General features: G+C 38.3%; 1 protein-coding gene across 14 annotated transcripts; it reads right to left on the reverse strand.

The window, feature by feature from the left end:
* Nucleotides 1-32,391: 32,391 nt before the first annotated feature.
* TCF12 (transcription factor 12) lies at nt 32,392-193,189 on the reverse strand. 14 transcript variants are annotated; one of them, XM_021546320.2, is made up of 22 exons: nt 193,172-193,189; nt 190,640-190,740; nt 189,747-189,819; nt 151,543-151,616; nt 149,541-149,609; nt 138,945-139,047; nt 102,602-102,666; nt 87,144-87,279; nt 83,878-83,930; nt 62,359-62,464; nt 61,107-61,246; nt 60,644-60,788; nt 59,070-59,134; nt 54,926-55,004; nt 50,246-50,319; nt 49,249-49,320; nt 48,320-48,526; nt 41,522-41,636; nt 40,542-40,713; nt 39,323-39,555; nt 36,049-36,202; nt 32,392-34,689 (listed from the first exon to the last, which is right to left on the reverse strand). In XM_021546320.2, exons 2-21 carry the CDS (start codon nt 190,712-190,714, stop codon nt 36,060-36,062), a joined length of 2,199 nt encoding a protein of 732 aa, XP_021401995.1. In that variant the 5' UTR covers nt 190,715-190,740; nt 193,172-193,189; the 3' UTR covers nt 32,392-34,689; nt 36,049-36,059. The 14 variants fall into 14 exon arrangements, with proteins under 14 accessions (XP_021401995.1, XP_021401994.1, XP_021401997.1 ...); XM_021546319.3 differs by lacking the exon at nt 193,172-193,189 and adding an exon at nt 192,226-192,537; XM_021546322.3 differs by lacking the exon at nt 193,172-193,189 and adding an exon at nt 191,742-191,915 and having other exon boundaries at nt 39,323-39,552.
* Nucleotides 193,190-224,410: the final 31,221 nt, after the last annotated feature.

Consider the following 224,410-nt stretch of genomic DNA (forward strand, 5'->3'; position numbering starts at 1 on the left):
CTTCTCCCACATACAGCTGTCAAACACAGGGTAGTGCTGACAGAACCCAGAGCACAGGGTTCTCTCTATCTCTAACCTTAGCATTCCATGAGCTCTAAAACAGCCTGAATAATCCTAGCCATATATTCAAGAACATATTTACATTGTAGGATAATAAGTTTTATTAAATAAAATGCATAAAATGACATTAAATTGTAAAATGAGAGATTAAATTTTCAGATCACTTCAACACTGGAAAACGCTAATGCATGGTAAGAAAAAACTTAGGTGATGAAGATTTAAATTGTAACTTCTGTAGAATTTAATTTCATCATAGTTCAAGTTTAAAAATGCTCTTCATGTTGAATTTAAGACTGTACAATTATTAACCTTAGTTATGTACATAGAAATCAAGAGTGAGATTAAGAGAAGATGCCGTTGACTTTAAAAGCTGATGAGCGAAAAATACACACAACAAAGTTTGATAATAAATAATGTGATAGTTTCAATATTCATTTTAGAAGAAATATGTAGTCAAGTAATTAAGTAAATAATTAATACTGATACGAATTGAAGATTTTGGATGCTGTTCAGCAGCTAGCTATGATGAGGCTTTCTGATCTCCATTTCCTCTCCTTGGATAACTTTTGGCTAAACCCATGTTTCTTCCTACCCCTTAGTGACACAGTCTTGCTCCCACTAGTCTTATTTCAGTAATCCTAGCAATGAAAAAAGTTTTTTTCCAGAAGGAACCTGCAAAAAGCCTAAGTACTACCAAATGCATTAAAGTTCCAGAAACCATTGTAGTCATTACCTGCTTGGCTGTGGTCTGTGCAGCTCTCCTTGGCCAAGCCCAGGCCACTGGTATTTAGCTGTGCCCAGGCTGCAACAAACTAATTTTTTAAGAGTAGCATAGTCTGAACCTCTATTTCCACAAATACATAGTGATTTGTCAGCATTGCCAATGTATTTATTTGAAGAAAGCTTAAAGGGTGTATTGTTTCAGTCATTGCAGATGTAAACATTGATTCATTATCACAGAAATAGTAATGTCATAAATGAAATTACTTCTATGCTCTTTATTTCAATAGAGAGGTGAAATTGAGTCTAAATCTAAGCATTACTATCCCAAGTAAAAATTAACTCTTTTTTTTTTTCTTATAGGAGTGCATAGATGTCTTAGCAATTACGGTTTGGGGTGGGTTTTCCCCTACTTTTGGACAAAGATAGGGAAGCGTTCGTGGAAGCCTAAAGCAGCACCTGGTCCCAGCCCTTTCTCTGCTGAGTTTGGGGGCAGCGGCCGCGGGCCTTTTGTGCTGTGGGGCAATGGCACCACCTGCTGGCCGCGGGACTTGTAACAGTTCCGTCCTTCGGCACAGTACCGAGTAGATTGAAAGTGAAAGACCAGGGAAAAAAAGTATTTACCGTTAATATTTTTACATTTGTTTTTATCTCCAGCTACTTTTCTTAATTTGGTGAGGTAGTGCCATTTAAACAGTTTCGTGAAGCAAAAATTTCGAAGAGATGTAAACATTTTAGTGATATCCAATTACTTTAAGAATCCACTCAGAGATACTATACCTTCTCTTTGAAAGAAAAACATCACTCCTGATTCACCTGCAGTAATTTAGCTACTGATGCACTGAAGACTTAAGAAAATAACTGTATCTTTGTGAATCTAGGACAAACACAGAAAAACAACTTAAAGGCAGGTTTTAAAGGATTGGAGTTTTCAACGCTAGAATGTATATGGGTATAATAAGCATTTCATAGAAAATTAAATTTTTTAAAATTTTTAAGTTACACTTATGAAGTAAGTACTCAATTTTCACAACTCTTATAAAAGAGCTGAACAAACAAATTAAATTTACTCAGGGGAACTAGTTCATCCTGGCCTTTACCATGGTTCGTTCCTCATTCTCCTGTGCAAATAACAGTGTATTTTATGTGTTTCCATTTCAGATCCCACAGCCATCCATTACTTTAAGAGAGGAAGCTTACAGCCTAATTATGAGTCAGCACAGAATACATAAGGTACTTTGAGTTATCAAAGATGGAGCCTTTGGTGATGCAATAGATTCTATCTTTGGCATTTGTGCAAAGTCTGCACATTTTTACCAGGAGAGATATGTTTATATAGATCTGGCACTATGCTAATGAACTAAACTGCTACTCCAGTTTTCAGTTAATACTATTTTCTTTAGGAAGAACTCTTCCTAGTTAATGTTTTGTGACTGTAGAGGGTGCTCTTAAAATACTGGAGATGGTAATAATATATGGCAATCCATTTCTTTTTCTGTAAAGCTTATCAATGTTAGGATGTTTATATTTAGCAAAGAACATTGTAGATCTTGTGTGTTTTATTTTTGATGTGGGCAGAGTCACTATCCACATTTTTATCCAAAAACATCCTGAAAACTTTTTCTGGATTTAGTTTATTTTTGCAAGTATGTTTCTGCCAAACAGTGATAGTATCTTCTGAGAAAAGTATTGATGTGCTCTAAAACAAGTTGAAAGAAATACTAAATAAAATGTATTTTTAGTTGCAAGGCCACTGAGAGTTGTATAAGAGCTTATTGTTCCAAATAAGCCATTTAAATATTTTTTAAAATCCTTAGTTACATGAAGATGATGCTTCCACATTGTGCTATCTGGTATTCTGTTGGGAAGGATTTAACTTTATTTTACTTTCATTTGTCTGTAGTTTTATTGATTGCCTCACCATACTCCCAACCTGTTTTCTTATTCTTTTTAAATTGAATTAGCAAGTGAAAAAAAATTCTAGGTGCAATAGACTAAATAAAAATGTATCCTGCTATACTTTTCCCTCAACAATACAATATTTTTTTAAAATACAAAGTTTTATGTTCCACTCAGCCAAGAAACAACTGAGTTAATTCTGTGTGCTTAAGAAATGTTGCTTTTTCCATTGAGAGTGGAGTCTATAAACCTCAAAAAGATAAGAATTTTGTTTTAGTAATCAGAACTGTCCATTTTAAATCAGTGTAAGGACTAATATTCCCTAGGTGAGACCAAGAAGAGGCTGCGGACTTGTGGCGGCCCTGCTCTGAGTGGGGGGTGTTGGAGGTGTGATCCCTGACTGACCGGGCTGTCAAAAATGCTCTGCTGGAACTGCACTGCAACAGCAGAACTGCCCTTTGCCCTAAGAGGTCATTAGACGGGCAGGAGATGAAACAGGTACTACAGAAGCAGAGTTTTCCCAATTCAAACTTTTCCTAGAAACAGCTACTCTGCTTCTTACACTGGATTTACATACTTACCATCAGATGGTACTGTTAGATGGGAGCTCAGTCTATTTTCTAAGACTTCACCAGTGATCACTCACCTGGGATTCAGTGTCACTTGGGATCCAGTGTGATTCTTCACTCCTACAGCAGCTCTTCTGTAGGCCCAGCTTAGAGCACATGAGTCAGTGCATCTTGTTTTGCCTGGGGAAGCCTTCTGAGCATTTTTTGGCCAAATTCAACAGCATCTATTCCAGGGAAATCTTGTAAGCATAGACCAAGCTTAATAGCTGTTTGCTGGCTTCCAATGAAATGAGCTTGCCACATTCCAGTCTCCAGCTTCCACATCAAATTCATCACTAGCAACTTGCAGGTTAGAGCATGTCCCTGGATCACACAAAGGGGGCTTGATATTACCTAGTACACTGACTGCAGGCTTGTCATAGTCAAATGAAATTCTTTGTGAGAGCTGGCAAAAATTAACTATTTGCACTCATCAGACAAGTCTCTTCAACAGAAATGTTGCTGCCTGAGGTCTGATTGTGGAAAATATTTCTGTTGCAAGTCATGAACACAATGATTGGCCAGAGACAAGGATTTTGTCTCACAGAGCTTTTCTTCTCAGGATTAAGTAGAGATTTGACAAAAAAAAAACCTAGGCCTCATCCAACCTTAAGTACACAAACTATTAAGACAAATAGTCATACTTAGTTCTCTTTTCATTCACAGTATTTCTGGTGGGCAGTGTTTTCACTTCCCTAGGAGAAACTACAAGTGTTTCCCCTAAACCTCCCTTATACTGAGGCTCTTAAAATGGCAAGTTAGAAATGCAAATCTTATACCCTCAGAGTCAAGACCTGAACACAGAGTTCCTCTGATAATTCATCGTCTCTTCACCGAGCTATTAGATAAAACAGATTATACTTTTCCTCCCATTTTGTAAGAAGAGGTTGACATAAATTTCTAACTCTAGGAGAGAGTTCAAGAATGTATTTTGTAGATTTTCACACCTCTGCAGCTCACATTAAAGGACCAGAATATCAGAAACAGATGAAACTCAATACCCATCATCTTTTCTTTATAATGGCCGGTCAGGATGTAACTTATCAACTTTAGTCATTCCTGTAGTGGATCCTCTTTTTCTGAAGTGTGAAAAGAGCAATGCACTTCATTTGGGGTTGGAGACTTCACTACACAGCAAACATCACAGTACCTCTAAGCTGCAGCCACTTACAAAAATTACCCACAACACATTCTACATTGAGTCTGCCTTTAATGGTTCACTTCTTACAGCACATTCTACAATTCTAGAAAATCTTAAAAGCTCAGGAAAAAAAAATCTTGCAATGTACAGTACTTGCATATTTCAAGCAGTGAAAGCTGTAAATGATGCACATGCTGGAGTGACAATAAGACAAATGGAAGTTTTCATTGGGAAAATACAAACCAGAAGACAGTTTGTTTTGCTTTAGGCAAAGCATGAATGCAAACATTTAAACTGGAGAAACTCCTCTTTCCGTCTGTGGCCCCTCTGACTCATTATATTAATTACTTGGAACTATTTACCTACTTCCCTTCATTTAGGCCCCAGGTGCAGAAACTGGGTACAGAAAATGATTTTCATTCTTTTTTCTGGAGTGAAAAAACAATATATGGAAACACTCATCATTTCCTCTCTGAAATCCATGAAGGGGAGAAGGGGTGGCATCCTAATACATATATTGTGTTTTCCTGTTTTTTAATACTCTATAGCAAAACACAGGAGTGGTAGGGGGTGTTAGTGATGTTTCTTTTCTGATGTACAGTGAAAGAATTTGTTTTGTTTTGTTGCATTAGCAGGGGCAGCTGGCAGTGTTTGCACTTATGCATCTTCTAGTACTTCACTGAAGGGATACCCCTAATTTTTGAAGTAAGACAAATATCTTCTTTAACAAATGTGCTGACCTGTGCTTACACAGTGGCTTTGACAGCCTCCTTCTGTGATCAGTGTTACACTGTCTTTGAAACTGTCCTTATCCAGCCACATCCAGGTATACACTTTTCCATGTGTGAAACTAGGGAATTAAATTTCCTAGTTGAACAGAGGCATTAAATGTTTAGAAAATAAACAATAAATCACATTAGATTTTTTTTTTTTAAATCATAGAAGAGGCTCAAAACTAAACTTCTAAATTGGTTCAAAGAGGTTCAGTTTTAATATCTACACTTCTTTTTGGCAAAATAGCCATGTCTCAAAGCTCTTGCCTAAAGTTTCATTTCTAACTTCCCTCTGGAGGAAAAAATGAATTAAACTTTTTCTTGTACTCTTACTGAGATGTTCTTCTGCTCTTTGTTATTTTGCAATGCAAACAGCAGACTGTAGGACATGGGCTGTATATATATCTTTAAACAATAACTAACAAAATCGATGGCTATTTTCACAAAATGAAGTCAACTTCTCCCTTCCTAATAAAGAGTATCAGTCAATCCCAGGGTAGCCCAGGTCATCAGGGGGTGGCTACTGAGTCTGGCTCCCCCTGTCACAGCTGCCTGGCAGTGGGCCCACCCTCGGGAACAGCCAGCTGGCTCTGCTGTGCAGTTCAGCTTCCTCCAAGTTTGCATGTGGACTTGTGAAGCAGCTGAGTGTATTTTGCCTGATCGGCTTATTTGTTGTCAATCCAGAGTTTTCCCATTGCCATGAGTGCTGATGATGCAGTCACTTTTCAACATGGCCCCTCTGCTCTGTCATTTCTGCTGCTCTGCACTGGCTCTTCAAAAGATCAGATCTGTTTCACAGATTTTGCTTGTTTTCAAGTCAGAGCAGCCTTCTCTGTTCTGATATGGCTTGTCCAGATGCACAAGTTTCTTTTTGCAGTCTGCCAGGTTTTGGCCCCAAGCAGACTCAGACTATGAGAAAGATGAGTCCTTCCTCTACTTTCTCTTATCCTCCAGCTGCACACGTGTTAAACTATACAAGCTATAGGGTGACCCTTCATTTAGAATATCTGATTACAACATAGATGCGCGTGTTCATCATTAGTGACACATCTCAGACTTTACTCAGAAATATAACTCCCTCATGGAGCTGTGAGCAGTAACAATGCAAACAAAAGGAACCTCTTCCACGTTCATCCTCTGAGGTGTCAAAAGAAGAACATAAGTAGCATCTGCCATCAAAACAGAATTTTAAATTCTAGGGTGTAAATCCATGTGTTCAAGGATTTTTAGAGGAAATTTTAGGATTAATTAAGGAGAGTACCTTCAGAATTAAAAAAAAAAAAATTCTAGAACATTTTTTTAAATTAAAAAGATTATGTATACCCAAATTATGCAGCACTTTGTTGCAGCATATACCGCACATGGGCACATGCTACACACCACCACATGCCACATGGGCCTCTGCCCATACAGAGTAACATCATGTCACTGCAGAAGGCTTCAAGTGTTTGCCCCTTTTTGGTCTTTATCCCAACCTTTCATGCCCCTCATGTTGATGCATCACACCTGTGTGCCTCTGCTCCCTTTGGGATTGGTCAGTGCCCCTGGGCACTCCATGGCTCATTGCTGTCAATGCTGCTCACCTGCCTCTCACAGCTGCACCCACTGGGGATGAGGCTTGGCCCAGCCCCACTCCCAGTTACCATGAACTGTGGACCTACAGCACTTTCTATTCCCAAATAATAATCAAATCTTTTTCTGAAAAATAAAGTTACTTGACCTAGTGAACATAAGAGGATATTGTAATTCATTTAACTATTTAGTAATATGTTTAATCCCATCAGATTAATATCCTGTTGTATTTAGCTACCTAGATGAGGGAAAGCAATATTTGTAAAACCATATTTTAATATCTGATCTTTTTTATTGTATGTTGTCTTCTTATTCAATAGGACAGTTGTTGCAATTCATGTTAATTTCATTAAATTAAATTAAATGGTTCATTCTGTTATCCCCCCACATTTTCCCCAAGTTGTTTTTTCCCTAAATTGTATTCTCCCTTAAAGCTGTCCCTCAAGCTACCCCCCTCCCTTTGTTCTAGTTCCTTCCCTGCTGTCAAGGTGACCTTGCCCCTTTTTCCTGAATGTTCCATGCCACTCACCCCCTGGGCCAATCCCTGATTAAAACACCCATTTGGAAATCCCCTAATCCATGATGCCACATTGGCCCATGTGCCTTTCCCTCTCCTCCAACATGACTGATGTAATCCCCTTGCTCCACCCTTGAAGTTTCCCTATTGGTTGATTTTCTGTCTCCACGGCCTGGTTTGTAGCTGTTTTTAACCCTTGCACTGAGGTGCTTGGGGCTCTTCTGTTTTACCTTCTTCACCTGGAATAGACTTTTGCCATGGAACCTCAAGACAAAGCGCTTCCTCCTTCACCTGGTCCCTGTTGTGGCTGTAACAGTGTGCACTATAGAGCTTGCAGCCCTTCAGCTGTGGGCAAACCCCAGTCCTCCATTCCCCACTCTTAACACTGTCGTGGCTACTGGAGTGTACAGAGCTAGCCTGGGTTCCAGTGGGCTACTGCGGACAGCAGTGGAAACACTGGTGCTGATACTCATTGCTTTACACAACCTCATGATCTTAGTTACTTCTGTCTCAGCTCAGTAGCACAAGTTTCCACAAATCTGGCACTACAGAAGTCTCTTCAGATTGTTTTTAATCATTGTCAACATCTGGACTTTTTCTGTGATTGCAATATCCTGAGATGTGAATAAGAATGAGGAAAAGCAGTCCATTCCCAGATTTCAATATACAATGGAGATGAATTTAAGACCTTGCCATGAATCAGTGGTGGCCTTTTTAAGCTGGGTTCCTGCTAAATGCAAGATGGATCATTTCTCCAGCTTCAACACTCCTCTCATTTTAAGCAGTGGTATTCACAGGCATAGAAAGAGACAGTCAGTTGTTAGAGCAGCTATTTCCATTTACTTCTGAAGAAAGAATATCAGATCAGGTGCAGCCATGCCTACTGGATAGCTGCTTAAGCAACCACTTAGATGCAGGAGCCATGGCCATCATCACACCTTCACACTGAGTACACCAACAAATTTCATTCAATGCTCTTCCAAACCTGCTTGGAGTCACCTCATTTAGTAGGAATTATTTGCTTTTCAGCTGTACTCAAATTCATCTGCTTTTTAATTGATTGTTCATGACCTTCCAAATCTTGTTGCAGCCTGTGAAGAACTTCTAGGAGCATAGTCCATGTCAGCAGTTAGCACATTCAAATTTGTTGGCAGGTAAATTTATTACAAGAAACCTGGTCAGGATGACATCTGAGCATGTGTCCAACCTAGGTGTACAGAATTACTCAGATACTTGAAACTATTGATACTATTCCTGCAGAAGTACCTTCTTGAAATGAAGTCTTTATGTCTAAGGATGGGCAGCTGCTGAGTGAAAAAGAAAAAAACAAACAAACAAACAAACCCAAACCCTCTGATATGGAAATCTGTTTTACATTCCCTTCTTAATGTTCAATACTTAACTAATTCTACCTATACTGTGTTCACACATTCTGATTCAAATTCCTGTTTAGCATGATGTGTAAAACCTCAGGGTTAATATGGAAGTGTAAAAAGTAAATATATTTGGGAAAGAAAATTAATTTTAAATTGTGAAGTTGTGCTTGAAAGTTAGTGTTTACACTATGCATGAAGTCTGTGATTCATGATTATTCCTGCTATTTCTGTTTTTTGCTTCAAATGAAATTGGATAGATTATGAGGAATGCTACTGAATTCTCCTGCTTATTTGTAAAGGAAGTTGGAATTTTTGGAGTCCAATCACTATCGTAGTATGTGAGGGCAGGGAACTAAAGAGTCTGAGAGATCTTTTCCATAAATACAGTGTTCTTTAGGCACAAAGGCTTGGAAGGAAACAATTCCTTCTAATTAGGAAAGTAATTTTAAGCAGAAAAAAAGATGTAAAAGCTTAGGGACTGTTCTTGTCAGAGAGAGATGTTTCCGAAAAGAATTAGGGCAATAGAGGATTATTGTTTTGTTAAGCCTTTGATTGAGATCTCAGACTTTCATCAGTTTCGTGGCAATGCAAGCAGAGATCTAAGGCTCAAATGCATCTCAGAAAAGAGGTCTTGGAGAAAGAAATTAAAATAAAATAATTTTTCTTTTAAACCCAGACTAGGATTCAGCTTTTGGGTATTTCTAACACCCAGTTTATAGCCAAAGGGAAGTTTTTTTGTTATCACCCTGTTACTTTTAAAAACAAAGGGGGGAAAGTGTTGCTTTTGATTTCTAAAAACATTGTGTTAGTTACTTTAAAAATTCCAGACTAGAGCATGAAAGATCTTTTGGAAGAAAACTCCAAAGCTGTTGTTTAGAAGCTGCCCTGAGTATAGTCAAGATTAAAGCCCTTAATGAAGGCAAAGCTTACTTATCTGATCAGATTTTAGCATAATGGTCTAGCATGTGATATTATTTTCTAAAAGTTACATAACTTTTTGTTTAAGAGCATACTTTACTTTCAAGCAGCACAAACAACATCTTTAACCTGTTCAGACCCTTGAGAAATGCAAGCAGATTTGAAGAAAAAAATTGAATATTTGTTAACAAAAGAAAATCATTCCTTTCTGTGACTTGGTTAAGATGAAAACAAGACAGGAAACTAATAAAAAGGATCAGAGAACCTGGAAATAAATGTTGACAGGCTTGTGCACTGGCAGTTTAAAATCACATATTATTAAGCATTAGCTTTCTGCTTAAGTGTTTGCCCACAAGATTGCCTTTCCCTAGGAAAGTCTAGAGATTACCAACAACTCATTTGTGTTTGCAGGTTTTCTGTGAGTACATGTGGGTACATCCTACCATTTATCAGCCACAATGCACGAGGTCACAAGTCCCCTGCCTCATTAAAAGACAGTGAGCCAATTGAAAAACAACTCTGTTCTCCCGAGGAGCATCTGGACATCTGGTGCAGGAGTAGTCTGCTTAATTTTGAAACAGACTAATCTGGGAAGAAACTAGGCAGTTAGTCAAAAAATAGGTAATAAAACCTTGGATATACAGAGTTTTCCTGTTTTGACAATAGAATTTGTGGGTTACAGCTTAAAGCTTTTTAGGGTTTCTCACACTCTGAGAAGTAGAGTTTAAAACTTACAATATTAAATAGTGGGACAAGAAAAACAAAAGCATGACCCTACACCTCTGTGGAAATATCTCAGGGCTTCATGGAATCATCAACTGAATATTGAGTGCTGATAGAGCCAGCACACCATGATGTAGGAGCATTTATCATCAGGGTGTTTGTTACTGTCAGAAAACAAAGACAGAGAAAGAGAGAAGGTGGTGTCTTGGCTCCTTATGTGCCCTGTATAATGCAGCCTGTCACATTACAGGGCTGTTCATAACCACAGTGCAGGCTTGTAACAAGTGCCAGTGCACTGCTACAGGCAGAGTGTGAGATGGCTGCTGCTGGCTGCTGTCATGCCATCCATCTCACCTTTTGCACTGCCATGAAAATACAGTGCTAATTTCTGCACTTCAGACTGCTTTTGGCTACAAATATTTGCTTCATTAAGCTTTTCACTAATATGTTCTTCCATTGGCTTGGGAAAACTGCTTTTGTACCTTGAGAAAATTGCCATTACATTATTACATTATTGCCAGTCTTTTCCACACCAAAGAACTGCTTGCTATATTTTCACTCATCTTTAAAAGGGAAATAGTCACAAAAAAATTATATTTTAATGCAAACTTCAAGAGTTTTGTTCAGAATAGTCCTCCAGAGAGCACAGTGCGAAGAGTATCTCTTGGGGAAGCAATGGAGAAGCTTTCACCAGAACTGAGAATGCAAACATTCATTGCTTCTGTAGCCAAGTAAATGATCATTATTTTGTGACACAATATACTCAGTCAAAAAAAAAGTTACTGTTAGTTTTCTTTATTATTCCTTTTTCCTCCTCAAGATGTTACATTCTCTGTTGAATATTAAATTTATTCTAGTTAACCAGAAAACAGGAGAGTTACCCAGCTGGGAAAAACACTGCATTGCTGAATAAAAGGACACTGCTCTGCCCACCATGATCTCCTCCTGATATAACTAACAGAGTAGGCTGGATAGCAGCACTCTTCTGTCATCTTAATGCTACAACTTCAAACTTCAGCCTGAGGAAAAGGCCAAAAGGATGTTTAAACAGTACTCCTTAAAACTAACTTTCCTTTCTGTGAGATATAAGCTAATTAATTTTTTGTTATATTCTTAACTAACAAGGTGGGATGAGGCTTTGTAAATCTCTTCCTGGCACATTTGTACAATGAAAAAGTACTACCCAAGGAAGAAGGGTTTCTGCTGTTGAAAGAGGGGAGGGGAAAACCTGAAACCAACATGGAAGTAGAAGAAATTAAATGTATCTTTTCCTCTCTCTTTGCCAGCTGTACAGAGCTCAGTGTTGGAAAGAGAATGCCACATCCAGTTACTTCCTTCCACAACACAGCAAGCAGCAGAATAACTGATTTTGTTGCCCAGTTCCAGGAACAGATGTGGTTTGAATTTCTGCCCACATGGGCCTGAGTGCCTACGCAGACTGAGGTATATGTACCCTGCTTATTTCCACATGCTGGTACTTGATTGAGAAGGACTACCTGTAACTTTTTCAATCACCCACGGCCTGTAAGCTGTTCAAGCATAGCTCCAGAGCCAGGGCTATGCTGTGTCACCAGCAGAAAGGCTGTGATAATGCATGATTAGTCCAAATCCCTGAGAAGAAGCAAAACAGCTGGGACTACTAAACCTGGCATCGCTGGTTTGTAGTGATCAAGTTGTGCACTGGAGTAGAGAGACACCTGGAAGCCATTTCCTGCTTGTGAACTGTTCTCCCTCCCCCTTCCTCTCAAAGATAAGTGCATGCCATGTGGCTTTTGGCCACAATGAGTTTTTTTTGAATTTGTAACATCAGGAAGGTTTGCTTTAAAGGCACAAATCCAGATCTTGCCTTGCATACAAAACTTCAAAAGACTGTTTTTCCCCATCTAATGCTCCCCCTCCTCTCCCCCCCGCCAATCTCTTCTGACTTCAAATTTCTCAAACTCTGAAAAAGTCCTTGCAATTTCATCTTCAAACTGGCAAATGAACTTTAACAGACTAGAAACTGCTTAGGCACTGGCCTTAGTTTTTCCAGTTCCAAAGCCACTGATTGTTGTTTTCTAACCATACTTTGCTAACATGCAACAGGTTAGGATCTCCACACATGCACACACCCCCACCCTTAAGTACTTGAAGCTTCCTTGGCTTTGAAAAGTAAGCACATATTTTGTCCATGAGAATTCCTTTGAGCAGTATCTCTTTTGTCAGTTAGGTTTCTCTTGTGCATTGTAAATCTTTCCAAGAGCCAACTGCTAACTTATTATTATTTATTTTATTTTGTTTCTGGAAATGTTTCATTCAACAGAATAGTCTCACTGTTTTAGCCATTGGGCAAGATGTTGTTTCCCCTGAAATCAACAGGAGCCACCAAATTCTAAGATGCCAGAAGTTTTCACCTCTTCTCTTTAAAACCACTGAAGTCCAGAAACATGCACCACTTCACCAGTTTGAGACAGCTCTAGCCTTCTCTTAATATTTTCTATGGAACTGTTGGTCTTAGAAAAACTGATAGCAGAGGTGGAACACTCCTGTATTTTTGACACAACTTTATAAACAACCTCCAAATAATTAAATTTTTTTGTTGTTAAAGGAAATCCTAGTTTTCATAACTGAAATCTAGAAGCTTTTGAAAACAAATTCAAAAAGAGACAGATTTTAGCAGGCCAATAAAAATGGCTTTGTGAAATCTCTTATAAAATGTAAATCTAAATTTGTTTCAATGTACAATTTATTAGTATTATATTACCGTACTGTTGCAAGATTTTACTAACTGAATTTCATCTTTTAACCAGTAGTCTGTAGCTTCTAAATCCAAATGCAGACTTAGCTTTCAAGTCTTACTGGAGAAGTAGGACTTTATATAGGAAAGTCACACTCTCCCTTTTAAGAAACAGAAATGCTAAGATAAAGTGGTCAGATAACAACAGGGGCTGGCTCCCACCAAAGAAGCCAAACATGATATTACAGCCAGCATGATGGCTTATCAACCAGAGCTCCATCCCACAGCACCACAGCAAGAGACTAGGGAAGCAGCAGGGGTTAAGCAAAGTCCAAGAACCAGGTGAGTTTGGGGTGGCAAAGCAGGTGCAGCATCAAGGCAGGCAGTCTAGAGGGAGGGTCAGGCCAGGAACCATCAGGCAGGATTATACACGTGAAAGGAAGCTGGGAAATCAGCCCAGCTCATGATCTGATCAGCAGGCTTGATGGCCAAGCACAGGCACACCTAAGACGTAGCTCAGGCAGAGACTAAACATCCATGGCTGAGTTCAAATGAAGCCCCTGAGCCCAGGGGCAGGGGTGTGGGTAGAGGCCCCGGGTGAGGCTGGTCAGGGCTGTTAAATGCTATTGGTTCACTCAGGCCCCCTGATATAAGTCCATGGAACATCCAGACTCATATTTTCACGCATAAGCAAGAAAAGAAGAGAATTATGATTGTGGTTTGACCTGTGCTGCGTTTTCTGACCCCTGAGTGCCTGATTGCTCAACCATGGTATTACAGTAATGCTGTGTCTACTCATAGTTTATATAAACACAGAGTATGTTAAACAATTGACTTATGATGTGATACTTTTGTTTCCACTGAATTCTAGGCCATCTGTGTACTAAAAAATCTCTAGACTTGGAAAGAAGATCTGATCTATTCAGTTTTTTCACTAAGTAGTTACAGATACTACCAGAGTATTCTGTATGTATACATTAACATTTATATTTTATTCCTTTTCTCATTGCAATTAAGCTTCTCTTGGATCCCCAGGTTTGGCTGATACTTCTGTACTTTCTAAATATCTTCTTTACTCATCTTAAGTCTTTAAAATTCTTTATTGATGTGCTGTTCAAATTATGAAAATGAATGCAATCTTGAAGACTTAAGGTGTTATAGCAGAGTTTCAGGTCACCTGATTTCTGAGAAACAGTTTCATCCATGTATATTGACAAGCAATGTTTTCTTTTTCATCTTTCCTAGCTGAGGTAGTATATAACATTATCTGATATTCTAGGACACAGAGCAGGATGTCAGCAGCATTGCAAGATACAATTCCAACAGGCAGTCTGTGCTTTTTGGAATAACTCCTGACCAGTATTTTAAGTGTCCAGTTGGCAAACTGTGTACCCCACAGAATGATCCAAAGCATACCAACATCTACCAACTTCTCACTTGGTAGTGAGAATTCTGGCAGACAGGATCAATTTCAGTGCTTCACACAAAAGGTTTGATCCCAGCAGACTGTTTAGTAGTTACTGCAGTACAGTCATTTGCTTCCCTGGTTCTGTCTGACCAGGACTAGAAGCAAAAGAGGAACTACAGGCTTTGTTCCAGGTGACAGGAGGGAATTAGAAGTTAAGGGCTGGGTCAGCCCAAAAGCCCATCTAGCTCAGTATCCTGTTGTGAAGAGTGCTCAAGGCTGGGCGCCTTGCAAGAGGGAAACACGTTTCACCTTTTCCTTATAAATACTATTTGCTTCACACCTCTTCTTTAGAGAGCCACAGTGGGCAAGACAACTGCATAAAAGCTAGTAATTCATGTTTTATGCAAGATAAAAGGAATCCAGATCTTGCTGATAAAAACAGTGTGGCTTCAGTGCCAGCTATCTCTGCTGAGGATACTACCTAAAAATTTTACACAGAAAGAATAGTCAAAATGAAGACATTACTCAGTAGCAAGATCAGACTTCATAATCTGTCTGTATTTTTTTTTCCAGCAGATCATAGCACTATTCTGTTTCTAGTCTGACACTTTGTTTTTGTTTTAATAAACCTAATATGAATTAAAATAGCAGGTGCATAGCAACACCTCTTTAGAATGAGTGTTTGATGCTAATAACCATGTTAAGCAAGACTTCGCTGAGCCATGGCTTTCATCTCAGTCTGTACAATATACATATGATGAAAAAACACTTAACCCCTTAGCTTCTGGCTTAAGGATTGTGAAAATCTTGTACCAAATCAAGAGAAAAATTATAAATCTGAGAAGTTATGGGAGGTCATTTGGAAAATAAGAATGATTCAATGTGATCAGTTGACTAATGTCACTATACTCTGTATTTTTGGTAATAATGCTGCCCACACTGGAAAAGGTAGATGTGGTCTGAGAATACACTAATGCATGTAAAAGGAACCAAACACTACAGAGAAGGACTCTTGCCCAGTATAAAAATGAAACAAGTGTCTGGGCACAGACACAAGCAAACTTCAGTTGCATCTAAAGGAAAACTGAGGGCTCTCTAAGTGAAAGGGTTAAGGGAGAGATTATAAGAATGAACTCCAGGCAGCCAGTGGATTCAATTCCTCGAGATGGTTGGGAAAAGGAAAAAGCTGCATATCTTTGTCTCTTGTAATTGCTTTGTTCATTACTATCCTAAATCCCCAAAACAAACAACAAACAATCCAAGCCTTCCTTCACACAGATACAGCTATTACAAAGGCTCCACTTGTGAAAACCACTCTTGTCTATTTCTGTGCTTTTTCAACATTTTATCCTCTTACCAGGTTGAAGGTCAACAGAACTCATAAAGAAAATATTGTAATTTGTTTTGCTAGCAAACTAGTACTTTTCTGGAGACACATGCTGTATCTGACTGATAATTCAGATTTCATATTTAACCTGAGTCCAGTTTAGAATTCTGAAAAGGCAGTGGTTAGACCAAATAATCTCAAAGGTATTTTCCAAATTAAATGAGTCTATGATTCTGTGTTTTGCTACAATAGCTTCAATGCATCATTTAATTTCTCTTACAGCTTCTGGGGCAAACCCAGTACACTCTATTATTATCTTAAACATAATATAAATTCCCTGCATTGCTGAAGTTTCAAATTTCTCCATGACTTTAGCACATCTAATATCTCTTGTCACAGCATATGTCACAGTTGAGACAGCCACAATACACAGAGTATCCCCATACAATTTCAGCAGGCTTTAAGCATTTCCCCATACACAGTAACACCATACCACATCAGAAGGCTTCAGGAGTCTGCTCAAACAGAGTGACACCACATCACTTCAGAAGGCTGCAAGCATCTGTCCTTCTTTTTTCTTTAGCCCAACCTTTCATACCCTCATGTTGATGCAGTGCCCCTGTGTGCCTCTGTTCCCTTTGGGATTGGTCAGTGCCCCTGGGCGCTCCATGGCTCATTGCTGTCAGTGCTGCTCACCTGACCTACACAGCTGTAGCCCATTGAGGATGAGCTGCAGCCCCATTCCCAATCACCACCAACTGTGTACCTACAGTCTCACTGAATCATCAGACCTGCACCTTCTGATAGAAAACCAGCAAAATGGCAGAGATTAAAGAGAAATCCAACACACATGGCAGAATAAGAGTGATTTCTAAAAGCTGCTTATTAAATTCTGGGGTTTTTTGAAAGATTGTTGGGTCTTGGTTATGACTTTGTGTTAGAGGCATAATTGCATTAACTCTCAACAAGGACACAGAATTTCCTTTTTCTTGATTTAGACTCAGTTTGGATGAAGCTGTTAATAGGCTGAATTCTGCAGCAGTGTCTGTGATTCCAGTGAATCCAGACATAATGAATGCAGATTTTACATGGGTAAACCTGACTATTTGAAGTCAGTAAGCCTAAACTGTATGGCATAATTAGAGGAATGAGCCTCAGGTTGCTTTGTCAAAACATTCTTTAATTACTGGATTTTTGGATTATTGGATTAGAAGATTAGATGGAATGCCTGGAAATCTTGAATTGGAGCATCCAGTAAAGTAAGACTTCTCATGAATCTGAGTTACGATGTATCTATAAACCTCACTGTATAGGTTCTTTTAGTAATTGTTAAAAATACTTTTATGGTAGGACAATATGGACATATTAACTGTGATTTCTCTGACCCTTCTTTTTAAACGTGCTTTGAATATTAAGGAACTTTTTAACTTTTCTTCATGACGGTCAGTTGCCAGCTTCCATGTAGCCAGGGTGCTAGAGCTGTTCTGAGGTCTGTGAATCATGTCACTTCCTTGTCCATAGGATCTAAAGGAGTCCTGATACCAACCAGACACTGCAGAGTATCTGCCTTGCAGTGTGTGCATATTATTTAATTACATCATGACCAGTAAGCACAGCTATGGGTTTTTATGGCATTGTTACAAGACTTACTCTGTTGTCAATTCATTCTGTGTTGCACAAAAAAGAGTCACAACAGGGTGCACTACAGGTGCTCTTCTTCTCAGAGCAATATCAAGTATGGAGTCTTCAGACATGACACACAGAAAGTTATTCCATCATTCCAGCTTATCTCATTTCCTGGGAACACTTTGTTCACTCCTTAAAGTTTCTGTCATCAAGATTTCTCCAACTGCTGGTGCTCCCCCTGCTTGGTTCCACATGTCACATTCTGCACATACTAGCTAAGAAAACCACAAGTATATGTGTGTACAAGTAGAAAAGTAGTGGCTCAGGGATAAATAGATGACCAGAGAGGAAGGGAAACTTCAGGCCATGGTTCAAATCCCCCTTAAGAAAAATGCTATTAAATTGGTCATGTCAGTATTGAACAGAACTGTCTGGTAAATTCTGCTAGAGGTTTTGAAGCCATAGGTTTAGATTCTGGATGTTCCAAATGGGACAGTTAATGTATCCATACTACATCCCTCTTTCCTGAGATGGTTTTGTAAGTATTAGGAAGCTGACTTTTAATTAGGATATTAAAGAGTTTTGAAAGTTAATAGTAGTACTTTGTCATGTAATTTTGCGAAGCAAACAGAAGAAGACTTCTGTTCACAAGCAATATGGAGACATCTGTGTTAGCTGTATTCTCAAGCCATTAAACAGAATAGTCATCAGCACTTCAACCTACCATATACCCATATCACTCCATATTTACACTGCTAAAATCACAGCATCCAAAATAAAAGCCAAAGCACTGAAGTGTCCCAGTATGATGAAGATCATGACTGTCTGAACAGAATGATCAATATGGGAAGGTGTAAATCATATTCCTGTTTTCTGGGGTCAAACTCCAAAACACTTCGGCACAATTTTGACATGTTTTAAGATCAATTATAATTTTTTTCACTGATTTCCACAAAGCCTCAACTGTGCTTTTTGAGTCTGACAGTCTTGTCAGGATTTAACATACCTGAATAAGCAGAATTATACGTAGTCATGGCTTTTATATTTTCAAATTGAAACTGTAGGAATAAAAGAGATAACAGTTTGTCACTTTATTCTTTGGTAAAAGATAAGTGCTTTCACTGAATTCCTACTCTTCCGAAAATTTCTGTATGAGGTAGCACAGACCTCTTCAACTTCCTTTAAAATCATGATCTGTGGTTTTGTTTAACCTAGGGACTGATGAAAATGCTTATATTATCAGATAGCATAAAAAAACCAAAATAAATGGCTCAACAGATATTCAGCGGGGTACATTTTTTCTGTGTCATGGGTGGCAGCTCACAACCATTGAATGGAAAAGCAAGTACCTGCAGAAGCTCTCTGCATGCCCAGACTGGAAGGGGAGCCTGGCTAAGTTGTGTCCAAGATCAGAAGCAGGGGAGTCTTAATCACAGGCAAGGAAGGGAGCTCAGTGTAGGGCAGGTCTTTTGCTAGAATGGCCTCAGCCTGCTAGCAGGGATTCCACTCTTCATGTTCTATTTTCCACCCATGTAGCTATACTGTCTTCAAAGAAATCCCCCATTTCAATTCAGATCAGAATACAGCCTTGAACTACCTGTCCTCCTGAAGCACTAATTTCTGTGAGACAAAGCAGCAGAACTCATACACAGAAAGCTGCACACAAAGCCTGTAAATAGGGACAGAAGTGGGCAAGAACCACTTCCCACCCCTGTGCCCACCCTATGCCCTCGCATTAACTATAAACTGAAGGCTTTGAAATCCCTGACCTCTTCTGAATTGCTCTCATGGGTATTATTATCCCCAAAGAGCATGATACCAAGCACACATGATTTGGGGGTCACTAGACCTGCTGTTAACTTTATGTTAGATTTTTTTTGGCTTCTTTGTCTCTTAAAAGACACATAAGATACAGTCCTAAAGGTTGTTATATTATCAGAAATTTACAAAAAGAGAGAAAATTGTAGAAAGTTCTATAGTAAGTGTATGAATCCTGCCATTTGGATTATAGAAATGCTTTTGTAATCAAAAATATCCTTGCCAGAAACAGTTTCAGGTTTCTTTGGTATTTAGAAATCATTTGCTAAACAAAGTAAAAATGAATGATAAACAAAATTGAGTTTCCTTTGAGCCTGATGTTCTTGCAGCTGCACTCCACTTTTAAGAGTAACCTATTAGCAATTAATTTAGAATGACACTGGCAAGCAGTCCCCAGACTTTAATTAATATCTCTTTGACAAGCTCATAGTCTTTCCAGTTAATAGTCTCCCTTAAATTAGTTTAACTCTTATTTCACATACTGTTGTAAGGATTTGGCATAAAATCTAGGGTACTTAACAGTACTTTCTGATTTCAAATCTCTTTAGAAGGAGAATTTATAGTTAGATTTTACAGAGTAGAATGAGTATTTGATGAAGGTCACACTCAATCCAGTGGCAGTGCTGGAAAGAAAATCTAGGTTCCTGCATGCCCTTCTGTTGTGCAATTGATTAAGCAATGGTGCTGTCTCCTGTCTCAGTATCTTGCAAGGAAAGGATTAAATTCTGATTCTAAGTTATATAATTGATTCTTTTCCTTTATGCCAATATCAAGATCTTAGAAAGCTATGGTATAATACTGTAAATATAATATAGTGAGTCATTGTAAAAGTTACTTAAATAATAAATATCAGTATAGGACAACATAGGGAACAACTTCTTATTTCATTTTAAGCTCTTAAGGTACTTCTGAAGACTTTGCCTTTAAAATCTGTTTCAGTTTTACCTGTATGTCTGAAATGCAGAACCAATCTACATGAGAACCTTATACAGCCACGTTACCATGTCCTGAGGAATAGGAGATAATACTGTGAACTGGAAAAAATGCTGAGATAAAATCTCCTTTGACCTTTTGGTAAGTCAACAACTTTTATATAAGTGTAATGAAATGTGCTATATATATATGCCTGTTGCATATGTGTATTGCGAGAAAACAAAAATTAGCTGTAATGAGATAATTTTTGATATGTAAGATCACATCAACCTACCTTTCTTTCTACTTTGCCTGCAAAATAAACTGAGAGGTGCACAAATTACTGTCAGGCTTTGAGTCTGATAGGGTTTTTTCAGAATTGAGAAAATTCCAACTTTCAGATTATGAAGTTCTAAATTGATTAAATCTACAAAGAAAGGAGATCTCATTTTAAAGGTAATCAGTGTTTTGTTTCTAACAACTGTAAGAAATATCTGTGTAAGCATTAATGACTCTGCTGTAATGTACTGCCAAGGGAGACTGAAGTAGGATCTTTTTTGAAGGTAATTCTTGCCAGGTGAGGGTATTACAGCCTTAATTTGCTGATTCAGAGGAATGGCTTGTTTATTTTTCTTGTAAGATGAAGCTTGAAGTGAAAATGGGGTATGAAAAAACCAAGATTTGATTATTAGTCTTCTTCATCTTAAATAAATGTAAAAGCTTAATTTAAAAATCTGTCTCATTAGCAAGGACTAAGATAATTAAGATGGCTTAGAAAGGCCAGTTATATGTGCAACTTAATTGGGATCCTAAGGTTAGAGATATCTCACCATCTCTAGAAGTCATGAACAGCCTATGCACTCCAGAAGTATTTCCCTAAAATACATAAAACTGAAAATAGCATGTCCCAAACATTCTTTAGAACAGTTCTAGTAGCAATAGGTATGTACCACTGTCTTAGAATACTAATTTTGTACAAAGAACTTTTTATATTGCTTCTTTGTTTTTTCCTCTTCTTAAGTCAATGGGGGGAAAAAGAAAAGAAATTAAATACATATTAGCTAGTGAGAAAAATATGTTTTCAGTCAGTAGCATATTCTTCAGCTGAATTGCTACAGTTTTTCCTTGAGCACTTGCTGCCTCTGTCAGTATTGACATGCTGAATCAGAGGCCTTATTGCTATTCCTATGTTTCTGTGGCAATGATAATTCCATCCCCGAAGTCACAAATCAGAAAATAGTTTCTTCCAATGAAAGAGCAAATGAAACACAAGATCATCCTCCTTTCTCATGCGTGTAACTGTAAAAAGTTTCTGTGGTTGGAATGTGGCTCTGATTACATTTCTCTATCCCAAAATAAACATGGTGCAAAAGAAAAGGATATAGGGAGGGGGGGAAAGCCTGTCACTGGGCCACCCTCAGGAAACCTCACAAGATCTACTGTCTGTCTGTGCAAGCCATGGAAGAGCCAAGGAAGTGATCCCAGCTTGGTGGTCTATTCTTAATTAAAACAAATGAGGCTCTTTCAGCTGTTGCAGATAAATATTTGATGAAAAGAGACAGGAACAGATGTTGAAAAACTGTAGTAAATAAAGAATAAAACCAGAAGAGCAAATGTTAGAGCAGTATTTTATACTAAAAAAAAATCACTTTACAGCACATTTCTGTCAAATATGTAATTTTACTAAGATCGTTCCATAAGTGGAAGGACTATTTTTTTTTTTTTTTACAAAGTAGAATTAAAATACAAATGCATATAGATAGTGAAAAATTTTAAGTCAAGTTGTTGCACATTAGAGGGTCAAAGTAAGCACTAGTTCTTGGGCCACTGATGAGACAGAAGACTTCAAAGTAGTTTGTACAATTCCATGAGTTTATGTTGATTCTAGAGTCATTAGTAGAGTTTTGCTCCATAATTTAGGTTAAGGATGCACAGTGAGAAGGTGCCTGGCAAAATACAATAGCAGCATCCCTGTTGCAACAATCTGTCATAATATTTGGAAGTCACATCCTTTATGAATGGTTAATTTTATGCAGTGAATGCAGCCTTTTCCTGTAGTTGCACTTCTACTTATGAATACACTTGGATCTAATTTTAAAGTTCACCTTGCTCTCCATGGGGTTTTATACAGGATGAACTCCAAAGATCCCTTTCCGTTTCAGTTACTCCATACCTTGAGAGCATTGGGTCAAATTAGTTTACCTTTCAGCAAATGCATTTATAGCATCTTATGAAAAAGACCTGATATAATTGAAATAACTTAAAGGTAGGCTATAAAAGAAAGCTGAGTCATGAAGTAGAGGAAAAGTCTCAGTAGCTGACTCCTTCTACATTAACATCTTCATTGTTACCACCATATTGGCATTGCCTGCTAGTTTAGGGTAAAAGGCAAGTTTAATCTTGCCATTCCAAAAAAACATTCCAAAAAGGATATTTCTATTGAGTCAAATGTAAATTAAACATCTGAATGTGAAAGAACTGATTTTATAAGTAGGTTTTACAAAACTACTGAGAGTGTGAACCACAGGAGTTTCAATGATAATATTTTAAAATAATATAGTGATTTGGGCCACCAGAAGCTGGATAAATTGGTATAATCTGAATTCTGAAAACATATATACTGGAGTTAGTAGTGAATGGGGACCTGAAATATAAACTTGTCCCTGAAGATGGTTGAGAAGAAAAAGTAGACAGTTGATTGACTGCACTGCATCAGGATCTGCATGGGATACTACAGAACTGGAGTCCCACAGTAGGCACAGGTGAAAGCAGAACAGCATCCAGAGAAATGAAATTAAAGTTAACAGGTTTAGATGAGAGATTGGGAATAAATTTTAAGAACTGAGGAAAAGAAACCTTAGATTGCAACTAACTATCCATGACTGGAGATCAAATCAGCTAGAATTTGAATGACTAATTAAATTGAGAAGTATGGTCCTTTATAAAAGCTACAAGGCATTTGTAGTTCACAGAAAGTTGAGGTGAATGATCATAATTGTCTTTTTATCTCTTCTGGCCACAGCATCTGCAAATTTGTAGTGTTCAGCATAACATTGTATCCCAGTTCTCTAGAGGTTTTCTGAAGCTGACACAAAACTCCTCATCCACAGGTCAGGCAAAACACCTTCCCTTTCCATTGTTGCAAAATTCAGACAAAACCAGGTAGTCTCAAGTGCACTTGGTAGTCTCAAATGCACACCAGCGAGGAAGATAGCTTTTAATTTGAGGATCAAACATAAAGAACTCAATAGCAACCTTGCTTGGTGCCAATTTATTTGTGATCTGACGGAACCAATCTGAACCCAACAAGCTCCCAGAGATAACAGTTTGTCAATTTTCCATTTCAAAGGCAGCATGATAACTAAAAGCTTACAGATGTATCACATGGAAATCAGACTTGCAGCAAGCAGCAAACTTTCTGATAAAGGCCTAAGCCTAATTCTATTGAAGTCAATGACAAACCCCAGCAGATTTCAATAGAGGTTGAGTGAGGATCAAGGTGAGAAGCAGCTCTGAGAACAGTTATAATCAACTCAGTCCCCAGTTAGGACAGAAGAAACATGAGAGAATTTTTTTGGCAGGCAGTGCCCAAGTTGCAAATTCACAAAGAGTGAGTTGCAAGGATCTGTGACACTGAGAATTTTAAGGGACCCTTGCAGAAATTGGTAGGATTTGGCAAGGTCAGCATGTTCCCATTTAGCCTGGTATTGCCATGCCCAGTGTGCACTTACCTGACAGCAGTTTCCCTCTTTATTTAGCCCCCAGCAATCTCCAGACTGTCCACAGAAGCTGCAGCCAAACTGTTGTACTGGACCATAAACACAGAGAGTGTGGCTGATGAAGCAATAAATAAAATGTGTAGGCAGAGCAGGGGCAACAACTTTGCCTCTTTTTTCTAAACAGGTGTTGTAAGAACAGCAAAATGTAGTTACATCTATGGCATGGCCAGTGCAAGACATGAGAGAGGCAGGGAGCAGATACATGTCTCTGTATGTCTCTAGCACTGGCTGCAGCTAGAATGTGATTCAGTCTCAGATCAACAGTGACTACTCTGATTCCCATGCATCAGTTGCAAGACAAATTCAAAATACCTGTACACTACTCTCTGCTACTGGAGCAATCTCCAAGCAGCACTGTTGTTCACACAGGCAGAAATGGAGCAATTCCTTTAAGGAACTTTGCCTCTGTTTTTCAGAGTGCAAAGGAAATGGACAGAGGCATGTTTGGTGCTCCTAATCATAAGTGATGTGTTTTATAGAGTACTTCTGTAAAGACTTCTGTGATGGGTGAGAAAGAAGCAAAGAAGAAAAAGAAATTTTCCTCCAATTTCTTGCTAGAAAAAGGTTAAGGAGAAGGCTCCAAAATAATACTCACTCCTTTGTGTCAGCTACAGATCAGGGTAAGGTAGACAAGAATGAAAAGACTTCCCAAGGTTATGCTACACAGTCAGGATTTCAACGCAGAACTTCTGAACACAACCCCAGTGCCTGAGCCACACATTCATTTTTTTCTCTGTATTCCCCCACAATCTTAGGCCATGTGGCCACTGTTGGTGAAATGAAAAACAGGTGCAGATCCATGAACAGATGGGAGACCAGCCCTGGCTGATCTCTGGAGGATAATACAATGTTGTTTTCCAGCAAAGAGGATTCCAAAGAACCACAGAGGCAGCACCCCTGCCCTAAAACTAAAGCTGCTCTGTCTCACACTAAATGCTATCTCCACCAGCCCAGCAAGTGGGAGTTTTGAGGAATGGTTCTGTTGTCTATCAGCAAAGGACACTGCTTCACTGACCTCTCAGATTTGCAATATTGACATCTCTGTTTTTCAGACATGACTGTAAAGATTGTAGAAGACTAATTGCAATTCCATTCTTAGCAGTAACTTCTTAGCAGTAACTGCAGCCAATGTTTCTAAGTTGCTGGAACATGAAATTTCTTCCCTTGAGTAGACATCTTTGGAATGTCTAACACTCAAAAAATGCCATTAGCCATATGCAACATCTTTCTCTGGGAAAATCACTAGTGGTATGGGACAAATCTCCAGGTAAGATGAATAATATATTTGTTCTGGATCTTTAAGGAGAGTTCTACTTTTAATTTCCAGTTCATGGGGAGCTGATGGCTTATTCCACAATAAGTGCTTAAACAAAGAACTTGGACTGCTTTCCTAATGGGAGAGTGACAGTAGATTACTAATAGGTCAATTGGGAATCTTAGGCCTGGGCCTAAGCACAGGATGGAGTGCAAAATATTCCCTGCCTTGTGTGACCCACAGTTACTGTCCCTGGAAGACACATCTCCCCTCCATGTGTCACCTGACACATCAGCCAGAAGTATGAGAGAAGGCAGGGCAGTCCTCCCTTTGCACAGAGCACAACCCAGAGGGAGAGTACATGCCAGAGAACAGGGGTGTTTCTTGGGATCATAGAATAGTTTGGATTGGACAGGACCTTTAAAGGCCATCTAGTCCAACCCTCCTGGCTGTGAGCAGAGACATCTTCATCTGGATAAGGTTGCTCAGTACCCCATCCTACCTGACCTTGAAGATTTCCAGGAATGAAGCATCTCTGACCTATCTGGGCAATCTGTTCCAGTGTTTCACCACCCTCATTGTAAAATAATTCTTGCTTATATCTACTCTAAATATACCCTCTTTTAGTTTAAAATCATTCCCCTTATCCGATCACTACAGGTCCTACAAACATTTCAGCTTAGATACTACTGGGTCCAGCCTTCTCATTGTTTTTTGGTTTTGTTTTGTGCAAAGACACTCCTGTAGTGCTGTGTCCAAGAGAGATTGTTTGTCCTTGCTAAAGCTGCTTTTACAGCAAAAATGCCTGTCTACTTGTGCCAAGACATTTGAAGACAACCTGTTTCCTTAGACTCTGTTTGGGGCACAAAACCTGATTTGAAAAAGCAGGCCAAAACCACACTACTGGCATACATGTATTCTGCTCAACTGTGAGTCAAATTCATTGGGAAAATCTATCTTGTCCAAGTGTTAGTCAGGTTTTGAAGGGAAACATTCTCCACCGATGACACAAGCAGAATTAAACAACAGAGACCACCCAGAACACTGGGAATTTCGAACTTCTTGGCCTCAGTTTCTCTGATTTGTTCTTCCCAGCTTCATGTGTGCTCTTTGAGACAGAAAAGAGCATTTCCTTAATTTTGAACTAGTATTTGTCTTCCAATGAAACATTTGTGAAAGCAGCTGGTCCCAGAGGTTGAATGTTCCAAAATCCCATTTTGGAGCCAAGTACGTACGTAGTGGAGTCAGTCGTGACACCACTTTATAGAGAACAGACAATGAGTTTTGGATCTTGTGAGTACCTTTTCTCCCTGCAGATAAGTTCCCTTCCCCCCTTCTTTCGGAAACATCTCAGTCTGTATTGGAAACAGAGGATGTAATTTATTTTTATCGCCTTCCCTGTCAAACTGGCCAACTGCCACTGGGTTCTGCTTTCAGATCTAGCAAGAGGCAGGAGAATCACGGTGAAGAACCATTCATTTCAGTGGCTCCTCCTCTGTTTCCTTATCTTATTTTGAGGCTACCTACTGTGCTGTCTTATCACTCTTTCTAATCCTGCAAAACTTCTCTGCAACTTGACCCCTGAGCTGAAAGAGCTGACCTGCTTAGACCGCCGTGCTTCTCCACTCCTGCTCCCATGCCCACAGAACGTGTTGCTCCTTCCTTTGGTACTGTTCCTTTTTCACTGCCTGTCGTACCCCTCACTCCTCTTTTCTCTAGCCCACTGCACTGCATTACATTTCCTAGCTGAATGTACATACAGCTGCGTGGTCTCCTCGGGGTATGTGCAATTCCTCACTGTCCAGCCTGCCCTTTGATGTCTGCTGAAGAAGGATACATCTCCTTTTCCATCTCTTCACATGTGCCTATTAATTACTCTCTTCAGAGGAACTGTTTACTGACTATCACTCTGTTTACAGTTGACTACAGCTAAACATTTGGTCTTCACAGTTCCCCTCTTCTACACCACCCACCCAGTTTCTTCTCAATTGTTGCAAAATAGATGTCTCCAAATATCTTTATAAAAGACACAGATACAATGTACGTATGTTCCACACCCAGCCTCCTGCTCCAAAATGCTGGGTTTGCCTCCCTTGCAGGGAAGTAGAGAAAGAAGCTATATTGGTATTTTTGTCTTGAGGCCTCTAACAGAAAAGAAGCATTGAAGCTTTTGCTGCACAGATTCCTACCTTGTGTGCTGTGGAAAACCCAGAAAGACCTGGAAGCATCAGACTCATGACCTGTGAAGAAATAATACAAGTCCAGTATGAAGTACAGAAGTGTGCCCACTGAAATGAGAAGGACTATCCTATGCATAAACTGTGTATATGTGTTTGTGAGATCAAGGGCCCTTGGGCAGAGGGAGTTTTAATAGGTTAGGGAGGAAAAAATTACTCTAACAAATGTGCCGAGAAGTTGGATGGTTATAATGTAGCAGTTCAGATCTCATATGAAAATTCCTTCAGATTTCCTCCTTACTCCATATGGAGTTAAAATATTACTAAATAGTATGAAATAAATTAAAACCAAATGTGGGATAAATTATGGGGTTTTTTCCCAATGAACATATTATTGTCAATCATAGAATCATGGAATGGTTTTGGTTGGAAGGGACTGACTTCCAACGCCTCTACTATGGACAAAGGACACCTTCCACCACACCAGGTGGCTCAGAGCTCCATCCAGCCTGGCCTTGAGCATTTCCAGGGATGGGGCAGCCACAGCTTCTCTGGACAACCTGTGCTAGTGCCCAGCCAGCCTCACAGGGAAGAATTTCTTCCTCATATGTGATCTAAACCTGCCCTCTGCCAGTTTAAACCCATTACCCTTTGTCTCATGTCCTTGAAAAAACCCCATGCAGTTTTCCTGTGGCCCCTTTAGGCACTGGAAAGAGCTGTAAGATCTCCCCAGAGCCTTCTCTTCTCCAGGCTGAGTGACCCCAGCTCTCTGGGCCTGCCTGCACTGGAGAGCTGCTCCTGCTCCTTGTGGCAGAGGCAGCTGCTGCTTTAACTGGGCCTGGAAGGAACAGAAGCTTTAAACCACTTACAGCCCACAGTTTGCAGACCTTATCTCATGCAACAGAAGTTAGGGATGGGGTGGGGCAGGGAAAGGCCAAAGTAGGGACTTCAGAAAGGCCTGTGGAAGCACACAGAACCAGCTCAGGTTACAGAGCCTTCCAGCTGAAAAGTCCAGGGGTACAGAAACATGGGAATGAACCTGTGTGCAGCTAATTTTCATCAGTTATCCCAGATAGGAAAAACAGCCACACCAGAAAACAGACGGCAAAGCCTGACGTGTCAATTTTGGTGTCATTCACACTCTTTTCCCTGATGCTCCTGTAAATGCAGAATCTGCATTTATATCCAAAACACTTTTTAATGAGTGCTTTATTGACACATTTGTTCTACTTCTATATAACAGGATAATGACGAACAGCTGGCTGCAGATAATGACAGGCACTAATTTATATTGGGTTACTACCTTCAGATTCTGTAGGCTGTTACCTATTTTTTTCTTTACATTTTTAGCACTCACCCTCTGTTGTACTTGCATTTTATGGTGCTCACATTTTCTATTCTTGTGAGCTAGGAAATGAATAAGCATTTTAAAAGCTTTATGTTTAATTACATTTTCAGCTATTAATTAGACACATAAACAAATTAAATGTACATTTAATTAAATGTTACCCGTTTAAACGGGTAAACTGGAAGCAGAGCCCATCGACTTTAAAACCAATATTGTGTGCATTTATCTTAATTAGTCAGGTAGTGTTAGGGATTAATGAACTTTAACTGTTCTATTCATAATCAGATGCATTAGCATTTGTGTCTTTGTGGCACACAGAAGATGAGTTCAGATGGGAGCTCTCTCCTGCTATGTATTTACAAACAGAATGGGAGGTGCATCTGCAAGACTTTCTTTGTCACCTTGAAAAGGAAATACTGATTATTTAGCTTTCACAGGTGTGAACTGAAATTTCAAAACATCATCCAAAACTTTCCCCTACCTTGTCATTTCATATTTACACCCAGGAGATTTTTCTTCCACAGAGTGGCCATTCAGCATTTTGGGAAGTGGATTCTCATTCTGGCACATCCAGGTTCCAGTCTGAGCAGATAAAGCTCATGAGAAAATATTAAGCCCACAAATGTCCTAAAGAACTTACCTGACTGTGAAAGTAGTTATTTCAGTGGGCAGAGAAAGTCATTTGGGAGCAGTTTGGAGCGCCTGATCTGTCTGTGCAGCAAACAATTTGCCATGTGTTGTCTTCCCATTAAACACACAACTAGGGCTGGTGATTAATTCCATTTCTCTGATAAATGAATTATTCTGATCATCTCTGCTTATTTATTGGTGCTGGGAAGTAAAATGTGGAGCTGTAGCTCCTCCAATATTTCATTCTACAGACGAGTTTATAACTTCAAGTTTGGAGAATTTGTTTTTATAATTGATACACACACATTCAAGGTAATGAAATTTCTTTAGTTCTATTGGACCATCACAAGTATTTATTTTTCCTTTCTGTATCATGGATAGAGTGTGCATTTAATGTGCATATTTAACTTACTTGTATATAAAGAAGTAATCCAGCAAACTGGTAAATCAGCCTGTTCTGGCATTTCCAAGTCTTCCTTTGATACCAAGATACAGTGAGAAAACATCAGCACAAAAATAGAGAGAAAAATCCACATTACTAAGTTATCAAGACTGCTGTGCCCATTTTGTATTTCCATTTACTTTGAATAATTTCCTCCTGAATGTTTTTTTTTAAGAGCTGAAATATAGAATTTTCCAAAACAAATAAAATCTTGTATGGTATTCAGTGCTTTGATGGAAAGAAATTGCTCTAGCTATAGGGTCTGCATTTTGTATCATTTTCTGAAGTCTAGGGCTAGCAGGGCTCTACATCTAACACAGACTGAACTTTGAGTTATATTGTAAGTTATTTTTTCATCCATTGGCAGCAGTTGCTGCTCTGGCTGATATAGTTTATAATTAACTCCTTTTGTCTCTCTGTGTTTAGGTGATACTATTAAAACTACAGTGGAACTTTCATGAAAATGAAACAGTCTTGGCATCCCTGTTTCTCTAGTTCACCTGAAATAACCACAATTCCAAGTATTCAGCCCAGCCACTGGGCCTTCTAACAGATCTGCTTTCCAGGATAAGTTACAGTCACTATTTGGGGAAAGATTTTTATCTCAGCTGGTATAATTTTGTATAAGTTTCCCCCCCCCCCCCCTTAATCAGGTTCTTTTAAACAGATGTTATTAATTGCATCAAAACATTTTAAAAGTCAGGATTAGGAGAGAATTGAAAGGGATTCTGTTTACAGCCAGACAATTTGCAATTTCAGAGCCTGTTCTGGACAGTTTCTGACTGATACAAACAACCTGAGGTGACTGCAGAGAGCAGCTGAAGTACTGAACAGGCACACACCATGCTTGGGGTAACAGCTGAGCAGTGGATTTGTTATCTTCACCAAGAAATAAACTCTCCCTGTTTTGCCAAGGCATCCAGGTTGACAGAGAGATTAACTTCAGTAAAACAAATGAAGGCTAAACAATACAAAACAACCCCCAAATAGCACCTGACTTATCAGCTCAGAGCTGAGGGAAAGAGGAGGAAGGATTGCAGCAGTCTCCTCTTAGCACTGCTCTCCCCTGCCTGGGAGACTTTCACCCCCTTGCACGGGCAGAGGAGCAGCAGGAAGGCAGAGCCGGGCCTGCCTTGCCCCGGGGACTCCCTCCCTGCAGCCCAGGCTGGGGGATGCCCGGGAGCAGGGAGCCACAGCCTGTGTGCACAGGCAGCAAGCTGCCAGCCTGCTCCTTCATCCCTGCTGGAGCCCCGCTCTTGATTTGCTGCCAGGCTTTAAAGAGCTTTAAAGTTTCTTCCTTTCACAGGACATTTTAGTATCCACAGGCAAGGGGTATTAGGATGCAGAAGGTATTGGTGTTACAAACAAACAGCAAAGTTTACCACCCACTGTCTTGGTTGTCTTCTACACATGGTTCCGTTTTACTTTTGGTCTGCCATGATTTCCAGATGCTGGGGGAAAATGTTTAATTCTTGGGGAAATTTTAATGAAGAATCCAGAATCTTTTTAGCAGCAACCATGCAATAGCTGGAGGAAAAAAAAGGTAAAGTCCATTTTAAGATCTTCCCAATGCTTTAGATTTACAGAACTTTTCTACAATATTTCAAATGTTAATTCTAGAAGAACTGAATTTAACAAAGGTATCCAAACATGCATCTCTTACACACACACACAAAAAAAAAGTCAAATGGAAAAGAAAGAAGGAAACATGGAAAGAAAAAAAAAAAAGATTAAGTACTTGTGATCAGAAAGTATATGCAAACAGAACAGCATGTGGTAAAAGAAAAATAAGAATGGGCAAATGGCCGTTTTTACTCTCTCTGAAAGAAGTGACAAACTTTTAAGTCTGATTCAGAAAAGAGAAGGGGAGTATTGGATGTTCAAAGGCTGGGTTAGAATTGTTACTGGAGTAAAGTCCAAATTGGGAATGTGTGCTGGGAAAGGCACTGGGCATATCTCCCACTGCTGCTGCTGAAGCCATTGTGAAAGGCAGCCTGGCATGGCAGGTCTGAGCTCCCCTTTGGGCAGACCATGCAGAGATTTGTCTCTGCAGCAAACACGTGCTTGACCTGCGCTCTGCACCTCTGAGGTTACCAGGGACAGACTCAGGAGCTGGAAGCAGTGCTGAGCACAGCAGCTGTGCTGACAGCCCTCATTCAAACATCAGCACTGCACACAGACAGAGCTGGGATCTTTGATGTGCTTGAACTGCAGACTTTCCCCCCCTGAAGTGCCACAAAACCTACACAGCTGCACCAATCAGCTCAGAAGTAACTTTGCACTGAACTTCCTGCACAAAGGGGCTCAGATCTAGGCAGCCTGTCTTCAGGACAGGCAGAGACAGGAGTGAGCTGTACAAGAGGCTGTGCCTGTGGGATCAGCTGCTCCTGCTTTGCTGTCTGCCTGTGCAATCCCCTTCCTGCTCTGCAGCAGCAAACGCAGCTCAGGCACTGCTGCTCCTCGGGCACTGACTGGACACTTCTGGCCTGGCTTCACAGGAGCAGCAACACTTCTTGTGCCTGCAGCATGCTCTGCTCCTTAAAAACATGTCAGGCTTTGTTCCGATAAAGGCAGAAGAGAGTTTTGCCACTGTTTTTCAAGCAACACGTTGCCTATGAGGAGAGAGAAATTTAAAAAACTCACTGATTTACCATGTTAAAAAAAGATGGCACATTTATTGCTACATAAATGTTATATACATAGTGTTTTCTGTTACATTGACAGAAATTTTTTGAACTTCTTGCTGCTGGTTGGAAAGGTTTATCAGCAATACCTTGAAATTTGACACAGGGTACAAATCTGCAATAAACCAACAATGGAAACTGGAGAACAAGATGAGAAGCAATTCATCTCGGACAATTAGCTCTTACAATACTCCATAGGTACTACACGGTATGCTAGAACCCTACTATGGTCTTACAATGCTATTGTAAATTTCTGATATTAATGAACAGGTTATGGTAAATAACCCTACATTTTTACTACCTAATATAGTAAAATAAAGTAAGAAACTTTTTACTGAAAACTTTTTTTGATTTCAAAAATCTAGAAAGAGTAATATTTAGAATTCAAGAAATTTTCTTACAAGATTATTGTATAAAAGACTAGCTACAGTGAAAAATAAGCCAAATGTTTTTTTCTTTCTATTTTATGAAGGAAAGCTTCTGGGCATACTGCAAAGTCTAATATAGCCAAAAAGACAACAAGCTTAGAAGGAAAAAGGCCAGGCAGTGGCACGTGATCACTTTCACACGTCATAAGCAACAAATTCCGTTTAGCTGATAAACACTGAAATGAAGAACAAGGCCACAGATATAATCAGGTGTTATTTGATGATATATGCAAATTAAAATAATAGAAATGAGTCCACTAATTCCACAAACTGTTTTGTTAGGAACCATCCAAAACATGAGCTTAAATTCATTAGTTTATTTTATCAATCAATCTTTTGTTCTTTCAAATTAAATGACTTCATAAAAATTATAGTTTTGTTCCTGTTTTCTGTGTGAACCAATTGCCAGTGATGAAAGATGCACTATATAAACAATAGCTCAGACAACCTTGGCTTAGGAAATTTCCTCCCATGGTCATTGCAGTGGAAGACAGTTTCCATGGAAGTTCAAAGGGATTTTAACCATTTCAACACATCTGTGACAAAGGAATACTTATGGACACTATTCTGGTGGAGAAACATTTAAAGGTTTAATGCTAATATGGCTTGGGACGGGGGTATTTGCATTTGATTCACACTACTTTTTCTCCACTGACAAGCCATACAACATGACATGATAGTTAACGTGTACAGGAAGGAAAAACTGGTGACCATTGCTCTTAAGATTCCATTAAGTAATAAGCCCACCTTGCTGGTGGTTGTATCATCACACTACCTGCCACGGTGAATTTAGGATTTTACTATTCACCAAAGTTACAGCCTGAAAAAAAAAAAAATCTCCTTTGTATTTTAATGCATTTTGTGCTTACATACAGCTAACACTTTACATGTACTATATGTAGTACTTACTGCTCGGAAAACAAAGCAACTCTAACAAAGTAGATTCTCCCCACCCAATTTACACTTCACGTTACAAGCTTTACTATGAAGCCTAGAAGCCTAAAAAGGTTTTGTTTATAATTAGAAAAAAAAAATGTTTGAGGAAAGTCTGAGGGAAAATAAAAATCACTTTTTAAATCCAAGAAATGTTATGGTCACAGTATTGCTCCAGCCTGTAGCCTTCATGAGGCCTCTAAGTGGTTTGAGGCACAGAGCTCAGTATGGAAGGGGAACTGTGACCATAACTGTTCAGATTACCAGAGATCAAAAATAACATAAAAAAGCTATACCAAGGAATAGTTTCCTATTGCATGGAAAACACTAGTCATATGGCAAAAGGAGAGGAAAGGACAACAAAAGACTTTTCCCTTCCTTTTTTAAGACACTAATAGGTATGCTGGGAATGCTACGGGTCGACGGTTGTCACTGCTTTGTTCTCTGAATGTGAACAGCTTTAGTAAATGCTGGCATTCAGCTGAAATTTTATCAGCTTTTAACATGTTAACTTTTCCCTTTATATGTAGACCTTTACAGTTCCATAACAATAAATAAAATTTGTAGTTACAATGCATTTGTCAATTCAGTTTAGGCACAAGGCAACTTCCACAATGAGTGGAGAGATCACAACAGTCTCTGATTGTGCAGAAGCGACACACTGCTTGCAACATAATGATATGTTCAGAGTATCTCATGGGCTGAAATTCTGTCTGAAGATCTTGTATCTTCACTCCTGATGCAGGTGTTGACCAGTAGCTTTGATCATAAGATTGCATTTGGGTTTCTTGCTTCAAGTGTTTTCTCCTGTCAGGTTTGTGTCTTCATATAATGTTAGTTGTCTGTGTCCTTGTGAAGAAAGGTCACCTTCTGTGTATCCTACCAATAATTCTGGAATTCTAGAAAGACGTTTAGAAGAAAGAGGTTATTAGGAAAAAAAAAAAATTAAAAAGCTTAGTATCAACACTAGAGACCTAATTTGAACTGGATTTGGTGGCATTTTCAGTCATTTAGGTGCAAAAGAAGATCACATTGAAAGCCTCTGAAATCCCCCATTCCATCCCAATCCCACATTCTTGAACGTGATGTATTGAAGAGATTACTCTAAAGAACCTTTTGCTGGGCCTCTCTGGATAAGGGAGAAAGAATAATCTGCATATCTCAGACCTTCAGTCTGTGTGTGGCTTTGCTCTTCAAATCAAGCAGTGCCAAGTTCACTCCCTCCTGAAGGTAAATTGTGATGTTCCTGTACAGCCCTTTCTGTCAACGGTACACTTCAGTCAACCCACAAAGTTACTGATATTAAAAAAAGCAAAGACACCAAAGTGGTTCTTTCATATTTATATGGAAAGAACAGACTAAGTTGGCTGTAAATGAAAAATTATCTGACACTTCCAAAGTAGCCAATTGTTCTTGTATGAAATAAAAGAAATTAGAGAAATTCAAAGCATTAAGAATTAGAATATACACAACAAGAAACAACTTCCCAAAACATAAAATTCAGAAAAGTTCTGTATTAAAACAAGGACACTGAACCCAATTTTTTATTCTTTTTGAAAGTGGCAACAGCTCTACTGGAATACTCAGTTTTTTTCCTTTTAAAACCAAGGTTTCTCAACTATTTAGAAAACCAACTAATAACATGAATAAACCCAAAATTCCTGTAGGGCTTCCCCATGAGTGTGTTTGAATGAGATGTTACATACTGAGCTACCTTGCAAAGCTGCAAACATAACTTTTAAAATTTAACTATCTTCACCTATACAGATTGTGACTTAAGACAGTTACCAGTCTCTGTTAGGCTAAAAAAAAGGAGTTAGAATGACTGGCCTTGAGCCAGAGAGCAAATCTCTCTGGGATGTGGAATCCCTGAAACTGTATCAGTATTGGGAAACAATACCTGGATTTTTAAATCAACTGATGTAATATTTAGACCATTTAAAGATGCATAATTCATCTCTAATAAGCTTGGCTTATCTAGCAAGCTGTTCACTGTTCCTCTGATGTCATGCCAAGAAGGCCACCTGAGCCAAGAGATGTAGCCATTGGCAACAAGGCATGAAAATAGAGACTGACGACAATTTCTTGGGGTTTTATTATAAACCCAAACAAATCTGCAGCGTTCTGCTTCTGCTGAGAGATGTGAAAGCACAGAGAAGTTTGGTGCTGCTGGCAGCTCAGGAACTAAACCCCACCATATCCAGGTGCCTCCCCCACTTTGTCCCACGCAAAGCAGCAGGAGCCATCCCCTGACGTACCTGGCTGGTGTTCACATATGACCCATAGGGTTGGTAGTTTCACTCAGGCCAGGGTGGCTTCCTGGGTGTGGTGTTGGTGGCTCTGCCGATACGGCAGAAACTTTTTCTTCTTCCCTTCTCTTAAGGCAGGCTGCTTTAGGGTTTAGGTTTCGTTCTGTAACACAGGAATCAGAGTTCTTAATATCCCAAATGCTGACAACCACGGGCAATATTGATACAAGAACCCTGGAGTAAAAATAGCTCTGCAGCTTCCCTCTTCAGCTGCTGACACCCCCTGCTCACCCACAGGTGTCCAAAGCTGCAGACAATCACTACTGAAAGTCCTGCCAGACAGCTCCTAAACTGGTATTTAAAAAACCCAGAGACAAAAAGCCAAACCCAAATGCTTTTAGCAGCCTACTTACACCTTCAGAAACTTTTAAAAAGCACCTCCTTTATCAGCATAAGACACTTAAATGGTAAATGAGAACTGTCTGTGATTTACAATATAATAAAATTGAATGTATCCATTTTGTTGTTAGGCTGAAGTCTTACCAACCTTGCTGACATCACACTAGTTTTAGTAATGTTGCTGCTTCTTTCTTCCCAGTAAGTATTAGCCAGCTGTTAGGGCAGGGGAGGCAGCACACCCTGAATGGATAGTTCTCATCAGCCTCAATCTGTGAAATCACCTTGTGCCCATCTTGGTTCAATCAAAAGACTGTGATGACAGTCACATACAGCAGGAGCACTATTTTTTTTCCAAACCCTATTTCCTCTCACATTAAAGCCAGTACTTTATAATAACCAGCTGTGGACCAGCTATCAAGGTATTTTCATCGGTGTGTTTCCACTTCCCCACTCAGCTTCAATAGACGTAGATTTGGATCTCATTTCCAAATAATGACAGTTTCTAAGAGTCAACTGTTTCTGTTCTTCAAAATGGCTTTTCATGAATCAAATACAGAAGATGTCAATCACAGGGGTCCAAAAGACACACAAAAAACATGTAATATATTCCACTGTGGAATTTAATCAACATTTTAAGGTATTTTCTAGCTGTCAGTACATTCTGTTTTGCAGTTGGAGATGGCAGATACAATTATAACTGCAAGAAGTCTGCCAAAACTGAACAGACAGCACAAGCCCTTTTCTTACACTGCACAGGCACCCCTCTAGTAACTGCAGTTTACTGACCCCTGTGCATTTTAGCTCATCTGACAGAGACTATTTTGGATGGACTTGATAGTTCTGCTGTCACCAAAGTCATTATCAGCAGCCTCCTACTGCATTTTCTTAAGGATGAGCACTCCCAAAGAGTCTACCGGAAAAAAAACCCCAAAACTGCTAACTTTCCTTAATCACAGTTTTCTTTGTCTAAATGTGGCTTGCCTTGAAGTTTTAAAGATTTAATTACGTGGAAACTTTGAAAGGAAGTTAATTTACAGTCATTTAGGAAATGGAGATAAAAACCCCTGGCCTACAGTGAGAGCTGAAATCTGAAATGGTTCATTTTGAATAGCACCAATCACAAAATGATTCTTTCCCAGCAGAGAGAGGAAATTGTTTATGCAATTACAGAAAGCACTGTGCAAGCTCCTGTGGGTGTCACACAAAGCTCTGGTCACTCACCCGCAGGAGCAGGTGCAAAGGGGGGCGGGCAGGACCAGCGGGAGCCAGGGCCTCTCTCCAGGAGGCCCCTCCGGCCCGAGGAGCGCAGGGAGCGGGAGGGAGGGAGGGAGGGAAGCTCTCCATTTACCCTGCCTGCACAGTGGGGCCAGGTTAGCTGTTAGCACTGAAGTTTTCTACCACAGACACCAGCGTCGGAAGTCCTCCGACCGGGGCAGAATGATTTTATTAACATGGAGCTTCCTGTGAATTACAGGATCTGTGAGAGCAGGGAGATAGACTTGATGCTTTTTAAACACCAAAACCCATGCTTGATGAATACCCCTCTGACTTCATAATACTCAACCTTATCTTCTAGACCACAGCAACTATTTTCAGACCAAAACAGTGCCTGGATCTCAGTCTCAGAGATGCTAAACTGGGTTTTACAATGGCCCCAGCTGCTGTCTCATCTGCAGAACAGTTGCTCTGTGCCTTGGAAGAGCTCTGGCTGGACACAGTGTGTTTCTTTACTGACAAGTGGATCATTAAAAGTGCCTCAAAACACAGCATCTTATCCTTACTCCATGAAGGACATAGGTTTGTGTTCAGTCAGTTATTTAGCCCCTTTCAATAAACTTCTAACTTTTGCTTGGGTCTTCTGTTCAAAATGCAAACAACGAATGAGAAATAGGAAGTAAAAATGAGGTATGCAAAAATAAAACATTGTTACCACTCAGTGACACCAGTGATTCAAAGATGTAGTGCACTGAGCAAACACAATCACTGACATATCCACATCTCAGACTTTTCACTGATGCACTTCCATCAGTGAGACACTAAGGAAGATGGCTGCTGCTGAGTCCCAAACAGCAAAACACAAGGACACTCATTTGGGAAGTGCCACCTCCACAGAAGGAGACTATTTCTGTTGGGACTCGCAGCCACCATCCAGTCTGACTCAGGGCTGACCAAAAATTTAGAGAAAGGTGCCCCAGAACTTCAACATGTCTTTGGCAAAAGTAGACATGGAGATTTAAAGTCAACTGTGGTTTCACCAACTCACAAGAACAGAAGAGTTGATGAACCAAACGTAATTCCTAGAACTATCTCTCCTTATGAGAATGAATGACAAAAAGTAGTTTCCCTTATGGACCTACCAGCAAGCCTATTGTTTCTTTCTTGGAAAAATTTGAAGGGATCAGAGAAAGAAGATTTATGTAAACCGAGCTCTGATTCAATTAGAGTAGAAGCCTCATACCTCCCCAATATGTTTATGCAAAAACTTATAAAAACACAAGTAAATTCACTGCATTTTAATATTTCAATTACGCAAAGTTCATCCTAAAACAGACCTCTTATTGTCACTAAATCTTTTCTACTAATAAATAAGTGCTTGTTACAATTTAAAGCAAGCTGTATCAATATTTTAATTTACCTTGAAACTTAAGTGAAGAGATGACTAATTTAACAAGAAAAAGAAAGGTCAAATTATAAACCTTATACTCTGTTCCTCCCCCCCCCCCTTTTTTTTTTAAGTGATTCTTTGCTTTTTCTAAAGAACTTCAGCATCATTACAGAACAGCAAACACACTTGCAGCAGCTCACGTATCCGGCTGAGCGGGTTTCAAGAGCCCCACGCTGCTCCATGGACAAAGCTGCCACAGGCAGCCCCGGGGCCACTGACCTCTCACTTGCTGCTCCAGGCTGAGGATCACTGCCACAGCCTGGTGGAGGATCAGCAGCTTCGTCTGCGGCTTCTCGCTCTTCAGGTGCAGCTGGCACATGCGGCCCAGCTCCTTGAACGCCTCGTTGATGTCTCGCACGCGCAAACGCTCCCGGGCGTTGTTCGCCATTCTCCTCTCCTTTTCTCGTTCTATTTTCTGCTCCGGGTTTAAATCCTCATCTTCATTAGTACTGCTGCAAAAAAAACAAGAAAGGAAATGGATATTGAAATTTCACTGGTATTTCAAACAAGTGATCCTGGTGCTGACTCCAAATAGATGAAGAATAAAGTAATTTCCAACGAAGTTTTTGCTATTTTCCAATGCATCAGCTTATATAAAAACACATTCAAGAAAGCTTCAATTTCAGATGCTTATTTAAGAGTTTTACTTTTGTTAAAGACCACACCGGCTAATTCTAGAACTATTTTTTCTTCTACTGCTCAGTGTAGAGCTAAACAGTTATATTTAAAATTCCTGAACTACCTCAAATGATATCAAGTTGCATAACCTTTTTTAATACAGGTTCACCCAATTCAGTCTAAAACTGTGCAAAACCTCTGTTCTACTAAAACTAACACACTAAATGCCACTGAACATATCTTAATACAGATTATGCTGCCTGTGGTTGCAAAATTCTGATTGTTTACTGTTATCTCAAATTTTAATGCTTGTATGAGGTCTATCAGGCAGATCCAGAGGCATTTACCCAGTATCAGCTCCAGTTTTGTGTCTGTGGCTTGGGAGGGGACAAAGAGTTTCAAGAAGATATTTAGCCACAGTGTTTCACCCCAGGCTCCAGGTCAGGAGCTGGAGTTCACTGCCACAGACTCACATCTAGAAGGGCAGCCTCGGCCAGGGTACAAAGTATCACTAATTTCTGACATTGTCCCTCTGTGCTGGGCAGGGCCCTCAGTCTTTTGCTGCTTACATGCACAGGCAGATGTTAGGATGGCACTCGCATAAGGAAATGCACACTTGACAGATGATTTTCCCAGCAAATCCTCTACCTTGTATTTAAATAAATACAGATACTATAAACTTTTTCTCCCTTTCAGCTGCCTATTGATGTATGCATTGCAGTAACACAAAAGCCTTGCAATAAATTTATCAAATGTAAGGACAACGTGCTACTGAGCATTATAAAAGCACAGAATTCTCCACGTTATGTCAGCAACACACCTTGTTCTGCCTCTGGAGGAGACCTTGATATCCTTCTGGGAGGACTCATCATCTGATTTCATGTCATCTGATGAGGGGGGTTCATGGATATTTTCATCCTTCTCCTTATGTTCAGACTTGATTTCTGTTGGACCTATAGCCACAGACTGGCTCTGTAAGCCACCTGACAGTGCTGCAAGCAACCAGAGAGCAGGGTGAGTGTCACAGCACTGAAACACTGCACAGGACCTCGGCAGAGAATGGCAGTGAAGGGCCAGAGCCGAGCACGAGTCTGGTGAGACAACAGGAAGAGCTAACAGAAACAAGAAATCCTGGTAACACTGCTGTACTTGGACATGTGTCACGGGTTATAAAGCAATCACAGTTCACAGAGCAGCTTGATTGGTAACAGCTTAGTCTAAGGAAAACACTGTTTAAGACAAAAGGACATTGAGTGAAGTAAGGAAATGTGCACCTGATGTCTGGGCCGCAAATTTAAGGGCAGAGCTGCACTGACATCGAGGCTTGGGTTTAGGCTGAATGTGCAACACCCCCTAAATGGAGCTAGCATGCTAATAAAGGAGCTGACTTCTGTTTTCTGCAGTTACTTCTTCAGTTAAAAATGGAAGGAACTGTAAACATGGGTGTGGAATGACCTCCTTCCACTGGCTGTGCCGAACTCTGGTCTCAGCCCACTCCACAGCTCTCCTGGCTGGTAAAATGGCTGCAGCTCTGCAAGTGCATCGTGGCCCCTTAAGCTGGAGGAACATGGCTGTAATGCAGCCTTCTCTTGAAATTATACTGGGATAATTGAGGGATCCCTTCAAAATTGTTGCAGGAATCCCTAACAGTGGTGGTATATTGGACTTGTTATTAATTTTTATTTTTCAACATTCTCTATGCCCCTATCCCTTGCACTGATGACATTTTACCAAGATCTACAGCCTCACTGGCTCTGAACTACTGCAGACTCTGTCCAGCATTTATGCCTGGAAAGTTACCTCTGTAGCTGTCTTGTGTTTTATGATTTAGTTCTGTGCTCTGAGCAGAGACTGTACTGGGAAGAACTGAATGGTTGCTGTTGAGGCTGACACCTTCTTCCCGGTGAGTCCCAACCTAAAGCAAAGCAAAGCAAAGATTTTTATTAAAGATGTGATTCAAAGAAACAGCCCGAAAACGGAAGTTTATAACACTGAAAGTATTTGCTGGATTAGAGACCCAAGTTAAAATTCTTGCTGAGTAAAGCAAAGATTTAGCTGATAGATGCTGTTACACTGAAACACTTGAATACACCTTACTGGACTGGGCCATGTCTCTAGCAGTGACCAACCTTGTTTGGAATAAAATAATCCAAGTATCTAACTATTCTTACCACCTATTTTCTCATCTATTCTTTCCTAATACATCATTATTTAATTTCTGAGCAGCAAGCATTGAGATGAAAAGTCTTGAAAAATTGTAATTTTGCATACACTTGAATTAATGATAATTATGTGAGACAGCTTTGAGTGTGCATACCTAACCTGAGGAAACAGCTTGTTAAAAAACTGCTGCTCAATACAGAATACCGTCATCAACTTCTATTAAAAAATATTTGTTCAAGAAAAAAGAAGTAAAGATACACTGCCTATATTTAAATAATTTCCATTTAAAGCTTTTGATTTATAAAGGCACAAAAGTCCTTAAACATTTATAATATAACCAACATAATACAATTAAACAGTTAAAAATGAACAAAGATGAGGGATTCTACTATTATTTATATAGTTACAAAAACTGGCTACAGATGAAGCTTTTTATTGGAACAGTAGCAAACATGTCAACTAGAAGATTAAGCCTTTAATTAAATAGGTTTATTGCCTGGAGTTACACATGAGAACCACTGTTTTTCAATAAATCCTTCAATCCTAGTAAACTGCTGAGCTTTGAATCCCTCTTGAGTAATTAATGCAGCTTTTACCTTTCATGTCTTAGTATGGGTTTTACCCAGAGAGAGATAAATACCCTTATGCAAGTTTATCCTTTGTTTAATATACACTTGTTCCTGTAAGCTAATGCACAGGAACAAAAAAAGAAAGGGAACCCCCCCTTCCCCAACAACCCACAACTAATATCAGGTCATTCTGGGCTGCTATTTGTATCCATTGTTCTGTAGAAAATCTCCTCTTGTATACTGTGGAATATCTGTTGCTATTTCAAGTATATTTTATCTTCCTCTGCGTGTAATAGGCTTTGTTTGTGAGAAGTTCTACTCTGGATACAGTCGGTGCTGCAAGCTCCTGCAAGAGTCATGAACTCGCTGGGAGGAAGGAGCTGAGCCCGGGTCTTTCAGCCTAAGAGACTCTTTACAACTGGAACATGAAGCTCATTTTCACTCTGAACTTTCCAAAACTGAGTCTTCTCCTAATTCTGCCTTGCAGGTTGTGTGTTTTATTTTCTTCTTCTGGTCATGCTTAGTCCTAACACTTGAGGGTGCTTTTATGCAAGCTACAGACTATTAATAGTTTCAGGGCCGGGTTTGCTCCAAAATCTACTTCTTAAAAAAGACAAAAATTTCTTAAAGCTCTGTACAATCACAGCACCTGGCAGAACCCTGGCAACTTTCAAATCTAGAGCTAATCTAAAGGCAAGAGATTAGCAAATCAGTTCTGATAAAGGCAGAAAAATAGATGAGAAATAAAATTTGAATTCATGTCCATGTTCCAAACCTTTGAAACCAAGGTGTACAAATTAAAAGCATACAATTTAGATTAACAGGATTTACACAGAAATCTTAAGAGTGAAAATGTTACAAAACTGACCATAACAGTGATTTTTATCTGTGATCTGTAATATACCAGAAAATCCAATCTGGCAAACAAAAAACCTCAAACAACATGACTTCCTGAAAGTCACTGCATCCCGTGCAGAGGCTAAAAGCTCTGTCTGCTACAGTGACAACTGATCGCTGGCTACTTCAAGCTACCAAAGATTCAAGTCTGTTAAACACCGAGTTCCGAAAATTTAGTTTGCTTTCCTTTCCCCAGACTCGCACTGCATAGAGAAAGGCTCTCCCATTTGCATTTCAATGGAGCACAACCTCGGCCTTCCTTTAAGTCTTCTGAAAGGCGTCCGGGGCCATCAGCTCCGCGGCGCTCGGAACAAACGAGCTCTCGACGTGTTTTATCGCTATCATTTGTAAGCGATTCCCAGTCGGGCGCTTTCCTAGCGCCAAGGGCCAGCTCCGGGGGCAGCGAGCTCCGCGGGTCCCGCGGTGCCCGGTGCGGGGATCGCGGCTCCCGAGCGCTCCCATTTCCATACAGCTGCCCCGGCCGGCAGCGCGGCTGTGCCGAAGCACCGGCCCGCGGCACTCGCGGCAGCTCAGCCCGAAAGAAAACCAACTCCGAGTCAATTCATTCTCCCCGGCACTAATCCAGCCTTGTTTCCACGGTCTCTCCTCCCTAGCAAAGCTCGAAGCTTCCCAGCCACACAAAATGGGAGACAAACGGAAGGCCGGGATCTGCCACACCGCAGGCAGGCAGAGCACACAGTGTGCGGGAGAGCACGGGGTGAGGAGCGACCAGCGCAGGCACCGCGCTCGGGATCCGCTGGGAGCGGTGACCAGCGCAGGCACCGCGCTCGGGATCTCCGGGAGCGGTGACCGGGGCAGGCACCGCGCTCGGGATCCGCTGGGAGCGGTGACCGGCGCAGGCACCGCGCTCGGGATCTCCGGGAGCGGTGACCAGCGCAGGCACCGCGCTCGGGATCCGCTGGGAGCGGTGACCGGCGCAGGCACCGCGCTCGGGATCCGCTGGGAGCGGTGACCGGGGCAGGCACCGCGCTCGGGATCTCCGGGAGCGGTGACCAGGGCAGGCACCGCGCTCGGGATCCGCTGGGAGCGGTGACCGGCGCAGGCACCGCGCTCGGGATCCGCTGGGAGCGGTGACCGGGGCAGGCACCGCGCTCGGGATCTCCGGGAGCGGTGACCGGGGCAGGCACCGCGCTCGGGACCCGCTGGGAGCGGTGACCGGCGCAGGCACCGCGCTCGGGACCCGCTGTGCAGGCACCTCGCTCGGTACCAACGCGTTCCCATCACTGCCCTTTGCCTGCTCCCTCCACACAATGCCAGCCCAACACCGGTCTGGCATCCAGTGCAATCACAAAAATCTTACCCCTCAGTAACCGCAGGTTGAGAAAAACAATAGTCCTGTTACAAGACTGTACATTGCTGTAATTTACCAGGTCAACTATATTCATTTTTATGCATTTCAAGACTTGTACACAGGACAATCTGCAGCCCCATGGACACTTGCAAATAAAAAAAAAACTCCAAACCTGAGGCCCGAACATATTTCAGTTGATTTAAGTGGCAACATTTGGGATCTGAAACCAGAAAACCAGTTAAATATTTTAGGCAACTAAATAAAAACTAGACAAATCACGGGCAGTGATGATACACAACTGCATGTAGGAGAACTAAGAGTGACATGTGGGGAAAGGACATCACTGTCCTGTTAATATTGGTTCTGCATCTCACACTTTAGTTCGATTATTCATTTTGAGCACTTAGCATAGAAAGCTTTTGAGAACTGGAAAACAAAAAATACCACTCTTGGTCTGAGTGTTTGAACTTTTCAAGCACTTCTAGCTGGTCAGTTTGGCTATGATCATTAAAACCATTTTAGTCAAGGTGTGCATAATTAAGGCAATGAAAAGAGCTTTGTAATCAAGAATTTTACATTTCAGACAGCTCAGAGTTGTTCAGTGGGAGCATAATCTCTGCAGGGAAATAGCAACTCCGGAAGGGTTTGAGCAAGAGCAGAGGTTGGTGCTGGCAAAGCTGCTTAACTGCCCTTTCGTGCTTCTACTGGAGCAGGCACAGGGCACAAAGAAGATCACCAATTTTCTTAGATTCCTGTTATACCTGAAAAAACCCTCTGACTTAAAGATTGAGTTTCATCCTTAACTGAGTTTCCACGCCTTTTATTTATTTATTTTTAATCAGTTCAGGCTGTTCTTTTTCCATTGTACTATAATGACAAATAAAAAGCAGCTTGAATAAGAACAAAAAGTATTACTTCTTAACTTTTCAATAATACATGAAATAAAATACAAATCAACTTCAAAGGCCAGTTAGCAAATATTTGATGAGTTTGAGATATTAAAAATCTATTTGAATAAGTCTAATGGCCAGCCCAGCTAAAAAGAAAACAAGACTATTCAGGGCAAGCAGGAAATGAAGTCAACTAGAGTTGTAAAATAAATCTGGCTCAAAAATTAAGCAAATGTTAAAATAAAACCATGCCTGGTTACACTAATTACATAAAAAGGAGTTAAATTACTCATTTCCTAGCTCCTTCTGCCAAGATCATCATCTTCAAGGGAAATTAAATTTATTTTTTTTCCTACTTTTTTTTAAAGAGCAAAAATGTTTTGTGCAAAGATCCCACCCTCCTTCAACAAGGAAGTTTCATTTAGTGCTGAATTCCAGCGAACATTTCTTGACCCTATGTCAAACAAAGCTTCAAAAATAGGTAATCATCATTATCAATGTTGACATTTCTCACTATGTTAGCCCAATACTCATTATTTTCTTAAAATTTACTGGATGTCATTTCAAGTAAAGCAGTATTTAAATCCAGAATGAAGGCTGGATCTTCCAGTTCAGGTCGTGTGTCAAATCTTCTGCTCTCCTACTTACTATTTAAAAAGAATGCCAACCTAACAGTAAATAAGAGTTTGAAATTAACTGGTTATTGAAGCAGAATTACCCCTTATACTTGGGGGGCATTACTGCAATGCAGTCATCACTAATAAAGCCCTGAGCCTGCACCACAGCCAGATGTGCCAGCCCCTGCCCTGCACCTATTTCAGGACTCCATCCTAAGTCACGCCGAGTTCCTGCAATTGCAAATGATGTCAAAGGGCGCTCTTTGGGGACTGGGCAAGACCACAACTGGATGCCTTCTGTTGGAGCCAATTACTCTGATGTAACAAAATTAAGGTTAATCCAAGACATTCTTTAGCTGACTCACTTTACAAGCCAAAACTGATCTGCAAGCTTGTTTCACCAAGTGAGGATGAAATGTACAGACAAATTTTTTTCATTTTCTTAATATAAGTTTATTTCTAACAGACAAGCTTCTGTCAGTCAAATAATTAGATGATAAATTAGGTCTGTATTACATTTAAGTTACAGAACCTACATTGAACTAAAGAAGATCAAGGAACTTCTGTCCATTTTGGAGAGTAATTTTCCACTGTTCGGTATTTTAATAAAAACTGAGTTGATAAAATATTTATCATACCTTATTTAAAAGAGAAAATTAGATTTTTAGGTACATTTTGGCACTACCTGTATTTATTTGACTTTGTCTGGCTTAGCAGTATCAGAAGGTTCCCCAAGAAAAAAATTGTCACTGCAGTTTCAGTCACTCACTTTATGCTACATCAAGAGCAAGTTTTCTTTTGTAGGGCTAAATTTCAGCCTACCCTAGAACATGGTAGAACTTTAACAACATTCTTTAAATATTAAATCTCTGTAGGTACTAGGAGAAAATTCAAAAGTATTCATGCATCTCTCCTTTTATTACTAAAAGTAACTTGTATAGAAAGCCGAAGTTGGATGTGCACTTGGAAAGTACCCCCTCCCCAAAGCCCCCAAACACACGCAGCTTATAGAAAGCAACCAGTTCTTTTTGATGTTTACTGCAGTGGTCCTGAAATTAATATAAATGGATGTGTGACGTGCGAATGGGAGAGCCTGGAACTAATTCTGTTTTATAGAATACAAACCCTTCAGCAATTGGGGTACCTAATTATTTTGATGATAGGTGAAATTTTGCCTTGATCACACAGTACCCAGCTGTGAATCTGTTTTATAACAGAAAATTTCACAGCATGTAACTGGTCTTTAAAATTACGCTGTAAACATGCAAACACATGGCACCACTAAAACAAGCATGTTTTTAAAAGCTTTTTCCTTTAAGCATTTTTGAGAAGGGTGGAATGAAAAGGAAGAAAAAGGGAAGTGAGCAATGCTACAAATAGATTTGTTTACTGTGTAATGCTTTTAGCATATTTCTGATCTATAAAAAGCTCAACTACATTTTTTCAGAACAGTTCACATTTTTAAAGAAACTAAAAGAGATGGATTGAATTATTTCACTCTTCTTGAGGATTAAGCTGAAAGTAGTTTCCTTTTCATTGTTACTTACACTACAGCTGTGCTCAAACTCCTTTTAGTTTATAAAAAAGTTTAAATTTTGAGCCTGCGCACACTATGGTTCCACATTCCAACAGCTTCCTCCCAGTCCTCTGCCAGCATCTGCTATTGAAGACTAGTTCCAATTTACAATAAACAGCTTTTCCAGACCAGAACACTTGAAATTCAGTCCTTCTTGACTGCTTTTCCCATTCAATCTCCCTATTCACCATTTCAAGGAGAAAATGGTTCTGCCAATTATTACACATCTGGAAAAAATGCATGTATAAGCTGAAACGCTCTCAGCACAAAGTTTCAGCTTTCTGCATATGGTCACAGCAGGATTTTATGGGCCACTGACCAGGCCAAAGTCTAAGTTTTCCCATCTTTTTCCTCCCCCTCATTTCTGCCCACCCCCACTCCAACATTCTAATTGGAAACCCATAGCAGGTGCAAGCTGTCTGCCATCTTTTCCTCCACAAGAATCTCAAGTGGTTTCTTCCTGATAAATATTAGTCTTACAGGCCAGCTCTACCTCAGCAGGCTCTACAATAGTTTCAATGCATCAGCTGTAGTTGCTTTGCATAAACATACTCATGTTTCATAACATCATTACCATGGATGCTTGTCTGTTGGCTGTTACAAGGCTGGATGCTCCATAGCTTGAGTTGAGGCTTCCAATTGGCCCATTGTGGGATGGTCCCAACAAACTATGGATGTCTCCATGGGCAGCTGACAGGCTTGTGGAAGGCCCCACAGCGTGGTTCCGCAGCACATGGATGGCATCATCGAGTCTGTCCAAGCGATCCTCCATCCGGGACTGCTGTGGGAATGCAAGAGGAACAGGAACACCCATTACTGGATAAATCCCCAGGCTCTCTCACCACAACAGACTCTATCTCAGAGGTTTTAAGACAGAAGATGAAATGTGGTATCAAAATAGTATCAAAAGACTTTGAGAGCACCTACCAGCACTACAAACAGGAAAAAGAAAATATTATCTGGAGATTTTGTTCAAGATAGCATTCATTCCACAAATAGGTGGCAGCTTTGAAAGTGAAGCTTATTATAAGGTTAATGTTACTCAGCTGCTACTATATGGCATGAAAAGAAAAAAAGGAATTGCTACAAAATAAGCTAATGCAGGACAAGAAAGAATGATCATAAAATCAGCCTCACCATGCTGGAAACAATTAAGAGAGGCAGTGGTTTTTTGAGAATCTGTATTACAAAAAAACTGGACAAAACTTTAAGTTATTATTTTTTAAAATGGACCTTCAAACAGATTAGGTATTTCAGAAATAAAAGCAAGTCATTTGTATTACTGTTGGAGTCTGTCTTAAAATTACTTTTTTTATTAAAAGGAATACCAAAAAAAAAACCAAAGCAAAACCAAGTCTGACATTGCAGCTCTAGAAACTGAAATAGCAGGATGTTGGAATCAAAAGATAGGTCGTATACTACACTAATTTAAGTTTTTAATGGGGAATCCGAAGGAAGCGTTAATTGAAACACAAAAAGGCACCATCTAAAGTGAAATAGTACCTCACAGACATCCTTTAAGAAGGACATTGCATCTTGCAAATGCTCGTGAAGTTGCTGTTCAACTCGATTTTTCTGGCAAAGTCAAGACAGAACAGGAAGCAAAGCACAGGTTAAGATTAATTCAAAAAAGAGGTGAGGAAACAGCTGATGTGCATGTCAGCAATAAATTGTTAGTCAAGTTAATGCAACAGAGATCTGATTATATTAAGATAAGAAAAGGCTAATATTTAATACTGCAGTTATGTTAGGGTTCTAAGATGTACATAACAATTATATTTAATTGCAAAAATATTGAAGAAAAGAAATCTGATTTAACTTATAATTTATTCTTGTTAGACAGAAAAACATAGAAATTACATCTGTGGAAACTAGAAATATTAAGCAAGTAATCAAAACCTTCCCTCAAATTTTCCCTGTTTCCTTCCCAATATTGTATCGGAAATGTAAGAAGGAAGTCAATAACTTAAATCCTCTGCTGAATCCTCAAAAGAAGAAAATTTACAATGCTGTAGATTACTGCCTGTGTGTTTTTCTGTAAAATGTTTAATTAATAAATGAGCATTCCCCACAACAAATAATAATTACAAATAAAATGTATTAATACTTTAATAACAGTGTAATGCAAACAAGCCCTAGAGACAGCCATTTGAGGGAGGGAGGGGTAAGGACAAGTAAATGCGGAGGCATGAAGTCTTTATCTTTCTCCAGACTGAACTTTAGATAAGAATTAGCTATGGATTTGTGAAAAGGTACCAGAATCTCATAACAGCGCTTTAGCACCAGCTGTCCTCAGCACAGAAGCCTGATGCCCAAGGAACAGATGGTGAAAGACACACCCTGCACGTCTTATATTGTTCAACTGAACAGGCCATTTGTTAGCAAAGAATTCATTTGTAATGCTATCCTACTGTTTCCTTTAATGATATGCAGGATTTATACAAAACCAAGCCTGCAACTCCTAAGTAAAAAGTACTATGTTGCTCCCAACAATTCTTACCAAGGAGTGTAGAGAGTTTTCATAGCTGGGAGATGAGGGGGCTTGTCCTCCACTCCTCGACCACTGACTGGCACCTGTCAAAATTGTCTAGGTTAGTGCACAGATTTACACAGCAGAAGTGGGAAGCAGAGACTGTATTTCTCAACATAATTAAACCCAACATATTCTGCATAAAGGTAAGCTAACATATGGGTATACAAAGGAGGACAAATTCCTTCATTCTGCCTTATTGAGAGATAATTTCAATATCCTGGCATCTGTAGGGTTAGATCATTGTCAGTGACAAAAGTGGCGATATCGTCTAAGTACTTCAACATCAAAAAGTGGACTAAGTACACACACACCATATTTGAAATACCTGCTTCTGCCTGTGTCACCATGAAAGACCTGATGAATTCTTCTTCAGATTCTGTTCAGTATATGAAGGTGCATTTTTTATATTGTTAAAATACACAACAAAAATATTTGAAGTCATCAAATAACAACACCAAGTTAAGCATAACTGGAGAACCATTTTTATGACACCTCTCTACTAAACACAAAAACTTAAAACTGGATCTAAAAGCTTTATCTAGTCTAGTTGTATAACATACATACATTTTAGATTACAGTGCATTGCAAATTTAGAAGAGTAAAAATACATGTAAGTCATTCCCATTTGGTATTTCAGATATACTTAACGTAAATCACAGGAGAAGAATCATTGATTGTGCAACAAATTAATATTACCTATACACTTCAAATTCAAAAACATAGCCATTCTAATTCTAATATATCCAATTATAATGTAAATTTAAAAAATAATTAGATGTGAAATGCAGTAACTAATAAAGCAGTACTTTTAACACAAAGCCTGAAGTAGTACAACATGCATTTTTCTCACCAACTAATAATGCATCTTTTATAAAGATACTACATGAAATTCTATGGCCATTAGAGACAGCTTCCTTTCAGCCATACAAATGTAATAATAAAGCAATTACATTAATAAATTATGGATATACAATCCAACGCAGCTCATTAAAGGAAGAGCCTGTGGGCTTGTTCTTTCAATAACAGCCAGAGCTGTGCGTCTGGAAAACTGGGAAAAGGTTTAATAACATTACAGTTCCTTTGTTCAGAGAGCTGCAAGTAGTTACCTTTTAAAGACAAGGTTTTATTTAACAAAAAGAGTACAGCTTGCATAGCTATTAAAATTATTAAAATACCTAAATATTTCCTTTCTAATTAAAACATAATAAAAATCTCCTATTTCATGACAGTCCAGAGCTACCATAATTATGTTGGAATTCTCTTTTAAAATACATAGAATTCAGTAAGTTTATAATTACCGATTTTCACTTCCCACAGCTACTCTGTGTCTGGACCTGTAGCCTCCATCTGCATTGCTGTCATTCCTGAACTTGGGAATAATGCTTGGAGTCCCACTTATTTTTGCATAGCCATTAATGAAAAAAACTATTGAGTATTTTGGTCCAGCATAATGTTCAAATTTTTTCCTGCTCAGAACTCCATTTTTAGAGACAGGACTGTGGTCAGGAGCACCGCTGCTATCAGAACTCAGAGTACTGCTCCCTGCAGCACAGCATCAGCTCAGAATAAAGCAGGAAGGTGGCCAGGTGAGCAGCAAACAGACTGAAAGCCTGTGCATCTCTTCCTACATGTTTGTTTGGGGGCTTTATCTGAAGAAGGTCCTATTTCTATAGGACCTTTTCAGAACAAAACTGTGACAGGGGCATCTCACAAAGGAGACAAAAAGAAAGGAAGGGGGGAACAACAAACTCCTCCTGTGCAGTGCCCAACCCAACCACGACCTGCAGCTTTCAGTCACACCTCAGCACCGCCGGGGCTCTTCCCGAGCGGTGGCACTCTGCCTCCATGGCTGCAGGTTGCCAGATGGCACCGATTTCCTGCTTGCCTCATTCCACTCCCCCTCCTAGAAGTTTGTGCATGAAATCCACCAATTATGTTAAAAAGCATCCTGGCACCACAAGCCCTGCAATTAACAACTGCAGCTTTTAGGGCAGCACCAACACAGCAGCATTAAAAAACAAATAAGCCAGGCAAGTGTTAGGATTTATAGGGGTCACCGACAGCAATCACGGCAGTATTGTTCTTACCCCTAGTCTCCCCAACACTAATCCTCTGGCTCCCCTTTCAAACACACTCGGAGCTGCAGAGGCCTGGCTTTGCATCCTCAGAACCCACTGAACCTCCTGAATGCCTCTGATCCTGCAGAAGGATTCTTAAAATACCGAGGCTCCCACCATTGAGATCCCTATATAAACTTCACATGCGTGTACACAATCATTAAAACTATGCAAGATGCTCAGCTCTGGGCATGTTTATGAAAATTAGAAATTAAATGAGGGCAGGGCAGGCGAGACACGCACCATTGTCTCGTAATACTTGGGGGTTTTCATCAAGTTGTTCTCCAAGCTTTTACTTAACTGAATAAAAAAACGTCATTAATCCTCATTCAGCAACAGAAAAGCCAAAGAGTCAGTCATGAGCTTATGAACCCCAAGGCCTCATGACGTTGGTACTGTCAGTGCTTTCCCTGGTAAACAGAGTACTCCTACCGTAATTCACTATTAAAGCATGGGCAAATTATGACTTAAGCAGTCTGTAATACTATGAATGCTAACTAAACAAATACCTAACAGCAAAAGGGGAAAATGACAACAAGGGCTAAAATGTTCCAAAATATATTATTTCAGTACACATAAAACATTTGTTTTATCTGCAATAACTTTTTGGGTCAAGACAGAAAATGGCTACCAGGAGTATAAATAGCAATAAATGCAGTAGTAATTACTTCACATTGTGCTTCACCGTGTTCTTAGTGACTCATCTGGGAATAAAGATAAAAGTCCAGATTCATAAATGAAGGTAATTAACTACTGGAGCAATTTACCAAAGGCTTGATAAATTCTGTATCACTGAAATTAAAGGGGGTGGGAGGGTATAAATGTGAAGCAGATGCTAAGTTTGAGCCTGAAAAGGATTTCAGTATTATTTGCTTATGTCTACTACTGTCTTAACCATCTGAATCCAGAATAAGGAACACAAAGTGCAAATTTTGTGCATTTCATACAGGTTGCAACAGGCAAATACAACAACAGCAAAAGGAAAACACAAATTTTAATGACCTCAAATTTGTATTCTAAACTCAAAAATTAGCTAGTGCTTCTACGCTTACAAAGCAAGGTGCAGTGTCTCATTAAGCAACTCTTGAAAAAAACCTCTTTGGGATATTTAAAATTTTAAATACTTTGAAATATCAGAACTTCTTTCTTCCAGTCACAAAATATTTTCAATACTTGCTTTGATGTTAAAAGAAAATAATAATAATTTTCTGGTCTGATCTGCCTTTTCAGTACAACAGAATACACAAAACATTTTTGTCAACTGTAATCACTAAATCAAAAATCCCATTAATCCCATCATTACTCAATTCAACATGGATTATTCAGTAATAGAAAAGAAATGCCCAAAGCAGCTGCTCAGGTAAGCCATGTCAGATATTCATTAATCCATTACATCCACAGAAAACTAGAGCAGTGTCCATTAAAACAGGAGTGAAGCATGAATGATGGAGGTTTTGAGTGACACTGCAGATAGAGATATGCATATTCACAGCCATATGATTATGACTGCATTTTGCATGCAATACCTTTACTAATTTATTCATCTAGATTACGAAAGTGTTCAGCTAAGCTCATTCTGTACCCTTTTCACCTTAAGGTAATTTTATTGTTTTATAAGCAGCACAACATTTACAAAAAAAGTGACCAATGGCCAGAAGCCTGCAGGGATATATTAAACAACACAGAACAGGGAAACAGATTGTTGTATAAATGCTAAATAATTTAACAAATTGCACTATAGGAAAGAACAGGGTTAAAGTTACATCATCTTACTTGTAATTCTAGTTCTTTGTTAAACAACAAATTTAAGTCAATGGAGCTTTCACAGTCCTCTCTATATGGAGAACAGCTGTTCAACTTTTACTAGACAGCTGAGGCCACAGTGTCTGTGAAAGCTGCACTACCACTAATAGCTGTAGGCAGCTGCCCACAGTTCATCTCCACACTGGAATGCTTCTTCCCACATTCACACTACAAACACACAAAGCACAGGTGACAGAGGTGGCTGCAATACACAGCATTTATTTTAAAAAATGCCAGAAATTCTTCTCCCTTAGACTGAAAACATTCATGAAATATATGAATGAAAAGCTATCTTGTGTACGAGTTGGATAGTCTCATAGCCTACTATATTTTCATTAGAGGGAACACATCTGCTGTGATTGTCACTGAAAGCTGTCACAGAGCTTTAACATATAGCTTTAAAAAAAAACCCAAATCAAATCACTCTTCTTTCTCTCAAACAGTGCAAATCCACACAGATATCTTTATAGCCCACATATGTATGGTCAGTTAATGCTTCCAAACATTATTTTAATTAGCTGATTTTCAAAGCAAGTTACCAGGATACAAGTGAGTGCCCCTAACAAAAATCTAAGAATCTGGATTTATAAATCTTCTTTTGTACAATGGAAAAATAACCAACATGCACAAGCAGTTATGCAAGGAAGTTAATGCTGATTTCACTGTGATTCCAAACAGGACATTTTTGAAACAACAAACAAGGTATTGACAAATGGCCAATCTGTACCTGTAAGAGGTGATGGTGACCCAACTGGTGTTGATGGATTCGATGGAAAGCTACTGCTGGTATGATCAGGAGAATAAATCTGATGACAGACAAAGAGATTCTATATCAATATATGTTTTAATGCACAGGAAAAAAAGCTATTAGAATTCTTTTTCACATTTTAATTGTCACTCTTGATTCTGGATTGATAAAAAAATGCAATTTGATCCTTCAATCATAGCCCTGCTTTATTACACTCAAGGCTCTAAAAATGTCCAAAGAACTTTCATTTTCAAGCAGCTGTCCAAATAAGCACCGTCTCTATTTCATAGTGACACAAGTATAACTGACCTTCCTGCTCATTTAAGTGCAGCAGAAGTTAGTCTTTTTGTCTCTGCAGGGGAATGATTCACATAAGAGTTCACAGTACACAGCTAATTATATCAAACAAAACTTCAGGAAAATCTCAATGAATAATGGCTTTCCAAACTTGAGAGATTTTAGCAGTCAACACACGTTATCTGCTAAAAATTAATCCTTCACAAAATACAAAGAAAGCATTCAGGCTCTCTTATTATTGGTAACTAGCAAACAAAAAACACTTGAAATTTTGTTCCTCTTGCAATGTATTGCAGCACATAACATGCTTCTCTCTCTTATTTCAGTATCAATTGGCCTTCTGAGATCTAAACTTCAATTCTTTCCTTGCTAATAATGAAATTAAAAACTATTGGTAAAAATAGACATGATGCTTAAAGCTTTAATTAAAAATTAAAATCTCAAGACACTGGGAAAATTCATTTTATGAAGGGAACTGAATAGATTTAGAGGCTGACTATGGACTTCAGAACATATTTTTATAGGTCATCAGTTCAAACCTGTTTTACTTGAGCAGAGACCAGGATTTGTTAGTCATCAGATGGCAGTTAAAAAATCTTCACTGGCAGTGTGGTTGATGTCTCTTCACACAGACAATATGACATTTCAGCATTTAGCTGACAATAACTTCATTAAGTTCCATATTGTATTTTCTGAACTGACAAAACCAGGACCTGATAGACCACATGCTCCTTCCTGGTATATTGTACTTTTCCATTAGAAAAGACCATCAGTTCCCGAATGGAAATGCTTCCTCCTTTTCATACATGCTAGAAAGGAAATATATTTAGAACAAACTACCTCATACTACCGGAGGAAATTCATGCATTGTACATCAGCATAAAAATAAATCTTGGGTGTCAGTATAAGAACTGCAGAGAGTTTCAGACAGATAAGATACAGAAAATTAAAATAAATTCAAAGGCCATGAAGTTTCTTTGAAACTTCTCATTTTACACAGGCGTACCTGCCAATTTTATTTTGCTGTATTTTATAACAGGGAAAAATCTACAGTACAGCAAAGCCCCAACTAAAATACGAGGTCAGAATTCATTCTGCATGCAGTCCCTGGCTGCTGTGCTGTTAAATGACCAATGATGAACAACCCTGACACCTTCTGCCAGGCTTAAACGGTAACATGACTCATTTTACTGCAACAAATGAGACTCCTCCTCCTATCAGTCATGGTCCATTCCAATCAGTGGGGTGCCAATATGCCAGGGTCTAATGAAAAGGCTCTTAGACAAAAGCTGCACAATTGAGAGCCTGCAGAGCCAAACCTCGGAGCTGTTAGTCCAATTTTTTAAACACTACAGTGTACATTTCAGTTAGGCTTTGTTATGTTAATGTTATTGAGTCTAAAGCAACAAAGAAACTTAATTCATGAATTACTTTTAGAAGTCAACTTCCCTACATTTTCTTTTCTTTTGTGAAGGGACCAGTGGCTATTTAACTACCAAGACGGTACAAAGGCCTTTACCCTAGTGCTGAGGTAGGAATCAAAACATAAGTTATCACAAAGAGGTCTGATATAATCAACAAAGTTAAACAGTCCTCCTGTTTGATCTCCTCTAAATTAAAGACCAAGTGTTTTGATTTGGCATTAGGCAATGAAATAAACCAGATGTTTCTCCTGCCATATAACCCTCCATGGGCACAATCTTAAAGGGTTATTGTTTGGCAAATGTTCAGGGAAACACATTAGAAATGGCACGAATACCCAGATTTTCTTTTCTTTCTATCTATACTAGTTCATTATCCAAACTAATGCATAATCCACAGGGCTTTGGGAACTTTGTGTAAATACTTTCATGTACAATTCTCTTTCTTGCCTACCCTGAGATTAAGACCACAATTATCCAGGCTTAAACCTAAAATAAAAGAACCTTTGCAAATGTATTATCTGGCCTTACATGTTTAATCACATACTATTCTGTATGGTCTTTAATACCTAAACTGAAGAACAAATGTCGAATCCTCTGATGTTTCACACATGAAAGGCCTATTGTGAGATGTACATCAGCAGAATTTTAGAACTAGAAACTCCTCTCAACAGTTGCAGCAGCAGTATTTAAAGCCAAAACAGAAAGGAATACAGTGGCATCTTAAGGTGGAAATAAAAAGGCACGACAATCGCAGTATTTAAATAAAACTTTGTTCAAACAGAAAAATATTCTTGATTTCTTAGCTGTCAAAATTCACGTGTGTCAGCTTCACCTGCAGGAGAGCCCAGCTCCCTCCTGGCCCAGCCGCGAGCCGCGCTCTCGCTGAAGGAGCGCAGGGAGTGTGCTGGGTGCGCGTGGTGCGGGGTGCGGGGGAAGCAGATGGATGAGGCGAGGGATTTGAAGTGTGCAGACTATGGCATGCACTGATAGAGCAGATGGAATGCATCACCATCAGCTATGACAGAAATGATTTATGGAATGACCTGGCTGCTCCTGCCAAGCAACAACACGGGATGACAGAAACAAGTTTCTATGACAACCAGAGCCCACCCACCAGTTAGATTAAACATTTCTGCCCTGACTTCCACTCGCAATATATTTAGTTTTTCCTCAAAACATCAGCCTGGCTTTCTCAGCTAGTGACTTGGACAAAAATACCTGAAAGGATGAGAAAATCATTTAGAAAAGGAGAACAGTGGAAAATGTCACTAAGTCCCGTAGGTCTAACTGGCCAGTGTGCCAGACTTAACGACAAAATTTTGTTCCGGCTGCAGAACAGCAGACACCCAAATACATGTGCAGAGCAATGAACAGCCTGGAGTATGTGAGCATCGCTATTTCTAGGAGGCAAAATGATCCCTGTTCTTTTCTGACAGGTCTCAAACAGACCAAAAGAGAGCATTAACTGCCCTCTGGACTCCCAAATTGTTATCTATTTGCTGAATCCCCAAAAGCAACAGGAACATTTTTCTCCTCAAAGCCAGTAGGTCAGAGTTCTCCTCCCCAGTATGGACATTACAGACATTATCAGATCTGGTAATCTTTTAACATATGACCCTCTGAGGGATGCAAGGGTAACAGGATCTGCATGAATATGCACATTTGCATTCACTGGTATGAGGTGAGGGATGCAGAACCCAACACAGGGACGGTCATTTAGGGCTGCAAAGTTTCCTCCATACAAGAAATACAAAGTGCTTCTCCAGCCACCATTCCCAATTCTGAAATTTCTGCTGCTGTGTATCAATTATTCTTTTATAAAAAGTACATCGCATTGTACTAATGAAAAAATAATTACAGTATGCATACATATGGAAACAAAACTTACAGTAGATTGAAGATACTCACCATGTTTTACATTATTCCAACAGGAGTTAAAAGTTTAAATTTATACATATACAACATTCTAAAGGCTGTTCCATAGATTATAGCTATACAATACAGCATTCAAACCTCTCAGTTTTATAAGGCCACTGAGAAAACACTTTAAACCTTGAGGCAGGATCTGCTCTAAGACTAATGTTAAAAATATTTGACTTTACCTAAAACACTACAGAAAAAAAATCAAAATCAACTTTTTGTGATTACCAGCTTTTTAAACCAGATCTGCCTTAAATCTTTAATCACTTGAAGAAAAAGGAATTCAGAATGAATCTTCTTCAAATAAATGTGTTTTCACTTGCATTTGAAAAGGACATTTTTCTAGTATAAGAAATTGCATCACAGTACATTGTTCTGACTTCATATGTGAAAATTCCTGATTTGATATTATCAAATGAATTACACATAAATAATGGACTGAAATACGTGTTTCAGATCTGAATATTCTAACTGCTACTTACAGATGCCAATGCTTTTCCAAGTGCATCACCTGTCTGTGAGCTTCCAGCACCATTTCCTCTGTTTCCTGTAATGTGGAAAGTAAACCCAACACTTATTTTTAAAGCTGAAATTTTATTACTTTTATTATTTTATGCATCAGCAACCACTTTTTAAATGGATTTTCTGAGGAAGTCAGTGTCAATAGAATCAGTTCTCATTAGACTTAAAAATTTAATTAAAACAATTAGATTTACATTTAGATGCTCTCCTCTTAAAAGTCAAACACAGTATCACTGTGATAACTTAAGGACCAACAAGTGAAAGTAGCTAGAAAAAGACAAATTATTTTCTAGGTTCATAGTCTAATTTTAATGAAATATGAAAAAGAAAATAAAAATCAGAAAATTACATTATTGTAGCTTATTTCTAAACTGCTATCACTGAAATGCTGCACATTTAATTAATTCTTAAAGCCAAATTCACAGAATAGTTTCTTGTGTGTCTCCTTCCTCCCCCTGCTCTAATTCCCTGTGTTGTACTCTCATCTTTAGTTTAAAAGTCCCTGAAAGCACCAAGCTTTCTGTCACCCCTGCTCTCAGTTGCATGTCAGCAGCTTTGCGTGCCCTTTTGCTCCACACACCATTAAGCCAAGAGGAAGTCTGAAGCCCTGCCAATTGGGAACACAGAGAGGAACTGAATCCTCAGAAATATCTGCTTTGCTGTAGAAGACAGATCCTTTAAAAGCAAATCTTCTTTCTCCAATTATCAACTTCTAAAGCCAAAAAATGAATTGAATCTGAATGTAAGCCATTCACATCAGAAATCTAAATAATGCAACCTTCACTGTTTCCAAGTTTGTGACAAATTTGGATTTTCCAGCTTGAATTTCCCATGCAGATTCATTAACTGGGTTCTGTTTAAAGATCTTGATGTAAAACATGTTCCCAAATCAAAGGTAACATAGTCACCCTAACTAAATTCCACTTCCTTAGAATGAAGCTAAGTGCAAATCCCATTGAATGGACCAGGAGCATCTACAAGCATTCAACTTCTACAGCTATATCTCAAGACGAGCAAATATGTGCAAGGAACAGATGATCATCCTGTATTTCTTGCTTCCTAGGTGAGCACAGAGGAGACTAAACCAGGCACCATACTGGCTACTCTGTAATCTCTAAAACTGTTAAGAGAGGAATTTACGATGCACTTTATCAACCTCTCCTAAGAAGCAGCCTTCCTGCCTTTCTCCAGAGCAGTGCTTTGGTGACACAGCAGCTCTGAAAACTTCAGGGCCACAACTGCCTATATGGACATGCACATGTACTGAGCTATGGAGGGACAGTGGCCACTAAGTCACACACATCCAGTCCCTGAGCACAGGCTTGACTGTGAAAGCAAATAAATGGGTAAGTCTTAAGCTGACTGAAAAACAATTTGCCTTAACTCAGCCATACTGAGGACAGAAATATCACAGTGGTGAATTTTTCCTGATCTATAAGCATGCTATAAATTAAATCTTACTAATTTTGTGTGTCATTCAGCCTAAATTTCATTTTCTTGCAAAATGAAAAAAAAATCAGGAAGAACTTTTTACCCAGAATATTATCTGATCCATTGACAGGTGGAGTGTGTGAGGCAGCTACATAAGGTGAACTGCTGGTACTGCCACGATGGAAGCTGGACATTGGAGGAAGACTGGCATTTATATCTGTAGGTGAGACTGAATGCGGGGGATAGCTCTGGAGAGAAGAGAAGCAGACATAAGACATTAAATAGTCCTTAAATAAGTGTTGATATTTTAAGATACCAAACATGTAATACCCAGCTCTTTATTACAGAAGAAAGAAATCCAACCTCTGAACAGACCACTACACAACCACAGATTTTTATTTATACAACAGACATTATTAAAAGGACATAAATCTAATAATGCACAAAGTTTGGGATTTCTAACTGGGTTTTTAACTGACATATATGAACAGAAAATAAAAAGTTAATTCTCATAAGTTAGATCTCCATACATGACTATAAACAGACTAATGTGTGCTGAGTCTTACCAAACGGTCGTGTGTGTGCAGGCTGCCGTAACTGCCGGACTGGGACATGTGGGAAGAGGAGCCTCCAAGCATCCCACCATAGCCAGGCTGGCTCATGCCATTGGATGAACTCCAGAGGTCAGAAGAATTGTGGGTCCCATCTTTTTTGGTAGTATTTTTTCAGTAAAAAAGAAAACAAGAAAAATACATTTAATGAAGGATACTAATTTCTCTGTTCCTTTACAAGATTATTTTAAACAAATACAGAATTCAGTTACTGAGACTAATATCAGTGAGGAAATGGTGACCAGTTTATACTGCATCTTCTATTTTCATACCACCACACTGTTGCTATATTTATTTCTAAAAAACCAAAGAAACAACAGAGGCTTTATAGCTGAAATATAATCCAACCACAGCTGAGAAAATACCACGCACTTCTGCTAATTACACAGACCTTCAGTAAGGCCAGATTTAAATCAAGAGTGTTGATAAAAAGTCCAGACTGAAAGAAATAATAAAAAAGGAGGTGGAGGGGTAAGAAGTTTGGCCAAACAGAACTCATCGTAAACATACACTGCAAAACATCTATTTACCTAAAACAAGCAATTTATAGTCTGAGATACCCTAGCACCACAAAAATATAAAACCATTTCAAAATAGCAGATTTAAGTAGCTGAAATGACTACATTACATAAGCCTTATCCTGTGTCTAAGTGCAGTTTCCCTTCTGTAGCACAAACTGAAGCGCTCTGTGAATTCCCGTACTGAGACACTGAGCTCTCAATGTGCTCCAAACCCTCACCAGATTGCAGCACGAACTAATTGTGTGACATGAGGCTGAGGAAATGGATTCTGCTCTTGTTTCGTTCAGTGCAACCCCTTTTTTTCTGGCATGCTGGATATAAAAGCATTTAAGACTATAAGACTGTTAGCTGATATTGTACAGTCAAATTCCAGAAGAGTCAATAAGCCCCCACCTCATTTTTCTCTATCACTCCAGTGTGCTGCTCTGAAGCCCCTACAAATCAAAGGATGGGAATTCTGTCCATCTGGCCTGGTGTGTAATCCCTTTAAATTTCAGTCAGCAATTAATGTCATGAGCAAAACTTTACATCAACAGACAGTTCCCTTCATCTAACTGTTTCAGAAGCATATAAAACTTAACCATAAGCTCTAGCACAATATGCTCTCTTTACACTTCTCCATTCACCCAGTAAAACAGTATCTGACTGCAGATTTCTGCCTAAAGGACAAGTGACATTTTACCCACCTTGCATAAAGAAAGTGCTAGCAAACATACTGCTTGGTGGCTTAGGAGATGGGTAACTTGGAGATTCTCTGTTGAAATCATCAGAACTCGGGGATGGTGCATACACCTACATATTGGAGGGCAATAAAAGCAGGTTAGCAATAACTGGGTGTCATGCATTAAAAAAACCACAACACCATACAGATATAGAGAGAGAAAGCACAAATAAAAAAAGAACAGTGTAGCAAGCCGCAGCATTTGTTGCCCTTGTTTTATTTGCTTTTTAGCAAGTTGCCACAGTACAGAGGAACTACAGTAGAATGATCCTAACAACACACTTTCTGGTGTGCCAACTCAGCCAGGTGGCCTGATAAAAGCCTGAATGCTGATTTTGCTTTCTAAGTACATGACTCGCACAGACTTGTTGCTCAAGATAAAAAGGAAGATAAAACAACTGGGCCCAAAACAAATTTTATTTTAAAACAACTGTATGCCTATTTGAATATTTAATTAGCTGGCATCCCAACAATCAGAAAGAAAAGAACATCCAGTGACAAATGGAAAGGTTTTAATGCAGCCGTTTTATCATCCATTCAGAAACTCGCACGCCTTTGGAGAGCCATCAGAAAGACACACATGCATGTCCTCAGGAAGAATCTTAAAACTGCAACAGCAAGCACATAATTTTCACACTGGCCTAGCATTAAAGAAAAGCAATACTATTGTTTTTTTCAGTGTTAAGACACCAGTGGAATGCCCATTCTCAACTTGAGCAACAAATTTTCTTTTCAAGTTAAAAATATAAGATACCAAACAAACATAATGACTCAAAGCCTTTCACTGTAGCAACTCTAACAAGAAATATAAAGTGCATTCAGGAATAAGTTCAGTAAAATGAACAATGCCCTGTATTCACAAAGTCAAGGACTTGACTCATAATTAGTTGCTCTATACTGAATATTGCAATGATTAGTGTGTATTAGGAGATAAATTAAATAAAAAGCAAATCAACATATACAACAGCAAAAAAAAAAAATAAAAACATTGAAACTGGAGCATCTTTTTGTTATGAAGCAAATAATGTGGTATTTTTAACTGTTTATTTGTTAAATACAGATGACTTCATAAATACATATACAATGAATAATTTAACAACTTTAAAGCTTATATAATGCAACTTAAAAAAGTGCACTATGCCCTAACATTCAAAAGTGATTATTTTGATTCCCCCCACCCCCATGCGTGTACAGACACACATATGTTTCTACAGCATTCACAACTCTCCCTGGTCTTTGAGATGTTGTTTACCAAGCAAGAGAAGGGCCAGGAAAATCAAGCCAACCAACAAAAAAGCCTAAGTTCCCCTAAAAAAGAACCATTGTCCTCCCAGAGGCTGACTGTTCTGATAGGGACACTGAGGATAGTGAAGTGGGCAAGTCCCGCTCCATTTGCATCCCAATCCCCCTCCTCCCGCCGAACGCTTTTGCAGCCCTGCTGTTGTGGGAACAAATGGCCGGGATGTGCCTGAGCCAGCGCCTCTGACATCACCCGCACCCAGGCACTGCACTCTCCCAGGCACTGCGCTCTCCCAGGCACTGCACTGCGCTCTCCCAGGCACTGCACTGTGCTCTCCCAGGCACTGTGCTCTCCCAGGCACTGCACTGCGCTCTCCCAGGCACTGCACTGCGCTCTCCCAGGCACTGCACTGCGCTCTCCCAGGCACTGCACTGCGCTCTCCCAGGCACTGCACTGCACTCTCCCAGGCACTGCACTGTGCTCTCCCAGGCACTGCACTGCGCTCTCCCAGGCACTGCACTGCGCTCTCCCAGGCACTGCACTGCGCTCTCCCAGGCACTGCACTGCACTCTCCCAGGCACTGCACTGTGCTCTCCCAGGCACTGCACTGCGCTCTCCCAGGCACTGCACTGCGCTCTCCCAGGCACTGCACTGCGCTCTCCCAGGCACTGCGCTCTCCCAGGCACTGCACTCTCCCAGGCACTGCACTGCGCTCTCCCAGGCACTGCGCTCTCCCAGGCACTGCACTGCGCTCTCCCAGGCACTGCGCTCTCCCAGGCACTGCACTGTGCTCTCCCAGGCACTGCACTGCGCTCTCCCAGGCACTGCACTGTGCTCTCCCAGGCACTGCACTGCGCTCTCCCAGGCACTGCACTGTGCTCTCCCAGGCACTGTGCTCTCCCAGGCACTGCACTGTGCTCTCCCAGGCACTGCACTGCGCTCTCCCAGGCACTGCACTGCGCTCTCCCAGGCACTGCACTGTGCTCTCCCAGGCACTGTGCTCTCCCAGGCACTGCACTGCGCTCTCCCAGGCACTGCACTGTGCTCTCCCAGGCACTGTGCTCTCCCAGGCACTGCACTGCACTCTCCCAGGCACTGTGCTCTCCCAGGCACTGCACTGCACTCTCCCAGGCACTGTGCTCTCCCAGGCACTGCACTGTGCTCTCCCAGGCACTGTGCTCTCCCAGGCACTGCACTGCGCTCTCCCAGGCACTGCACTGTGCTCTCCCAGGCACTGCACCGCGCTCTCTCCCAGGCATTTCACTGCGCTCTCCCAGGCACTGCGCTCTCGGCCTCGCCTCACAGCAACACCATCGCAGCAAAATCCCTGCAATTCCACAACGGTGGAACCAGGACAAGGGCACAGGGCACGGGCACAGCTGTCTGGATGAGCCATGTAATGAAAAGGGCAGCAGGTAAACAGACACCTTGGTTAGGAGGAGTCAAGTGGAAAACTCAAAAGTTTTAAGTTATGTACTTGTTTACCATTGGTTTTTATTGAAAACAAATGAAAATTTTTTCAGAAAGCTGCTCAATATTTTACTCGAAATTTTTCAGTTTATGGAATAGACGTAAAATAGAGATGCTTACCAGACCTGAGTGACAGAATGACAATACATTCTGAGCAATGTTCGCAGTACATATGTATTTACTCTATATGATGAATGCATGTATATTCCATGCCTGGGACATATTTTAACAGAAATGTCACTCTGTCAAATTGTAAATACTCGCACTCATAAGACTGCAAACATATTAGGTAAAACTGGGCTTAATTTACAAGTTCTCTGTTGTGCAGAATAACACAGCATATGCTATAGCTGATGGATAATCTATCACTGTCACAGGACAGCAGTGGAAACAAAGCTTTATGACATTTAGCACTGCCATGCAGATGTACACTGATTAATGTGAAGTCACCTACAGTGACGAATTCTACTTCTTTTAAACTGCAATGTTATCGATGAGATTTGTAAACACAAGCTTCAGACTGAAATTTGAACATTTTACATAATTGGGCAATTTATAAAAACTGATTAAACACTGTCTCGAAAGGGGAATTAAAAACTCCTACAAATGTATAATTTACAAATATGTATGTACAAGCCATTAACATAATAAAAATGTTATGAATTATATAAACGTAAAAGAGGCCCTTCCAAACAGCTACATGAAAGTCTTAGCACAGACACATAACTTCATATAGTTTCTGCTTGTTTTGGTATCTTAACTATAGCTTGCAAAAACATAGCTGCAATGTTATGAAGCTGCACTTGTGCCAGTCTAGATTTTTCAGATCAAAGGGTTCTTGCGGCAAAACACAACTGATGTGGTCTCAAAGACTTCATTAACTCCAGATGTGGGGAAATAGCCAGCCAATTCCACAAAAGGAGCGAGTCTCTTTTAGTTACAATCAGAACTACCCACAAATTAAAACCAGGCCTCTGATGTCATCTGATCACCTGCAGATGAGCGCCGGGTTTTTTCTGGTTAATGACCTAATCATAATTTTTGTGCTGCGTTACTACAAACAAAATTTAAAAGCAAAGGAGAAATTTTACTAAAATTAACCCAAAGTCTATGAGATGCAAAATACAAAGGTTTGAAATAAGAAAGTTGACAAAAAGGATAAAATGTTATTTTTAAGTGGGGAAGCAATGCATCAGGGCAAGCAGTCTCTTCACTCTGAAAGGCCCACAAGCAGTGGGACCCCTACCAGCCAAACGTACCCCTATGGCTGCTGGCATGGCTGTGCAGAGGCTCCCCAGTAGGACTCTGTGTCCTACTTAAAGGGCTTTCTCTTCTGCAACAGCTGAGTAAGGCAGTTAAAAATATGATGTGGTTGTTCAAGACAGCCTCTTTTAGCTATTAAACTGATAACACTGACATCCAGGAGGCATCAAACCAGTTTTTCCTGGCTGACATTCCCACTAAGACAAGGAAGGAATACTGTTTAAAGGTCAGCCTGATTGCAGTCACCTTGAAGAGGGTTGTCTCCAGCAGGTAGAAGAGAAGCCCATCGTTAATCCCCTCAAAAGCACTGTGCCCAAAGGCACCGACCGTGCCTCCATGCTGACAAGCAAAACACTCTCCCATTATGAATGGGAAATTCCCTTCCGATAAACGCAAGCCAAAACTAGTTTTTTTACATGACTTATCAAGTCTTGGACTCGACTTTTTTTTGGAGCTGTGCTAATATATACATCAATCCTAACACTGCAGTGCTCCTGAAGGGCTGATAGCCTCTGCTGAGGCAAGCAGGACAAACGAGTTGCAGAGGACATCAAGGCAGAGACCCACATCAGTCTCTCCTGCACCCTGAATTGGTTTACATCTCTCCAGCAGGAAAAGAAGGATGACAACTCAGATTTCTTTATCTGGGGTAGTGGTGGGGCCCGACTTCAGAGGTGAAGAGACATTAGCTGTACAACATCAGATTTTTGATTGGGTTTTTAAAAAAATTTGTTTAATCAAAACAAAAGTATCATCCCAGTTCTGAAATCTGCCTTGGTGATTACCACAGGTAATGAACACTACTGTGAAACTTACATGGACTAATATATCTAAAACATTTCAAATATTACTCACTGTTGCTTCTGTTTACTAATACAAGTGCCAATAACTTCAACAGTAATTTGAAGATCTGGGTTTACCAAATTTTATGCTACATAAAACTTCCAAGTCTTGTTCTATAAATGCATTTAATAAATATAACACTTGGAGTCCTGTTGGCATCCATCCTCTCAGGCAATTTTCCTGTTTCAAATTCTCAAATATTTATCAATGTTTAATATTAATGTTAAAAGCAGATTAAAAAAACCAGCAGTGAAGCAACCAAACCTACTTCCGATGAGCTCATGCTATCTCAAGACCAAGGCTCCCATCACACACACTGTTTATGATATTATGAATTATGTTACTCATTTAAGCATAGTTATTAGCAATTCTTGGAAGTTCAGGAAAATATTTGTCAAGCTGCTTGAGACAGAATTTTTTTGAAACCAGTAAAGATGAATAACCTATTCTGTAGCTTGCAAACTCTGCTAAGTAGCCTATCTGCATTCCATCAGCATCAGTCATGCAAGTGAGCACTGATGAATGATTTGTACATGTGGCAGAACTTTACAGAGTATTATCTGCAGGTTTTGCAGCAAAAGCTAATTTTGCTGAAAGGCAGTTCTAGGAAAAGGAAACTTGTTTTCATGTTTATTGTATTTCTGACAAAATCATATACTAGCACTTAAGGAATGTAGAATACTAATTATAATTTTCCATACTCCTCTATACAGCAACACAGAAGCTTAAAAAAAAAAACCCAACCAAACCCAAGATCCAGTCTAAATTATTGTCTGATATTTAAGGAAGAAGATAAAATTAAGAGCCCTAGTGTACTAAGTCAGTATCACCACATCCTCAAACATACTTTTGTTTCCAATACCAGGTGTAAAGGTTCATGCATTTAAAAAACCTTCTCACCATCCAAAATGAAAATAAAAGACTCCTTTAAGAAAACAGTCCTGTCTGCAAATCAAACCGTATTTTTTAAGGATGGTATAAAATTCAAACTTCTTAGAGTAGCTAAACTGAATTCCATCTTAAATAAATGTTTATGCAGTTTAGGCATGCTATACATGCCTATTTGGGTATTTTTGAAATGCAGAATCCCACTGTAATGATACATAGCAGAAGCACTTCCTAGCTTCTTCCCTAGGGAATGACAATTTTAGTCATGTTAAAAAGTGAGAGACAAACTTAGCAAAAATCTCAAATTCAGTATAGAGAAACCTTTTGGCCTGGTTTATTTTTTTTTTTTGTTATTATTATTATTCGTTTTTATTTTTATTGTAGTGTGAACTAGAGAGGGGGAGAAAAAGAAGCTAAGGCAGCAAAAACAACATTAGGAAGAAATATGTGTTTATATAGTGCTTGAAGATTCTTTTTATATTCTATTTCCTAAGCAAAATCTCTTCACCACAGTCTTCAAATCATGCTGTCACTAAGGGACACATGCAACTATGCCTTCAAAAATTCCTGATTGAATTCAGATTTTCAGGAAACAAAAACCAGAACAGCTGAAACTACTCCGCCTGTTTCTTAAGCTGTCCCCCTATTTCAGAAGGCTGCTCAAGCTGTGGGAGGAATCCCCAGCACCAGCAGTGCCCCCAGAAACACGCAGCAGTGGACACAGGCCATCTTTTCCGTTTGTCCCCCTCTTCTCTGGAGCCACTCTGGCTGTGCACCTCCAGCACAGACCACTGTATTTCTCCAGACAGACTTTGCTGTGCACGTGCTAATGGGAGCCAAGGCACGGAGCAGACGAGGCGTGCTCCTCTTTGGAGCGCGCGTTCTGAGCAATACAGATCTGCCCATACAGCACCTGAGCCCAGCCCTGCTGCTCTCATGTGCCCAAGGAAATGGACATAACCTTCACTTGAAAACATTAATAAAGCTTGTTGCAGACAAGACACCCTTCTGGCAGGGGACCACTGCTCTGCAGATTGGCAGTTCAACCCAATGGAGTGGAGCAGGGAAAACTCTCTCGGGCTGATGATTTGTAACTCATCATTTTTCAGTGGGATGGGGAGGGGAAAGAAAAGAGCGAGAAACAGAAAGAAATAAAAATCCAGCTGACCAGTGTTTACTACCTCTCTTTATTCAATGTCCACAGCCGCATACCCCTAGAGATTTTCCAGATGATCTTATATTTGTCCTGACTCACAAATGTTAGCTTTGACCTTGTGTAAGTTGCTGTGGGCAGCATATGGTACAGAACAGCTTTAATTGTACCTTCCTCCCTGTGTACTAGCTGGCCCAATACTAATAAAAGCGAAATTGAATCTTAGCACCTGGTTGCTCCAAAATTTACAAACCGAAAACATTTTACATGGACGTTAGAAGCCTTAGTGCATTATTTACTGCATATCAGGCACAGCAAGGCAGGCTGTCGTGTCCTCTGAGCATCATGCAGGATTACGAACGTTCCGCTCTGCCCTAACGCTCAGTGACGGCCGCCAGAGCGGCAATTGCTGCACTAAAAAAATCCCCAAACACACCCAGCTCTCCCCGCATCTCTGTGCATTTGTTCATCTATACACATGGGCTCGTCAGAAACATGTTTATAAAAAGCTTCTTACACACTCAAAATTCTCAAGGAAAAGAGTATTTTCTCAAAAAAATTCCCAATATAAGCTAGTTCACCAAAAAGCAGATCACAACACACTGCATATATGCAAAATACCTATATTTCCTGACTTTTTTTGTCCTTTTTAAATAGGCATTGTAGAAATCTACTGTAAAAGATGCAGGTTCTCCATTCTGGAGAAGAGCTCAATCTCAGCCTATGATGAGAAAAATAAATATTTATTTAATAATAAAATATACTTGTACATAGACTGGTAAATTAAACCAACCCATAAAATGCACAAAACAATAAAATAAATATATTCACAAATCTATTCTCATATGAAATAGTAGTAATAGGCGATATAAAATAAAATATAATATTTTCCAAAAATTATTCATTTTGGTGATAACTGACACATTACTGCATTATCACCTACTTTAAAATAATTCTACAGTACATTTAGAAAATAACGAACTTATTTCTATATTTGTCGGTGAACTGAAAACAGTGGAAATCATGCAAGTCTATTTTACTTTTAAACACAAAGATGGACTCAGACTTCTATTAAATATCATTTCAGTACCATTGTACTTCCTAAAATCTAAATTAAAAGGCCACAGTGAATGACAAAGTTTGCTTAATTGTGCATTAGTTTAAAATAAAATAAAACTGCAAAAAGGCCTAATTTACATTTGCGCAATTATCTCTACCTAAATATTTCTGCGGCTTTATTTTTAATGGAGATTAGGTATTTTGATTATTTGGAGGGCTGAGGTCTGCAGCATGGCTCTTGAGTAAAAAAGAAGATAAAACTTTATTGATAGAAAAAAATTTTAAGTATAGTTTTAATTTTTTTCCTAAAAGCTCTATATGAAAATGTTTTAAGCTTTCCTTACACTTAGAGTATTTTCTATATGTCAACAGGTGAAGGGCAAAAGAAAACCAACCAACCAACCAAACAAAAAAACCCCAAAAAACCAAACAACAACAAAAAACCCAGGCTATATCTAGTGCAGTGCAAGTGCTTTATTTTCTTTATGAAACAGATAAGGTCTTTTTACTTTTTGATTTAATGGGGATTCTTGAAATACATATTTTTTCCTATAGGATCTATCACACATAACAGTAAAATTTCACTCATCAGCAAAGGATTTGTATTAAACCACTACTTTTTACTTTGATGAGTCCTTCCTAAAACAAAGAAATTAAATAAACTGAACTTCTCCTAACAGTTAAAGTCTCCGATTTATATTTCAGGCTTTAATATATGTGTCAGTCCCTACTGAATCATCTATTGGGCTGCTCATATGCTTGGTTTTAAGCATAATATTAAGCTTTGTTTTGCCTTACAAATTAAAGAAATTGAAAAGAAGAAAACATTTTAAATAAAAAGTTTACACATTTTCTACGTGTGAGTTCTCACTTATTTTGTGAGTAAATAAATCAGATTTTATATACATTAGCAAGTATCGAGGAATGCCAGCATCCAAAATCTAATACAATAATCTAAATAAAAATCTCCAACTTGAACAATGCTAGCAACTACTATTTTATCAAACAATACAAATAAAAGCACTAAGACATCAAAATTAGGGTATGTTCTGTTCTCTCACTGCAGAAAGGTTCATACAAAGATCTGGCATACACACCAAGAGGCGTGCTTCAAAAACTAACACAAAAACCAATCCCACAACTCCACATAACCTCCTTATGTATATTTAAATTAGTAATTTAGGCAAACTTGCAGTATTCCTAGGAGAAACAGTGGTAAAAGTTACTAAGGTTTTTTTTTTTAAGAAATTAAATAAAACCTTGGGCAACATGATATAGGATGATCATATGATTTGTCATCTATTTACTAAGTTTTCAAGCTCATAAAGGTCACCTCTGACCCATAACAGGCACATGCTATCAATTTTCAAGCCATGCCCTCCTACAGTACCAGCACTTCCATCTACTATATGCCTGGAAATACTTAATAAGATCAAAGCCTTTTTTCCTGCTACAAGAACAAAGAGAAATGTTGTAATAGAGTGATCTGTGCTCTAGAAAGAATAAAATCAAAACTCCATGCAAGTTATATTCCCTTTGCTTCAGGGGTATTGTATAGTTAATTTTACTTAAGTCTTATATATATCTTCACATAAAACTTCAAACAGATTGTTTTAGCCTAGGAGCAGACATGAAAGAAAAATCATTTCATATTTGAAAGGCAGCTGGCATTTATACTAAAGGAAATGAAATGGAGACCAAGTGATTTTACTGATTCCTCAATCTCTCCTCCAGTGTCTTTGCTGTTATTCAAGAAGCTCGTACACAGCGTCTTCTATGAATGTAAAGATTCATAATTTAATTACCATTGAACAAAAATCTTGGCAAAAAAAAAGTTTACTAATGAAAGCAAAACTCACTTAGGCCCACGGGAGGTGGACCAGCAATAAAGAAACAAAAGAAAACCAAAAAAAGCCACAAAAAAAGATCATTATCAGTATCTCTTTTCCTACTTAATACTATTTTTATAACAGAATAAAGCCAAAACCACATACAACATAAACAGACTGGGAGAAACTCCAGTTGTTAATTTACCATCGTATGCTAATTTTTACACGCGAAACTCAGAACCGGCGTTCTAATTTAAAAACTAGAAGTATTTACCACGAAACAGAAATACCTCGCTCGATTTCCACAAAGTTAAATGCAAGAGATTTTCGCCCCCGCCCCCTCTCCGGAACCCGCGTTCGCAGGACGTTTCGGGGCTCCGGGCTCCCGCGGCGAGAACCGGCGCGGGCGGAGCCGGGGCGCTGCGGAGCGCCGCACGGGCAGCCCGGCAGCGCTCGGGAGGGTCCTGCTCAAAAACAAACCCGAAACAACCCCGGCCAAACCCGCAACCCCCGAAGAAAAGGCGCGGGCACGCAGGAGCGCGAACTTCGGCGGGTCTTGCGCGGCCGGCCGTCCCCCGCCGCACAAAGCGCCCCCCGCCCCAGCCCGGTCCCCTCAGAGCCCGACTCGCCGCGCGCCCCCGGGGAGCTCCCGCCCCAGCGCAGCCGAGCCGGCGGGGCCCCGGAGCCAACTTGCGCCAGCCTGGCCGGCGGCCCCGGACAAAGGCGGCCCCTCACCGTCTTGCCGTTGTAGTAGTACATGAGGGAGCTGCTGCCCACGCCGGGCACGGGGTAGGCGCAGTACATGGCGCGGCTGGCGCGGGCCGGGCTCAGCGCGCCGCCTCCCGCTCCCCACGGCATCCACCCGCCGCCGCGCACATGGAGCGCTCAAAGGCGGCTTATGCAAAGCAGGACTGAACCATCTCCGGCCGGCGCGGGGGTTGGGCGCGGGGGGCGCGCCACCCCCGCTCCGCGCCCCGGGCCCGGCCCCGGGAGGAGGCGCGCACGGGCCCGCGGGCGCTGAGGGCTCGGCACACGCAGCCCTAGCGCCGGGAGCCGCGGGGAACCCGCACATGGGCACGTCCTGAGCCCTGAGATAATCGTCTGCTTTTTGTTTTAATTAAATTAGAGCACTTGTGGCCGTGCAGACGCTGCTCGATGCAGCTCCAGCCACACGGCCATCTGGCTCTGTCTAAAGTTGCTTCCAACTTTGGCAAACGCTTCCCAAAGGCGCGGGGAGCTGCGGGGAGCGAGTCCCGGGAGACAGCCCGAGCACCCCGCGCTCCGGGGCCCCTCCGAGCCGGGCAGCCTGGGCCAGGGAGTGACCCTGACACAGACAACACCTACACAAGGTGCCTGGGTCAAAAAAAAAAAATCATGTCAATATTTTCACTGCATGGAATCATCCAAAATCCATCTTTAAGATGGGGTATACAAACTATAAGGAAGGATTCTCTTGGAAACACAAGTCGAGGGTCCCTTTATATTGTTTAATATATTTTTGTATGAATAAAGCACACATACGTGCCCATACAAGACAGGGCAGAGAAGGGGAGAGGACCTCAGAAACTTTGTCATATCACAAAATCGTGAATTATTCAACTCAGCCGACTGCAGCTTCCAGCACAGAGATCCCTCAATATTTGCACACTATCAATGCCTGGTAGGGCTTTTTGCTTTCTCCACTGAGCAGAGGCATTAACTAACATTAACTCTTAATGAGCCGTACATTTTTTTATTTTCTACAAGTGAACACAGCTGGTTATTAACTGAGCTTCTGCTAAGTCAGATACTGGAAAAAAATCCAGGAAAAAAAAGGTTAACACACAACCATGTTTCTCCACCTCTATTTGTGTCTACTGCCAATGCTGTGAATTCTCCCTGCCTTCCTCCCGACAAAAGCAGGAAAATATTTCAGGATAAGGAAAAAAAAAATGGGTAAAGTTCAATTCAGCCATTTACAGGGAGAGAAAGCAAGTTGCAGAAGTCTGGTTCATTCTGCCAAGCACCTCGTGTGTCAGTGAAACCCTCTGAACTAAAAAGATCCACAAGGGTGATAAACTGACTGCAGCTGAATACTACAATCAGATAAAAATCTCTGTATAATGTCCTTTATCTCAGGACATAACCACTGTAGTGTCTATAAATATACAGAATATATACACACTGACAAAAAATATTCCCATCTCAAGCTTCAAATGCTTTTTCAGTGAACTCTTCCAGTCAATTAGACTACTGTGCTCAGAGTATGTTGGCAAATATATCCTGAAGTTTCCATCTGCTAAAGAACACTTGCATTTTTACTGCAAGTCAAACTACGGATCCAGAACTGTTTAACTATGCAGCAAAGCTAATGATATCTGAACCAAACTCCTCTCCAATACAAAAGGCGTAGCAGCAGCAGCTGCAAAAAAGAACATCACTATACTGCAGACTATTAAATTGCCAGGCCTGCAGAGTGACTGGCGGCTTCCTTCTTCCCTAGGGACCACAAAGACCCATTTCAGTCCCCAGAGAGTCCCTAAGAACCTTTGATTTGCAGCTAACAATGCCATTCCTTAAAGCTTCTCACTAATGTTCAGGACTCTACAGATGAGACATGCTAAAAGATCTTCAGACCTTTGCATGTGCTACTTCTTACACTGCAGTAGATTAAAAACACTACTTCAGAATAATGTACAACTTAGAAAAGTTGGAAAAGACACTTTAGCTTACAGACTTGAAGTAGTAAGAGAACCCTTAAAAAATAATTTTAGCATGCAGTTACTTCCAGGGTAACTGCAGTCAATTCTTTGACGTAAAGACTACCACCAACATAACTGTAATTGCTACTGCACCTCCATGCACACATGCCCAGATTTCAAAATAGTTGTATTAGAGATGAAGAGCGTGATCAAGCCCCCTTCAAATAATAACCATTATCAACCTAATATAAGCAATTGGAAAAATGTTAAAAACATCAAGCAGTGAAACCTAACTTGACTGTGAAGCATTGGTGGGAGGCGGCTCTGTGTTCAGCTGCCCTACACCTGTACAGAGCAATGTGACAAAAAATACAAAGGTAATACTAACTAGTAATGTTTACTAACACTATTAACATTTATCAGTAGAAGTAAATCATTAACCTTGTTCACCAGCACATGGGTAAGACAAAAGCAACAATATGATCAATAAAACTGAGGAACGCCACTGCAAACGTCTGTTTGTAGACAAACTGGTCCCTCCATAATGAGTCACTAAATGAATTTGCTCCTGGTTTACTTCCCCACAAATCAAAAGGATAACAATTGCATTTTACCGAAAAGGAAATTATTTGTCCTACACTCAGTTACATCATTGGGAATAAAGTCTTGAGTGCCCAATGCCTGAAAAGTATCACTGCATCTGCTCTACATTTACTGTATGAAAACATTGTTTCTCACATTTGGTACATTGACCATACAGGATCAGGCCACAATTCCATCAGCATATCAAACTTTAAACCACATAAGTTTACTTTCACCAGGATAAAATATGAACCTAACATGGAAGAATTTGAAAAGCTCCTTAAAAAAGTGCTATGTTGTTAGCAATAACTCTGTATTTGCAGGAACTGCTACCAGGTAACTATTCCAAAAGACTCCTGAAGTCCAAAGCAAGTTTTTGTTTTGTGGTTGCAATTTTTCTAATCCTCATTTAAGCCAAGCAACAGCTGCTCTGAAATTTGTTTTCTTAAGAGAATCATATTACAGTGAAATGAATCATAGCTGGATAAGCGGTACTATACAGGGTACAGTTGTTTACTCCATTTTTCCTTGGTGACAAGTCAAGGGTTAATCTTATGACTCAGCCTGACAAAACAAGTCAGCTGGAGACAGGGCCAATTTTTTAAACTTGATTTCAGACAGACATGCCGTCAGCAGAGGAGCACTGAACTGACATGCACTTTGTAGCACGAATTGTTTCCACTCATGACCCTGTAGTGTGTGTCAAAAACAATAAACTGCCTGTTCCTAAAGTATGTAAAGAGATTATGAAAGCTGATGCAGAGTGAAATACTGACCTAAAAATAAATGAAGCTACCTGTAAGAGAATATTTTCAAAGATGATTTTAACACTAAGAGATTTTGTGAATGAACAACATTCTCTCCCTGAAAACGAACTTTTATGTGAAATACATTTTTGTTCCATTTATCAGAGTAACAAAGCGAATATACCATAAAGCATATGTAATTCATCACCTGAATTTATAAAAAATAAACACAATTTCCACATATTACCAAATGTTATTATACATGTACGAAAGATATAGTTACATAACTCTCTCAACAGATGAGCGATTCTCTAGTCAAACATATTCCACAAAACTGAAATATCAAAATGCTTTAAAAAGGTTAATGCCTTTGATCAATTTTCTTATTTTAGATGTGCCTGTGCTAACACAAAAAGCACCAAATATTTTTGAATTATGTGCTACTAGAAATTAAAGTTCCTCTTTCACCAACAAAAGCAGGTGTGATGTGCAAACCCAAGTACCAAGAGTTAGCTTCAGTCTTGTTGAAAAAGAAAGTAACATGGTGAGAGCCCAAGCCTGCTTTTGATGGGGAACCCAGATCTTTTGTTGTTACCAGCTTCCATTAATGTCTTAGAGGCTAGGCTAACCTTCTAGCTTTGGAAATAAGGCAAAGGCAACTGTCCTAGAACTCTCTCCTTTCCACCCCACACTGTCCAAGGCTGGAACTTCTTATCAATTTCAAACACGTTCAACAGAGGAACAGAAGTTTCAGAAGTGATAAAGTTCTTATCAGTTCTAAGAAAACTGGAACCTGAACAGGAGACACAGACTCAAACTGATACAGAACAACCTGTTGCTATCTAAAATATACATAGTAATTTTGAGCTGTTTGTCCAGCAAAAATTGAGAAAAAAAATTCTATACATCTTAGGATTCCCAATATGACTTATTTTAAAGCCAAACATATATGATGATTAACTATAGCAAAGACAGAGTTAGGACCACTGCTAAGCCATGCACTGAATATGCTGCATAATGTAGCTGTCAGAATGGACAAGATCTCAAACTGTAGGAAAGAAACCTGGTTGTTTTCAGGGGAAAACACAATGCTTATTACACTGTCCTCTATGTAATTCATCAGCTAAGTAAATGTTAATTTATTTTAAAATCCTGGAAGGATAGCCTTCTGTGTTAACCAGCCACTAAGCATGCTGCTCAGCAGAGATGGAGCAGATGAGCTGTATGGAAGGCAATTTAAAATAACCCAGTAGACTAAATTTTATAGGCAATCCCTCCTGCCAATATCCAAAGGATGATGTTTTATGCAAATTAATTTGCTAATCTACACAAGAGCTAAAATAGTTTGGTGGTTTGCCTTTTCAAAGGGTTTGTCTTTAACTGCACATTTAACGTTCATGTTACTATAATCAGGGAAAAAGAAAGAGTTTGCAGGGATAGCGAATAGAGAGTAAATACTAATTAAATGGATATTAATTGCTATCCACTACTTTTACCTTACAGTATTTCAAGGTTGAGTGGTAGTTGTTGTTGATTTGGACTCCTTTTTTTCTGCAAAAATCGCCATTTAGCTGTGGCAGACATGGGTAAAAATAACAATTTTTTTACTGCAGGAGGACTTTTCTGTTTCAGCGGTTCTCAAAATAATAATTAATTTATTCAGCGTTCAAGTTTAATTTATCTAGTTTTATGATATATTTAAGTTGTTTCATAACTTAAATTTTCTCGGAATGGGAAGAATGAGGAAAAAAATTGCTGCAATACCCCATTCTACAGAATCAATCACAAAATAATTTCTTAGAGGAAGCTTCAAAACCATTCGAATATAACTTTATGATAGGATATTGCTCAAGTTCAGAAAGTTCTATTATTTTCTTGGAAATATAAAGCACTTTAGAGTTTCAAAGCCACTATAGGAAGGTCTTAACTACGCACATCTGCATTAAAAAATAAACAAACAACAGGGGCTCCACACCAGCTGCAGCTGCTGCGGGGTCGCTCTGCCGGCCCGGGGGTCCCTGCGGTGCTCCCCGCAGGCCCGGCCGGGCCTGCGGGGAGCACCGCAGGGACCCCCGGGCCGAGCCGAGCCGAGCCGAGCCGAGCCGAGCCGAGCCGAGCCGAGCCGAGCCGAGCCGAGCCGAGCCGAGCCTGCGGGGCGGGGCCCTGCACTGCCGCCCTCGGCCTGCAGGGGGCTGCAGAGGCCCGGCCCGCACACGGCGAGCCCCCGGCACTGCATCCTCCTCTTCTCGCCGCTCGGCAAATCCTAGCTCTCAGTGCAAGTGGAATGCAAAATCCCACAGCTGCATCTCCGAGGCTAACTTGCTGCCTGGTAAAACCTGATGTCGAAGCAGCCCGCCCCACTTGTGGGGCTGAGCGAAGGGAAGCCGCTCGCTTCAGCGCAGCAACACAACATTCCTCGCTACTTGCCCAGCTTGCTTCAAGCGTTATAAACATCTTCCCGCCAAAGCCACAAGTATTATCAAGCAAAAGATAGTAAGAAATAGTCTTCAGAAAAGCTTCTATCCTTATCTATTGTTATAAAACACCACACCAATTTGTGGTAATGGACACATTCATCTTTGAGGAAAAGCAGAGTTGCAGAAATTCCATGTGGCTTCTCCCTGAGTAACATGAGCTGCAACTCCGTACTTCTTAAATAAAAATTTTTCTAACTATGCACAAAATTTAAGGTTCTTTTATGCAGATCTACACTCTAATTTAAGAGCATCCAATACACTTATTTTGATATGTTATGAAAACTTCAAAAATAAAGTACCTCCAGTAAATCCAAACAGAGAAATTATTTGACATCATTATATATCCATCATGGATGTATGTATATGCAGGATTTTCAGGGAAGATCTCTCAATTAAGCAACCTTACCTTAGTTCACCACAGTCAGATGACAGGACAGTTAGTTTGGAAAAAATAATCTGATTGCAATTTTTTAAAACAGCATTTAAGAGAGGATTGCTCAAGAAGGTTGTTCATCCTGATTCAGTGAGAACTCAAGCTGAACTCCCGCAGCAGGACTTTGCAATGGGCTGCCTGGTTGTATAATGACAGATAAATGTTCTCATGTAGCAAAGAGCAGGTGGGATGCTATAATCTGATGGTGCTGCAGTTTTCAGATAGATTATAATCTGAGGGTGCTGCAGTTTTCAGATAGATTTCAAATAAAGGCCATGTTGAAAAAACCCTACAATAACGAGAAAAACAGACCTTTTTCTTATTAAATATAAAATGTCAAATATTTTTACTTGGTTTGTAACCTAATTTAGGGGTTGGATGTTTTATACATTTGCATTTTGTTCAGGTACATAGATGAACACAGTGTTCAATCAGTACTTAGCAAGTCCCTAAAAACTTTATTCCATAAATCAAGTGACCAAAGAACAAGCATAAAGCAGAAGATGGAAGACTGTGTACTGAGGAAGAAATCGTTAAGTTCTGTGTGGCATTATCCATAAAGATTTATTTACTCCATTTTGTTATTTAAAACTGCTTTCTGAAACAGAGCAGGGCAGCAGAGGAGAGGGGTCGGGAGAGTTCCTGCTGGCTTTGAGAGCTCTCGCTGTTAAAGACAAGTGACAGTTGAATGTGACAAGTGACTGTGCAAGGCGGTTCAGAACAGATCTAAACAAACAAGTCCTGTTTTTCACGTTTGGGCACTGTTTGTGGACAGTGGGAGAAAAAAATCCTACTAAGAAATGCCTCCCTAGAAAGTTAGTTAAACACAACATCACAGCCAGTTCAACATCACACAAAGTATCTACCCAGGATGCTCCAAAGTTTTGATTCAGAGCCAAACACTTCATAAAGTATTCCAACGGTGTTGCTTTACATCAGGCTACTTCAATACACGTGGACATTGCTAATACTGAGAGTCCACTCAGCGTGGTGAATATTATATTATTTCTAATGCAGACTAAACTTTAAACTCTCAAAAACTTGGTTTCAGATAATCATTCAGAAGATATTTCCCATTCTACCATTTCAAATAATCTCCTTTTACCCTTTAGGAGGGGTAGAGGAAGGAGAGAACACAGAAAGGAGTAACATTTATTATTTTTCTTCTTGTGCCATTAGAATCTTTATATGACATGTTTTGAAACATCTCTACAAGCTCAGTCTTAAGAGTGGCAGGAAAGCAGAAAGAAAAGTGTATTAAATGGGAGGTAGTTTTATGCATGCAAATATAGTTTGCTGTATCTTTGCACCATAAATAGTTCTTGCAAGAAATTAGCACCCATGGACTACACACATACCATAGAGGGTGATGTATGAGGAACCCCCACATAAGTTGTCTTACATGTATTGAAAAATTCAAGTTTGAATTTAGAAATAAATCCCTGGTATCAGAAAATATTAATTTGACAATCACTTATTAAATAAGTGCAATCCAAAGTGTAATATTAACTGAACATCTCAGGTACTATGGAAAGCCTAACATACTCAAAATACTTATTAGAAACTACACAGAAAACAAGCAGACACTTATGTCTGTATGTCACAGCTCATTTTCTGTAACAAAAATCAACAGATACAATGTATTCCAGTTATTTCCCTGATATGACACTAATTAAATAGCAAAAGAATGATGATAGATATTCACACTATTTTACTTAGAATTATGACCTCATGATAGCCATTGATTATGGTACTAGTAACAAATGTTAGTTTGAAGTATTTCCTGACTCCACATGTAAATAGGAGCCCATCCATTTTTGGATGATGATCTCCCTGGGCATTTCTGAGCAAGCCTCACTTGTTTATCTTCTCCCTGTGCAGCCTGAGCAGCTCTCTGGAAACCCTGACGCTGCTCTGCCTGGCCGAGGAGCTACACTGGCTTCAGGTCACATGATGATATTGGTCTCTGGCTTAGTCAACTCCTACAATCAGAAGAATTCTCAGAAATACAACAGTTTTCAATCTCTGAAGACAATATAACTCACTGAACAGTATTTCCCCCCTATAACATAAACAGCAATCTTGCTTCTCACACAAAACCTGGCTTTAAAAAAAATGTTTTTTAATTTCTGTCTTCCTCAGAGTGCTTTAAATTTAGTAGTTTTAGTTTAACATAAATGCTGGCATGTCAACATTCAAAATGTTTTGGGCAGTGAGTCACCACTTAACAAGTTACAACACAAAAACTTAAAAATGCATTTGCCTGGAACATTTAATTTTTACAGTAAGAGGACAAATTCAGATTGATTTGCATTCCAGAAAGAAGCCAAGCAATTCACCAGCACTTTTTTCTATAAGTTTTTACTTTAGGCCCTGATAAGAACACATTAAAAAAAATAAAACTCAAAACAAATAATTTCAAAAAATACCATACTAAACCAAGGGAAAAAGAAACAAACTAGAGGAAGGGTTGTTTGGGGTTTTTTGAATCGTTTTTACTTAAAAGACTATAATTAAATTACAGTTATCTAGGAAATTAAATTACTGCTGAGTATCCGTTGACATGGCAGCCTTATACTAACAAAAACATTGCAGAAACCAATATTTTAGAAACTGAAAAATTAAAAAAATACAGATTTGTATAACAAAATTAAGTATCATCTTTCCTCTGACTTTTCATATTATAATTAAACTTCTCTGCACTAAAGCAGCTTTTCCCCACAATACATTCTGACTTCTTACAAAGGTATATTTAAAATAAATACTACACTTACATAATGATCTACTCAATTTAAATTTCTCATGATGCTCAGAGAAATTTAGTTTTGTATCATCTTCCACATACACAGTATCTCAATTTTTTTTTGTAACGTGTCATTTTACTTCAAGACTATTCAGCAGTGAAAGCATTGAAATACAGAGAAACAGTGCTTAAAACCTGCAGCATCACAATCATTGATTATTCACAGTAGCTGCACTTAATTGCACAGATTGGTACAATGTTAATACAAATAAAATCTTTTAGCATTTCATTGTCTCCACTCTTACAGAAGAAGAATTAAATGAAAACCATTTGAAAAATACTGCTTGTTAAAATTAAACCCTGGTAAGACAAATGAGAGAAATCTTTCCTTCTCCAAAATGATCTCTTTACCTGGCTGATGCTACTAAATATTAAACATGTAGCGTAAGCTTTATTACTGCCTAGAATTACTGTAATAAATTTCATGAAAATTGCACTGCTATGTGTTTTAGCTTCTCTGACATTTTAAATATATTTTTGTTAATCTAGCAGAAATCATCTGCTAGACTGTAAAGCCACCCTACATAACACGCAACTGTTAAAATGTAAATTGCCAAACTATTTTTAGCTGCTGCTAAAGGGGGTGAAAAAAAAGGGAGGGGGGAAAAGAAGAATATTCCTGGCCTCGGGAATAATGATTTGAGGCATTGTGTTCATTTTGTTTATCAAGCAGCTATTCAGCCTCTAGTGGGGCCCAAGTGCTTATGCAAGCAAAAGCTTTTAAGAGTGCCTGCAGCTGCAATCCTGGCTTCCAGGTAGGCTGCAGGTTCAGAGCACAGCTGCCCCAGGCTATCCACACTATCTCAGCTCCATCTGGAAGTACTGTTAAAACAGGATTTCAGATCCCGGGTTCTGTCTGTATCATCGAGAGCAGGGGGAGGACGAAGGGAAAGAGAGGGAGGAGAGAACAGGGGAGATGCGAGGACTGGAAGACACCACGCGTAGTTCAGCCTCGGTACGAAATGAAAAGCTCAGCCCCATTTTGCTCCCGCTGTATTTCTGTTCCTGTGCAGTGTGTTCTATTCAGCCTATCCGGCTTTGAGTTATGACTCATCCAAGTGCACCTGCGCCCATGTGTTAAGTACTGCCAAATAAAAGCCCAACATCCATTTACACAACAAAGAGATGTATCCCGCAAGGCTGCGGAGCTTCCCCCTCCCCTCCTGTTTGTTCTGAGCAGGGGAAAAAATAATTCTGTCCTTCACTTCACTGGGGATTTTTCACTTCACGTGGATTTTTAAATGCAGATTCATTTATAAACAATTTTCTTCCTTTTAAGAATAAAGCATATTTAATACCACAAAACACCCCTATAGCATTAGATTATCACAGCCATTAATGATTTTTCCACCAAAACCCTTCCAACCTTTTTTATCAAAGCCCTTTATTCTCGAAGGATAAATTTTCAAGCAAAGAGGGATCAACAAACTAGTTGCTTGAAAGCTTTCCTGATGCTAGGCTGAAGTTAGGAAAGGCTTAATGAAGGCTTTAAAATCCACCAGGACTTCACAATGAACATCTGACTCGGTGATTTATGCATATTAATAACCTCAGTCCTACTGAGGCAAGCTGAGCTGTACATGTCCTCCGAATCTTAATGTCTTCAGCTCCACTGGGATTATTACAAATGTAAATTTCTAAGATTCTCAGCTATTAATCTCTGTCTGTCCTCCTGTTCAGCAACATAATGACTAATTAAACATCAAAAGACCTGTACAGGAGATCTTCTTTGACAGCTCCTGGCCCAGCTCTCTTCCCAAGAGAGGAATTCAAATGACAGGGACAAGTGGGTAGGAGCATATGAGCGAGCTACAAATCACTGCTATGAAATCTAAAAATTTCACATCAAATGTGTACTTAGTCCTGCAGAACCACTCCCAATTACCTAGCCTAGCTGTTCATGTCCAGCAGACAGCCCTCCTAGTGCTAAAGTTAAGTAATTTATATGAATGGCAGGTAAAGGGAATGCAATTTGAGCCCAATTTTTATCACTACAAGTAAAAAATGTGGTACTTACAGAAGAAGGCAAACCAGGGGGCACCTTTCTTACTTTCTTTGTCTGTAGAGGATCTGTACACAGAAAAATAGCATTTCATCAAGTATCTACATTATAGGTGGAAAAGAATAAATAGCTACACTACTCAGTTTTTTCCTTCCACGATGAATGTCTTACTTTCCAATTTCATGCATTTTTTTTATTCCCTGGCACAGAGATTTGTCTTTCACATCAATATAAAAATGTAACATAACCGTGTTCTCCTCTAAAATACAGTTTGCTAAATAGTTACTTTCAATTATTTTCCTAAGGAAAACAGTCATTCCTAAGAACAGTTTCTCTGAAGGGTATACTTATGACCTTATACACTTGCTAAGATACAAAGTATGGTTTTTAGATCTATAAGGAGGAAAATGGGACTTACTAGCAAGAGAAATGCTTTTTTTTTCTGCACATCACAGTAAAGACAGAACTATCCAAAAGGAATTTTACATTATTAATACGCTAAGAATACGCAGCTGATGTACATTTTATAGTTTTTAGAGTCTACCAAGATTGTAAATAAACAGCAAATTTAATGACCTAATTACTTTCCTTGAGTAATAAAGTCAATACATCTCAAAATTGCATGTAATAGTAAAGTTGGAGGTATGATACCTGCTTCTTTTTTGCAGCAGGTATTGCATTATAACAGAAGTACCCAGCAATTTCACTACCTAAACCAAGAATCTGAACCAGTTTATTCAGATGCTAACAGAATTAATCTGAAACCTCTGCATGTAAATTACAAATCAACTGATGTTTTGAATATGAGTATCTGGTGAGATTACCAGTTCAACAGTCAACTAATAAAGTCTTTAATTTAAAAAAAAAATCTTATTTTTCTGTTTTCATTCAGAACATTTATGATGATATGACAAGATAAAGGTGAGATAAGGTGAAGTATCTGCTGGATATCTTGAATGTCACCTGGAAGAGAACACTGCTTGGTTTCAATGCAATTTAATATGAAATTTAACAAGAGCTTGTTATAATCCTGGTCAGACAACTCCTTCTCGGGGATAAAATGGGCAAAATTTTATTTTGTTAGAAATCCTCAGGCAGCACATTTGTAGCACTTAACAAGTCTATTAAAAAAAAAAAATTAAAACTCAAGACATACTTTCTCAAGCTATTGGAAAAGACTTGAGATAAAAGTGTACTTCCTCCTCCTGACATTCCAAAATCATTTCCATGAATTTGTAACCACCACCTGCTATATCCCAGGCTACAAGCCTTGGATTCAACCATGACAGAAAGAGGAATATCACCAGTTTGAACACATTTATACCCCTGAGCTTCTCTTTCAAAGAAAAAGCTAAATATAGTCTGAAAACTCCATACTTCACCTTCATTTGTCTCACTTAATAATATCAGGAACTTCCCAACCTCGATACAGTTTGCCCAGGAAACAAGAACCTCATTCAGGACCATCTCAGTGAGTGCCACACACAGTAACCTCCCTGCACCTCTCGAGCAGCCTGTGGCCAGCTCCAACACCCCCAACTGCTACTCAAACCCAGAGCAGGTTACTACTCTAAGTAGCTTCTCACTAAAACCCATTCAGTGTGGGGTAAAACACCATCATCATCAGATTGAAACACTTTTTTTTCTCTCGAAGTTCAAACATCCTTTCAAGATGTAAACAATTCAGCTGAACTTTTCTAAGAGTGTTCCTTTTCTGAAGCAGGTGTGAGGAACTGCTGCATTTGTTCTGGTATTCTGAGCAACAGGAACATACAACTATCTTCATAAAGACAGCCAACCCCAAGTTAAATGGCAGTTGGTTTAACAACAGGTAAAAAGGTTATACAAATATGGTATTTTAAAACACATATATACACACATACATTTAGGAGAAGACAAAATGGCCTTAAGTTGCACCAAGAGAGATTTAGGTTTGATGTCAGGAAAAAATTCTCCACTGAAAGGACTGTCAGGCATTGGAACAGGCTGCCCAGGAAGTGGTGGACACCATCCCTGAGGGAATTTAAAAGATGTGTAGATGTGGCACCTGGGGACATGGGTTAGTGGTGGACTGGGCAGTGCCAGGGTAAAGTTGGAATCGATCATCTTAGAGGGCTTTTTCAAATGAAATTATCCTGTTACATATAAGATTAAGTTCTAAAGCAGTATTTTTAATTAAAAAAAAAAAAAAATAAAACATTTTCAAACATGTTCAGACTATTTGAGTGCCCAAGAAGTTTGCAGTTATAGTTAATATTAAAGTTACTTCACAAAGCAATTTGCATTTGAAAATTTTATTTTGGGTAAAGTATGGTTGGAGTTACATGGTTCCAACAAATAAGATTTTTACTATGGAATAGAAGTGCTATACAGAATGAGAGGCATTAAAGACTCAACCATATGATTAGAGAAATTCTAATGACCTATCATGCTAATACTGAAATATATGGTATAACTAAAATAAAACATTATATAACTAGAATATAATGGTAAACTAGAATATAAGGTTACAGTCTCTCTTTTTATACCAAAAAGACTTTCTTTAATTTGCACACCCAATTATTCACAATACTCTTGTAGCAGATACTACAGAACAGCTGTCTCATTCTTGATTCTCTGGTTCAAGAGAATTAGAAAGCTATAAAAAATACCACTGTCTGTGACCAAGTTTGAAAATTCCATTCACCTCTAACTATCCCCAGATTAAAATACTAATACCGTCACAGGATTATAACAATTTTTAAGCAAGTTCCTGCCTGCATATTTTGCAAGGTAGTTTGATTTTAGGATAAACTACTAACCTCCAATTGCTAAGATCTTTAAAGGCATGTTGAACCGATTACAATGAACTATATATTGCCCTGAATAAAGTTACTTTTAGCATATAAAAGGATAATTATTTCCCCTTTGTGTCCTTCCCCTACTAAATAATGGTAATGACCTCAAGGTCAGGCATTTCCAGGAGTTAATGATGGCACGGGTTAAGGGCACTCAGCTGGTCATCAGCTCCTATCCATCTGTCATTATTGCTTTTGCAATTAAGGGTTTTATTAGAGTTTCTTGTTTGTTTTGTAAGCCAGAATGACCAGTGTTGAATCGAAGCTAGCATCTCAAAGAAAATGTTAATAATTCTGGTTTTTCTCTTACATAGCAGTTTGGTGTGATTTCAATTGCTCAGCACAGAGCAATCTCCTGTATATTAAATGAAATGTCAAAAAAAAAAAAAAAAAGTCTGCAGAGAAGAATCATGAACCAAGTTTAAAATGGTCTGTATTACTTACCAAGAGCTGCTGAGTCATGAAGTGGCCGTCGGCGCTGGTTTGTGCCAGAAAATGGGTAGTAGGGTGTTCCAGGCTTTCCAGAGGATGACAGCTGACCTGGACTTCCGAGCCCCATATCAGACCGAAGCAGACTAGACTACAAAAGTATACAGGGAAAAGTCAAATTGAGCTCTATAATAATGCAGCTGTTAATAGCCCAGGCTGACAAACTATCAACCACACTTACTGCTCTTAGGAATTTACTGGGATTTAATGAAGGTTCTAGAGTTCAAAAAAATTGTAGACTTTTTAAAATCAATGTTCAGAGTATGTACTATAGCATAATTCAGAAAGGCAAAGCCAGTTTAGCCTACAGAAAGCCATAACCATTTCAGCTGAAAACATCTGAAAGAATCAATTCATATTTTAATTTTAAACAAAAATCATAATCTTTTGTTTAGTTTGCAATATAACACCTCTTCTATTACACAATATAAACATAATTGATAAAAACTGCTAAGAGTTTATAGCGTGACATTAAGTTTTAGCACATACTTAGAAATCAAGACTTAGATCACATTCATAAAAACGTGGAATAAAATTGTCCAAAAAAAACCCAAATGCAGACAAGAGATAACAGAGTAGATTAATGAACAGAACGTGAAAAATTGACATTTTAAACACTTCAAACTAACAAGGTAGCTGAACCCTACCCTTTTTGTTCACTTTTCATGGCAGTAAAAACAAAAACATTCTAAACACTTACCAAGTGCATTGTATATTGTTTGACCTCACATTATTTGGATTTCCTTTGTAAAATTGAAATGAATATTGATGATTTAGAACAACATAGTTTTTCCATGGATGATGCTATGCTTAACTTTGTGTTAGTCTGAAAATCCTGACATGGAGTGAAACCCACAGAACTGTCTCTACAGGAAATGTTCTTGTACCAGGTGGTAAAAATTCACTGTCTTTCACTCCTGGCTGGTGCTTTCCTCATGGAGCAGCCTCCACCCTACATTGCACAAGCTAAAGACACACTGCTCTGAAAGTCTGTCGGTGTTTTAAGGTTACGTGGAAGCAGCAGCCTCAGAAATTTGATTTTTTCAGCTGTGGTCAGTATATGGTGCAGCCTTCCCAGCACAAGGGGGTAAAGCACAGCTGGCAGTACAATGGGGATGTTTTGCTTAGACTCACCTGCACTGACATTTCATTATCAGGTGATGCTAAGACAGAAACTGCTAACTGGAGTAACTTTTATACCAAAACCCCACCTAATTCATCCTTCAGCCTGGCTACTCCCAAGCCAACATTCCTTGTCCCATGCAGCTGCTCTCCAGGAGGAGCCCTCGTGCCCACGCAGGTTCCAGGGGTTTCCCCAAACCCACTCGTGGGCTGGATTGTGGCAGGAACTGCTCCAGTGCTGCTACCTGCTCGGGATACAGCAGCCAGCTGGCACAGCTACAGAGGCCACTCATTGCTCCTGCCTCTCCTCACCTTCCCTTCTGAGGCCCAAATACCCCATTCATAAATAACGATATTTTTGGATTATACTAGATCATCAAAACTGATTTGTCTGGTGTGAGGAGATGTAAAAGGTGAGGTTCTCTCATACAGCTCACAGTAAGGTACTAAATGCCTTCTACCTTGCAGTGCACTGGGATTACCAGAAAATTAAGACTTGAGATAGAGTTACAGAATGCATGTATAAAATAACCCTTTTTTTGCATTGTATCACCACTGAAATTTCTCTCTTTTCTTGTTTGATGACTAATTTAAGCATTAAAATCTTATGTTTTAATTGAATAGAGTGGGATGCGAAAGAATCACCACATCACAAACTAAAGGAAGGCCCAAAAGTGTTGAGTATTTTATACAAAAGTGTGAAGATCAAAATTTATTAAAAATGCTACTTCATAGATATAGCTTCCTCTCAGATTCTTCACTGTTATTCTTACAACAGTCTTTGAAACAGAATTCTTCATCTGAAACTTACATTAAAATGAGATGCTCTTATAGGGTGACAAAAGTATATAGCAAATACATGCAGGGGGAAATCTGCTGGTGGGCTGTTCCAAGGTCTTCTAATTTTTGCTTTGGTCAAATAGTTAAGATGTTATTGTTTTGCAGAAAACATGAATGTCAGAACATCTGTCTTACTCAATATAAATCTGAATTTAGCAAAGATACTATTCTAAACATTTACTACAGTTTTAGAGGGGAACACTGTGCAGGAAACCTGGGCAACGTTTTGTGAAAAACAGCTCCTCCAAACCAACACTAGCCAGAAGAAGAAATGAAACCAGTTCTCACTTAGGCCAACACTTGACCTTCTTGACCAAGAATACCCAGGACTGAAGGAAAATGTCTTTACATAGCCTGTGGGGAAGGGAGGAAGTATTGTGATAGTTGTCATTTCAAGGAGCTGAGGCAAGGTCCCCCTCCCAGAGCGGCAGAAGCGCTGAGGCTGGCAGGGACCTCTGGGGGTCAGCGAGTGCAGCCCTGCTCGCTCAGAGCAGCTGTCAAACGCTGTTAGGAACCACGGCCAGTTCACCTTAAAGACAGCCCTCCCTGCTACCCCAGCATCTCCCCTGACCACTGCAGGGATTTTGGAAATGCAAGGGGACCCATACAGATGCTTCCAAAACAAAAAAAAAAGGTGGGAGGATTCCTAGTTCCTCTATTCCCCTACTCATTAGATGGGGAAAGATTTTAAAAAAAAAAAAAAATCAAACCAACCAGTAAAAAAATTAACCTCTGAAATTCATTTCTACAATGTCATTCCGAAAGATGTGAGTCTGTGTCTTTTCCAGACACAACCTCCAACCTTTACTTCATGACATTTGCCACTCTTGCCCTTGTCCTAAATATTCCAGTGTTTGACATTTTCACCAGACCCCAAATTTCAAAGCAGCCTGGTTTCTACAATAACATAAAGTTAATGTGTAAGCACTATAAGTAGATACTCAAGCTATAGTAAATCTCAAGCTGTGCAACACACTCTGAAGAAGTTTTCTGATCTTTACTGTGTTTGGGTAAGCATTTTTTTATTTATAAAGAAGGAATAGAAAACCAAAGCAACACAAAACCACAACCCTCTTCTACCGTTGGCCCAATCAAATGAAACATCTGTTTAGAATTTTATATTTGTTCCTCAGTCTTCCTGAAGAAAATAAAAATAGATGTCATTAGTTCAGCTCATTGATTTTTCTGCCTGTTTGAACCAATTGAGAAAAAATATTGATTAGGACTGATCCTTTCCTAAGGGCATCTGATAAAGAAAGGAATACAAAAATACCACTGAGGATAGCAAAAAAGCTTTGTATTATCAGCATCAAGCTTCTCCTGACGAAGTGCCAGAGGTCCCTGCGCAGAGGCTGATCACTTACACACGTGGTTAGGGGCATTCTCCACAGAGAACCTGCACTCTCACTCTGAACCTCATCTGCCAAGCATGCATCCAATTACCAAAGAATAATCAATGACTGGTTATTCTCCTGAATGCTTGTCCAAATCCTCGTCTGTATTACCATTGTAAATAAACAGGCATCACTCCTAAAAATTTGTCTCTTTGGATTTTATAATGCATATATCCAGTTGCAAGACATACAAAAAGTTATTTAAAGCAATGTCTTCCATAAGGAATAAGTGTTCCATAACTTAAAAAAAAAAAAAAAAAGGAATTAAAAAAAAAAGGCTTTTGTTACAATCACCTAAGAACACAGCAAGCTTGAATCAGAAGAGAAAAGAGAAAAAGATGTAAACATGATTGCTTTACTTTTGAGATTTATCCCTTTCAGAGAAACCAAGAAACAGTTTTGACAGCCTCAGGGGAAATGGCCTGACCCAAATAGGAAAGGCTTTCACAAGGGCCACTATCTCAAAAAATGCTTTAAAGAGGTCACTTTCTTAAAGAGTATTCTCATAAAAATGAAATGCAGGGGAGGTGTCTATTCAAGCACTGCAAGGATAAGCTGGGGGGAAAATAATCATATTGGGGGTGGATTTATGCACCTTTGTCAAAGGAACCAAGTAACTTCACATTGCAGCTGCATTTTCACACAGGCAAAGTTCACTTCCATTCAAACCAACCAGCCAATCAACCATATGCTTATATCAAAATTATATGCCTGAGATAAAAAGAAGCTCCTCAGTCAACTTATTTTAAAGTGTTTTTTTAATTGATTCTTTCAAATAATTTAAGCATAAAAGTAAAAAAGAATTTGACTAATTCCTAAGTTTTCTTCTCTCCAGCCCAGCTCTATGACTCTTTAGATACAATTTGATGCCAAAACACTGCTCTGCCTTCAATGAACTTCTGGGACACCAGCCAGAAGAATTCCAATATATTGATAAACATTTCTTTGATTTTACTTTGATATTAAAAAAAAAAAAGTAGACAAGTAAAGGCCACAGTTGCCCTTACATAATATTCCTTGTAGCTCTCTAATGCTTAGGCTCTATGCAAAAACCGTTTTAACACACACACTCCACACACTACCTATATTCAGTTTTACCTATTCAAAAATTTGTTTGCCATAGGCAGGTAGCCTTGTCCTTCTTGATCTAAATCTTGCTCACATTCTTTTCTTAAATGCAAACATCGGCAAACACTTTTAAGAATTCAAATTTTCCCAGCATAGCCATAGCCAAACTATGCGACAGTTTCATCCAAATACAACAGTGTGCCTTTACATTATTCATTATTTTCTATCAAAAGAATAATATGGTTGAGAATAAAAGCATTAGCCCATTATATGCAACTGATTATGACAGGCCTATTATGCTGGCATAATAAGGCAGTCTGCTTTGGCAGTGAAATGAGAGCTGCAACTCACCAACTGCAAACTTAGATCTTGAAAACCTCCCCAACAGTCAACTAGATTCAACTAGATTTTATTTTTCCAATTTTTTGCATTAGCTTCCTTTTCATAAAATGTATGCTTTCAATCCCAGCAGTCAGGCTGTACATATTTAAAACAGGAAAACTGTCTAGAAATTAAAAAAAAAAAAAAAGTACTTGAGTATTTAGTTAAAAATTGGGAGCTTGAGTACTTTACTTTTACAAAATAATGTAATGCAACACCATTCATCTCAATCAAATCCCTCCATTATCCCACCACAGTCGCTGACAAACTCACTTGGCATCTCTCTATTTCTCAGAATTACACAGAGCAGATGGCAAGTGCATTCCTTGCCTTACTGTAAACTTGAAATGTTGCCCTGGGTAGAGCACAAGTTTCATGTGCATGTCCTTTTTACTCAGTGAGCTATTTGGATGACTTACAGCATGGATATAATGTGTCTCAGTATTGCATGTCTTGCCTCATAGATAAACCTGACAATTTGCATAAACTAGCTTAAAAGAACATAACAAACCAGAAAAGTCAAACTCTGGTAAACTAGCAAAATCCCCCAGCAAAGTTGTATATTTTGTTATGGTGTTTCCAAAGGAAAACCCAGCACAACACTAAAACTTTAACTAATAATTGCTCTGAAATCCTAGTCCAGTAGAGAGGTTAGGGCTGCAAAAAGACCATTCACTTGAGTTCCACATCATGCAGTTCAAGCCAAAAATATAACTGAGATATAAAGGGTTGAATTTCACTTTACTCAAGTCTCCAGTCTTTGGAAACTGTAATGAATATGCACTCCAAAATAGGAGCTGAATTTGGAAAAAACACTGACATATGATGTAAATTCATTTTAAATTTAAATTTTAGAGATATGTTTGCAATTATCAGCATGTTGTTAAAGAATCTCATCCTGAGAATATCATCAAATAGTAATGTGAAATACAGTGTTACCATTTTGAGAACAAAGGGACTCTGAATGAGTAATCAATAGCAACTGGCAGAAAATGAGGCATTAATTATGATCCTCTCTAGTGTTTTGTCTCAAACAACATTTCATTAAATATATTGTGCTAACCTGTACATCTTCAAGCCATTACCAATAGATTTGATCAGATACATTTTTGGTCTGTTTCAGGAGGAGGAAAATATCAGAATTAGAAAACCAAAACAACATCTAAAGTATTACATGATAACTTGAGCTTTTTTTTCTTGATCAATTTAAAGGAAATCAGGGGTTGCCAATAAAACATCTCAGGAGAGAATCCTCTAACAACATGTTGATAATTGCAAACATATTCTTCATTAAAAAAAAATACTTAGGTCTTATAATCTCGGTGTAGTCTCTTGAAAATTTAATTATCATCTCCTATACCTAAAGTATCATGCAGGTTTGAGAAGATAATGACAGTCATCCATCAACTGCATCCTGCCAGTGTAATCAGGCTAATCTAGCTCACTGGATTTAAAACCAGCTACCTAGGGTACTAAATACTGAAGTGATGCAACATCATAAACAAAATTACATTTAGCTTTACTGTCTTTCCAATTAATGGTAACACTGGTAAGTTATCAATATATTTATTCTCTTTTTACACCAAAGCTTTTCGGGATCACCAAGAGCTGCTTATTCATGTGTGCACCTAAGCAGAGGCTGCTACTGTGGCAAATTCTGTTCATGTGTAAATACACTGGGACTGAACACAGGGGCAGAGAAGAGAGAAGAAAGGGGTTTATTCAGAATTACATATAGGGAGGTTTTTTTTAGCAGGGAGGAGAGCAAAGATTAAATGCAAAGGCAAGAAATAATTTTGTATTCTTTTTGCATCTAAATGTCCTTAAAGAGCCTGATTAACACAAATATTTTGAAGAGTCCCTTCCTTCTCTTTTGCAATATTGTCTTCCCTGCACTGATGCTGCATATTGGCCAGACTACAAATTCGGTTTTATGCTTCTAAAGCGGCACCCTGCTGATGTTGGTGTCCAATCCCCGAGGTTCTGCTGCCTCAGCTTGTCTTCCCTCATCCCCCCGGGCAAGGTATTTTTGCCTTGCTGACTGAATTCTAGGAAGGCATTACTAAGCATTGTGATTACAGGTCAGGCACCCCTCCCTTTGCCTTTGAATCTTTTTGCTACATTATGAAAACAGTAATTTGAACAGCTTCCTTTCTGTGATTATACAAAAGCCGCTTTCTGGAAAACTCCAAAATTTTACAAGAGAAGTCGCTGAGTGGTTATTCATCTATTTTTTAATTTTTATGGTACCACCCTCCTTGCTTTCCTTTATGATTACACAATACTAGCATGAAGAGTCAATAATATAATAAAGGATTTTATGCTGAGTCTTATTTACAGAAGTCAGACTATAAAGGATATTTTAAAGCTCAAACTACCTTCACATCTGTTCCTTAGTTCTCAAAATTATTTAAAAATATTTCAGACCATTAGTAGATAATTTCATGTATATAGTATGGAAGCCATACATCTCCTCTCCCACACAACCAAGAGAAAAATCTCTCTTGTTCTAAGAACCAAGTCAGAAAATTATTAACACAATGAGGGTACATTAATAAAGGTACCAGTTAATTGTTAGAATTTAGCATGGAGAACCCATAAGTTTTCACATATGATCAAGGGAGAGACTAATTTCAATTCTAAGGTGGTAGGAAATGGTCAGGAGATATCTTAAGCTACAACATCCTCTCCTGAATAAATGTAATCCTTCTCTCCCTGCTCTTCAGAAACCTGTGCCAGCAGGAGCACCAGTGTCTGGAAAACCACTCCAGAACACAGCTGAAACCAATACAAGCTGGATGGTTTAGTTCCATGAAGGAGGAATGTAAATGACAACTCTTGTGCTTCTCTCCAGCACTGAGTGAGTGCCCAAGCTCTGCTCTCCCACCCATCCCAGGACTGATCCCAGTAGCAGGCTGCCTACACCCCTCTGCTCCCCCTCCCCAGTCCTGCTCAGGGCCTCTGTTCTTGACACCAGTTATTTGTGCAAATGTGAAGTTTGGGAAGGGACTTTTTCTACCTAATAATTAAAAAAGGAAGGCAAATGGGGGCTTAACATACTAGAGTAATTACAGACAAAAGGAATGCACACTTCAAGAAAATCCAAAGGGCAATCCAGCTCATTCAGGTAAGCAGGCATGGCTGAGAGTACAGAGCTGAGCTAATATTTTCCCCATCCCCCAGTAATACCAAAATTTGTAACTGAGAAGCATCCAGCTCTGAGCCAGTCAGAATAGCTGGACATAAACAGCAATTCACCAAAGAAGTTTTATCTGCACTCCATGCTATAGCATTATTTTTCCTTCCTTATGTAGCAATATGCAAGATTAGATGCATATTAGTGTACAGAATATCCATAACCTTATATACAATCAAGAATAAACCAAAAAATAAAGGTGGCAAGAAAATTTTCCAACCCTAAATAGTGTGAGAAATAGAAGGGCAAAGACAAGAAACTTACTTGTTTCTTGGTAAAGGCGTTGAAAATTATTCCTTACAGAACTGCTCCCCCTTTATAAATAGCATCCCTCCTCCAACTATAACAAATTCCTAACACCTGCTACCCACTTCATTCCAGGGGGAATGTCTTCCCTGATTAACTTCAGGTGGTCACCTCCAGCGCTGGAAAAAGAAATCTAGCTTGTGCCCCATACATTTTTACTTTCTAAAAAGGTTCTGCACACTCCTTATCTGCTGAGTGACAGGAGATATTTTCCCCATAGCACAATAAGTAATTCACATCTAATAAATCATGATGAAAAGAAAGTTAATATTGCTTGATTCTACTTGAGAAGTAAAATAAAGCAAAATAAACTAAAGTTCAGGCATTCCATCTGCCCTTAAACTATATATCCTTCTCCCCATCCCAATCTTTTAGGATGGTATCAGCTGGCAGAATCCAGAGTCACTGCTCCAGTTAACATTGTGTCAGCCTTTCCTTCAGCAGATGCATTTCTCAGAGATTGATAGCTCAGCTGTAAAAATCTGCTTCAGGGAGACACCTGATATCAAAAATGTCAGGGAAGGGGAGATTAAAAAGAGAAAATTTACAAAATAAAACCAGTTTTTCAGCTTTAAAGTTATATTGGTATTAAAAACCCCACACATGTACAAGCCTTAAATTTTTTTTTATACTTCCATAACTCAGTATTACTTGGATTGAAGGAGGCATCATGTTCTCTGTACTGCTTCTAAAACTATGTGAGGAAGGAAGAAAAGCAACTGGTGCCACTGCTTGTAGCCTTTCTAAGGCCCCACTCATCAGAAAGGTGCAGAAAATGATGTAATTTTCCGCCTCATTGCAAAGATCCATCTAAAGCATCTTCAAACATACACCAGCAGCGAGGAGGAAGAGATTTCTTGTTGTTTAATAGACAGTGGTTGGCAGAAACGTTGGCAAAGCATCCTAGGAGCAACTGCAGTGCCAGGCTGCCACGCTGCTCCTCGGGAGCACACCTGCAGCCCGAGGTGGATTTATCTGTGTGCCTTCACCCCCATCTGAACAACAACCACCCGGGACAAGACCATGTGCTACAAAGACATCGTTCTAGTCTAACTCTTACATTTTAAGCTGTCAAATGCCACTAAAATCCTACTCTACCCCACCATTCACAATCACTCATTTCTTTCACTGTTGTCACTTCTGAGTTTTTTGTCCTCGCAAAAATTGTACTTCCAATTACATTTATCATATTCTTCTCTACATTTCCATTTTTGTTAGTAAATCTCATTCCTGCTTCCCACATACATTTTGCACATTCTTATCACCTAACATTCACAATTTTGTATGCTTAATCTTACAGCTGTTTAATGTTACCTGATGCTTTATTAAAAAAATTAAAATCAATCTTCTCCATTACACCAAATACACATCTTACAGTTATATAATTTATGTAACTGTATAAATTAAAATTATAATATAAATAATAATATATAATTGTTTATATGACAAGCATTATATTAATATTTATTTTATGAAAATAAATTTTAATGAGAATGCATAAATTCATTGCTACATAAAATTTATTAATATTAGTTAATATGTTTAGAAACATATTAAAAATACTTTTAAGTCAGTGCTATTTTCTGGTATCTATACTCTTGTTTTAACTTTTGCTTGCTTGATCCTCATCACCCAGCCAGTAATACAAAAAAAGTTGCCATTTTTGCACAATAAGAATGAGCTTTTATGTTCTCCCTAGACAGCTCAAATGTCTGGAGTTGTACCCTTATTACACTTCCTCAGCTATTAGAGAGTGAGCTCTGAGATAACTACTTGCCCCAACATGGTAGGACTGTTCTTTAGGTTTAAATTCTGCTCAAGCTGCTTTAAAGTCTCTTTAAATTTTAAAGAGGCAAATTACTGACTATGCAAAGACAAAATAACATACACTTGCAGTCATTTCTTTTGCTGAAGTGATCACCTGTTAAATTGCCCAAGAAATTGGTGCTAAAGGCATTTTTGGGGGTTTATTTCAAAAGTTCTTATAGTCTTTGTTAAGAAACAAATTTTTTTACACAAAAATAAAAACTTTTTAGTCCCTTAAGGATGTAACAGCTAACAAATACTGTCTAACATGCTGCCATTTTATTCTTTAACAAATAGCTAAATTTGCAGGCAAAAAGATGCTAACCTTTAAATTTTCATGTTAAATTGTGAAGAAAGGAGAAAGTGGTAAATTCTGAAAAGTTGTCTGAAATCATGTCTTAATATGTTTACTTGAAGTATATCCCCATAAGGAGCACTAAGTGTGGTGCTAATGTGCATAAAATGTTATTGAGATGCTGCAAAATTCAGGCTAATTTAATAAAGCCTGATGTGCCTTACATCATGTTGCAATGATGCAATAATATGCTGCTAAATGAGTCACCTCACATTAGCTTCATGGCAACAGCAGAGTTGATGGCTATGGAAAGGAAAATGGGGTAGAAATATTACTGCAAATATTGATGGACCAGCTTTCTGTTGGATATTTTTTCATCCAAGAAAAAGCTGCCTTATTTATTGTGTATTACCAACATACACAAAACTTATATAATAATAGCAGCAAAAATGAGTAAGAAATCCATCTGCTACTAAATAAAATATATGTAGTGTACACAGAATCATATAGATTATCCATATGCTGTCTGTGTATCCATATACTGTCCATTTCACACAGTATGTATGTACATCATGTACTATAGTGTATATTTTATAAATTATTTCTTTATATATATATATATGACTGTACATAGTCTAAGTGAAATGTAATTACTAAATTCAATCCATAGCTCCTTCCAGCACTCATATATTCTACAATTTTACCAGCAGCACTTTTTTCTAAATGGGTTTTATAAGTTCTGAAGTCTCCCATCATCATGTAGACCATAGAGATTAATGAGTAACAAAAATGGAGTAAATTAAGATATGACTCTTTATAAAAGGGAACACTTTAAACCACAAGTGCTGAATGCCTCTTTAGTTCCTGCCTAGCATCCATTACATTCAGCACTTGATTCTACTCCTTTCCCACACACAGGATAGAATGCAGACTTCAAATTATTATGAAGGGAGGAAAAATGTGTTATCTCCACATGTCAAAAAATTAATCATGTCTGTTTTTCATGCATGATTGTTTAGAATGAAAATAGAACATTAAGGGGATAGTCACCAAAAATTTACTATCCTGAGCCCAGTGATGCCAGTGGGGAGAGACTGCTCCAGGCACATGAGAACAGGCACTGTGGGGCTAAAGGAGCATCCCCCACCAATTACCCAGGGCACTCTCAGGCTCCTGGGGATAAAGTTACCTTCTGGGAAGACCCACACAAATAATTAGAAGAATTAGTCTAACCGCTACACATGTACTGCATATTTATCTCAATTTCACTTTAAAAATAGTGCAGATCCCTGGCTTTCTTTGAGCTCAGACCTGTCAAACCAATGTGCAGTGACAGCTGGGGACCTTTTTGATGATATTGGAAATGGGAGTAGTGAATTCAATATCTGAAGTCTTCAATATCTTGTTTCTTTCATATAAGCTACTGTTTTCAGTACTAAATCACACAAATGTAAAGAAAACCCTTTTTATCACAAGAAGGTTTCTTAAAATGTAACCTTTACCTGATTTATAATTTGTGAAAAGTTGCCATTCCCAAAACTGCAATTACATGTCCAACAGGAATGGTGGAGCTCCCCACAAAGATTACAAACCACCATCGTCCTTTCAATTCAAAGACACAGAAGAGACTTAGTCCCATTTCCCCCATTTTTTCCCCAGAATTGCTATTTCCTAGTGTCAAATCATGTAGCATTGCATTTCATTCTGACAGCTAAATAGAGTTTTTAGTATTTCTTCTAAAAGCTGTCAATTCTTCCTCCAGGTAAAAATTTTTGACATTTATCTAAATCAGCTCTGCATAAGCCTTAATTTGTCATTTTACCCATCCACTTCGAGTCTATATACTTTTGGATGCTCCTTTTTGGCTTGCTTAAAACACCTGATGGAGAGAAAACCTGAGAAGCTTAGCTTCCTGCTAATAAAATATTCATAAATTAGCCATATTTACATTATTGTGACTAAATGCTACAGCTGAATCAGATTCTATTACCTAAGTCACTCAGGTTCCTAAGCTACATTGAAAATCAATCACACTTCAACTCCTACAGCCTAAATATAAAGCCTGTAGGTAGCAAACAGTCCCTACAAATCACTGCTTAGATTATTTTCAGTAAAAGGTGAGAATTATACTAAGACTCTGAAACACTGCAGTTTACAAGTAGTCTTGAAATTTTTCATTCTAGCCTTCTGTAAACTCAACAGAAAGTAAAAATTAAAATTCCTCACACTTCCATACTAGGTTATTAATACCTTTTACACCAGTAACATAAGGAAAGGAGGTAGGAAAAGGATGCATTCAAGAGTATTTGGAGAAGTTAGATATTTTCAATTCATCTGTACCAAATAACAAACTCAGGAGACTGACTAGCTTTTGCCATTTTACCATTTCAGAAACCTTAGCCACTGTCCTTGAAGAACTCATGGTTCAGAGCAGAGACTAGAAAAGAGTGGGGTTGGTTGGTTTCAGAGAGGCAGAAAAGTAGTGGCTTGCAATTCCTCAACAACCTACTTTGTTGTTGTTTTTTTTTTTAATAATACTGGAAGAAATAGACGGCAAATGTCAGAAGATAATGAAGTGATACTGGTTCAGCTGGAATACAGTATATAAAATTAATTTCCTTCTCAGATTGCATAATAGATGTTTTAATAAGGCTTTTACCACTTACACATTTCACAGGTGAACTAAGGAACCAAGGACAACTAAAACTAGTGTTGAATACAGAGTGAAGCTGATAAAAAACAGCTTAAGAGTTTATGATCAACCGTGGGTGAATGTATTAACTGAGATTTTGCAGGCGTATGTTTTGGGCATCATTCCACCTCTTAATTAGTGACTTGGATGAAAAATGAAGACTACATTTACTAAACTCACAAAGCAAATAACCCATAAGGATCTACAAATGCAGTGCAAGCCTGGAATTCAAAACTGCACTGACAAATTTAGAGATGGTAAAAGCAATGTGTTTAAAAAATAAACACATTTTTGTACATGGAACCTGTAAACTGAAAAACACAGGGTGAGGAAGAGCAAGCTAACCAGTATTACCATAAAAAGGTATTGGGAAATTTTAGATCACGACTCACATATGTATGTACTGGATATTTGTTAGGAAAATAGGCAAATACCACCCAGCAAAACATTCACAGTACTGTCTGAAAGATCCAGAAAATTTCTTTTTGCCATGGTGGTAAGGCCCTAGGTGAGGCACTTGACCTCATTTAAAGCACTGGAATTCCCTAGAGTTGTGAAGCTACTGGAGAACATTGAAGGCAGAGCATAAGCTTTTCTACCAATATTTCAGTCAGAGATAGATCCTGTTACATAGCCACTGTTAAAATATAGCTGCACTATACATGCCCAGGTGAAAATTAACTCCAGTTATGTCTTATCTTTTCTAAGGACTCCTTATCATCATCATCTAATGGTTTTTCCAGCCCCTACAGACTTAAAAGAGAGTAGATCCATGTCCACTGTCTGTAAGACAAGAGTCGGCTACTTTAATTACAAAGATGTTTAGATAAGGGACCAGGGAAACTTTCTTGAAGTAATTACACTTCAGTAGTTGAAAACAAAAGTGCTCATGCAGTCTTTTCCATCTCTAGACTTTTTTGGAACTGACCACATGAAGCCTCTGTCAGGGACAATGCAGCTGATTCTTAATTTGGATTGCCATGACCTCTCATGATCACTTTGGACCTTCTCTGTGACAGATTTCGAACACTGTAGCTGCAATGAGAGCCGCATTTCAAGGACTACCATGCATTCAAACAAACAAATCAAAAATATTCAGAAATCCCACCACAGTCCAAGTTAAATTCATTCAAATGCTTTCAGATTTACCTGACAAAGACCAAAATAAAGTACAAACTGTAACTTATCACATGAATTTAAATGGAATTAAAATTTAATTGAAAGTTAACTCTATCTTCATTTTTTATTTTCCTAAATATAGAACTAATTCAGATTTACCTACAGTAACATTTTCCCCACATACTAAAAATTTTAAGGAAAAAGAAACTGAGGGAGATTAAATAGAAGCTTATCAAAAGGATAAACAGAACTAAAAGTGATGCTAATAGAAACAAACATGTATAAGATTGTAGGCTTAAATAGCTATACATAAAAATGATTATTAAACAGTACTAGATAGAAACAATCCTAAATATATAGAGATATAAAAGGATTTTCCTCACTGAGAAACTGAACAACAGAAATTACACTCATTACTGCAAAGCAGAGTGGAATTTTATGCAAAGTTCACATAAAACAATTTACCAATTCAAAACATTAATTTAATGAAAGAGTAAGGGGAAAATTAATTTGATTCCAAAACCAATGTAAAATTTAAGTTATTATATTTAAATAGAGTACACACAGAGTTATTTCAACAATAGCAACTACACTAATACAGTGTTTTACTGTCTAGACTGGCAATAATGTGAAGCCTATAACTCTCAGGTACAGAGCTGTACTGCTTTTTGGGAGAACGTTGCTGAAAGCTCACCCATACAGCCACAAATGGGTCTTTGTTTGCCACATCTGCGTTGCAGAGGAGTAGTAAAGGCTGTGAGAATGATCCTTTCTTAATAGGGGAAGCATTGCCACATGGTGCTGCCCATTCACACTTCCCAAGCTACTAGTTAAAAGACTGAAAACCAACATGTCAAACTCATATGCTAGATGTTATCATCCAGAAGAAAGACACTTCTGAAAATATCAGCTCAAAGGAAATAGTCAACCTACAGTAAAATTACAAAATGTTCCTCTTTGAGAAAATAAACATAAATTAATTTCTTAGATTATAAACATATTAGTTATTCAAATCTTTATCAACAGACACTGAATGTAATCACATGCTAATTATACTTTTAAAACAGTCAAACTTCCTGTACATTCAAAACAAACTTTTAAACAATGATCAAAGTATTCTTAATCTGGCTCATTAGAAATAACATGAAGATATTTAGATGAATCATCACACTAAAATGAAGAAACTGTACGTACTTGACAGCCAGGTAAGCCTGTATCTCTACCATACAGTGGAAATGGACCTCTGTCGGAGGTTTTTCCTATAAAAGGAAGAAATTAAAAATTTGGTTATTTTTAAAATCCCCTAGACAACCACATCAGTTGTCCTTTTATGCAATTGAGAAAATCTATTAGCATTATAATAAATTTATAAACATCAAGTTGCATGAATAAAATCAGGTTTTTGTATGTGTTTAACACACTCAAACAACACTACAGTAACAGATGACATATTTACCTAATTAAATTCCTTTTGTAACCAGTCAGATACTATAAAATATTCCTATTCAGTATGTTTAAATACAAAAGGCAAAATCCATTTTTATTTCCATTATCAACAAGCAAAGGTAGAGACACATTTCTCCTTCCCACATGAAAGTAACACTTAGCTGGTATCCATCTTAGACAATGAATATACTGAGCAATAAAACAAAACCACATGAAAAGCAAAAAAAACTTCATTCAAAACAATAAAACTCACGCCACCTTTAAACCATGGCTGATTCATTCAGCTCTTGACACTCACCCCTAAATCCTTAAAAATCTTTTTGTTTAATGTACAGATCAGCAGGCACAAAACTCAAGCAATACAACTGGGCAAGCCAGCAAACACAATTTTTGTGGTACATAGAGAACACGGTGCAGAGTGGCTGCCTTCTGATGTTGCTGCCTCAGGTCACAAGACATTAGCAATGGGTTTGCCAGCTCCAGAAAATCTACTTAGTGCTGTATTTATTAGGTATGCCACCAAAATGGCATGTTTGCATATGAAAACTCAGTGTGCAACTTCTCCAGGAGAGCTCAGAAGTTTATCAATCTACACTTTGAAAAAGATCTTTAATAGAAGCCCGCTGAACAATGCCAAGCATCAGACACTCATCAAGTTTGCGTGTAACAAAAAACACCAAGTGCATGTGCCTGCCCTAATTACAGCACAGTTAGGACTCAGAAAAACCCTGTACCACCACTCAGTCTGATCCAAAGGCAAGCATTAATTAAGCAGATCTACCCATTTGAAAATGAATGCTATCTCACCCAACTAAGCATTGCCTTTGCAAATGATGTGTGTGTTATCCTCTCTAATAAGAAGAGAAAGTAGCCTCTCTTTCACATTCCCATTTCAGTGATAAATAGCTCCATGTTACTGCAATTGCACTTCAAGAACAGGACTTCCTTTGCTTTTTCTCTCTTACTACCAGAAGTCCCTAAATATAATTTCATAAGAGGAAAATCTAAAGTAAGCTTTTTGTTAATTTTAAAAGTGCATCTTGTGTAAGCAGGGAGGAAGAGGAAGTCTGAATCTCTTGGAACAACATCTTTGCAAGATTATCATCATGATAGCTACCAATGGTATGGTCAACAATAGTTTGCTTGAAAAATGGTAGCTCTGCTGTAACAAAGGGAGAAAAAAAGTTAACATTTTTCTGCTGAAGCAATTTGCCTCTAACAATCTATCAAGCACCAAGCAAATAAAATACCTAGCATGCAAAATTATAAGTAGTAGGATGAATCATGCTGTTCATTTTAAACCAGACTCAGCACTTTCTTTCCAGAAAATGAGAATCTCATATCACATGATAAACAACTTTGACTGAAGTATGCAGTATTCTAGGCAGGCTTTAAAACAAATATTTGTACAAGAGTCAATTACAGAGGCTAGAAAAATTATGATTTAAATTATGGTTTGTGTAGTAAGCAAGAAGTTGTTAGATAAGAATGCATAAAATCATGTTATTTAAATGTTATAATTTTTAAAGTATGGCAGATTCATATTAAAGGAGAAAAGCTTACTCCAACAGCACAATCTATAGTAAATTTCTTTCCTAGAAGTGACCAGGAAAAGTCAAACCTTTCTGATGCTGAAGTGCCTAAATATTTATCAAAAATTAGCTGGAGCAAATTAACATTTAACCTGTGTTCAAATGTCCAAGCTTTTCAATGAAGGGCTTGGAAAACAACCCAGGATCAACCATGAGAGCGTGCCTTTCATAGTCTCCCAAACACATTCCCCTTTCAAGCACTTAGACAGGACTCTCAAACTTGCAATAGTGTCACAATATTAAGGTACACATTTTTTAAACACCAAAAATGAACAGGCACACACTGCAGCAACACACCCTGAGCCCACCCTCAAGTCCTGCTCCTGGTTCCCTCAGGCCTGGAGCTGCACCTCGTGTGGGACGGAGCAGTGTCAGCAGCTCGATCTCCACACCAGCACAGCACAAGGATGGGACAGAGGTGGGTGATCCTGGCCACTTCACGGAGTGCAATGAAGCCTCTGAAGCTTCAGTGAGTAAACACCAAGGTTTCCCAGCACCCTGCTGCCTGGCCATATCACAGGACAGCTTCACTTCCAACGCAATGGAAAGGTGATGGAGTGCAGACTTCACACTGCCCCTTGTCATCTCAACACTCTGCAGCTGCTCCAGCCTAGGCACAATGCTACTCTCACTATTTAAACCTTTGTAAGCTAATGCCAAGGTAATGTTTACTTCTCAATAGAAACAGAAAATACTTAGCACTACTTCACAAGTACTTGAAAGGTGGGTGATGTCAGGTTTGAGAAGATGACACTTCCTTGATGGTTCACTAACAGGTAAGTCCCATACACACTCTATGATCAACTCGGGCAGTCTCTAGTATCCAATAAAGTTCATACACATGGCCAAATATATCAAAGCAGAATTACTTTGGTGGTTTTCAGCTTATGAAATACCTTTCTTGTTTACTCATACTCTCTTACAGATTGGCAGAAGAGCATAAAAATGTAGAAGTTACAGTAAAACCCCAAATTACTGGAGTCCCAGTTCTTATGAGAATACAAACTCTAAAAACACAATGAGAGTGAGAGCCAAAGCAGACCCTGACTTGCAGGCTTACCCCACAAGATCTGCAGCTGAGTCTGTTATGCCCTCTCTCAGGTCTTGTCTCACTCAGTGCCCACTACACAGATGGCAATAGTCTCTTTTGCATTGCAGCTGGAAATCCAGAAACACTAATGCTCAGCCTTTCGGGGACATAAGGAAATTCATTGTGGCACACAATATTAATTAGAAGAAGAAGAGCAAAAAACACTATAAATTACAAAATCCTTATTGAACACTTTAATTTGCACAGGTTTGTGTAGAGATGGAGGTAAGGTAGTGCACAGACTTATCAGCTGGAAAGGTAAAACAGATGCCCAGATGAAGTTTATTTCCTCTTCAGATCTGATTTTATTTTCACACAAGGAAACAGTTAGATGTTGCCATTCTAAAAGCAAAATCTATGCCTTGCTTACAAAGTAGCATCATGGTAAACTTTTCTTCAGGTTACATCCTAGTGGCTTTATATACCAGAGTTGTTTATTCCAAGCAGACTTGGAATAAAGCAATAGACATTTAAAAACAATTGAGTTGGTTATATGCAAAAAATTTAAATTTGCACAGGTCAATTCACAAGGCATTTGAATCTTTTAATAACTTAGAATTAATATGCTTTATTGGGCCTTGTTTTTCTTTTTTTTTTAAAGTGTGTTTTTATCAGGGAAAATGTCAAGAACCTAGTCACCACCTAACAGTCTTAAATTTCAGGGACTATGGAGTTAACAGAAACCCAACCAAGAAAATCCCACTAGGCATTTTGAACCACAAATATTTCCCAACTGCATAAATCTAAAACCCTGACACATTCTCTACCAATTCAAACATTAATAAGCATTTAGTAAATAATTTTTTTCTCTTGCAATCATTTGTCTAAATGTGATATGCTCACAACTTAACATAGCCTTTGAATACCACACGAGGAATTGTCTTCCACAATACATCTCTACGTATAACAGCTGTGCAGCCTAAATACTCTGAACGCAGAAGGAACTGAAACAGCAAGATGCAAAGTGATAGTGAGCTGAAAACAGCACTACATTAACTCAGTTGAGTACTACTTCAGTGATTGTGCTATAAATGCCTGCCAGTACAAAACAGCCTTTTCCCACTGCTTCTAGAAAATGCTTGGCTTACGAGAAGATGACAGAACTCTCAAAAAATTATTTCAATTTCCCAAAGAATTAACCCTTTACAGACTGAAGATCTTTCTGTGCATTGCTAAGAATTTGTTTGGTTTGCAGTATGGAAAGCAACGTCGTCTTTTAATGAGCAATGTTTATCATCCAGTATGAATGCTATAGTGACCACAGCTGGCAGCTGCTCTGTTTATCAGACATGAAGTATGTCTGGCCTACTTGTACAGAGAATATACTGTAAGTGAATACTGAAGTGTGTTTCTACAGTTCCTAAATATCATTTCTTCAATGATAACACTTTAAACTGGTCCCTACAGACAGCCTACCCAAAAATCAGCTTATAAACATTGTTGACAAGTTTGAGATTTTATTTTTCTTTTCAAGTTATTAAAGTGATGTTTTCAGTTTAATATTTCAATTCAATTCAGCTAGAAATCAATTATTAGATTGCTTTCTTCCCCCTCCACATCCATAAAAGTATGTGTCTTTGTTATCTACTGAAATAATACATTCAAATAATTTTTCATCTGCAGATCCACTGTAACAAGGAACAAGCTGCACAAGTTACACTGGCACATACAAAAGATGCAAGAAAAACCTTCAACAAAGTACACATTTTTCTATTAATCAATATTGCTTTCCAAAGCAATGAGGTACTTTCTACCATGAGGTAGAAAGTACACGAAGTTTATAGAACAAGATTCTTGTAGGTCCACTCTTTATTTCGTTAAATTTTGTTGGCATTAAAAATTCTTATGCAGCAACTATTCAGTACAATGAAAAAGATATTATGTTTTATTAAAACACAAATCCATCTCTGCTTCTAGGACTTAGTGTGTTGCCTTCTTTGAGGCAAGACTGACACATGCAGCCATAAAAATTTTTACTACATATCTATGCATTTCCCACAGCAGCAGAGGAATAATTTCTTCCTTTTCTACTGCTATATAGCCTACTCATTAATTGAGGCTGTCCCAGTTTTCAAATCTTCTCTCTAGCATTTTAAAGATCTATAAAGTGCACATGCATATATTGTGAATACATATAAAAATACAACATACATTTTTCCTTCTGATACTTGAGCCCCAGAACTCCTGGAAATGAAACAGAGATCTGGAGCAACACAATTAGAAGAAATGGCTTAAAACAAATGACCTCCTATTCTCTTCATGACAATGTTTAAGTATTATTGGCTGATGTGTGCCAAGCATGCTGCTGGCTGCACTAAGGATGTTTAACAAGCCAGTGCCAACAAGTGCAGCTGCTGGACTTGCAGCACCCTCCTCCTGTTCATTCCAAGCCAAATTACTCACTCAGCTATGAACAATGAAGCAGCAACACAGAAAAATGCCAAGTGCAAGTGAGATTAGTGATAAACTACAGGATCCCTACAGAGGTCAGTGATTAGCAGGTCCCCAGCCGTAATCACTTTCCTAAACCAGCCTTTATCTCATCACTGCTCCATCTTAGTTCAGTCTTCTGACTGCAAGCAGCTTCTCCAGTCAATAAACCTCCAAGTCTTGTAAACTCGTCCACACTCTCACACCTTTCAATAAAGCAGTCAAACCTACACAATACGCAATGTCTGCAAACTTGTAGGACACGTTTTTAACCATAACTTTAATGAGTAATTAATACACAATAAAATCCTATTACTGGAAAAATTTTAATAAAGCAACAGAACAAAAGGAAAATTACAAACATACTTAAGCCAGAAATGCCATGCCCAAGTATTGATCAGCAATGCAATCTATACAGCTCATGATAAAAATGATATGTACGTACCAAAACTAATGAAAAAATGTAGGACTTTTTTTCCCCCATACTGTGACATCTTGTAAGACAAATTTTACCAGACAGCAGAAGCAAATGTTTTAGCAAAACTTGGGTTTAACACTACAGATTTGCTCTGTCCTCCTTTTTTTGGCCAACATTTTGACAGACTGAGATCCTACAAAACTAATGATTATCGAGAAGTAAGAACTGTGATTCTGACTGAGATTTATGGGATTTAACAGTCCAATCTCAGGTCTGCTGGTAATCTCCTAGGATTCTCCATGCCATAAATCCTCATTTGTAAGAAGACAGCATCATACTTCTGTTATCTAGTCCAATTACTTATTTGGAGCCAGAACTCCTTTTCCCATCCAAATGATCCAAAATGTGAAAACACTGAAGCTAGAATTACCTGTAATCAACTTCCCATTATAACTTTTGCAATTTAGGAACGAATACTGAATTATTGCTTTTGTTAACATTTGCACAAGATAATCTGGAAAAAAAAAATTCAGTTTGCTTTCCAAAGACTAAAAAGATCAGAAGCTTTTATACTTACAGTTGTGTCAGCATTTGCAGATGTCTTTCACTGTAAAAATTCTACTGATTGAACTAACCAGGCAATACATCTCTGAGTATATTTATAAAGATGTTAAACACAGAAGTCAAGGGATTTCTCACAACTTCTCGAACACAATATTTTTTTTTTAAATAATGTCAGTGTGTGAAGAGGTATTAAAGAACCTGCTTCTCAAAGACATGCCTTTGACACTTCCATCCCATTGATTTGTAAGTACATCTAAGAAAAGATGGAGTATTTTGTCAGTTTGCAGATCACTGCACAGATCTTGTGCTATAAAAACAATTTATTAATGTTCTTATGTACTTCAAATATACAGGAGGTAAGGGTGGACTAAATTCCACATTATATTTGGATTGACCCTATGAACTTGTAATTTATATGCTCATGTCAACTAGGAACATTTCTATTCCAACAGAGACTGATCCATGAGGGCTCCTTCCTCAGTACTATTCCTGTCCCTCCACTTAGCAGGTTTACTTTGAGCTGAATAACAAATCAAACGTTTGCAAGGCTAAAAGGCACTGAAGTCGCTGGCAGGAAGAATGCACAGCAGTAACTGAGGGAAGAGGGAGGACAAACCTGAAGAAAGAACTTTCTTCTCTTCCTCCCCCAAGCATATGTAGGCAAGTATCTGCAAACCAAGTAATTCCTGAATAGCTGTTCCATACACTTCCAAATCCTCCACTACTACGTCTACCCCAGGCTAACCATACTATTAACAATGTTAACACTCTATTAACCCACTCTGTGTGTTGCACATAGAGAAAGCACCCAGAGAGAAACAGATAAAAAATACACTAAAAATGAGGGCGATCAGGGATATTGAATACCCAGAAAACAATAACCAAAGTGAGTTTGCATGTGAACACAACACACAACCCTCCACACTAGTGGCATTTATCATATACATTTACTTACTTCACCTACCCATCCCATATTTTTCTAGGGTATCCAAGTGTCTTCACTTTGTCAATTAAAATATTTTTCTTTTGTCATCTCCCTCACCACATCCCCGAGGGATTTAGCACAAATTCTTAAGTAACTAGCAAAGCTGCTACTTATAGTTAACTTGAAAAGCATCCCTTGCTCTCCTGGTGTGGAATTTGTCCCAGATCTAAGGACAAAAATTACTTTGAACATCAATTACATTCTTAAGTCTAAAGTCAAGATGATTTTTTAATTGGAAATGAATAGAGAATCTACACATTTCAACAAAATGCTACACCTGTTTCCAATTAAAAGATTATTTTGGTGAGACTACTTACTACAAATTACTAGATTACTTCATATGTGTATATATTTATAAGTTCTGCAGGTATCTACAGTCTCTCTTATCCAAGATCTATTGATTCTCATCTAATATGAAAAGTCAGCTTGTCAACAAAGAAAGATTCCCCCCTTGCCCATTTTGTGTATAAACACAGGCACAAACACAATAAACATTTATAACCATTTTCCACAAGGCAACTGCAAATGCATACAATGGTCCTCTGCTGTACAACAATTTTGATAGTTCTCACTTGAATGACTTGAATAACCTTTTCTAACTTCACCCCTCACAGCCATCTCAATTGAAGAGACAGAGGTTTGCAAAACAGGAATTCTCAAACTGTGGGCTCCAGACTAGCAGTAGCTGCTAGACTGAAGAAAAAAAAACCCAACAACAGAAAAAAAAAAAAACAACCCCCAAACAAAAAAAACAACCAAATAAAAAACCCCACCAAACCACCTAAAGAACCAAACAACACAGGAAAACGACATAGAAAACCAAACCCCAAACACACATTAGATGCTAAAACACATTTTGGAAGACAAAACGTCATGTTGAGTGTTTTCTGAGTATTACTTCTTCTAGAAACGATTCCCACAGGCACCACAGAAAAATCAAGTTACCTGTTAAAACAAGAGGGGAAATCCTCAGGAGATGGTGCTTGAAAGGAGCCTTTTCCTGGTTAGGGACTGGAAACTCCTGACTATTCATATCCACTATATGAAGGTGATTGAGCCCAAAGAACATGAAACAAAAACCCCAGAAAGAATAACTTGATAGTCTAGATTAATGCAAAGTACTTAAAATGTTAAGAGCTTGAAATAGGTGTTCTTCTTTTAGTACAAAAGCAATATTTACAGTATAGGAGTTTAAAATGTCCAAAAATTGAAAGCAATCCTCCCAAGCCCTGAACCACTGATGATAACTGCACAAGAGAACATCACTGTGCAGAAATGTAAACTGGTATTGCAGCTACACAGAGAAGGAACTTTTAATTATCCACCAAAAAGACCACTCAAAAAATATACATCTCTCTAAACCATCCCTCAGCTGTAGGCACCTCATATCTCCATGTATTTATGAAAACACCAATACCTTAGTGCCCAGGCACCTCCAGGATGAACACTGGAGTTTTAAGTCACAGATTTATAAGTCATGATTTATAAGAGATCATAACAGGTGTGGGAACACAACTGAAGATACATAAAGAAGAATAACCCAAGTCCAGACATAGTCAAGGTGACCATAAGGCTCAGGTTTAAAAACACCATGGAACATGGGGAGCTGCTCAATTAACTAAAGTCTAAAACTTCATATATCAATAAATAGTACCTCCCTGCTTGGGCACACATGCTTTATAGAGGCTTTAAATGACCTACAGCAGATAAGGAAAACACTTTTCCCCAGCATGTTAAGAACAAAAGGAACACTCATTGCAATATTGGTAATTATTTTATAGAAATGGTGACATGAGTAAGAATGATGAAATACTTTCTATTACAACAGCAAGGAGAATGCAAAAGCAATTACTCTGCACATCTGTATCAGCAGGTCAAGGTATCCTGACTCCAAAAGGATTAAATTTTTTTTTTTCAAATATATATATAAACCAAGGGGTTACCTCAGATATTAAGTCTGGTTTTTACTAAGTCTTAGAATATTCATAAAGGGCAAGATCTCTGGAAGAAAGTTAATTTTGTACACTATTTAAAGTAAGTAAATAGGACTACACAAACAATTTATTCTCCTGATTGAATATCATAAATAATGGCATCATCAATATGGAATTTTATTAATACAGCATTAGTAGGCTAATGGTAATACTCTTCAATCTGATTTTGTGGGAAAGGTGTGGGGTTTTTTTACTGTAAGCTGGCATAGTACACTATCAATGTACCTGAGTTTTGTAAGCTATGTGCAGTGATAATAAACTGTTTGACAATAAAAGGCTACATTTTAAAATAATTCTTTAAAAGAATAACCTTATTATTTTATTAAAATAATAATGCATTAAGGGAGTGAAAGCTGGGCTTTAGATAATGTTTTAAATGCAACTGGAAACACCAACAACTCAACCCTCGCCCCTAGATTTAGTCTTTTTTGCATTTTTTTTTTTTTTAAGCAACAACTTGTCAATCTAAATGTGTTACTGGAAATTCAGAGCTTGCTGGCAGACTGAAACAAATGAAGACAGGACAGTGGAGTGCTCTGAACTGCACTTAGGGAAGCAAACTGCCTCTAATTCAGCCATGTGCAGAGGGATGCCTGCAGGACTGAGACAAGGCCCTGCAGTCTGGAACTGGATTTACCCTTGGGGGGAGGGTAGGAGCTAGGGAAACTTTCCACATTCCTCCATTATCCCAGCCTTTCCTGTTGGCCTGCCTCAGGACCTCTGCAAAAGGCATTGTGGCCCTGGCAAATCCCACGGGGAACCTCCTGAGGTGTTGACTAGAAAAGGCCAAATGTCCACCTTGGTGTTATGTAGTTATGGTACCTGTAAGTATTGCAGAGTGAAAATCTTCCTTCTAAGCTTAAACAGTATTAATGAGTGAAAGTAAAACCACATGGGCTTTGTATCTTTTTATCTATTCTACCTGCTCATACTTCAACTCCCTGGACTATAGAACAGGTACTGTGAAGCTTGCATATTATTGTGGAAGCCTTTTATACACAAACAAGGATTAATTTCAAAGACATTTCCCATTTCATACCTAGCTGTTATCTCTGCTGTAAGCTTTCAACTACACGTTAGCTCTTGATATCAAACAGTCATAAACACTTATAAAACACTTTTCTTGATCCTGTTCTGAGTAACTCATCTAAGTCTCAGCATCTGAAGGACCTATTTTACTTCTCATGCAATTTTTTCAACTTAAATTTACCTTTTTATCACTCTCTCTGCATGTATAATTCTGTTATTACCAACTATACTGTGTATATGGGACCTTTCTTGCCTAATGTCTTTATCAGCCTAGAGGAAAACACAGAGCACACCCTAAAAGAGTTTGCACAGACTGCAGTTCTGGAGATGCAGCTGGTATACTTGAAAGCAGGACCACCATTCAGAGGAACAGAAACAATCTAGAGGATTGGGCCAACAGGAACCTCATAAAATTCAACCATAACAAAAGTAAAGTTGTGCACCTGGCATGGAGCAGCCCCTTGCAGCAGCGCAGGCTGGGGTCTGGAAGGGGCAGCTGCAGGTGAGACAGCGTGGACAGGGCAGTGACCATCCACCTCTGCCCAGCACACCTTACACCAGATCAAAAATATTGCACCTAATTTCCAAACCCCCAATTAAAACAAAACAAAATCCCACCAGCCCAGAAACACCAACCAACCAACCCTAAGCTAAAGAGCAATAAACAGAAAGAATCCCACCGCTTTCACTGGATGCAAAGGTTTCTTTCTTTTATCCAGTATCTCATCCATTCCAGAATCCTGGATTCTGAAATCCTACAACTGGCAACCATTCTGCATTCTGCCCCCAACTTCCATCAGGTCATATTACTTCCAATTTCTTCAGCTTTCTTTTGTAATGACTTAGTATATCTATTTTTCTGTATTGGTTTCTCTCTACCTCTTACATTTACTTTTCCCTCAACACCAAAACTTAGTGAAAAAAGTTTAAGCTTTCCAATTCAACTGAATTAAGTCCCTTAATTATCTGCTACATACTGGTTCTGCAAAAATGCTCATGCATTGAAAAACCCACATAACACTGTTTTGTACCTACTTCCTTCCCTGCCTATGAGAGTACTCTCTTGGATATCCGGTCTCTGCAATGAGTTTATGATTTGCACTCTGCTGTACAAAAGAGTAAATGACTCTGAATGACAACCAAAATTATCCTTCTTTGAGCAAGCCATTTGAAGAAGAGTCAGTCATAAAAAGGATTAAGACCGATCCTGAAATATCTGGGTTTCTCAATTTCTTTAAATTAAAAATTGCATAGTTAAGTAAAAGATGGAATCACTGTAGGAGTTCCATGCCACAGCTGTATCTTGAAACTTTCACTACCTCTGTGTTTATTTAATTCACACATATATTCTAATTTTAAAAAAACAAAACAGTACCGAGGTCATTTAAATTGCTGCACTTTTACTTCTAGGGTTATATTCACAAAGTCTATTTTAAGAACTGCTTTGGAAGCAACTGATGTTTTATGCAGTGAACTGCTATTTTCCCAGATGAATAGAATATCCATTCTTTGGCTCACAGTTTCCATGACACTAAAAACAAAACATTCATCGGCAGCAGCTCAGTGTTTGATGGTAAATGCAGCTGCAGCTCACAACAGCTCACAGTGTACCTCAGCCCGCCACAGCTGAACAGAGGCACTGTATTTCCCCAACGCAATTTCATTGTTTTACAGACAAGCCTTTTCTTGCCAAACTCAAACATTTCAAATCCTGCTGCTGTTCTGTCTTGAAATGAAAAGTTATTCAATTCCGTAAGTAATGATACTAATGCTAAGTCTTCCAAATTACCGAACAAAGTACATAACCAGAAACACAGCTTCGGCGACAGGAGCATCTGCCCCTACAGTTAAAAAGAAATTTTTTGGCCAAAGAATTTCAAACTTTGCTCCTTGATACAATTCCAACTCACTTGCTTCAAGTAAGCTGTTGAAAATAAATTACAGGGGCAATTTTAAAACTAGTAAATGGAGAAAGTCACATGGCAGTCCAGAGACAAGGAATGGCACTGAGCTTTCAGAACTGCTTCCCTCTCAAAAAGGAGCATTAAAGCGTGCATGTCTCCTTAGAACAAAGACAGTCTTCTGTTTTAGGGGAAGATACAAGACTTCCACTTGCTAGTAATTTAATCCTCTCCCATACTAGCTAACTTTTCATCTGTTTTGAGATCCAGTTTAGGTATACAGTCACTCCCCCTTTCACACTGGTCAGTACAACAATGTTAAACAAACACTGAGACTTAATCACATTGGTTTGATTCTGAAGGTCTCATTGAAAATAGGACCTAATCAATACTCCACATTTATTAGGAGTAGGTTTAGGCATAAAATCTGTAAAGCAACTAAGCACATATCTGCTTCCAAGTAGTCAAATGTTTTAAATTCAGCAGGGACTTCTCATATGAACTACACACTCAGGAAACTGATAGGGGACTACAGGCGGATCAGAGAAATCTGACAAAGGAAAACGCATCATCTCAGCCAACTCTTAATGGAGTTCTTAAGAAATTGTGTCACAAGTACTGGAAAGACTGAAAAGCACTAAGTTAATATTAATTCGTTTGCAACTTAACGGTACTGTTATTTTAAGCTAGACTTTAATTTCTGGTTTTGCTATAAAATACAGTCCACCTTCTCTAAGGGAAGAAACAAAGTGGTGGCTCACAGCACGCCGTGTTCGAAGCAGAGGGAAGCCAGTAGCGCCGTGTGGCTGTGACAACGTCGTCAGGGGGGTGGCAGTGCCCTCCGGGGGGGTGACAGTGCGGTTCGGGGAGGTGACAGTGCGGTTCGGGGGGGTGGCAGTGCCCTCCGGGGGGGGGACAGTGAGGTTCGGGGGGGGGGGGTGGCAGTGCGGTTCGGGAGGGTGACAGTGAGGTTCGGGAGGGCGACAGTGCCCTCCAGGGGGTGACAGTGCGGTTCGGGGGGGTGGCAGTGCCCTCCGGGGTGGCAGTGCCCTCGGGGGGTGGCAGTGCCCTCCAGGGGGGTGGCAGTGCCCTCGGGGGTGGCTGTGCCCGCCGGGGTGGCAGTGCCCTCCGGGGTGGCAGTGCCCTCCGGGGTGGCAGTGCCCTCCGGGGCTGGCAGTGCCCTCGGGGGTGGCAGTGCCCTCCAGGGGGGTGGCAGTGCCCTCCGGGGTGGCAGTGCCCTCGGGGGTGGCAGTGCCCTCGGGGGGTGGCAGTGCCCGCCGGGGGTGGCAGTGCCCTCGGGGGGTGGCAGTGCCCGCCGGGGGTGGCAGTGCCCTCGGGGGTGGCAGTGCCCTCGGGGCTGGCAGTGCCCTCCAGGGGGGTGGCAGTGCCCTCGGGGGGTGGCAGTGCCCTCGGGGCTGGCAGTGCCCTCCAGGGGGGTGGCAGTGCCCTCGGGGCTGGCAGTGCCCTCGGGGCTGGCAGTGCCCTCGGGGCTGGCAGTGCCCTCGGGGCTGGCAGTGCCCGCCGGGCGGCGGAGGCGGCGCTGGCTCGGTCCCGCTCCCGCTCCCCGCGGCGCGGCCGCTGCCGTGCCCAGAGCGCCCCCTCCCGGCCGCGGGCCCGCAGCACAAGGAGGTGCCGCGGGCCCGGACTCCCCTTCCGACCGAGCCCCTGGAAAGGGCAGCTCAGTAACGAAACACAGTAGTCCAAAGGCTGCAGCAATATTTGGTAATAAATCATTAGCGAAACAAAAATTAAATCATTGCTCTTTGTACCTAAACCATTGACTTCAACTTGAGATTCAGCAGGCCCTTCAGGATCAAAGAGGGTTACAGCAGCTTACCGTCAGAGGCCAGTGGAATTCACTTTCAAGCATCACTCTTCATAAATTTCTATTGATGGCCTTTCTACTGACAACTTACTGGACTTTTATCACATCCTTGCACTAAGCCATTAACAAGACTGGATCATAAGTGCACTCCCCACAGGCCACTACAGATTACAAGATCAGAAAAAAAAAAGTGAAGCCTGCTTTTGTATCTTTCCAGGACCCGAATAAGAAACATACACACAGAGTGCAACGTTATTATTGCCAACACAGCACTTCCACCTTCGCAGAACTCTAGTGAATGGAGTATAATCTCTGTCACAGGTAGTCATCACTGTAACCCAGGAAGAACATCCATGTTCTTCTGCAAATAGAGTCCTACAGAAGTTCTTTGGTGGGTAGGTAAATGCTGATACGGGACACAAATGCTATTTCAATATTTCTATTTTATTAAGTGTTTGCTGAGGGTTTGACTCCTTTTTTCCTTTTGAAGCTTAAAAGGAGACAAGAAGTCCAGAATCTGGCAGAAATAGTCAACTCCCCTTACAGTTCCTGGAAAGAATTTTCTTATCTATAGATTTAAATTCTTCAAGTTTATTGCAACGATGGTGTACATTTCCCTATCCTAGTGTTTCCCAAACAGCAGACAATAAATTGAAGATCCACCATCTGACTGTTATATTAGAGATTATGTTTTTGCCCCTTTACATCAAGTATGTTGCCAGTTTTATTGAAAATAAATAATATTGAAAGATAAATCCATGTGTTTTCCTGAGACTGTCTTTTTGTAGCAGTAATGGCAGTAGCAAATAAGGGACTTCATAGACATAGTTGCTTGTATTCTTCGTAAGTCATAGTAAAATCCCACCTGTTTGTGATTATCACACACACAGCCAGGCATGCAGGGGGAAGACGAATAAAGATAGAGAAGTTTTTTCAAGTATAATTTGCAGCATGAAAACCTGAAAGAAACCCCACATCTTAAGCTACCACAGATTCTTCATAGGTCAATAGTTAGTGATCCTTTTTATTGCTCCCTTCTCAAATGCAGATTCTTTATAGCTGTCTATTTTCTGCAACTTTGGATAATGCCTAAAGATGCTAAACTGCAATATCAACATATTAAGTCAGTAACAGGGGAGGAAGACTGGGCAGACAAACAGCACCTATTATAATCACTACCAGCATTTCTCTTGCCCAGCCATGAACCATGTCTTGTCCATCTGCTCAGGTACTTACCTCTTTTTCAAGAGATAATTGAAAAAAAAGTAATAAATTCTCATCCATGTGAAAGCAGTTTAAAAAAAATTACAGCAGCTATACTGGATACAGGTCAAAATTAAGAGCCTCAAAAAAATAGTGTTTTAAAAGAATCTCCAAAACTGATAGCTAAAAGATGTCTGCTTTTCAGATAGCAAAGCAACCAATTTTATTTGAAGTATAATTCAATCTCAGGTGCACAGGAATGGTGAAGCCATGTCATGCAGCACTATTTGAAATCCTAAATATGGATTTATGACCCTGATCCTTCAAACAGCTACATACATGCTTAATGGGATTATGTGTGCTTAAAGTCTCTTAGATGCAGAAGTATTCATAAAATTAGGACTTACCTTGGGCATGCAGATCAGTAGGACACATTAGATTTATACTGACTTTTGTTATATTTGTAAGAAATTTGGACACTTCCTATTATATCAGGTAAAAACTGAAGTGCAATTATTTCTGTAGTATTTTCTTTGCATGTATCACAAAAAGCTTAGAAGCATTATTTTCCTAGAAAAAAACAGGGTACTATCAGAGTATTACCAAAGCAGCAGAAATGCTAATTAAGTGGTCACTTTGCTTATGACAAAAACAGCCTTTAAGTAAAAAATCAGAGATGTGTTTTAAATAGCTTTTTTCACACTATCATAGAACATTATGTATTTCTAGAACTGGAGCTATATTGAAATATTCTGAGATGTGAAAGCACTTGAGATATTATTTCAACAATTGTGTGCATGTGCATATAAGTAGCAACACTTCACCTATGCACATTTCAGTGTATCCAAAACACTTCAGCTACATAGATGCTAAGATTTTTCTTCCCTGAATAAGACCCATTCTTTACCACTTTTTAATTCTTTTTTTAAAAGTCCTTTTTTTTTTTTTTTCCCAATTACAGGCAGGAAATAAAAAGAAACGCAACTCTTTTATGTAAAGTAAATCCATCTGGATGTTTGCTGCATCCTATATTATAAACTTGTGATCCCCAACCAGAATGAGTTATAGTGAAGCTGCAGGCAAAATTGTCTCCATATACCACAATCCATTATCCCTGTCAAGTTAATGTTCCATGTTGAGCCATATGGCGTGGGTACACACTCAACAAAGGAAATTCCTTAAACTTGTTATAATCAGCACTTACAGTCATCCAAAAAAACTGACATAAACAGCTTTATTGTGTTTTGTGCATCTCAGTTGATATCCATGACAAAAAGAGGAAGCTTCAGGGGGAGGGGGGAAAAAAAGAAAAAAAAGGAAAAAAAAAAAAAAGAGGGAGGAGGCAGTAAAGTTGCAGTAATAAAAAGGGAGGGGAAGAGACAGAGACTGTACATTTCATAATTACACAACATTTTCCTTACCAAGTGATTTTCAATTACAATAAAGCTCAAGACTCCTAACACTGACACAGTATGGCAGATTATGAAGAGAGGAAAAACCCCAAAAACTCTACAAAAATACCTTATTTTCAATGTAAATAATACATTCTATAGCTTCAAAGTGCCTGACTCATGCAAAAGATTATCAATTTAAAAAAAAAGTGAATAATTTTTAGTTTTTCTGACTTGGGAAAAAAGGTTTGCCTTCAGTTGTTATACAATTATCAAGAATTTAACAATCCTTCATTAGCAATATGGCAATTTAAGTAAATATCTTTCTATGCATTAAGTGTAGGTCACAGATGAATTAAGGACTCCCAGAAGCCTCTGCTACCTGGCACAACCCATCACATCAAGCCTAAGTCAAGGTACAAGTAGAGCAGAACTTCATTCCAGCCCCCGCAGTGACAACAATAAAACGCTGAGAAAACACACTATCAAATACTGAACTCAGCATCAATTTCTGTTAATTACAGCCTTGTCAGCAACGTGATTATTCAAACAGCTCATGCAAATGTTAATGAGTCCTTATTTGCATATTTATTTTTTCCTTTGTTGAAATGTCATTGATTATTACATTCTACAATGATGAATGCTGCTGATGATGTGCTCTGATATGTAATTAGTCATTAAGTGGAATGAATAGATCAATTATGAAAAAGGAGTGAGATTAAGAAATATCAAACAAGACCGCCCAATGTAACCATAGAATTTTTTTTAAAGGAACTAAAATAATTTCTTGGCATTTAAAGTGCAACATCAGTAGTTTTCAATAAATAAACTACTACTTTCCTGAGGTTAAATAAGATCTTCCACATGCACTGCTACTTGGGTAATCTAATTACAATAGCAGAGCGCTTTTGTAAAATCAGTAAGAAATCTGCAGTGATACGTAGGTGTCGGGGTTCGGTTGTTGCATCCCGTCCCTCCTCAGCTTGTGTTTTTTAGGAAAGCTGCTCATGATCCCGCTCAGACTATCTGATCTCTGAGCAGGACTGAGCTGCTTGCAGCAGCCCCACTTTGTTCACGAGGCGAAGCTGAGCGCTGCCTTGTGCGGCTGCCTGCTCCGACTCCCCAGCCAGCGCTCGCGGCTTGCGGATGAAGGGGAAATGGGAGAGAAGAGGAAGGAAGAAAAAAAAAACCCTAACAAAAAAAAACACATTACTGCAGACCAGATGGGAACATTCCACATGACCAAACCAATCAATCACCTCGGTGGGGCGCAGGTGCAACACAGCCGTGTAGCAACACACCATTTCACAGTCTATCGGGCACAAACACATGGTCACCAATCAATGGCACCCCCAGGACCTGGGGGGGAGGCTCTCTCGAGCCTTACTGGTCCATGCCTGATGACTTCATAATCACACATCATTTCATTCACTGGAGGATACAAACCAGCATTCTAATAACCTTCCCCCGAAACCGGTCATGTTGTGCATATTAATAGAGTGCTGGGTAGAGCTCAACCAGCGGCTCCACGCTGCAATTCGAGCAGAGCCTGCAAGAAGGAAACAACCTGAAGCTAAGAACTTCTGCCTGAGGAAGGAGTCTGCTCAGACCAGATCAATGGCAACATTATTCATTTTGCCAAAAAAAACTCTGCATGAGGCTCGTACCTTTCACCAAGCGACCCTTGAACAAGAGCAAGCAAGCAGAGATAAAGGACAAAGCAGGATGAAAAATCAATGAAAGAACGTGCTGCTGGACCTGGTGATATGCAAGACAAAATTCTGAAACAAACGGGAACACCGGTAACAACAACAAAAAAAAAGAAAAACTATTAAAAATTATTTATATGCTTACCAATGCTCTCAGGGAAAGAAATAATTTTATTTCTTTTAGGCCAAGTATCACAGATAAGTTTTAAAACAAGCAGATAAAGTACACAATGCGATGTGATCCTGACACACCAAGTCTTGGATCACAGCACTAGCTGCTTTTGACTAGTTCACAGAAAAGGTCAATTACAAATCTTAATTTATGTTTGTGTTATTGATGACTCAGGGGTATAATAAACATTACGGACTTAAGGATATGGTGACATTTTTGCCAGAGCATATCACACTATACTGTTAAGTATTCACACTGTTAAAAAGATATTCAGGAAACAAATGTGATATGGAGCACATCCCTTAGAATTACATTATGCCTTGTGGCCAAAAGTCAAATGACTTGCAACTGTAATGTAAAAGACTAAATAAACTACTAATACACACATATAATGTTTAGATGCTGTAAGTGCCTAGGTAGGTAGGACTCCACCATTTGGCATTGAAGCAAAGACCCTAGTCTTACTTATGTATTTCTTAACCTTATTATATGAAGAGCAGACACCTCTAAATTTTACAGTTAAAAATATGCAAATGTAGATTCTACTGAACCAACTCAGTTTTGCTTTTGGGCACAAATTCCTGAGAACTTGAAAAAATAAGTATGTAGGCATGATAAGTGTACAGTTCTTAGGTTGCACTCTGAAGTACTACATGTTACTTTAGGTCGATGGCAATTCCTCCTAGCCTATCTGGGAGGCTACAAAAAGGAACTACAGCACAATTTAATTCATTAATACAAGGAGAGGGGTAAATTAATGTCAGAAGCAAAAAGCACACTTTTTTATAGTTAGCATCCAGGTAATTTGGTGATTTGTGGTGCTGCAGGCCTTCTAATCTTTCCTTGACTTACTCCCTTCCCTATTTCAAAGATCTCAAGGAAATGCACAGAAGTATTTATATTTTGCTAACAATGATTCACAGAACCACAGGGCCAAATCTGAGTCCTGTAATCCAAAACCTACACAAGAAAAAGGTGGCACACTTAGTGTTAGACAGAAGAGCATGAAAGGGTTAAAGAGCAAACATGAGTATTATCAAAGGAATATTCACATCCTTTTGCAGAATTACGTTGACCAGAAGCAGAGGAAGTGTGCTCCCTCATTAGAATACAAAAATTATTAATCAATAAATTATTAAATTAAGGGCCTGATGACTGGTTCTATTCCGGGCACTTACAGAATGCTAATTACTGCAGTGTTTGGGGAACCTATAGTGTTAAAATCAGAATTTCTCCTTTAATAAGATCCATTTTTTAGATTAAATTCAGCTCCTTTTATTTTGAAAGCTCTTGAAAAGAAATGAAAATGTCATATAATGAATTAAGTACTAATATTCAGTACACTTCATATGCAACACAGGGCAAGTTGATGGCTATGCTACAGACTTGACATCTCTTAAGAGCCAAAAAACTAACAGCTGGTGACATTCCCAATGGAAAGTGCTGGGAGGCGTGTGACAAAGAATGTCATCCAAAATCAAAGTGGCTCAGTAAAGCTTACCTGAAAAGATTAAGTAAGATGGAGAACAAGGGGACAGCTCATGTCTCCAGGTCCATCTGAGCATCTCTCTTTCCTTCCCTGTGCTAAAATTCTGTCTGAGTGAAGCCAAAACCACAGGGAACTCTGGTGGGCAGCATGAACCAGCCACTAAACCTCTTCTAGTCCACAAACTAAACCAGCTTCTCATTGACCAGGATGGGAAAGCAATGGGGCTTTGCTTGCACTTGTTTGTGCCATAATTACACTTTTAAAAGGCTCAGCTCAACACATGGGAACTAGAGCACAACAGGAATAAGATTTATCAAAGAAACTTCACAAGAAAGGGTATTCCAAGATGGCAAAAGGTGGTACTGCTTGTGAGCAGGGCATTTCCACAGACAGGATGAAGTGCACCAGACACACATTCTAGTGAACTTCTGAGAAGAGTTTCTTAAAAGTGCATGGCACATGTTATCAGGGATCTAATTGCTACCTAAGTTATATAGGCTGTAAGGACATCAGGATGTATATTAACAGATTTTAATCAGTTTGTTGAAATCAGTGAAGGAATCATGACAACAGTAATATGAAATTTAATCCATAAAAAATACAATACATAACTCCTGAAGCATTTTCTACAGCAAAGGACTCCAATGAAGATTTAGTTATATTACAATTCTTATCCCCATAATATACAGAAGCAAAGCTATCAATAAAACATTATATATAATTCAAAAGTATGTAATGTATAAATTAGGAAATTTATCTTGCAAAAAGTAGCTTTGATTAATTCAGTCGCTAAGAATCAGACAAGCACCAGTGTTTGGAAAGAGAGCTAGAAATTAATGAACAAAACAGTTATAAAAAAACAAAAACAACCTCATCAGTGCAGTATCCTGAAAAGGATTTCTTAAAAAACTACTCACAGCATGAAAAATAAGGCAAAATTAATATTTACAATAATCATAAGCAAGAATGTGTCGAAGCTTATGACAGTTGATAGCTAAGACCAAATGAGTTGTGCAATTTTTTGAGTGAAAATGGTTAAATGGCAGGGAGGCAATGCAAATATTACCCTAACAAGAGACACACATTTGCCCAACATTAAAAGCCTTAAAAAATTCATTCAATGAAAGCAACTTAAAACTGAAAGCACAGCTCAAATTAAGAATCTACTTCCCTCCATGAAAGCAATTCTTATAAGCATTCAAATCCAAAGAAAATCTTCAGCGCTACTAAGAATTTCCTTTAACTACTGCAGAAACATTCAAACCCAGCTACATTGAATGCTCTAAAGTTTAGATACTGCCTAAGTGCTGCCTTCTATCTAATCAGCTATACTGACGTTACTCAGCTTTATCCAGGGTCAACAAAAATGATTCATTTTGTGTTTTGCCTAACTGGACTCCTTATGATCAGCTGTTAGCGTCAAGCTGTCTGATTTCCATTCAGGCTTCACAGCTGGATTCATCATAAAAAAAAAAAGAATATTAAACCTTGGGCAAGCATAGCTGGCTTTGACTTCCAAATAAGCATTTTTCTAACTAATCATGCTATACTTTCAGGTGTTAAATAAGACATTCATTCCAATACAATTTTTTCAATGTGACACAGACTGCATCTATTGAAGAGCTGCAAATGTAAAGAAGCTAACAAAACCAAAATCTTTAATGAAAAAAAAAGAATCAGGACAAGGACCAAGAAGTCATCTTCTAGAGGTAAAAACCTCCTTGTAAAGAAATGTTGGAATAACATGGAGGCTGAGGGGGGGGGGGGGTTTGTTTTCACTTTTTTTGAAAAAGCTATGAGGAATATTTTGGGCACTTTTTCAGTAGTTACTGAGCTGCTTCTTAAAGAGTTGGAATCCTCTACATTTTCAATAAAAGGATTTCTAAGTTATCATAGAGAGATAATATACACTGCTCAGAGCTATTATGTATTTAAAGAATGTTCTTGGTAGTGAAAATATCTTCTGCAAGATGGATAGTTATTAAAAAAAAAAATAAATCAATATCCACAGGGGAAAAAAGGGAAGTCTGTGGAATTCCTTTAAATTTATATTTGTCATCCAAAAAAAAGAAAACAGATGAGCAGTTCCCCCATCAATGCTTATTTAAGCGAATATTTTAAAATGGTCAACAGGACAGAAAGAAGAAAGGAGGTATAAATTAGAAAAGGTGGCTCTTTGTATGACTGCAGAAGATGAAATATGGCATCTAATAGTTGGTAGTTACATTGCCACCCCTCACTGCCGAGGTCTGCTCATGAATTTTCTCAGGGGGAAGGAGGAGAGCAGGAGAAGGGCCACGTCCTCCTCCTCTTAACAACAGACCTTGAAACAGCTACAAAGGGAGTTAGGGACTCCACTGATCATATGGAAAGGAGAGAACACAGGAATATTTATTATCATAAAGACACCAAAGGCAAAAAGGCAGGAAGGGTAAGAATATAAATAATTAATAATAACTTTTTAAAAAGAAAGCTAAAATAAAATTTACTTGCTGTAATTGACACTTCCTATGTCTTATTGTTGATATAATACTGCTACAGATTTGTCACAACAAAGAGTTCAATGGATGTTGGTTTAGCCCACTGAATATGAAAAATGAATAACCAAATATGAAGTTTACCTACCACAAATTTTAAACTATTTGAAAAGCATGAATTGCTCTTTAAATACTAAAAACATTTAAAACATATATATTTTAAATGTTCTTCTTGGAGTGGTCCCCCACGCTCCACACAGCAAATATATGGACCTCTGAAAGGAAACAATCAATCAGATACCTGTTCAATATCTTGAAACTTCAGGTTTTATTACCAGCTACCACTAATCCTGTCTCACAGGCCAATACAACCAAAGAACGTATCCAAAAGGGACACAATGAGGAAAGCCATGAAATTCATTACACATGCTGGTTTATTGGCAATATTAAAAAAAAAAGAAATTAAAAAGGGAAAATCTAGGAAAACACATTTTGGATGGTATCCTGCAGTTACAAACATTTGACCTGATTCTCAAGCAAATTAAATTTAAAATTATAAATTCAAACAAAACAAGTTTAAGGCAATACTGTCTTTTTAAAGCTAAACTACTTCTCTGCATATGACCCTTTTTATTATGTACAGACAGAAATAAAATGTGAAAAAGTTTGGATTTAGTACTTGTGTTCACAGCACAATTAGCTCAGATGGCCAGTTGAACAGAACATCCTTAGGGAGACAGAGCCACCCCAGAGGCTTTGTGGGCAGAAAATCTTTAGGCAAAGTGATTCATCATGTGTGGCAAGACTACTGTGACATCTAAAGATTCTTGCCTTGAGCAGCATGGTACACGCTACAAGGGATCAAGCATTCTGAAAAACATCCACACATATCTCAGAAGCTGCAGCAAAAAGGACATGTTTCAAATAACAAAATACTGGGTATTAATAATGTGTATGTGAATTTGCTTTTTGCAATGGAAAACTGCAAAGTTCCCCTTCAAGCCATGCTGTTGAGCTAACACAGAAATAAACAAATTTTTACTAATTTTGCATTCAAACTATTTTATCATCTGGCTCATTATTCCTTCCTCCTATGCAACTAAGGGTTAGTCCTGCTTTGATATTCCTTAAAAGTTGGCCATCACTGAATTATTATTTTTCCACTTTAAAATGTATTTTCCTATATTCGTTTTTATTATTCTCTTTTTCGTTGACCACAATTCCTAGCACTTATAACACAGTATTAGTGAATTCATTACAATATGAAGTTTTTATCTTCCAAATCTATTGCCCAATAATCTGTCCTGTGAAGGGGAAAATTTACACTACTACACAGCACCCCTGTTCAGAATCTGCACATAAAGACCTCTTAGAAAATGCCAATTTTGAGTATATAAATGTCTCACAAACAAACAAAAAGACCCATCTTGGAGAAGGACTCCTCTACTATGGTGCCTCACCAACAGCACTGGCCACTGACAGGTGCACAGAGAAGGAACCACAAAAGCCCAGAGAGAACATGAAAAAATTATATGGTCTGGACTTAAACAGTCAGGCATTATAGCCTGGTTCGTACCACAGGGCAAGCAACAGAGCATAAGCAGTTTTAGAATTTATCTTTTCTTTATATTTAAGATGAAGGAAATAAAAAGAAAATAAATCTTTACAAAGAGCAACACATTTGCACAAAACCACATAAAAATGGTCTTTTCTTAAGAAGGGCAAAACAAGTCAGCAGACCAAGGCAGACAGACAAGCCAGGTAAAGACAGGAAAAATCCCAAAGTGCAGCTGAGCAAAAGAAAGCCTTATGAAAGTGCTCAGGTGAAGCAATGTACTCATCCAGATGGGTGCATTCAAGGGACAAAAATACAAGTAAACCACAAAGTAAGACTACAGTAAAATTATACTCTACAGATTTGAGGACAGATAATTCTATTAATGATTTTAGTGTAAATTAAAGTTTATATTATTTCCTACCTCTGAGGTATTTTTGAAGAAAATAAACTGGACAAATGACACAACTGCATTGCATCAACTAACAAGAAAGCAGCATAAAAAGTATCATAAAGAAAGTAGAGATCAGTAGAAGGGCAATGGCAACTTGAAAAACACAGCTTTGAGTTCACTAACAGAACTGCAACTGATTATCAAGGGAATAACAATGCTTGAGAGCACAGGTTAAAATAAGTAAAAAAAGTTACTGGGGTCTGGATAACATTTTCTCCTGATGAATCACTGCCTTTCCATTTGGTGTTTTATTTCACATTGGTTTACTGGCATTTGCACTATGTCTCTATCATGAGACCAAGCTGTGTCAGAGCTGGGGAGAGAGGGGGAGGCACACAAAACAGAACTCGAGGCACACAGTAACAGGGAAGCACTCCTCCTTCGTATTGGAGAATGTCAACGAAGCCAACTAAATGTGTACCTTGAGTTCAAGGCATTTGGGCTCTAAATTTTCTTTTATGCAGGTAAAATGAGATAAATCAATACAGAAAATATTCTATAATTTAAAAGTACTATTTAGCTTTACTCTGATCTAAATAAATAGCTAAAAGCCCATTGCTTTTACACAAACTATTCTAGATAAAATGGTTACCAACTGGAGAAACACATGGACTTTTTCCTCCTGCCAACAAACTATATTCTTTTTCCTAGTTTGTAGTGGTGCAACTTCACCAACTAAACCCAGCAGTATTTTTCTACTGGCCTCTCTTTGTTTACACTGCTGCCTCCTCCTCCTCTCAACTCCAAAATACTGATGGAACAAATTTATACTCAATTCCTTTATTGGATTTTAAAAGGGTTTGGATTGGTTTTTTTACCATGTGCCTTTTGAACCACATTTCTAGGAAGATACATTTCTAATGTAATAGCAAAAACGTAATTGAAATAAAGAACATACAAGTGTACTGGACAAAACTATTTGTTATAATTGTGCCCAGGGCTGAGTGCCAGATAGCTGTCAAACAAAGGAACAAAATCATACAGTTGTTTGGCACTCAAGGCTGAAATCATTGTGAAACATGCACTGTTTATAAATTGTCACTGATGAATAAAAGCAGTGAACAAAAAAAATTTTAAAATGCAGCCAAGCCTCAGAAAGACAAGGCAATCATCGCTCCTCCTCCCACCACTCTGTAATCAAACAAAACAAAATAGCCCTCAAGCCCCCACTATGCTGCGCAAGAGCAATGTCGCGGTGCAAGGTGAACAGAGCATGGCATGAGCAAGTGACTTCAGGCCGTGCTCCCACAGCTCAACCTGCAAAGCACCCAGCAAAGCAATAGCACTCAGACACACACACACAGAGGCAAATGGATTTCTCAGCTTTGTTATATCTAAAATAATTTTTAAACACTAGTAATGCTAGTGAAATTTATCTTAAGCTTAAAAATATGAGTCCCAGAAGATGTAAAGAATTTTTTTTTCAGTGATGGTAAAATGTATTAGCTGATCTTTCACCACAGAACACAGCTCTGCCGGAAAAAAAATCACCTCACTTATCATTGAGAAAAAAGATCTAATTCATACCAGCTGAAAGAATGATATTTCTCTAAATATAAAGTAAAAACTGTATCCTGGAAAATAAGCAAGAGCTCAGATTCTGATCTAGCATATCTGTACCAATTCCAGTATCTTTCAAACTTGAAGCTTTATAATAATAAAGCACATCCATAAGGAAATGAAATCTCTAAAATTACAGCGAAAATAACTTAGAAACATGGGGGAGAAATTCTCATTTTTTGACTGATAGGTAGAACATTAAGGTGTGCCAAATATTTTCTATAGTATAGTTCACATGGGAGCTTCTGAAAACTCCTTTGAAGTTAGAATTGCATGATCCGAAAATTCTCTACAGTATTTCATAATGCAATGCAACTTTTAAGACAGGCAAGGCATAATTTAATAAATATGGTTCTGTAAAGAGTTTAATTTTGTAAATCTTGATTCTAGCATATCAATCAGTTTAAGTTGGGAAGTACCTCAAGGATTCAAATAAATATATAAATAAATTAAATCTGAGGTGACAATTTGTAATGGACCACATAAGCAATACATGACATAAATGATGTCATAGGAAAGAAATTAATTCCATCGGAAAGAGAAGTGTTATTTATCACATCAAAATAGTACAAACCTCTCTTTGCTCCTACCACAGGGCAAACATACTTAAAATGCAGTATCCTGATAGAAAACATACAAGTACACTCCTTCGTATCACTGCAGAAGATTTTTTAAACATGAGAGAAGTTTATTTATGATACAGTCATGCACTTAGGTATTCAATGCAAACCCCAGGGATCAGCCTTGAAGCTTACAGACTGTTAACAAGTCACACATTACTCTCCAGACTTCTGCTTTCTATGTCCCACTGCAGAAGAGGAAGACATTGCAAGATGCCTTATTTGTATTACATGTATCCAAAAGGCCAGGATTGTTTTAGAGGTCCCTATTAAAATGGCAAGTAAATTAAAATTTCACTGCTGTTATTGTGATCATAGCACTAGTTTTGCCCATGGTCTGCACAATTCCAATTTGATTTTACATCCTGTACATTTACACATTACATATTTTATTGCCTTTGGTTCCTCAGTAGGGAACCTTTAAGTCTCATAGCCAGACTTTGCCAGTTTTACAAAAAACTTGCAAATCTATCAACTAATCTCAATAGTAACCACTGTGCTTCTTTCTCATTCTCACTTTAATGAACGTTTTTTATTTTATCTCTTAATTTATGGTTATTGCTTTCTTTAAACAAATCAGTAACAGTAAACCCAAATAGTGTGAGTTTCTTTAATTGTGCATGTAACACATTGTCACATAAAATTATGCATCAACTCTGCCTCGTATTTCATCTTGAGATGGAGAACCTGTGTGAGCACCCTCCAAAAAAACCCCAACCAAACAGCACCCTCCCTCCACCAAACGCCATCCTGGTGAAGCTTCCACACACACTATTTCTCCAAGTGACCCTCCACGGGGATGCCAAGGAAGTAACTCGGCAGAATTTTCATCTAATCCAATTTACACAGACCTGTCAGAGCAACAGAAGCTGCACTCCTGTGCAGCTGACAGAACAACGTTAAAAGCCAGCAACCAAGAAAGCCTCACAAATAAAGCAAGTTATAACCATCTCTTAACAGAATGAGTTACTGTTCCTCTGGTCTTCGCACATTTCTGTTACATGAAAGTTTTTCATCCACTTTTCCGAATCAAAACTTTGGTGCAATATTAGATTGAAGTGAAAGTGTCCAGACATTATCACAAAATCAAATTTTAAATTTTTGTTTTCTTTTGATGATACTTGTTCCGTTCATCTATTTTGTAGCTGAAGCACTGCACACTTACAGCATCTTAGACAACTACAGAAGATGCAGCAGCTGCTCAGGCAACTCATAAAAACCATAATATTAGAGGTCCAACAGCCTCAAGCACCTGAAAAATAAAACTGCATCTTTTATTTTCATCTGGTTTGTTTTCCCTTCCAAGATGCCTGTTATCTAAACAAAGTCAGGTTTCCAGCAGCAACAAACATTTGACTCACTAAACCCCAATCTCTAAAGAAAACTATTAGAACTTCAAATAATATTAATGCAAATACTATAATGCCCCAAATCACAAAAGCCACTTGTTTTGGCATGAGCAGCCTAGTTAGAACATTTTGGTTGATCAGTTCAGAATTTATTCACTGGATACAGGCTGCTTTATTTATTAAAATCTGGACTGCTAGCAACTCACAGGCTACAGCTACATGCATGCAAGAATGAAAAAAAAAATTAATGGAATGAAATAGAGATTAAGTAAATGATTTTTATGCACCTGGCGATAAGCAAACATCTTTATTACAAAACAAAGACAAGCCATGAAAAATTACAAAATTATCTTTTAATCACCAGAGAGCTTTCTACAGCCTCCTATTTGAACAGGATAATAGGTATTATGTAGATCCCTAAGCAACTGCCTCATGGGGAAGTTACATCACCAGTATGGGAAAAAAATTACCCCCTCCTCCCTGGAAGGGAGCCTGGCGCCTTCAGACAGACTCAAATTTAAAATCCTACAGCTTCACCCAGCTGATCCCATCCACTGGAACACATCTACAAGTGCCCAGGGATGGCAGGAACCACAGGAGAGAAATATGCCCTTTCAGCATTTCATGCACTGATGAGCCTTGTAACAGATAAACATACCCTGCAGCAGCTAAACTGACATGTTATAACAAAGAGGAAATACAAGACTTAAAAATTTCATCAGATTACTATTTATTCCCCTTTTCAGAGGCAGAGTACACTGTGAATAAATCAACACTCAAATGTATCAGACTGCATTAACTAAAACCCAAGCTTGGCAGAACAAATTTTATCAGAACTAAAATATTTCAAAATGTAAAAGCCACAGGCTTTGCATATTTATTCCCAGACCGGCAATTCAAAAGTACTGCGTATGACAAAAAATCTGGGTTCAAGTGTAAGACCATTTTGAAGAAGGCAACATTTCATCTTCTTCCAACACAATTAGCACTAGGTGCTGTTGTTTTCTCCTGTCAGTGCACAGTGCAAGCACCACCATGGTCCACGGACCACCAGAGCTGCAAGGTCTGCTTGTGGGACACAGTGTGGATTGTAAGATACCTGTGGCACTGGCATTATCCAGTGAAAAGGAATCATCACCTCTTCCTAGCACAATGTGTAATCATACAGCTTGATGGGTTTTCAAAAACAAATTTATTCACTTGCTTACTTGACAAAAACAAAACCTTTCTGGTTTCTTCCTTGAACCACAGCACTACAGAGTAAACCTGCTAACAACTCCTACACTCTGGAGATACAAAAATCATCGAAACACGCACAATACTCCAGAACGGTTAAGGCTGAAGTGTCTCAAAACTCCAGCACACTCCTGCAGCGAGCAGGGAGGGGGAAGGCCGCCCACCACGCACCTGCTCACCCCTCCTCACCTCCCGCGCCCCGAGCTGCCCGGGGCAGGAGCTGTGCCCACGCACCTACCTGGCACAGGCACACCTGAGCAGCACCTGAGCAGCGCTGCCAGGGCCCCTCTGCGCAGCTGCTCGCCAGGAGAGAGATCAGAGTCTCCAGGGGCAGAGAGCACAGGCAGACACCTGCTACAGCGTAACCTCACAAAGGACACGAGCCCCCCGCCGCCTGTGGAGAAAGCCTCCATGTATTACTGTAGGTAAAGAAACATTAAGAAAGCTATTTGATTGAAATATTACCGTAAACAGAAGGGAAAACTAAGCTTAACACACGCTCTTGTGAGCAAAAACCCAAGGGTAAAAATGCCCTGCACTTAGCACTTTCACTAAATGACTGTGTAATTTAATTTCCCAGAAACCCATTAGCTTTCACAAAAGGAAAATTAAGAGCAGATGAGAGCAATTCTTTGGTGTGAGTGGAATTTATTTAATGTAATACCTGGGGAAAAAAAAAAGATAAATCTGAAACTGTATGAACAGACAGAAAACACTGCAACTCTAGAAAGCATCAGCCCACAGAGCAGCGGCTGTGTGCTGGCAGTAACCAGTGTGTCAGAGCCCAGGTCTGAGAGCTGCCTCTGCCCAACACACCACGCCAGAGCTGGGACACAGCCAGATGCATAAACAGTCCAGAACAAAAGGACTGCTAGCATCCAAAACAGAAACAAACAAACAAAAAGGAACCTCCATTTATTTATGGCAGTTTTATATATTCGTACACAAAGTAAATTATTTAAATAACTATCTGAAAGAGTGGAAGAAATAAATGAAATTTAACTTAAAATGCTACTCTGGGTTTGAAATTTCATTATAAAACCCAAAATACTATAGAAGTCACAACAGGCTTTTAGTCAATCTGTATTATGTAAAACCAACATCAATTCAGAGTGACATGCTCCAAAAAGAAAAGAACCTTAGAAGGCAGCTTGAACGGAAATCTTCCAATTGCCAGATTATTTGCAATGATTTGAAAAATGCTAATTATTAAAAGAACATAAACCTATCAGAAGCATGAAGACAAGAAGCATTACTGGGGTGAAGTAACAGCAACACTTAGTTTGTGAAAAGTAGCCATGATGTATTACATAAAGGTGAGCCAGCACCTTGGTATTTTTAGCTTTAATAATCAAAACAATAAGTGATTCAATGAAATGTAAACATAATACTGTAAAACTGCACAATATAGTTGTGTAAAGTGAATGTTAAGGAACTTTTTCAGCATGGGAAGTTTACAGTCTATGGCTTCTGGTGGACTCAGTTCCAATACCTCTAAGTATTTCTTGTAACTGTGGATGATCTTATACCCATGGGTTTTTTACCAGGGAAAGTTTTTCTAAACTCACTAATATTTGACAGATAACTAGGTAGAATGGGAAGTTTATCAGGAATCCTTTTACAATCTTCTTTCAACTAAGTGGCCTGTAAAATGAGATGGACTAAAGCACTTGCCATAATCTTTATTATGTCACTGTTTGTCATTTTCTTCTTTTAACATTTTCCTCTTTCTTCCTAATGAATTCTCCAAAGGATATAAAATACTCTGTCCCCACCATTCTCCAAGTTAATAACAATGTAACTGCATATAAATTATTTCAGATCCATCTTACTATTACTCATATCTCTGGAGATAATTTCCATTGTGATGCCTGGTTTTTTTTCACATGTTGAAATATTAATGACTACAGAAAGCAATTCAAGGAAATCTAACTATTATTTTGGACAAATAGAGAGTCTGCCAACTCCCTACTTGCATCTGCCCTCTTCCTTCCTAAAAGGTAATTAAGACAAGATTCCTAGAAAAACTATAATGGCATCATTCTTAATCTGTGCCATTGTAATAACTATTTACCCTTGCTGGTTTGCCACTACTGCCTTCACCATTATAAAGTCATTTGACAACAAGATGTCTCTCTTCAATTTCAAAATTCTTTTATTGAAGGGTTACTGAGGAAGAAAACTAGCAATTTTCCTGAAGATTAGTTAGATTCTTAACTGAGTACCAATTCAGATGTACGTCTTCTTTTAATTGTATTTTAAAGTTCAAAAGCCTCTCCTTTTACTGAGAATAACCTTTCACAAATGATGGTTTTAAAGGCTTACATCAGTTGTTCAAGGACTATATCAGTACTGGAAGGCTTATAGAGGTTTCAGCTATTTACCATGTTGCTTCAAAAAATGCCCCTCCAATGTTCATCTCTAAAAATACCTACTACTATATCCAAGTGAACTGGAGGGCTTAAATTACAAGTCAAATAATAGATTTTACAATAAAAGTTAAGGCAGTAATTTCAGTTTGAAAGATGCACTGCCAGAAGCCCAGGTATTCTTAGAAACCTGCCCAATCAGGCAATCAAGTCAATTAAATGAATAGCAACTATAAAACCAGAAAGCATCCCAATCCAGATATTGATCTCTCATTCATATTAATAATACACAAAATCCACTGTGAGTTTCACAGTAACCGAAAGACTAGCTTTGAAAAGTCTTAAAACTTGGCTTCCACCCATGAAGCACCTCTCTCTGCTCTTGCCACCCTTCACACAATAGTTTCTACCCAGCACACACCTATTAATCCCTGCCACAATGGAATAAGTCTGCTAAACAGTAATAGAAGGTAAAATTCATTGTGTATGTAGATGTAATTTACTCAGAAACCCTGTTTTGTGATGCCTGATGACAAACCACCCAAATGACCCAAATGCATCAAGTACAACCAACATTAAAGAAGTTACACTGCAAAAACTCCAACATGTATTACTCCATTTCCCTTTGCCAGTACTAACTTTGCTTCTTTCACCTATTTATTTTAAACATGAGAAGAATCAGACTTACTCTTTACATTCACCTTATAAACAGTAAAAGAAGTGATATTTTTATTAACAATCTGAATAATTTATAGCTCTAATTACTGTAACAAGTTTCTACTCCCACCATGTAAATACCAACTGTTGTGTCTTGACTTGACTGCATGGTCAGTCCTTCCATCTCTTAATGCTGGTCATAAGAAAGCACCACAGCACTACCCAGCAGAAGCTTGTTAGGAAGAGAAGCAAAGCCACCAGGATGCTAACAGGTGAGCATTACAAAATCACCAGATGGTATGAACTAAACTAGTAACTGCAACCTGCAGCTGATCTATTGGAGTCAATGAGTAAATGAGGCAGATAATCTAAAATCCTTTGATTTCATACATCCAGAATCTCTGATTTCATTGACAGGTGTTCAAACCCTGCTGCTATCTCAGAAAGACCTAGAGCTCTAAAATGTAATGCAATTAAACTCTAAATAAACTAGTTAAAGAAATAACAAAAAACAAAATATATTAGAAAGAAAACTTGGAAGAATGATCTCTCTTCCTACATCAAGGGACTGCTATCAATATGCCAAGCTGATATTCAACCACTGTTTTTTCACTCACTATTGACTAAATTTTTTAATGACTTTTTGTCATATACCTTGTGGAACTCTACAGTACACAGACAACGGACATGGAGCACAAACGTTTGGCTGTTATCCTTTCTACCTCTTGTGGAAAGACAGGCACACAAAAGAAAGTAATTCGCCCACTTCAAATTTTAAGGACAGACCAACAAAAACCCCTTTAAGCTATATTCAAGAATAATCTGCTTTCTTTCTTCCCAGTAAGTAGTGGTAAAAAAGCTGAGGAGAATAAAGTCCAGGGAACAGTACAACAAACGATACAATACCACATGCTTGAAGGGTCCTAGCAAAAACTGACCTCTCCTTGCAAGTGCAGAGTACTAAAAGGCAGCATAATTACAGAGAAAAGAATCTCATATCCTTGTGAATAGTTTTCTAGAATGTAATTAAAAGAGAAGTGTTGAATAAGCAAAGATTATCAAGTCTAAATGGAGCTACAATACCACCAATATATCTTTGCCTGATTTTCTACATATCTCTATGGATACCAACAGACTATGCTGGTCCCAAGAGGATTCAGTGGTTTTACTCAAAATATAAGTAACGGCCCTTCTTTTTTTATACTACCAAATCAACACGATAATTCTGGAATTCATTAGTGAAGAACACTACCCAATCCAGCATAATAGCTTTACTTCCTCTGCAAAACACTTCAAAAAATATCTAAATGAATATGGAAATGCATCTTTCTGTGGCAAATTGTTCATTATTGAATCATTATCAACTCTTGTTAGACAAAATTTCTCTCTTTTGCAATGTACAAGATCATTAAAATGTTTGAGAGCTCCATCATGAAAGACAGTGGCACTTTATAATCCACTATCTCTTCAGGCAAATATGCTTACGGCTGAACATAATACACAAAACAACAACATCCCCTTGACACACAATTCTTTCTTTTAATGGTACTCTTAAGTGTTGACAGCAATGGTGAAATATGTTGTCACTCTCTCTTCTTCTTTTTTAATAGTTTTTAACTATTTCAGAAATATATTTCTGCCATGATAAAATTTTGGGAAGGGATGTATTTCTTAGATCTTGTTTGTGGAACCCCTGATGCTCAATCACTGCTATTAGCTAGTGAGATATTTCCTATAAGCTCATCAAGTTCATGTTCTTAGCTTCCCTCCATCTCCTTTTAAAATCCAAAGATCCCAAAATAATGCACAAATGCCTTAACTATTGTATGTCTACATTAGTTAATAAAATAAATGTGTTCGTTCTGTTTACGGGAACATGTCACAATTTAATATTAAAAAACTGTATAACAGCTTTTTGTCTAAAAAAACTTAAGAATTATCATTTTTCTTTTCAATAATAAAGAAACTATAAACACAGATAGTAGTACCATACAGAAAAGTATTACTCTATGTTCTCATGTAGCTTTTATCATTGCTCTCTCCAAACTTTCACCATCAATTAAAATACGATGCAAAAATTAATGATGTGAAGGTGTAATGTACAAAGCTATATCCCATAGAGTAACATAAGTAAAATGAACATAATTTTTTGCTATGACATGCCAAAAACCCAAAGTGGAACACTTCTAAATGCATACTTTTAGAATTTTGATGTGAACTATCTTAGAAATATATACTGAAAGCTTTCTATAATTCTTGGCTGTATGTAGAAGGAAATTAAGTACTTTTGCTCCAAGGAAATAAAATCCCTAAGAACTCTTAGCCACAAAGCTTTACAAAACTATCTCAGTTCTCAGCAGCTTTGGGTGACTGGCATATACATATCTTGCTATTTGTTAATCCTGTCTACAAAACCATCTAAATGGAGATTTCTTCTCAAATCTCTATTAATGATGTAATTCTATTATGTCTAATAGAATCATCTGTTCAATAAAAATGAAAAGCCAAGAAGATAACGTTGCACCAATTATTTTTGTCACATATTTAAAGGCATATATAGTTTAGAAATTGAATGGCTTAAATTAAAAACATGAGCAATTAATTTGCCTTTGGTAATACAAATTACAAAAGAAATCAAACTTTGCTATATATATTTTTGTAAAATAAAATCAGCATCAGCTACAAAGCCCAGAGACATTCCACACATGCTGCTGATCAAAATACTGGAGAAGCAATTGAAGTAACTTGATTTTTAGCTTTCTGCTAAAACAGAGAAAAGACATGTTTGAAACAGTATTCAGGGAAAGTCTACTTTGCTTTATCAAAATAACTGCTATATTTTGCTTGTTGTCTTCAGATTGAAGTGTCATTGACCAATTGGCATGTCCTCTCTCTAATAAAAGTCAATAGAGATGGGCATTTTAAAATTGCCTGTTTTCAGTTTCGTATATGAAGTTTAAACAAAATTTTTTGTTTAAACAAAAAATTGTTTTCAGCAATAGCTGAGCTTTGTCTGCCTCTGTTTCAGAGAAAATTAAAGTAGTAAACAAAGACTGAGCAAAGTAGAAAGATTTCCAAAAGAAATTGCAGACCACCAGGATTTGGATTTAGGTAATCCACTTAGATTACCATGGCTATGTCTTAAAAGGACAATACTGAGATCACAAAATAGGTCATGTCTACAAGATGGGGAATATAGAAGTGAAACAATGCGAAATGCAGAAATTCAGAACAAATATTCAGTCATCCTGATATCTAAGACACAAAACAAAAATGGTCCCAAGACCACGTGTTGCCAAATTAAATATTTTGAAATCAACAGTTTTATATTTCAAACTGGTCACACCAAAGGAGATTTTCCAACCAATGCCATCAACACATTAACATCTTTCAGGTAACGCAAAGTGCAGGCAATGAAAAAAAGTTTTCAATAGCTAAGGCCACCATGTAATACAGCATTTGCTTGCTTTTTTCCAAGTTTCAAAAGCAGAAAATGTTAAACGTGTCTGGAAGCAGGAGTTTCCATCTATTTCTTAGAAGTGAAAGAGTTTCTAATACAGAAAATATCAAAGAAATTAGAAAATTAAAAATAATAAGCAAGCCCTCAAATTATTACCTGAAGGGAAGCCTACAGTAAATTGGTCGGTAGTTCAAGAATTGAATGTTAGGAAAAAAAAAAAAATCTTTAAATGCATAAATTAAAAAATGGTGTGTCTTCTAAAAAAAATTAAGGAAAAAACCTTGAAAATAAATTTAGAATTTACAACAAATCAAAATATATCAGCTTTCTAGATCAACTTAAGAAAACCTTGGTGTTTCCTTCTTCTAAAAAGTCCTGGATAATAGCCTTTATGAGGAACTCGCCCAACATAAAAAGATTTGAATAGGAAAGTCAGTGTTGCTATGAGAAACAGAGCAACTTCCAGATGCTTGACATGTCAGGCCTAGACAAGGGAATGAAAAATGTCTCTTTCTGACCAAAGAGGCTTTGAGGGGATACTCGTAAAGAATTACCTACTTACCCATCAGATTTGAGTTCATGAAAGGTGTCGGGGACAATCCTTCATGAGGCCCTAATCGACTGTCATTCAAGTGATCACTGTAATGAGGACTGTCTGCAAAACCCTAGAGAAAAAAAGACCAGAGTATTAAACAGATTATTTGGCAGCCCTGCTAATTGAGTATAATGACACTTTCCTAATTAAATGTGCGGAGTCACAATTGGTCATTAATCACAAAAGTTGGCTTTCAGGTCTATCTCACAAAAATTACTCTCTGCCCACATATTACTTTCTCCCCATCAAAAAGAAACCACATCGTTTCTTAATAAGCTCTGTCCTCATGGACAAGATTTCTAAAAATTGAATAATACAGAGATATTTTGATATTTGAATCCTCTTAGTGTTAAAAGTCACTAACCACAGAGAGTAAAATTAGTCTGAAGAACTTGCAACTCTTTTTTTTTCCCCTTAAGCTTTCTGTTTGCATTAATAAAAGACAGTAAAAAGTTCAGGAAGAGTCACTAATGTTAAGAAAAAATGTTGATGCAGATGAGAAGAACAAATTCCATTTCTTCTTGCAGCCTGCTATTAATGTTACAGATTAATAGGCATTTTGACACTATCACATTATTAACCAGCACAGCTCACTGACAAAAGGTTTACTTCCATATAGTGATTAAATAAACAACTTTGTCACCCAATTTGCAAACAAGCACTGAAACTGGAATACTTTTTTGCATTTTTCTACTATTAGCACAGCCAGTTTACCAGGCTTGGAGCGCCCGTTACAGAGTCAGGAAATACTGGCTTATTGAAAGCTTACACCAAAGGAAGAGGGGATGGAAAACAAAGAAGTCCTTGGATGTACATATTCTTTAATTAACCCAGTTACATAAAGCTCTCCTCAAGACATTTTAAATCCCATCAGCTTTTCTGTACAAAGGTATGAATATGCCACTTGCCCTTCAGACTTACCAAATGCACGCTGAATCACTTGTTCTGTACCTGGCACTCAAAATTGTACTTCCTTTGTAGCCAAAGTTTTGAAAAATACGTGTAAATGTTATCTTACAACTCACACTTAGTCACTTCTCATTCAGAAACCTAAAGCTCAGGCCTAATTAAGAGAGGAGGGAAAATTGTTCACAGCTACCAGAAACCATCCCAAGTGCCCTGGGACTATAAAATCATCAATCACTGAACATTTATCATTTCTCCAGACCGCAGGCTCACATTCAAGACAACATTAATGGGGCTGAAACGGGCCTCCCTATCTTTGCAGGCGTGCTGTCAGTTCTACCAAAGGGCTGCTAAGTGAGGGCTAAAGAACTGTCACAGCGCTGCTGCTGCTTACGGATGCGTGTCACACTCCTGCTGCTGCTCGGCTGCACAGCAATCCTTCCGGAGACCCAACTCCCCACTGAATCTTTGGCTGACTTTATCTGCTTCTGAATCGGTGATACACTTGTGATAGGCATCCAGAAACAATCTTAGTGACATTTACAACTTGGTTATGACCACAAGGGTGTCCTCTGGAAACCATGACCTAGCCCCGTCTGTCAGACAAGCAGCATGGAACAGCAGCTGCTGAGGAAATGGAGTGGCTCCTAGCTAAGGTCACCACATGTGGTTTATTTTTATGCTGAAATGAAACAAGAAAGAAATTAAATCTGCTGAATAAAGAGACAAAAATTTGCAAATACAGGACCAAAACAAACTCCTGAGTAGGTAGCTTTGTATTTGTGTCTCTGCTTTTACTCTTTATTGTGGTTGTTTTTTAAAAACCTTTTTTCCTAAGATTTTAGCTATACTTTTTTTTTTTTTAAAGAAAGAAACTATAAAGGACACCATCAGTGAGGATCCATATCTCAGACATTCAGCAAGTGGTGTTCAAACAAGGCCCAGAAACTGCCATCTTTAAGACATCTATATTTATTGAGTAAATAAGATATATGCTGAAAATATAACATGGGTAAGACTCATTTCATATACAGCTGCACATCATGCAACACAATCTACCTAAATGCACAGGACTCTTAATGGTCTTGCCCATGTTAATATTGCATATCCCCTCACAAAATAGAGGAATTGGAGAACTGGCTGGGTGGTTTACACAAAAATGAATATTCTTCTTTCTATCAACAAATTTCCTTCGAAGAATACTTGACATCAGGTTCATTTCATATACCCTCTCAGTTTCCCAGAATGCACTTGCAACCAATTACCACAGCATACAAACTGTACATCTACACTATGAGACAAATCACCTACTTCATCTACCTGGAAAATGCTCAGGATTATCCTTCACAACACCAAAGCCATTGAAAATAGAACATTTGGTATACAGGGTGAAAATGCACCAAGAGATACACAAATCCTTTAAGAAGAATTGTTTTTTTCTGGACTTTAATGCAATTCCTAAAATTAATTGTATCAGGCATGGCATTGTTTGTCACTAGAGAATTCTTACTTGTGCAAATTGTATCCTATGCCTTCATCTACAGTGGACCAATGTAAAGAGGTCTTACCTTGGCCACCATGCCTGACACCAGTTACTCAGTCTCAGTATCCAGTTGTGAATTATCAACTTGGGCCACAGAGTCCTGTTTGGGATTAGAAACCCTGGGCAGATTCCTATAAATAACTCACCCACACTAAATGAATACAAAACCACAAACACGTGCAGTTTTGATTTAACAACTTTTGCAATTAACAAAAGCAAATGAAGAAAAATCAGAAGAGCTCTAAGGACAGTGATTTAAATTACACAGTTTTTTCAGAGCATTCTTCACATTTAAGCTGTACTTCAAATAAAATTGCATTCCTCTTACCATTCCTGGCTTTTGCATCTGTATTGTTAACAAACAGAGTAAACAGCAAAGTACTTCTACTGGGAAGAGTTGTAATCATCATAGATAAGCTTCTGATAAACTACTGGAAACTTCTAGTCATACAATCAAAGATCAAAAATGTATTTAACAAATACAAGAGTGCAAATCAACAACGTATGCTTATTGCTCAAAGAGAACAATTAAAAGCCTTGAAAAGTCTGAAACACCAATGGACTGGTTTTTAAGACACACCCCACTTGAGTGACTGAGTAATGAAGAGATGACACAATCAGCTGGCACATGAACTCGTCTCTCATGGCAAAAGCAGCAGAAGATGGCAGGGAGGGATTTACATTATATCAGAGCCCCTTTTCAAATCCATGTTTTAAGCAGGACTCAATAATACATACTGCCAAATTTCATTCTTCCTTTCTGAGAAAGGCAGGAAATCTCAGTTTGTGACAATTTTGAAGACTAATCTACTGAACCTCACTTAAATATAGCTGGATTGATATAGACTGCAAGCAGAAAAAGGAACTAATGAGTAATGCCAAAAGTTACTCTCCCCTCTTGGAAAGAGCTATTTGATGGTACATATTCTGGCTGGTGATGTCATTCTTTGGACCACAGGTGGGCTTCCAAAGCCCTTTGGAGCATTTCTATCTCCTGTTACCTGCAGGGCACGTTTAGCATAGAAAGGCTGGAAAGAGACATTCCATGCTGAATACACATGCCCATTTCTGCCTCTGTGCCTTCAGCCAACCTACCAATGCATCAGAGTGCACCCCTGGAGTGTTTAGCAAATAACTGGCAAAAAGTCTACAAAACAGGAGTTACTGGACAAATTTATTTTCTCTTTTAAACACTTTGTTCTGAAAGGACTGCAGATAGCTGAGGGCAGTTTTCTGCTTGTAGAGAGCAAACAGATTTTGAATATGATTAGATGACATAGCTGTAAACTCAAAACTGTCTTGTTTGTTCCAACTTCATAGCTATTACAGAAACAAGTTTTAACTTTCCCAAAGAAAGACAAAACTTATCTTTCTGTACTGTTATAGCCCAAATAAAGTGCAACTGGGGTTAACTGTTCCCTTACAGCATTTTGTAATGTTGTCACTGTTCACTTTGCACAGGCCTCTCCCTGGATCTCAGTCTGATTAAATGTTTGTGATCAGAAAGACCAAGTCAGATACATCTACAAATAAAAGCAGCAAGTATTATCTACTAATAATACCTGTGATGAAATACAGCAGAAAGACTAATGCTAATTAGTACTGCTTTTTAACTGAGTAGTGAAGGCACTCTCAACGTTGCATGCTCTAACTTTATTCGTTTTCCCAAGATTTCACTGGATTACAGTGATGTTCTGTAATCATTACAATAAATAAAGCCCACCTATTTAAAAATTCCACAGTTGTAACATTCATTCCTACCTCTTCTGGGTAAGATGCCCCAAGTGCCTAAGGGATTTTGGCTCTATCTGTATCAGGATTTTCCAAGCACAAGGATGCTAACACAGCCAAACCAATTAAAAATCTGACGCTATTTACAAAAATATTAATACTTGTACACAGGACACCTGAAAATTAACTTACATAATGTACTATTCTAGAAGACTCAGAAGACAAAATGGAAAAAATCCCTAACCCATAATCCAGAGTAAACGCATTGCTTACCAGGCATGTTTATCTTACCAAATCGTGAGAGAAGGCCTGACACAATGAGTCTATGCCCCATTTTACAAAGTGATAATTAATCACTCAATATCTTTCAACAACCATTAAAGCTCTGTCATTTTGTTTAAATTTAATTACAGAAGTCGCCTAAGAACAAGTCAAAAGCCTTTCCCAGTTCACTGTCCCTACTCTCTTTCATTGCATTGGATCCAGGTTTTCTGTGGAATTAATCCTCTCCCATTTACTTCCCCTTCAAAAACATAAAACTATTGTCCCTTAGCAATTATTTTCTGAAGTCACATCATAAGCACACACATGCACACATGCATAAAGAAAATCGTATTCCTGCCCCTAAATCAAGTTGTGGAGTTTTTGTTTTGCTTTTAAATAACCACAAAATCTTGTTTCCACTTCAGGGTAAAATGCAAAAAATTGAGAAGACAATGCCATTACATGGCACACCATTTTCCTATGCATTTATTGAGTTCATACTCAACTCATTGAGTTGTCCTTCCTGCACAATATACTACTCCACAGCATTTCATTTGCTCAAGTCCACTAGACTAGAGATAACAGGGGTTTTGTTTGTTTCTCCTCCCTTAGCCCCAAGCCCTCTCCTACACAAGTCCCTGGGAACAGACCAAAATCTAAGGCTCGTAACCAAGCTGCCAGATCACTAAGCACGTATTTGCATTTTAGCAATTTACAATATAGCTCAATTACTGCCTTTAAACTTAAGACATTAAAATTCCACTAAAATGAATGGTTGAGTTCACAGTTTGACATGGCTGCAGACCAAAAGATTAAACTTAATGAATGCTGCTTTCAATTCCTTGAGTTTTATCGTTTGGCTGACTTTAAATAACAAATATTAATTGTTTAAAGCTCAGGAATACTGAGGTCCCTTGCAATCTAAATTTGGCAATGAACTTATGAATCAGGCAACAGTCATCCAAATGACTAATGTGTAAATGAACGAGTGAAGCTACTGCTAAAATCCACTTTATTTTGGATTATCTAGCGGTCCAAACTAATCTGAAAGTTCTACAGACAAACAAGAAGGGAAAATAACACAAGAAGAGGGGGGGAAGCGAGGAAAGAAAGCAAGTTGCAGAGGCGGTGAGAGACAGACGGACAGACCAGAGACTGGCTACATCCAGGAACACTGCGCTGAGTCACTGACTGAAGGTTAGACAAGAGGCCCTGTGCAACAGCCATACCAACGTGCCAAGTGCATTTAAAAGATTATGGATTCTATGATCCTAAATAATTCCAGAAATACACAACATTAAAAAAAAATAGAAATAAAAATAAGAGTATTTTTAGTCATTGAATCCATGTATCTGTCAACAGCTCTTGAAGGAAAGACTAGAGAGCCGAAAGCCTGGCTTGGTCTACTGAACACACAGATCAGGAAGAATGTTGCAAAAATTAAGGTAAGCTAAAAATAAATGCAGAGAAGAGTACTCTTCGTTTTTGCCTTGAGGATCACTTGCACTATATTAATTGATTTTAACGGAACATCAAGAAATATCACGTTGCCACAGGTCATGGTCATAACTCCATTTAAATCATGAACAATCTTGCAGCAGACTAGCAGTGGGAACAATGTTGTTTCCAAGCAATGACCAAAGTCATCTTACGTAGTCTGGAGCAGATGGATGATGATGGGAGTCTCCCCACACTCCTTACACTGTTTCATCCACACTGCTCTCATTTGCCCACTACAGTCCAAATGCTAAGGGACCAAGCTGAGACCTCTCTGATGTGCCAGCAAACAACACATCTCCCTCTGCAGGCTCCATGTCTGCCACCTCCCAGCCTCCTGAGAACAGCCAGGAATTCAACCCCATCCCCCTTAGCTGCACAAGAAGTTTGGACAATACTCCTTAAAGAGAGGAATGAATGCAGTTTGCTGATGGAGACTGCACAATCACACCAGAAACAAGGAGCTTTCTAGCTCCACTTACTGGCTTTAATTATGATTCCCTTTCTGTAACCATCAGTAAGTGTTAACATTCAACCACAATATCCTAAAGACAGAAATGCAGTTTTTTGTGTTATTTGGTCACCTGCTACAACATGGTGGGGCGAAATCAGATATCGCTACCCCAAATTTCACACATTATTGGGAAAAGTCAAGAGAGCTTTCACAAGTATCCTCTAAGTGTCACCCTAAGTAACATGCTTTGTAACAAAGTTCTAAAAGCATTCATTAGCTTTTTTCCTATATCAAGTTGAAACACATGAAAACCTTGTGTGTTGGAATGTAAAATAACTGAAAACACGGTTTATTTTTTTCAAATTTATTTCGATTGTTATTTATTTTTTAATAAACATCATTTTCTCCAGCTCTAAATCCATTTCCAAGAAGTTAAGTTACTGAGTGACAAATCTGATTTTAAACAGCTAAACCCAATAGCCCGTTACACCTCTCTAAACTCCTGTGAGACAAATATCAGCATGATATGAAATAGGACAATTCCCTGGCCACGTGGAAAACTAATTTGTGAACAGATTCCAATTCTAATTCCAATGTGGTAGGTAGTTGCAATAAAAACAAAACAAAAACCACAACCAAAATATCCACTTCTCTAATACAGATGAAATGAAAAATTCATATGATAGAAACCAGATTTTTCTAGCTCTTATCTAAGCTATAAACCAGGAGATAAAATTATAGAAGTATAGCCACCAGACTAACAAATGCTTAAAAAGAAGATACTTGAAAACCTGACTAAAGCATTCAGAATTTAAAAAACAAGACTAGCTTTGAAAAATGCTGCTTGTGAATCAAAATATAAAGTAGGCTGCATTTGCAAGTGTCCTGAGCACTGAATATGGAATATTTAATTTGGGCTTTAATTCCACAGTGAATCATCTGCTACCTTGTAGAATACATCAGGAAAAGCAAATAACCAGGAGCAGAACCACCAACTTCCCTCCCCCGTAAAAAAATAAAAATAAAAAAAAAAAAAAAAAATCAGAGGACAAAAAGGACACAAATACAACAGACTTGATAACACTTACTGTGTTTCTGTGTCCCTCTTGTCTTGTTTTGCTATTTAACAGCTTCCCTTCTTGTTATGTACCTGAGATTAAGAGGTATAAAATACTATTTCAAAACCTGCTATCTCATTACTATTTTTTTCTTCTTTGCAAATTAAAAGTACTGCTTAGGGTGAGGGGAGTATAGTTTGGGCATAAAGTATTTCAGATTCCAACTCATGTCTGAGTATTTTACATACAGTAGGGGGAACAACCTGTTGCCTGGTGCTACAAAACCATCTAATCTAACAGTGCTATCTTGATCAGTTCCACTCTGGCTTCAATTAAAAACAGAGTTATGTAAAGGAACAGGAGGATAAACTGCATCCTCAGTACTGAAACTAAATTCATGTTAAATCAGGTCAAAATGTACACTCACAGCTTTTAGTGCAATGTACATGTTGCAAATTATTTGAAACACCCGCAGTTCAGACTTTGGAAGAAAAATGCCTCAGCTAATTTATGCTAAATTTTTAACAGTTATAATTATTATGTGTGTATATATAAAAAGGGAATCCATCAAGGAAATGTCTTATGAAAAACATTTCAGATATGCTTGATTTGGAGACAGCAATCTGAAGAGGTCAAAAACTGACTTGTTCCTTTTATGTTACGACAAAATCAAAACAACGAAAGAAAACCTCACAGAGCATTAGTCTCCATGAAACAGCAATTATTAGCCACACCACAAAAACAACTACAACCAAAAAAATGTTTAATTACAATACAATGCTTACTCCAAAAAAAGTGATTATACCAATTTGCTGCTACGTTATAAATTACAACTCACAAATACACAGGAAAGCTAAAAAGCTCAGGATCATCTCACAACAGGAAGACAAAACTTTCAAGTGCTGTAGGGCAATATATTATTGTGCAGAAGACATGGTACTCCAGTCAAGTACCTCCAAATTTGCTTCAAAGAGCTCAGGAGAACAAGACTTTCAAAAAGCATCTTTACCATCCTCTGCAAAACACACTAAGAGTTCCTCTTCTAGTGCAAGGCATTATGAACACATGCAAGAATATCTGTAGCTCTACATAACTCATATAAGGGAGAGACTTGCATACATCAACCAAAGATAATCACTAAAAACCCACCACTGCTGCACATAGAAAGGTAAAAACAAGATTGTAAACTAGGAAGAAAAACAAGCCCCACAAGAGAAACTTGGTACAAACTTGGTATTGTATGTGGACTTCAGTATAACAATTCAAGAATAAGGGAGGTTATCAGCATGTCACAGAATTCCAGTGACTGCTAACTACCATTCCTGAATTATTCCTATAAACAATAAAGCCTTCCTACTTTTGTCTTCACCCCCCACAATAGGACCTTCTCATATTATTCATTTTTCTTACAAAAAAGTAGGTGTATGCAAAAAGATATTTTGCTCACAGAAGTCACTAATGTCTCCATTTGTACCTTTTCACAAATCAGACCACCACAGCAAATTCAAACATAAATACCTGCTGTTCTTTCAGTGTTAGAACACTCTTTAGCATTAGGTAATGAAAAGACAAGGCTCCTATATGAGATTTTCTCAAGCCTGCTGTGGTGCCTAGCCTTTAATGTTACTTGAAGACACTATTGAAGTAAGAATGGTTTAGCTTTCAATTAGGCATTACCAGAGACTCTTAAATAAACTGCTATTACATATGAGAGAAGGTTCTTGTCTGAATTAATTATTGATGGAAAGATTAAAACCCATGACAAACACCCAACCCCAAGCACAGGAACATACATCTCGTTTTCACAGTGAAAAGAAATTACCAATATGTTTTCCCCAATTCCCCCAGAAAAACATACCCATACCAACAGTCTTCAATAATTCCATGAATAAATCAAAGAGTGGGTAAACAAATACAGTAAAGTTTGTTGATAGCAATTTTTTTTTAAATAATCATAACTAAAAGTTAGTGCAAAGTTGCAAAGCAAGTTAACCATGAAATTGGTAATAAAAGACTAGATAAAATCTGGTGTAAATAAATACAAAATGAACACGCTCAAAACTACAAAACGAACACTCTCAAAACTAACTTAATGCCATAACAGTGTGGTAACTATGGTGCAATGTAAGACAAAATACTATTTTTCTACAGTTTTTAGAACATTATCACATCACAGCTCAGTGGCAATCAAAGAATGCATGACTTTGCAACAAGAAAGGAACAGAGAATGAGGTAGAAATGGATGGTATACCCTCCTCTTGGCTAGTGCATACAGTCAATCACCCTAACTCTGAGGTTATACAGGAGCAGAAAGATTCAGGAACGGCACCAAGAACCAATCACAGGTTAGGAGCAGTCACTATACAAGCAGATACCAATAGATTACAATTCTTCAGCTTGGTTGAATATAGAAGTGGCATGTAAAATAAAGGTGTTTGCAGGAAAAAAGGAGTAAAAATCATGAGGTATATCAGTAACCATTTAGAACACAGGAACATGGTAGCACTCAGTTGCATCACTGGGCAGCGTACGCAGGACAAAAAATTCCATAAATTTCAGCACAAAATCCTTGTAATTTTTGCCAAAACTGTAACCAAAGCCAGAAGAATTCACAAACAGCAGAGAGCAAGCCCAGCAACAGCTATAAGAACCATGTCCATAAGGTTGGCTCTGTCCAGGAAATCTAAGCAAAGACCTGGGGTATTGCTAGGAGAGTACACAGTAGTAAAGGTAGCAAAATATTTGCCCTATACTCACACTCTTTCCTTATGCATCATTGATGGCAACAGTCAGACCATTCATACTGAACTGAACAGACTTTCAGCAGGATTTAGGAAAGAAAAATATCCTTTAGCCAGTATTCCATCACCTTTTTTCATTAGCTGTCAACAGGTATGCACTAAACTATCACCAAATTCCAATTCTATTATTGAATACTGTTTCTCTTTCTGTGTCTTTGGAAATTCCAACCAACAGTGAGCCAACACTTGAAATTCTTAATAATTTTGACACTATATTGTGACCTTTAATAGAAAACTCTAGTAGTAGGCTGGACATGGACTTAAAAGAAAGTTGAAAATCACACACTATATAAAAAAAATAAGTGGTACCTCTTGAGATTTCAATTTTTCTATGTCTGTGGAGAGGTCTGAGCTTTTTCCATGAAGACTGCCATTTTCCTGTGAACAGACAAACAAGTAGTAAGAACAATTAGGACAAGAATAACATTCTCTATTGAAATAATGAGGAAAAGCACTGGATTAGAAATTTGAACATGTAAGACAATTACAGCTTACTTAAACTCTGTGTTAATCAACACAAGGAATAACCTAGAAATGTAATAGGCTGTGTAGAATTTGCCTTGCCTTCCAAGAAACCAATCTATACTCTCACAATACAGACCCACACCCTCATTTCTGCTCTTTCTCAGAGACATCTGGTCTAGCAGCACATGTAGGAGTAGACAGAAGTTATCGTTATTCAAAATCCTGAATCAGTAATTTGCCTCATTAGTTGAAAGAAAACCAAAAACTAAAGACCATACAACATAGCCAAAATTTATGCATGCAAGCTTGATTTAAACTGGTAAACAAAGTCCAGTGCTTTTTCAGTGAATTCAGAAATTAAATTCTTGTGTTCTACTTTTTTTTTCAGAAGATACCAGCCACAGGATTAATTAATTCATGGCTCTTAGTCTTTATCAATTCTATATACAGAGAATATATATTTCTAGTGCTCACTTTTCTGGGGAGAACATAGGAATTAAATTTTCCTGTGAAAAGGAATTGAGTTTTCTTTAAAAGAAAACTCTTGTCACTTAAATGACATTCCAGATTACCATTTTTATTGCCTCATTTTGAAAAACAACAAGCAAACAAATAAAAAAAAAACCCATAAAAAAAAACCACACAAGGTTTACTGTTACTGACTTTACACTACTCAAGTATTAGCTGGCTGATCCTCTACCATATAAAAAAAATATGATTAATACAGCCACACAGCCAATTAATCACAAGCTCAAATTCCAGTTAGGTCAGCTTAACTCATAATCGATTCAAATTGATCAGCAACATAAAAAATGAGAGTCAAAACACCAAACACATGATAAAAATATGAGTTACATAAAGCTGCAGAGTAAGATTGCATTTCAAATATAGAGGAGGCATTTGAAAGTTCAGCTCCATGCCCCAGGTTATACAGGAAGTTTTAAAAGAATGTGGAATTTCCATGTTGCACAGAAATATTTCTTCCACACATAAAGTACTTCCACATTTATTATAATTTACTTACTAATGATCAGTGGAAAAATCAGGACTTAATGAGAAACCTTTCTACTGCTGTCTTCCAAAGTAAGGCAGAGGCCATTACAATACCCGGTGAGCTGAACAAGGTCTTGCAGCCTACCCATTTCATTCCACAGCACAAGAAAGCTGCGAAGGTTCAAGTGCTAGCACAGCTCTCTGACTCAGAGGCACTCAGATCAGAACATCAGGTCTGCTGTGTATACCTAGTTTAGGTACTTAGCTCATTGTCCTTTTAGAGAGTAAATATTCATACAAAGAAAATGGAGTAGATGAAAGGGAATGTGATTAACTGGGGCAAGCTTGCTTTGACCATTGCGTTAAGTTTGAAAAGGGTCACGTTATTTAGGATATCAAATACTAGCAAGAACCTTCAGCTCAGTAAGTGGGATGGATGAGGCAAGAACGAGAACAGGAGGAAGATATTTAAAAAGAAAAGCCTGTCTTCAACATCATGACACAGCACATACTAGAGTGGTTAATGTTAACAAAGAGGCAAGTGTTCCCTACACTTTGCCAATAAATCTGCTCCTAAGTAACATGACTTCTACTTCCAATTTCTGACTATATGTTAAATAAAATACATGCTCATAATTCAAGCATACATATGGCTTATTTTCATGAATTCTAAGCCTATATATTTTTTAGTCTTAGAAATTTAAATTGATGCTGTAGCTCCTCAAAGTGTCTAAAAGATGCTAATCTGTATATTTAAAGGAGTTTCCCTTCAAAAACTTTGCCAAATTATCTGCTGATTTACGCTGTGCATTCCTATAAACTTTCATTATGAATTATTACGTGGGTATCTTACCCTTGAAGATTCATATGAAGGACTTGGCTGACCGCTTGTTCCCCAGGATGTGGCACCTGTTCGCTCATCCATACCTAGCAATAAAAAGAAAAATACCAACCTGTAAGAAATGATAGCAAAAACAATGGTCTCTGATGCAAGCTGAAAAAATACTCATCTGCTTCCATACACTAAGTAAATTCATCTGCTTTCGTATACTTAAAGCAATGTTTCTAAAAGCAAAACTTCAGATGAACAGCTTCCTTATTAATTCAGCTGGCTACAGAGGAACCTGTTCATTTGGACACCTGCAGCTGCTGAAAACAGGGGCATAAAAAAGCCAAGAAATTCGCCAATCTGCTGTCTGCCCAACCCAATCCATAAGAAATTAGCATGAGTAACAAAACAAGCACAACGATGTGAACATCATGGCTTTTTGAGCAGCCCGATTTATCTGCATCTCAAGCAAGCACTGAAATATTGCAGCACATACTGTGGAACACATACTTGTTATCTACTCTTTGCTCTTGTGGCTTGCTTAAGTATTGTAAAATGTGCAAAATTATTTCCCCTGCTTGGCCTTTATGTGACACACAAGATATTTTAGCATAATGGGGAAAAAAGGCAAGACAGACTGGTTATATTTCAATGGCTTAAAAAGCCCACAGAGAATCATGGTCTCTGCACTACTAAAACAGTAATATTTTTTACACTCTGTAACGGTTCTTTTAGAATCAGTTCCCTTTATGCAAATAAACAAGAGAAAGAGGAAGGAAAGGATCTTTAAACACCGTATCTGAATATACGCCCTATGTACTATCCAATTTCTATCCAAATTTGATTGGTCAAACCCAAACAGATAATTGCAAAAGCACCTGAATTCCTATAGGATAAGGATTAGGTTCCTGATTATGTGCTTCACAAGATTTTTTTTGTCACGTGTGGAACACTTCCATCCTAAACTGTAGGCTTGGAAGCACTCTGGCCTACAAAATGCAACTCACAACTTCCCTGCCATATGAACTTTTCTTATCAGGAGTTTTGATATGAAGCATAAATTCTTTATGTGATATATACTATAAACTATTTATGAAGTTTTATAATGTCATAATTTATAAATAAGAACTAAGTGTCCTAATTTATAAATAAGGATAGAGTGCAAGCTACTCCATACAACCATCTCTAAACCCTAACTTTATATTGCAACTAAAAAATTTTCATGCATATTTCTCATTTGGCCATACTGCAAAATCGAATGTAAACTGATACTGTAAATACCTACCTATGGACTATTGCTATTCTAATCATAATTTCCTTAAGAAATGTGCTTTATGAAGCTATAAAATAGTATTTTGACAAATACAGCCTGCAAAAAAAAAACCCGTTAAACTGAAAGTACAGTAAATCACCCAAAAACTACAGACATTTTCTGTGTGCTGCAGGAAAGATCCTCAAAGTTGAAGAATGCTCTTTGAAAACGCAAAACCACCACTATCTTGAGCCAGTGGTTTGGGGAAGTTTACTGCATTTTGCAGCTGACAGGATTGTTGTTTCATTGTAACTGGTCCAGGAGCTGAGTAAAGAGTCGTGGCTGGCACTGACAAAGGCAAAAGTAATCTTTTGGCACAATTGTCTCTTTTCTGCCAGAAACAACAGTGCTAGTAATCCAGTCATTATCATAACAAGTCTTCCATTGCCTTCATTTCAGAAGAGACATATGTGGGGTGAAAAAAAAAAATATCTTACTGCAAGACCAAGTCCTTGGGAAAGTTTAAGATACAGTAGGTTATACCAACCCATTTCAGGAAAGATGCAACCACATAATGGTTATGTATAGAGTGTTCAGATGTTAATCGGTAAAACATGCTACTCATTTGAAACTTTGAGTGAGTGGGACATAAGGACTTATGGTTCTGCTTAATCAGCACATGTACAGCTAAAAATTCAAGTATTTTAATTGTACCATTTGAATTATGTAAATAAATTGTTTAAAGAATCTGCTCTAAACCAAAATGTAACCGCTTCTAATAGGAAGAAAACTAATTTCTGACTAGTTCCCAGAATTCTTCTTTTCTAAAAAAGCCCAGTACAGTTGACTATTCTAGCTAACTTCCTTTTTCCTGCCAGGTGTCCTTTTCCTCCTTTTCATGCAGCATTTTTCATTCTTATAAGCCCCAAACAGGCTTACATGTAGACCTATCTCTTACACACAAGGAAGGTGCTTTCACATTTTTAGATGCTTTGTGAAGGCTACAAGAAAAAAGGAATCATGTATGGCATGCAGAACACCAGCACTCTGACTTACTGCTGCTTGACATCTGGATTTGATTTGGAATGCTACCTCTGCTGCCCTTGGTCTCCATCAACATGAGACACCAAACAAGTGCTGCCCCAGGTAGCCAGCAACACTCAACCAGGAAATCAGATGTGTGTCTACCGTGGTGCTCAAGGAATCTGTTCTGCTTTGTACACTAATATGTTTTCCATGGGTGACAGATGAAAACCACCCAAATGTTGCATGAGACAAAGACCCCGACCATTTCTAGCAGGATGGGCACAAACAAACAATGCACACATTAACACGGCAAAAATTAATACTACATGACCGAGCCGGGACCATCAGATTCACTTTTAAATGTAAAGCCCCTGAAGTGGGGATCACTTGGTAAAAAAGAGCATGGTCATGTTCTTTTGCTAATAAAATCTATCTATACCATCTATGGTAATAAATTCAATAAAGTCTCAAAGCAAAAGTGGCATGAAAAGAGTTCTAGTGTTTTCCTGGAAAAGGCAAAAGAGAACAGAAGAACTAGGGGGATCATCACCATTGTATGACCCCTTCCACAAGGCAATGTAGTGGCCAGTTGCAGTATCCATTAATTAATCATGGATGTTAAAGAGCACAGGAAAGCTCTGACAGTTAGCAGAGCACTGAAAAACGTGCAGGGCAAGGCTGCAGTATCTCAGCCTCCGTAGGTAAAGCAAAAAAGATGGAAATTGAACTGTGTTGTTATGAAGGTCCAATAACACAGACACACGTATTCAGGCAGACAGGAGTAAAACAAGGTTCTACCCCCACTTCCTTTTTTTAGTAGGCATTGAGGACAGAAAGTAATTGAAATGACTCATGATTTCATAGCTCTCAATCAAAACTGACTACTTGTATAGCACATATGCTGCAGCTTAATTAGGGAGTAACTCGTAAGTGTGATGTTTGTTCGAGCAGGTTCAGCTGGCAGACTGGGGCTGGGCTGGCTCACAGGGCACCTCCACAGCACTGCCTGAGTGTCCCAGCGAGGACACTCCTGACCCTGGCCAGCCCGGGACACTCCTGACCCTGGCCAGCCCGGGACACTCCTGACCCTGGTCAGCCCGGGACACTCCTGACCCTGTCCAGCCCAGGACACTCCTGACCCTGGCCAGCCCAGCCCGTGGAGCACAGCCCAAACCCCAGAGCTCAGCTGGCCTGCAGGAAAGGCTGCGTGTCCTGACTCACCTCGGGGAGACCCAGCCAAGACATGAGGATGCTTTCTGCCTTTATGCATTGGATTCTAAACAAGCTTTGCTGAACATCACTTTTATGATGTTGCGGTGAGCATTTCAAGCTATTCTAGAAGAAAACCTGAAGAAACCTGTTGCCTCATTACTTCAACATATGTGTTCATTCTGAAGAAACAGATCCAAACATTCATCTAATAAAAAAAAATTGGATCTTACAATCAAACTGAAATGAAGGTTGTTCTTGCTGGCATAAGACGAAGAAGACTATATTTAAAACTTATTACAAGACACACAGGCTCTAATGTTCGTGTAAACACTATAATATACTTTATAGGGTTACCATCTGCTATGATGTTGATCAAATAAATGATTTGACAAAAAGAAATCACATTGTAGTTTGTTATACTAGGTACTCAAGGTATGAGTTTCTATCTTTTATAGCTTCTTTATCCAATTTTGTTTCGCAGTAATGATATTCCTTCAGATAAGATTCAACATCTGAAATCAATTACAAAAAAAACCTACAGCACAAACTATAACAGCACTGATTGTGTTTTGCATGTCAGACTCACAAACAATCAATCTACCTTTAAGCCATATATTGCTAAAGTCTACTTTGAAGTATGATTCCAATTATTACCCAAAATTATATTTTAGGTCTAGACTTTCTCTTAAGGGGGTGAAAATAGAAATATTTGATGGTGAAATACTTTACTCAAATATTTTAACTTTCAATAGGTTAAGACTAGTTCTTAGCCTCTTCTTGTTGTTTTCAATTAAAACTTCCTCTTTTTATACTAGATGTAATATTTTCAATAATATAATAAAACCATTTTTCTAACAAAGAATTCAAAATTCACAAATCAAATAAATAAAGACAAGTTCCACATGTTTATTACTCAGGGAGTTGGAAAAAACACGGATGACAAGAGGACCAGAATGACACTCACAACGAAAAGCAGCTTTGACAATAGATACAAGGTGGTAGACTTAAAATATCCAAAGCTGAGAACATTAATCAAATTCAGAAGAGAAATGAAAGGCAGGCAACCTGTCAATTGTCTAACCACATGAGTGCCATTGGGATAAATTCAGATGCAACACTGTAATTAGGTAAAAGACAAACCACTTTCATTTCAAACTACATAAATAAAGAACTTTCTCTCCATCCACCTTCCACAATAAAGGAAAGGGGAAGTGCAAGCATGAAGGGGAAATAAAATATTCAAAGCTCAATGCAGACTGTTTCTTGAAGAATATACTAATTGTCTTCCGGCATACAGATACCAAATTTCCCCTGATCCCTTCAGATCAAAAAGCAAAGTTCCTCCCCAGTAAGAGAGTTGCTTATTAGAGGCACCATGGGAGCAGCAGAGTATCCTTTTTTGTACCTTTGCTCCAGAGAAAACCCATGGAAGAGCTATGGATATATCACAGAAACATGATCTTGAGTCTGTCATCTGGTACCACCTCTGGACTCTAAAATTACTTCAGGAAACTTCCCAAAATAATTGCATTAAATTGCACAATGCTGCTCACTCTCCTCCCCGAATTGAGCCATGATGTCACTGATTGAACCTTTAACCTATTGCACAGTGTAAAAGTGAGATTTTTCTGGGTTTACCTATTAGTTTTCACATCTTTCCCCACCTGCCCAGCAGGTTCATAACAATAGGAGTTCACATCTTAACTACCAGTCTCTAATGGCGGGGATTTAAAAGTCCAAGGAAGCCCTGCAGGGACTGAAGAGCCCCTGAGGGGACCTCAATTAGTACCCATAAAACACTGGCTTCCATTTGAATATTAATCTTTGCAAAGATCAGTTCGTAAGATCTGTTTGAAATATCAACTGTGATTATTAATAGTGATAAATAAATTATTTTTCATTTTTGAAACAGTTTATCCTGGAGATTCCCAGAGCATGATTATCTGACATAGCAAAGAAAAAATATCCACTATGCCAGTCATTGTGGAAATTATTTGAATAATAGTCAGAAGATATGCTATACAAAGTTAATTTCTATCTACAGAACAGGTAATCACAATTAAAACTTCAGAAGAATAAAATTATTCAAGTTGGAGGAAGGTACAGCAAGTATACAATTTACCTGGACAATAACCAAAACTTAGACCAATATTGGCATTGGCAGGTATTAAAAGTTAGTTGTAACTTAATATATCATCAAATTGAATTCTCCCTGCATGTAAAGCTGTTTAAAACCTGTACTTGCATACAGAAAATTGTTTGTAAGAACAGTATTTTCTCCGGAAGAATAAAACTTCAGGGTGTATGCTCAAACAACTTTTTCTAAAGCACCAGAACACATTATATAAATTCAGAAGAAAACGGGGAAAAAAAAAAAAACAAGAAAAAAAACAAACAAACAAAAAAAAACCACAAACTTGTTGGTTCAGGAAAACTGAAGAAAAGCTTGAATTTGTTTTAAAAGTTTCTATTAGCATCAAAAGTCAGTACTGGCAGTACAGTTCCTGTATAACTATCAAGTATGTTTTAGATTTGTTTCCACTCATTAGCTAAATATAATTTACTATTTTAAAAAAGTCAGTTACTACTTTTAACTTGATTTCACAAATAATCCTATTCATTTCTTGCAATAAAACCAATGTATCCCCTAAGAACAACACTGGGTTATTAATTCCTGTAAGAGCAGTGCCCTTACAGAAATAGCAGAAACTACCTGCTTCTCTTTCCTCGTATTCCCTGCTTCCCAGACTCTAAATCATGTCACCAAACAGACTAAGTGACCTGGCATGGCCTGGATATTTTAATACAATACAACCCGCTCAAAATAAATTTGGAACTGGCATTTCCCACACAAACTGTACTAAACCAGAAAACTGCACATTGCTACATGCACCTTGCCAGAAAAGGTACATCAGGTACTGTTCAAAGAGGAGAGTATATTTATAATACTGTATGTAATATGCATTTGTTAGTTGTGTATAGCTATTCAGACAGTTTAAGCATAAGCTAATGACAAAAAAAGCATTTAAACAATTCTTAAAATGCATTTAAACTATTAAAAAAAGTAATTTTCTTATAAATTCACTGAGGTGCTCAGAGCACTACCCAGTAAAGCTATTCTTCACACACACTCCAAATTCCCTATATTAATACAAGTTTTAATATTACTCTTTGATCCAATTTAAGGTTAAAATTTAAAAAATTAAAATGCTAATATTCATAAATTATCCTGTTATTATAGGATACAAATAATATTTACATATGTGCCCACAGAGTATGTTTTGAAACCTCGCTGGTTACAAATGTGAATAAAGCACACCAGCTTTAGAGATGAAGCAGGGGTACAACCCAGAGCTTTTATTCACACACAAATACACACAGTTAAACTACTATTAAATTGCATCATGCTGCTTATTCCCCTCTCTGTGCTAAGCCATGAAGTATCAGGCTGAACAGCTCTAACATGAAAGTCGCAGCCCTACAGTACTAGCTATCATAATAATCCTTTCTACTGGCAAATGTTCCTGTGGTTACTTCAGTTATGACTCAACTGCTTTATATAACCACACACTTTCAAATACATATATACACATATATATTTATATATAAACACACCAAATCAAGGCCAGTGTCACAAGACTGCAAACACCAGGCCAAAAATATTCTAATACAGCCTTACTGGCAATAGCTACTGCTACCAACGGTATTACAACACAATTGTACAGAAAACTGCCAATTCAGGCACCAGAATACAATTAATGTGAGTTACAGAGTGTGTAACTGAGGCTTTAACTCTCATGAGCAAAGAAAACATGGCAAGTGTGACAGCTTTCCTAAGAACATTTCTAAAAATGTTAAGAAAAATATTTTTAACCGTTTACTGTATCACAAGGTGTCCAGCAAATTTTGATCCTCTTGAAAACTAATTCCAAGATCAGCCTGAGGTCAGTATCCTTTCATGGTGATGATGATTGCCATGTATCTTTATATACATGCAACTAAGATAACTCAATTGCAACAAATTAAAATTACTTTATTGATATTTAAAAGATCATAAATACCTTAACACTAAAATCTTTCAAGGGAAAAGAGACCCTCCGGCATATCAAGCAGATTGAGGGAAAAAAAAAAAAAACAAAAAAAAAACTGAAAAAGTTTTTGAGAAACTGTATTTATTTTGACTTTCCAAGTTCATGAAGATGAACCAGTGGAAAAATCAAGCCTCAGACAAAGACCTTGGAATATAGCGAGGCAGAATTTTGAGTCGTAAGCATAAAAGCAAATATACTGTACAGTACAGCCAGGAGAATGCCAGTGTAACTCCCTGTTTACAATAATGTGACTGGAAACAAAGACTTGTACAGGTAAGACTGTTGAGATCATAGAAGCCTGAGTCTGAACTTGAGAAGATCTAGATCAAGCCACTTCATAGAAGCATGTGGAAGAAAATCTAGACTTTGCCAAGGTATACAGTATCTCTGTATCTGATTTTTGGCAACCCTACAATACTGAAATCAAAAATCTATTACCAGCAGCATGGCATCTCAGCCTCTCACATTAAAACAATGCACTAACATCTCACATTTTTCATAAAACAGCATGTAGAATACAAAGAAGTCTGAAAGATTTTTAACTTTGCCTCTAGACAGGTACATCCTCAATAAGGTGATTTCTTACACTTTCTTATTCTAAAGAACACATCTAAATCAGCTGCAGGAATTAACTCTCATTAGTAAGCAAAACAGAAATTACACATTAGGGTTGTGTGAACTTAAGTTTGTCACGAGAGAATTCTGGTTCTTTCAATACAGCTGGGGGAAAGTGTCTATTGTATGAAAATTTCAGCATTAAACATCCTCTTCCAAACTCTGAAAACAAAGTTTATCTGCTCAGTATTTAAACAGAGAAGAATGCTTAATGGATAAATGCAAGCACTGCACATCTGCTCACCTAAACCAGAGCTGTGGTAGGATAGCTCTAAGTTAGATGTCAATAAAAACCAATAGAATAAGTATAGCCAACATTGACTTACTAGAACCTATCTCACGTATTTCCCTCCTCTTTTTCTAAAAATCAAGAAGAAATCCTCCATACTTCATCTTCAATCAAGAAAGAAGCTTTGTGAGATTAGGGCTCCACTATTTGCCCTGCAGAACAATGAAGTGCCTTCCAGTTTGTGCAAGGGAAAGGCAGCACATTCTTCCCCCAGTAAAAGAGCTGCCTAGGGCAAAATGTGTTTTCTTCTATTATTTTAGGCATGGAGGGGAAAAAAAGGTTTAAAGTAAACTATTAAAAAATTTCTAGAAGCATCTCTACTTGCATTTATAGGACTGATAATTTGAGCTGATGGAAGTTAGCATCAGCCTGCAGTGTCAAGGACTACTTTTTCCAGTATGCATTTTGTACCAACAAGTGCTTCCCCCTCCATAAGCAAGTTGGAATGCAGTAAAGCTGTTGCCAGATGTTCTCCTTCTGCAGAGGTCCAAAACCAACAGTTCTCAATAATTCCATTACTTCCAAAAGTCAAAGCCAGAATCCCGTATGAACAAATGGAGATCTGGCACAGCCTGTGCTGCGAGCTGGACCCTGAGACACCTTTAAAAAACTCAAAAAAAACCACCACAAGAAACCTTTATTTTCTCAACAATGAGACATTTCTTCCAACAGCTTATTAGACAGAGATTTTACTGTTATTGTTAAATCTCATTCTCAAATTAAGAAAAAAATATGTTCTCTGACAAAGGAGAGAAATCTGTTTTTAAATGTGCCAGGTATCATTACATCTGCTCAAATATTTGCTGAATCAAGCTCCTTGCTGCCTGGCCTGTTAGCTGCCTCCTGAAGCAGGCAGTCAGGCTTTGTGTTGACAGCTCCTTTAGTGTGAGTGGCAGTAAATGATGGTGTGCCCACAAAGCTGGAAAACTGATATGATACAGTTCAGTCTCCTACATCAACAAACGAGGTGGAAGGATGACTGAGGCCTGATGTTAATGGGCCTTGTGCTAATACGCAGCAGCACTGCCACAACTGAGATGTCTGAGGGAGCCTGGTTCACCTTCCATCCCCAAAATCATTTGTTTTTCTTCCTTCCACTCTTTCCCTTTGTTTAAAAGAAAGGCTGTTCTTCCCATTGAACTAAGACATGTCACCAGAACTTATGGCAGGACTAAGTTGTATGACACCCATTTCTCCCTTCATCACCAAAAGCTATCAGCTGATTACTGATCTCTGCTGCCCTTCAGGACAATCCACATTTTAACATTCTTCTGGTAGTATAGCCATATTGTTAGAGCTTTACATATGGAAAGACTACCCTTAAAGAACAAAATCACACTGTTAGAGGATCAGCAGCACAGAAGTAACAACAAATGCTGTGTTCAGCATTGTGGTCTTTAAATGCTAAAGAGTAATTTAAATAGTTTAACACTGCTAGTTTAGCAGAAACATGCAACTATTATGAAAATAATTTAAAGTAGTATCCCACTAACTACTAAAAAAACCAATTTACTTTTCTATTCTAAAAATAACTACTAAATCTGACAGAGTCTGGCTCTGGTGGAAGTGAATCCAGAAATATCTGCATCTGCAGTGAAGATGTTTAGATTTCTCCAACTTTACTTCTTAACCAAAGACCTTTTTCCCTGTTTGAAGACTTTACTGATCTTCCTTTTATTTCTTCTGCTAGCTTTTAATTTAATACTCCGTAGTCTGGTTCAACTGCATAACATTTCTCCTTGGCTTAAATCCTAAATATCACACTTTTTATAGAAATCTGAGTTTTCAATGCTTTTCTGGTAACAAGTGTTACATGAGTTAAAACACTCTTAATAAAATGCACTTAGAAACCATGCACACTTCAGACGCAGAACTTTGACAAAAAAGTTAGATTTGGAATTTATAGTCAAGTAACCCCATTTTAAATTGCCTTCATACCCTAACAGCCAGGACATACCTGTTGCTGCTAAAGTGCACTCATGCCTTTGTTTTTTTTTTTCAAATTAGGACAAGTTGTGCTTTGAATACAATATAAATTTGCTGTCGCTGTTTCTCCAACTATGCTGTTACAGCATTTCTGTAGGTTACAGCTAGAAAAGGCTGAAACTCAATAAAATATGGTAGACAATCTTTTTGTGGACAACAGCACCCTTACCTAGTAATTATCCTTACAATAATAATACAGTATTAAAGACTTTAAAACATTTACCTAATGTAAAGTAGGTAGGTAAGTAGTCAGAAAGCAAGTGGCAATCAATAATTATATTTCTTTAATTCCTCTTCCCAGGATGTTTCAGAAATCTCTTCTTTTACAAAAGCACTAAATAGTCTCCTAATGTCATTCCTATAAAAATTACACCTTCATTTTAGGAAACAATTTCTAGGGATATTTAACAGAACACTGGAGTAAATGATTTTACATTAAAAATAGAACAAATACTCTTAATTTTAATATTAAAGGTGGGCAAGAATAAGAAGTAGAAGAATTCTTAAGCCCTTCAAGACCCCAGCACTGCTGGTCCCCACCAGCGCAGCATCCAACAGACCTGTGCCATCAGTCAGCCTGCAAGCACAGCCCCACCAAAGCTCCTCTGCAGAGTGAGCCTTCACAGAGGCAAGCAGCACTTCCCAACTCCAGCAAGTGATTCTGATGCAGGAACCAGTGCCAAACAACAGCTTATGAGTCAAGGTTTATGTATGCAAACACAGCCTATCTTCCCAACAGCTAAGGGCTGGCTGCCACCCAAAGGAGGCCATCCTGCTTCCCTTAACACTTCACTGTCCCACTGCCCACAGCCTGGCTCACATCTTCTTCCCCCACACAAGCACCACGGTTGTAGGGACCTGCAGCAAACCTGTGCAGAAAGAAACTAGTAGAAAACTAGTGGGACAGCACCAGTGCTGGCAGAGAGGAAAGGGAGAGCACAAGAATCAGAGAAAGCCAAAGTCAAGGTTCTGTGAAGGGAAGCCAGCCCATCACTTCTGAAGCATTTACTACCTCTGAGACTGCCTGTATTTAAAAGGAATTTAAAAAATACCTAGTGTTTTTTTCAGGGGAAAAAATAATAAAAGAAAAAAAAAAAACAGCCATCACTATATGGTGATGCATAAAATCCTGCAGTCTACTTTGGGACTACTGGCTTTATTGAACCATTGGTAGGTACTATGTCAGTATGTGAGAAAAATAACTGAATAAATGCCTGTTTCAATTACATTAAACACCAATAACCTAATTTTAAAATCTTTAAAATACTGAATCTGTTGCATGTTAGGGTAGAAACAGGTTACCAGGAAGTTCAACACTGCCAGAAAACTCCCACACATACTTTATTGTTCACTTACTAGAACTTTAACCAAAAGTTAGAAAAATAAACTACTTCAAAGTAAATGGCAACAAAACTCAAGAATTTCCTTCCCTCTGTTTTTTCCATAATTAAAAAGAAAAAAAGTAAAAATTTTATTTAAAAAATTCAAAGTACATTTTGAAGTTTAGCTAAAATGAGCCTTGGGTTCCATGTGCCAAATAAGTTGCTTCTACAAATTATGATATCCCATTTTCTCTTATGCATTTTAGAATATTAAGCATTGCCAAAACAAGTCAATTTAACCATATTGCCTCTTTGGATGGCAACTTTGTCTTACATCCTGTATTCAGTTCTCTATATAGATGCATTTTTATATCTAACAACAGCTTTCAGACTTTGTTTAATTTTGTACTTTACTTATTCATACTGCAACACTCCAATACAATGAAATTTGTGTAAGTGCCCAGATTTGCTCAACCACTAAAAATAAAAATGTTACAATTTCTAAGAGTTATCAAATAATTTTAACACATGAAAGACTCTTCCCATTCTGTTAAATATATAAAACCAAAAATTAGAACAGAATTTCTGCCTTTTTGAAAAAGACAACTGTGACTTGATATTTGGGAAAGAATTTCTTCTATTCCAGTAACAAAGAATACTACTACTCTTCAACATAAAGTACTTTTATATTTTGCAGACTACATTTTGTGAAAGGGTAATAAGGCATCAAATATCTTCACATCCCAGTTTATAAGGGAAGGATTACTGAACAAGGTTCAGAAGATAAATATCATCCCTCCCTCCCAGAGAGGCTTCTGAAGACCTGAGGATTCACACATGTAATAGGGCAACTCAGAATAAACATCACATACAGCTCCACAACATATGTTCACATGAATTAAAAATGCAAAACTTACTCCTCTGGACAAGGCTGGCCCACATATTTTAAGATAATTAAGAAATTCCTGTAAACTGAAGTGAATTCATACCTTAATACTCTCCACCTGAACTCAAACAAAGATGATATGCTCACATAACTGAAAGGCTAAACAAGGTGACTTTGGTGTCCTTTTGTGCCCATCCCGCAGACACTCACAGGATTTCCCTGGCAGACAAACCAACACAAGCTCTTGATCGAATTTCCACAAATGATATGAAAGCCCAGTGAATTAAACAAACTCCAATAAGGTACCTGGCAAGAATCATCTGAATCAAATGTAAAAATTCAAGTACAAGAGCTCCAGTAACAATTTTGTTCTACTTCATTTACTTAATGGCAAAAAAAAAGCTTCTATTTAAAAGGTCACACAAAGGAAATAAACATGTGCATCACTCAGGTGTATATCTGCAATTTGGCCTTTAAAAAAAATTTTGTGTATATTATCAACTACATCATCAAATTATAAAAATTTTCAGGGATAAATTATTTGTTTGGATTTTATTTCTTGCATTTTTAAAGAAAAAACCACTTCCTTCTACACTTTAAAGTTTAAAAGTTGAATTTTTAAACATCAGAGCAGCACTTGCCCTGAGTAAGGACATTAAGTATATTCTTAACCAATTATCAAGAAACTAGAACACTGTATACCCTTTAACCCCTAAGATCTCTTTAGTTTTTATTCTCCTTAAGGACTCAGAACAATCATTATTTTAATTTTGAGTGTATTATGGGACAAACAAGAGAAATATACTAAAAAAAATCCTATGAAATATTACACTAAAAAGAGGACAAATAAGAAGAGCACAGAAAAACAATCAATACCTGCTTTTATTAAAAAAGGTTCAAAGAGAAGAAGGTTCAAAGCTCAAGACCTTCACACATGGTAGAACTTAAGACCTGTGAAGCCTCTAAGTCATCTGAGGACTAAGTAGAGGTTTTCAAGAAGTCTTAAAATTTAATACACTCTCTTCCTACAAAATTTTGATTGAATATGGATTCTTCTTCCATTATGAAATCAGAGTCTAGCAGTTTATAAAAGTGTGCAAAAAAACAGATGAAGCTAAGCCACTTCATCATATTTTCCATTAAGTATGAAATGAAGTGCAATTCAAATCAAAATTCTATACTTGCTGTACTTGATTTAATCCAGAGTAATGCCATCTATAATGCTACTTTACAGAGAAGTAATAGAAGAATCTCCTGTGGTGCCTATATTGATCTAGTGTTGTACTGAACAATTTTTCTATTGAGAGTCAATTACATCTCAACACCCCCTCATTCTAGCACAAATTTTACAACATTTTTTACATCAAGAAATTTTCTGCTAAAGATAAAAAAAAAATTATAAAAGGAAGCATCTGTATTTTAAAAATGTCAATCAGTCTTAATATTAGGCCTAAGAAAAATACTGACTAGAATTACAACAGTGTCATTATTATGTGTATGCCATCTTTCACACAAGAAAATCCACTCAAAGCCACTTTTAAAACAAATCCCAAATTAGAACTATGTACCTGCAGCAATCTTAAGGCTGTTAAGTTTCCAGACCACAGCCAGTTCATAGCAGGGCTGATTAGCTCAATCACAGCATCTTGCCAACAGCAGCTGAGAGCTCCAAACTGAATCTAAATCACATCAAGCAACTAAAAACACAGGCAAAAGTACTTTATCCTCAAAGCCTTGTGTATACTAACACAAAAAAATGGATAACCTACGGAAGCTCATGACTTAACTAAAACCTAGTGATACATGTTTCCACAAATACCTTATATTTCAACCAAAAAAAGTATAGAAGTATAGAAAATCCCCAAATCAACTTTATGAACACTGCTAAATAATGGAATACTGTCGGAAGTTAGTGATTGCAAAGATGGTTACAGCAGCAAAATGTTACCGTGGGTGGAAGACAACATGTTATTGAGGAGAGGTAAGAGGAAATAAGAGCTAACTGCTCTAGTGAGCTTTTTTTCCAGCTTTGCCTTTGTCCCCTGATCTTGTCAGCCTCACTGGAAAGGAAAATTCTCTCTCTAGGATTTATTTTGTTTTCTTTTCAAAAAAACTTGAGTAAGAATGAACCACCTGTAGAGGTCACCATTCGAAAAGTGTATCAGTAAAAATGTAACAAATTGTCAAATTCTCTGTTTAGGAGAAACTTGATACTATGTGTGTTGAATTATGACAATCCAATGCATCTACACACATGCGTGTATCCTCCTGTCCTTTACACAAATAGCATGGAAATAATTTTGCTCTAGTTAGTACAATGTGGAAGAAGATGCAAACAAAATTCCTGAACTGGTTCATCACAGGAGTAACACTTGAATAAAATCAGTATCCTAAGGCAGAATAGAGACACCACTGTGATTAAATATTTCATTAATTTAATATCAAGAATTTCTATAGAGAATTAAATAGAAAAGTTAATATACAGACGACATAGGCAACTTTTAAATTTCCACAGTACATCAAATGGCAAAATTCCCTCCTAGAACAAAGAGTTTTACTCAGCTCATATCATAAAATGAATATGGTATAGTAAAGAGTCTTTCTGGAAGACTGAAAAGTATGTGCTCAAACAGTTCAAAAATTTAAAATACTGTGCAACAACTCAAATATATTTTACTAGATCATGAAATTCCATTAGATACAAAAGAATACCCATTTTATTATTATGCTAGAGGGTGGACAGGATCCTAAGAATTCTAATTTTTTTTTCTCTGTGTGTGTGGCAAGATACCAGGTTTAATCTAAATTTCCTGTTGATTTCAGCAGGAAAGCAGCATAAAAACATCTGCTACAGAAAATCTCTGATTTGTTTTTTTTGGTTACATGTAGTTCTTCTGTGTTGTCTCAGGCATTTCAGGTGAGGTTGCTCCTTGCATGAAGAGACAAACAACTTGACTTTGAGTTATAAATCTAAAAAATGAAAAGCTCACCAAAGAAAAACATAATTAGCCTTTTTCACAGGAAAAAAATTAAAGTGTGTATATATATATATATATAAGTTTATAAATTATAAATATATTTATATATAAAGTGAGCCTCCAGCAATAAACCCAGAAATAAAGCAATTCAAAGGAGTTTTCCAAAAACATCAACACTACAAAGGAGGAGAAGGTTCTCCTGCTTGAAATAGGTACTATGAACAGAGAGGATTTAAACAAAATTGTGTGTCACTGTGGAGCACTAACTTACTGGTTTTTAAATACTTTACCCTCATTCTCTTATGTTTGCTTACCCTTTTATTTGGTCTTTAGGACATGCTACAGATTTTCTGACTGCCAATCCTTCCCTTTGGAAAGGATTTTTTATTTCATGGTTCTCCAAGTTTCCATCCTCCTCAATACACTTCCAGTTCCAGTATTTGGCTCTGAATTGTACAAATAATCCATCTCCAGACAATCACTATGAAGCAGAGCCTGGCAGCAATGGTCAATAGATGGATCTGACAAGGCCTCTTCATTTAGGAGCCTCCTTCTGACAAGTCACAATCTTGGCCATTCCCAACTTTTTGCATTAAAAACAAAGAATCCATCTACTAATCCAGAACACTCATGTTATCCAAGTATGCAGACAAAGCAAGCACAAAGGAATTTGAACACATAACCTTTGAGAAATCCTAGCAGCAGAACTCCCTGCATCAAGGAGCTCTGCACTCTTCAGTCTATTTAAGCAGCCTGAATGTGAAGGAAATACTTGAATGCATAACCAGAATATTAAATACCTCACACTGTCCAGATTCACAGTGAGCCTATCAAATAACATAGTAACTACTTCAGAGCAAAACTTTTTTGCTGACTTCACACCATCAGTGGTACCAACAACGGCATCCACACATTTCCATGCCCAGTTACACACTACTCTAAATGATGTATCACAGCTTGGAGAAAACACTGCCATAGCTGGCAAACAGGATCTTCCACTACCACTGCCAGACCCACAGGATGCAGTGACAGACACGGACCCCTTACAACTTCACCTAATTTTAGGAAGCACTCAAGTACTCAGCCATTTCTGAAAGCCTTAAGTGGATTAGCATTTATTAAAAAACTCACTTGAAATCCTGTCTTATAAAGGATGTCCTCTCTAAGTCTGCAAACAAAAAATACTTGCAGTTACTGTGCTAGAAACACTGCAAACCTCAAACAGAAGGTGCAACTTCCTTGTCAGTAGATTTATATTCCATACCCACATCTGTAATATGTGGTAGCCAAAGCAGAGAAGAAAAAACTGCCAAGAAAACAAATACATATATATATACACACACACATACATACACACACACACTAACTAAAAGTATATATTTATAGAAGTTTGTTTTAGGCATTCCAGATCAAGACTCCAGGTTAAAACCAAAAGGTAATAAAATTAAAAGAAAAAAAAATCTTTGATATTTACACATTATCTTTAAAAAGTAGAAGGTATTTTTTTCCTAAGCTATTACACAGCAAAAATTCACAAAAATATGAGCCAGAGTGTTTCAGCAAATTTTATGTCCCTGGTGGCACACTTGCAGTTACCCATGGAGCCTCACCTTTAAAGTCACTTAGCTTAAAATCACTAATTACTCTGAAAACAATTCCAGCAAAGTTCCAATAGGGAGTAAAATGGTCTGGGAGGAAGAGTAAATAAGTAAAGGAGAAGGAAAAAGAAGATACATAAACAAAATGAAAACATTTGCAAAGCACAGATGGAAGTATTTCCTCATCACCAACACATGTGCTGTCTTCTGCCCCGCCCAGGGGCCGGGGCTCCCTGGGCACCCCAAAGCTGCAGCTGTGACAGCAGCAGGAGCTGCAGCTCCAGTGCAGGGCTCCTTCCCACCCACAGCACAGCAAAGGCAGGCTCCCTGTTCTCCCCAAAGCTGCAGCTCCAGTGCAGGGCTCCTTCCCACCCACAGCACAGCAAAGGCAGGCTCCCTGTTCTCCCCAAAGCTGCAGCTCCAGTGCAGGGCTCCTTCCCACCCACAGCACAGCAAAGGCAGGCTCCTGTGCTTCCCAAGCAAGGCTACGCTGTTGGGGTGACAAAAAGGTATGGCAATCTGCATGACTACCTCAAATAGATCTGGTTTTCAAAATAAATAAAATAACATTTTAAATCCTCAAATACAAAAGCCCACACACAACCTATTGCCTACATTTTAATCAAGAACAGAAAGAAAAGAAAATGAGAGCAGATACTACTTGGCTAGATTTAAAGGAAAAGGACAATCCTTTTCAATAGCAGGCTCCATTTCTCAACATGACCATGTTCCAAAAGATTAGATAACAGTATCAGGCAAAATCACACTATTAATGACACAACCCTACAGAATGGAGAAAAGTATTTAAGCATGATATTGACTTCGTAAGATTTAAGATACCAGCACACTAACAGCCCATCCTTTTCTAACACATTAACATATTGGTATTAAATGCTTGGATTAATGGATTATAAAGGAGTAATACCATAAATTAATTCTGATACATCTCAGCAAAGTTGCTGAAAAAGAAAAGATAGGAAAAAAACAAAAAAAAAACCAAAAAAAATAGGAAAAAGAAGAGATCAGCATTCCAGAAGTATCCCCAGGGGAAAGCAGCAGCCGATCATGGCACACATTACCTCTGCCCCTGGTTCATCCATCTGCTGCACCTCAAGGAATGCCACAGGGGAAGCAAACATGTGGAGCACAGCTAATAACAGCAATTCTGTCCATATTAGAAACTAATTATCACCCTTTCCTATCAGGATCAGTGCTTTCAGAATTATAAGCAATTTACCCTACTAAATGCAGTCTAGAATTTAACACTCAATAACTCAATAGCTTATTTAAAAAAAAAAAAAACTGCCAATTTGGACTTAGAGATCATTCAAATTATATTTTTTTTCCTCTCAACACTGCCTACTTTTTTGCATCTGAAGATTTAATATTTTGTTTGTGGGGTTTTTTTTTGTAGTGAAGGGGTGAAGGGAAAAAAATTCTGCCTAAACACAATTCTGTGCATTTTACTCTCAGCTCAAAACTGCACAATTACTGTGATTAAGTCTATGCAAATCTAACAAAAAAGACAAACATTTAGTTTGTATTGTATTAGTCATCTTCTGGAAATAACAGCACGAAATCTCATTGCTCCCTACCAAATATATTACTTTTCATTAAATACACAGACCATAAAACTACAAAATGAGATTAAAAAGCTGTGAATAGCATTTTATGTACTGACCTCGCAAATAGAAAACAGACTTTCTCCTCAATCTGTTGTCATTCTACAAAACGAAAAATTAAGAACCTGGAGGATTGCTGAGATCCCTCAGAACCCTTACTGCTCTGTAAGAACCTAATTATTTATTTTGAAACAACCAAGCAAACATTTAATTTTTAAAAAATTTTTTGTTTTAATTAAGACCACCTATTTGAGGCACTACTTCTGCACATTTTGTAGCACAATCCAAATAACTAAGAAACAGTGAACACTAAGGAAAATCATATTATGAGTGCAAAGATCTGAGTAAAGAGCATTAGATATGGATCAAAACATTGCTTCTCTCACAAGAATCTCAATTTCTCTTTGTTTTCTATCCATCCATCCATTCCTCAAGCCAAGTACTTCTTTAGCCCTGACCCGTGTTTTGTTTCACTGCCTACCAAGACCAAATCATCCTCTTCCAAATTCCCTGGAAGCCTGTCCTGCTTAGCCAGCAGGTGCCACTTTTTTGATAAAGAGAAGGTCAACATTCCCCTAAGGATTTGAGCAAAATGCCTCCTGGAGCAAGCAGCCTGGGATTGGTGCTTGGGTCTGCTCCCTTGGGACTGCACATGCTGGCTCTGCGCCTTGAGGCAGCAGTGTCAAGAACTGTTAAGGATTTACAGAAAAGTCTCATGGATTTAAGTGAGAAGCATTCTAATAGAAGTCATTCAACTACTTGGTTTGCACCTCTGAACAACACACATTGATATTACACTTAAAACATTTTTAGAGGAAAATGAAACATTCCCCAAAATATTCAACTCAAAAGTAAATGGAATTTAGTGCCAAATTATAAAGAACTGCAATAACAATGCAGAGCTTTTTTTAGTGTACAGACAAATGTAATACCGGTATACATTAATAATAATTCTAAAGTTGTGGTTTTTTTTTTTGCTAAACACGGAATAGTTAAGGCTGTATTTATGATCAACTGTATCCTTCAGCATGAAGGGATACAAAGCACAAACCTAATGCAAAACATCAGCAACTTGGCTTAATAAGATTACAGTACAGTAAAAGGTGCTCATAAGCATTTTCTATAAATGAAATGTAAAGCCTGATGACTACATACTAGCCGGAAGACCAACCTAAGCTCATAATGAAGGTATTGTGACAAAGCTTACTATCTGAAACACCAACAGAATGGTGTATTTTTGATGTGGTTAAAAACTTCATATAAAGCAGCCATGTTACAGTGGCTAGTTTTAGGGTAGTATTGTTCTAGTTTCTATGATCCGTGTAGCAGTTATAAGGCAGATAATACTGAGTTCACCTAGTATATTGTTCCTTCCTGCAAATCTCACTTCTCAAAATAACAGTTTATTTACAGTGTAATGGCACATGGTTGGAAAATTTAAACCACTTTTCCAACAACCTTAAAGAAATCAGTAAAAATATATGTACATTTAACTTGGTACACAACAGTTTCTTTTTCAAATGCAGAGAAAAGGGGATATTATGATCTTCTGTGGGAAGCAAGCTGTCAGACCAAATAAATATCAAGAACTATAACTATTAATTCATTAAGTAAAAATAGTCAAGAAATCAAAACCCATTACCCCTGCACTCCAATCACATCTGCCCTCTACCAGAACACAGAAGTAAGTACTACAGTGAATCAAATAGCATCAGACCAACTTGGTTTTGTTTCCTCACCTTTAGTTTTGAGCATGCTTAATCCCATGTCCACTACACACAGACACAGCTATTCCTATATCATCTGTATGCCTTCAGAAAATAATCCTAGAAAATAGTCCTAGACTAGTAATGACAGAAATTTCCCTAAACAGATTTGTCAACAGCAATGATAAACAGCATATATAATGTCTACCAATATCCTACTTACCTTTTCACCCTTACTAGATTCAGTAACTAAATTTACATTAAAATAATTGTACAATGGTACTTCAGCATTCAACAAACCATGTTCCTTAGTATGTCACCATGAGCCATTCCCAGGACCAGGGGAAAAATATTTAGGTATAAAATATAGAAGTCAACATCCTTTTATTTCATACCTCATTGTCTGTCCAATCAAAACCTCAGTAAAATCAATACCAGTCAAGGTCTTTATTTCTGTAAATTACATGTCAAACCATAGACACACAGACAAATTGCATTTTATTTCTAAGAGTTATCAGGAGCTCATTGTGCATGCACAATGCATAGAGTGTGCTGAGGAGGAAGAACTAAAATAAGGATACTCTTACACAAGCCAGTCACCCATTCTTGCCATCATTTACTAAAAATATATTTTTTTAATCCCTTCTGTTAACTGAAGCACCTAAAAGATTTTTTTTCTGTTTGTTACAAGGAAAACTCAACTCTAAAAAAAAAATTATTTTAATTTGAATCAAAATACATGCAAGCCTTTGAGTAGATATAAGCTTACAGCCACATGTCTATTTCTAATAATCCTCATAATAAAAGCAGAGTTTTAAGTAGAGCTCCTGTCTGAGAGAGGATTTTTTTCCTTAAAAACTTAGTTACAAGCCACAATATAAAACCAAAGGACAAACTTCTTAATCAGTTTGCCCCTCCTAAAGAATATGGATTAATAACAGACATCCAGACATATCCAGCTGAATCAGAAGATGTGTAAGAAAAAAGGAGGGGTTGTTACTGCTGCTTTTTAATAATATGAAGCAACTGACCACCTGTCAGTATCTCCACTCTCAGCAGGAAAGGGGATTGATGCTCACAGAGACATAGGCACATTCAGCAAGCTCCTACTTCAATATCTACACTTAACCAAGGCACTTCCTCCACTGCAGTGCACCCTGCGTTACCATGACATTTGCTTCAAAAGTTTTCCATTCTCAGCTCCAGATATATATTACAGGAAATATTTTTTAAGGACATGCAACATCAAATTTTATTTGTAAAAAAATGAGCATACAACACTTCTTAGGACTACTTTCACTAACTCTAATAATAACAAGAGGAAAGTGCTAAGACAAATCATCAAAATCCCTAAAGAGAAAGTCAAATTAGAAAAGCCAAATACAAAAAGGCCAAAATGTGTCATATCCAGAACAGAAATACTTGAACATGTTAAAACAGAGCTCCAGCCTGAAGTCCTAAGTTAGAGGCATATTAAGAAGGGTGTACTTTGAGCACAGAGCCAGCTCTCTCCTCTGCAGCACACTTCCAGCATCAGGCCAAATTCACATCCAAAAACCAACAGAGATTTTATAGGCTATGAAAGCACACCTGTTCTGGACTTCTACTTCCCTACAAATAATCTTGTAAAGGAGTGAATAACTACTTAACAAACACAAAAAGGTCAGAGACAACTTCCAAATGGCTGGCATTGCCCCAAGCTGTTACAACAGAGTTATGGATAGGCAGATAACAGTTTCTGAACCTTACTTGGCACACCCAAAAAGACCTTAGCATCCTTGTTGAGCTCTTTGCCTCCAAACAGACAAATCCAAACAACTTCTTTCTGCTCTCCAGCACAGGCTGGCAATAAGCACAGAATGAATTTCACTGCAGAACATAAACCACAACCAAACCCCACCACATGTGCACTGCTGGCTGTATGCACAAATGGCTCCCAGCCAGCTTGACTCCTATCACTCACAGGCAGGAAGAAAACCAGACAGGCCACTTAAGCAAAGGCTTGTTCACTGTGGGACAGCAACAGAAGATTATTTGCACAATTGGAGCCATTATGCCAATAACTTCTGTTCACTGACACCCTTTAAAGAAATCCTGAAAGGGAAAAGTTACAGCACAGAGGTAACTAGAATTCACAACAATAGTCCCAAAATGTCCGAGACTGTGTGAATTCATACACAAAGTGAAGAGTAAAAACTACCAGCAAGCGACTTCAATAGCACAGGACTATTAAGCCAGCATCCAAATTACATTTCAATAGCAAAATACTGTCATAATGAAGGTAGTGACATAACTTTATTATATGAGATACAAAATACTTAGTCTTGCAGAAATTTTACAGTGTCAATATTTCCTCTGCAGTCTATACAGGACTCAAATTAACTCTCCCCAACTAAACCAGGTATATAAGTGCTTGACTTACAACACACCTAACATCACTGAAACATTCACTGATCAAAAGCTATACTTTAACTGAACTGAGAGAAATGCAAATTATCTGAAATCCAGAAAAACTAACAAAGAAAGTACTAACTGAACATACTCCATCAATTCCTTAAGGCCAAAGGAAAAAGTAATCAAAAATAAAACATTCAAAAGGATGCCCAGATATTCCAGTGCTGACAGAAGTACATCAGATAGTTCTAGTGCTTTTTCATGGAATCTTCTGGGTTGGAAGGGACCCAAAAGGATCATCAAGCCCAATTCTAAAGTGAATGGTCCATATGGGCATCAAACCTGCATTATTGGCATTATGAGCACCATGTTCATTATTACTGCTGCTACAGAACACAACACAAAATTTCACAGGTGTAAGCAATGCTTTACATTAAGTTGGTTGTAAGCTTTGCTTTTTTTAAAGGAAAACAGAAAATGGATAAAGGAAACCAACAAAGGCACAGTCTTTACAAAAGAGGTACAGATATCAAATTCCTATTTTGTCATAATAGTGGCCTGTATTTCCAAAGAAGTTATCGGATTGCTGAGAAATTAAGCCCTTCCCTGTAGTCTTAAATTTTATTTGAATAAGTTCAACAAACTTCCTATGAAGAAATAATATAATTCTCAGTAGTATCATTCCAGATGCACACCAATTAGTCCTATATATTGTATATTTCAAAGATAATTTCCAAAAGGACTGGAAACAAAAAATATCTTTTTTTTTTTAATCTGTCTGCATTCCAATTTAATCCAGCATGAGGTTTCAGAGGAAAAATCAGACTAAAAACAATTCAAAAGCCTATTCCCAGCCCCATGAGAATGCTAAGCTACAATATTTGGATCTCTTGCTTTTATCCCAACCTGGCTGTTTTTCATTAGGTTTACAGGATGTAAAGCAGCTTTTTTCCTCCAAAAGCTAGAACGAAATATAAAACAAGAGTCACAACAGGCTAATTTTGGAAAACATGGTAGTTGAATTCTGAGTTTCAAAGACTTGTTTGAGGGCCAAGACACTGTTTTTCACTTAAATAGTCTTTATTTACACAATAGGTTCCACTAATCAAATGGAACTGAGACCAAAACACACCATTAGTATGTGAAGCATTTGTTTTCAAAATATCTGTAGTGCTTGAAGTCTTCCCCTTTGACATGTATTTACTCATCAGTACTTCTTAAACTTACCCTCACATACCAGAATTATGATATAAAAATAATCTATTTCACAAAAGGCTCCATTTAATGATATACAACCATTTTTATGGGAGAAGAAGCAAACAAGTTAAAAAGCACTCCAGGGGAAGTTGGAAATTATTGTTTTGAAACTAAGTTCTACATGATCATTAGGTTAAATCAAATTTGTTTCCTAACTTTTAAGACACACTCTGTTGTAGCACAATTAGGTTTTCCATTGCTGTTAGAGCATAGGTTCTGTCTACAACAACACAAAGGATAATTTTTAAGTACTCAGAAACCAGATAGAGCAGCAAACGCAGCCACTTTTAACACAACCTCATCTCTTGTTTCAGTCAGAGTAGGTTTTGTCAAAAAACCCACTTGATTACTGAATCTTTTTAGACTACTTGTTACCATATCCATGATTATTAGATCATGGCCATAGGCTAGACACTAGTACATATATCCAGCTGTCAAAGTGAATTTAATCCATTAAATACAAAGGATAGCTATGGACAGGGTTGTTTTCTGTTTATGTAAAAGGAAACCTTTTTAGACCAGAAATTTTCTTCCTTGAAGTATCTATCTGTGTTTTCTTATTTAGATAAGATTCAAATAAAATTTACTGAAATTAGATGGATGTGTAATCTGAAAAGGTGTGCTGAAACAGTTTCTGTAATGCTGATATAAGTCCCAGACTGAAATTTGCATTTCCACATTTTTAAATAAGTCTTCATTTAAGAAGCTGTATAGTAGACAGAGCAAGAACTGAATTGAAAAAGAAAAACCCCAAAACTTGATCAATATAAGTAAAAGATTGAATTAAACAAGCAGAGACATCAGACGAAATACAAATGTAGGGAGTGACTATTGATGCTGAAAACAGTGCAAGCTAAATTAACTCTGCTTAGGTCATATGAGGTTATTGATATTAACCCATTCCAAGACCACCATTTACATTAACTTGAGTGAGTTCAAAAACACTTCCTGTCTGTTCTACAGTGTAAACACTAACCCTCATTTTAGAGCTGAAGAAATCAGAAAATAGAAAAGGAAAAAAGGAAAGGCAGTTCCTCAGTTATGTAGCAAAACAGGAACAGAAATTTTGCCTCTTTGTTACATCCTTTAAAACTCAAGAATATCTTTGCTTCACTATGCAATGATACAATCTTGACAAAAGCTTTTAATGGTGACAAAAAGCCTGCTTTAACTTTTTACAAAATTTTACAAAAATAACAGAACTAAGTAGAAAGTGATTAATAATATTTCCTAGGACTTTTCTATTCCTAGTGAATTTTTAGATATGAATTAAGAATCATTTAGACAAAAAAAATCTCATTTCAAGAATTATGTATTTTGTTCATTATTCAGTATCCCATGTTCCTATAATTTAACAGATCAAATATAACAATAGCATAGATGATAAAACCACAGAATATTGAAAAGCAGTTAAAATTTCAATATGGAAGCTTGTTATATGAATTAAATGATCTGTGCCTTTTATTTCAGGATTAGTCACACAAGTATAAAACTATTTCAGAATTAGAATTTAAAAAGATAAATACCTAACTCCTCATACTAAACTCATTGAAAATGCTCTTTGTTAAGCCTGACAAAATCAGGCCAGTATTTATACACACTTATATATTCAGAACACAATGAGCTTATCTCAATGTATGCCAGTGACCCTACTGCCACAATCCCAAAAACAGCGCCTACTCAATCAGCACTGACTCAAAGGCTAAAAGGACACATAAATAGAACATTTGTTGGAGCTGTGAAAGATCTTTTATTCCCAAACGTGACTTGAGACCAACTGGCACAACAGTCAGCGGATACTTGGGTCGTTAATGCCGTTCATTCCCAAGGATAGCTGCAGAGCTTTAGGACACACGTCTGCTGAGGCAGCATTAAATTTGCTTAAAAGGGGAAAACAACAACAAGCAGACACCTTGCAGAGTCCGATTCCCTCCGTTCATACTCTCCTTGTGATCAGTGCTGACCTCTCCTTGGTGCAGCATCTGCTCCCCATGCCAAGGCCACTCACCACAAGTAGTCTCTGCAGGTTAGGCAAACACATGTAGAACCTGTAACAAGTCCTGGCTGAACTGATTAGAGCAGCAGCTCAGCAACGCTGCCCAAGGCCAAGCCAACCTGGAGCTGTGCTGCTTCCCTGCTCTGACCAAGGGGCAAGGCCAGGCAGGGACTGAAAAACAAGACCCAAGCTAAGGATCTCTAGTATGGCACATACATACATCTGCTGCAGCAGACAGAAAGTTCTTTTCAAGTACAAATAAAGTATTCATTATCTCATTATTCCTTAATTTCTCTTGGAAGGAGAAAAAAGAAGAACAAAGTGTTTGCTTAATTCTCACTTTTATCTATTTTGGAAAACGTGATAGAGCTAAAGACTATGTTACATAAACAGATGTAAAGGATGGAGCAAGCTAAATGGGTAACTTCAGAACTCATCTCATCTAGAGGCGCTTTCAGTAAAAACAAAATACTTACATATGGAAGTCCCAGTCAACATAAAATAATATGCTGTACAGTGTTAACCACATTGTTTCCAAACTTTTAAAAAACCCTTTTTCTTTTTCAATTCTTTAGATTTAAAACTTTTTTATCTTCTTAAATAAGCAAAAAATAAATCAACTTCATTCTGACAGCACATGTAGAAATTGATATTACGGCTGTCTGGAGTGTCTGAATTCTAAAAATTGTCTCTGATTTCTCACATTTCATTTTGATGAAAAACCTCACAAAAACTACATTATCTGATGTGACAAGAAATTCATAGCTTTTTCATAATTGGAAAACAATTAACATTTGGTAACTACAGTCTGAGGAGGAAGTATTTATATACAAAGATATAGCCAAGTTTGCTGGAAAAGGGATCCCATGTAAGGTATATTTCCCAAATAAATATAGAACTTTACATCTCTGCAAGTGATTTTCCCCCGTTAGTGTCACATTTATAATTAATATGGTAGTAAAACAACCATTTTACTCATAAAAAACAAAAACATTAATTAGAAAAGGAAGATGAATGAATCAGTGCGTTTTCCCAACTGTTTTGCGCTACCCAAAATTATGGAGGAAATCTTCAAAAAATATTTCTTCCAGGTACAAAGAGGGACAACTACTGTGGGAAACTTAGACAGTGACACTATGGCAATAAACACTGGTTAGCTGTTAGAACCATTCAATCTCTAAGTGCATTCAAGCTAAGTATGTTAAATACACAAAACGTTCACAGAGTAAGATTTTCAGAAGCTGTAGCTTGATGAACATTGGGTTCAACCAACCAAAGAAGCAAATAATGTATTTCAAGGAAATCTCTGCTTCCCGCTCTTTTTACGCCAGCCATGTGCTAATACTGACAAGTACTTTCAGATCAATGCACCAAACACTTCAGGAGATGCAAAAGCTCTGCCAGGAATCCTGCCTTCAGAAGGACTTTCATTGCTATGGCAACAGCATGTTCCTCAGGATCCAATTCAGAGACAACCTGTGACACACTCATGAGAGATGGCCAAACTCCGGCAGAGTGCTCGCTGCAGCACAAGTGGCACTGTCACACACATGCCAGTTAGCACTTGCAGGAATGTAAGGTACAAAGCAGGGGGGGTTTATGCTAGTTCACTTAAGTTCCCGCTTATAAACTGGTGCATCTGGGAAAATAAATATTATTCACCTTATTTAACAAATTTAGACTATTCAAAGGCCAAAAAGTATATTATCATTAGCATAGAACACAAATTGCATTACACATTGTCTCCTATGTTCGGGCATTTATCCCTTTTCTGGTGCCAAATTTCCCTAACAGAATGAGGATAAAGGAAAAGGGAAGGGGTAGTATATAGCAAAGAAGCAAATTATTGTAACTATTACTCAGTACTCAACAAGTATCTTGAAATAAAGTGACTTTAATGAGTGTAACAGACACACGTGGCTACTAACTCTGGTTTTACTACATCACTCTAAAAAAAACCTAAGCAATCTCTTACAATGCTTCACCTTCAACCCAGAAATGTATTCACAAAAATACCCTTGACAACTTGAGATTTAATCACTAAACATGCTGTGTTTTAGGCATCCCTTATACATCACTCTTACACTTGCAAGAATTTGTATACTACTACACAGGGACCAGCCAGTAATTCAAGCCATTAAAAACCACTGGAAGGAAATTTAACTTATTTACCCATTTCTGCATTTTTATTACGTTCATTTTCAAAAACTAAGGTAATACTTACATACATTTGGTCTGCATAAACAGACAAAACACTGCCTGTTGTTGCTCACCTAAGTTCATTCACTGCAGATGATCAGATCTATCTTTCCCATGCACAATGAAGATTACAACAAGGCTGCATTCTCTATGTTTCTGACAATGCCTAAAATAGTTTAGCCCCTTTTAAGATTCCTTCCGGTTGAACTGTAGAGCACTTCCATCCTGAAGGCCTGGCAAGACTTTTGGATGTATGTGCTGGAGGAGATATAGTCTTGCATTCTTCAAAGCTGCTCACTTCCTCCTTTTGAATTATCAGGCATTATCTGACTTGCTTTGCAAGTAGTAATATTGCAGATTGTTAAAAAGATAGTGCAGATAAACTAATAAAATTAACAACTGAAAGAGCAAAAAATATAGGCACTTTAGATAGTGTTTTATTGGGGTTTGCATTTTTGGGAGTTTTTTAGGCTTTTGTATCGGGTTTTTTTGGTTTGTACTTTTTGTGCTGTTGTTTTTTTTTTTTTTTTTTTTTTGGGTATTTTTGGGGGGAGTTTTTTAATTGAGGGGCTTTTGAATTCAACATCTTACAAATACTCACAAGTATCTAATTCAGATGTTCCTGTTATTAAGTAGTATTGACAAACTTTATGCTCCATTTTTTGGTATGCCTATTACTGTCCTCTGGCAGGGGAATATGATATCAGAGATATTTTCAAGGTTACCAAAATAAAAGTATTGCACAGAGCAGAGAACACATGCCAGACATGACATGCATTTATACATGAATTGGCAGAAACGTGCATTTGTTTTATAAAATCCAGGTAAGGGAAAAATTTTTGCATTACCATTCCATTCAATCCCTTTACACCTAAGCATCACAAGCACTAATTTTGCAAAGACATACTACAAAATACAGCCATTTGAGCTCTACAGTAGTAAGCACTAGACATCATTTTTAGAAATACACAAAACCTTTTCATTACTCAAAAACTCGGTCATCTTCATTAAATCACCATCTCTTCATAAAAGCTTTGGCTTCATTTAGCATTCAGGAAAGATGAAAGAGCAGCTACCCTCCTTGTGGATTACTTCTCTATTACAAGAGAATACTTTGCACGTCAAAAGCAAACACTGAAGGATTAAATGATATTGTAGTTTCCGCTCTTATTTGCAATGGGCAGTGAATAGAATTGCAAAGAAACAATCAGTGATTATTTTAAGATGTGTTCTTTTGCAAGGATTATGACTCATGAAGTTGCTGCATAAAGAATTGGAACAGGATAGGTGTCACATTGGAAATGGTGGAAACACAATACAAAAAATGTTTGTCCTACAAGCAAAGCTGTCTGATTTAATCAGTTCATAGGGTAGCCACAATCGCTCTTGGGATAACAACCAAGACAATAGTATCTTGCATTCAAGTAAACAAAAAATATACACAGTGAATTCCATTCTCCTACAGAAGTCTAAAAATACTTCTGGATTTTTTTGTTTATACTGAATTAAGGGTAAAATGCATTTTAAAATCAATTTAATTTAACACACAGAACATGGCACATTTACGGTCTGATATTCATTTGCATTTTACCTGCAAAATGTACACAACTAGAAATAGCCAAATTTAGATTTTGATTACCTAGGTATGTTTCTCTAACAATTAACTCAGCATAGTTGTGTTTATATTCAAAAGGAGGAAACGAATACACCATCTAAAATATAACTTCCACAACATAAGGCTCAGAGCACACTTCAACATAAAACTCCAGCCCAGCCTAACATAACATAAGTTTTGTTGTGTTACCACTGCTTCAGCAACAGCAAAGATCTCTTCCAGAGACAAGCTAAACACAAAATGTGTCCTACAGTTTTGTTCATGAAAAGCAAAGTAGAAGTGGTTCAACTTCTTACTAGAAGTCCACACAACTAAACCTGATCAAGACACAGAGACACCACTGGCTCTGTAACTAAAACTGGCACCAAAAGAAACCCAACAAAATCTGCTACCAGAACAAAGCAAACCTGAGTAGTTTAAACTAATAACTCACATGCTTACAAAAAAACAATATAGGCAACCTCTGCAGAAGGTCAGGAGCAAGAAATCCACTGTAATAAACAAAAGTTACTTCCAGAAGAAAAAAAATAAATGCAAAATTATCAACTATGTAAAAAAAAAAAAACAACAACAAAAAAAAAACCAAACCAACAAACTTATTTCCCACATAGCAATAAATTGCTACTATAACAAAAATGTACACTTTTGGATCATCTTTTAAATGCACTTCCATAGACCTAATATGAAAATGTACAACTTGTCTGTCCAAGATAAACTTTCCTTAGTTTTATGCTAAGTTTTTACTAACATTCACAGAGAGCATTTGTCAGAGTTGCAAAGTAAACACTTTTAGTCAAGTCTTTTTCATTTCCCCCATTCCAAATACAACTTTAACACACCAGCAACAATTATTCTGGTGTCAAGCAAGATTTTTCTGCATTACACTGGTAAGAACATGAAGTTTATGTAATTTAAACCAATTTCAGTCCTTTATTTAAAAAAAAAAAAGAAATCACATCTCTAGTATACAAGAATCTAACAAAGTCCTGAAGATTGATTGGGTACTTTTTAGCCTGATTATCCTCTGAAAACAGTGAGATATTATGAATATAACAAAAGCTACTCTTTCTGATCATTCTTGGTATTCAGTTAACATCTTCACCAAAGAAGTACGTCCTTTATGTTTTTGAATGTTGTGTTTACAAACACAGTTTTGTTTTACAGATGAAAAAACAAGGCATTCATTCAAGACATTAAAAAAAATTATCATTATCTCATCTTAGAGTCATAATAGAAAAAAATAAAAAACAAACAACTTTGCCCCTACAACCACTAGTAAATAATGCATTGTAGTATTTAAAAAGTCCATCAAGTACCACAAAGTACCTCCAAATCATCAGGTTGAGGTATACAATAGAACTGGGGACTGATAAATTTTCAAATTAATTGAAGGTAAGCAAAAAGCAAACAAAACCCACAAAATGCAGGAGTGGCCATTACAATATAATGTGTCGGGGGGGAGCCTTCAGATCTTAAAAATAAAATTCCTATCCTTAAAATGATAATTTTTTCCCGTCTTTTCCGATAACATTTAATAACCAAAAGTGATGAAGATGAATATACTATTTAAAACTAATTTGCATATTCAATAACAATCTCCAAATAATTCACATGCAAAAGAAAATACTGCCTTTGCTTATTTCTTTATTTAAAATCTGGTGACTTCCTCACAGAAGAATGTACAAAACCAATCAAGTTTTGCTACATTTTTCTGAGGAAGTCCTAACACATTGAACCAGATAATGCCTGCAAAAAAAGGTTTTCAGAGAATATTTTATGGGGTCATTTACTGAAACTGAATTCTCAAGTATGAAAATTAGTATTTAATTTGAAGTAAATTTAAGATAGAAGACTTATTTATTATATCCCATAGATCACATCTGGCTCCATGGGTTCTTTAATAAATTTTATGTAGTTCTAAAAATGCTAATGCTATTTCCCTGAAAACATAAACCTTACACACTACAAGAACACACTAGAGAACTGCATGTCCATGGTCAAGAGAGATCAGTTCAAGAAGCCTAGCAAACTATTTCAGTGTATGTGCAGCTTTGATTTTAAAAACAGTCTCACTAAGTAGTATGGTATTATATTACTGCCTTAAACAACCTTCTCTTCATAAATACACACAATGTTCAGCCCTGAAGAAATTACACTATACCTTTAGCAATTTCAGGAAAATATAGTTTACCAAGTTAACAGTAGAGAATAGGGTAGATTAACAGAAACTCAGATAATGATATCTGCAGGCTCAGCTATGGATAAAGTAGAATTACCTGGGACAAACAGCTGTCACAGCAACTTGACAGCAGAACAACTAAGGGGTTAAATCCTCTTTGTGTGACAGCTGGAAAGAAGTGAGAGGAAGGGGAACTTTGGCAAGCATGTATGAATGATAAGCTTTTAACATGAAATTCCTTTGCTAAAGATCAAAAAGAGAATATAAACAAATAAACCCAAAAAAATGCTAAAACTTAGCACAAGCTGCAGACACAAAAGTTTTACAAGGAGAGATTACAAGCTCAGCTGACATTAAAGGACATACAATCACATAAGAATCCCATTCATACTGTTCTTCCCCCTCTTTCCTCAAACCATTAGTTCTCACATTTCCATTTCTATCAAATCTGCTGTCCGGATAAATATAAATTTTCAAATCGTATTCCTTCCACATGCCATTAAGACCACTTTCCAAAGCATCTGAACACTCCTCATCACTTACAGTAAATCAGAAAAATCTGGCAGGGCACAGAATTACTGGCTGAAGGGAGGCTGATGGTAGTAATCCCATCCTTAGATCCACATCAGGTAAGAACAAGGCACTACTACAATCCCAGATCTTCTGAAGCTGTCCAGAAATAACATTGCAAAGATCTTCCTTGCATCCCAAACCAGTAATATTTATATGGGGATTGGAGGCTTCAAGCTGTGCCTGTAACACAGTGACCACACTGCTGCTCTTATCTAAGGAAAAAGTTGCTGGAAATACAGGATCAACTTTTTGAAAACATGCTTTCTACATGCAAACACAGCAAAACTCAGTTTCCCTTACTAATGGTGTCAAATACATCTCTAAACAGAAGACAGACCAGCACTACTAAAACTTCTCACATCTTCTATTTGGAAAACAGCAAAGAATTTCTGACCAAGTGTCATAAGGGTTCATACTATCATCTTTCAAAATCAACAGCAATGAACAATGGGCTAACACCTATTTCTCTGCTCACCAAGCTAGATTCAGAACACTGAGCTGTTTTAGTAACTCTCCCTTTTTCCCCAATCCCCAAAACCTCAATATCCATATGACCACAAACACCTTGCAATACACTGCTTCAAAGCAGGATTGTCAGCTCTCTCTACTTATCCAACATTTTTCCCCTTCTCCTGCTTAAACAGGAGTATGGAAGCAGTATCGCATATACACTATACTTCTCAAGACTTTTCATGGCATGCCTGGTAATTTATCTTTCCAAAGGCAAGGAATGGAAGGAGGAAACTAGACAGAAGCAGTTGAGATGGGCTGCCAACAGGCAAGCTGCAGAGTCATGAGTTTATAAATGCAACAGGTGAGGCATCCAGACTGAAATCCTGATCTCACTTGCATTTGGCCCATTTGAAGAGTAATCCATGGGTCTCCCCTACAAAAGAAATAGAAGGTAAAGAAGCCATGGACACCCTTCTGCTTTCAAGCACAAGGCTTCTTCAACTCTCCTAAAGCTCTTCAGGAGAGGACAGAATTTAGCACCCCTCAGACCAAAGATTAAATATCAGGTTACCAAGTCTGATGGTTCACCTCTAATGAAACTAGATTTTTTTAATTAAAATTTTAAAATTAAAAAAAAAGCTACACTGCTGCATGATCTAATGTTTAACAGGCCATTCCAGATTCCCAGGATTTAAGACAAAATAAGAGTGCCTTTTCTCTTCAGCAATTGCACAGATCAACGAACAAAACCATTGCTCATCCAGGTAACTCTCCCAAATTATTTTTCTTTTTAATTTGGGTGGGGTTTTTCATTTGTTTCTTTTACAAGGAACTGATGATGGAAAATTGAAAAGGAAATAAGAGTTCACAGGATTGACGAAGTCAGTTTTTTTTAATTTTGGAAACACTGTTTGGTAACTTAAGAGACCTGCTCAAGAATTGCCATTGTTTCCATTCTCAAGACACATGGCCCTAATTTAGGGACACTCGAGTTAATGGCAGGCTATCAACTTAAATGGTCTTTGCATCAAGTCACTAATTATCAGCCTATCCCAGTCCATTGCACCCCTTACAAACTCAGTACATTAGCAGAGACAAGTGGAAAGGGCAGCCAGTCTCTTGAATTTGTAAAAAAGAGACCAAACCAATATAAACAGATATCTAAGCAGATACATTCAGAAGTTTTCGCATGTATCAGGAACGTCGGAGTACACACAAGATTTGTGCCCAAAGCTCTTCACATCCAAATGTGCATACTTATTTTTCACGAAATTCATACAGGCAAGAGAGGTATTGTATTTTGACAACTTAGGTCCTAAACTGTACCTCTTACTTTAAACTGTTATCCCTTTTTTCTGCTATACATCCACAATATCTTAGTTCATCTCTTGGATTGATACCTCACTGATGCCTGTGCACAGCCACACGTAAAAATAATAAATAATGCTATTAGTACACTGAAAAGGTACTAAATTGAAAATTGTAGGCCACAGAAAAACACTGCCTTAGAGTTATTCTTCTTTGCAAAAGACAAAAAACAAAAAAGTATTTATTTTAGGATACCAAATCTGAGATTGAAAAAAAAATCAGTTCCAGGAAAAACTTAGATTGAGATCAAATCTACTAAAAACCATAAAACTGCACTACCATAGCCTATGGTGTGCAAGTGCATATTGTGACTGGTTGTTAGTGGAATTACTGTAATAAATAAAGGGTGTTGGGCAAAATCAGTCATCATCCAAGTCTGTATTGGCATACATGTTGTAACTTAGACAACAGCAAAACAAGCAAAATGTCACTGTAAATCACAAACACTACCTTTAGCCACAGTAGTAACAGAAGATTTATATTTTACATAAAATTAAAAAAAAAACTACCAGATTAAAAAGCTTAATGGAACAAACCTCTGATGTTTGCCACCTTCTGCTAGAGTTTCTAAGACAGAAATGCCTTCATCTTCAGAAGTTGGTTTTGGAGGAGGAAAGAATTACAAGTTCTGTTTTGAACAAGAATTAAGTACAGCAGGTATGACAAGGAATATTTTGTGGCTTAACTCACAGGCTTACATTATCAGGTTACTTTTCCAATATGTTTATTTTCACCAGCAGTCTGAACAAGTAATTTGACTTTATCAGCAGCTTACATGACTTACTGTCATAATATACTACAATATATCAGATTAGTTCACTTATTTTATCTGCAGCTTTCATTCGTAACTGATTGACCTGTAGAAAGCAAGCCTGCCCCAGCTATCTTTTAATCAAAACAAAATGTTCATCTGTTAATCCAAGACAGCAATTTCTTATAAATTATAGAACAGCTGTATTAGCTGTTTTATTAATGTAAACCAACTACACATATATTCCTAAAATATAATCAACAGAAGTCCTGCAGAATTAAAGCAAATCAAGCTTATTACATCGGGATTAATAATATACACTCCAGTATTTCCAACACTTCACAAAACTACACCTGAAAAACAAACAACTTAAGCATTCTTTAACAGCAACTAGTTTGTCCTTTTAAACTAGGGACTGGTGGGGAGTAAGGAAAAAGCATCATGAGCATTCCTTCCTTCTAAATCAGATTTCCCAAATATACAGTCTTAAGAGCCACGTAGACATACAATTGATCTTCACCTACTTAATGGGATCTCAAATCACTGACAGGTTGAAGGGGGAGGGGAGGTGCTTGCAAATGTTTATTTTAAGTTTAAATGAGTAAGAGGGGGCTCTAAAATAAAAAACAATGAACACAGTCTTACTCCAACTAAAAAAAAAGAAAGCACTTTCCTTCAGTATGCTTGTAAAAATATCACAAAAATAAAACTGAGCTTGATGGCAAAGATATTAAAGCAAGCTTCACTTCTCTAATTGCCATCAAAAACACTGAAAGACTCTGTAAGAGGCAGCAACACCCAAAGAAAAAAAGAAGCACTTTTTAGGAATCTGCACACAGTGTGATTTTTCAGTCCTAGATAGCTCAAAGGAATAAATACCTCCTCTTTCCATTTTTCTCTTTAAAGGGGCCTCTACTCAGTTAAAAAAAAAAAAAGCTTTTAAGTATTTTTTGTCTTAGAAGTTACAAAACACTTGAAATTATAGTAAGACCACAAATTAAATCAAAGTACTTAGAAATTAAATGCCTGTACTTCATCGCTGATCTTGACATAGTTTTTATACAATACTTAACACTGTCTCAGAACACAACTAATAAAGAAGTTTGTCACTTCTCACTCCTGCAGAGTAATCACCCTAGGTGAAAGCTTAGATCAGAACATTACCAGAATTAAGGTATATAACCAGTAAATTTCTACAACTAGAAACATTTTTAATGAAAATCCATGAATATATACTACTATCATTCCAAGGGGAACTCAGGTGAGGTTGTAGCTTGTCTGACAGTTGTAGTGTTGTACTGAAGATTGGCATTTATAGGAGAATACACCACATTGGTAAAGAAATTCAAGGAGTCACTTACACTGCTTCTCTTAAAAGAAACTATTATTCTATTAAAGAAACTAACTAGTCTGGTATTCTCTCTTTTTCTAAAACATCCAAGGGAAGAAAGGGAAGCATTACCTACAAATAGGACATGCCACATTACTTAGCAGTGCTCTAAGACCTAAAGTAAAAATTAAAGCTTTATTATTTAATAGAAAATCATTCTACTCATTCAGGAAAAGCAAGGACAATTAAGTTTTAGGTACCTGAATGTCTTTTAAAACAAGCTTCAGAGAAACAACTCTTAAATACTTGTATTTTTTAAAAATGTAAATATTAACTACATTGCAAGACAGATTTGCTATCTTACCATTGCCATTAACTTAAACCTGATACTTTCAAAGAGGAAGAGAAAGCCAGTGATTTATTTTAGAAGAAAACCTAACAGACTTCTTCAAGTATTTAACAATTGTATTTGCTATGTAGTTTCATTACATTAAATGTGAGAGTCTCTGGAAAGTTTGAAAAATAACTGCATAGAGAACTCTTAAGATGCTTTTAAAAACAAAAATCCTCGTGTGTTACTAAAATGCAGTGTCATTTGGACTCTCAAAGTAACAGCCCTAACAACCTAAGAGGCTAACAGGGGATGTCGCTGCTAAACTTCAAGGCAGTACTTCACTTCTCTACTAGCATTCTAAACATTTATTTTCATTAACTAAAACACAAATATCACTTTGTTGTATCCATAAAATGAAAAGTATCATTTCACTGTATTCAAACAAGATGAACCTACATAAAAAGTTTTATCAAAAACTTACTTTGGTTTCTCTTTTGTAGTAACTAATAAATATTCCCTTTAGGGAATGACACAAAGCATCTGTTTTAAAACTGCTATTACAGTCTTAGCTCAAAGGTCTCTGATACAGGTATTAGGTCGTCCCTGTGATAATGTGATAATACACTAAAGCCACAAAACACATGCAACATGTAAATATACAGTTACTTGCTTTTCCAGATGCATGGATAAAGATTCAACACAAGAAAATTCTACTTGTCAAATCTTTGAGAGCTACACAGTACTAGAAAATAGTATTAAACTCACATTTTGCTTAAGTACTGCATTTAAAAATAGCATGTCCTTGAGTCAGGAGTATTTAACTATTTGGCATTTTACAGAAGTTTTCTCCCTTCATACAGAGGGGGTTAGGAAATTCTTCAATTGAACAGCTAAATTTGATTTTCTCAAATAAAAACAACACAGTCATTCATTTTTAGTACAACAAATACACAACTTCCATGTCAGTATGGCTAGAGACACTCAACACTCCACAGTACTGTAGCTAATATTCTAAGACAGAGAAGAAAACCATGGTTAAAGTTAGCAAAATCACTATAAAAATACAGCACATTTCTAACTGATCTGAATATCTTATGAGAATATGCACAAGATTACAATACTCTGAGAACATGGAGACTACACTGAAACATTAAGACCCAGTGAGATGAACATTATGTATCTCGGATGCATCCTACCTGATCCACTGAACTGGCTGCTTCCTAGTGTAGTTGGTCTGGTTTTTCCACTATTTACAGGTGGGGAAAACATCTGCAAAACAAGAAAAAAAAAGAGACATGTTTTAGTTGGCTTTGAAAGTCTGTGCTGAATTATTAATGTAAACAGAAAAAAGGTTAATAGGAAACAATAGTTTTTCTATTTTTGCTTGAAAACAAACAGAATGCAAGATGCATGTTTAGACACACAAAACCAATAAGCTGAAGTACTCCTTGAAATTTATTAATAAGACCAAAGCCTCATTTCTACAGGAACATAAACAACTTAAAACTAAAAGGACACCTACTACTACTGGAACTATTTCAAGTAGTTACATGACTTACATATTTTTACTCAATTATATTTCTTACTGACCTGCAAGTATAATGTCACTGCACAAAGACAGCATTTAAGATCCAGTAGTTTTGTATTATAGTTATAAATCAAGAGCCTTTTTGGTATGTTAAAAGCAGCACACAGAAAATACCTACAATTTTCTTAGCCAAGCCCATCAATTGATAACTTCTTTTATTTGTGGGAAGTAATTTTTCTTTTGTTAAGAAAAAAAAAAAAAAACAAAACAAAACAAAGAACAAAAACACATTCAGAAGCCAAGGTACCAGTGCCACACGCCAGCTTAACCAATGTTAATTATTAGATTATGCCACCACTGGGTCAGCCTGATTTTAACCAGTTAAACCAATTGACCCAGCTGGTATTACAGTATTAAATCTAGAAGTCTAGACATTACATCAAAGTTCAGGTGTCCAACTTGGCTGAGGCAGACCCAGCCAAGCCCTGCACGCTGCTGCCCCTGCTCCTCATTTCGGACGACCACGGAGCAGCCGTGAGAAGCCCTCAGAGAATATCCTACCGCACTGAAGTCCAGCAAGTCGCTCAATTCCTTGTCAGTTCCTATAGCGGCCATCCTCTGCTGCTGGGAATTCATCTTCCTCCGCTCCTCCGATCACCTTTCTAGGGCACAGGGAGAGGCACAGGCAGCACTTCCCGGCGCGAACCGGCCCCGGCGAAGAGCGGCCTCCGGTACCGGCACCCCCGGGGCGGGGCGGAGACTCCCGGGGGAGCCCCGCTCGGCCGGGCGGGCTGAGGGAACCGGCGGCGGCGGCTTCCTCAACTAACCAACTCTCTTCAAGTTTCCTCAGGCTCCCTCCTCGCCTTACTCCGCTTCTCCCCCAGCCTCGAGCGAGGCACGGTCACGCCGCAGGAATTAAGTCCCCCCCAGGCAAGAGAAAGCAAGTAAACAGCCGCGGCCCGGCGAGGTCCGGAGAATTAGCGAGAGATTAAGTGACTCACTGTCCCCGCAACAATGGGGCTGACGAGCGGGGCCGGACGGGCCTCAGCAGAGCCATCTCTGCCCCGGCATTATCGCCCACCGCCGGTGCCGGCTCCCCCTCCCCCTCTCTCCCGACCCACCCACCGGGGCCCGCGGCCGCCGCTCCGCGCTCGGGACCGCGGCGGGCCGGGAGCCGCCCCCGCGCGCCGCACGCGCACACGCGGGACCGGGCGCGCGCGCCGCCAGCGGGCGGGGGGGGCTGGAATGCGCGTGCGGCGGCGGGGACGGGAGGGGCCCGCGCCTTCCCTTGTGCCGGCGGGCGCCGCGGGGGAGCCGCCGCGGCCCCGCGCCCCGGCAAGTTTCGGAGCCGCCCGGTCCTTTATGAGCACGGGCAGCCGCCGAGCGCCGCCCGCGGGGACTCGCTCCTGCCCGCGGTCCGCGGCCCGGAGACCCCGCACGCCCGCCCGCCCGCGCGGCCGGCCCCGGCTGCCGCCCCTCGGGGTCCCCGGCGGAGCCTCCGCCTGCCCCGCGGTCTCCCCGCCGCCGCCCCGGGCAGCCCCGCTCCCGCCCGCGCGCCCGCGGCCCCGTCCCCTCGCCGCCGCCTCTGCCCCTGCGAGCGCCCGGCCGCCGCTTCCCTGCCCCCGCCGCTCTCTCCCAACTTCTCGCGGCCGCCCGCACTCACCCGCTGCCCCTGTTCGCTCCGGTGACCAGGGCCGGGCCGGCGGCGGCGCGCGGGCCGCGGGCTGGCTGGGAGGCGACGAGCCGAGCGCTCCCCCCCCGCTGGAAGGAACTTGTGGGTTCCCTCAGGCGGACATTTTTTTGCTTACAGAGCCTCAGCACCACGTTCACGGCTCCGGCTCCGTATCCCTCCGCGTCGAGCGCCGCCGCCTTAACCCTTGTCGCGCCGCGCCGCTGCCGACCGGGCGGGCGGGGATCCGCAGACACCCCGGGAGCCGCCCCGGCACCCGCCTCACCCCCGGACGCCCCAGCAGATGGGGAGAAGCGGGGCCCCTCGGGCCGCTCAGGGAAATACGCACCCCGCGGGAACAGACCCCTCCCCACCGCTCCCCAACTCAGCCAAACCGACAGCAGACCTCGACATGCAGCACTGCCGGCAATGCACGTGCCCCAAAAGACATTATCGCACTCACCCTGAATTCACATACCTTAAAATATGCCTGAATACTTTCAGTATTGCAATATACAGTCTTACTGCTCAAAATAAAATGGCATATAAATTACATAAATCTTCAAGCATTCATTAGCAGCTTCCTCTTAAATGCATACCATTAAAACCGTAACATGTCAAAGCACAAGAACATGGCTGTTACTACAAGAACACACATTCAAATAAACTCTGCAGCTCTCTAAAACAGGTGATGCTAAAGATGAACCAGCCCAACGGCTTCCGCGCAGGAATGGGAAGCAGCGTGCGAAGAACCTGCGCCTTCATTTGGGTCCTGCAGCCGCTACAGACAAATCACTCTTTTGTGCTCCTTCTCCTTCTCACAAAACCGCACTGCCAGCCTGTCCTGCTGGGAAGTTTATTTCGTGTCTGCAAAGCCACCCCACACAGCAGCGCACCGGCCTAAGGCAAGCGCACGCCTCTCCCCGGCACCGAGCGGAGCGGTGCCGGTGCGGTGCCGGTGCTCCGTCGCACTCCCGTCTCTCGAGCCTGCAGAGCCCCCAGGTGGCACCTACTTGCCACCACCTGGGCCTGGGCCTGCTCCTTTCTGACCCCAGCTACCGAGGGCCAGCTACCATTCTCTCCGAAAGTCAGAATTATAAAGCAATAATCTATGCAGCTACGGGCATACTATTTTTTTGTAGCAAGGGTATTTACGAAACACGGGGACAATGAAAAAGGATACTAAATTCCCGGGGAACCTAAAAGGCACCAGGGAGCCGGTAAGCGCAGTGAGGAAGGGCACGCAGTGTGCAGGAGCTCGCATCCCTCACAGGCGGCTGCTTGGCAGTGCCCCAGCTCTGGAAAGCGGCAGGCTGTACCGAGGGCTCTCCAGCCACACACCCTTCCCTTTCAAATCCACTCTTCCCACCCAGGCCCTGACTGTGACATCTTCCGGAGGAACGGAAATGTGGTAACAAACTTACCACCCCCAAGCAAAGACAAACTGGAGATTCTGGAGATGTTCCTCCATTTTTCTCCCTTACATGCCTTGTGCTGGATGATCATTTGGCCTCGTGATTCTATGAATATTCATATATTTGCCAATTAGAAATACAGGAAGCAATTTGTATTAAAATACCAACACAATGACTTCCATTCTCTGTGCCCCTGAGGGATATAAGTATGTACTTTTTCTCTTTGAAGTATAAATAATACTACACTTTAGAGGGAAGTGCCCATTGACACAGATCATTATACATTTCATTAGCAACATTCTTTAACATATTTTTATTACAAGATCCGGTATATACCTACCTAGAAGATATTGTTTCTATGGAAGTGCTACTTTTAACCAGTAGCAGCACTCAGTACCAGTCAGTACAGCTGCAACCCTGATAAGCATTGATTAGAAAGCTGGCTAAATGTAAAGAAAGTGGAAGTAATAATGCTAACAGTTATTTGTATTGATGTGTAACTGGATTAAAATTATAACTTTTTTTTGTTAAGATACAGTTAATTGTAGATTCTTTGTTAATACAAATACTTTGCCCTCTGACATCAGATTTTAAGGTTCATATTTATAGGCTTTTATTTGCAGCTAAAAGCTTTGAGTAGAAGATTATATAGACACATAATCCATGGCAAGGGTTTAAAGTTATACAAAATACCATAAAATGTTTTATTTGCTCCACAATGGCATGTCACTTTTCTGTGCAGATGCCAAGTAAACATGCTCATTGCCAAAAGTCACATTGTAGCAGCCATTCTTCGGCATTATACCTCCATGTCTTGGTGGTCCTCTCAGAAAAGCTTCAAGCTTTAAAGAAAAATTATCAGAACATAAATTAACTTTCCAGATATTATGCCAGACAATTTAGCAAGTACACAAGGCCTCAGGGAAGGTATGCTTTGACCCAAAATACACTGTGAGTCTGACCTAAAGAAGATTTGTGTGCTGGGGAACACAAAACTGTAGTGAGCTGGACAAGCCAGAAATTTTAGAACATACTTCTGCAGGTAGCTCAACTAAAACTGTTGTGGAAGATCAGTAACTATCACATCCTTTGTTACAGTAAAATTCAAAAGATAATTAACCTAATGTTTCCTGGGTACTGAACATATTCTTCCACATTTGTGAGATTTGGAATCTTTAATGCATTCAGTTTTTAACCCCTTATCATATACCACTAATAAGGGAACTAGCGTGTACACTCAAAACATTAAGGCATGCTGTTCTACATCTATGCAATACTGTCTTTCACCTATTCTCAGGATCTGCAACCCCATGCTCAAGGTGTTACTTAGAATCCTTTCAGCTCTGCCACTCCCTATAAATGATTACTGTTCACTGCAAAGAGTTTTTTAAAAATGTATTTCATATCCTTATTCTGCCATAGCCATATACAGAAAATAAAACAAAACCCAATGTTGTCAACATTAAAAAGGAAGAAAAAAAAAAAAACAAACCCAAGGCAGTTTATACTGTAAACATTTTAAAGGATCTGAAATAACCAGTGTCTGAAACCTGGCTCAAACAGGTACAATGGTTTTGCATTTGCAAGAAATAAAATACTTTCACTCTCATTCCTGCTGCAGCTCCTAGATATGGTTCTTTCCCCTCACATGTGCAAATGCAGTAAGTATAGTATATAAATCATACAAAAATCAGAAACTTCCAACCGTTCTGTGACATGACTGTACCTTTCCTGTACATTATGTAGCAGCTAAGATGCTACTCCCTTTTGTTACTGTTACACTCTCTTTTCTTTCACTTCATTAAAAATAAAACATCTTCACTATGTAGGGAGCAACAATACAGATGGATAGAAGGAAAATACAAGAGCAATCATAACCACTAATAATTTTGATGGTGATTTCACAAGCTAGGACTCCAGCAATCAGGACTGTATTCCTGTAGATGCTTTCCCAAAAATATTTTCATCAATGAATTTCCTATAAAGAAAAGTATCAGTGTTGTAGGTAAATACCCTTCCCTTAGAGAAGTCTTCAGCCTGTCATGGAGCAGTGCAAGTAATAGGAAGGTAAACCTCTGCACACAAAGTCATCAGTGAACTCCAGACGCTGACAGAACACACAATCCAACAGTAAATCTTTATGGTAACTGCCCTGACAGCTGAGCTACCAACATCAATATGGTCAGCGACCAACCAGAGCTATCAGGGAATTGCTACTTGCCAGATGGCGATGGCAGCGTTCTTCCACATGCTTCAACGTGACCATGAAAATGAAGAATTACATACAGAACATAATAAAAAAATTAAGAGGAATATAAAACCCAAATCACTTGAGCACAACTCACTGAAAATAATCACACTCATATGCAGTTTTCACAGCCTTCATGAATTGCTTTCCACCCACTCCTTAAAGGAAAAATATTTGATACAGCAGACAGCTGTTGTGCATTCAGGGATGTGAGAAAATGTATTCCGTATTACTATTTAATGTATCATGCCTGTGTGAATAGAATCATTAAGATTGCATGTCTCCTTTTGGCTTATTTATTCTCAAATGTACAGATGTTGAATTGATTCACCATCATCACCCAAACTGTACAAACTCCTAGGGTGATCCCCGACAGAGCACTTGACCAAGAATGGAGTTTTCACTGGAATGCCTCCTTTAAATCAACATGTATGTAGTCAGCTTGCATCCACGGCCAACTATTTATTAATGATAAATGCTATTGCTTGGCAAATCCATAGTCCTGAAGAAAAGCCAGCAAACCTTCTTCCCTACTCCAGTGTGTTGTTCTTGTTTGGTTTCTTACAACAAATGCCTGCCCTCACCTAAATCACTGAATTGTTTCTACTGCTTCCAGTAAACTTCCCTGTACAGAGAGCAATGCTCATTTGGAGTCAGCAATAAGGAGATAACAACATTGTTTCCTACACTAGGGTGGACAAAGCAATTCCATTTTCTCACTGATGTGTTCCTTCACCTGGAAGTTGACTTGAGCCAATAAAAAAAAATAAAGTATTTTTGTTGCAATGCATGAAACTTTTGGATGAAGTTCTTGGAGAGGCATTCTGTTCTTCCAATGTCTTTGCCTTTAAAACAGTCTGGAAAAGTATCCTACGAAAGAGCATAGAGCTGTGTTCCTATGCCCAAGCCTCATGATTACGCAGTGCTTGCTGTTATCAGTACAGCCCATCTTTCAGATAACCGAATTTGCTGCTTGCTATATTTACCTCGCGGTAATTAAAATTATATAACATATATATTATGTAACATATTCTACAATCAGAAAGATTTAGAACATTTGCAGGAAGCTACAATGGTGAAGCCTATCGCGAAAGAATACTACTTAGGAGGTGATCAGAGAGAAAATATGCAGAAGTCAAAATATGCAGTTAAGTCAAAACCTGCTTCTGTGGGGCACTGACAGCTACACTTCACTTGTTTTCTGCCGCTGACAAAGTGCTTGTGGTTGAGCAGGGGGCGAGTAAAAGCTTTAGCTCACCGTAAGGACCTCCACTCAAGAAGAATTCCTACAAAAGTTGTCTGGGGGAAGGAGGTTAAAAAAAAAGAAGGCGCCTGAAAGGAGAAATCGCGGCGCAAGGGCCCAACAGAGATGGTTCCTTCTGGTCCCGCTGCCCGCAGCAGAACCGGGCCGGACACAGCGGGGCCACCCGATAGCCCTGACCGCGACCACAGAGCCCGGGAGCGGGCGGCGGGCCCGAGGCCGGCGGGAGCCGCCCCTCCCGCGGCCCCTCGGGCTGCGAGAACCCCGCGGCAGAGCCCCGGCCGCGCCGAGCGCAGCCCGCCCCCGGCGCCGCCCGAGCCCCGCTGCTCCGGGGCGGCCGCGGGGACCGGAGTGCCCGTGCCCGTGCCCGTGCCCGTGCCCGTGCCCGTGCCCGTGCCCGTGCCCGTGCCCGCCCGGCCGCTGCCCCGCCGCCCTCCGCGGGGCCGCCCCGAGAGCCGCCGGCCGAGAGCCGCCCAAAGTTGTGCGGGCCGAACAATGCGACGAGGACTATTTGTCCATCCGCCGGCCGGGGGAGGGGAGCGGCGGCCGCGGGGGAGGGTCGGGGGGCCGCTCCTCGCCGCAGGTCCCGGGGTGGGACGGCCCGGCTGAGCCCTCCCCGGGGCCGGTTACGAAATCCCGGGGAGCCCAGCCCCGTCCCGTCCCGCCCAGGCCGGGGGCAGGCCGGTCCGACCGTGGCACGCTGCGCCGGCCGCGGGCCTTTGCGAGAGCCGCGTTTGGAGCAGCGCCGCGTTCTGCCCCGTTCTGCCCCGTCCCGTCCCCGCCGCCCTGCGCCTGCCGGCTCGGCTGCCACTGAGAGGCTGGCGGGGCAGCAGAACTCCAAAGGGTTCGGCCGGGGGAAAGGCTGATTCCCCGTATCCCCTGCTGCCGCTCCAAGCCCTGCACTCCGCGCTTCCTGCGGGACTTACAGCACGAGGGCTCCGTACGAGCGCGGCGCAGCTCGCGGCCATGTGCGCCTGGATCACTCATCTTCCCCTAGCTCAAGAAACGAACCTGAACACCACCAGTGAAGAAATAAGAAGTTTAAATCAATAAATGACGTTAAATTCAATTCACACAGGAGATGGCTTGGGTACTCGTTTTGTTTAAGCCAATATTTCTTAAATTATCTAAAAACAGCCAACAAGTTTATGCTAAAAGCAACATAATGTTTTCTTGCTATTGCAGTACTTTGCTACTTACAGAGAAGTAAGTAGTCACGAGAGATTTACACAAGCTTAATAAAATTAATCTAAATTACATTGTCTTTTAAAGGTGGCTTTAAAAATCAGTATGATCTAAAGCTTAATAGAAACGTGTTTAGATGTTTAATTAAAGCATTCATTACATTGAAAGCAGACTGATACCCCTGGAGAAAGCTGGGTTTTTTTCAGCCTATTCTCAACGTGTCTGTTCAGGAGCTCTCAGCATGGCCATGCCTACGCTCCTGGGAGGTGACCAGCGGGCTGTGGGATGCAGCACGGCCCCGCTACCAAAGGGACAGACTGCTGGCAAAAACAGTCCGGGGGCTGGGCAGCTGCAGCGCCTCGAACTACTTCATTTTAAGAGAACCCATTTATAAACTCAGAAAACACAGATTACAGCAAAGAATCCTGTAACTGAGGTTAAAAAGGGGACTTATTTTCAGTGAGGAAATAATACAATGTTTTAAGTTTCCTATGTGAACTATATGCCTTTCACTACACATTTTTTATGATGATCACATCACAGTTCAACGTGAATAGTTTTGAAATAACTCTAGGATGATCATTACTGGTGAAAGCCATTGGGGTAAAGAGTCTTCCACTACTAAGTTCTCACACGGAACAACGTTGGCTAGGTAGTCAAAATAGAGCTACTTTGCAGAAAGGATAAAATGTGAGTATCACCACTTTTAGCCTTGTTTCCTAGAGAAATCACTTGCACACTGCATTCATGGAGATGGATGAGCTTTCTTAACGAATCACAAACTCACTTAGTAATTTCAACCAAGGAAAATTAGATCACATTCATGCATATCATGGAAACAAGGACTAAAGGAGAGGAAAACAGGAGACTAATAGTGCATCTACCGAAGAAAGGTGTAGTTAAGGTCAATCCTTGTTAGTGACCAAAGAACCCAGGGATGCAAATGCAGGGGAAGGTAACTTTAACCAGTTCCCTTCTGGCAGATAAAATTCTGGTATTCTGCCTGCCACAGGAAGTGGAATCATACATCTGTTTTACACAAAACTTTTTGAACATTTCCTCATCTCCAAAGTTTCACAGGAACCAGGAAATTATTGCTTTAATGCAATCAAAAGTAATATAACCCATAGATAATGTTTTACATTCTCAATTTGCTTGGAAGAATTTAACTGAAGTCTGACTACAGCCATTCATCAGCCAGTCCCAGATGGGTCCCTCATACATGAGATCACTACCCAAAACGAATTCCCTGCTTGGCACTGACAGGAAGAGTTTCTTTTCTTCACACAGATAATGGCCCATCAGATGATGAACTTTGGGGAACTAGTGGATAGCAGAGAGGACTACATTTACAGAGGAAAATCAGAACTTTGAAGAATAGTAGGAACTCTTTACACCAAGCATATATAGAACTACACTTCAAACTGCACTGAAAGAATCTTTGTTTCTTAAGTCAGTAGAATGACAATATGGAGTTTTTTAAGCCTCTAGGAAGAAAAACAAAGCTCAGAGTTGAAGTTCTATTTTGAATATTGTTGCAGCCACATCATAGGTAGACTCTCGTATGATGACAATGGGTAATACTAAAGTATCTCCCTCCTCATATATTATCAATATTATTGTTTCCAACAATATCTGCTGAATACATCAGATTAATTTTCATTTGGGAATGCAATTTTAGGCAGTCTCCTTGTCATACATATTTCCTTGTAATTAACATAAATATTTCTGTCAGAAATGAGAGACAGTATTGCAAATGCTCTGCCCAGAGAACTATTGATTGACTACATTTAGTGTACTTTTTACATTAATCATTAAAGATTAAACTTCATAAAATATATCTTGTCCCCCATAATTTGCTCTTATATGGTGCTTAACCAGGAAAATCTGGGAGAGTTGTCTCATTTACTGAAGATACTTGATTATCATGATTATTCTTTCTTAGAGGAAAAAAACTCCCAAACAACCCTAACCAGTGTCAGAAATAATAATGTGATAGGATTACTGTATACAGCATATTGCTATTTTGACCATAAAATGTTTCCATTACAGATATGTAAATATACAAGGCCAGATGACTTCAAGAATGGTACCCATTTTTTTTATAAACTAGTTTGTATTATTTAATCTGAACCTCTCTTTTATCATATGCAGATGAGCCATCTCATGCATTCACAGGATTTTGACATTATCACATTCAGATACTTATTACAACTACCTAGTTTCCAGACGCTACAGAACAGTAGCGTCCCATTCAAAATTATGTCCATCAGCAATTTTATGAGTCTGCTCTTAAACTAGAAACTAACATGGAAAATGTGAATGTTATACCATGTAGAGGGTTGTTCTATACAGGTCTCAAGTCTAGAGCTAAAGGACACTTCAAAGAAACTGAATTTTTGAGATTTAACTTTCTTTTTTGAAGAGCAGTTTACTTTCTAAACAGCATATTTATGCTTTCTGTTCTTCTGTGCTTATACAGTAGTAGTTACGACCTCCAGAGCCACAATTCTACCGCAGCTGCAGGTCCTGGGGAGCTGGGTTATAGCAAAGAGTCTTCTGAATAAAATAAAACCTTAAATCAAGTTTCAACAGCTTATAAGAATAGGGAACATAAGAAAACCATGCTGCTCAGACCAAAGGTCCACCTATCCCAGTAGCCAATTTCCAAAGTAACAGCCCAGTATAGTGTTTACTATTTTTGGTTTAGTCTCTCATATGTTCTCAATGCACTGACTATTCAGTGGAATTCTGGAGAGTAGAAATGGGTTTGGCCCAGTGCCTGTTCCTGGTATTGCATCATTTCCAGACTAATGAGAAAGATCAATCATTAGCCAGTACAGGACACTCAGGGAAGTATGTAAGAATCAGGCACGAACAGAGTAATCTTGTACCTGACATATTCCCCTTTTTGCCAATAAGAAAATTAATAATTTCTCAAGCAAGAAGTTGCATTTGATTGTTGTTTTTAGTGGTTATTGAGAGCTCATCCTTCATTAATTTCTTTGGTTCATGTTGAATAATTTTAACTACTCAGCAGCCATATTTGTAGAAATCATGACAAAAGGGTCATCAAGTAGTGAAACTTTTTAATACTGTCAATAGGGTAAATACACTCCATGAGGAAGACTCTTTGAAAGTCCTTAAAGGAGATTGATGGAGTCTTGATGGTGAAGACTTGTGATTGTCCTCCATCAAATACAGCATCAATATATTGCCATTGAAATCTGTAAGTGCCAACCAAGTTTGAGCTTTTAGTCAGTCATTTTACATTCCCTATATCATCTTATCTTTAGCTGTAAAGTTGAGGTTTTACAATATGGAACATACTGCGATTAGCCCAGGTTATCGTGATTAGTTTGCTGCTATATGCAAGCTGTTGCCTCTTGGTTGTTGGGCAGACCAAGCCAAATGGTTAAAGGTCAGTGTCCCTCTGCATTTGCCTTAGTAGGGCTCAGGGTCTTCTACCCAAATTCTCAAGTTCATGACACTTGTAGAGATTTACTATCATGGAGATAAGAGTATATATCAGAGTATCCTCTGTTATACTGAATTAAAATTGGAAAATGCATTTAAAAGTTATTAGAAAGACAAATAGATAAACTTGTATTGCAATGCAGAAATTTATCTTCTGTAAACAAAAATCAGAATAAAGCAGCTATAAAAGGTACTTGCCATAATACTGTTCTAATTGAAGTCAATGGATATGAAGCAATTGGCTTCAAAGGAGGACCAAAGTATAGCCTGTCCAGTGTCCCTTCAGAACTATTTCCAGCAGAAATATCACAGCCTGTCAAAATAATTCATATTACATCTGGAAATTTTTTCACTATGTTCTCTTAGAAAAATGGTTATTTCAAAGTCAAGAGATTTTTCTTCTAACATTGTTTTGTATTAATCCCCCCTTTCTCAAACTGCACAAAAAATTTAAATTGATCATATAGCTCAAAGCAATTCCAAAGTTTACATTCATTGCTGATAGTGATGGTTATTAGAGACCTAAGCAGCTGCATTGCTATCAGGGTACTGGCTCAGAACTGAAAACTGAAGGGTTGCTGAGCCCAAGCTGAAGTTCAGAACATACTTTTATCTCTGGGAGGCAAGAATTATTGTAGAGTTTGCAATTTTTTTTTTTCAATGTCAGACTGAGTTTAAGGTTTCTGAAAGGCTACTGTTGTATAAATAATTTTGAATACTGCCTTCTACATCACAATTTTAAATATTATGGTATTTGATCTTATTTTTAATGTTAAAGGAAACATTTTAGCAGCACAAATAGAAGACCTGCAGCAGAATCTTGCCCCCCTGAACCATCTCAAAATTTTAGGTTTCTCTTCAGGGAAGCAATGATTTTCTTTCTGGGCTTTCAACTCAGTCAATAATCAAGTAACTTCATATAGGTCAGTTTAATTTTCTTTATCTCAGTTGCTTCACATATAACATAAGAGTAGACAATAACCTCCCTTAAAGTCTTGCCAAGAAGAACCAAACTATAAGATCTTCAAATGAAACACATAATAAAAAAGAGTTTACGTAATTTGACATTTAAAACTAGAACTAACATTCTACATCCCTGTAAGACTGTATTTTAATTTTGGATTATAGGGTAGATGTACATCAAGCAGAACCTTAGATAATTTATACATTTTACCACTAGGGATATACTACCTTCATTTAGAAAAACGAATAATGTTAATCTAAAACCCCCTCATTATTGTTATTTGATACACAAATATTTAAACAGATTCTGTCCCACACCTCATTTAAATATATTTTTTAACATTATGAGAAATACATTTTAAAATTACTGCCTTTAGCTGTATTATTAAAATTTATACATATGACCTGCATTCCCTAACACCCGTACAATAGCTAAAGAATACTTACGTTTTCTATTACCAGTGAAAGCAATGATTTTCTAAATTATTTTAATGCAGAGATCATGAATTTAACTTTTTTCCTATGTGAAATTCTACTCAGCCAATTTCACTCATTATATTTTAAAATATGTATTAATTTCAATAGGAAACAGTTTCTATGTTTCCACCTTCTACCTGATATTATAAAAACACTGTAAAACAGGTTGCAACACTATATCAATATAGCCTTCAAACTGTCCTTATATCAAATAACAAAAGAGAAACTATTAGAGTACCATTTGAGTGAGACCTGCTTGCTGGAAGAGGTGGTGTTTGTTAGGTATTTTTGGTTTTATGCTGCAGCTATGTAAGTTTATATTGCATTTATGGGGGTCAAATTGAAATTATAAAACTGCATGAGATATATATATCTAAAAATAAAAATGTTTTACTCCTTAGTCTGTGAGACAAGGCCATTCATTGAGCAACTCCAAACAAGCAGGATTTTTTTTCATAGAACATTTTACAGCTATTTGGGCAATTGTAGCTTATAAATAAAACTTACCTCTTTGCCATGGGTTATTACTTATTTGCATTTCACATTTTGAGAGCATATTTTCCACCTCTCTGCTACAGAATACATAATACCTAAACAGCTTTTATTTGCTTAAAAGAGGTACCCTTTTTTTTTCCCCGTGGGAGAGGCTTCATTTTGAACAATAAGAAAACAGTTTTAAGAAGCCTAAAGAGATTTTTTGAGACTGTTTCCAGTGGCATTGCTTTTCAGACTATCAGGGAATGATAAGCAGTGATACTTTGGTAGATAAGGAACTACAACTGCAATGAAACAAGGTAAAACCAGAACTGTTACATTTACCTCATGGTACTCATGATACCAGTCTTGTGAGTGGTTCAGCGCCACCTTTTTGGTCTGATTCAGCTCTGCTGTATCTGGCTAGCTGGTCATCCCCACATACCACTTGATTCATTGACTTCTGAGGTCCCTTCCAATGTGAATTATCCTATGATCTTGTGATCCCATGATTCTTCATATCAATTGGTTTAACATTTCTGTTAAGACTTCAGACCAGCAGAGAAACTGCACATCAAAAACTTCTATAGGTATAAAGAACTTCATCACAGAGGATGGACTGATGTCTCTGACCTACAGTCAGCCTTTAGAAAAGTCAGCAATGAAATATCAGATCATTTGTTTTGAGTTTTTTTTTTTCTGCATTTGAGAGATTGCTTAGCATGATGTAAAGCCAAATTAAAAATAGGACACAAAGCTTTTGGGGGAATAGACACATGCTAAATAAAAGTGGCTGCTGCCACTGCCACCCTGCAGGGTCTTACAAAATATCATGGAATGTGTCAATGTGATTTATTTTTATGAATTATTCCTATGGGCATGATGTATGTATTCTGTAAAGATTAAAATGAGTTGTTTCTTTAGAGATACTACATTAAGAATCACTGTAAAGTTATAGTTTAATTCTGCAGAACAGAAGATCCCACTCAGTGAACTTTTATCAGTATAACAAAATAAATATTGTATACAAATTTCATCATGGAACAATTCACAAGGCTGAATACATTTTACAAAGTCAATGAAGTTTGACATGAAACAGATGAGGCACTGAGCAAAAATATTTTCCAGTTTTGAAGCTAAGCATTCAGAGACATATTTCCTGTATTGTAGGATTTAATTTTCTTAATGATATCTGTTAGCTCTTCATGAACTGACAAACTGGCTCCCACTGTTGCCCACTTTATTTAAGGTTATCTGTCTGTCAATCGCTTCTAGAGGCACCAGTTACAGAAGAATTTGTAATTTCAACCCACATTGAGCATGACTATGATTATCTCCGAAATGTTATTTCCAGTGGCTTTTGCATCTTTCTAGTAATCTGTACAGAAAGGCACACTACACTTGATACACGACTACCAACCATGTAAGTTTCTATAATAATCAAACCAGAGTATTTTTCTGTGCAGTGAGAAGCTTCAAGAAGCACAAGGCCAAGCTGTCTCAGCATCAGAAAGCATTTCATGAATGGTCTCTAGAGCTGCAGTGACTGCCCTCTTGGCTCTGACACCAAGTTTGCACTGGAGGACATTCAGTACACAGTATTTCTAACAGGATTGATGTATTTGTTTGTGATGATTTTTTAACCATTTTGATGTAGACAGGACTCCCTCTGCTTTCAGCCACTGCTGCACTCAACAGCTATCACTGTGTGCAGGAAGGCTGTCAGAATTCACAACTTGAACATGTTTAAAGCTTTAGGCACTATAGAAGGTTTTACATGTGTGCATGACAGGATATGAAAATAATCCATATTTTGCATATATACAGATAACTATTGTCATCTTCTTATACTTCTGTGTGAATTTTTTCCTTTTTCTTTCACAGTGTGTTGTGATTACAATAGATTTTAGTTCTTAGAATCATTTAGTCTTCATCATTAAACAAAAATTTTTGTGGCAGACCACTTATACATGAGAATATAGCTGCACTTGTCAATTATTTAAATACAAATGTATCTACATACACGTGTTAACTACAACACAAGGTATTTGAAAAATCATATTATAAAAAGCTGCTTAAAATATTATTCATTAAACCAATACTTGTTTCCAACAGATATCTCAAGTATTTATTTGAGTACAGTCTCTTTCTATAGATTTAGATACAGTTCTAGTTTAATGAGCTTCCTAAAGACATCCACAGACACAAATGCAGGAGAAATCAAGGAAATTGATTCTGCCACATTCTGGAGGCAGCTATAAGACAATTTATCACTTTTGAAGGGTCTCCAAAAGTTTATCAGCATTTGGGGCATCATGTATCAGAAAGTTCATAAATGACTCACCAAATATTACAAAAGAAGGAGAATGATCCTGGGTATCTTATAGAACAGTGAAATATATCCAAAAACTCTTCTGAAGTAACAATGTAACTGGGAAATGGAATTGGAATGTGTCTTCTCTACACATACCTTCTCTTTATGTCATATAATGGTAAAATAAAGCTATGGCTTGAAGATCACATCTCACTGAGTATAGGTAGCTAGTTCAAAGGGACAGATTTTCTGTGTTTCTGAATTTTGTGCTTCTCAGTCAGTAAGAAAAGGGCAGACACAGGGCTGACAGTGAGGACGGAATGAGGGAAACGGGATGCAACAGCTCACCAACTACAGCTGCCAGTCTTAATGGGGGAAGCAACTTGGGAACAGTGGTGAGAGTGACCCCAGTCTTACTGGTAAGTAGAAAGGACTAGAGCATTTCCCAGGCTGCTGATATCGGTTAGAGCCTAAACATAACTACAACTAGCAAACACTACTAAGCAATGCTCAGGATGGTGAACATGAAGATGTTTCCTGTAATCATGACTGAAGGCTTACAACATCATTTCATACCCATGTTTGTATCATTTTGGAGGTAGATTGGATTTCCAGGTGCTACTAAACAATTACACTTTAAAATTGTTAGGTGTATATTTTTCCTTTTTTCCCAAGAAGAGCATGACTAGACTCTACTCAGTTGTGCTCATGACAGGACAAGAGGCAATAAGCATAAACTGAAACATGTTAAATTTCATCTAAACATAAGAAAACACATTGAGGGTGACTGAATGCTGGAAAACATTTTTGAGAGTGCTTGTGGAGTCTCCAATCTTGGAGACATGTCCCTGAACAACCTGCTCTAGCTGCTGCCCCTTGAGCAGGGATATTTGACTCTAGAATTTAAATATAATTCATGACACTAATTAGGTGTAACCTCAACTTTTCTGTGATTCTGTGATTAGACTACCTTCTTTAATGCAGTCATCATGATGTATGCCTTTTACTTTGAAAATGGAATTGATTGATAAAAGCAAGGGCTCATGACCACTGAGAGAATGAAGCTGTTAGAGCTGTTAAAACCTAACAGTGCAAATGAGAGACCAAAAATCAAACCAAATAGTGTTTCATGTTTATCCTGACTTGGTTGTGTTTGAGGAGGAGTCTTAAAAGAATTGGGCTAACTACATGTTACCATTCTGCATTTGCCCTAAATGAGAGACTGCATCTCTCCCTCTCTGCTCTGCAGTGAGCAGCAGAGGTGACAGAGGGAGCTGCCTTGCACTGGCAGGATTGTCTGCCAGCATCTCTCCCCACTGGCACATCCTCCTCTCTCATCTTTAACTGGCAGGTGTTGCTAACTCAAGGAAGTCTAGAAAGCTGCAGAAATTTCACAGCAGAGAGATGTTGCTGAGTAGATTCTCTTCAGAATTAGAAGTGGGTTCACTCTTTCAAATGTTCTGAGGACAAACACTATCTACTGTTTACTGCACCAAGCTTGTAGTCATTACTGGTTTATGAAAAGGTAATTTTAAAGAACGAGAAAGATCATGAGTATTTTGGTTGAAAACATTCTTTGTCTTTCTATGTTCCAAATAAACAGAGCTTCCTCAGACTCTGTTTTCTCCCCCTAATTGTTGAACATTAAGTGCCATTCAAATGTGTTGGAATATTTCCCCCCTTTTCAAAAGCTACCCATAGAGAAATGTTTGGCTTCCCTTCAAATGGAATAGTTCAAAAAGAAAGAACTGCTGAGCACAGGGATTAGCAACAGTTGCACTTGAAAATGATTGATACTTTCAAATGACTAGGGGACTGGGTTTATACTTGTGCAAATAGAATAACAGGTACAGCAGAAAGGATGGACTCATGAATTGTGACTAGATTATTAGCAATAAAACTTGCACACATGGAGTTAAACATATTTGTAGAGACTTCATATTTGTTGAGAGAGCTGTACTGGCTTGGAGGAGTATACTTGTTTAACAAAAAATTTGCCATCAAAATGGCGCACTTAAAAAGGTTGATGAATAAAACTAGAGATTTTGATGTTATACTTCCCAAGATGAGCAGATTGTTTTTTTGAGTATTTTATTTTATTTATGCTTTTCAAACCCCTTTCAGATGACAGCAATTAAAAACAAAACAAAACAAAACAAACAAAAAACTGCACAAAATCCCAAACACCCACACAAACAAACAAATAATTAATAATTTTAAATATTGTTTCTATGTCATTGGAACTAATGGTAAGTATTGTCAATTTCAAATGTTAAAGCATTAATAAAAACTGTGTATATATTTAGCCAGCCCTTTCAGTATAACATTACTGAGGCATTAATATACCAAGACCTAGCTTCCCTATACCACCAGAAATATGATCTCATTTGTTAACTTTCCAGTATAGCAAACTTTTTCATCCATTTCTTTTACAAGCTGCTGTTGCCACTATTCTCCTTGAGAAGTCTCGACAGTTAACTCAAACTAATGGCCACACTTCCACAAACTGCTGTAGAGGAACTGCCAAACCTGTTTCCTACTCCAAGTCTGGTGCTTTCTCTAACTCCTCATGAATTTGCTCTTAATATATATAGAAATATCATTTCATTGCATAAATTTTTTTTTCTCTTTTGCTGAAGTAGACAAATATTGAAGTTAATGCACAATAGAATTCCATTGCTCAATATGGCTAAACCAGGTGAAAAAGCCTGTGTTTTAGAAGTAAACTTTTATAATGAGTAAAAAAAGAAAAAAAAAAAAGGAAGAAAAAAGTTGAGGGTGCTAATAAAAGAGTAGAAAAAGCCCTTAAGGAAGTATGATGGTGTTGAATGTGTGATACAGGCTAGTTTTGAACTGAGGAAAGAAGGGTTAGTGGTTAAAAGTGGTTAAAACACGTGAGATACAGGCCCAGAAGCAGAGATTATTGGCAATAGTTCTTGTGTTTTGCAGACAATAGGAAGTAGGGGTGTGACTGGCCATCTGGTCTGCACGCTCCAGCTCCAGCTGTGCTAGCAAGCTTAAAGGAGGAGTTGCAGCTGTGTAATGAATATTTACAGCAGAGGAGGGTGTGATTTATGGCAAAGATAAGAACTGATGAAAAAGTAGGACTGGATGTGCTTGAGGTTTAAGATGGCATTTTAAATCCTGTTGTCTGTGATTCAATACTGGACATTTCCTTAAAATATTCAGAGACCTGAAAGAAGAGATTTGATTCATAAAATGGCTTTAGTGTGTGTAAATACAATGCTGGGAATTAGCATACAGTTGCCTAGGTCCAATTATTATAAACATATTTACACAAGCACAAGATTTTTCCTGCTAAGTAGAATGATCAGAAGGTTTTAATAACTTATTATCTAAGAAATATAAACTTATTTTAGATAGCTCAGAACTGTGGCCACCTTAAGTACAATTAATTTGATATTATACATGCCAATGAATCAGACTCAGAGATGGTCTGGGTGGAATAACAAATTATCATTACAAGACATCTTCACAGATGTAACTTGTCAGTATTTAAAGTTTTGTTTAAAAAACAGGATTTTTATAAATGAGATTTCTTTATATTTACAAATATGTATGTGTATAGCACATATTATACAGCTCTACCTACTGTCCCTTCTAAAGAGAAGGTGAATAAATAATTACAATATAAATATCTTCAGATATACCTTGTCCATGTTATTTAGCTGCCACTGGTGATGGTCCATATACTGGTAGAGAAGGACTAACCTGACCAGCAGTTAGGAGCAGTAAGCAGGCAGGACGTAACCTGCAGTTGTGACAGCACACAGTCCCAGCAAGAAGTTAACTTGTAATTGCATGTAAAAAGAATTACCAGCATGGTTTCCTCATTTTTGCCTTGCTAAAGAAATGTATCTTGGACGGTAGGTAGGTACTGCCTTGAAAAATATATTCAGCTAGAAAGCTTCAAGTGGGAATTAGTCACATTCCTGGTTGCTTTTCCCATGCTCCAGAGAGTTTGTGACAAGCACAGAGAAGTGTGAAAAGCTTTGATATTAAATCTAGGGATAACATTCATCTGAAGAGTTGGTGTCCCTGGAGAATGGAGGGAAGTGTTATTCTCTAATATTCCTTAAAACACTCGGAGCAAGTGGTTTTATTCTGTCCATGAATACATTCTCAGAAATCTAATTCTATTAAGTGCTACTGCCTTAAGAAGCATTTGTTCTGTAAAAAAACATGCCACAGGAAATCCTTAAATATAAGGGTAGAGGTAAGTAGCTGGCATTTGTTTCTAATTCATGTTTATTTTATTTCATTGCAAATTCTAGTTCATCTCTTCCAAATGAATATGGAACATTTCATTTGCTGATCTTCTGCATTAATGTGGTCAATATAATTGGAGCTGAAGTGAGCTGTTTGCCAGACTTTCTAACTGCTGCCAAGAAAAACTTGGGTGTCATTTTAGAAAAATCCATGGGTGGAGGAGGACGAGATCATGACCATCTGTCTATGCATCAAAGGCTAAATCATTATAGGGGAAAAATAACTTCTCTGTTGTGTTTGCCAGCCTTGCTCCCCTTCAAAGTAAGTTCAGTTAGTAAGTTTTGAAGAAAAATATCTTCAAAATTGTCCTGTGGGCTCAAATGTTTCTTGGAAGGAAGTTGGGGAAAATTTTGAAGGTCAAAACTGCACAATTTGGAAGTGAGTGAGATAGCACCAGAATAACATTTGAGGAAAATTATACGGTTTCCTTCAAAGTTTCCCAAATGCTTTCTGTTGCATCCTTTCCAGTTCCAGAATGTACCAGGTAGGACATAGGAAGCACATAATCTCTTTCTTGTCCTGAACACAGTTTACACACATTCCATGCCCATGGCATTTACAGACTTCTTAACATTTAACAAAGGGACAATAGACTAACATCTTTTGAGAGATGTGACAATAGATATGCACCTGGACCTACCTGAGCCTTAGAATTTTTCTTGTTGGTCAAGATAATAATCTAAAAAATAAGCATCCTGCCAAAATAGTGCATAGAGAAGAGGGGCTTTATCTGTACTATCATTAATACTTTGCTCTTTTTATTTGGTTGGATTTTATTTAATGCAATGCAAAATTAAATTCTTGGCATCATGCCAAAATCCATCATAAGGAGCTAAACTAGGAATGTCTTTGAAAAGCCATCAGTCCTTCAAACCTGGAGTCACTATTGCAGGCATGCCACAGATTCCTTTATCAGTAGTACTGTGACATAAATGTCTCTCTGATGAGAGTGAAATGACAACAAATGGAAAATGCTGGTAACCATGGGAGCTCTGTTTAGACTGCCACTTCCAGGATGCTACTGCTCTAGTTCAGTCTGCTACTATACCCATTGCAGTTCCTGTAAGTTACAACTTCTAGTATGCTCTCTTGTCAAAATGTTTGCATTTTGCAGTCTGTGACATCTAAGTCCAGACATTATTACTTAAAGATATCACTCAGGTTTCTCTGAACAGGAATCCTTCATAGTGTCAGTTTTCAAAGGAAACAGTTACAGGTTCTTATCAGCAGTTTGGAGGTTTTCTTTCTACTGAGATTCTGAATTTTCTCCTTCTTTGAAGATAAGAAATCCCTGATATCACAGCCTTTATCTGAATATGAATGGGTCCCTGGATTGGATAAACTGTTTAGGACTATGAGGATCAAATCCTAAATATGTGTACATTGAGAGTTCAAAAGGTGAATTAATTTCACCTTTGTACAATTGGTATTTTTGATTTCTGTCTTTCCCAATAATAAACAGTAAAATTTCAAAATGTACTTTGAAAATAATTATGCCTTTTTGGAGCTATACTTCCTTTTTCAACATCTTAAAACTAAAAATTAAAATATTTTACAGGCAGATCCAGATGTGACTTTTGGAAAAATAGTCCATGCTTTGTTTTTAATAAATGCAATACTAAGCAAGAGTGAATTTTTTAAAAGAAGTGAAATGTCATACCATGTTTCACACATGAAAGGTAACAAATACAGTGGTAATTTGCAGTGCATTCTGAACAGAGAACCACAGCATTCCACCAAATCTGGAATCCTTGAAGATATAAGCTTTTTAAGTTTCTTTCTAATAGTAACTACAAAGTATTACTTCAGCCTCATGTAATAAAATGCTGTCTTGAAGATAAAGGTAAAAAACCTAACCACTGAACAAAGATTTCTAGAAGGTATTGACAATGCAGAAAAATTACACTTTTACGTTATTGAACTTGAATGATGCCCTGAGAAAGATCTCAAATTCTGCAAGTTTTCCTCTGAATCAAAATGTTTACTGCAATGACTTGGCTGAGTTTCCTAAAATATTGTTTGCATCAGGCTTCTTGTATTTTCATTTTTCTCAGCCTTTGTTCTTGAATTTTAACAGGATTTGTGTTTTCAAGAAAAAAGTCTAAAAGAGTAAAACCTAGTAATCAAGTACTTCTGTGCCACTTGCAGAAATCTTGTGGTAAAGAATGAATCTGGGTCATTATAGTGAAAAGTGTACATATACATACTGTTTCAGGGCATTCTTTTAGGGCTTTTATGAAACAAGAGTAGAATCCTTTCTGCCCTGCCACTCTCTCACTGTCTACGTGGTTAACAAATAGTTGACATTGACTAGTAAAATTTTCTGTCTGAGATGAATAATAGGATATCCTGTAAAGCAGTAGTGTTAGAAATTTTTGTGGAGGATTGAATTAGAAAACTGCCAGAAATTCAAGGGCCAGATCCATTCTGCATAAAACGAAGCAGATGGTAGCTGACTTAATCTTTGATACCATGGTGCGGTCCACAGAGATTATAAATCCCAGCATGAAACACTCAATTTCTTTCTTGCATTGAGCAGGTGATAAAGAAAGATATAACATCTTGCAGATATTTTTAAATACCTACCTTAAAAAAAAGGCTCTATGATGCATTCTTGTTTCTTATCTACATTTTTCTAGCAAAGGTTCTAGTTTTATCCCCTACAGCTAATATCATTCAGTTGATTAGCAACCACAACTAATTGGCAGTTTCTTGGCCATGTTATTGGAACTTCGCCTATGCTGACCCAGAGATTCCCTGTTTCTCAGAAGCCTTTTTCCTATGTTACACAAGCATTTATAAATCTTCCATCATTATATATGCCATTCACAGGTATAACAAGATCAACCAATAGAACAAATGCTCAGTCTATATTTAAAATTCCTACATTACTCAGGAGCTGGTGGGACTTGAACATATTGCTAAGGAGGGGATGTCTTGGGTTGTTCCTGAGGATCACCATCTAATAGGTATTTTACATGACATGAGTGACTAAGACTATGGGCATTTTTGGTTGAGAGTGTAAAAGATTTAGAGCCTTATTCAGAAAATCTTAAAATCAAAATGTTTCCCATCATATTAAGCAACACAGATAAACATTTTGAAAGCTACTCTAAACCAAACTCTTAATGTGTACATCAAAATTTCAGGAAATCCACACCATTTATATATGCAGACTAAGAAAGAATACAATAAAACAATGTGTTATGAATAGTTCTGAGTAAGTCACTCCCTGCAGACCTCTCTGTGCTGCACCATATCAACTTAATGTTGGGAATGATTGGTGATTTAATTTAGAGGATCTTAACTGGTTTTAGGTCTATTGCTTATGTTCAGATACAAAATACTAATCTTAAAATACTAGTATTCCAGAGTGAAGAAGGCTAAAGTCTGAAGCCAAAGAATGGAATAATCTTGTTAATTGTCCACAACTTGCTAATACAGTGTGAAATTCTTCGGATATCTGGTAATAAAAATTGTGTTGTCCTTTGCAAATATGCATTTTTTGTAATAATATTTCAAATGTAAGTGCTAGAATACCCCTATAATTTTAGAATCTCCAACTACTTACTTGGAGATGGTTTACTTTCATTTCATTTATAGACCCCTACAAGGGCATAGATGAACTATGACAGATTTTGGCGTAACTACTTTGTAAGGAAATAGTTCAAACATGATTACTGAAGACTGATCTTTTAATGGAAAGATGACTAGAAAGCATCTATAATGTGAAATTGTGGGTGTTTCTCTATCTGTTTTCCCTAAAAGAAAAGCGGACAATGTTTTGTCATCCAAAGCTATAGCCAGTATTACTCAGGACTTGTGGGCACCAGCCTCAGCCCATCTGCTTTGCACTGATCTGGCTGCACAGAGCAAACACAAATCTGGGTGGGTTACAGGAAGCAGAAATCCCTGGCATTGCTGCATGAGTTTGAGGCCCTGTTGCCCTTCTCCCACATGGGTGCTGCCACTGGACGTAGCTTTGTAGCTCTGTACTGCTTGTCAGGGTCTCTGCCTAAACCTTTAAAAACTGTCTGAGAGCTGAGGAAAGCTCAAATACTGACTTTGTTGGAACCTGCTGAGGCTGCAGCTTTCCCTGTTTGTACTTTCCAATTTTTCATTAGTAGTTCCAATCTCATTATGTGGTAACAGCTACAGAGCCAAAGACTTGTACCCATTGCTTCAACTGGAACAGCATTAGAGCTACTGTGGTCTGACTCAGTGCAAAACTTAAGGGGCATCACTGCAAACTGAGGTTTTCCATTTCTCATGAGAATGGCCCCAAGCCTGTACAAGCTGTAATATTTCAATTTTATAGATGAGAGAGATGAACTTAATTCTTTTGATATTAGAGATATGTCCGGGATATCCAGAAATTTATGTTCTTGCCATAATACTGCAACAGGAAAACAAAAAACCAAGGGGAGAAAACATTTAGAAATTATTGTAACTACATCTTTTTTTGCCCTTTGAGGATTTTGTTTTCAAGCAATGGCTTCCTCTAACAGCTTTTAATACTTAACTAGTCATTTTCATCAGCATGGAGTTGTTCTAATTTGTTACTTCTATGTTCCAATTATGAAATATGACAGAAGTCTAAATATTTAATGGGAATGGGATTATTACCAATGTGCCCTTGTTGCATGCTGCATTGTTATCCTCTTTAGTATAGTAAAATATACAATGTACCTGTAGAAAAGAGACCTTAGTAGAGCATACAGATGGAACTGAATTCCTAAAGCAGTCATAGGTTTGCAAGTGTTATTCTCAAAGTCTCAGTACAAGTTCTTCAGATTATTATACAAGAACATTGGTGAAAAAAGGCTTTGCCCATCTTATTTTAATACAATAATCCACATATGATTCAAAGATACACTGGTACAAAATGATCGGTTTGATTATACCCTAAAATGGATGTTTTGGTTGGTGTGAAATGTATGATAAGTTTATAATTTTATATTTTACCGTACAGGATGCATTTCTTGCAGATTACAATGACCCTGAGGTTATTTTGGTTCTTGCTCACATTTTAAATGAATTCTTCTAATATCCTTTGCCAAAGGGCAGATTCAAAGGTCTATAGAGAAATCCTGTCATTTAAAATTGAATAGTATGAAACGTTATGGTTTTACACTGAGAACCATGTAGTGAGATTTTGGTTCATGTGTTAAGCCACTGTTAATGAAGTTTATTATAATATCTGGTAGTCAGTGCAAGAACTTGGGGGTGGAAAGCCTCCTAGATTATTCACTTAGTATTGGTGCTTTTTGTAAGAGAAATCTATGTTGTTAGAAAAACAAAAATTTTTGTTTAAAGGTGATATAGCAAAAAGAAAGACAAATGTGTTATGGCTCCTATGGTAAGATTTTCCTACCAAAAGAATTAATTCTAGGTTGGCAGTGTATCTGCAATGGTTGAAATTAAAATCTTACTGGCCCCTTCAAAAATGTAGCAAATTGGATTTTGATATAAGCAAGACATAAAAATAGAAAAGCAGCCCAAAACATTCACTGCTTATAGGAAGATATACAGAGACAAGCTTATAAAATACTTTGGGTTGTGTTACAGGTCAAGCTCTACCAATGTTAAATCAGTTGTGGGAAGAGAAAAATCATGAAAAAGTCAGATTTCCTTTATAGAACACCTGGTGAGACAAACAGTTACTCATACAACAGAGAAATTGCAGCAACCACAGACATAGGCTGCATTAAAAATAACTAAAATTTGTTATACAGTGGCCAAGAAAAACATGAAATGACATTATTTCTGAGTTGCTGTAGTGAAATGAGATACATGGTTCATCTCATGTAGTAAAAGCAAGAGTTCTGCCAAACAGCAATAAACTACCCACCTTCTTTTCTGCTGCCAAATGTTCTCAGGGCCACTAGAGAAAAGGACCAGGCCCATGTCAATCACTGGTTCCTACTTCTCCTCTCTCATGGGTCTCTTCTCATTTCTGTGAGGCACTGTCACAGACCAGGCTATCTCCTGTGCCCAAGCATCCACTTATTCAGCCATCTTGCCAGATCTCATTCTTCTGGATCTTGACTACTGCAAATATAAAGCAAATCAAAGGCTTTTTAAAGAGCTTTTTTCCTCATTAACTGAAGACCTTTCTCCTCACGTCAGCCCCATGTTGAGGTTGTGTCCAGGTGACAGTCAGGATAGCATCTAACCCTTCCATTAGTTAAAAAGAAGATTACTTCAGCCTATTCCTTAAAATTCTCATAATGTCCACTTTCTCACTATACCATATAAAAAACTCCAACAAGAGTAATCAGAAATTAAGCATAATATTTGCATTGGAGAGGTGGTTTCCCTGAAAATGGTGAATGAATTAATGTATTTTTCAAATGGTGAGCATAAAGTATAATTAAGATCTGTCTTTCCATAAAAATATGGAAATCAGGTGGTTTTAGCACTGACTTCAACTACTGGGAATCAGGAAATGGAATTAGGTTGCATATGGATGTTAGACTTCTTAATGACTCATGAAAAGAAAAAAAAGTAGTTAGGCACAAAGAGTATCAAATAAATTTGGGTTGGTTTTTTGCTCTGAAAAAACTATGAAGATGCCCTGTCCTATCTGTATGGGATAGACAATATAAGAAAAGTATAACTTAAAACTGATGTAATCACAATTATTGCTATTCTGCATCAGCCTAATTTCTAGTTGCTTAATGTAGTTGCTTAACTCCTCTTCAGACAGAATTTTAATTTATGTTAGCTGTTATAATTTTCTCAGTATTCTCTAAAATTCATAAGAAATGGTATATGTGAGTAAAGACACTGCAGAAATCTTTTTAACATAAAACCATTTTCTTTTAACAAGCTACAGGAGAAATCAGTAAAATTAAATAACTGTTATGCAAATCAGCACAATAACTAGATGGTGAGGAGGCTATGTTGTGTTAATGGATGCAAGAATATCTGAGGGTTGATGTTTAAAATGATCAGTTTATCATGTAGGTACATTTTATTCCTCTCCAAAATAGTACCAAATAGAAAGTATCTTAGAAGATTTAGATGACTAAATGATTTCACAAGAGCAGTATCTCTTCCCCTATTAGAGATCATTAGGAGGTTAACCATGTGAATGAATGAATGTGGCTATGTCCGCAAATTGTTTTCATTAGCTGTTGAAACAGAAAACTCATCTGAGAAACTGCCCTAAAATAATAACACAAGTTTCCCAAGTGAGCACTTTGCCAGTGAACAAGAGCAATCCTGTAGTTTAAGTCACTAGAGACAGTTTATAATTAATGCTCAATTTTTCACAGGTGCATTTTTTATATATCTTTTCAGGGCATTGGCATTTTGTCTGGAAGTTGCAACTTTGGTCCACACAGCATATATTGATAGAAGCAAGGTGGGATGTTAAATCTTTAAGTGAATTACACTTGGTTAACTTCCAGAAAGATTATTTTATTTCAAAAATAACATTTTGTCAATGCCAATAAGTCTTCTCTATAATAACAGCTCTGAACAGAAGGCTAAGTATCATTGCTTCATATATATCCCTTCTGATTGATATTCTTCTTGGTAACTCATACTTCTCTTTCCTGAAAAGCAAGATATTACCTTATCTTGAACCGTCAAAGTGATGAGCTGTTTTTCACTGACTTGTACATGGCCTTTTAAAACACTGATTCTGGGGACTGGCGGACCTGGTGAATAATTCTGGCTTACAGTAAAGCATATGCCCAGTGTTTACAGTAGTTTAGAAAACATGCCAAAATACTGCTTTTTAAAATTCTGTCATATTCACATAGGTATCTTGTTTATTGTAGAAGTTTAATATCTGTGCTCCACCTGTCCAAACAGAAGCAGAGCAGTTGACTGATTCATGGTTAATGCTTCCCAAGGAACCTGAATACTAGAAGTGGGACACTGGAGAAAACAACTAGTCTGACATCTTTTGTTTGTGAAAATGAAATTAATCACAAGCCACAAACTGTTTAGGGCTTCAGTGTGTTGATAGATATTCAAGGTCTAGAAAAAATGTTTTTTACTGCACACATATTTGTACTAATACAGTAGCATAATTAAGGAAATCACCCCGCAAATATCTGCTGCAGGCACATAAAAACCATTTGTTAGAAATCTGTGCCATACAGAATATTATGATCAAGATCCCTTAAACAATTCTGTGCAGATTCTGTTCACCTGTATTTTTTTGTCAGGATGGATTTTATTGCCATTGCATTGTTGTGACTTAATACTGCTTTCTCACAAAATGTAAAGTTAATCTATGGATGTTTTAACACCAGAATGGCATTTCTGCTGTCCTCAGCCATAAGAATTTTCAGTCAGTGCCTATGCAACACTATCAATTGTAATGTTATATGAAATTCCAGTTTCTCTCTGTGAATCCTTACTCAGAGATCAAACAAGCATCTTCAAACTTTGTTCTCCTATAACCCTACTGTTTAAGATATAGCTCTACAACCTTTTATTTGCAACTGGCTCTGATGCCATGTTGACCTCTATTGCTACTAGCCCATTATGTGAGCCCACAACACACTGGGCTGTAGCTGGGCTGAAAAGTTACATTGGCCAGCCAGACACAGAATTTGAAGACAGAAATTAAAGGATATTTTTACTAATTCTATGCATTTATGAAACCCTGGAAACAGGGATAATAATAGGACAAATTGAGCGGAAATGGAGAACTATGGAGTGTTGAGATAAAGAAAACAGAACAAAGATCCTGAACTTGAAGTGAGGTTAGCACAGAAATTCTCAGGAAAAAAAAGAGCTGTAATTTCTAGTTTTAAACTTGAGATTATTATTATTTTAAGAATACTTGTAGGACTCAGAAAAGTAATACACAGACATTCAGCAAAAGAGTTCTGTTTGTGAAAAACAGCTAAAAAATGTTAGAGATGACAGAATGACACACAGAGCATCATTTGGACTTCAGCTGTCATTTGGGAGCCAGCTCAGACTCTGATTGCTCATGCGCCATTCATGCCCTCAGAGTTCAGGAGTTACTGGGATATAACAGTGCTTTCCTTCTCTTACCTCAGGTCTGTGAGAATCACAACAAATGAAACTTGACTCTTTCTTACAAACTGATGGAAGCCACATTTGTAGCATTTCTCAGACCTCTCTTGAAGAGAATGAGCATCTCTTCATCATAAGTCTCATCCTGGGTATATTCTTTAACAAAAATTTGAAGCTCTTAATTACTTTAAGGGAGTATCTACTATTTTATCAAAATTGTCTCAAATCAGCCTATGTGCTCAAAACCTATTAACAGGGCATATGTGCTATGGTTGCATGAACTTCATTTCCTTAGTAAACTAGGCCAAATACCTATAAGAAGCCAAATGAAAGTTTAATCTTTTAGAAAATACATTAAAAATAATTTCTTTTAGACAATCCTACCAAATTTAGTATCATGTTAATCCTACTATTCAAATGAGCAGGAATAAACAAAAAATTATATTCATTACATGAATTTTTGACTCTTCCTCTATGCTTCTACATGACAAGTAATTTTCAATCAAGCTGTTTAGAACACCTGAGATATTCCCCAGCAAATGACTGCCTTGTCTGAGCCCAGTCAATATTGACACCAATGAGGCATGCATCACCATGACATTCAGATGCATTTTGCATTTTGATTGAAAAACAAACCACTCCAGTCTGTCAGACACATGTAGCCCAGGTAGGATGCATGCATTCTGCTTTGCACTTTGGCAAGGGAACTCTAAACTGGCTACATTTTAGTCGAGAGCAAATATTCAAGAATTCGGAAATTATGGAGAGCCTTGATAATATCAACTCTGTTTTAGAGTCGCTGCTTAGAATTTTGTTTCATAGGTTTTCTTGAAGAATACATAAACTTCTCCTAAAAACACTGTATGCCCAAAGAAGGGAGCCTGAAGTAAAGATAAACAAGTTGACTGCTGAATACTGAGGCAAAAAGGAAATCGCTGTGTAGATATGAGGCCTGTTGGACAGCTTTATAAATAGAAGTCAGTGGATTACAAAAAAAAAACCCAAACAAAACAGCACAATCTTTTTTTAATTATTATTAGGGTTTTGAAAAATATCTAATTCTACTACTTTAAAATTATCATTTATGTGCTACAGAGGAAGTTTCTAAAACTGAAAAGTGTTTGTCTTCTAGAGACTGTTCTCAGTAGAGCCTGGCAAAAAAAAAGCTGTTCAAAGAAAGGCAATGATACAGTAATGAAATTATATAAAGTATTTAAGAGGGCAATACTTCTTCTTGTTCCTAAACTTCATAAAGCAGCCTTGATGCAAAACCCCAGGACATGACTGGCTGGATTCATAAGCAAGCAAAGGAAACTGTGATGCCACCTTTCATCCAGAAGTCCAGTCACTAATGCATTCATCTGGAAGAAGGCACTAGACAGAGGAGACCTATGCCTGTCCGAGAAGGTTTTCAGAAGGGATTTTGAAATAAACCTCCCTGTTTTGTTTCATCTAAGTGTACACTGAGTCAGAATGACTCAAGTCTGATACGTAAACCACAAACTAGGGAGATGGGACATCCTAGACTTTTAATCTCTCTTCAGATAGACATTTGACATTCTTGAAGTGAAACAGCTAAATCAGAGAAGAGTAGCCCAAATACCCTGTGAAACTCTGGTTAGATCAGATCTGTGGGAAGTGTTGAACCTACAAAAAATAAGACACGTCCCCTTACAGACTGTAACTGTTTGGCTGCTGGATAAGACAGCAATTCCTGTTTTCTGTTTTGTTATCCTAGAATTTTCTTTCCTTTCAGTTTGGCAGCCAGTCTGATAAACAAAAATCAGTTATTGGCACAGACTTTCCCAGAATTTGTGGACAAGTTTTACAGATGTGATGATAATGCCAAGAAATTAGCTTCAGTTTTAGTTTTCTTAACAGAAACTCCTAAGCAAACACATTATTAAAAAGCATAAAGAAATTAACAATCTAAAGGTGTGTCACTTTCTTCTTACAGTGATTGATCCAGAGTTGCTGATGCCTGAGCATAAATTTTGAACAATATTGTGCCAAAGGAATATTACATGTAACAGATTTTCTTTCTTTATTGCTTATTATAAATTTGGGGATTTTGGATGATGAGAAAATTCAGCTTAGAAGCTTAGTAATGTGTTTCTATGTTTATTTGTCAGGTATTTTCAAATGCATCCCAATGGCAACTCCTTGTGAGACAATGTGAGTTACTTTTATGATTTCAAAGTAGAAGTATCATTTATCACTTTCAGTACTTATGGTTTGGGTTGGGGTTTTCTTCTTAATTTACAGAAGCATACTTTCAAAGACTGGAAGCTTATGCTTTCTTCAGGGTTACATACTTGAGACTTTTCATACTGTCTTGAAAATGACACTATAAACATGTTACATGTGCCTAACAAGCATTAGAAAATAATGTTATAAACACATTAGATCACCCCTCAGTGTTTATACTTGTGTCAAATTCCTGAAGGTATGATACCGTAAGAACAAACCACAGTAGATGAAATTCAATCAATTTTACAAGCGTACCTTACGGAATAAATGAGTAAATCATACATGTTTTGAATAATGTTTGTGTTGCAGATGTTCATTTAGTATCTGTTTGTGCATTCATAGTTACAGGCTTCCCATCTGAACACATCTATTCTAATGAAGCTTTGTCAGCATCTCCAGTTGCAATGTCGTACAGGTTGGTACTTGCTGTCTGTGTCTAGCATCTCAAAGAATAACAAACAATATCAAACAAACCCAAACTTCAGTGCTAATGAGCAAGACCTCCCCACTCTGCTCCAGATGTTTTACTGACATACAAAATCAGGACTAGACAATTGCCCTCAGACTCCCAGATTGCATTCAAATAGTGACTAGACACAACATGGAGTTTAGGAGAGTTTAAATTAAAAATAACAATAATAAAATCATCATTAATGTATTTGTCACAGTAATTTAGTAGTGCTTCCCCCATTTTTTTTTTAACCTGTAACAAGCAATAGAAGCATATCCATTGACGGATATGGCAATCAATCAATTTCTCTGGCACAGATTGTGCTTTTTAAGGCAAAACCCAGAAACTGATGAGAGTTTGCTGTCAATACCTCTCTACAGGTGAAGGAATGTCTCTTTAGCAATTTGAGTTCCAGGCCAGCAGACTGTAACAACAGATGAAGTAATTCAGACCAGTTAACTTTCAAGCTCAGCTGCACTGCTACAGTCAACAGTGCATGAACGTTGCCCAGCTGCATGAAATTAAATTGTTCTATCAGCTTCTGCTACATTTTTCTTTAGAATTTATCATATGTTTGCAGTTTCCCCTATTAATTCTTTTGTAATTACAGGGACTATTTCCTACCCATTATTAATTTGTGTTTTAGAGTTATGAATGATTATTGATTCTCACTTGATAAACTCTGGTTTGCTCCTATGCCTTTGTGGGATGGTATGAGACATTCACACCAGTCTGTCCAAGGACTTAGGGCTTTGCAGAACAGACAGTATGCAATTGTGCACCATTGGAATGCACAAATTTAATTACAAAAAAGTACAGAGTGCATCGTGGATTTGTAATTTCACAATTTTTCAATGTCTTACCTTGTAATCTTCATATTCTTTTTATATTTATCTTGTTTTAGAAGGAACATAAACACCTGCAATGATTTCTCAGTAGGTAAATTAGTCGTTGAAAATGTGTATTTCAAGTAAATGGACTATTTCCCAGTCACTTCCACTTCAAATAAGTTTAACTCTGGCTCCTATCCTTTTGCTCTGTTTTCTGCCTAATATTAAGAATATTTCTTTCTCTCTTTTTTCATCCTTCTGTGGCAAAATGGCACAGTTTAGTAATTGTTTAACTACTAAACTGTAATAACCAAATGATTTAATGACATAAGCACCAAGCAGCAATTATTTAATTACTAGTGAGTTTTTTTCTTTGCTTCTCTAAGGTTCCAAACTACTCTGGAAGCATCTCAAGGCCAAAGATATTAGTTAAAATGAATAGAATATTTTCCAGTATAAACACAGTACTCAAATCTTTAGCACTTAAGCTGACAAGGAGAGGGACACTTCACTCGTTCATTTTAAAAAATACCTATATTTGAGAGGGAATTTACACTAAATAAACTGTATTTCTGAAGGTAATTATGGCAGATAGTACAACCATACAGTTGTATTGTTGTGAGAAATATGGACTGAAAAAGTTGAGATATAGATTACATGTTTATGTACTTTCTAATATTTATCTTCAAAAATCACCAGAAATATTTTCATATTTTACTAAATTATCATACTTTGGTGGGAGGTTTTCTTGTATTTGTTTTTTGTTTGGGTTTTTGTTTCTTTGGGTTTTGTGTTTTTTTCTTTGCTTTTGTTTTGTTTTGGGGTTTTGTGTTTGTTTTTTTAGAAACTTTTCATTGGTTGGTTGGTTGGGGGCTTTTTGGTTGGTTGAGATTTTTTTGTTCTTTTTGGAGTTTTAAAATTAAGGGAATAATGGACAGAAAACCTGAAAAGAACCCAAAAATCAAACTCGGGAGCATTCTTAGTTATTGGCCAGGGTGAGACTGCACTATAGAGAAAACTGCATTAGTTTTCATTACATTATGTCACCTTCCGATTCAGAGATTTTCATATGCAAATTCTGAGGCGAGGGAAGCCGCAGCTCTCGGAGGTCCTGTGCTCCAGGGCTGTTCTCTCCAGCAGCTGTGACTCCATCGCCCAGGCAAGGCTGTGTCCAGCTCTGCGACATCCCACTGAAAGTATTGGGAATGTTTTACTCAGTAAAGCTTTAGAAGAGTTGATAATGTATTTGACTGATATTTAACCCAGCGGATAAATGAGAACACAGGTGCCCAACGACCCTTTAGTCTGAACAGCATTTAGTGCTGCTCCAGTGACTGCAGCAGCACGCTGTGTGCTATATCCTCCGCTGCCTGTATTCGATGGCAGCTGCGGGCACAGCTGTCCCTGGCTTTGCTCGGCCGAGGAACCGCGCTGGGCCCGCCCGGGACCGGGGCGCGTTTTTGCAGAGCCCGTTCAGTGCTGCAGGCTCAGCTCTGGGCGCGCAGCAGAGCTCTGGCAAGAAGCACAGCAAAGGGCTCGGGGACCAGCGGCCCAGCCAGGTGCGGGACACACACACAGATGTGCAGGAGCCAACGACCCCAGAGCTGCATACCCTTAGATTGTGAGGCTATAAAAACTCAGGCGTTCCTCCTGAGAGGAACCCTGCTCGAACTGCTATTTTGTGATTTAGTTACTACACCACGATTAAATTACTTTAAGGATCGGGACATCTGAGGCATTGCTACATAAAACCTGTGGCTGAGCTGGTAAGGAAATCTGGTCTGTGTCAGTGTGAGAGGTGCAGCTGTGAAGGGCTTTGGTCCCAGCTCAAGTGGTGTGAATGTGACAGCCAGAATGGTTCCTAGGTAGTGGAGCACACAATCTTAGAATGGTTTGGGTTGGACGGGATCTTAAAGGTCATCTAGTTCCAAACCTCCTGCTGGGAGCAGGGGACATGTAAAATGAGACTAAGTTGTAAAATGAGACCAAGATGAGACCATCCAACCTGGCCTTGAACATGTC

This window comes from Lonchura striata, chromosome 11 (genome assembly GCF_046129695.1).
Source record: "Lonchura striata isolate bLonStr1 chromosome 11, bLonStr1.mat, whole genome shotgun sequence".
NCBI lineage: Eukaryota > Metazoa > Chordata > Aves > Passeriformes > Estrildidae > Lonchura > Lonchura striata.

Bases quoted from the DNA above. Each gene is read 5' to 3' on its own strand.
- TCF12 (XM_021546320.2), bottom strand. From the start codon at position 190,714: ATGAATTCCCAGCAGCAGAGGATGGCCGCTATAGGAACTGACAAGGAA. The intron at 87,280-102,601 runs GTACGTACAGTT...ATACTTTTGTAG, and splicing joins CAGGCTTACCTGGCTGTCAA to TCTAGTCTGCTTCGGTCTGA. The intron at 40,714-41,521 runs GTAACTTTCCAG...GGTTGCTTGCAG, and splicing joins AACACAAGACAGCTACAGAG to CACTGTCAGGTGGCTTACAG.